Below are 279,457 nucleotides of genomic sequence, written 5' to 3'. Positions count from 1 at the left end.
TTTGGCCCTCTGGTGCTCTGGAGAATAGAGTGGCCCCCTCCTCTCTGTGGCAACCCCTCACATACCTGTATACAGCTATCATGTCCCCTCTGGCCCTCTTTTTCTCAAGGCTATCCATGCCCAGTTCCCGCAGTCTCTCTTCGTAAGTCTTGGTTTCAAGTCCCCTAATCATCTTGGTTGCTCTTTTCTGCACCTTCTCCAGAGTTTCAATGTCTCTTTTGAAGTGTGGTGACCAGAACTAGATGCAGTACTCCAGATGTGGTCTGACCAGGGTGTGGTAGAGTGGTATTAATACTTCCCTGAGCCATACTTTTTAGTGTGTGTTTTTTTAAGGAAGCCAATTATAGTTTAGTCAATAAATTATGGATTAGTACAGTAAGTGACTGAAGGAAATAAAGCTTACTCCCAAGTAAACATATATCAAGGTCTACAAAAGCAAAGTACTGTAACAGAAATGCTGATTTCTCTCAGGTTTTTCTGTACAAATCTGTCAAGTTCAATTTTTTGTGCTGTTCATTTTTGTCAATATTCGCCAAGGAAGCAAACTGTCCTGCTGCACCGATGGAGTTTTGTGCAAACACTGCAGCTAGAAGACTTGGCTTAATGATACACTTGACGTTTCAGTGTATTTACTGATTCAAAGCCGAGAAATTAGGTGCCCATTCCACCCTATTCCTACTATGTTAACAGCAGCACCAGTTTCATTCCAGAAACCATACCATGCAGGGATGGGTTCTAAATCCCATCGCTACCAATTCGCGCCCATGCTCATGTGTGTGATACTTCTGCACATGCTCAGAAGCGTCCGGGATGGGTGGGTGGAGCTTCTCGCCACTGTTGCTACAGGTTCGTAGAACCGGACTGGACCTGTAGCAACCTACTACTGATACCAAGGAATAATGTACATTACTGTTTTAACAACAGAGAAGAAAGCCCCTTTAGTTATCCCAATTAGGAATGCAGTTTTACAATACTGTATAGCAGTGTTTCCCAACCTTGGCAACTTGAAGATATTTGGACTTCAACTCCCAGAATTCCCCAGCCAGTGCTGGCTGGGGAATTCTGGAAGTTGAAGTCCAAATATCTCCAAGTTGCCAAGGTTGGGAAACACTGTTGTACAGTACAGTACTCTGCTTCTGAATTACTGTATTGCTTGTCTGCCTGCCTTTCTCTATTTTAAGTAACACTGCCATCTACTGGCAACATCATATAATTAATCTGTATTTTTCAGCAAAGGTTGAGCTAATCAAAGGAGCCATAAGGTAGCTTTGTTTTATTCTTTATACTGTATATTCCCATACCAAATACAGTGGAACCCCGACATAAGAGCTGCTCTACTTAAGAGCAACTCGAGATAAGAGCTGGGAGGGGAGAGATATTTTTGTTCTACTTACAAGCCCAAATTCGAGATACAAGTGCCAAGGAGCTGTCTCCTGAAGCCAAACGCTAACTTCCGCGTTCGGCTTCAGGAGACAGCTGCGAAGCGGCGCGCGTGTTTTAAAAGGTTGCAGCCGGCCTGGAGGGCTCGGGGGGGTGCTTGCAGCTTTCTTTCTTGCTCTTTTTCTTTCTCTCTTTTACCTTCCCTTCCTCTATTTCTTCTTTTCTTTCTCCTTCCCAGCTTCTTCCCTCCCTCCCTCCCTTCACTCATTCCTCTCTTACTCTCCCCTTTCATAAGTTTCCTTGCTTCCTTCCTCTGTTCCTGTCCCTTCCCTCTTTCCTTCCTTCCTTCCCACCCTCCGTCCATTCATTCACCCATTCCTCTCTTGATCGCTTAAAGCCGGTCCCTGGTGCAAAAAGGGTTGGGGACCTCTGTCCTACAGGATTGGGTGGCAGAGAAGTTGAACATATGTAAATTTAAAAGTTTAAGAAAGTTTACAAGTTAAGTGAAAGAAACTTCATTATTCATTTATATGTACATGTACATTTCTTCATTAAAAACATGTCTTTCTGCATAATTTAGACTAACTTTGTGAGTTTTTTGAGGGCTGGAACCAATTAAAATTATTTACATTAATTCCTATGGGGAAAAGTCGTTCGAGATAAGAGCTGCTCGACTTAAGAGCCCAGGTCCGGAACGAATTAAACTCGTATCTCGAGGTACCACTGTAATAGAAAAATATATCATTAATTAAATAAAATCAAGGAGTCTCTCCGATGATGGAAAAAAGTGATAGACTCAATGATGTATTGTTGCCCAAAATATAAGAATACCTTATTCCACCAGACTTGAAATTTTGGGCTTAGATAGCCTAGAACAGTGATGGCGAACCTTTTTTCCCTCGGGTGCCAAAAAAGCATGCATGCGTGCTATCATGCATGCACAAGTGCCCACACTCATAATGCAATGCCTGGGGAGGGCGAAAACAGTTTCCCTTGTTCTCTGGAGGCCGGAAACAGCCTGTTTCCCAACTTCTGGTGCGCCCAGTAGGCTCGTGTTTTGCTTTCGACAGGCTCCAAAGGCTTTCCTGGGGCTGGGGAAGGGTAAAAACACCCTCCTCCATCCCCTGGAGGTGCTTTGGAAGCCAAAAACACCCTCTCAGAGCCTCTGTGCGAGCCAAAAATCAGCTGATTGGCACACACATGCACATTAGAGCTGAGCTAGGGCAACAGCTCACGTGCCAGCAGATATGGCTCTGTGTGCCACCTATGGTACCCATGCCATAGGTTCAACATCACTGGCCTAGAATTTCATCACCTTCCATCTGACTATTGAGCCTATCATCCCTGTCCTACTGTCCTATTGCCTAATTTACCTGTACCTACTTTGCTAATGTTTATGTTTATACCAATAGCTACTATCTTGTACATACTCGATAAAATAGATAGATAGATAGATAGATAGATAGATAGATAGATAGATAGATAGATACATAGATACATAGATACATAGATACATAGATAGATAGGGAAGGAGGGATGGAGGTAGATAGATAGATAGGTAGGTAGGTAGGTAGGTAGGGAGATAGATAGATAGATAGATAGATAGATAGATAGATAGATAGATAGATAGATAGATAGATAGATAGATAACTGTAATCTGCAGTTAAATTAATGCTGCTAGACAGCTAGGACAAAATGTGGCGGTTCTGGCAGAACCTCCCATTTACAAGATGAAATTTGTTCTCTCTTGTTTTGCTGCTTAACTTTGTCTGATTTAAAACAGAATATTCTTATCCACACATGGGACAATGAGCTGCAAAGAATGACAGTGAAGGGCTGCTGCCCGGATGGTGGGGAGGAGACACCATTCAGGTAGTGGAAATGGAGCTGCACGCGCAGCTCCAGCTGATCGGCGGCCGGGTGCAGGCGGCCGGTGGGGGATTTGCTTCCTGTACATGAGCAGGAAGTGAACTCTCGCACGAGGATGTGCGCGTCCATGAGATTTTGCCAGTTTTTGCCAGAGTTTTGCTTTTGCCATGTGCAGAAACAAAAAAATGGCAAAAATAACAACAACAACAACAACAATACTAATACTAATAATACTAATAACAATTTATTAGACTTGTATGCCCACAACAAACAGAGCAGCCCACAACAAACGCCAAAATCTCACGATCGCAGGCATCTTTGAGATTTCGTTCTATCAATGGTTAACAAGCAGAAACAGAAGTTAGATTTCAAAAAAATACAAGAGAATGACTAATTTTGTAGAAATGGTTTATCAAATGGCTAAGTATTTTATTTATTTTATTTATTTTGTCAAACATGTACTAGATAACAGATATAAATATAAACATCATTATAAATAGATGAAATGGATACGAATAAAAGGGAACAGGGACGGTAGGCGCTTATGCACACTATTGTCATTATATGTTTATTATCAATGTTATGATTACTGTTACTATATGATTATTACTAGTGTTATGAATGCTATTGTTATTGTGATGATGATTATTGCTCAAACTAACTATATCCAGACAACACACTGTTTATATAGACATTAACATTTTTGCTCTTTCTATATTTAATACAACAAAAAATACCAAAAAAAAAGGAATTTCGTATCTGGGTTACAGGTACCCGATAGGTCTGTCAGAACTTCAAATGGTCACTAAGAGACCAGTTGTAAGTTGAGGACAACCTGTATTTGTTTTTAAGTGGCTTTAGCAATCTTCTGAAAGAGTGCTAGACCTGTCTGTACAAAAAGTATTAGGATTCTGGTTGATTTAAAATGGGAAAGAGAGCCAATTTTTGCCAGCTCAGTTACTGCATCTGCTGATAAAGGCCTTTTCTTTTTCCTTTCTTTTTTTATTACTTTGGGAATGTGCCATTGTTTCGTTCTCCAATGCCACTGTGAATATTCCATTGGCTACTTCAGATGCTGTCAGCCAAATGCGACACTGACAGCTCTGCCTCCCATGCAGTGCTTATCAATCTTCCTCCATGGAAGATTCCAGCGAATGACAAGTCCCTCAGCCACGGGGTGTTGGTACACCTAGGCCAGTGATGGAGAACCTTTTTTCCCTCCGGTGCCGAAAGCGCATATGTGCGTGCTATCGTACATGCGCGAGTGCCCACACCATAATTCAATGCCTGGAGACAGTGAAAATGGCCGCCCCTCCTACCCCGGAGGCCCTCTCATTTCCCAAACTCTGGTGGGCCTGGTAGGCCTGTTTTTCACCTTTCCCAGGCTCCAGAGGCAAAAATGCCCTCCTCCATTCCCCTAGAGACTCTCTGAAGCCGAAAATGCCCTCCCAGAGCCTCCAGGCAAGCCGAAAATCAGCTGGCCGGCACACACACTGGAGCTGAGCTAGGGTAACAGCTCACCTGCAAGCAGATATGGCTCCGCGTGGCACCTGTGGCACCCGTGCCGTAGGTTTGCCATCACTGACCTAGGCCCTCGGTGGTACCAACTGACTACCTGTCAGTTGTGTGGCAATCCTTGAGACAACAGGATTATGACCCGGACATCATATTCACTATCCAGGCATCTCACCAACCCTGTATGGAAAGAGTCCACGCCGCTACATGGAAGGCCTTCTGCTCGTGTTGTACTTTGGAGGGACTATCCCCTACTCATGTTCCCCTTCAGAAAGCACTGAAATTCCTGGATTCCTAGATTGGCCATGGGGCTTTCCCCCAGGAGTCTCCGCCGTCAGGTGGCAGCCCTATCCTCCGCCCTATCTTGCTATTCCCTTAGTCAAACTATTTTCTAGATCTGTACTACTGTTAGTCTTCTCATTGTTCCCATCACCCATATCCTCCCACAAATGACTGTATGACTGTAACTTTGTTGCTTGTATTCTTACAATTTATATTGACTGGTTCCTGTTCTGTCTGACTGGGCTCAGGCAATGCGTAACAGTCCAAGGAAAAGAAACACCCACATGCTCTTCTAATCAGCAAACTTGTATTAAACAAACAAAAAAGGGTTACTCAAAACAGTCCTTAGTGTTAGGAAACAATGATAGTGCAAGGCTTACTTCAGCCGCATACAAAACACAGGAAAAAGCAAACAAAGACAACCTGGAATGAGCAGAGACATTTCAGGAGTCCTTTGAATCTTGGAGCAAACAGCAAGTCCCAGAGGTTTCACCTCCCACATGCCTGAAAAGGCTGGGTTGAAATCCAAAGGCACGGAACAGAAACTTCAGAGCAGGAACCACCAAATAACACAGATAAACAGCTATAGTTTGCCTTGTGCCTCTGTTCCCTTTTATACCTTTAGCGCTCATTAAGGGAACCACACCCAGCCCTCAGTATAAGAACCACACCCAGCCCAGGTGCTACTCTGATGACCTGTAATAATCCCTCAATTGATCCCTCCTTTGCATAGCTCTTCGGCTATGCATGTCTATGAATTGGTCTGCAGAGGAATCCAAGGATGAAAGACTGTCTGAGTGACTGCATGCCAAATCCCCTGGGCTGTCTGCTGAGTCCTGCGAACCAGTGGCCTCATCCTCCTGGCTTTCTGCCACGTCTTCCTGGCTGTCAGCCAGGCTTTTGCACTCACTTTGTGCCGCATCTCTCCCATCTGTGGGAGCAACGGCTGGCCCAGGCCCAAACACAACAGTTCCTAATATGATTTGATTGCTTATATGGACCCGGACTATCATTAAGTGTTGTACCTTATGATTCTTGAGGAAAGTATCTTTTCTTTTATGTACACTGAGAACATATGCACCAAAGACAAATTCCTTGTGTGTCCAATCACACTTGGCCAATAAAATTCTATTCTATTCTATTCAGGATACAGGGAGCTGGGGTGAAATTGACAAGAATTCATTTACCATATAAATTATAAATCAATTTAAGTTATTATAATAATTTCTACCATCTAAAACTCATTTTTATATGCAGAGCTTTATTTATACTTTTTAGAAAGATAAAAACTAATACAAACTAGAATGGAATGGAACGGAATGGAAGGAATTTGTCTTGTGCATATGCTCTTGGTGTACATAAAGGAAAAGATACATTTATCAAGAATCATGAGGTAAAACACTTAATGATTGTTATAGGGTACAAATAAGCAATCAGGAAACAATCAATATTAATAAAAATCATAATGATACAAGCAACAAGTTCCAGTCATTCAGTCATAAGTGGGAGGAGATGGGTGATAGAAAAATGAGAAGACTGATAGTAATACAGGTAGTAATAGTAATAATGTAGTAATGCAGTAATTCAGCCTTAGTGAATAATTTGACAGTGGTGAGGGAATTATTTGTTTAACAGAGTGATGGCATTTGGGGGAAAATGTTCTCATGTCTAGTTGTCTTGGTGTGCAGTGCTCTATAGTGTTGAGAGAAGGAGTTAAAACAGTTTATGTCCAGGATGTAAGGGGTCAGTAAATATTTTCCCAGCCCTCTTTTTTGACTCATGCAGTATTCATGTCCTCAGTGGAAGGTAGGTTGGCAGTAATTGTTTTTTCTGCAGTTTGACTATCCTCTGAAGTCTGTGTCTGCTTGTTGGGTTCCAGATTGTTCCAGTCGCACCACGAGGCTAGTTGTTCAACCTCCGGTCTCTATGCGGTTTCATCATTGTCTTGAATGTGACCAATCACTATTGTATCATCTGCAAACTTCAGTAGTTTAACAGGTGGATCATTTGAAATGCAGTCATTGGTATATATAGAGAAGTGGTGAGAGTACACAGCCTTGGGGGGGTGGGGGCTGTGCTAATTGTACAACTAAGAAAAAGTGAAAACAAAGAAAAAGAAATCAAAGAGAAGGCTAAATGTGCAAGATACAGAAAAATAGCAAAAGAAAAATACATAAAGAAGTGAATTCCCATCTTGTTTATAGCAGTTATAAGTACAATCATAAATTAACCTCTTTCTCTAAGATTATAATATGTTCTTCTTTCTGTAATCTATCCTATCTAGTCATCAAAACCATAAATCATAAGTTCAATTTTTCCATTTCCCCCAAAAAGTCTAGTAGGGGTTTCCAGTCAGCAATAAATATAGTTATTGTTTTTTCCCTAATCAAAAAAATTAATTTGGTGATCTCAGCAAATTCTATCATCTTCACCAACCATTCCTCCGTTGAAGGTATTGCCAAGTTTTTTCTAGCTTAATGCAGACAATAATGTCCCTGCAGTTTTTATATGCAAAAACAAAGTTCCATAAATCTTTTTTCCCAAGGGTTTGTCCATCAGTCCCAAAAGGGGAACATCTGGCTTCAATTGTATATTAGTTATGTAATGAATCCATTCTATTTCTCTAGTGATCTAAGCCAACAATACGTCATTTCATAAAAATTATCTTCAAAATTATGACATAGCATAAATATTTACTCCTTCCAATGACATATTTTGCTATCTTCAGACTGTAGAATGAAGTATGTATGGCGGACGTATGGCACGTATACCACAGGTGGTATGCAGAGCCTTCTCTGTGGGAACACCAGCCATCGCCCTAGCCCAGCTTCACTGCTCAGCCCTATCACCTGGTGGTGGGAGTAAAGTAACTACCTTCAGCAACACATTCCAATTTTCATGAAAGTGCAGCAAGCTATTAATTATTAACCCCAGTATCATTGGGTTTTGACTGTCAGGAAAGAGGAGAGATACTCGCGCAAGTTTCTACCTCACCACTAACTTGACCAGGTTTTACTCTGATGAGCTTTTTCCTCAGCTGCAAATGCAATTGACTTCTCTGCCTTAAGAAGCAAACGATCTCAAGGTGGCCATGCTCTGCTGGTTTCTTGATGACATCACTTTGTTTCAAGAGGCTTTGAGAACCCGTGAACTTGGCGTGTTTTTTAATTCACCGTCTTTTTACTGCTGCAGCAATTCTCAGACAATTGATGGCAACAGCTTTATAGGGAAGCAGGGAGGAATCCGGTAGTTCATCTCAGTCTCTCAAACAGAAGCTACTGCCATAATAGAGAGGTTAGAATGAATTAGAATCCATGGTAAATTACTTCCGAGTAAATATATATGCACTGTATATATGATTACAGGGACACTGTCCAAAGGCTTGTCCTGACATCCCGCTACATCGCGATGTGAATTGGTGGTGAAGATAAATGGAACCCACCCCTAGCTTACTTCTTCACTATCGCTGGTAAAAGATCCACAAAGACAGAAGCTGTTTGTTAGGCTGAAGCAGGGATGGGCCATGCCCTGTCTACGGAAAGGGGCGGCATACAAATCTAATTAATAAATGAATGAATGAATGAATGCTGTGAACGCCGTTCCGGCAGTGGAAACTGAGTGCGTAGCCTTGTTCCATTGCCGCCAAGCATGCCTATGGCATGCATGTACAACCGGTGCAATTCCAATTAAAAATACTGTACTGGGGGTTTTGCGTGTGGCCTGCTTTCTGCTTTCCCACGCCGCAGGCATCTCTTGGTGTGGCGATGGCACCCGGAGAAACTCATGGCCTTTGGGAGCAACAGCGCTCTCCAAAGGTAAGGACTGGAAGAACCACCATGAGCAGCAAGGGGAGCGGGCAAGCGGACAAGAGCGTAGATGGGAGCAGGGGAGCGGACGGAGCTATCGTTCATGGTGGAGCCACCATGAGCGGTGAGACAAAGTGAGGGAGCGGGGGAGCAGATGAGCCACTTGCGGTAGAGCTGCTGTGAGTGGTGCAGCGGGGCAAGTGGCAGCTGTCATCTTAATTGCCAGTTTCCGGGCCTTTTTGCTGCTGTGCATGCGCATAAGCAAAAACCCCTAGAAATCTCTCACACGTGCGTCCTCGCATGAGATTTGCCTTCTGCACATGTGCAGAAGCTGAATCCTGGCCTGGGTGTGCGCACACTCCCGTGCTCCCAGCCCATTCTGTTAGCGCTGGGAATGGTGGCCCGCCACTGGGTTGAAGCCATTTTAGTTGGGGTCTTTGGCCAGCCACACTTTATGCTATTTTAAAATGTATTCTTAGCTGTGGGAATTTGGGAGGGGTGGTTGCATGAGGGATGTCTGCATGTAGTCATAACAAATTCCTTCTAGATGGTCAAGTTCATCCTTTACCTTCGCACTCCTGCACCTACACGGAAGGAGATGGGAGTTGTTACCAAGTTTGCAGAAGAAGATTGGTCAACATGATGGACTTGAAGGTGTGAGGACAAGGGCTTGAACTTTCAACTGGGTGGAGAAACCCCTGGGACTTCAGATTCGGGTTTCTCCCAGATGTGCCAACATGACTCTGCTAATAATTTGGAACTTTGAGAAATACTTTGCCTCGGATCCTAATTTGATTTTTTATGCTATTTGGAACATCGACACTATTTGCCAGCCAGTTTTAAGGCTGGTTATTCTATCTGTTGTTATTAGTTTGGCCTTCTTTATATTTAATTTTAGTCCCTTTTTTTTTTCACTGTGCTCTTTGACTTTTGTTACTAGAGATTTCAGATCATTTGCATTTCAGCTATCAGAGTAGCGTCTTCAATATAGTGCAGGTAATTGATGTTTCGTTCCTGTGCTTTAGAACCATGCTCATCTCTTCCAAGCTTTCCTTAATATATGCAGGAGATGACCAGTCTGAGCCCGAGGGAAGGATCAAATGCATCATTAGTCATAAGTCCCTTCATGCCCAAAAGAGAATTAAATCCAGCCCACCTTGAATTCCTTCTACTCTTATCTCCAGATAATTTCCCTCGACTGTTAGTAATTCAGATTGTTGTGGAGAGCTTAAGCTTGCAATAAATCTTTATGTCCATTTGAACTGCCTGGATCTCCTGATTTACCTGGCACTTGACAATATATTCTACATATAGGAGAGTACAAGTAAGAGTCTTTGGAGAGGGGCGGCATACAAATCTAATAAATTATTATTATTATTATTATTATTATTATTATTATTATTATTTGGTCGCGCTGATGGATCATCTCTGGCGGGCCCGGGACAGGGGTTTATCCTCTGTCCTGGTGCTTCTTGACCTCTCAGCGGCTTTCGATACCATCGACCATGGTATCCTTCTGCGCCAGCTGGAGGGGTTGGGAGTGGGAGGCACTATTCTTCAGTGGTTGTCCTCCTACCTCTCCGATCGGTCGCAGTCGGTGTTAGTGGGGGGTCAAAGGTCGACCTCTAGGTTACTCCCTTGTGGGGTGCCTCAGGGGTCGGTCCTCTCCCCCCCTACTATTTAATATCTACATGAAACCGCTGGGTGAGATTATCCAAGGGCATGGGGTGAGGTATCATCAATATGCAGATGATACCCAGCTCTACATCTCCACCCCTTGTTCAGTCAGCGAAGCAGTGGAAGTGATGTGCCGGTGCCTGGAGGCTGTTGGGGTCTGGATGGGTGTCAACAGACTCAAACTCAGCCCGGATAAGACGGAGTGGCTGTGGGTTTTGCCTCCCAAGGACAATTCCATCTGTCCATCCATTACCCTGGGGGGGGGAATCACTAACCCCCTCAGAGAGGGGCCGCAACTTGGGTGTCCTCCTCGATCCACAGCTCACATTAGAGAAACATCTTTCAGCTGTGGCGAGGGGGGCGTTTGCCCAGGTTCGCTTGGTGCACCAGTTGCGGCCCTATTTGGACTGGGAGTCACTGCTCACAGTCACTCATGCCCTCATCACCTCGAGGCTCGACTACTGTAATACTCTCTACATGGGTCTACCTTTGAAAAGTGTTCGGAAACTTCAGATCGTGCAGAATGCAGCTGCGAGAGCTATCATGGGCTTTCCTAAATATGCCCATGTCACACCAACACTCCGCAGTCTGCATTGGTTGCCGATCAGTTTCCGGTCACAATTCAAAGTGTTGGTTATGACCTATAAAGCCCTTCATGGCACCGGACCAGAATATCTCCGGGACCGCCTTCTGCAGCACAAATCCCAGCGACCAGTTAGGTCCCACAGAGTTGGCCTTCTCTGGGTCCCGTCAACTAAACAATGTCGTTTGGTGGGACCCAGGGGAAGAGCCTTCTCTGTGGTGGCCCCGACCCTTTGGAACCAACTCCCCCCAGATATCAGAGTTGCCCCCACCCTCCTAGCGTTTCGTAAGCTCCTTAAAACCCACCTCTGTTGTCAGGCATGGGGGAATTGACATTTTCCCTCCCCCTAGGCTTATAAAATTTATGCATGGTATGCTAGTATGTATGATTGGTTTCTAAATTGGGGTTTTTAAATTAACTTAAATATTAGATTTGTTTACATTGTGTTATTATTGCTGTGAGCCGCCCGAGTGTGTGGAGAGGGGCGGCATACAAATCTGATTAATAATAAATAAATAAATAAATAAATAAATAAATAATAATAATAATAATAATAATAATTATTATTATTATTATTATTATGTCAGTACAACACAGCAAATGAGATCACTATGCTGGATTTCGTATTTCATCACCAGTTGGCACCTAGGACTGCGTGATGTAGCGGCGAATTATGTTTGCCGATCCCAGTAAAGCGGCCTTTTGCAATTGACAGATGGAGATTTTGTCAATTCAGATGGTTTTCAAATGTCCGCTGAGATCCTTTGGTACTGGCCCAGCATGCCAAGTACCACTGGGACCACTTTCACTGGCTTATGCCAGAGTCGTTGCAGCTCTATTTTTAGATCTTCGTATTTCACTAATTTCTCTAGCTGCTTCTTCTCAATTCTGCTGTCTCCTGGGATTGCGATGTCGATGATCCATACTTTCTTTTTCTCCACAATAAGGATGTCTGGTGTGTTATGCTTCAGAATTCGGTCAGTCTGAAGTCTGAAGTCCCACAGTAGTTTTGCTTGCTCATTTTCGACCACTTTTTCGGGCTTATGATCCCACCAGTTCTTTGCCACTGGTAAATGGTAGTTCCGGCAGAAGTTCCAGTGGATCCTCTGTGCCACAGCATCATGTCTATGCTTGTAGTCAGTCTGTGCGATCTTTTTGCAGCAGCTGAGTATGTGATCGATTGTTTCATCTGTTTCTTTACAGTCTGCACTTTGGATCGTCTGTTGATTTTTCAATTCTGGCTTTGACAGCATTTGTTCTAATGGCCTGTTCTTGTGCCGCCAGTATTAGTCCTTCTCTCTCCTTTTTCAGTGTTCCACTTGTAAGCCATGACCAGGTCTTTTCTTTATCCACTTTGCCTTCAATCTTCTCCAAGAACTGTCCATGCAATGCTTTGTTCTGTCAACTGTCCATACGACATTGAGTTACAATTATTATTATTATTATTATTATTATTATTATTATTATTATTATTAATCCCAGCACCCCTACAAGTAATCCGAATAATGTCTAACTAAATAATAAGAAAGAATTCCAAGGTTCACACAATATTTTTTTTAAAAACTCACACTAAAAGCAGGAGTGTGCAATTGAACAGGCATGCATCTTATAAGAACCAAAAGATGTACAGAGTATCTCAAACTTTAGGTAACAATCCTAAGCACATTGAGAGTGAATCACAAAGGGGAGGAATTTACACATTCAAAACTGAATTACTGTCAAAGCTACTCTACCTGGAAAAGTCAGCTATCGAGTGTACAATATATGTGTACAAAAAAGTCAAGATAGTGACCACAATAGTGCACTCAAAGTTCCAACTGGTTTTATGTGCAATTGACCACATCCTGCAGATTGGGAAAGTGGCTTTCTGTTGACTGATTATTTTCGATTTTTCATCTTTACATCCATTATCCATTATTTTACATTTCCAACCTTTAAAAACAGAAGAGGGTTTTTTTTTTCAAAGGGTAAAAGAAAAATTACAGATGACCAATGTACTCATAATGCTGATAAAAGTAAGCCTCATCAGGAAAGTATGATGAAAGCTATATACTTATGGTTTCGTGAGTGTTTTTCTTACTGGGGAATAATTTTCTCAATGTCTTATTTGTCGAAGGAAAATTTCTGCTGGGAGTATGAAGCCAAGCAAATTAAAACTACATCTGGAAATCAATCGTGCAAAGTTTAGGTAAGAAACCTCAAGACTTTTTCTTTTAAAATGGAGATGAAATTAAAGAAAATGTAATTGTAATTAAATGTATGGACGAATCCTTAACTTTTTGCTTATAATATTGGACGTGGAACTGCCCGTTTACATAAAAATGGAGAAACATTCAATCTTCTAGCCTTTATTCATATGTTACAACTATATAGGGTGAGACTTGCTATGCCAAACAGCGTTTAAATTTCTTTTTGTCCTGCCAAGTAAAATATATAGCAGAAGATTGAAACAACCAACTCATTGGAAAGCTAAAAAAAAATCAATCATTTGCTTTTCAAACAGATAAAGGAACAAACAGTGCTCATTTAATAAGCTAAGGTTGATTAGTTGAGGTGGCCAAAATAAATGGCGGTTTGTGCTCTGTAAATACATTTCAATGGGTTATGAAGAAGAAGGATAGAAAGAAAGAGTACTTTGAACATTGGTGTTGGAGAAGATCCTGCGAAGAGAAGCTGTTCGTTGGACATAATTATCTAGGACTCTCCTCGCGTCTAATGTATGCCACAGCAATTCCTGACCACTAGAAGAGTTCTCGTAAAAGCTGGGCAAGACTGTTTCTTGTGTTTTATGGAAGTGGGAGTTCACTTCTGGGACAAACATGGAGTCTAGTCATAAAACTACCCTGTCAGGGTGAAAAATGCAGAGATCCTCCCTGATAGATAACGCTGCTAATTTAGAGATCCTGTGAGCCAAAGTGATAGCCATTAGTATTGTGTTTGGGCCTGGGCCAGCCGTTGCTCCCACAGATGGGAGAGATGCAGCACACACTGAATGCGAAAGTCTGGCTGACAGCCAGGAAGATGTGGCAGACAGCCAGGAAGATGTGGCTGACAGCCAGGAAGATGTGGCAGACAGCCAGGAGGACGAGGCCACTGGTACGCAGGAGTCAGCAGACAGCCCAGGGGATTTAACATACAGTCCCTCAGACAGTCTTTTGTCTCTGGATTCTTCTGCAGATCAATATATTGATCTGCGTAGCCGAAGAGCTATGCAAAGAAGGGATCGCTTTAAGGAGTATTACAAGTCATTATAGGAGCACCTGGGCACCTGGTTCTTATACTGAGGGCTGGGTGTGGTTCCCTTAATGAAGGCTAAAGATATAAAAGGGAACAATGGCCCAAGGCAAACTGTGGCTGTTTATCTGTGTTATTTTGTGGTTCCTGCTCTGAAGTTTCTGTTCCGTGCCGTTGGAGTTTTCAACCCAGCTTTTTCAGACAAGTGGGAGGTGAAAACTCTGGGACTTGCTGTTTGCTTCAAAGATTCAAAAGGACTCCTGAAACGTCCTTGCTCATTCCAAGTTGTCTTTGTTTGTTTTTTCCTGTGTTTTTGTATGCTGCTGAAGTAAGCCTTGCACTATCATTGTTTTTGGACACTAAGAACCGTTTTGAGTAACCCTTTTTTGTTTATTTAATAAAAGTTTGCTGATTAGCAGAGCACTTGTGTGTTTGATTTCTTTTCCTTGGACTATTACGCATTGCCTGAGCCAGTCAGGCAGAACAATTAGGAATGCTGTCTTAAGAGTCAGGTCTGTAAGAGAGGATGAATCTAATGGCTTGAACGGATCCCTCATGAGGGAGTCCAGAACTAAGATAGACCACAGGGGGACAAAGGTTGGGGACCCCTCTGAAGAACTTTCAGATCAAGTTGTGAGCTGCCAGGGAGTCTAGAGATCCACATGACAACACCGTGGAGAGGGCGGCCACCTAGCACTGAAGTGTTTTAGGCAACAAGCCCTTCGCCAGACTCTGACATAAAAACTGGAGAATATCTATGATGGATAAGTCAATGGGAGAGCACTCCACCTGTGAGCACCAGCAGCAGAAGGCCCTCCATGTGGATGAAGACATGTCTACAGCCAACCTCTCCCCATTTCTAAGAGGTCTGTAAGGGGCGTGCTTAAGTGCACCACTGTGCCTACCATTCCTGTCCTACTGTCCTATTGTCCTCTTTTAGTGTTACTTTTTACTTATGTTTATACAAACTACTACTATCCTATACATGTTTGACAAATAAATAAATAAATAAACACAACAAAACAAAACAATACACAACAAAACAAAACAATACACAACAAAACAAAACAAAACAAACAAAACACTGGGAATACCATGAGCCGCCAAGAAAACAAATTGATGGATCATCTAACATATCAATCCAGAGCTGTCACTAGAGACACAAATGATCAGGCTCAAATTATACTACACTGGACACTGTTATGATTGATCCCTGACTGAGTCAGCTAGTGACAGATTCTAAGGAGGATGAACCAGACCCATCTTAGTATCCTAGGCCAGCAGTCTTGCCAACTGAATCAGAGAGTGAGAGTGAAGGAGAGCTAAAACTTGAGGAGCTTCCAGAAATTGTAGAAACCCCAATGATGGTAATGTTTGACTCAGGGGAGGATGAGGATTTTGAGGATCAGGACCCCCTATTAGATGTCCATGTCAGAAGGTTTAGAAGTAGAAAGGAACAGCTTTATGGGGAAAAGTTCAGAAAGTGAGTCTATGAAAGTGAGTCTAGTCAGTTATAGTTCTCGGGAACAGTGACCATGTCCAGACAGTATAAAAGGAGGATTTCTGAGAAAAAGAAGCGTGGTTTGACAACGAGTCATAATTGTGGCAGTGAGAGATCCAGAGTTCCAGAAATGCTTCGCTGGCAAACTGTTGTTTTTCCTTTAACATCATGGCGCAGAGACTGTAGCTGTTTGAGAAGTTCCGAAGATTAATAGAGTATGTTTTGACAACACATGTTCTAATTAGATTGGGCTCCAGGCCCACAGCCAGCTCCATTAACTTTTGACTCTTGACTGTGAATGTTGCCAGCAGAAATTGAACTTTTTTGCAGTGGGTGATTCTTTGTTCCGATCCACTCAAAGCAGAACAGACACATTCTGAGAAGACTTAGCTCTCTGGAAAAGGCTCCATAGCTGGGGGGAAAAGAAGAAGATGGCTAGCAGAAAGATGAACGGATTCAGTTACAGTGGTGAGAAGTGCACTGTTGGAAGAACTGAGAGAAAAGATTAGGGATACGTCATCATGAAGAAGATTTATCTATGTGATTGTTGGGAGTCAAGAACAACTTGATAGCACATAATCAAACTAAGAAATGTCAGGGATGACTAAAATTTAGGGCCATTGCAGTACTGCTGATAGCTACATCAGGAGTGTCAAACTCAACTTCATTGAAGACCACATCAGGGTTGTATTTGACCTCAGGGGCCATAGGGTATGTGGTCAGGATGGGTGTGGCCTAGATGGGTATGGCCAAAGTGGGCATGGCCAGCTCAACGTCACGCTTTGACCAGTATCAGGTTGCTACTGGTACGCATAAGTATAGGGCACCTGTAGCGAAAATCGAGCTGCACACGCAACTTTGCTTCTGCTGTGGGTAGGTGTGTCCCAGTGAGATTTTGCTTCTGCACATGCACACCGGCAGTAGAAGTGAAGCTGTGCGCACAGCACACTGGCAGTAGCGGAATCAGGAATCTGCTCCTGGCTTCAATACTCCATTTTCAACTACAACAGAATCCTGTAGCCCGCTGCAGGCGAAAACAGAGCCGGATGGCCAGCGCATGTCGCCCAGGAGGCTGCAGAAGGCTGTCATGGCTGAAAAAGGAGCCTCAGTCTTTAATTTGCCAATATTTAATATTTTTAGGACTCTGTGGCTAGCTTTGCATACAAAGATTTGAGCCCAATGTTGGATAAGGTCAAACAGACAATAATGGGATGTTTGTATAGTATTGGAAACTGGAAAAACTAGGCCTGCAAAAACCGGAATACTTGCAAGGAATTGTGAAGCAATGGATAAACACATTTCTTTTTCTGCTTAACTGGGAGTTGACTGGCTGGCTTGGGGAAATGTTGCAACAATTTTTTTTTCCTAACTGAGGAATGAACTTTGATCAATATTTAACTAAGGAAAGGCACAGCAATGCACTCATATTTATTGACTGTAATTTGAATATGTAGCTAGCCTATTTATGTAACATTTTTATAAACTGTACTGCAGCTTATACTATATACAGTATATCTTACTGCAAGGTGGCAATAGCTCAATGATAAATTGGAGCTGTTTATTAAGAAAGTTACATTATAAAATAAAGTGGCAAATATAGATTTATATATGTTTCCTAATTTAAAACAGTTTATTGTGAGAGGTAATAAATGGATGAGTAAAAATGTCAAAGTGTTATTTTAAATCACTTTAATTTTAGACCTACAATACAATATGCAAGACAGATAACAGAGACATTTGATCTATTTGATATTACAAATGATAGCTGGCACCCTCAGTATCACTAAGGAGGAGTAATTCCTTAATGTCTCTTCTGACGCTTTAAAAAAACACTTTCTCTCTCTGGATTTTAAATCAGTATGCAAAACGAGTATAAAGAATTAAATGAGAAAGCTATAAGCCTTCTGATTCCATTTGCAGCATCCTAAGGGTCCATATTTTCTAGAGATGCTGCTTATTAAGAGCAAATATTGATCCAAACTAAATGTGGAACAATAAATGAGAGTGACTACCATTAAAAAGCATAGTTCTAAATTTGATTATTACTTATTCCAATAAAAATATTTCTTTTTATAAAGTTGCAAGGTGGTGTCCTTGTGTCATTTGACTTGATTTACAGATTTAAAAAATAAATGTTCAAAGTTGAATTTCATTCCTTGTCCAATCCTGACCCCAATGGAATTAGTATTTGCATTAATTAGAATGGGCTGTCATTCCTCTTAGAACAGGAGTTTCCAATCTTAAACACTCAAAGAGCCATTTGGACCTTTTTCCCATAGAAAAGAAAACACCGGGAGCCACAAAACCTGGATGGGCATGGCCAACTTGACATCACTCACTCCCACTCAGTCACATGACCCCTCTAATTACCTACCCAGCTGGTTATTAGGGCAGAAAACTAGTTGTTAGAAACACCTGGATCTCTCTCTTTCTCTCTTTCCCATCTCTCTCTCTCCCACTTTCTACGCCCCCCCCTGTATATCTGTCTCTCTCTCTCCACCTTTCTCCTCTCTCCTCTCTCTGTATCTCTGTGTCTCTCTCCCATTTCCCCCTCTCTCTGCCTCTCTCCCCCTCTCTCCCCTCCCTCTCCCCTGTCTCTGCCGGGGTGGTGCAGCAGGTAGAGTCCTGTACTGCAGGCCACTGAAGCTGACTGTAGATCTGAAGGTCAGCGGTTCAAATCTCATCACCAGCTCAATGTTGACTCAGCATTCCATCCTTCCGAGGTGGGTAAAATGAGGACACGGATTGTGGGGGCAATATGCTGGCTCTGTTAAAAAGTGCTATTGCTAACATGTTGTAAGCCACCCTGAGTCTAAGGAGAAGGGCGGCATAAAAATCAATCAATCAAACAAACAAACAAACAAACAAATAAATAAATCTCTCCCATTTCTCCTACCGCTCTCCCCTCTCTCTGTCTCTCTCTCTCTCTCTCTGTCTCCTTCTCTCCATCTCTTCCCACTTCTCTCTCATCTCTCTCTATGTCTCTCTTCCCACTGTCTCTCTCCTCCTCTCCCCCTCTCTCTGTATCTGTGTATGTGTGTGTGTGTCCTCCCTCCCCCTCTATCTTTCCCTCTTTCTGTCTCTCTCTCTTCTTCTGTATGTCTCTCTCCCCCTCTCTCCCTCCTCTGATTCTGATACAAGGCATTGAGCAGGCCATGAGACACACCGGCAGTGCCTTGCGAAGCACAGTGAACTTTAGCGTGCTTCACAGTGGGGGAGGTGGGGGTCACCTTCTCCTCCTAGAGGACGTTATGACATGGAGCCACAATGTGATCCTGTCCCACTTGCCCATAGCAACAGGATGTGGCTTACAGCTCTGAGCTCCAAGCGGCAGGAGGCGAGGGCTGCCTTGAACAAAATGTGGCCTGAAGGCAAATATAGGGCTGCTTTGCTCCTGCACTAAGGCTCCAGCCATCACCTTGGCATGTCCCCTTTCCCCCTCCCCAGTAGCTCTTTGACTGAGCACGGTGGGTGCAAACTCCAGCCCTAAGCAGCAGGAGACAAAGGTTGCACTGAGCACAAATGTTGCACGAAGGCAATTACAGGGCCATTTCGCTCCTGCACTAAGGTTCTGATGGCCCTCTTCCTTCTCCTCCTCCCATTCTTTCTCCTCTTGCTGGCTGTGGTGAGGCTAGGAAGGTGCCTCAAGTGAGTGACCAGGCTTGGCAAACATGCAGAAAAGGTGTACATGGGGTGGGTGGGCGCTCGCTTGAGGAGGGTCTCCCTGCTTGTGCGCATCCTCCCGGCCCTACCACAGTCAGCCAGGGGATTGCGAGAGGAGAAGAAAGGTCACCCGATGGAAAATCTCCACCATGGCTTGCGCTCATTCTTCAGCCAGGCCAGATTTCCAAAAAGTTGCCAAGAAGAAGGAAAAGGAGTAGCAAAGAGCCCCAAGGAGAGCTCACCAGGAGAGAGAAGAGACACCGAAACAGAGAGAGATACAGAGATATATACACATACACAGCTTTAATTGAAAAGCATCCTCTGGGGGCCAAAAATTCCCTGGGCACATTTTAAAACCACAGCTGGGCGTTGGGGACCCATCCCCCTTTCTGCTGTCCCCTCCTCACGGATCCCTTTCCCACCCCACCGTGACAGCGAGGCTGATGTCAGTCATGGCTGGGTCAGGCGATTCTCTCAGGGCAGAGAGCAGGTTGCCCATCTCCCCAAGTGACCGAGACACACCCAGCACCAACAAGAGCTAGAAGAAGTTCCAGTAAGAATGACACACTGGAGGATCAGCCCGTCACTTCTCCATCCCCCACCGTTGCTCTTACCTTCTCAGGCTAGGCAAGGAGTGACTGGGAAGGGAGGCAAAGGGTGGAGCGGGGACAGTCGGTGATGGGATCACCTGATAGGGAGCCACAACAGAGGGTTCAAAGAGCCACATGCAGCTCCAGAGCAGCAGGTTGAAGCAGACCCCTGTCCTAGAGGAATCACGGCACCAGAGAGCTTGTGTAGCCTGTCTTGCAATAAAGTCATGTCCCAATGGCAACTGGCATTCATTGTGGCATAGTCTAATACCATGGCTGCCAGCAATCTAGCCACATGTGTTCTAGGTTGAACTTCTAAAGAAGTTCTATTCTATTCTATTCTATTCTAACCTTTAATGAACTTTTGCTGACATCAGGACTAAATTAAGACATGGGATATGGAAAGTATATACTGTTTGTTTCATTTTAAGAAAAGATGATGTTACTAAAATTGTTTATACCTGTGATGGAGGGGGAAATAACTTCTTTATACATTTATTTTATTCTTTATTCTTTATTTTATCCTTTATTATTTGTTTTTTCTTTCTTTTCTGCGCCTCCTATTTTTTCTTCTTATTTTATACACTTTTTCATTAAGCGTTAAAATATATTACCGTAGTTTTCATTGTTGTAAATTGCAATATAGCCACATGTGTTCTAGGTTGAACTTCTAAAGAAGGGATGAACACCAAATTGTGTATGTTTGCCCAGGTTTCCTTGACATAGTTTCTCCTCTCCATCACTATATCATTTATTTATTTATTTATTTATTCATTCATTCATTCATTCATTCATTCATTCATTCATTCATTCATTTTGTCCAATACATAATACACATTGAAGAGAAAGATATGTAATAATATAAGTAAAGAAAAGAATAGAAGAAAAGATATAAAAGTATAGGTGAACATATTTGAAAGGAAGAAAAGATAAATGAGATAAGGAGAGACAATTGGACAGGGGACGGAAGGCACACTGGTGCACTTATGCACGCCCCTTACTGACCTCTAAGGAACCCGGAGAGGTCAATCGTGTATAGTCTAAGGGGGAAATGTTGGGGGTTAGGGGTTGACACTACTGAGTCAGGTAATGAGTTCCATGCTTCGACAACTCGGTTGCTGAAGTCATATTTTTTACAGTCAAGTTTGGAGCGGTTAATATTAAGTTTGAATCTGTTGCGTGCTCTTGTGTTGTTGCGATTGAAGCTGAAGTAGTCATTGACAGGTAGAACATTGCAGCATATGATATTGTGGGCAATACTTAGATGTTTTAGGCGACGTAGTTCTAAGCTTTCTAGACCTAGGATTGATAGTCTACTTTCGTAGGGTATTCTGTTTTGAGTGGAGGAGTGAAGGGCTCTTCTGGTGAAGTATCTTTGGACATTTTCAAGGTGTTGATGTCCGAGATGTGGTATGGGTTCCAGACAGATGAACTGTATTCAAGGATGGGTCTGGCAAAAGTCTGTTCTTCTAAGTTAGATCCTCTTCATCCTTACCATGCCCTCCTCTTTCAGCCTCAGGAAACTCAGTTCACAGAGTTCATACTCATCTGTACCACTCCTGCCATCCTTGGCTTTGGAATACTGTATTACAGCATACAAGATTTAGTAACAATACATTACAGAGCAGCAAGAATAACAAAAGTAATGAAATTCACAGAGCTTAACATCCTATATTCTGACAGCCCGGTGTAATGTGCTGTAATGGCAAGCGGTAGGGAGATGGTATTAATGAGGAACGTGACCTTCTCGGCCATATAATTCTCTGGATCTTCTAGCTTTCTGAAAATCAGGGAGTTGAATTCCTGACACATTAGCTGGAGGCTGGACTTTATTAAACAAATTAGACCTCTGAGAGCTTGCGATGACAGTAAGACGGTAATATAATTGGAGGGGATACCTTAAGATGATCCGTAATTGTCTTCTTTTCTGCAAACTTAAATTTTTGACTGAAAGGAGCGGAAATCCTGCTACAGATTTGCAGTACAAAGAATGCCATCACCCTCACTCTAAACCAGCGGTCCCCAAACTACGGCCCGCGGGCCACATGCGACCTGCTGAGGTCATTTATCCGGCCCGCGGGTGAGTGACAGGAGCACATCTAATTTTCCATGAATAAAATGTGGTATTTTGTTAGTAACTAATATCAATCATCAAAATTTGCAAAAGTTTTTTTTTTCTAATTTTGTCATTTAGTTACATTCATTTTCTTTTAATTAAATTCCCTCCTCAAAAAAGTACAACACCAATTATATTTCTAACTTATTAACCATTATGCCAAAGTGCTTCCTTCTTTCTTTATACATTTTTCTATAAACCAAGAAAACCTTGTATAGCCAATCAGATGTTAACAAAAGAAAATTAAAAACAAAACATAAACATATATGAATTTCAGACTTCTTCCCCCCCCCCTCTAATTAGTACATTCCAATTTTGTTTTTTACTTTAAATAAGATATGTGCAGTGTGCATAGGGATTTGTTCATAGGTTTTTTTTATAGTCCGGCCCTCCAACAGTCCGAGGGACAGTGAACTGGCCCCCTGTGTAAAAGGTTTGGGGACCCCTGCCCTAAACCAAAGAGAAAGTGAGACCATTGGCAGGCTGACTGGACTGATAACTGGCTGAGTGACCGAAAGGTCACTCTTTTTCTTTTCGTATGGCATTTGAGTGTAAAGGTTAAGATGTTCAGTCATTATTTTCATTGCAGGACTGAAACACAGGAATAAGACAGGAGGTTTCAGCAGCATTTCTCAGCCTTCACAACTTTCACATATGTGTACTTCAACTCTCAAAATTCCCCAGAATTTTTCTGGGGAAGGAATGGTCAATTGAAGACAGCTCTACAAAAAGCAGAGCAGATGATTTCAGCAGAATAAAGAGACGGCAGATAAACTGGCTCTTTAATAATTCCTTTCCAAACAAGGGTAGAATAGAATAGAATTCTTTATTGACCAAGTGTGATTGGACACACATGGAATTTGTCCTTGGTGCATGTTCTGTCGAGCTCTCTGGTAGAATCCTCCCAAAAATGCACAGATACAATTTCAGACACACACACGTTTGAAAATTCAAAACAATGTTCTTTATACCGAAAATGCAAATAAACAGAGCACTCTTTTTGTATAGCAAAGAGCACTTGTCTCCAAACAAACTGGTAATTTGTACAAGTCCCTTATCAGTTCTGTGATACTTAGCTTGCAGCTGTGAGGCAATTCACAGTCCTTCTTCTTTCACAAAGTGAAACACACTTTCTGGGTTAGTTTCAAAGTGGGGAAAAATCAGCACACAAAGATCAAAGTCAGCAAAGCAGTCATGAAACACAATGATCAGATAATCCTCCACAATGGCCAAACCCACAGGCTGCTATTTATAGCAGCCTTACTAATTACCACAGCCCCACCCAACCACAGGTGGTCTCATTTTCTTTGATAATAATCTCTCAGTTGTTGTTGCCTATGCATCCCTCTCCGCATGCGTGGCTGTATCATTAACTCTTGTTCTGAATCCAAGGAGGAGCTAGATAATTGATCTCCTTCTGAGCTGTCTGCCACACTCTCCTCCTCCCTGTCACTCATGTCTTCTTGGTCAGAGGAGCCTTCATCAGCAGATTCCACCGGGGGCAAAACAGGCTTGCAGCATGTGGATGTCTCCCCCACATCCACAGTCCTTGGGGCAAGAGCTGGGCCAGAGCTAACCACAACAGTGCATATGCTCTCAGTGTGCATAAAAGATACATTTGTCAAGAATCATGAGGTACAACACTTAATGAAGAAGCAATCAATATTAATAAGAATCTTAAGGATACAAGCAACAAGTTACAGTCATACAGTCATAAGTGGGAGGAAATGGGTGATAGGAATGATGAGAAAAAGCTAGTAGTAATAGTAGTGCAGACTTAGTAAATAGTTTGACAGTGTTGAGGGAATTATTTGTTTAGCAGAGTGATGGTGTTCGGGAAAAAACTATTCTTGTGTCTAGTTGTCTTGGTGTGCAGTGCTCTGTAGCAACGTTTTGAGGGTAGGGGTTGAAAGGAAAGGACTTGAGATCCCACAAGTGCTTCAGACGATTGGACCTTAAAGGAGACAGCAAAATTATGGTCTCCAGTGAGGTCAGAGTACTGGGACATGAGCAATAGACAACTTTTTTTGCTTAAAGCAGAGTTGGTCTCTGTAAAAGGATACCGGATTCACATACTTCCTTTCCATCCATTGCCAATCTGTACTCCAGCACAGTAAGCACCTCATAAGCAAGTGGTAAAATGCTGACTCTGCAAACAAGCCTAGTTTCTCCTTATGGGGAAAGCCTCAGCTGTGTAAGCAGAGAGAGGATTTAAACTGCACAGAATCTGCCTTTCAAAATGGGAAGCAACTTTGGCACCTGGCTTTGTGCTTCATAGGCTCCTGCTCTTGACTCATGTTTAATTTTGACAAGCATGTTCCTGACCAAATCTCTGACCCACCCCTTGAAACTTGGTACTTTTCAAGCTATTGTGTGCTATTTGATGATCAACCTTCTGACTCAAATTTATATCTTTTTTCCAAACTTATAGTATACTGTCATGTTCACACCCTCTCTTTCCCTTGCTCCTCCAATTCCTCCTTTGTTGCCTCCTTCTGGGTGTCCTCTGTGATCTTTCCAGGCAAGCCTTTCTGATGTTTTTACAAGCCTAGCTGAAAATATATTGCTCCCAAGTGCTTCACCCATTCCACAGTGTGTGGGCATTGCTACCTAGCACCTCTGCAAGTTGTCCCTCAAATACCAGTATATGCTTTACTTTGACTGCCATTTGTGTGAGTATTTTCTCCCTTCACTGAAGCCAGGACATGAAACAAGTTCTAGGATATTATCCAGAAGACACTAAAGATCAAGATTCAATGGCCTTTTAAGTCTTTTTCAGTTTTCTATGTTTCTATTAAGATTGTTAAAAGAAAAAGGAAAAGCTATAAAATTGGTTTATTTGATCAAAATCAAAATACATATAGAAACATAGAAACATAGAAGTCTGACGGCAGAAAAAGACCTCATGGTCCATCTAGTCTACCCTTATACTATTTTCTGTATTTTATCTTAGGATGGATATACAGTATGTTTATCCCAGGCATGTTTAAATTCAGTTACTGTGGATTTATCTACCACGTCTGCTGGAAGTTTGTTCCAAGGATCTACTACTCTTTCAGTAAAATAATATTTTCTCATATTGCTTTTGATCTTTCCCCCAACTAACTTCAGATTGTGTCCCCTTGTTCTTGTATAGTATTTACTTATGGTAACACAGATGGTTCACCTATGATTACCTTGTGCTACAACCGGAACAATCTGGAACTGAACACACCCAAAATCGTAGAAATGGTGATAGACTTTAGGAGAAACCCTCCCATTCTACCACCTCTTACAATACTAGACAACACAGGATCAACAGTAGAGACCTTCAAATTTCTATCATATCTCAAGACCTAAAATGAACACCTAACATCAAAAATGTCATTTAGAAAGCACAACAAAAATGTTTTTTCTGCACCAACTCAGGAAGGTCAAACTACCCAAGGAGCTGCTGATATAGTTCTACAGAGGAATCGTTGAGTCTGTCATCTGCATCTCTATAATATCTGGTTCAGTTCTACAACCCAACAAGACAGACACCGACTTCAGAGGATAATCAGAACTGCAGAAAAATCAGTTACTACCACATAGAAACATGGAAGATTGATGGCAGAAAAAGACCTCATGGTCCATCTAGTCTGCCCTTATACTATTTCCTGTATTTTATCTTAGGGTGGATATATGTTCATCCGAGGCATGTTTAAATTCAGTGGATTTAACTTGCTTTCCATTGAGGACCTGTATACTGCACGAGTCAAAAAGAGGGCCGTGAAAATATTTACTGTCCCTTTGCATCCTGGACATAAATTGTTTCAATTCCTACCCTCAAAACAACACTATAGAGCACTGCACACCAAGGCAGCTAGACACAAGAACAGTTTTCCCCCCCGAATGCCATCACTCTGCTAAACAAGTAATTCCCTCACAATTGTCAAACTATTCACCAAGACTGCATTACTAATACTATTATCACCCAGATAAGACGGAGTGGCTGTGGGTTTTGCCTCCCAAGGATAACTCCATCTGTCCGTCCATTACCCTGGGGGGGGAGTATTTACCCCCTCAGAGCGGGTCCGCAACTTGGGCGTCCTTCTCGATCCACAGCTCACATTAGAGAAACATCTTTCAGCTGTGGCGAGGGGGGCGTTTGCCCAGGTTCGCCTGGTGCGCCAGTTGCGGCCCTATTTGGATCGGGAGTCATTGCTCACAGTCACTCATGCCCTCATCACCTCGAGGATCGACTACTGTAATGCTCTCCACATAGGGCTACCTTTGAAGAATGTTCGGAAACTCCAGATCGTGCAGAATGCAGCTGTGAGAGCAATCACGGGCTTCTCGTATGCCCATGTTACTCCAACACTCCGCAGTCTGCATTGGTTGCCGATCAGTTTCCAGTCACAATTCAAAGTGTTGGTTATGACCTATAAAGCCCTTCAGGGCACCTGACCAGAATATCTCCGGGACCGCCTTCTGCCGCACGAATCCCAGTGACCGGTTAGGTCCCACAGAGATGGCCTTCTCCAGGTCCCGTCAACTAAACAATGTCGTCTGGCGGGACTCAGGGGAAGAGCCTTCTCTGTGGTGGCTCCGACCCTCTGGAACCATCTCCCCCCAGAGATTAGGATTGCCCCCACCCTCCTTGCCTTTTGTAAACTCCTTAAAACCCACCTCTGCCGTCAGGCATGGGGGAATTGAAACATCTCCCCCTTGCCCATGTAGTTTTGGTCTATGATTGATTGTGTGCTTGTTTTTTATATATATCGGGGTTGCTTTTATGGACTTTTTAACTTAAAACTGTAAATTAGATCAGTGACTTTCAACCTTTTTTGAGCCGCGGCACATTTTTTACATTTATGAAACCCTGGGGCACATTGAGCGGGGGGGGGGGGCTAAAAAAAGTTTGGACAAAAAAATTCTCTCTCTCTTCCTCCCTTTCACATTATTTCTCTCTCCCTCCCTCTCCATCCCTTTCTTTCTCTCTCCATCCCTTTCTTTCTCTTCCTTCCTTCCTCTCCTTTTTTCTCTCTCTCTCCCTCCCTACCTCCCTCTATGTCTTTCTCTCTCTCTCCTTCCCTCCCTCTGTTTCTCTCTCTCTCTTGCTTTCTTTCTCTCTCTTTCTCTCTCTCTTGCTTTCTTTTTCTTGTTCTCTTTCTCTCTCTCTTGCTTTCTTTCTCTCTCTTGTTCTCTTTCTCTCTTGCTTTCTTTCTCTCTCTCTCTCTTGCTTTCTTTCTCTCTCTCTTGTTCTCTTTCTCTCTTGCTTTCTTTCTCTCTCTCTCTCTCTTCCTTTCTTTCTCTCTCTGAGCTTCGCGGCACACCTGACCATGTCTCGCGGCACACTAGTGTGCCCCGGCACACTGGTTGAAAAACACTGAATTAGATTGCCAAATATTAGATTTGTTACTATGTACTGTTTTTGTCATTGTTGTGAGCTGCCCCGAGTCTGCGGAGAGGGGCGGCATATAAATCCAATAAATCTAATCTGATCTAATCACTCATTTCCTCCCATTTATAACTGTATGAGTGTAACTTGTTGCTTATATCTTTATGATTTTTATTAATATTGATCATTTCCTGATTGCTTATTTGTACCCTTTAACAATCATTAAGTGTTGTACCTCATGATTCTTGACAAATGTATCTTTTCATTTATTTATTTAATTTATTATTTAGATTTGTATGCCGCCCCTCTCCGCGGACTCATTTATGTACACTGTGAGCATATGCACCAAGACAAATTCCTTGTGTGTCCAATCACACTTAGCCAATAAAGAATTCTATTCTATTCTATCCTATTCTATTCTATTCTAACCTTTAATGAACTTTTGCTGACATCAGGACTGAATTAAGACATGGGATATGGGAAGTATATGTTTGTTTCATTTTAAGAAAAGATGATGTTACTAAAATTGTTTATACCTGTGATGAAGGGGGAAATAACTTCTTTATACATTTATTTTATTCTTTATTCTTTATTTTATTCTTTATTATTTGTTTTTTCTTTCTTTTCTGCGCCTCCTATTTTTTCTTCTTATTTTATACACTTTTTTATTAAGCGTTAAAATATATTACCATAGTTTTCATTGTTGTAAATTGTAATTTGTTTAAAAAAAAATTGCCATAAAAGGCAAATGTTACACTAGAAAAATAAAGAATAAATCTCTGAAAAAGATTTGTTTCCCAATGTTTTCAAGTCTACACCATAGATAAGTTCAAAATAAAACAAGTCAACTATCCAACATTAAGAACATAGGGGAACACAGAAGCCTGGCACAGAATCCTGGTCCAAAAGTGCCTTCAGAACAGGTAAGGATAGTCCAGTGGAAGACATGATGATACGCCTTTAGAAAAAAAAAGTGGCTCTGGACCAATTTTTTCAACCCTAAAGCTAACTCTGCTTCTTTGGAGAACAGTAACGTCTTTTGTGAGAAACCAGGAGGCACTACCCTTAATATAATGCCCTGATTCTATGCCAGGTTACAGATGTGGTTGATGTGGCATGATTTGTAAATACTACGAAACCAAATAATTTGTCTTTTTATACTGAAGAAGTGTATGGCTTTTTTCCACATCAAGCCCTTAAACAGCTGTAGCTGACTAAACGGTTTTTACAGAAGGCACACACCTACTAGGTTGTTTAGTTTAGCACTCCCTCTCCTGAAGCCTGGGAAGTTTTTGTTTTGAGTTTCCCACTCAGCTTAAAAGGAGAAACACAAGTGTTTCATAGTGTATATTCCTACTGTAAATGGCTAAGAATAGAGCTTTTCATTTTGCACGTTTGGTCATTCTAAGTTATTTCATTGGAACTGGGGAAAAAATAATTTCTGCTGAGAGGATGAGGTTTTTTATTTCTCCTGGGAAAATCCCTTTGGCTCTTGAGGTTGGATCTTGACTTCTTAGAATCCATAAGACTGAAGTGGTTTTGTCGCTTTAAATTTTGCTGCCATGTCCACTCATAGCCAATTTGTCCTTCCTTGCTCCCCTCCAATTGGCTACCTCTTAGGCAGAAAAGGAATGTCTGGCCTAGAACCATTCCAAAATTCCGGAGGAAACATCTCCCCTAAACTTCCCATCATTTTAATATACACAGAAGTCACTGCAGTAACACTCTGATGACCAAATTAAAACAAAACTTGGTTCTGCAAAAGTATGGAAGATGTTCTCCAAAACAGAGCAAGGTCTAGTCCAGTGATGGCGAACCTTTTTTTCCTCCGGTACCGAAAGAGCGGGGCGTGTGCTATCGTGCATGCGTGAGTGCCCACACCCATAATTCAATGCCTGGGGAGGGCAAAAACAGCTTCTCCCATCCCACCCCCAGAGGCCCTCTAGAGGCCAAAAATGGCCTGTTTCCCAACTTCTGATGGGCCCACTAGGCTCGTGTTTCACCTTCCCCAGGCTCCAAAGGCTTCCCTGGAGCCAGGGGAGAGTAAAAATGACCTTCCCCATCCCCTCTGGAGGCTCTCTGGAAGCCAAAAATGCCCTCCCAGAGCCTCTGTGCAAGCCAAAAATCAGCTGACCAGCATACACATGCAGGTTGTGGCTAAGCTAGGGCAATAGATTGTGTGCCAGCAGATATGGCTCCGCTTGCCACCTGTGGCACCCATGCCATAAGTTCACCATCACTAGTCTAGTCCTTTAAATCCACAAATTGAAATCAAAGATGGAGATTCCTCCCTCCATTATCCCCCCCCCCTGTGAATTCCTAATCTGTCCAATGAGAGCCAAGGCATCCCATAAACCAGTGATGGCGATCCTTTTTTTACACAAAATAGTATGTGTGTGCGCTGTTGCTCATGCGCAAATGCCCATGGCCATAATTCAATGCCTGGGGAGGGCAAAAACAGCTTCCCCTGCCCCATGGAGGCCCTCTGGAGGTCGGAAACGGCCTATTTCCCAACTTTTGGTGGGCCCAGTAGGCTCGTGTTTCACCCTCGATAGGCTCCAAAGGCTTCCCTGGGGCCAGGGGTAGGTAAAAGCATCCCCCCAGAGGCTCTCTGGAAGTCAAAAATGCCCTCTCAGAATCTCTTTGTGAGCCAAAAATCAGCTGGCTGGCACACACATGCACGCTGGAACTGAGCTGGGACAACAGCTTGCATGCCACCTGTGGCACCTTTGCCATAGGTTCGCCATTACTGCCATAGACCCTAGCTCTCTTTCTTCTGTTTTTCAGAAGCAGAATTGTAGCTCTTGCTCAGTGTTGTTGTCTCTCTCTCTCCCTCCCTCCCTCCCTCTCTCTCTCTCCCTCCCTCCCTCCATCTCTCTCTCTCTCTCTCCCTCCCTCCCTCTCTCTCTCTCTCTCTCTCCCTCCCTCCCTCCCACCATATATATATTCCCTCCCCTCCATCCCTTCATTTCTCTCAATCTCATACTGGGAAGGTTTTGCACCTGTATGCATAAAGCTGCCCAACCAGTTGTGGGTGTGGACAGGGACCCTTTTCAAGGTTGGACGGTAAAAGCTCTACACACACCCTCCATTTGCTTTTGACTATCAGCTCTAGCAAGCAGGAAATGAGTCTTTCAGCCATGCCAGCTGTGAAGAATTGGGGGGAGGAGAGAAAGGGAGAGGGGAGAGAAAGACTGAGAAGGACTACCATGGAATGTCTGTGCTGCAAATAACCCTGCAAAGGAACGAGATACCAGAAGTCCCTCCAGGCGGATGTTGGCTTTGGATCGGAAGCCGGCTCAAGCCACAGATGCTGAGCAAAGGCAACAAGAGAAGAGAGGCACACACATAGCTGTATGTCACCAGGCACATCTGGAACTAATTGGCAGCCCCACTTTCTGCCAAAGCTCCATTTGCTGTTTAGTTAAAACTCAGGCCTTTGCCCCAGACATGATGGCAATATAAGCAGTTTGGATTCCAGTTGGATTGCGAACAGAGCCCGGTTCCCAGTCCTCTATGTGCCAACCCAGACCTTCAAAGCTGGTCTGATCTAGGTATATCCCTCAAAGCCTTGCCAGATCTACATGGGGTGTACGAAAGCAAATGTCCTCTTTGTATAGAGTGTCAAAACCAGTTCAGCTCGGGTACCTTCAAGCCCAATCTATCTACCTTTTCCAGTAAGTTGTAATGTGTGTCCTTGTGAAGTAGCAGCTCCTCAGTATATAGGCAGGGGTGGGGCCCTCCCGGAACAGGGGAACGCCACTCTGGTAACAGAAATGGAGTTGCGTGCACAGCTTCATCACCGCCGGCTGTGCACGTGCATGTATGTGAGCAACCGGTGAGATTCTGGTGAAAATCACTGGTTTTTTGCTTCCACGCATGCGTAGAAGCAAAAAAATGGGCAATTTTTGCTGAAATCTCGCTGTATGAGGGACGTTCGTGCGAGATTTCAGTTGCTGCACATGGACAGCAGCCAAATCTCACCATGGCGCGGAAGAGCCCCAGCCATGCATGCAGCAGTAACAGCAGAAGTGCTGAGCTCCAGCTGCCCAGACTACTCCCCGCACATTTTCTCGATGTGGTGAAAGTAAAGCAGGAAGAAGGTGCTGCTGCTGCTGCTGCTGCTGCAGGAGGGCAAAGCCGCGAAGGTGCGAGAAAGCACACAGTCTCGGCTCTTCCCCCAAAAGTAAGGGCCAGGGCAGGGTGTGCTGTGAACGCCGGGGCTGGGTGGGCAGTGAGCACTGGGGCTGCAAACGCCAGGGCTGGACTTACCATCCATTTTTGGACTTTTTTGCTTCTGTGCATGTGTGGAAGCTAAAAAAAGCAAAAATCTTGTTCTCACGTGAGATTCGGCCTCTGTGCATGCGCAGAAGCCGAATCTCACGCTGGGAGTGCACATGCGCTCCCGGCCCGTTCCTATAGTGCCAGGAAGGGTGGCCCGTTGCTGGATATAGGCTCCAGTGATGGAGCTGTAGTTAAGATATTGGAGATAGCTCTCCAAGGATCACAGACACAGGAGGTCTTGATTGGCTTCCCCAGTCATCTACTTTTTGCTGTATGAGTTGAAAAAGCCCAGTCTGGTGCAGTAGTACAGTTCGGTGTAGACAGTCAAAGATGAATTTATGGGAAGTGTCCATGAACTTTTATAAACTAAGAGGGATGGAACATTCTTTCAGTTCTGGGAAATGAGATAGTATTCCAAAGAGACTCAGACAAGCTATAAGAGGGAAAGGAAATACTGTAAAGCACAACCAGGCTTGCAAAATTCTCTTACAGTCACCTGTAATCTACTCATCATTTTTATTTTTGCTGCTCAGACATAGTAACTGAAGCCTCAACTGGAGAAGGGAGGGAGGGAGGGAGGGAGGGAGGTGCTATTATCTTCTTCCTCCCCTCCTCCTCCTTCTCCACCTCTTTTTAGAAATATTTTCCTTTCTTTCATCTACTTTTTTTTATTAAATTTGCACATGGTTTAACTGCATATGTGCGTGAAGAAAAACCCTTGGTGTGCCTAGGATAGACAACCAGAATATTCATAAACAAATCCAAATATTATAAAATGATTTCAGTTTTTATTGAGCCACTTCAAAGTAAACCAAACATAAATTAGAACTATTCAGTTGAAAGTTCTCAACTATATGGAGAAATTGTGTATGAAAGAACATTATTAGGAATGGGAAATTAAGTTTTTTTTAAAAAACTTGAAAAAGTTTTTCTGAAGACATTACAGTGCCCTCTAGTGGGGATAATTAGAAAAGAACATAATTGGATTACGAGAAATTCAAAGCTTCAACCAAAACATAGCCAGCTAGCTAACAAGCCCTGGCAAACCTCTGCTGTCATTTTCATTTTATTGGATTTGTATGCCGCCCCTCTCCGTAGACTCATTTTACATTGAGATAGCAATTCTTGAGCTCCATTAATATAACAATGAGGTGCGTGATTAAAGAATCCTAAATTTTCTTATAAAATTATTCAAATTATCATCCCAACACTTCTGAAAGACACCTGTTTTGGGAAGGTGCCCATACTCTTAAAATAGCGTTGCCCAAAGGAACGAAGCCTCAACTGTGTAGCAATAGCCAAGGATGTACAACTGCAAAAGTGAAATGATCTAAGATGGGGATGAACATCTGTTGGTCCCACCACCAGCTAGTCATGCAATTGACAGATTAAATTTCTAGTATGATTGCCAATGCAATCCAGAAAATTAAAAAAAAGAAAGGAAATTTCCATCCTAACTGGGCATACTGTCAAGAGTGAAAGCCTAGATCAAAATACCACATTACAATTTAGGGGGATTTAGGAATCTAAGCAGGTGGCACGCGGAGCCATATCTGCGAGCCGTTGCCCTAGCTGAATGTGAAGCTCCAATGTGCATGTATGTGCCAACCTGCTGATTTCTGACTCGCACACAGAGCCTAAGGGGGATGGGAGAAGGTGTTTTTACCCTCTCCCGGCTCCAGAGAAGGCTTTGGAGCTTGGGGAGGGCGAAACATGAGCCTCCTGGGCCCACCAGAGGGCCTCCAGGGGGTGGAGAAAGCTGTTTTCACCCTCCCCAGGCATTGAATTATGGGTGTGGGCATTCACACATGCACGATAGCGAGTGTGCACGCTCTTTTGGCACCCAAGGAAAAAAACGTTCACCATCACTTGCCTAGACCTACTCATGAAAGTTCAATTAAGCTGATTTTTTGCTAAAAACCTATGCCACAAAATTTTCTCAACTCATGGTCCTCCCCTGGTAAGAGTTAGATAAGGGTCAACAGCACTCGAAGGGGGTTAGATCCTAGTTTGTTTGAGGCTAGGGAGGGATCTAGGCTGATCCATCTTTTCATTCTGTTCCCATGTTCTGCTATTCTTTCTCCTACCCATTCTTTTGTGATCACATATGTTGTCTTAGATTTATGATTGTAATTAGCCTGGGATTATGATTGTAGGTCAATGCAGTCATTAAGCAGGTCACCACCTGACTGGACCTGACTTTATGACATTTTATGAGGCAGTCATTAAGCAAATGCTGTGGTTATTAAGTGAACATGACAACTGTTAAGTAAAACCATTAATATACCCAATAAGCATTGTTGGGGGTCAAAAACTGGAAGTAAACACTGGAAACCTGGGGGGCGGATGGTAATCACATGACCATGGTGCACTGCAGTTGGCTGTAGCGGTAAACTGGTTGCTAAGGATCCACAATGCAATCACATGACTACATGTGTGAGTGGGTATATGTGTGGGCCATGTTTCCACTTACCTTCCGCTACTAGTGATTCGAGGAGTGGGTGGGGCCGGTCTATAGAAGGCCCTGACGAAGAAGTCGAGTGGGCGCTTTTCTGTGCAGAGATGGCCGAGGAGGTTTGCAAGGCTCAGGCGGCTCAGCCGGGCGGGGACACCATATTCGGGAAAATCATCCATAAAGAGATCCCCGCTAAGATCATCTTCAAGGACAAGAAGTGCCTTGCATTTCACGATATTTCTCCACAAGCTCCAACTCATTTCCTAGTGATCCCCAAGAAGCATATTGCTCAGATATCTCAAGTGGAAGATACCGATGCAAGTCTTCTTGGCCATTTAATCATTGTGGGGAAAAAATGTGCAGCTCAGTTGGGTCTGACTAGAGGATTCCGAATGGTTGTGAATGAAGGTCCAGATGGTGCTCAATCCGTCTATCATGTGCATCTCCATGTACTTGGGGGACGTCAGATGGGCTGGCCTCCAGGCTAAGACTTCAAATGAGAAGAAAAACTGTCCTCAGTCTATTGAATAGAGTCCACACTTGTTCTGTCTATAATACCAATTAATTAATGTTTCGTGTGGAAGACAATTATAATTTTTCCTCATAAATCAATAAAGTTTAAGCTTAAAAAAAATGCTAGTGTGTGTTGCAACTACATATGCACACACACATGCATCCTCTTGCATCCTCTCACGTGATTTTGGCTCTCTGCGCATAAGCAGAGGGACAATTTTACTTCTGCGCATGCGCAGAGAGCAAAACCCACCATTTTTTTAAAAAGATGGCGGCATTGTGTGTGGGATTACACAATCGGTGGGCTCCAACCGGAACGGAGCACCAGAGCACACCAGCAGGAACCCACCCCTGGTGTGGGCATTGAAACTTCGAAATCAGGTCGTAAGTACTTTTGGGGGGGCTCTATTGTAACTTCAAATGGTTGTTAAGCAGCTGATTGTACATTGAGAACTATTGCACTGAAATTTTAAGCACTGCAGTTGAGATTGCCCCCTTGAAGAAATAAAGACACAGAATCAAAAGCATGTGCAGATTTTGCTGGTTTGCTGCGAACTTGCCTTTTCTCCGGATCTAGAAGATTACACATGAACCCTAACAAACTCTGCTCTGGGAATCCCAAAATAAAAGGATAAGGAAGAGGATAAGACATTGAGTTTCCATCCAGATTGCTTTCATTTTATTGTTCCAGATCTTTTGGGCTCTGAAGATGGAGAATAACTACATCTAATATAGAGCATATTAATGAAAACCTGTTTTTAAGCAAAAGTTGGAAAGGGGAGAAGGACAGAAAAACAGAAGCTGGAAACATTTCAATCATGATTGTTTCTCTGTTATACATTTTGTTGTTTTAAAACATAATTTGTATTAGCATTATAGCAATAGCAATTAGCATTTAGACTTTTTATTCTTATAGTTGCTATGAACAACTTATTACCATGCATATAAATTATTGGCATGGTCAGTAAAATCATGCATTTTTATTAAGGCTAAGCAGTGTTAACAAATATAGTGCAAATATTTGTAAGTTATACATATCTTAAGAGCAATGGAAATGGAAACTCGTTTCCTAGCAAAAGTATAGGGTCAGGATTTGACTTATTGATGTTTATAGTCTTTTAGTCCTGAAACGAAGCAAATCTTTGGAAACTTTGGCTATTCTCCTATTATCTACTTAGCCATTGAAATCCAATAAAATTTTCCATGAATGGAGTTCCTGGTACCATAATGGACTCCCTGGTGGTTCATTATGGCCAAAGGGATTTGCTACATGATAGTCTTAGATTACTTAGAAGGATATTGAACCAAGTGATGGTGGTGGTGGAAATATAGAGATATCTACCAGGTATACTGGCCTCTCTCTCTCTAAGGACAAGGTTTCCATATCACACCAAGCAATATGTGGCTCCACCATACTTTACAACCCACAGTAGTGTGGTTCATCCAGTGTGCTAACTCAAACCCCAAATACCATATTACAATTTAGGGGGATTTAGGAATCTAAGCAGTTTAGCAGCAAGCTTATGTAAGGCAAAGACCTTATATTACTTTGAGCTTGATTTGAATCATGATTTATAAAATGATTGGAATTATCTAGTAATCCCACATTAAATCCCTCTCTCCATTATATTAGTGTTGTTTCCCTCCTAGATTCTAGAGGGAATTCTCATGTTAAGCCTTACTATAACAATTTACAGGTTTCTTGTATTTCCTGCTCAAAATTGCCTGGAACTATTTCCCTCATTTTGGGCAATTGTGGTCAGACTCCTTCTAGGAACGCAGACAAGCTTTGAGTCCAGACAGTCCTGGATCATTAATTGTCTATTTGCCCTAAGACTCAGCTTCTCAGCTTGCAATAAGAATGATTGCCTAAAAAAGTATGCAGAGATCCATTCTTCCACCAAATAATTATATGACTCCCTTATTTGAAAATATACCAGCAACCTGGCTATTGTTGGGGGGGGGGGGTTTATTTAAAAAAATTAAAGAATGAAGGGGAAGAGGTTAAAATTCCAAAAGAGAACATTAAAACATTATACAATAAACATTCACAGACCTTCATAGCTTAGATATTGGATAAATATTTATTAGAAATTTCACCTATCAAACCACATCAAAGAATATACACAGTAAAGAAAGTCAGCCTCTCTATCACTAAATCACAGATATTGGCAGTTCCAAAAAACTCAGGGGCAGTGGGTTGAGAAAAAAGAAAAATGCTTTTAGCCCACTAACCTTATTTCTTACATGTTGTTACAAAACCTTCTTAATATTGTTCTGTTGACTGAATGCCCTTTCCAAAACAGCCCTATTAACACTAATGTATTACAATCATATGTATTATATGTAGTTATACTGTATCATGTAAAATATCTTCCAACCTGAGGGTTTGAAAAACAATGTGGCCCAAATTTGTGTCTATTCTACATTGGCTATGTCTGCCATTTTGCTGAAATGGAAAAAGGAGTTATTTTGAGGTTATTGGCTGCTACAAGTTGTCAGAAAGCAAGAAATAAGTTAGACCAATCCAGCATGCTAAGTAGTTTGTATCTTAAAGAGTTGAGTGAGTTTTAAACTATTTGCCTGGGATTCTCAAACTGTAGGTATCAACTCCAAGAAGATAGCAAACAACTTGAAAGGAAGGTCACAATTGCCTCAAATAATTCAGCTATTCAGAATCATTGAGGGCTGGTCGACATACAAGGTGAATTCATGGTTGGTTATATAGTCAGTCTCACTAATGTATGCATAGTTTTTGGAGCAGAAATGGGTTGCTCCTGGTTCAGATCGGTTCTATAGAACCGGTAGCGGGTATTTCCCCCCTCTTGCTGAACTGGGAGCGATTGCTGGCCGGCCACGCCCCCAAACCGTCTCTCTCAGTGACATCATAGGTTCCGCCATCTTATTTTTTTCTTCTGCGCATGTACAGAAGCTGGGTTTTTTTATATTGTGCATGAGCGCAAAGTATGCATGCCCACATGGCACAGGAGGAAGCGAACCAGTGGCAAAGTAAGTTCGAACCCACTCCTGCTTTGGAGCATCTGTCAAAATTTATGTTTAGTGAAGATCTCCATGATTTACTTGGCAGCACCAAAGCAGCTTTGAGGAAACAGACATACAAATCTTAATTCAATGACGTTCTCTCATTTAGATGTGCCTGGTAAAAAACCAGAAAGGTCCAGTGTAGGTGGTGGCACAATAATAATAATAATAATAATAATAATAATAATAATAATAATAATAATTTATTGGATTTGTATGCCGCCCCTCTCCGCAGACTCGGGGCGGTTAACAACAATAATAAACACAACATGTACAATCCAATAATAAAAACAACTAAAAACCCCTATTATAAAACCAAACATATACACAAACATACCATGCATAACTTGTAATGGCCTAGGGGGAAGAGCTATCTCAACTCCCCCATGCCTGGCGGTATAAATGAGTCTTGAGTAGTTTACGAAAGACAGGGAGGATGGGGGCAGTTCTAATCTCTGGGGGGAGTTGGTTCCAGAGGGCCGGGGCCACCACAGAGAAGGCTCTACCCCTGGGGCCCGCCCAATGACATTGTTTAGTCGATGGGACCCGGAGAAGGCCAACTCTGTGGGACCTTATCGGTCGCTGGGATTCATGCGGTAGCAGGCGGTTCCGGAGGCTTGACTGCACTACAAATGTCACCTATTTGTAAGTTTTCATTTTGTGATATTTCTTGTAAGAGTCTGTACCAACAGGAATTGCTTACCCATTGCAGACTTAAATAACTGATTATTTCAAGAATGTCCTTTTAGCTCTCAGACCAGGTAACAAAGTCTGCTGATCTAATTGCGAGAGTTATTCCAATTTTGTGTAGTTGGGGCCATAATTGTAAGGGTTTGAAGGCAGCCACTTCAACTTCAGAACAAGATTGTAATATACACGGGCACAATGTAATGTACTGTAGTTGAAGAGGGTAATGTTAATTCAAGCTCCCAGGAAACATAGAATAGATCTGCTACACTTATCGTAAGGATGGGGGGGGGATCCTATATTATCTTAGAATGAGGTCAAGATGTTTTCTTGCTTTTATTAATCTATTCTTGGAGCAAAAGTAGATAAATTGACCTCATGCTTGGTGCCTAGTCTGCACTCAACAGGCTTAATTTTAAAAGTATAATTTACTTTTAAAAAAAAAGTGGAGTGGGAAATTTATAAAGCAAATCAATGAATTCTGGTCTTTTCCATTCAATGCCATTTGCAGCTTCTGGAACCCTTTAACATTCTTAAGGAATAATAACAGGAGGGGGGATAATTAATGGCTAGGTTGCAATCTTACATCCTTCTGCATTACCAAAGCAAAACTACAGTATACCAAAGTCCTCACTTTTCATTTCCTAGTAATTTCATCATACTAACTTTATTTTGACAAAAATGGCTCAGGGCGAAAATGACTTCCCCCCCACCCTCTGGAAGGCTGAAAATCAGATGGCCAGCGTGAACATATGTGCTGGAGCTGACATAGGGCAACACCTTGCGTGGCCTCAGATATGGCTCTGTGTGCCATCTGTGTAGGGGCGGGCCACCATTCCTGGTGCTACCAGAATGGGCTAGGAGCACGCATTTGTGCGAGAAATAGGCCAAAATAAGGTAGGTAACTGCTGCCGCTCATCCTGCTGTCCTTGCTGCTCGCCATTGCTCCCCTGCTTGCTGTCGGTCCCCCGCTTGCCACTGCTCCCCCTGCTGCTCTCCACCACTCCCCCCCACTCGTTGCTGCTCCTCCCACTTGCCACCGCTCTCCCCACCCACCACCTGCTCTGCCACCCTGCCCGGCCCTTACCTTGCTCCACCAAGGAGCAAGGAGAAGATGGGCCAGGGTGCGGGGTGCAGGCCGGGTGGCCCCACGCTCCGACTGCACCGCCTCTCTGTGCTATCCCGCATCATAGGCATTTCTCTCCAGCAGCGCGGGAGAGCAGAGAGCAGGCCATGCGGCCAGAGCTCTGGCAGGCTGTTTTTGCTGCTGGTCCCAGCTGCCGCTCTAGGCGCTGCAGCGAAATTCATTTGCTGCGCATGTGCAGCAACCGAAATCTCACGCTCGGGTGTCCTTCCGGCAGCAAAAATTGCAGGAAGGACGCATGCATGGGAGCAAAAAAAGCAGTAATTTTTACCAGAATTGCGCCAATTGGGCATGCATAGCGCGTGCACGCCTGGTGGCAATGGAGTGAACCTACAGCTAAATATAAATTCCCAGCCCCAACAAGGTCAACCAAGTGGTACTGCTGCTTAAACAGAAATCTGAAATGCAGTTGCTAACAGATAAGAAATATAAGAGGACTTGTACACAATTCTACATAATCATCATTTTCTGGCCTACCTTACCATCTCTTTCTGCTACATATCAAAACTTGTGTTTTCCAACTTGGGTGAGCACAAGCAACACAATGCTGTCTAATTCTCCTGCTCCACTTGATCCCATTGTAAACAAATGCACTCATGTTCACTGTAGCAGGAAGACCCCAGGCCCTGCTCATTGCCCTCTCCTGCTGTTCCTTCTGGTCTACTGCATTGCCTGACCCTTCTAAAGCAACTTCAGAGGGTAAATGTGGGCTTCTTCCTCCCTCATTTCACAGATGGGAAGATGAAAGGTTGAGTTTCTCTTTGTTTCTTTTTTACTGAAATGAAACTAGAATTGCTTTTTTTCCTTTAACCAGGAGAAATTGACATAAACTTTTACTTAATTATTATAGTTATTATCAGGGGTGAAATGCTCCTGGTTCACTCCTGCCTTTCAGTCTCCAGAGAGCCTGTCGCAAGGGGAGCATGAGTCTCCGCCCATCCACCCGGCCGCCGCCCTTTGGGTTTTTTTACCCTCTGTGCATGCGCAAAGCATTATGTGCATGAGCAGAGGTTAAAAGAACCCAAATGGCAGCTTGTGGGTGGGCAGAGCCTCGCACTCCCTTCACGACCAGCTTTCCGATGCAAACCAAGAGTATTGCACCCCTGGATATTATTGTACTAATTTTTTTTATTTGGGTCACCCATTTCATTGTAGTGACTCTAAGCACTTATTTTTTTCAAGCATCCCCTTCCAAATCAAGTACAGAGAGAGTGACAAAATGTGGTTTTCCTCCCCTCCCCTCCTTCCTTCCTTCCTTCCTTCCTTACTTACTTCTTTACTTCTTTACTCACTCACTCACTGGTTTATCACAGAAACTATATGTTTTCAAAGACTCATCCATGGAAAAAGAATGCATTCCCAGAGCAGATGAGAAGGGTAATCCTGGAAAATGCACTAATTATGAGATATAAATTCAAAAGAGAACAGCAGAATATCACTGTGGCCATGCCAAAAAAAGGGCTGAAATCTGAAAAGAGATTTCTCAAGCTGCTTCATTTCCATGAAAATCACCTTTAAGGTTTAAAGACATCACCTCATTATCCTTATTGGCTGCATATTTTCTAATCTGGATGCCTTCCTGATGTTCTATTCCAATTCCCATAATTCCACAGCCAGATGCTGCAGACATTGCTCAGAATCTCAGGGTTGAAGTTCAGTCGTCTTGGAGCTAGCAAGTTTAGGAAGCATCTTGTGCTCAGAACTTTGCTGGCTTGTATAAACTTAACTTCTAGACCTTACAACATGCAATTTGTAGTTTTGATTTCACATTAATCAATGAAATGTTGAAGTAGTTAATGAATAAGTATGGCAATTTATTTATTTCTCTATATACCACCTGATAAGCAAGCTACCCTGTATTTGTATAACAAACCAAATGTCTATCTAAATATCCAAAACCATTATCATTAATGAATATTTTAAAATACTAAAAATGTATAAAGCCAGCTAAGAACAACAGATTAACGTATGGTAATGGAGCCACCTTACTAGTTCAACTGGAACTGTTCAAAAACTAGTATTTGGATACTGAAATTCTGCTTTTTATAATTAACATTGAAGGGGCAGAGCAGTCTGAAAACATAGTACTAAAAAGAAGCAAAAATATCATTATAGAGTCTAGCAAACAATTTTATTCCTTAAGTTTGTCTTCATCAGTCAGTATATCGGGGTGGGTTTAGTATTGTGCAGGAGTAGGCAAAGTTGGCTCTTCTAGGATTTGTAGACTTCAACTCCCAGAATTCCTGAACCAATAATGCTAGCTCAGGAATTCTGGGAGTTGAAGTCCACATGTCATAGAAAGAGCCAACTTTGCCTACCCCTGGTATTGTGCATGCCCTTTGAACTCTTGCATCCAGAAGATGCTCCTCCTCTTCCCCTGAATTGGCCATGACAGGAAATGCAAAGTCATTCCTAACAGGAAGTGCTGACTCACTCATGCCAGGAAGTGCAGAAGGTCCTGGTTATTCTGACTGCATATGGAAGGCAACTGTTTATTGTAGTAATCAACACAGAACAAACTCAGCAACTTTTACCTCAGGTGACACCTATTTATATTGACAGCTTACTGATGGCTAGCCAATCACTTGCTGTTACTACAGCTCTCAACCAATCAGCGGCTCCTGATAGATTCCCATTATATCTGCTGCCACCTAGGGGCTAATTGGACATTGCACCGGCCTTGACCCCTCATCAGTTTCACTGTCACTCTCTGCCACTACATATTGGACTGGCTCTGAGGTTTCTCTGCACCGTCCACACCTTGGATCCAGAAGTGGTTTTTCAGGAGGTTCTGGAGAACCGGTAGCAGGAATTTTGAAAAGTTCAGAGTACCAGCAAATACCACCTCTGACTAGTCCCACCCCATCTATTCTCTGCCTCCCAAGTACCAGCTGATTGGGAGGAAATGGGTATTTTGCAGCAACCTTCCCCTGGAGTGGAGAGGGAATGGAGATTTTACAATATCCTTCCCCTGCCACACCCATCAAGCCATGCCCACAGAACTGGTAGTAAAAAAAATTGAATCCCACCACTGCTTATCTAAGGTGATAGACTCTTGCTTCTATAGATCTGGTGCCTAGCACTTCTTGTACTGCTATGATCAGTGCTGTCTTTTAGTTCAGCCAAATCCAAATTCAAATAACTTTCATCAAAAGCAAACCAACACTTGATGTGGGCAGTCCAGCACTAGATGGCAGAGGAAAGAAGCTAGAAGCAGACCATTTAAGACCTCTCTTTTTCCTAAATGTATTCACTGGCAGCTTTTGAAAGAAATTTTAACCCAAGGTCCTCAAGGAACATCTAGGTCCTGTGGATTTAAGAGCATTTCCTTTTCTCCAGCAACTCTTTTGATGGAATGTGCTAACCCCACAATGTTTTAGGCAGCGGCACCTAAGAAAGTCAAGAGAGTTAAAAGGGCGACAAAGCTTCCAACTGAATACCAATGGTCAAGGTTGAGAGAGAAACCCGCTTGTATAAATGTTTAGGTTCTGGCTCCACAGTGAAAAAGAGGATGGATCAAAAATGCAAAGTCTTCAGCAGAATATTAAACTTGGCTTGACGTGATGACAAGATTTGGCCATTTTCAAAATGCTTAAATTACTAAAGGAAGCCTAACTTCTTTTCGGTTTTTTTGCTGTGTAGATTCATGAAAGCAGTACTTGGATCTCAGAAAAAAGAATTAGGTATTTAATTCATCCATCTACTTTGCAAAAAGAAGAAGTTCCTCCCACTCCTTTGGGTCTAATTTAAATTATTCAAACATTAGGAAAGTGCTACTGGGGAAGAGTGATGGCAGTCACTAAACAGGGTACTACTCTAGATATCTGTCATTTGGAAAGCGTTGGTCTTTTGGTTAGCTTCATAGCCTAGTTTTTGGATGTGCAACAAATAGAAGGGGGTCAATCAAACACAAAGCCCTAAGCATTCATCCTTTGATCTTCTGCAGTAACACTATGGCAACTGACGGCCCAGACCTACAGCCTTTGGTTGTGTTTACAGAAAGAAGCATTGGTCTGTGGAACATGCCTGAAGTTTAGCACTATCAGATGTCTGAGGTTGAGCACTAACAATGGTCTGTGGAACATGTCTGAAGTTTAGCAGAATGGTAATAGATGTAAGAGGGATTGGGAAGTGAAAGTGGTCCTGTAACAATTTGCTGATCAAATGCTTTGATCATTCATGAGCCCTACATTGCTTAGGACCAGATTACCTACAGGACTGTCTCTTGCCTCATGTATCCCAGCGGCTGGTCAGGGCTCACAGAGTTGGCCTTCTCCCGGTCATAGTTCCCTCTAAGCTGAGCAGTGAGCAATCGCTCACTTAAAAATCATCATCAACTCAGAGTTTTCCAAACCTGCCCAGAAGCCGAGAGGGAAAGAGTGAGAGGGAAGGAGAGAGAGAGGAAGAGAGAGAAACAGATAGAAAAAAGAGAGGAAGGAAAAGAGAGAGAAAAAGAATGGGAGTAAGGAAGAGAGAAAGAAAATCAAAATCTAGTTTGAAACTAGCTCAACTATTTAAGTGGCATTTTGATATTGATAGAGTTGCCCTATTATGAGCTCACTGTTATAGACACACAGTACAGTATTTTATTTTGAAATTCTCTGAGGCAAAACAGGGTGGGTTTTTTATTTGTTTGTTTGTTTGTTCGTTTGTTTGTTTATTATTCCTGTGCCGCCCAGTCCCGAAGGGACTGCCGCTCAGACACTATAGTTTTCCGCCCACCCACCCCCCCCCCAAAATTAGAGGGAACACTGCTCCCGGTCCTGTCAGTCAAGCAATATTGGCTGGCGAGCTCTAGGGGAAGGCTCTGGCCCTTTGGAATTAACTGCACCTGGAAATTCGCCCTGACCCCACCCTCCTGGTTTTTCGGAAGTTGTTGAAGACACATCTTTGATGGCAGGCTTGGGGCTGTTGAACATTCTGCTCGAGCCCATGTTATGACTGTGATATGTATGAATGTGAGTGAATGGTTCTTAGAAATGGTTTTTTTTGTCTAGATTTTAGATTTTTAATTGGTCTGTTTTAACTGCAATTTTCTACCATGCTGTGTTTTTGCATTTATCCCTATGTTATAAGCTGCCCTGAGTCTTTGGAGAAGGACAGCCTAGAAATTGAAATAAATAAATAAATAAATATATAAAGCAGGGTAGCTTCAAGAGTTTCATTGGAATAATATGTGCTTTTTAAAAAAATATTCCCCTATCTTTTAAAGCAGAAAAAGGAGATTAGGAAAGAACATCTCCAAAATTTCCAGCAATGGTTTATCAATAGTTCAGAATCTATGCAAAAAAAAAAGTAAGCTTTTTAAAAGTTGAAAGGAGTCATACCTTCTGACCACTTGCTTTTCTGGGTAAGGGTCATAATTTACTGGCCAGCTCCAATGTGGACCAGATGACCTACAAGGTCCCTTCATACTCTAGTAATCTAATCTAATCTAATCAAATACAGTGATACCTTGTCTTACAACTTAATTGGTTCCGGGACGAGGTTCTTAAGGAGAAAGATAAAACAATGTTTCCCATAGGAATCAATGGAAAAGTGATTAATGCATGCAAGCCCAAAATTCCCCCCTTTTGCCAGCCGAAGCGCCCGTTTTTGTGCCTCTAGGATTCCCCTGAGGCTCCCCTCCATGGGAAACCCCACCTCCGGACTTCCTTTGCCAGCGAAGCGCCCATTTTTGCACTGCTGGGATTCCCCTGCAGCATCACAAAAACACGGAAGTCCGAAGGTGGGGTTTCCCATGGAGGGGAGCCTCAGGGGAATCCCAGCAGAGCAAAAATGGGTGCTTCGCTGGCAACGGAAGTCCAGAGACGGGGCATCCCAGCGGCGGCGGTGGGTTTGTAAGGTGAAAATAGTTTGTAAGAAGAGGCAAAAAAATCTTAAACCCCAGGTTTGTATCTCGAAAAGTTTGTATGACGAGGCGTTTGTAAGACGAGGTATCACTGTATTCTTAAAACAAGCCACTTCTTCAAATCTTTAGTTAGCCTTAATTTTCAATTTACATTCTTTAATCAGTTAGCATTCCATTGATTTCATTGGGTTGTTTTCATTGGGATTTCCCCATTTTTATTTTATAAATCAGCTAGTTCTTTTGTTTGATTGGTAGATTTTTTTTTTCAGTGTGGAAAATGCAGTCTTGGCACATGAATATTGACACATTTAACATTTGCTAGTAGTCAATAGGATGCTTTTTTAAAAAAAAAATATGTGAAAGCCATATGTGTCTGAAAATGTGAGGAAAAGATAAATCAATAAGGAGTTTAAATAGAGCAATTGGTTCGGCTCAGTAATGAATTAGCTTCAGATGTTCAGTATTGGTTATAATCCACAGGGACTGAAACTTTTTGAGAGATTCTTGGAAGACAGAAGGCAGGGCTGTTGCATCTACAAAGCCTTCTGCTTCCTGCCAAAGATGCGCCCTTTTCCTGTTAAATCCATCTATTATTTATATTTCCAAGACTGTTTCAGTACATTTTTTTAATCCCACGGACTGTCAAGGGCCCCTTAATTTCAGTGGCTAGTGGTTTTCATCTAGCATAAAGCCACACCATAGGTTATCCCTGTTTGAATCAACAGACTCTTCGAAATTTTAATTTCCATGTAACACTCAACTGTCATCCACTCTTTTTTTAATGTTCAGGGAAAAAGGGGGAGCTGTAGTTAGCCTCAAAGTCAAACTTTCAAAAGTCAAAGTTATTGGGGACAGAGTACTGCATGCACAAAGCATCTGGATGTTTTACTGGATGAAAGCTGAATACATTATGTGATGCACTTGGCAAAAAAAAATGCAATTCCTGGATATAACAACAGAAATATACAGTGGTACCTCTACTTACGAACTTAATTCGTTCCGTGACCAGGTTCTTAAGTAGAAAAGTTTGTAAGAAGAAGCAATTTTTCCCATAGGAATCAATGTAAAAGCAAATAATGTGTGCGATTGGGGAAAACACAGGGAGGGCGGAGACCCTATTTCCTCCCAGGAGATTCCTAGAGAGGCCCCACAGAGGCTTCTCCCCACCTTTTCTGGCCCTGTTTCCTCCTAGGAGATTCCTAGAGAGGCCCCACGGAGGCTTCTCCCCACCATTTCCAGCCCTGTTTCTTCCCAGGAGATTCCTAGAGAGGCCCCACAGAGGCTTCTCCCTGCCTTTTCCGGACCTGTTTCCTCCCAGGAGATTCCTAGAGAGGCACCATGGAGACTTCTCCCTGCCTTTTCCAGTTACAGTTTCGGAGGCTCGGGTTTGTAAGTGGAAAATGGTTCTTGAGAAGAGGCAAAAAAATCTTGAACACCCGGTTCTTATCTAGAAAATTTCATATGTAGAGGCGTTTGTAGGTAAAGGTACACTGTATAGTCAAGATTAAGAGATGTAATTGTTCCTCTCTATTCTGGCTGAATCAGATTGTACATAAAATATTTCATGCAGTGTTGGGTAGTTCCTGACCAAATATACTTAATGTTGCTCAGATGTCAGGGAATCAAAAACTAGCAATCAGAAAATACAGAAAGTTTGAAGTTGGTATGGATTGTCTTTCACTAAGAGCCATATTTGCCAATTACAAATGGCTCAGAAAGGAGGAGATTGTGCAGCATAGATTCAAAATTTTGTTATTAGTGCTAAACTTGGTTTTTAATCCATTCCGGGCAATTTTCCTGATTTTTAACAAGCTAATTGGGAAGTTAATGACAGACCACCATTGCCAAGAAAGCTACAAAGATATGGCCATGAAGTAGTCAAACTCCACTCAGAAGAAGGCAGCCATTTCAAAGTTGCTATGAAAATGGAGCAACCTAGAGTCAACTCAAAGGTATCTTTCGGTTTCCCCCTTCATTAAAACAAAAGGAGGAAATTAAAGTTACAGTGTGGCAGTAAAAATGTTGGCTGCCCATTACTGGAGTATTGTATTTTGTTTTAATGACCAAAAGCAACTCTGAAGGGACTGAATAGTAGAAGAAAATATGTGGATGCTTGAGGTTGCCTAATAATACTAAAACACATGACTGATCTTGGACATATCAGAAATGGACAAGGTAAGTGAAGTCTTTAGAATATTACCTACAGCTCTGAACCTTCTCTTTTTCTTTTGTAATGACAAAGCCTAACATTATTTGGCTTTCACCTGAAGAGTCAAGACAAATGTTCTCTAATTTAATTGTTAAATGCAAAGTCTGGCTATTAAACATTTTTAATAAATATTTTAATGAAGTGTTGCATGAAGAAGACATCTCATTTATATTAATATCACCGAATTATTTTCCTTGTCAATATGAATAGCTAAGTACATTTTACATAATAAAAGCGATCCGTATGCTTAATATTAGGCGAAGAAGGAGTTGTAATATTAGTCCAAAGAAAGGGGGAAATGGCTAGCTTGACAATTGTTTGCTATTCTAATCTAAACACGGAGCAATTATTACCCACAGCTATGTATTTTGTAAGCGAGTTATAACTCTTCATTAAATTTAGGAGTTTGATCCTTGTAAATCTATTTATCAATTTCAGATACCACTGTCATGGAAATTTTTGCCTTCAAATGTAGTGGTGCTTAGTTTTGTTCCAGCAGTCTCACCATACTGTCATTTTCCTGTATCTGTGTGCTTCGAAACAGTGTGTTAACCTTGGTCTGTTCATTATCAAGAATGAGAGTAATGAAAAGCAAGCTGGAATTAAGGAGAAACTTCCTAGCAGTGAGGACAATTAACGAGTGAGACAGCTTGCCTTCAGAAATCGTGGGCACTCCAGCATTGGATGTTTTTAGGAAGAGACTAGATCCGTGATGGCGAACCTATGGCATGCGTGCCACAGGTGGCATGCGGAGCCATATCGGAGGGCACGCGAAACGTTGCGCTATGCCAGCTGATTTTTAGCCTTGGGAAAGGCCATTTCACCCTCCGGATGCTTCAGGAAAACTTCCTTGAAGCCCTTGAGTGCAAAAAATCCACTGAACGGACAAACTGGAAGTTTGGAAAACACACTTCCGGTTTGCTGTTGTGCTGTTTTTTGCACTCGGAGGGCTCGGGGAAGCTTCCTGAAGACCTGGAATGCAAAAAGCAACACAACCGCAAAATGGAAGTGGTATTCCGAACTTCCGGTTTGTCCATTGGGTGGTTTTGGGCCACTACAGGGCTTCAGGGAAGGTTTCCTGAAGTGTCCAGAGAGTGAAATGGCCTCCCTGAATCCCACAGAGTGCAAAAAACAGCACAACGAGCAAAGTGGAAGTCTGTTTTTCTGAACTTCTGTTTTGCCTGTTTGGTTGTTTTTTCACACCCCAGGCTTCAGTGAGTCTGTGCGCATGCATGGGGATGGGGGGGGGATTGTGTGCATGCGTGGGGGCAGCGCACATGGGGATGCACATATATGGGGGGAGGGGTGTGGGCACGTGCATGCAGACTAGCACACACACACACACACACACCCTTTTGGCATGCGAACCAAAAAAGGTTTGCCATCACTGGACTAGACAGTCACTTAGCTGAAATGGTATAGATTCTCCTGCTTGAGCAGGGGGCTGGACTAGAAGACCTCCAAGGTCCCTCCCAGTTCATTCTATTCTATTCTATTCTATTCTTCTGTTCTGTTCTATCCTTCTGTTATTCTATTCTGTTCTATTCTTCTGTTCTGTTCTATCCTTCTGTTATTCTATTTGTTCTATTCTGTTCTATTCTATTCTGTTCTATTCTATTCTATTTTATGGTCAGATGTAATCCATAGGAGATGATGGTTATTCATGATACTGTATATTGGACTCATAAAAAGCCAGCCTGTTCCTGAAACTATAGTCATAGCACTGTTTCTATTTAGCAGCTATGATCCTCGATATTTGTCAGCAATGATCAAGCTATCAAGCTATTCTGGAGAACAAAAATGTCACCATCAGCACTTCGCACATATGGAAGAAATGTTGCTTCGAGCTTACAAATACTGGAATGAACTTCTGATTCCAAATTTAGAATAAGCTTGCTTTTTAACACACACGCAAATCATCCAACAATCATAAAACATGAAACAATCTTAAATCAAAAAGTTTGGATTAGAACAGTTGGAGACATACAGTAATAACCCTTTCTTAGTAACATAGCTGCATACACAATAATTCAATAATGCCCCGATAGTTTTTCTTTTAAAGTAAAATTGATTCCTTCAAAGTTCTTTTCAGAGCTTCTTAGTTGGAACTCAATATTATGGTTTGAATTCAGTACAGGTAGTTTTCAACTTACAATCACAGTTTGGAATCAGAATTTTCATTGCCGTTAAGAAAGCCACACTCTGACAACCTTTTTGCTTATGGTTGTTAGACAAATCATCTGTTGTTAAGAAAATCACACAGTCATTAAACCTTGCTTGTCAGAAGCTGGTTGGGAAGGTCACCAATGGTGATCATATGATCCCAGGATATTGCAACAGTAAATACATGGCAGTTGCCAAATGCTGGAGTTCTGATCACGTAACTCTGAGGATGCTGCAATGGTCTAGTCATAAGTAGCCCTTTTCAGTACTGTTGTAACCTCAAATGGTTGCTCAAACCAATTGAGCAGGGGTGGCACAGCGATTACAATGCAATATATTGCAAGTTAATTCTGCCAACTGTCAGCTGTTCAATCCTGATCAGCTCAAGGCTGACTCAGCCTCCCATCCTTCTGAGGTCAGTAAAACGAGGACTTAGATTGTTGGGGGCAATATGTTGATTCTCTAAGCAGCTTAGAGAGCGCTGTAAAAGCACTGTGAAGCAGTATACAAGTCTAAGTTATATTGCTATTGCTAAATGAATATTGTAAGCAGTGATGGGCTCCTATGGGAATGGTCAGGTACGCAGAACCGGTAGAAAAAGTTTGGTCAGGTACACAGTAATTTTGATTTTTTTTTCTTTTTTTCTTTTCTGGGCTCTGGGTATGTTTTTCCTATCGCAGTAAATGAGGTTGAATGTGTATAATTTTAGAAGAGTTTATACAGTTTATATAGTAGATAATTTATATTTTTTTGTGCCTGTGTGTAATATGTATGTACACACATGGCATATATACATAGAATTAAATAGTATATTTTGAATGTTCAGTAATAGTAAATAGATAGGAAAATTGTATCTCTTTGAGGTCAGGCGAGGCCAGGCACCCTAACCCTAACCCAAACCCTTGACGTGAGTGACATCAAGGTGGCCACCTTTAAGCCAGTCACATGATCTTTAAGCCACCCCCGGTCACATAATCATCAAGACACTCCCACCTGGTCACATGGCAGGCAAGCCACACCCACAAAATAAGCCACAGCCACAGTGTGGTAGTAAAAAAATTTGTAGCCCTTCACTGATTGTAAGTCAAGATCTACCTCTGTTCTACTGTCCAATTGCTGGCAAAAAAGAGACAACGTTCTCTGCATAGAACATGTTCCCATAATCTTGTGAATTCCCTACAGTAGATTTATGGGGTGCTAGTGGCACATTTGAAAAACAAATCTGTTTCGGTGTAACAAAAGCCAGAGAAGAATCATGAAGGCATCTATTAGCAGAACGGTGTGCATGCGTCTGTTCAAAAGGAAGTCCCAGGGATTTCAATAAACTTACTCTTGCGCAAATAGCAAAGTGCAATAAAACAATGTTTGGAACATCCCCTGCATTTTTCAAAGGAGCTGCCCAAGCCAACACTTTCTATGAACTGGGCTCTCCTGCTTTACTGTATAATAGATTTTCCTCGAAACCAACTAGGTTTTCGGCACCATAGAAATGCTGCCATGTGAAGTACTAAAAAGAAACCTCCCTGCTTAGACCAAAGGGCCATGGATCCAGAGCAGAGGTGGGTTCCTCCCGATTTGCACCGGTTCTATAGAACCCGTAGTAAACCAGTGGTGACATCACAGAGCCAGTGCTGTTGGTGCCATTCCACGGACGCAGTCAATTTTGGGAATTTTTTGCTGGTTTTTCAAGTCAAGAGTTTTCAGCACAGAGTTTTCAGCTCTGCACATGTGCCGCCATTTTTCAGCTCTTTTTTTTGCTATTTTTTGCTTGTGTTGCTTCTGTACCTGTGCAGAAGCCGAATTTTTGGCACTGCGCATGCGAGCATGGCCGTGCAGCATGGCTATGTAGTGTGCAATCTGTGCACAGCCATGCGGCTTGGGAGGAAGCAACCTAGCGGCAAGGTAAGTTAGAACCCACTTCTGATCCAGAGAGAACTTCCATGATTCCTGTATTTCAAAGGTTTCTGCCAGTCAGCTCTTTCTCAGTGGCCCTGTGTTGCCAAAAAACACACATATAACCACCCACCGTAGGGGGGGGGTGTTCCCCCCTCACTGTAACATTTGGCATGAATAAGTAGAGCAAATAGAAAGTGAAAGAAGTAAAGGAAGGGTGGACACTTTCTGTGGGATGTGGGGAAATTGGAGCTGCCCAATTCCTTGCCAAAACAGGCAGTACAGGGATGGGCTGGAAGTGCCAGGCATGTCAGCGAGTAGTCGTTTCCCTTCTTCTCTAACAGAAGCTGACTGAGAATTGAAAGTTGTCTTACGGGAGAGAGAAAAACTACATTGACCAATGATGTTCAACAAAAGGATAGGAGCTTTGAAAAGAGACAGGGCATCATATAATATTTCAAACAAGTTCCACATCTGGTCACTTTGTTTATCAGCTGATGCAGGGTCTGAGAAGACATTGAGAGAGAGGATCAACATTAGCCGAGGGCGCTTTTGTGATTTAAATGATACGTTTTGCAAGAGGAGAGTTATAACCAGGGGTGGGCTGCTGCCCAGACGGGGTGGAGGGGATGCAGTGGGGGTAGCAATAACGGAGCTCCACCCCAGAGCACCCAATTTGCACTGAAAGATGTTGAAAGAAAATGCAGGACATCCTGCATAAGACACGCCCACAGTGTGGTAGTAAAACTTTTGGTAGCCCTTCACTGGTTATAACTACTTGTGAGTGGTACATCCTATGTGTACTTTAGCCTTACAGTGTAGGTGAAGAAATTGGCTATGGCGCTACAGTTTATGTCTAGGGCAGTGATGGTGAACCTATGGCACAGGTGCCACAGATGGCACGTGGAACCATATAAGGAACCGTTGCCCTAGCTCAGCTCCAACGTGCATGTGTGTGCCGGCCAGCTCATTTTTGGCTAAGACAAAGGCTCTGGGAGGGTGTTTTTGGCTTCCAAAGAGCCTCCAAGGGGATGGGAGAGGGCGTTTTTACCCTCCCCCGGCTCCAGGGGAGCCTTTGAAGCCTGGGGAGGGCAAGACATGAATCTACTGGGCCCACCAGAAGTTCTGGCCTCCAGAGGGCCTCCGGGAGATGACAGAAGCTGTTTTCACCCTCCCCAGGCATTAAATTATGGGTGTGGGCACTTGTGCATGCACGATAATGCATGTACATGCTCTTTTAGCACTCAAGGAAAAAAAGGTTCGCCATCACTGGTCTAGGGTGTTAGGAGGCCTGTAGATATTTTCACCACCCTCTTTCTGCCTCATGCAGTATACAGGTCCTCAATGGAAGGCAGGTAGATAGCAATTTTTTTTCTGCAGTTCTAGCTATCCGTTGAAGCTTGTGTTTATCTTGTTTGGTTGCAGTGCCAAACCAGACAGTTATAGAACAACATGTAATGAGTTGGATACAGTCAATTGCGTTTTGCCCATATCCTCACACCTTCTGTCTGGGATTCAAAACTCATGGACACTCACCTCCTAAGCTATCACTTGGGACCCGTCCCTTAAGTTTCCCTTCATTCGATTTAGAAGGATCTTGGAATGATGTGAATGGCACCCCGCTGTTATCAAAAGGATAATAGAAAGGGGACCACAGCTGAGGACTCTGCCATCAGTCCTAATTACTCAACTGGTAATTATATGTCTTTTGTACCAGGTGCAGGGAGCTGCTGCTGTGGCATTCAGGGCCACTTCAAAAAACTCAGAGTGACAGAAATTTGAAGGGGTGCCCAAAATCTGCCAGAGGTAATCAGTTAAGTCCGCATCACACCAAACAGATGAAAAACAAATGCTTATGGCATGTTGTTGCCTCACTCTTGGACATTTGGTTATCGCTTGAAGGAACGCGAAAAGAAAATGCTATTCACATTCCAAAGAGGATGTGAATAAATGTAAAATAACTAAAGATCTGAATGGAAGACAGATTAGGGTTACCTGACATGCAGCAAAAGGAGGACGTGTCTCCTTTCGATCCTCATGTCCTCAATCTGGCAAGTAGCAGCTTCTAATCAAATGTTACCCAGTTTTTTTGAGTATCTTGTTTTTTGTTTTGTTTGTGGACTGTTTTCACAACAGAAGACGTTCAAGCTTTGGATATTGCAGCTTGGTAAATTGTCTGGTCCTTTCTTTCCTTCATCCATTGACAGCCATGACAACTGAGATCAGTAATGGTGAACATCTTTCCCTCCGGTGCCGAAAGCGCGTGACCACACCCATAATTCAATGCCTGGGAAAGGCAAAAACAGCTCTCTCCCCTGAGGCCCTCTGGAGGCTGGAAATGTCTGGTGGGCCCAATAGGCCTGTGTTTCGCCCTCCCCAGGCTCCAAAGGCTTCCCTGGAGCCAGGGGAGGATAAAAACACCCTCCCCATCCTCTCAGAGGCTCCCTGGAAGCCAAAAACACCTTCCCAGAGCCTCTGTGCAAGCCAGAAATCAGCTGGCTTGCACATACATGCATGTTGGAGCTGAGCTAGGACCACAGCTCACGTGCCAGCAGATATGGCTCCACGTGCCACCTGTGGCATCCGTGCTATAGGTTCACCATCCCTGACCTAGATTTACGATATATTGTTTCTTGATTCTAGCAATCAGCCTCAAGACATCCTCTTCAAATCTATGATCATTGTAGTCTATAGATCACGTTTCATCATATGTTTCTATGGTGAAATCTGAAAAGCACATTGTTGATTCTATCTTATCTCTTATGGGGTGTGATGGCTCAGTGGATGAAGATGTTGAGCTTGATAACCCAAGTTCAAGACCCAAGCATTAGAGCTTTTGGCTGTGGCAAGGGGGGCGTTTGCCCAGGTTCGCCTGGTGCACCAGTTGCGGCCCTATTTGGACCGGGACTCACTGCTCACAGTCACTCATGCCCTCATCACCTCGAGGCTCGACTACTGTAATGCTCTCTACATGGGGCTACCTTTGAAAAATGTTCGGAAACTTCAGATCGTGCAGAATGCAGCTGCGAGAGCAATCATGGGCTTTCCCAAATATGCCCATGTTACACCAACACTCCGCAGTCTGCATTGGTTGCCGATCAGTTTCCGATCACAATTCAAAGTGTTGGTTATGACCTATAAAGCCCTTCATGGCACCGGACCAGATTATCTCAGGGACTACCTTCTGCTGCACGAATCCCAGCAACCAGTTAGGTCCCACAGAGTGGATCTTCTCCAGGTCCCGTCAACTAAACAATGTCGCTTGGCGGGACCCAGGGGAAGCGCCTTCTCTGTGGCGGCCCCGGCCCTCTGGAACCAACTCCCCCCTGAGATTAGAATTGCCCCCACCCTCCTTGCCTTTCGTAAGCTACTTAAAACCCACCTCTGCCATCAGGCATGGGGGAATTGAGATCCTCTTTCCCCCTAGGCCTTTACAATTCTATGCATGGTATGTATGTATGTATGTCTGGTTTTTATATTAATGGGTTTTTAATCGTTTTTAGTATTAGATAACTATTGTACACTGTTTTATTATTGCTGTTAGCCGCTCCAAGTCTCCAGAGAGGGGCGGCATACAAATCCAATAAATAAATAAATGAATGAATGAATGAATGAATGAATGAATAATAAATAAATAAAAGGGTGAGCTCCCGTTAACTCTACTTCAGCTCCTGCTCCTACCAGTTCAAAAGCATGCAAACGCAAGTAGATAAATAGTACCACTTAAGTGAGAAGGTAACAATGTTTTGTGCATTTTGACGGATAATCATGCTGGCCCCATGGCCATGGATGTGTCTTCGTACAATGCCGGCTTCTTCAGCTAAGAACAGTGCCTCCTATAATTGGACATGACTGGATAGGGGAAACCTTTACCTTTGCCATGTTCTTGAAAATGAAGATTTGTAAAGAAAAAAACCCTTTTGACTGAAAAAACCAATCTTTTGGATACTTTATAAAATAATTTCATATGCCCAGGCGGGGCTTGCTACTTACCTCTGCTACTGGTGCCCTGCGTGCACAGCTTCAATTTGCTGTGTGCACCGCTTCAATTTACTTTATATATAATCTACTTTATTATTATAAAATATGATGTACTTTCTTATTGGAATAACTATTTTATTAGACATATAGAATTATGGTTTATTAGATCTTTTTGCTGCAATATGAAGAATTGTGTTATATATAACCTACTTGGCTTAAAAGATTATAAGAAAATTGCTTTTTGGAATAATGAGCTCAACAGATTTGTAATATTCAAATAAGAAGTGAATTTGATGACCAGCGATTAATGTAAAGGTTATCGTAATGTTTTAATATTAGAGAAAAGCTATACTTTAGGAGTTTTTTGAATATATAAGATATGATATGTTTTTACAGTTACTTTGTGAAAGAAAGAGAGATGAGAGCCTCCATTGAATGATTACAAAGTAAGAAGGAAAAAAATTGTATATGTTTGACAATAAGCTGGATCTTGTGTGGGAAACTATGTATATATTGTTTTTTAACTTTGTGTTGGAGGAAAAAAAAATGAGGCGGAAGTTGCTATTAGGAACGCTGACATATATGCAGTATCGTGATCCTACCCAGTATGGGCCACACTATCAACTGGTAGTAAAATGGGAGATGTGGGCACAGCTTCAGGTCACCGGTGCATGTGTGTACACGTCCCAGTGAGATTTTGCTTCTGTGCATGCACAGAAAGCAAAATCTCGCGAGGGGGAATGTGCGTGTGTGAGATTTCAGTGGTTTTTTGTTCCCACGCCTGCGCAGAAGCAAAAAATCACCAAAATCTTGCGCACGCACGCGTCCCCTCACAAGATTTTGCTTTCTGTGTATGCACAGGAGCAAAATCTCACTGGGATGTGTACACGCATGCGCCGGTGACCCAAAGCTGCGCCCTCATCTCCCATTTTAGTACCGGTGGGCAGTGTGGCCCGTACTGGATAGAATCCCGATACTGCATATATGTCAGCATTCCAAATAGCACCTGGGAAATAAATCAAGTCCCAGTCCAATTCTCTCAATCAGAGCTTGATTTATTAATAGAACCATGTTGACTACGCCATAGGCATTCCGATTCTGAATAGATCCCAAAATCCCACTTAGGTTAAGGTTCATCTTACATCCGCCACACCCACAAGTTCATCACGAGAACCAGTCCGTGTGCAGGGGCTTATCAACTTCCTCTTCTCTTCAGTTGAGGCAGAACAACTGGTGACCTTGGCTCGGAGAAAGGAATCTTTGGTTGTGTCTACCGTGTTTCCCCGATAGTAAGACACCCCCGATTGTAAGACGTATCGGGGGTTTCAGGGGGGTCGGCTAATATAAGCCGTACCCCGAAAGTAAGACATATGTCTTACTTTCGGGGAAACACGGGGGTATTGCCGCCTCCTGCCCACTTCCGTGCCGCCCCCCCTCCATACGTCACCGCCGCCTCCGTCTGATCCAAATGTTGCTGTTCCTGCTGCTCCCGCTGCTCCCGCCGGCGTCTCAAGCGGATGCCGTGTTGCCCGTCCCGGCTAAGCCGGCCGGACGTTGTCCGTTGTCGGGGAACAAGCAGTGAAGCAGCCCGGCGAAGGCTTCTCCTGCCGAAAGACGCCCGCCAGAGACCGGTAAGCTTCGGAGACGCCGGGTGGGCGGACACGTGTCAAGGCCGACGTGTGCACCGGACGCGGCTGCCACGTCATGGCGAGGCCTGGACGGGGCGGGCGTCGGCCTTGACATGTGTCCGCCCACCCGGCGTCTCCAAAGCTTACCGGTCTCTGGCGGGCGCCTTTCGGCAGGAGAAGCCTTCGCCGGGCTGCTTCGCTGCTTGTTCCCCGACGACGGACAACGTCCGGCCGGCTTAGCCGGGACGGGTAACATGGCATCCGCTTGAGATGCCAGCGGGAGCAGCGGGAGCAGCAGGAACAGCAACATTTGGATCAGACAGAGGCGGCGGTGACATATGGAGGGGGGGCAGCGGGGAACAAGCAGCGAAGCAGCCCGGCGAAGGCTTCTCCTGCCGAAAGGTGCCCGCCAGAGACCGGTAAGCTTCAGAGACGCCGGGTGGGCAGACACGTGTCAAGGCCGACGTGTGCACCGGACGCGGCTGCCACGTCATGGCGGGGCCCGGACGGGGCGGGCAGGCGGGGATGCGGATGTGTCTCCATGTGTTTGTGTGGGGGGGGGAGGGTGCTTCGGGCTCTTTGTCCCCCCCGGTGGGTAAAAATGAAGACCCAGATTTTTCAAGAAGATTTTTTTAAATACTCCTTTTTACTGGACACGGGTGTTGCGGGTTGGGGTAGGTGGGTTGGCCGGGTGGGTCTTATTTTTTCCAATATAAGACATACTCCGAAAGTAAGACATAGTGGGGCTTTTGGGGATAAAAAGAAAGTAAGACACTGTCTTACTTTCGGGGAAACACGGGTAGTAATTTCCCCCCCTGACTACTCACTTCTCCTGCCATCCCTCCCTTATGCTGTGACAGGCCGAACTCTCTAACTCCACATAAAGGCTTCGGCCTGACAATATTACCTGTAGGTTTTTGCTGTGATTTTTAATCACGGAAGCCAAGAAAATTAAACAGTTAATGTACCATACTTCTCCCCTCCCCATTTGTCCTCCTTTTCAATTGTCTGCATCCTCCTTGATCTTCTCAGATAACTGGCAACCCTATGCAAGATGTATGAGCTACTTCTTTGACAGGAAATAAGGAGGGAAGTGTGAGTTGTTTATTTGCTAAATCCAACATTTATTCCGCTTTGCAGAAATTCAGTTTCTAAGAAAGGAGTTGCTAAGCTTTGTTCACGCTTCTCTTTGGCCCAGAGATTCTTCTTCGCCTCCCTGAAGCATTTACATCTGTTGCTCTCTCCAATTAAGTATAGGTTGGATCCATCACTAAGAGACCCCAACCGTTCCTTTTTCCCCCCCTGCTGCTTGAAAAATTAATCACTTACAGGAGAAATAAATGAAAGTTATGAAAATAAGTTGCACCGAGGGATTTTGCCCCCTATGTGTTATCCATCTCATTATTAATCTGTGCCTAAAGGCAAAAATCTTTCATTTCACAATGCGAGGAACCAATATATGCATGATTCTTTAGAATACTTTGCCTGATACTTTTTTTTATTTATTTTTAAATGTTAGCAACTAAGGAAAAGAAAAACGAGGAGGTAGAACACTGCCTGACCCACTTGGGAATAAAAACTGGTTTTCTTTCAATCATTTGTTCTCAAAACCTGCTTCAACTAGTGGTTTGGAAGACTGGTGGGGGTGAATATTCATGTTAATTATTAATCTGATTGTATCTGTAATTGCTTTTGTAAACTTGTGGAAACCGAAGGCCCAGACACAACACAGCAACATCCCCAGCCATAACTTCCCCTACCGAAGGGTGAGACATTCTGCGTTGGGGTTGTGGCAGTCTTTTCCCCCTCAAGGTGCTTCAGCATGTCAGCACTCAAGAACCCTTCTTCTGGAGGAGAGCCAAAAGAATAGAAAGAGGACAGAGGTGTTGATGTCATAGTACAGTGATGGCGAACCTATGGCATATCTGCTGGCACGTGAGCCGTTGCACAGAGGCTCTGGGAGGGTGTTTTTGGCTTCCAGAGAGTCTCCGGGGGATGGGGGAGGGCATTTTTACCCTTCAGTGAAGCCATTGGAACCTGGGGAGGGCGAAACACTAATCTACTGGGCCCACCAGAAGTTGGGAAACAGGCTGTTTCCGGCCTCTAGAGGGCCTCCAGAGGGTGAGGAAACTGTTTTCATCCTCCCCAGGTATTGAATTATGGATGTGGACACTCACACATGTGCAATAGTGTATGCACATTCTCTTTTGGCACCCGAGGGGAAAAAGGTTCACCATCACTGTCATAGTAGATCCCAGGGCTTTGGCAATGTAACAGAACAAGGTTCTGTCTGCAGATTGCCAGGGAGCAGAAAAGAGGAACGAGAAAGGTCTCCTGATCCCAGTTGCTACATAGGATTTTTGTTATACAGTATTTTGTTTTGCGCTGGGGTGGCACAGTGGTTAGAGTGCAGCACTGCAGGCTACTTCAGCTAATTGCTAGCTGGAGTTCAGCAGTTCAAATCTCACCACCGGCTCAAGATTGATTCAGCCTTCCATTCTTCCGAGGTGGGTAAAATGAGGGACCCGATTGTTGGGGGAAATAGGCTGATTCTGTAAACCGCTTAGAGAGGGCTGTTAAAAGCACTATGAAGCAGTACATACCATATTTTTTCGGAGTATAAGACGCACCTTAGTTTTGGGGGAGGAAAATAGGGAAAAGAATCTGCTTACCAGATATTCATCTCGCTAGCATCCTTAGTCTGGTCAGCTTCAGCATATTATTTTATCCCCTGGTTAGGGCTTTTAAAAAAACCTTATTCAGAGAGAGAAACAATGAAAGAGCTTGCAAGCCATTAACAGCTGGGAACATTGTTAGCAGCTGGTTAGGGCTGGAAAGAAACTTATCCACAGCTATTTAGAGCAATGAAAAAAGCTACAAAGAGAGGGTTTGGACAATATTTTTTGCAGAGAGTAACAATGAAAGAGCTTGCAAGCTGGTAAGAGCTGGGAACATCGTTAGCACCTGGTTAGATCTTGGGGAGGGGGGGAAGCTTCAAAAAAAGCTACCAAGTATAAGATGCACCTGAATTTTCAGCCTTTTAGGGAGGAAAGGGGTGCGTCTTATACTCCGAAAATACGGTAAGTCTAAATGCTATGCTATTATCAGTTTTTTGCTACAGAGAAAAACTGGAGAAGAGTCATCATTCTTACACTATTAAGAACCACTTCAAACTCAGGTGGTTCAACCATGCTAACTTCAGCACTGCGGCAGGTAACCCCAGGGCAGTGATGGCGAACCTTTTTTCCTTCGGGTGCTGAAAGAGCATGCGTGCGTGCTATTGTGCATGTGTGAGTGCCCCACACACATAGTTCAATGCCTGGGGAGGGAGAAAACAGCTTCCCCCACCCACTGGAGGCCCCCTGGGGGAGAGGTTGGAAACCCTGCTACTTGATTCTTTGATTTCACCCAATGACAAAGTAGTAGTGAAAATGGCAGAGCTCAACATGACAAGGGTTAAAATCTTTCTTACATTTCCCCCCTTATTCTTTCTTTCTTTCTGAGATTCTGTGCCTCCTCAGCAAAAGGATAATACTTCCAAGAAGTCTTGGTTTTGCATGTGGCTACATGATTTAATAAATCATATACAAATTACTCTTTTTACTCTTGTATGTTCCAGGGTTTCCTGGATAGACTTCCAGTGTTTGCATCAGGTGGTTGAAAATCCAGAGGATGGAGGTGAAAGTAACTATTTTTATTTTTTTTAGGAGGACTGAATCAATGCATGGTTTTTGTTCCCAGGACAAACAAGTTATGCAAAACTCTTTAAGTTTGAACACTTTTTTCTGGCATTTTTGTTAGGTCTCATAAAAGAAATGCCCAGCTGGATTTTAAATCTTGTACTCTTATTTCCGTGAAACAATGCTGCCCTCTTCTGCAAGGATAGAGAATTGTTCCTTATATTACCATTAATAATTTGATTGCAGGTTAAGTTATTTTATTTTTTTCAATATTACAACCAGTGGTGGGTTGCTACCAGTACGGTACGGTTCCATGAAGTGGTAGTGGTGGCAGAAGGCTCTGCCCTCTATCTCGGTTGCTTCTGCGCATGGGCATGAGCATGAACTGGTAGCGATGGGATTTAGAACCCATCACTGATTACAATCATATATATGACACCTCACAAAGATGGCAGAGATCTTTTGTATTATTTCTGATGTCTGGAAAATGTCCACGCAAGGATCTATCCATTGAGGTTATTTTCAGGAACACTTTGTGCAACAAGATTCTTCTGTGAAAATCCAAACTGGATTGAAAATTAATTCTAACTTCAATTTAGCCATGAGGTTTAGGCACATGACCAGGGCATCCTTCGCAATGTATACATGTAATCTTTGACTTACCACAGCTGAGACTGTAACTTTCATCCTTAAGCAATGTGGTCACTAATTGAATCATATCTGATTTCAACTAGATAGGTAATTCAAAAGAGTATTATGATTATATTTATATAATTCATTAGTTTCTTCAAAAAGAAGTAAAGGATATTGTAGTACAAATCTAGTACTGTACTTGGAATTTGACAAAAGGGCAACATAAATTTTCTGTGCCCTTAGGATTGATATTGCCACATTGGAAAGATAAATGTATGGCCCCTTTAACTCAGTGGATTGAGGACCTGATTGTGCTTGTCAGTTGTGATGGATTACCTATAGATGCAGACTTTGTAGGGATAAAATAATGAATGATGGGACTTATTCAAAATAAAATATGTTAAAAGTGAATTACAAATGTACTAGAAAGTTAGGATAACACCTCTCTCTCTCTGTATGTATGTATATGTATGTATGTATGTTCACATATACACACACAAATACATACAGACATAAATACACACACACATATACACCTATATTGAATTTAGGATATACATTGGTATATCCATATATATACCCTAAATTCAAATACACCCCCCAATATGTGTGTGTGTGTATATAAAATGGTACCTTTTAAAAACTTCATTAAAAAAAAAAAGTTTTCTTTGATAATATATTTTTCTTTGTTTTTGCTTTTTTCATTTGTTTAGGTCACTATTTTAAAAACAAAAGAATAGATATATATAAAAGATGTCATGTCCCATTTTAGCACCTTTTTGTTGTGCTCATTAAACGAACTACCACAGTCATTAAGTGAATTGTATGGCCATTAAGCAAATCTGGCTCTCTCCATTGATTTATGTTTGTCAGAATCCCCCAAGGGTACAGTTAATCACCTGTGCAAAGTGCAAAGACCGATCACGTGTCACCATTTTTAGCAGTGTCTTAAGTTCAAATGATTGTTAAACAAATGGTAACGTTAGAATTGAGCATTTAATTGAACATTAAAACTGAGGACTACCTGCATTTGCCATCTGCATATCGTCTCCCAGATTGCAGTTTTTAGTATTACCCTGTTTCCCCGATAGTAAGACACCCCCGATTGTAAGACGTATCGGGGGTTTCAGGGGGGTCGGCTAATATAAGCCGTACCCCGAAAGTAAGACATATGTCTTACTTTCGGGGAAACACGGGGGTATTGCCGGGGGGGGAGCCCAATGACGTCGCTTCCAAGCTCCCCGCACGCCCCTCGCCCTCGCCTCGCCGCCACCGCCTCTTCCCCGGCTTGGCAAAGCGAAGGACGGCGCTGGTCCGAAGCGAGCCGAGCGGGCGGCGGCTTGCAGCGAAGGCGCTCGTCCCAGCAACCGAGTCCTGCCGAGGCTTGGCTGCAAGCGGCCAGCAAGGCCAACCAGCTCTGAGGCGAGCAGCCGGAGCTGCGCCCTCCTTCGCCCGCCTCCTTTCCGGCAGGCAGGTGGGGCTGCCCAACTGCGCAGAGCGGCTCCTCCCCTCCAGACACACGCTTCCCCGACACGCGTCTGTGGCTCCACGCGTGCACGCCGCTTGGAGCCCTGAGGTTGAACTTGGAAAAGGGCTCACGAGGCTCCTGTCCCACGGCTGCCCTTCTGGACTCTGGGGAGATGCCTTCGGGAACGCGACCCTTTCCATTTTTTTCCAATGTAAGACATACCCCGAAAGTAAGACGTAGTGGGGCTTTTGGGGGTAAAAAGAAAGTAAGACACTGTCTTACTTTCGGGGAAACACGGTATGTTTCAAAGGCTGCTCAAAAATACTATGGAAAATTTAAATGATCCTGCAGGCTTTTAAATCATTAATGTATTTGCAAAATGAATGTGGTTATACGTAGCACTTGGTGTAAGGGTATAAAGGTGCTCCTTGTAGTTACCAACTCCTGTAGTTGGTAACTACAAGACACTTTACCGCTGATTTTTAAAGAATTTAATCATAAAAATTAAATGGGAAGCTGGCCTACTGCATCTTGAAATATCAACATCTGTATATCCAGAATTAACATCTGAGCTATATTATGCAATTATTTAAGGTAGACAGAATAATTTTAAGAGATTATTGTGGTGCAGGTTTTGAAGATATCCAGCTAAAAATCTGACAGCAGAGATCCTCTAATGGTCAGCCTACCCTGGAATTTTCATCCTACTCAGCCAAAAAATGAATTAGTTGCAGCTGTTTAATGCTTTTTCAATCTTATGTTTTAGAAATTAAATCTTCAAAGTGCCTGTACAACTTAAGAACATAAACTCAAGTCTATTCATGCCCTTTCTAAGCCTTGAAGTATAATTTGGGTAAAAATGGGAGTGATTATATGAAATATAAAATACCTGACTATGAGATGTGTAGCATCAGGTTGCTTACTGCCAGTGAAGGGCTACCAAAATTTTTACTACCACACTGTGGGCGTGGCTTATGCAGGACGCCCTACATTTTCTTTCAACATCTTTCAGTGCAAATTGGGTGCTCTGGGGTGAAGCTCCATTTTTGCTACCCACTGCGTTCCCACCCCTTCCCCGGTCCGGGCAGCAGCCCACCCCTACTTACTGCTGTCTATAATCCATTTTACAGTCTTTCCCGGCCACACAATGCAAATATGAGTCAAAATCAGCCAGTTCCCAAATGTGAAAGTGGCAGATAAACAAACATAGCCAGTATTGTCTTCAAATCAGCCCACAGGTCTGGAAAAATACACAAAATAACCTCATTTCAATAAGAACACGTCTGTTACTTTGAAATTATCAAAGGCCTTCCTGTAAGTCTCTTTAAACCTGTGTTTTCCAACCTTGGCAACTTGAAGATATTTGGACTTCAACTCCCAGAATTCCCCAGCCAGCATTCGCTGGCTGGGGAATTCTGGGAGTTGAAGTCCAAATATCTTCAAGTTGCCAAGGTTGGGAAACACTGCTTTAGACAACCAATGATACTTGATTTTCAGGAGCAATAATAGCAGATTCATGTTGTTTTTCTTACTCGAATGTCTTAGGACATCTCCCTGTGCATTGTAATGTAGTTGCCATTGGTTCATTTGTTTAAAAGATCTGTATGGCCACTCATCTTAAAACACAATTTTCAGTAGTTCTCAACTTCAGGGGTGGGTTCCTCCTGGTTTGGACCAGATTGCTTAAACCGGTAGTGACTCACTGGAGATGTCACTTAACTGGATCATCCGGTGACAGTCAATGTGCATCGCTTTTTTTTTGTTAATCAGCTATTTGAAAATAGCTGCGCCTGGAATAATACTAACCTTTATTTCTTCATCTGAAGCATAGCTGATCAGCTCCTCAGTGGTGTTTTGGGCTGATTCCAACCACTGAGCATGTGCAGAAGGCAAATCGCACGAGGGGACGTGTGTGCAAAATTATTATTATTTATTATATTTGTATGCCATCTCTCTCCGGAGAGGCAACCGGAGAGGAAGGAAAATGGAACCCACCCTTGCTCAACTTCCACCACTGATCTTGCATTTGCTCTTGCAAATGTTGTCAGCTTGCTAATTGCTTTAATGCACACATTTTCATGAAATGTCACATTTAAAGTAGTAGATCCAAGTACATCCCCCCCCCCCATTTCAAACCATCTACCAGGGCTTGGATGGTTTAATTTAAGGATGGATTAATGGCATATTCCTCTGATTCATCAGATCTCTTAGTATGTAGTTTTGCATGTAGCTCTGCCTTCTGAAATCGCAAATTTTCACAACCGTTAGGTTTTCGATGGCATTACAAAAATAAAATAAGAACTGGGAATTCTTCCAACTCTCAGGTCAATATCCAAAAATGGGAGAGGGATGGAAAGTTTGAATAATCTTTGATGAAGAGGTTTAAAATTTATTGAAACACAAGAATTTTTTTTCGGGGGGGGGGGGAGACATATTTATAATAGTCATTTAAACATAAAAGAACCTGCAAGTCAGTATTGCTTGCAGGATTATTACCTATGGGACTGTCTTCTCCCTCATGTATCCCAGTGGCCGGTCAGGTCCCATAGACCCGGCCTTCTCCAGGTTCTCTCAGCTAAACAATGTCGCCTGTCAGGGCCTAGGGGAAGAGCCTTCTCTGTGGCGGCCCCAGCCTTATGGAATCAACTCCCTCCAGAGATTCGTACCGCCCCAATCCTCCCTGCCTTCTGCAAGGCTTTAAAGACCCATCTCTGCTGACAGGCTTGAGGCCACTAAGTTTAACAGCTAGCTCCGGGCGATGAATGAATTTATTTGTATGAATGTGAGCGACTGGTTTTAAGAAATTGGGGTTTTAGAATGTTTTTAGATTTAGATTTCTAGATGCTTTGTATTTATTCTTGTTGTGAGCCATCCTGAGTCTGAGGAGAAGGGTGGCATAGAAATCTAATTAATAAATAAATAATAATTACTATGAAAACCTGCAGCAGGGATTTTAACATTCATGATAATTCTGATACAACTGCCACAATGTGCTGCAAAATGTTGCTGGGACTTTTACAAGTAAGCAAGTAAACAAAACTCCTTATGGTACCTACTTTTATTTAGGATGAGTCAAATTCTTGATTTTTCTCTCATGACCTGTTTCCTCTATAGTCTATCCCAGGGGTAGGCAAAATTGGCTCTTTTATGACATGTGGACTTCAACTCCCAGAATTCCTCATCTCACATGATTGACCCAGGAATTCTGGGAGTTGAAGTCCACAAGTCATAGAAGAGCCAACTTTGCCTACCCCTGGACTTTATCCCATCCTCCAATGCTAGCAGAATGGAGATGACTTGTTTTCTTGACATCACCACCACCCTAATTGGGAGGGGAGAACCTATCAAGCTAAATGAATCAGGGGTCCAACTCTGTTTCTACAGAATGATTTCTGAAGAGGCAGTGATAAGTTTGTCTAAATTCTGGAGTACAGATAACATTAGACTTGATATGGACTCTGATTCTGCAAACAGACAATGAGAATATGTTTAAAATTAAAGGTACTATGAAGATGCTCCCTTTCCACAGCCAAGGGGGGAAAATTTGCTTCAGAGTTTCTGGTAAAAATTTAGCTGGTCAGAAAGCACAATGCTTTGGACATCACTGCATGCCAACATTACTCATTGTTAGTTTGGTTTGACCTTAATATGTAGCCATTTAGGCTATGGGGCACTCCTGAGAGACGGTGGCTGAGATCCCAGTCATCATAGCTGATAAGCAACTGATGTCAAAGAGAAAAATGGGTTGTACTTCTCCCATGTTCCTGCTGTTGCTGTTACTTCATCCTATCATTTGTACTCATTGCGCTTAGTGGGGCTTTTCAATGGTCAGATATTGTTTGAAATGCTGTAAGCTGATCCAAGCAGTATTAGTATCTCTATTTCCACAATTTCATGATTAGCAGCAAGCCCATTTCATGGATTAGCATCACTTTGGCATCAATAAACTAGAGATGTGACAAAATAGTTTAACATAAAGTTACCAGAGATGGGTGCAAGTCTGGACAACCACCAAATGACAGCATAGAATGAATGTACAGTAATTCTTTGCTATTTTAGCTGCCATCTAATGGTTGCCTTTCCTTTATGATCAACTGCTTTCTCTCATCTTGAGTTGTGCAGTTGGGAGAATGACATGTGCAAATCAGCAGCATGAAGAATACAGCCAAGAAAGGAATTAGAACTAAGATAAGAATATTTGAAGACTAAGGTATCTGCTTCATAATGTTGTGGGGAAAAGCAATTTTTTTTTGCATTTGGCAACTGTTGATAGAAGCAGTTGTTCTTAGAAATGTTATCGCTAAATCATAAATATTATTTAGCATGAATGGCTGCATATTAAGGCCAAACCAATCTGAGATACCTAAACACAACTTGTATACACATTGTGGTAACTTACCAAGATAAAATCTTAGCCTGTGAATATCAATTGTGTCAAAGTGGTCACAAGATAGTGATAGTTATGCTCTTGCAATATTTTACAGAAAAATACTCAAAGAAAGATAATTCAATCAAGAGATGGACACCAGTTTATGTAAAAAATGAAGTGTATTTCAGAATATTTGAACATCAACATGCAGGTACAACATGGATAAAAATTATTGCACCTATATTATGTGGTAATTATTCAAGTTTCTAAAACAGTTCTATTCCACATCACCCTCTGCTTGTCAGATTTCAAGCTTGAAAACACAACTCAGCATGGAACTGAGTTTACAACCTCCAAAACAACCAAAATCAACACACAGTGTAAACACACACAGAGCTGTAAAATCATCTACTAGAAGTACGGCATTATCCTTCATGTCCATAAGACAGAACTGGAGAAAAACTGTATCTTTCCCCCACAGGAAATAACAAACAAAAAATTCCAAATCACATCTTAATTCAGTGCTAATGAGGAAAGAAACTCACAAGTCATTCCTCGTACCCTGTTGCATGGCGAGCGTTTTGGAGTATAACCATTACCACAAAACCTTAGGCATCCTTCTCCAGAAGTGGTTTTTAGCAAGGCTAAACGTCTAATATTTACACTAAATATCAATCTAGTTATCTTGCATTCTGTGAAGTATTATCAAATACAACAGGTGCATATGACAACTTTTAAGGTTGGCTGAGAGAGAAAAAAAAGTTATATTTAGATAGCCAAACAAAGAGGAACCGGATAGTGTATAAGATGGTTATTTCATCTATCCTATGCCTAATTAGAATTATTATATTAATAAAACATGGAGATTTGGCCAATTAGGTCATCACCAAATGGTTTAACTGGATCCCAAATAGAATCTCTTTCCCTCAATAGTTTCTATTCATCCATTACATGCCACAGGCGCTGCAGGCTTGATTCTTCCAGGTGCTTTTAAAATGTTGAATTTTATCTCCTGTGGCATCATGATTGTCACAATTGCCCACCCTCTCCTTCTCTCTTTCTTTCTGCTATGGAGCCTAAATGGAACTTCCTTTCTTTTTATCTCTGCTATTGATATAGAGCCATAGCTGGAAAAGTAGTGGTGAAAGAAAAAGACTTCTGCAGCCTTTAAGAGGTTTCCTGGTTATACTAAAAAAAGGCATATCAAAAAGGTAATACAGTACCTAAGTGATAATACATACATGTGCTAGCCTACATAGGCTAAACAGAGATGCAAATCCTTTGGCTGTTTTTGTGTATACTAATACATGAACGTACCCAGGCCTCCAATTGATATAGTGTAAATTGTAATTTTGTTTACATTATTCAAGTTCTAAGTGGCTAAGTCATCAACTCATATTAGCAACAATCCCTTTTTCCTAAATATACTTGTCTATTGGAGAGCAGTGAAGCAAAGTGACAGGATGGTAAAACACAAAGGATTTTTAAAAAAAAAGATAGGCCTGGAGGACAGTGCATAAGGTTAGTTATATGTATAAGTGGCAGGATAGAGCAGACAATCATATCTCATGAGATTATTATGAGTAATATTATTGGAGAAATTCAGAAGCTTCAAGTTAATATATGAAAAAAAATCAATGGATTTTTATAGCACTGCTACACACAGAGGGCGCTTCTTCTTTTACACGCATTCAAGCACACATCATGCACTTAAGAGTGGTTAATGTTAAAAGAATACCAGCTCAAAAATAAGTTGGTCCAGAACTGAAATCAAAGGATTAAAAAATATTTAGTACTAAATATTGCGGGAAGGTGGGGGGAGAGGATACAAGATGTATCACAAGAAATGTGATGATGAAGTTAATAGAGTTTAAATAGTAAAATGTTCCCAGTTAAAAAATAAATACTGATTTGGAAAATAGAAATGGTGCAGGAAGAGAGCTGATTTCTGCAACATGGCAGAATGATGAAGCTACCTTATAATGAACTACAAGGTTTGCCCTTGAGAATTATTTCATATACCAGATGATCACTTCAGCATGTGTAGCTCTCAGACTATACAAGTAATAATTTTGTTTGTCCACACATACAGATATATACTGTTACAAGAGACTATGAGTTAAATTCATAGGTATTTTGCAGGGGGAGGATTGAAATACCTACTTTTGCCTTTAAATGATAATAAGTAATAATCTTGAAATGTTCTATTGCTTAACTGAGTATATAATATCAGTGCAGTGTTCTAGTTTTAGCTGTCTTTATTATTATTATTATTATTTTAAAAAAGCACCAAACAATGTTGCACTCTCAAAAAAGTATAAAAAGGATTCTAAGAAAACATAGGCATTTCTGAAATGTAGGTAAATGAAGCAACTAAAATATATTCATTTGCATGATACTGGAGATTTTTCCTGAAGCTGTAAATGCTACTTTGCTTTTAGTGGTTCGTCTCTGCCCTTCCCTGACCAACAAACACAGTACCTTCCTATCAGTTATTCCCATCCAATCAGAACTTTCCTGCTGGGTGTTAACTCCTTCTGCTACCAACTACCAACAGGTTAAGGTGGAATGGTCTCAAAGGTTCACTGTCTCCAGAATACAGTGTCTGTGCTAGGGCGCTGCTAATACACTTAGAGCTACAGTAACGGAAGTACCTTGTACCTCTTTTTAAATATTTGCTTGCTCTGAGCAAGGTAATATTGGTAAGGCAACTAGCATTAAAAATTCCCCAATGATGGAGTGTCATACTATTTTTAAGGCAACGAAAAAAACATAAGAACAAAACCCCAACATTTATTTTGTCAGATTGCTCAGACGAGCCCCGTTTAAAAAAGATACTAACCCACTGCATTAGCTAACAAAGCTCCCTCTACAGATAGTTGTGAAAGATAACAACTATGTAAGAATAAAGGCGTGCAGTGGCATTAAGAATTGTAAAAGAATCCATGCATTGTATTTATTCTTCCCTATCAATATAAGGAAATTAAAATCTGGAAATAAGGACAAACACTTGGAGCTAGTGTCAAAACGTATCCTTGTCGAGCAAGCAGCCTTATATGGTAAATAAAACAAACTGACATTTTGAGCGGGTATGGGAAGAAAAACACTCAAAAGATAATGCAGGGGATGCTCCAAATTAAAAGGAAAAGGAGGGGTGATTTTGCTTTAAAGATACCCTGTAAAAGAGGGATCGAATGGCAAACGCTGTATACAAAAATAGAACTGCAATGGAAAAAGGCGAGAATATGAAACACAAATCTACAAAAAATAGATGTATAGGCTTCTTGATTTATATTTGAGTTCAGCTAATGTTGTCTTTGTTTTTGAATGGAGATGCTGCTATATTCTTTTTCACAGCATCAGTTTTTGACCGCAAGAAGTCTTTTGTTTGGGACTGACCTCCAGCCTCACTGACTTTTCCTGGCACTAGAGCAGTCTCCTTCTTTGAACTCAAACCATCATCTGGCCCAGAAGAACTCCTCAGGTTCCAGTTTCCATCTGCTGGAACTTCAAGTAGAGGTAGTTGCAATTTCTCTTCCAAAATTTCAGAAGCATCAGACATACCAGGCTGTGACTTTTTTGGTATTATCCGACATTCCGACTCCCAAGAAAGTGGACTTTCTGATGTAACGTGGGAATCACAAATTTTAATGAGGCCGCCTATATTGAACGTTTTGGTTGATTCTGGATTCAGATCTTCAAGTAGCGTCTCCTTGGAGCCTTGTTTGAACAGGTTTTTATCTTTTCTATCTTTTTCTACTTTTCTTGAGCTGGAGATGTTCAATCCCACTGCACTCCTCGCACTTATCGAATGAGCGGGACAAGCTGCTTTTCCACTTTCAATTGAGGCATCAAGCATAAACGCACTTCCTGTAGGACAACTTACGTTTTTATCACTTGGGTGACCTCTGTGTTTTGAAATTCCCACTACAGAAGACAAAACTTGTTCTTCGACTTTAGGAGACATTTGTTCAAAAGCTTTGCCAAAGTTTGTTAGGTTCTCAATACTAGCATTCTCCTTCATAGGTTGATACTCCCAATTCTGAGATGCGTCTTTGCAGTCTATTTGGCTTACTAATGGAAGAGAGCTTGTGTTAGTTGTGCAAGAAGAAGAAGAAGAAAGTGCTAACAAAGGCATTTTATCATGAAACAACAGATAGGTGGCTTCTTCAGAAGCAGATTCCTTTGTATTATTTTTGCCACCTGCTATTTCTGAACAGTCACCTTGACCAAACTGTCGGAATCTTACTGGGAGGCACTTTGTCTGCTCTGGACCATCTGTAGTTTTTGGGATAATCTGTACTTCCTTAGGGTCTTCAGAATCTTTAAAACAGATGCCCTGTTGAACAACAACATTCTTACCTTGTATTGATTCTGTTGCTGTCTTGCATTTTGATATTAACTGTTCTGGTTCAAAGTACTCAGGTTTTCCTGTAGAGGAAGCTATTGCACAAATTTCAGACTGGGACTCATTTATGCCAGTCCCCAATGCCCTTTCCACCTCTTTTTGTTGTGGCTGGTTTACCTCTCTCTGCACATTGCCCATTTTTGGTTCCTCTGGAAGAAAAGCATCGTCTTCCATGCTATCTTTGCTTTCTAAACTGGAACAAGGCTTCATATCCCCAGTGAAAGGATTGCAACATGGGTGTTCTCTCATGAAGGATGGCCTGTCCAATCTTTTCCCATCTTGACTATCTTCCGACCCTTCATCAGTTTCATCTTCAGAAGAATCTACTTCTGTAATGGCCTCCTGCTTCTGTAGAGATTCTCTTCTTTCTACCCTATCCTGTCGAATGGCCCCAAGTTTTCGAGAAGAAGGCTTTTGAAGTGTCCCTTTTTCTGCTGGCCCAACTTTAGCACCAGATGTTTCATTTATTGATTCCTGCCAACTTTGGAGACCCGGATCTCTCTGAAGCATGTCCTTTTTGAATTCAGAATGGGAAATATCCAGGCTATGCTTACGTGAAGTGGGCAGCTTTTTTTCTGAGGAAGATAAGGAAGAGGTCAGCTTCTCAGCTGACTGGACTCTTTTCAACAGTGGTGATCTTGGTGGTTCAGCACTCTTTGGCCGTGAAATCTGCCGGGCCAAAGGAGGGGAGGAATGTAACTTTACGGGGAAAGACTGCATGATGCTTGAACTCCCAATTGAATGCCCTGGCAAAGGGGACGGGGAACGCTGAGGGGATGTAGATTGTGGAGTGGGTGAAGGTGTATGAGCTAGTGGTGAAAGAGGAATGTTTCCAGCTGATTTACGTCTTGGAGATCGATACTGTCGTTGAAGTTTTGGGGCTAGTCCATGTAATGAGCTGGGCCTGATATGCCCTGAACTAGCTGGAGAATTGGGAACACTGGAACCAGGTGAGCTGCTCTGAGAAGAGTTTCCACCAACTGTGAACATCAAAACAGGAGGATGGTAAATCACAAGCATTGTGAGGCTGAATTTAGAAAAAATGAAGACTAATGCAATCAAAGCAATAAAGTGCAATCAACCATACTTTATCAATGCACTGCACTTCAATATTATTTTATAGTATGTCTTGGTTGTCTTTTGGAGGCCTTTTTTCTCATACTAAATACAGTAATACCTCGTCTTACGAACCTAATTGGTTCCAGGGGAAGGTTCGTAAGACGAAATGTTGGTAAGACGAAACATTGTTTCCCATAGGAAACAATGTAAGATCAATTAATCCATGCAACGAAAAAAAAACCCTGCAAAAAAACGCCGCCGCCCGGCTGTCACCTTTAAAAACAGCCGGGGGGCTTCCCAGCGTCCTCCTGAACCTGAACGGGGGGTTTCTCGGAAGTTTGGGTTTGGCGTTCGGGTTCAGGAGGACGCTGGGAAGCCCCCCCGGCTGTTTTAAAAGGTGACAGCCGGGCGGCGGGGCTTCTCGGCGGCCTCCCGAACGCCAAACCCGGAAGTTCGGGTTTGACGTTCGGGTTCAGGAGGACGCTAAGAAGCCCCCCAGCTGTTTCAAAAAGTGACAGCCGGGCGGTGGGGCTTTGCGGCGGCAGCGGGTTCGTAAGAAGAGGCAAAAAATTTCTGAACCCCGGGTTCGTATCTCGGGTTGTTCATAAGATGAGGGGTTCGTATCATGAGGTACCACTGTATACTTTTTGAGAAATACACTTATTTGAAGCTGCATAGTTTAATTCTTCTGCTTATGTTGGTTATAAACTCTACACTGTATCCTAATCTTTGGCGTAAGCTGATTTGTAGAATTAGTTATTCATATACATATTGTAATTTTAACTGTTAATGCGTTCACTGACTTTCATACTGGGGAAGTTATATTGGTAGTGTCTATATTAAAAAGTGAATATGGTATTTTTAAAAGTAAAAGACAGCATAGCAATTAAAAGTACAAGCTGCAAAAATCACCCTAAAATAGTATTTCATGATATCTAACATTTTATGCTTCTTAAATATTAAGAGCTTAATATATTATTCTCACATTAATAAATTCCTTTGAGTATTCTTCCTGCACCTGGCAACCAGCTTCATTAGCTGCTTGGGCTATGTGATTCTGTGATTTTAAAGAGCCCATCACAAACTTTCAATTGGCTTGCAGCTGTCATTTCTTGTTTAGAAATGAGAATGTGGATGGTTTATTCCCCCTCTACCCTTCAGTTTTAGAAAACGCGTTCAGTTGAGAGTATTTGATTCAAGTCTTCTGCTTTCTATTCCTTTTTTACCTAAATGTGGAGGTTCAGGGGTAGACCGGTAACCCTGTGTTGGAGAACGAGGAGAGAGATTGTGTGTAGGCGAACCAGGAACGCTTTCCCCAGATGATAGAGAACGGTTGAGGGAAGATAAACTTCTACTTGTGTGAAGCAGGGAGGCCTGCTTGGTAATCTTCCTGAATAATGAGCTCTTCTTCTTACTGGAATAAATAAAAAATAAGGGTAATCAATAGCAAAGGAAGCAACCATGTGAGATCCCAAAGGTGCTTTTTCAAGTGTCAACTGGACTTTCTGGTTTCTTCTTTGAAGATGTTTCGCTTCTCATCCAAGAAGCTTCTTCAGCTGAAGAGAAAAAACCAGAAAGTGCAGTTACCTCTTTAAAAGGTACCTTTGGGACAACCATGACCAGAAAGACTGAGAATCTCCATAGAAACCAAATGTGATCCATAAGGGGTCACTGGCTCATTATTTATATCAAGCTATAAATAAGAGTTATTTTTAATAAAATATAAGAAATAATAAGAAACCGAGTAGAAAATTAAAGGACACTAACATACAACTACAGTTTGAGGAATTCTGGATATAATCTATTCTTGGTAGTATGTAACTTTTGTAACATAAAAATAACATTTATTTACCCATACTGACAATTATTGTTATAAAAGAGTTCAAATTTACAAACCTTTCCTGCCCATCTTTTGTTTTGCTTTTCTTGTTCCTTCTAGCCATTTTCGATTTATGACTGGCCTTCCGAGCTGGTCCCAATTTGATCGATGTGTTCTCCAAAGGTGTGGTGGATATGGACACTTTATTTCCACTCTGGTAGAAAGAAAACCACATATTCTGATTTTTAAAATGCATTTTTAATATGATTTGGTACAGTCAGACATGAAAGCAAGGGAATGTATCAGTTTGTAACTCAATGACTTAAATTCTTTTCACCTGGCCTCTTCCTGCCAAAATATAGTTTGCCTTTAGAAAGTACTACTAGAGGGATTTCTTGAATCAAACTTAGCTCATTGATTAGACAATGTTTTTTCTAGTTGAATGACAGAGCTGAAGAGATTGTGAATGTAAAATGCTATTAATCCAGTATAAACTTTGTAGAATACTCAGGAGATAGAAGACTATCACCAGAAGCATCATATTAGAAATTCTATCAAGCAGCATGCCTCCTATTTTCATCTTTGGATTTCTTTCTTCTTCTAAAGAACGGAAGAATCACAGATTCAAAATACCTATTTCAATTACTTCCAAAGCAAGTATCTAGGCAAGGCAACTGGCTAAAATGTACCTGCCCAAAGCAATTCCTTTGCAGGAATTATTTATGAAATGATTGGATTTAATGAATTAAATATTACAATACTGTATAACCCATGAAGAAATTGTGTGTTTACTTATCAATGGGCATTATTCAATAGGATATATTCCAGAAAGTATTCCAAACTGCTATTAATTGGCTACAATTATTTTCTATTACTGTATTTGTAAATGAATAACAATTTTCCGAATAATGGATATTATTTGAGGACTAGGATAACACAATAATTGTAATTTACAAATAAAGTAAACAATAACTGCACATAAATATACAATACGCAGTAATAACCAAAAATAATCAAAACATATTTAATATTGGATAATTTTTATTAAGACTAGAATCTGTGTGCTGAACACAGATTTCAGAATATATCTACTGCAAAGGATTTTATTGCAATAGAGAATAGGTAGAATCAGTGGGTTATGTTTTAATGGTTTGAAATTTTTATACAGGGGCTCAACAGAATCAAGTCCAGCTTATAATTAAAATGATACTAGGCAGATCTACTTATGAAAAATTATGCAAAAGCCAAATTTTGACAGTGATAAACAAAAGTTGTAATTATTCAATTCAGGGGATGGGAGGTACTTATGGTTTCATTTCCATTCCACCCCCAACCTGTTATATCATGTAGTAAAATCTTCAATATTTATATTGATTAGTTTTCTATGGGATATCTTGACTATAAATTAACATACTACTATTTGTATTAATACATTTTATACCACAGGCAGATATATAGGGATTGGATACTGTAGCCTAGAGGATAATTCTCTGCCTTACAAGGCAAAGGTTGCAGGTTCAAGTCCCAGTGAGGGTATGGCTAGCTGATGAGGCCAAAATAAGGCCGAAATAGATCTATCCTAGTCTCCCTTAATTTTCAAATTCAGCAAAAACATGTGACACATACAGATAGAATTGTCGGCTATCAATAAAATTAACTGCCTTGAAATGGCCCTGGGTTGGGCTGAGAGGCAAAAAAGGAGCTGTGATGTTCCTTCAATATACCAGGGTGATTCGACACAAAATGTAACCCTTCCCTGGTACAGAGCTGAAAGGATTGGATACTGTGGCCTAGAGCAGTGTTTCCCAACCTTTTTTGAGCCGCGGCACATTATTCATATTTTCAAAATCCTGGGGAACACTGAACGGGGGGACGGGAGGGGGGGCGCGGGGGGCTAAAGAAAAGTTTGGACAAAAAAAATATCTTTTTCTCCATTTCACTCTATTTCTCCCTCCCTCTTTCTCTCTCTTCCTTCCTTCCCTTCTTTCTCTCTCTCCATCCCTCTTTCTTTTTTCCTCTCTTTTTTGCTCTCTTTCTCTCTCCCTCCTTCCCTCCCTCTATGTCTTTCTCTCTCCCTTGCTCTCTCTCTGCCTCTTGCTATCTGTCTTTCATTCTCTCTCTTTCTCTCTCTTTCTCTGTCTCTCTTGCTATGTCTCTTTCTTTCTCTCTCTCTCTTTCTCTGTCTCTCTGTCTCTCTTGCTATCTCTTTCTCTCTCTCTCTTTCTCTGTCTCTCTTGCTATCTCTTTCTTTCTCTCTCTGTCTCTCTTTCTCTCTCTCTTTCTCTCTCTTTCTGTGTCTCTTGCTATCTCTCTTTCTCGCTCTCTATCTTTCTCTCTTTCTCTGTCTCTCTCTCTCTTGCTTTGTCTCTCTTTCTCTCTCTCTCGGGCGGGGGGGGCGCGGGGGGGCTAAAGAAAAGTTTGGACAAAAAAAATATCTCTTCCCCCATTTCACTCTATTTCTCCCTCCCTCTTTCCTCCCTCCCTCTTTCCATTATATCTCTCCCTCCCTCTTTCCTTTCTATCTCTCCCACCCTCCCTCCCTCTTTCCTTTCTATCTATTTTCTTTCTATCTCTCCCTTCCTCTTTCCATTGTATCTCTCCCTCCCTCTTTCCTCCCTCCCTCTTTCCTTTCTATCTCTCCCTCCCTCTTTCCTTTCTATCTATTTTCTTTCTATCTCTCCCTCCCTCTTTCCTCCCTCCCTCTTTCCTTTCTATCTCTCCCTCCCTCTTTCCTTTCTATCCTTCTCTCCGTCCCTCAGCGGCGGCAAAGAAGAAGGAAGGCAGGCTGCAGAGGGCACCGAGGACAAGAGCGCTCGCTCGCTCCCTCGCCCTCTGACTTCCCTCCCTCGCTGCTGAAGGGACGAGCACGGGGACGAGCGCACACGCGGGCCCGCTGCAAGAAGTTTTTGTTTGTTTGTTTTTTTTCCTTCCCCCGCCTCACGGGAGAGAGAGAGAGAGAAAGAAAGAGCGCAGCCAGGGAAAGCGGCAAAGGACTCCTTGCCAACCAAAAAGGGGGTGGGGGTGGTGAAGGCAAAGCCTGGGAGGCGGGGAAGGGAAAAGCGGGAGACCCCCAGACAGAACGGCTGAGGGGAAGGAAAGACGGAAGGAGGGAGGGATTGAGAAGCAAAGCCAGGGAGGATTGAGAGAAAAGGGGAGCAGCGCGCGAGAGAGAGGGGCAGGGCGGGCTTTCCCGAAACGGACGGAGAAAGCCCTCTCTCGCAGCAAAAGCGCTCCCAGCCAGGGGGCTGCGAGAGAGGGCATTCTCCGTCCGTTTCTGGAAAGCCCGCCCCAGCACCGGCAGCGCCCTGTCCAGCTGGAGCTTCCCTAGGAGCTCCGCGGCACGCCGGTTGGGAAACGCTGGCCTAGAGGTTAATTCTCTGCCTTACAAGGCAAAGGTTGCAGGTTCAAGTCCCATTGAGGGTATGGCTAGCTGATGAGGCCAAAATAAGGCCAAAATAGATCTATCCTAGTCTCTCTTAATTTTCAAATTCAGCAAAAACATGTGACACACACACACATATATATATACCGTGTATATATATATATATATATACGGTATATATATATGTGTGTGTGTGTCTATATATATATATTTGTATATTTGTTTTGTATATTTGTGTATATATATATATATATTTGTTTTCGTAAATTTTCACGGGTATATGTATGTAGAAACGTCGCATAAACATGCAAAATATTACACAGGGCAAAACCCGAACTCAGAACAATCTACATATATATATATATATATATATATATATATATATATATATGTGTGTGTGTGTGTGTGTGTGTGTGTGTGTGTGTGTGTGTGTGTCAAATGATTTTTTTATAAAATATATATAAAAATATATAAAATATATAAAAATATAAAAATATATAAATATATAAATATAGACAATTATATTATGATGAGGCATGATGAACTGTACTAGCTCCCAACACTTTTCAGGAAGAAAAAGATTTTCATGGCTTTGGATCATTAAATATGTAGAAATGATAAGAGATGATCCCCTCATCAAGCCTTGGATAATATATCATCAAATTTCAATTAGCAATCTAGCAGCTGGTTGTTTTTTTTATTGCAATTTCTAAATCTTCTTCAAAAAGCAAATATATACAATGCATTACACTAATCCCAAGGTTTCAAACTCAAGGCCCGTGGGCAAGATCCAATCCACGGGGTGCTTAGACCTAGCTCAAGGGGCTGCTCTGTAAATAGCAAAGGACCAGCCTGTGGTGCCTCTCCCAGCAAAAATGGAGTTCGATAGGGCTGCTCTCTCAAGCTCCGTTTTCACTGGCAGACGGTTGCGGGAGGCCATTGCAGCCGAAAACGGAGCTCTGGAGCCTGTTTTCGCTGGCAGAGTGCTCGGGCCACCACAGGACAAGCCTGTTGTGATGACCAAGTAATCTTGAGTTGGCCACGCCCACCTTGGCCATGTCCCTTCCAGATCAAACACAACTCCGATGCCAACCTCAATGAAATTGAGTTTGATACCCCTGCATTAATCTATTTGGAGGTCACAAAAACATCAGTAGTCTGCAACTGCCTTCTGCCGCACGAATCCCAGCGACCAGTTAGGTCCCACAGAGTTGGCCTTCTCGGGGTCCCGTCGACTAAACAATGTCATTTGGGGGGGACCCAGGAGAAGAGCATTCTCTGTGGCGGCCCCGACCCTCTGGAACCAGCTCCCCCAGATATCAGAGTTGCCTCCACCCTCCTTGCCTTTCGCAAGCTCCTTAAAACCCATCTCTGTCGTCAGGCATGGGGGAATTGAAATTTTTCCCTTCCCCCTAGGCTTATAGAATGTATACATGGTATGCTTGTTTGTATGATTGGTCTCTTAAATTGGGGTTTTTTAGATTATTTTTAATATTAGATTTGTTACATTGTCTTCTTTATTGTTGTTAGCCGCCCCGAGTCTTCGGAGAGGGGTGGCATACAAATCAAATCAAATCAAATCAAATCAAATCAAATCAAAAATAAATAAATAAATAAATAAATAAACAAACAAAAACAAACAAACTACAATATCAGATTTTTAAAAATGTATTCTGTATAATATGATCCTTATATGGAAAAATTCATTTTAAATAGTTCAAAGTTACTAGCAACATTTTTTATTAATATTTAAGCTCATGGATATCACTCCTGTTATACAGCAGGCCTCAATTTTCAATCTTTACCTTCAGGACCAACTCTACCACTTCTGTATGAACCAATCCATGTACAGGCTCTCCATTCACATGAGTTATCAAGTCTCCTGCTCTTAGACCAGCCTCACTTGCTGGGCCACCTTCTTCTACATGCTGTAATAATAGAGAATAAAGTGGAAATAATAATAGCAATACATTAATAATCTGTTCATATTAAAACATTCCAATTCCATGCATAAATAACTGTTTCTGATTGTACTTAGGGCATTTCACTTACAAATCATATGCTACTGTTAGCGAGGTCTATTCTATCAATGTTCAAGCATTCTCTAATGTTAGTAGTACAGAAATTTCAGAATCAAAATAGATAAACAATTAAATATAAGAATGACAAATAAGACATTTTTTGACGTCCAGGTATAATATGATGACTTAAAGACAGCTCTGCAAAAGTGGAGCTGACAACTGTGTCAAAGATCTGGATTGATTCTTTGAAACATTTCTGGATAAGAAGTAGGTAGCTACTCCTTGCAAGAAGACAACAGGGTAGCAAATTTTTTTGTAGGTTTGAGCACCAGAAGACAATGATATTAGCCATCTTGCTTGCAACCACAGCAGAGACTTTTAAAGGACATTCAATGAGCAAACCTCACTTTCTAATAATTTTCAGAAATTGCTCATTAATTACTTCTAAGCTACTAGAGATCTTCTCTAAGCTGCTTGAAAATGTCAAGTTTAAAAATGCCATGTGAGTCTACCTTCAATATTGAATGAAAGAAAATGTAAATCATAAGCTAAAGAATTGGAAAAATATGAAATAAGCAGCAAAAATCTAAATGTTTTGATCTCAGACATGGTAAAAATACTAAGTGGCCAGATAAAATTGGAATATTGATACATTTTACTATTATAATTAAAATTCTTAAGAAAATTATATATAAAAATGAGAAAAAAGATGGAGTTCTGGTTGTTACATGTGGCTTATGTTTACTGGCAGCTGTATGCATAATGCAGTTTTTGTAAAGTCATAACAAATAAGGATCAGAAATCAATTTATTGAACTATTCTATTTCCTATTATGATTATATTGATGCTTCAAAGATCAATTTCTACTTAAATAAACACTGAGTGAAGCCTAAGGGGAACTTGGAACAAAATTTTGCTTCCCTTCAATTGTGAACATGGCATAACAGACAATATTTATTGTGAAAAAATAATCCAGGCAAATAACAACATATCTGTAAAGAAAATATAATCAAAGCAAGACAAATTATGACACAGATGAACTAAACTCAAAATTCTTATCAATTAACTGAGAAGACAGTAATGCTTTAAGACATGTAGCTAAATGTAAGCCAATGTGTAAAAAAAATAACCACCTAAGACTAGAGAGATCTGAAACAGACAATCATTGTCAAAACAACTCAGAAGGAATTAAATGTAATTAACCTATAGCAGATTATAGGTTTCAACTTTGATATTTCCATGCATCAACTATACTTTTCCCCCAAAATAAGACATCTCCTGATAATAAGCCCAATCGAGCTTTTAAATGCATGTCATTAAGGCCAAGCACTTATTTCAGGGTTCAAAAATATATATAAGACAGGGTCTTATTTGGGGGAAAACATAGTACACATATTTTCTTTTACAAAGGAAGTCATCATTCCAGAGGTAAATCTGGGAAAAATTGCTTAGGTATAAGCAAGGGTTTTTAAAATTAAGCTAAAGGTACCGCACACTGCTCTAATGTTCAAAGCAGGCTCTTACTAAATTACTATATATCACGGCATAAAAATCCAATAAGTCCATTCATACCCAGACTATGTGATGCACTGAATAGATATCACTGTTCCCCATGTAGACTCTAATTGCACGAAGCGAAAAACCATAATTCTTCCCAGCTCGATGGATGATGATTGGTGGCTTGGGATTCGTAACAGCAGGAGAATAGTCTCGGCTTGGAGATGAGTCTCTTGAAGATGGGTTGGAGGAGAGAGAGTGAGGTGACATTGGACTCGCCAATGGCGAGCAGGTATGGTGTTCTACATGAACAAAGAAAATGCTTCCAAATTAGAAAACCTAGTTTTCCAAAGAAAATAAAACTTGCAATAATGTGTTCTGACTGCAGAACTCTCAAAGCTGCTTTTTATTTTTCTTCCCCATTGTGGAAAAAGATGCTATAATAATACCACCAGGAAAATGGCAAATTTGTATTTTATACCTGGTGCAATTCAAATATGTGCTCAAAAATAAAATATTTTAAACTATGAATTTCTTGTTCAATTTTTAAAGAAATTATACATTAAAATGCCCCAGATTTTACTCTGTTATGAACTACAAACACATATTCACGAAGAAGCTATAGGAAACAAAATTAAACCTAATTGCAAATTGGATAAAACATTTTCCTAACTCTTAAAAGCAAAGAATTAAGTAGTGTGGCATATATTTGGATTCTTGTTTTGGGAAGGGAATTTTGTTTTTTTTATTATTAAATAAAATTCAGGTTTTTGTAGTTCATAATAGGCCTTTTTTTATTGTATCATCTTTCCTTAGGGGTGCAGTAGAGCTGATAGTGGCAATTTTATTGGCACCAGCAAGTAGACATATCAATGTTTTTCCTGTTGACAATATCAACATAGTACAGTGATACCTCATCTTACGAATTTAATTGGTTCCGGGAGGATGTTCGTAAGGAGAAAAGTTCATAAGACGAAACTATGTTTCCCATACGAAACAATGTGAAACCAATTAATGCATGCAAGCAAAAAAAAATAGCGCAAAAATGGCGCTCTGCTGGATGCCGCCGCCTGGCTGTCACATTTTGAAACAGCCGGGCGCTTCTCGGCATTCTCCCGAATGCCGAACACGAAAAGTTCAGGAAAAGTTCGGGTTCGGGAGAACGCCAAGAAGCGTCGCCGCCCGGCTGTCACCTTCACAGAAGAGCCATGGAGCTGTCGGCTGGTCGGGAGGCTCAAATGGAGGTGGGGAATCCCAATAGGGAATTCCAGGGGTGGAGCTTTGACGTCACAAAGACGTCCTTCCTGGAGTCCACGTTTCGGCCGGCCAGGAAGGATGTCTCTGTGACGCCAAATCTCCGCCCCTGGAATTCCCTATTGGGATTCCCCACCTCCGTTTGAGCCTCCCGACCGGCCGACAGCTCCACAGCTCTTCTGCGAAGGTGACAGCCAGGCGGCGGCGCTTCTCGGCATTCTCCCGAACCTGAATGCCGAACCCGAACTTTTGCTGAACTTCCGGGTTCGGCATTCAGGAGAACGCCGAGAAGCCCCACGGCTGTTTCGGAAGGTGATAGCCGGGCGGCGGCGCTTCTCGGCGTTCTCCCGAACCCAAACTTTTGCCGAACTTTTCATGTTCGGTGTTCGTGGTGGCGGGTTCGTAAGGCGAAAAAAGTTCATAAGAAGAGGCAAAAAGATTCCGAACCCCGGGTTCGTATCTCGAAAAGTTCGTATGACGAGGGGTTCGTATCACGAGGTACTACTGTATTACATTAGTGGCTAATATGAACTTCACGATTCTTGGAAATGACTTATCAAATATGTTTGAAATGATTTATCATTTATGATTTCACTAATTTGTTGATAAATCATTTATGAAGTGATTTATCAAAACAAGTTAGATTTAAAATGACCAGTATACAAATCATAGCTAAATCATAGCTAAATCACAGTGAAATCTCCCTCGGTATTATAACACAAGCTTATCCATGGCAAAACTATTATATTAAAGGTAGAATACTGTGATTCCTGGCAAACCGAGAAAAAGATGTTAAGATGGTCTTTCTATCTTAAAAAGTGGTTATTGTCACATTTAGCTGTAGTCTATTTTGTTGATTTTTTTTTAAGTCATTGAAATAGATAGGTTACCTGAGGGGATCAAGAGGGAGAGGGCAGTAGCTGACGCCGACTTGATCACTTTATTGACAGGCCGCGGGGAGGTCCGCTTTTCCCCAGAATCACCTGAAAGTAGCCGGTGTCGAGCTCGCCGCACAGCCAGATCACTGGTAGCCTTGGGAGTCATAAAGTCTGGACTTTCACTGCTGTTGCTGCGAGTATAATGATCGGAGACATCTGTAGCGTTCCCACCTACAATTTTTTTTAAAAAAAGGTCAGAGCCATATGGAATTTCTACTTGCCTCTCCTCCACAGGTGAGTGTGTTGTATGGCCCACCAAATTGTTTTTAAAAAGTGATATATTTAGAGCCACTTTAGCATATCTTCGGGACCGCCTCCTGCCGCACGAATCCCAGCGACCGGTTAGGTCCCACAGAGTCGGCCTTCTTCGGGTCCCGTCGACTAAACAATGTCGTCTGGCGGGACCCAGGGGAAGAGCCTTCTCTGTGGGGGCCCGGACCCTCTGGAACCAGCTCCCCCCTGAGATTAGGATTGCCCCCACCCTCTCTGCCTTTCGTAAACTCCTTAAGACCCACCTCTGCCGTCAGGCATGGGGGAACTAAAACACCTCCCCCTTGCCCATGCTGTTTTGTTGATTGATTGACTGTGTACCTGTTTTTTATATATATTGGGATTGTTTTATGAAATTACTAATTTTAAATTGTAATTAGATTGGTGGGCATTGGATTTGTTATTGTGTACTGTTTTTTATTATTGTTGTGAGCCGCCCCGAGTTTTCGGAGAGGGGCGGCATATAAATCCAATAAATCTAATCTAATCTAATCTAATTTCTGCCACTCTACTAGCTGTGGAACAGCTGAACAGCACTTCTGGTATTTGCAGCCTACCAGGATTTCTAATTCATCAATTCATCCCCTCAACAAGCTGTGCAGGCCTGGTCTAACCTGACAGGCCAAATTACGATCACGGGGCAAGAATTGGAGAAAATGTTGCCAGTCCCATATACCTGTAAAGGTTGAGCTGCTCATACTACTGGCAGTTGAAGAAGGTGTTTTTAGTCCATCGTTATCACCCAGTTGGAGTTCTCTTTTTATAGACTGTTCTGGAATTAGATGAGGAAGACTTTCCCGAGGTTGTGTCAGAGGCAAAGATGTCCCATCCAACTGTTTCTTTTTTCCTTCTTCCTCAGCTGAAATGGCAAAACGAGGCATTTCGAGAAGTCCAGAACAATGCCGACGGACAGTTAAGGGTGGGCTGGAGTCACTCTCTGTATGAGAGGATTCAGACACTGAGATATGTTTACGCAGTCTGAAAGAAAACAATAAAACACATTGCAATCACTGAGTTTGCACACAACAGGGTTTTAACAGTACTATAAATCCATTAAGGGTGGTAAAAGACCATAGTAATACTAAAATCAGGTAAAGATAATTAATTTGAACTAATAAAAAAAAAAGTAAGGACAAAGAAAAAAATCAGCCTGAACTTTATTTTTATTTATCTATTTATTACATTTATATTGACTATTTTTTACAGCAGTGGTCCCCAATCTTTGTGGGTTGGCGGTCGGGGGGGGCAGGAAAGTGGGGGCGGCATGAGTGGTGGGATGGGACACGCAGACACAGCCCTTGTGTGAGCCAGTGCGCATTCATTCATTCATTCATTCATTCATTCATTCATTCATTCATTCATTGGATTTGTATGCCGCCCCTCTCCGCAGACTCAGGGCGGCTAACAACAGCAATAAAACAGCATATAATAATAATCCAATACTAAAACAGTTAAAAACCCTTATTATAAAACCAGACATGCGTACAGACATAGCATGCATAAAATTGTAAAGGCCTAGGGGGAAAGAGTATCTAAATTCCCCCATGCCTGGCGGCAGAGGTGGGTTTTAAGCAGCTTATGAAAGACAAGGAGGGTGGGGGCAATTCTAATCTCTGGGGGGAGTTGGTTTCAGAGGGCCGGGGCCGCCACAGAGAAGGCTCTTCCCCTGGGTCCCACCAAGCGACATTGTTTAGTTGACAGGACCCGGAGAAGACCCACTCTGTGGGACCTAACTGGTCGCTGGGATTCGTGCAGCAGAAGGCGGTCTCTGAGATAATCTGGTCCAGTGCCATGAAGGGCTTGTATGCAGATCAACTTGCTTGAGTGGCGAGCTGGTGTGCTAGTGTTCGCCAGACTGCACGCAAATGTACAAGTGTCCGCCGGTCCACCACACATGCACGAGTGACCACTGGCCCGCCACTTGCATAAGTTGAGATGCACATGCATGCTCCAGTCAGCCACTCACATGGCCCACTTCCGAATAGGTCACGGCCTGGTAGTAGGGCATGGCCCAACAGCTGTTTTACAGGAAAGCAGCTTATGAGTGGGAGTTTCCTTAAGGTTACTCCTTTATTAACAGCTCTGTAAAGTAGTCTGTACTGAGAGAGAGGTATGTGTCCAAAGTCACCCTGTGAGCTCTGGGCCTCAGGGGGTCTAGAATTTGGGCGCTCCTGGTTTGTAGGCTGTTGCAGATGCGCTAATGGATCTTGCTTAAGCAGGATATTGAACAAGATGTGATCTATTGGTCCATAACTTAGAACTTAGAAATTCTAATTCTATGAATTAATCTCATCCCACTCTCCCTTTCTTTCATAAAGTTAAATTAAACATTGTCCTAAATTTGCATATAGTTTTCTGATTTCATACATGTTTTTCTCTCTTTCTCTCCAAAAAGTATCCCTTTCCCAAAAGACAAGTAGAACAGTTAAAATATATTCACACAAACTCACATTTCAGGAGATCCAATCACCCAGCTGCGGTCTCGACTCTTCAAGCCCACGAGGCTGTCATGTCTGTCATCCTTTTCTTCACTGAAGCTCCGTTTGGTGGGTGGGGGCGTTTTTCTTTCTTCATGGATGGAAAGACGTTCCATGCTGCTATATACCTACAGGTACAATGTTAACTGTTCATCAGCAAACTAAATTATTCAGAACTTAAAATACTGATTTTGATTATATCTTTTGATTAGCTTCTGTTACTTATCTGAAAATTGTATTCTCCAAAATCCATGAATTCTGAGAATTTAGACACATAAAACTAAACCCGTGAAGAGTGCTATACAAACGATTCTAAAGCTTACAGAATTGTTTAAAGTACAGCAACCAATACCCTCCATATATAGTGAAATTAGGCACAGATGCCACCATATCTCTTCAATTCCAAAGACCAACAATTCTTTAAAAAGTGAGTTACTTGAAACCAAGCACAATGGGATAGTGGACAGTGTGGATTCACAGATGACCATTCAATGTAAACTACCATAACAAGTAAAACAACATCCTTTAAATGGACATTGGAAGACAAGGAATAAACATTGATCCTGGAGAAATGATGTTAAATAATACAAATAAAGAAAACACAACTGGCTTCAAAAGAATGAAGTGAAGATAGTTTAGAGATTATTGGGGGGGGAGGCAAAACAATGTCTTGATTTAAGATTGACTTCAGTCGGAAGGCAATATCTGGGCAAATGATTATCTTGTCCCTATGAAAAATAAGAAAAGCGGATTCTCATTGTAAGGAACTTCTAAAAGCCAACAAGACAGCTATTAGAAAAGTTACTTTCAATGGGAGAAGATGTATTCAAAATGGTATCTTCAGGCTCAAAAGATTTTGACAGTAATACAGAGAGAACTGTTACTGGACATGATAATCAAACGTTATACCCAGATAACTTTCAAACTATGTGTGCTCTCTTGTAGCAACAGCTACTCAGAAAAGGAAACCTGAATTTCATCTTATATCTTCACATCTTTCACTGATAATGGATGTTATATAAAATTGTTGAGAGTGAGGCAGTGTATAAGTTTAAAATCACCATCACCACCTGTATTCTTGTTCTTGCGTTAACAAGAGTCTATCAAGTTAGTCTGTACTATCCTAGCACTGTCCTGACATTCTCTGGCATGTGAATCAGAAATGGGGATATCTACTTTCACAAAAAATGATGGAATGCCACCATAGATGCTTAGTCATTGGCAAGATGGGGTGATACCCTTGATAAAGGTAAAAACCATAGGGTTCCCCCAAAGGCAATAGAAGATTCAAACAATGTAATATTTACAAATGTCTGGCGTGTGACCTTCACCAAGGCAAACAGGGCATAGTTTATACCCATCTAGGGGGAAACTGGCAAAATGTAGTCCTTCTGATGGACAATCTGACAGATGCCTACAGCAAGAGGACAGTGATGACCAGACAACTGTTGGGAATCTTGAAGAACAAGAAGAAGAAGAAATAAAATGAATTGAATTAGGAAGGGGGGGAAATCATTTATAATTAAGCAAAATCTCAGAGTTGAATGTGCTAACACTGTATATATTTTAAAAAGTAGGAATTTGATGGACCTTCCAGGAGCAGAACTCTTATTAACCATACTGTATGCTTTAAGAAATTCAGAATGGACCTCTATACAAACACCTAAGGTGTGATGAAGAATAAAAAGATAATGGAAGCCAAATCTTTATCTAAGTGGAAGAAATGAACCATAATAATACATTTTATTTATATTTATTTTTACATGTATACACACACACACACACACACACACACATAATTAAATATATAACAATTAATTGGATTAAAAACATTTTATTGTACTGGTGCTCCCTAGAATTATTTTTAAAATAGTTCAAACAACATTTGAAACAGACATTTTGGAAAGCAATACTTTATCTGTTTAAGGCTGAAAATGAGTCAGTTGGTAACATTTAAACACCCATAGTTAATCTACTTACCCCTCCCCCCAAACCCCACAGTAATAAGCCTAACCCAAAGAGGTATTTCAAAGAGAAACTATATCCCCAACTGACCCCAGTGTGTCTTCAATCATGCCTCAGTGTTTTTACACTGGCATTTTAAATCACCAAAGAGTTAATTGGAAGGAGAAAAGAAATTCATGTTTCTAGGACTGAACTCAACTGAGAATCTGATTTGCATATCAAACTGATGAAAATATCATTATAAAAAATTCACAACATCACAGGGTAGTTATTAATAAATTATCTGGCCCAATTGTCAGACAAGACTTTCAAATGAGCCTTCCATGCCACCCACTTTGAATACAGTATTATTCTTCAAAGTGTAAAATATAAGCATGCCAACATCTCATCCCCTAAAGATACTGGTTTAGTTTGCATTTTATTCTCTTTGCTCCCTCACAAAACTCCTTTCCAGTTTATATCAACCTTAATTTTGTTACAATATTCCTTAAGTTTGTAAAGTATCTGCCAGGGATGAAATGCTTCCAGTTAGCTCGTGCCTGTCAATCGCTGGAGAGCCAGTCTCAAAGGGAGTGCGAGGCGCCGTCCACCCGACCGGGGGCTGCCATTTGGGTTCTTTTACCCTTTGTGCATATGCAAAACATTATGTAAGTGCAGAGGGTAAAAGAACCCAAATGGCGGCATCCGGGCGGGTAGGCAGAACCTCGCACTCCCTTCGCAACCGGCTCTCCGACAACTGACAGGCACAAGCGAGCCAGGAGCATTTCCCAGGAGCATTAATATATGCATACATGCATACATATATATATATATTAACAAAAAAATAGTGTTTGTGTGCATGTGTAAATAAATAAGTAACTTCAGTTACATCTGCAGTTTCTAATTATGATCAAATTGTATACTGCTTAAATTGCTGAATGTAAGGAATACTTACTAAATAGAATTTCAAAATTTATGTTCCATGAACAAGTGACTCATGTGCCTTCTATGTCATCAAATACATGTTTAGAATCTTTTTTATGATAGCCTGACCTCAGTGTTCAATTTCTATTTTAAGACTGCTGAAAGCCCACCTTTGCAAAGATACAACATCACCAAGATTTAAAATATTCCATGGCACCCTTGTGAATTTGATGCAATGCTCCAACGCACAATCATGGACAGTTTGGGAACTGTCAATGGGGCATATAGCAAACTAACTTGTGACACCAGTCCTTTTTATAAAGAACCCTCTATTCAGTAGTGGGTTCTAAAACCCATAGCTACCAGTTTGCGTGCACACTTGCATGCAAGCGCAATGCTTCTGCGCATTCGCAAAGCATCCCAGGTGGCTGGGCGGAGCCTCCCCGGTGGCTGGGCAGAGCCTCCCACTGCTGCTGCTTCCAGTTCACAGAACTGGGCCAAGCAACCCATCACTGCCTCTATTGTACATATTGATGACCTATTTTTGCAAAGTTGAGCTTCCAGCATACTATAGAGAGTTTTTCAAATTGTTTTCATCAAAATTTTCAAAACCCATTTATTCAGCAACACCTCCTACCTTGCTAAATCTGGGTGAACATGAAGAAAACTGTCTAATTTTCATATGATCATCATCATTTGTGTCTTCCTCTTCCTCAGAATCTAAGTGTTGATATCGCTCAGTACGAGCTGCAAACAAGAAAACAGACTTGAGCTCGAGTATTTGCACAAGGAGAAAGCCTACCATATGAATATTTTTCTGCACTTAGAAGAAGCAAATGTAGAGCAGAAAGGCATAGGTGGCTGCTGTAGTATGTCATGAGCATGCCAGGGTGTGGCTGCTGTGGAGTGTGGGAGGATGCACAGACACGCAGGCATGTGCCATGGGTACAAGCTGGCACACACTACAGAGTATAAGATCTTGGGGAGAAGTACAAGATCCTCAGGAGAAAAATCAGCAGGGGTTGGGTAGGAGCCAATTACAGAAATTATTTGAAGCTTTCCCTGCCTGCTTTCCCCTTGACTTGCTTGTGGGAAGCTGGCAGGTAAGGTTCCAAATGGTGATCATGTGATCAAAAGGATTCTGGCAGGAGAGGTTCCAAATGGTGGTCATGTGACTACAGGATGCTGCAACCATTGTTAAGTGTAAGCCAATTGCCAAGCACCCGGATCATGATGTTGGGAAGGCCAGAACTTCAAGGACTAGTTGTAAATACCACTCATTTAGTGCTTTCTTATATTTATTATATTTATGAAAACATAAGCAAAATGCTAAAATAATTATAATCTCTGATCATTTTTCCTTACTGTCAAAATAACTAGTATCATCTTCTGACTCTAATTGTGGAATAAATTCTGCTTTTTGCCGTAGTAATCCATTCCAGTCTAAGTCTTTGAAGAACCTGTGTTGTTTCACTTCAAAAGCACTACCTGTAATGACAATTATGAATAGTTTTTCATATAGTAGCAAGTACAGTTCATCTAAAATCAGAACTCAGTAGACCTGTTACACTAACTTTCTTTTCCAAATAATGAGAGGAGATGAATTGGTGATGTTGTTTTAGCTCTTTGTGATGACAACCATAAATTCAAACACATCTGAATTACTTAACCATCATCAAGGAAGGAATAAGGGGATCATTGCATGCAAATATATGCATTTTTAAACTGTAAGTTAGTCATTTATACAGTTTTGGTTATTATGAGGAATGAGAATCCACGTTCAACCTCATAAACCTCTAACAAAGCAGAATGCAAAATGTTTTAATATTGTTCCTGATGGAAGTATATGGAACACTGAAAAGACATTCTGAGACCTATGTCAGCAGATACATTTTTAAAGAACTGTTTCTTTATTGGCCAATATTAGTCTCTACTAAAACAAAATAAACTTTGTTCCAATATCCACCAATGCAGTAATTGAACTAAGTTAGAAAGCGGTAAGCAACAAGCACTAAGGTTGCATATGCAATTATATTTTTGTACTGTGGAACTATTTATACTTTGGGGGCTATTTCAATTTAAATGGCATCTAAATGGCACCTAACCTAATATAAAAAAGTAGGAAAAAGTAAATAATTTACATGTCATTCTAAAATCATTTTGATAAATATGAAGCACCTGTTCCCAGTCTTTCCAAAGGGTTTTGCCGTAGGAGTTTACCAATTAAGTCCTGGGCATCTAGCGGTAAAGCTTCATCTCCTTCTGGCCAGACAATTTCATCTGCAGAAATCATATTGACAGGATTAGACTCTACACAGGAGTCTATGCATAGGATAGTGTGTTCATGTCTCCATGTCAGCCCCCCCCACCCCCCGGCTACCAATAGCATTCTTCAGTTAGACGTGTCTGAGGGATCAGACCATTGGGTCAAAATGATGAAAGCCAGATTGTGCTTTCATTCTTTTCATATGTTTATGAAACGTCATGACACACATAAAAGGGGAGCAGATTGGAACAGCACAACACTACTTTCATCTCCAGCCCTCCTGACAACTCTGCTTTCAATGTCAAGAGAATCTCTTAATGAGAGATGTACCAGACGATATGCACAAGCAAATTAGTGTGATATTATGAAAGGCATTCTCAGGTACACATGAAATAATTATGTATTCTTTCAACCACAGCTCGATTAAATGCATGTTTATAACGTTAAATATATTACATATAAGTCAGGGACAGATTGCCATTACCGCTGCTACCTGTGCGCTGTGCACGCAGCTTCAGTTGTCTTGCGTGCACGCACGTCCCCAGCATGGTTTTGCTCCTGCACATGCGCAGGAAACAAAAAACGCACTGAAATCTCTCTCACGTGCATTCCCTCGCAAGATTTTGCTTCTGCACATGTGCACAAAGTAAAAATATGAAAAATCGAAGAAAAGAGATGGCAGCGCCCATAGGACTGAGACCGGAGCAGTCGTGTGCAAATTGTGAGATCTGGCGGCCACTACCGATGTGCAGGCCGCTACCGCACCGATAGCAGCCCACTACTGATATAAATAGATAAAATAATTGGTTCAAGGACAATCAATAATCGGAAAAGGCATGCCTGAAAGGAACAGTTTAGATCCTCTCTCTGGGACAAAAAGGGCGGGGAATGCATTGCTGCTTTATTTTATTTTGTGCCTTCAAGCCAATGTTGAATCTTGGCAACTGCCTGGACATAAGGGAAACCTGGCAGGGAAGATTTCAGAAGTAGTTTGCTATTATTTCCTTCAGAGAGAGAGAGGGAGAGAAGGTGAGGTGGGGGTCTAACCCAAGGTCACTCAGCTGCCTTTGTGCCCAAAACTAAAACTCAAGGTCTCCAAGTTTCTAGACTAGTGATGTAATCCTATACCAAGCTGGCTTTCACTGCTGCTTTAAGAGTGATGTTAAGTCTAAATCTTAAATTCCATAAAGCAGCAGCATCATTTTTCAGACTCATGGAAATCTGAATGTACTGCAATGTTTTTGTTTTTGTTTTAGTGTATGGCATGTGTTAGCCTGGGATCACTGAGGTGGCTGGCTACCTCTGAGAAAGGAATTTTTTCAGGCAGTGTCATCTTACCTACGGCACACCTGAATGCCAGTAGGCAATCAAGGGTGGCTCCTTTCCTGTCCCTACGTGGTTTTCAGTTTTCGTGGCTGGGATACCTTTGTTGATAAGGACTAGTTTCCAGATGTCTGGTAGGTGGGAGATAGAAAAACACCCCCACAATATGAATAAACGTGATGATACCTTCCGCCTACCAGACATCTGGAAACTAGTCCTTATCAACAAACATATCCCAACCACAAAAACTGAAACCAGACCCAGAACAACACAGGACACCACCACCAATCACCCTCACCAGACCCAAACCCACATCCACCCTACAGACCAAATATAACCACCACCCAGAAGTCAAAGCAGTGCCTCCAACTGCCGCACCCCCCCACTGACACGCACACAAAGCAAACTGACATATAGCATAAACACATGACCAGACCACAAACTCGCAACCAAACCAAGACCCAGGATGTTACACCACATACATTACAAAACAGCTGACTAGTCTGCAGACTCCATCTACTCAGGATATCACCCCTAATCCACAAACGTCAACTAATCAGCACACATCAATTGCATCAATTACTCAAGGTATTACGCCACCAACTAATCAAGAAGTTTCAACACAGCTTGCAATAACTCAGCCAGCACTCCACCAGTATTTATAGAGGGAAGGCAGCTCAGACCACACTTTGCTCGCCCTAGCACAAAGCCAAAAGCACCAGCCTGAAGATGATGAGTGAGACCTCGTTGAAACATCACCAGGAATCTCTGAAATTTACACAGGAAGAAACTTGAATATGCCAAGACCTTCATATATAAATATATATATTAGATAACCACACACACGTTATTCTACAGTCTTCTTATAATATTTAGCATCTTGAATCCTACTCTCTATGAATGCAGTTCCACTCACAGTACAGGAATTTCTTGCCTCTCCCTTCCAAATGTTGCTAAACGTGGGAAGAATTCAAAAACCATAAAATATAATCCATAGGCCAACAGCAGAAACTAATAAAAAATTGGGAATACCCTTTTGGATCAGAGATAATAAAAACTGTATAACATTGCCCATTAAAATCACTATTTGTGCCATTTAAAAACATACAATACTTATATATATCAGTGAAGCAGGTCTTTGGTATGTTCTGTTTTACTATTGCTGACATGAGTGAATAGCCAAATTATATTGTAGGTGAAGTCTCGAGTGTAATTGGCTCATCTTCTGTGATTTCATGGATGACTTTGCAAATTTCAGGTTAGATAGTTGACAAATGAAGAACAGAAGCAAAACTTTTAGTTTCCAAATGAAATGTATTGCATCTCTTGCTTTGCTTGCACCAACTTAGTTGATGTATGACATTTGCTTTTTTTAATGTTGATTTTATTGTATTGCAGGGGGAGTTACCTTGAGGATTGAAGGAGACAGTATCCATTTTCCAAAATCAGGTAAGCTAACTAAATAATGATACTAAATTCAATTCACTTCAATTTATTAGATTTGTATGCCGCCCCTCTCCGAAGCCAATACTAATATTGCCTTGTTTAATTACATGATTTTAAGCAATTTATCAATTTCAAGACATTTAATACTTATAAAAGTTGGACACCTACCGCTGATAACTTGCCCAAATAACTCTTCTGTGGTGTCTCCAAAAAAAGGAACACAGCCAACTAGAAATTCATACAAGATTATTCCCATGGCCCACCAGTCCACAGGCTTTCCATAACCTTGTCGCAATATTACTTCAGGCGCAATGTATTCTGGAGTCCCACATACCTGAAAAGAAAATTGTTAAATGTTAAAATGTAGAAAATCTCTAGTGAAGAAAATCAAACAATAAAATTATAATGTAAATAGTGTTTAAACAATGTGGAACGGGTGCATTATTCATTACAAAAAAGTAAATATTTTAAATTAAATACTTGTCCAAAATCGTTTGAGATTTGATTAATTTAAATCTGTCCAAACTGAACAGAATTTTTCATTGCTATACTTAAAGGAGTTAAAACTTCAATTTTACTGCACTGTTTCTGGGTCAAGGTATAAAACCCATGTTGAAAATATTTGCTTTAGGCAGTTTTTAAAAATTAATATATGCAGATATGCATAGTAATTTCAAAACTGTAGTTTTGGCTTACTTGCTTATCCAAGAATTCTCTGGTATCTTTCTCAATATGACCTTCGTACAGATTAGTTGTCAAACTCATTAAGCCAATTTTGGAGAGGCCAAAATCAGTCAATTTGACGTGACCCATTGAGGTTATGAGCAGACTGAAAAAGGGGAATACAGATTAGTATTATAATGCCATTTATGAACATTTAATCATGCCACAATACCATGCTATTATTTGTCCACACCCTCTAACAAATATTACACAGGCTGTCCTCGACATATGACCACAACTGAGGCTAAAAATTCTGTTGCTAATCAAGGCATGTTGTTAAGTGAGATTTGCCCCATTTTACGAGCTTTTTGCTACATTTGTTAAGAGAATCACTCAAGTTCTTAAGTGATTTGTGTAGTTGTTAAGTGAATCTAGCTTCCCCCATTGACTTTGCTTGTTGGAAGCTGGCTGGAAAGTTACAAAGGTGATCACGTGACCCTGAGACTGTGTGGGACAGTGCAACTCTCATAAATATATGTCAGGTGCCCAAATTTGGATCACATGAGCATAGGGATATTGCAATGGTCCAAAGTGTGAAAATTGGTTATAAGTCTCCCCCCCCCAATACTATTGAAAACCACTAAATGAATGGTTATAAGTCGAGAACTACCTATAACTTTAAAATCTCATTACTCTAGAAAATATCTAACATAAAAAGATACTGAAAATCTTAAAGGATTATTTCAATGCAATAAACATTTAGTAACATTTGACATATGTATTTCTATGCGTTTTGCATACCAGTTATTATGAAACCATCTATGCTACTTGCCTTCCATGGCAATTAAGCTTAGAAAGCCCTCATTGGACTGTAGCAGCAATTTAGGTAGAAGTAACTACAAAAATTCCTATTCAACTGTGCCTCCAATCAGGAAGCTCCGCCCACGCCACTCTGCCTCCTTGTTGATGGCATATTTCAACAAGAAAGAAACAACACAGAAACTAGACAGAAACAAACAAAAATGAAAGAAAGCCAGAATTATCTCTGTCCTAGCCCAAGTTTGGTTTTGGCCCCGGTTACTGGCAATTCTATTGCCATTTACTATCAGCACATGGTCTATGAGGTTAATATTTTCACCAGAATATAAAAATCAGGGTCTAATTTGAGTCAGATTTGAATACTTTTATATACAGACACTGAATTGGATCCAAACCTAGTAATGCTTTTAAACAAATTAATTTAAATCAATGCTCTTGAATTGATTTCTGGTACTGCATCCATGTACATTTTTTGCCAGTATTACAGGACTGAATTTTCATTGCTTTCTTCCAGAAAGTTTAATTTCTTACTAGTTTAAATTCTTACTAATTTAAATTCTATCTTTGTTCTTTGTTTTACAGTTTCATACATTAAAGGTCTGAGGCAAGTACATGTGTATAAAATGATAAAATTATAGCCCTGTTCACCTTGCACTTTTTACTAGGTATTAAATGTAGTGTCCTTGTAGAAGGACAATCAAAGCTTTCCTATTGTTGAAATGCCTCACTTTAAATTTAGGACATAATTAATGAAATAATAGTTATTCAATAAATTTTATTGAAATAATCACAATCTGATATTTGTCAAGAAGCAACTGAAGAATAAATATTGTAATGAAAGGTTGCCCTTCCAGAGGAGAAAAATAGTACAAGTTGTTGCTACAGATATTTTTAGAATGAACAGCTGCAACTGCAAGTACCAACATGAGAATTCAAAAGCATACTTGTCAGGTTTTAGATCACGGTGGACAATTCCATAATTGTGGAGGTATTCTAACGCCAGTACAGTTTCTGCAAAATACATTCTTGCCATATCCACAGGCAATGCTCCAATGTTCTTCAAAAGAGTTGCACAATCCCCTCCTAGATCACAATAAAAATATAATTTCTGTGTTCACTATGGGACTATACAAGGCTGACAGTATATTATGTTATATACAGTATATTCCTATCTGTGTCTAATCAAAAGAAAAAGTAACTCTAGACTAGGAATTTTGAATCTTATTTTATTGGACTGAATGTTTGTCCAATATTTTCTCCAATACATTATCTTTAAAATAATAGATCAATTTCTAGATTCATTCTCAATAGGTGCACATAGTTTAATTAAATTAAATTAATTTGACTTCTATGCTGCCCAATCCCAATGGATTGGTAATATTACATTAATATATGAAAGGAGCAAAAATATAAGTTATTTCCACATACTCTGCCATACAATGCTAAAAGATAATGATAGAATGATAGGAGGAAGACCATGGAAATGTGAGGCAGATAGGAATATAATTTGGTGATGAATTAGGAAAAATCAATGGGAAATATTTGGTGCCTGTTTCCTCTTCTGGATCAATTAGCTCATTCCACATCCAGCTATATTGCTTTGGCTGCTGTTGATAAATACCAACTCCATTGTTAAGATCTCTTGCATTCAGAATAAAGTGATGGACAAATATGCAGACTTGGCATATATTACCGAAATATGTGGAACAGAGCAAGTTTTATAGCACAATATATTCATTCTATCTTGAAAGATATGAAACAAATCCTAGATTGAGAAAATAATGAAAGTACCCTAATTTCTAAGTGAACCATCATATTTAACCTCTCGCCTCCTAATGTAAACCATTGTGATTAATACATTTACTATAATGTCTAGGTAAATTCTAGATACCTTCCACATACTCCATGACCATGCAAAGATGCCGCTTGGTTTCAAAGGAACAAAACATGCTGACAACAAAAGGATTTTCTGCAAAAGTTAGGATATCCCTCTCCACAAAAGCTTGCTGAATCTGGTTCCTCAAAATAAGGTTCTGCTTATTAATCTTCTTCATTGCAAAACGTTGACGCGTACTCCGGTGGCGCACCAAGAACACTGCACTATAGTAAGACATGAACAATATGTTATATACAAAATGAGAAAGAATACATCTAAAGTTTCACCTGTTTCATCAGTTCATAAAGCTAGAGACAACTCACAAAATGGACAGAATTAAGTAGCACCAAGAAATTTGTCTTTGTTCTCCAGGCTCTCTACTTCAATTTTAAAGTTAATTCTTTATAGTAAAGGATAGAATTTTATATGGGATCATGAATGAAAGCAGAAACTAAGAAAGAACAAAAGACTCTTAGAAATAAATCTATTTACCAAATTAGCATTATGACATTTGAAGTACTGAATCTGTTTCGTTCATATGTAACTTTTGCTTCTATTATAACTTCTACAGTAGTACCTCTAGATACGAGCTGCTCCACATGCGAATATTCCAAGTTACGAGCCACGACAGGAGCGAAATTTCTGTTCGACACCCGAGCTCAAATTCGGGATACGAGCCGAGCTTCCACTAGGTGGCGCAAGAATCCTTGCTTCTGGTTATCTCCGCAGGGAAAAACAAAGGCTAATGGCATTCCTTCGAGATACGAGTTGATCAACATACAAGCTCGGTTCTGGAACAAATTAAACTCATATCTAGAGGTACTACTGTATAGTCAAATATTATTTTTATTTTTATCAACTCCCTGTGTATTAAGATTTTTTATGCCTTTTTGTTTGAATCAGTATCCCTCCGGGGAAAAAATGGCTACTTTTCTTTCTTTGAAAGAAACTTTCAGGTCGATATATGCAGCTATTTAATCCAAAAGAGAAAGGGTACTGCTGAAAGACCTATCAGTGCCTCTGTCAGCTGAGAGGTACACTCAGATCTTTCCAAAGCATCTTGTCTGCTTCATATCTGAATAAGCTGCACGTTCATATTTATTAGGGATTTGCAAAATATTCTGCATATAAATGATTCTCTACACAGAACAGTTATTTTGGGATGGTGTCAGCCTGAGTCAAAACATTTTCTAGATATGGTCCTGCTGCTATCAGTTTAGGCTCAACATGTGTTGGAACTTAGTGGGGAAATAGCAGGAACGGAAGAAGCAACTAGTATATCTAGAGAGCCACTCTGAAGCTAACTAATTATAGAGATTGACAAGTGAGTTACAAAGGAAAAATTTACAGCTTGACAATTGGACTCATTGATGGACTGGTGAATCTGCTTGATCAGGGGATAACTGGTGTGCAAGGATTTACTTGCCCTGTGCCTTAGAGGCAGTCTCCAGATCTTAATTCCATTTCTATTTTTTTCCACTTGTAGTTTTAATTTTGATCCAAGATACTGTATTGACAAGAGCTTTAATCAGATGTAAAAAAAAGAATGAATGAAAAAGAGATTCAGCCATCTTTTGAGTTTAAATATACCTTTCCCCCCAAATCAAGATAACTGGCTTATTGCGGGGTTTCCTTCAATGAGTTCTGTGACCACACACTGCTACTGAATGTATTGCAACTTGCAAGGAATGTGAGCCATATACATTCAAGAAGGTCCTTTCTTTTTATACTTTAACAAGAGATTTACTCATAGGGCTTCTCTTCCCTCCCATCTCCAGTTTAGGGTTCACTCATTACACTATCTAAACCATGTTGCTTCCTTATAAAAACTTCACTGAATAAACCAAGGCTTAAGAGCTAAGCTACTGGGGGGGGGGGGGGGGGGGTATGATCAATATTTAGTGATCAACGTAAGGCTTTAAGGAGGCTTAATTTTAGCACTATGCCTAGCCTTCTAGAGACAGCAATGGTGCAATGTAATGGCCTCATGGTGACTCAGGAGCATTTCCCCTTCATAGAATGAATGGGAGTTGGCATTTCAGGAAACCATCCAAGCCATTTCTCTTGTTAGGAACATAGGAATAGAAATAACAACCAGAGGAGGAGGAGCAACTGTTGCCTCCTAAATGTTAGCACAGTGCTTGGTGGTTCTGGTGACCTAGATGTAACAGCTGAACTCTGCCTATGACCAAAGAGGACATGCCACAGACATGATATGCAAGGCACTTGTCTGCAAAGGAAGTGGGCAGTTGCAGCAAGTTGATATTTTGCCATGACAGAACTACCCAAAGGAGTGAGATCTGCATGATAATTCTATGACATATTTAAATTCCTCTACTTCCTACAGCTCCCTTTGGGGAAAAGGAACAATAGCTGATTAGAATCAGCTTGCTACTAGTAAGATGTTGATTAGTGATGAGGACTACCCAGGCGGACAGAGTGGTCTAAAGGCATCAGGCACGACATATGCTGCCGTACAAAAAATGTCTCTGAGGGATCAGCAATTCAATCTGGTGCAGAATGCCAGTTTCTGACTGCTGTGATTACTAATATGAAACTTTCGGCAGGCAAATTATACCTTCCCTATAGTTGGGATTGTGAACAGCAGCACACCTCAGCATTTACTTCCACTTCATCTTGGATATTTGAGCCGCCTGACATGGACTAGGCACTTCTTACATTGCACTCACTGCCACACTGGTATGTGGGAAGGTCTTTGCTACTACACTTCTGTCAGTTCTCATGTTAATTGTGTACAATGTTTTCTGCCTGGAGGTGGCCAGCACCAGGTAGCCTCAGCTGTCAGTGAGAGGAATGTTGTTATATACGATTCCTTCCACTTGGGTGTAAAGGGTGTTTGTGAGTGATATAGGGGAAGGTTTGGTAGAGAAGGTTTGCCTATTTGCGGATGACTCTAAAGTGTGCAATAGAGTTGATATTCCTGGAGGGGTCTGCAATATGGTAAATGATTTAGCTTTACTAGATAATTGGTCAAAGCAATGGAAACTGCAGTTTAATGTTTCCAAATGTAAAATAATGCACTTGGGGAAAAGGAACCCTCAATCTGAGTATTACATTGGCAGTTCTGTGTTAGCAAAAACTTCAGAAGAGAAGGATTTAAGGGTAGTGATTTCTGACAGGCTCAAAATGGGTGAGCAGTGTGGTCGGGCAGTAGGAAAAGCAAGTAGGATGCTTGGCTGCATAGCTAGAGGTGTAACAAGCAGGAGGAGGGAGATTGTGATCCCCTTATATAGAGCGCTGGTGAGACCACATTTGGAATACTGTGTTCAGTTCTGGAGACCTCACCTACAAAAAGATATTGACAAAATTGAACGGGTCCAAAGATGGGCTACAAGAATGGTGGAAGGTCTTAAGCATAAAGCGTATCAGGAAAGACTTAATGAACTCAATCTGTATAGTCTGGAGGACAGAAGAAAAAGGGGGGACATGATCGAAACATTTAAATATGTTAAAGGGTTAAATAAGGTTCAGGAGGGAAGTGTTTTTAATAGGAAAGTGAACACAAGAACAAGGGGACACAATCTGAAGTTAGTTGGGGGAAAGATCAAAAGCAACGTGAGAAAATATTATTTCACTAAAAGAGTAGTAGATCCTTGGAACAAACTTCCAGCAGACGTGGTTGGTAAATGCAGAGTAACTGAATTTAAACATGCCTGGGATAAACATATATCCATTGTAAGATAAAATACAGGAAATAGTATAAGGGCAGACTAGATGGACCATGAGGTCTTTTTCTGCCATCAGTCTTCTATGTTTCTATGTTTCTACTCACATTGTGAAATAAGGGAGAAATCCATCCCTCTAGTGGAGGGATGAACTCTCCATCCTACATTAATTATATTTGTGTGGAAACTTGCATTGATGCATTATGGTTTTATTATTAAATGGATTGCTGCTGAACACATGAAATCCACACATGGAACTGTGACTCTAGAAGGATAGGGCTCATTTCCACCCCTTTTGTAATAATTGAGCAAGATTACTGTAGTACTTCCCAATAATGGTATGTTTCTCTCTAAAACAGCAGAGTGGGGGAGGCAGGGCACACTAATTTTCTCATCCTGTTATCCTCCTCCAAGGTTTTAGCAGAACCCTCACAGGAACCAGCCTTATCCTACTGCTGAGCTATCACAAATTTCAAGGGAGGGAAGCATTTTAAAGTTAGAAAAAAGCCTAGAGTTTTATTCCTATAATTTGTAAAAACAAATGGCATATACAATATCTTCTGCAGCAATTTTAAAATATTAATATACAAATCCTGGCATTCTCACATCATTAACCTATTTTTTTAAAATCTCATTTAAAAAAAAACAAATGCAAGCATAACTTATTAGACTTACCCATATGCCCCATTACTGATCAATTTAATAGTTTCAAACTCCTCTTCTGATGGTGTTTTCTTGGATTGAATAGTTACTCCCCGATTCTGAAAATAGCAAAAAAAATAGCTTTCATTCCACTTTTAATCTATAACAATAGATAACTGATATTAATCACCAACTCGATTCTTTTTTGGAAGTATAAATGAATAGAAATGTTATGATTTCATTGTGCTGCTAAAGCTACTTGTGAGTTTTCTACTACCCTGCTAATTTCCATAATAAAATTGGAAGGAGCTTGAACCGAACAACCTGAGTAAGTAAACAGAGTGCTTAGTGAAATAAGGACTGGCCTCCTTATTGGTACGAGCCCTCCTGGTTGGTACGAGCTGTGATGGAATAAACAAGGGACTGGATCTCAGTTCTCATGAATGCCTCTTTGCAAGAGGAGCTAATACAATCATTCTTCAAAAAGGCACAGATAACTCTATTCCTTAAAGAAATAGGCTGAGAGTCAATCTAAGCAAAATTAAATGACTGTTGATTCAGAAGTCAACAGAATCCAGAACAATAACAACTTTAGTGTTAAATGAGGTCACCCTACAAAAAAAGATATGGTGTGTGTGTGTGTATGTGTGTGTCAACCAGAGTAATTTCTCAAAATTCCAACCTAACATGGTTTTATTATCAGCCGTGGGGGCACAGTGGTTACAATGCAATATTGCAGGCCAATTCTGCTGGCTGACAGTAGTTTGATCTTCACCAGCTCAAGGTTGACTTAGTCTGCCATCCTTCTGAGGTCAGTTAAATGAGGACCCGGGTTGTGGGGAACAATATGCTGATTCTGTAAAGCACTTAGAGCAAGGTATCAAACTCGCAGTCTGCGGGCCAGATGCGTCATGTGCTGGCCCTGCCCCACCCAGTTTAACGATGGGAGAAAAGTTCTGATATGTCACGTGATACTAATGTGATGATGTGAGTTTGACACCGCTGCTGTAAATCACTATGAAGTGATACACAAGTCTAAGTGTGATTGCTATTTATCAAACAGAAATATGGCTGCTCTAACAAATTTAATTTTATAAATATTCCCAATTGTAATACTTAATTTTATTCAACAGAGAACTTATTGTGGATATAGAAAGTCTGCACACCCGTTAAAGTACCAGGTTTTTGAGATGCCCCCCCCAAAAGAAAATCAGACCAAGATAAATGACCAGAATTTTTCCATCTTTGTCCAATCTAATGAAAAAACAAATTGGAATCTTTAGGGAGAAAAAATAAAAATAAAAAACTAGAATAATGTGTCTGTATAAGTGTTCACACCCTCCTATAAGTAGGGATGTGGCTGTGTATGTTATACTAGCCTGCATTTTATAACAGTTTACATGTTATAGTAAAGGTGGAAAACATTCTGAAGTGCCTTATCTTGGTCTGATATTTTTACACTCACAAACCTGCCATTTTAACAGGGGTATGTAGAGAGTCTAGATCCACTGTAATTATCATTAGAAAAAAATGTACAATGTGGACAATTTATATTTTGCTAATGTCAGTGCAGAAACATTTTTGTATTATGGAACGGAGATGTTAAATCACTACCTTTCCTTCTGCAGAATCATCTGTCTCTGGAGTATCTGGGCTATCACAACTATTCAGCTGGGCCATTTCTGGGAAGGAAGGAAAAATGTGCTTTTTAGATGTAATAGTATACAATCATTGGTATTCAAAGAATAATACACCTACTCCCTTATCTCATTTGCAGTCCTTCCTGCACAGCCTTTTTTTTGCGAGGGGGGGGGCTTTGAGTCAGCCTCAACACCTGGCAATTGCTGAACAATTCCCTACTGTTTTCTTGACAGCATTTTCAAAAGTAGTTTGCCATTGCCTGCCTTCTTCCTTGGCCTGAGAAACACTATGCAAATACATCTCCTTAGTATTGGTAAAGTTATTCTGAATAGTAATATATAGGACAGATTCTATATTCTCTCATAAAACTTTTTTATTATTTAAAATTGTTTAAAAGCTGAGGTGGCGCAGTGGGAAGAGTGCAGCACTAAAGCTGACTGCTAGATCTGCAGGTCAGCAGTTCAAATCTCACCACCGGTTGACTCAACCTTCCATCCTTCCGAGGTGGGTAAAATGAGGACCTGGATTGTGGAGGGAATATGCGGACTCTGTTTTTTAAAAAGTGTGATTGCTAACATGTTGTAAGCCGCCCTGAGTCTAAGGAGGGCGGCATTAAAAAATTGAATGAATGAATGAATGAATGAATGAATGAATGAATGAATGAACGAACGAACGAATGAAAGAACAAACAAACAACAAACAAACAAATAAAATAAGTGAGATGGCTATAATGTTCATTTTGGAAAAATCAAGAGTCCTCTATAGCTTTTTGTATGTTACATGTTTTTCCCTTTCTGTTTTTTTTTTTTAATTTCAAATTTATTTCAGTCTATGAATCATATGAAGCCTCAGCAAAATTCCAAGACAAAAATGAAAAATACCAAATACTATCTGTCATCTTCAGTACAAATTATTGTACTCTGACGGTACATTTTGCAAAGCCCTTTCTCCTATAAAAAGCTAATCTATCCTTTCACTGTTGTGCAATATTTTTTTTAAAAAAGTCCGCAACATGTAAATTTCTATTTAATGCAGAAGATATATATCAATGAAAGATATGATATGCATGGCCACTTCACACCCAAAATTAAGTGGGCTAATTCTAGAATTGAGCAATCAGGAATATAATAGCACAGTGTTTCCCAACCTCGGTGGCTTTAAGGACGTCAACTTTCAGAATTCTGGGAGTTCAAAGCCGTTCGTCTTAAAGTGGTTGAGAATGAGAAAAGTTGGCATACAGTGTTCTTTTAGGAAAGGAACTTGAAGTCCAATGGAGCCATCCCCCATATGAAGACAATGATAGGGATGGTAATTTTTTTTCTTCCCATTTCACTTACTGTGTGGGAGGGATTCATTGCAAATGCAGGGGAAACAGAAGACCCATCCTTTCCAACCTATAGGACCACCTTTTTGTTGAGTTCTGCTTTGTGCAATTTGGAGTGTGCAATATGTATTATTATGTGCTATAATATATCATTAAAGCAGTGTTTCTCAAATAGTAGGGCGAATCTCCCTGTGGGGACACGGAGCAATGCCAGTGGGGGCACGTGACTCTGGGGAACGTGCATTTTTTGCCACAGAGTGCACGGATTTTTTTCACCGAACAATAGCACACAGCACAGAGTAGGAGATATGAATTGCATATAACAAGCCCTTAAGAGGCACCATGGAAAAATATTTAACAGGGATGGAAAAAAAGGAGGAGAGAGACGGAGATAATGAGACAAACGTAAGTCTCCCAAAAGCTAAGACGAGGAAATATGACAAAGGAAGCATATGTAGCGCTTGGCTTCACCGTGACTACTGTGGGAAACGAAGAAAGACTGGTATGTTTACTGTGTCTAAAAATGTTGGCAGTGGACAGCATGAAGCCAAATAAATTAAGACATCACTTAAACACATTACAGTAATACCTCGTCTTATGAACCTAATTGGTTCCCGGGGGAGGTTCGTAAGGCGAAAAGTTCGTAAGACGAAACATTGTTTCCCATAGGAAACAATGTAAAATGAATTAATGCGTGCAACAAACCCCCCCCCCCCCCCACAAAAAACCGCCGCCGCCCGGCTGTCATCTTTTGAAACAGCCGGGGGGCTTCTCGGCGGCCTCCCAAATGCCGAACCCAGAAGTTCAGGTTTGGCGTTCGGGTTCAGGAGGAGCGCTGATAAGCCGCTTGAGTTTTTTCAGCAAAAGCGTGCTGAATATTGCAAACAATTGTCCCAGCAGAGAGTTGGAGGGGGGTGCAAAATGTTTACTTCTTCTGGGGGGGGGGGCAGAAAATAATTGAGAAACACTGCATTAAAGTAATAATTAAAATGTATAAAATGCACTATATAAATGTAATAGGACACCGTAATACTTACAGACATTCTTAACAATTGATGTGTTCATTAGATTGTATGTGCTCGTTAATGTTTGTGAGAATGACTAAGATGCTTTGTGATAGCCTACTCTTTTCTGATTCATTATAGTTCTAAGAATACAATGCTCTCACCCTCCAGGGGATCCCTGATAAGGCCCAGCTGGCATATAATATAACGAGGGATGTCACATTTAATTCCTCCCCCTTCTTTGGCATGGCCTTCAGCAGCCTCTAGCAGATGGTAGAACTCTTCAGGATCAAACTCCTAAAGCAAAAAGAGGCAGAAAGAGAATATTTAATCCGATTTCAAAAAACAAATGCTTGTAACTCTAGGTATAATTTATTTTAAGAAAGATGAAAATAAAATGCATAGTTTAACTAAACATTTCTGTGAGTTTGTAAGTCCAAATTGAAACCTGAATTAAAGTTTTTGACACAACTCAGTATTGCTCTCAGGGCATAGCTGTGTTTTGGAAAAATATAAAACAGTAGATAAAAGATGATTCAGAATATTACTAAAACTTCTCATGAAGGCACCATAAGGGCAACGAAAGATTAGACAACATAATTATGGAAAACATTTTTCTTATTTCTTTAAAGAAAATTATTTTTCTTATTTTATTTAGTCTTACCACTCTGCAGAGAGATGATTTTGCACTGCATAAGTAATGGAACAGATATGCAAAATATCATACCCTGCCTACTAAAATAGCTGGTTCATCAGCCAGGTCAAGAAGAGTCATTTGGCTGAGCTAGAAAGGCACACAACTGAAACCAATCTCAATGATTAATCTAAAAGTATTATGGGAAGTGAAAAAAATAGCCATATATGGAGCAAGAGAGCACATTACATGCAGTGTAATACTCCAATTTGTTTTGTAAAGTACTTGTTCTATATAATTTACAGAAAGGAGAAGAAATACAAAGCTACAGAAAATCAGAAAAATCTCTGATCTAAATTGGACAACCATTCACTGTATTCTATGTAATAAGAGTATAAAAAAGATGGAGATGGCTGATAGATTAATTATAGATTCCACCTACCTTCCCTTGCTCAGCTTATTCCCCCCCCCATCCTTTAGATTTATAGTTGAAAATATATATTTTATAGTGTTTTGCTCTTACTATATTCATACTGTTAAAAATGCTTTATTCTTTTTAACACTGTAAGCTGCCCAGAGTCACCTTGTGGTTGAAATTCAACAAAGAAAATAAAAATGTATTGCTATTATTTAAAATAAAAATGTATTGTTATTATCGAATGCATCAAACAGTTTAAATATCACTAGAACTTGAACATTTCCTGAAGTCACATAAATAATCTTAATACTTACATAATAGTACTTAGATAATAATTTTTAGTACTTATGCTACAGTACTAAAAAAGCAGTGACTTGAAAATTACAATGTAACTGCATTAAGCTGCTCTGTTTGGAGGCATTCCAGGCTGCATTATATTATTATTTTGGCATTCAGCCACTTGGCAGATAACGCTTGATCAGAGGGAAAGGATAATCCTTTTTTATTTTTTTTAAAAGTCATATGTAATTGTAATTACATTTTGAATTTTTCATTCTACATTGTAAGAAGGATCTCTTTTATAAAACAATATTTTGAAATAATCAGGTAAGGGCATTAAAACGTTCGCCTCTCCGTCAGCAGTGCACAAAAACAAGAAAAATGAAACCATATGATCTTTATTATTATAGGAAATCAACAGTAATAACAGGAGCAAGCCAATGACTGGTTAAATGAATAAATTTGGCACATGATGCAATAAGCTGAATTACAAAAAACATTAAGTAAAATTCAAATAGTACTGACACAGCTAAATGTATATTTTGCAGTCCTGACACATCATTTGACAGACTGTCACAACCAACTTCATGTTATCACTGTTAAATTTCAGCCTGTATCTCCTTCCATTTTTCATTTTGAAACAATTTTCAGGCTAATTAACATCTTTCCACATCTCAGTTAGTGATATATGCATGTAACTAAAAATAGTCACTTCAGCACAGACTTGCAAAGAGAGTAATATAAGCAAGTAAGCATTCCTTTTAATAAGCATAATTATAAGCAGAGAATCATACTGACCTACTTTTAATTTAAATATGCTCTCAAATTTATACTTTCATATAAGAATTTTTGAAGGCGTCCATGTAATATGCATACACATTCAGTCACACTTTGTAGAATTCCTGAAGCTTTTATTGATATATAGTTTACCATGTATCTTTTTTAAAATGCTCCAGTAAAATCAAAACTCAGTTCATTATCAGATGAAACAGATTAATTATGATAAATTCTTAATTTATTTACCTACAGTAAAAAAAACCATACATATAATTTAAATAATTAGGCTTTTGGGTTTGTCTATTTTTTAAATCTTCCATATAGCTCAGCAATTGATTTTTCAAAAATGATTTGAAATATACATTAATGATCAAGTATTCAAAGAGGGGAAAAATCTACATCAGAAGAGTAATAACTCTGCCTGCAGTCCCATAAGTTTCAAATAGATAAAATAACTTTCAGTTCAAATATTACAAAGTTATCTAGGGAATTTAAGGCCTAAAGGTTTTTGTAGAAGTGGATATATAATGCTATAGCTCCCCTACGCATGGAATACTGCATAAATATATAAGATTGAAATCATTTATTAATTGGATATACAGGTACTAGACTAAGAATAATAAGATCCAAGTTCAAATTCTTATTTAGCTATTAAATTTAGAGGGTGACTTTGAGCTAGTCATGATTTCATAGCTGAACCTATTTTATGGAGTTACCAAGACAACAAAATACAAAATGTGAGAGAACTGTATGTGGCAATTTGAGCTTCCGGAGGAAGTCAGAGGTCGAGGATGATTTTGTGTTCAAAATCCAAGACCTATGATTCCCATGGAATTGAAATTTGGCTACGTTTCTAAAACATTAAATGACAAAAAGTTATAATTGAATTATAATTGAAGCATTCTATGAATACAAAATGTCATAATGCCTACAGTATATAAGTCACAATCAGAATAGATTGATCCTAATCCCAAAATTTACATGACACTATTTTTCAAACTGAACAATAGCTGCAATATCACAGTATAAACTCTGAGAATAGTGTACACATTTATTTATCAAGCAGTAAAACAACACAGAATTATGTTCCTTGATTTATAATCACTGCTATAATCTGTGTGAAATGACAATTAAGAAGTGGTAAGATCTATTTATTAGAAACCAAATGCAGCAGAAACAAGTCATTATTAATAAAACAACAGCTCTTTTAGTAGAACAGTCTTTAGCTGTCTGATTTATGTAATCTGTTTGGAAATCTTTTTGTTACACTCAATACTGGACTGCTGAGCGCAAATGTAGATTTTATTATCTTATAAAGCCCCTTAAAACTTTTGTGTGCTTACCAGACATTCAAGCAACCTCGCTGGCCGTGCAATGATGATCATCAACTTTTTTACCAGTTGGGTAACAAATGCCACCTCTGAACTTTCTGAACGTTCGTGAGCCTAAGGAAAAGAATGTCACATTACAATATGTACACAGAATGGATCCTACATACAGTATTTCCCCTCTGAAGTGAGCATTAGTGATTTACTGTAATTATAGCTAAAGCACAACACAACCACAATTAACATTATTCATGTTATGTATTAGGAGAATCTTAAAAATAACATCAACTCGCACGCAGTATTGTAGAATCATTTTTATAACATTCACTGGAAACCTAGATTTCTTTTCCCGCAATTCATTATATATGAAACTCTTTTCAGTGCTCTGTTATTACTTTTAAAAAGCTTCATGAAGAACATGAAAATGACTACAATTTTTTTTATAAAAAGCAGTTTGTCATGATAAATAATAATAAGAAATTGTATTCAAAGACCAACATTTTTGGTAAGGTGTTTACTTGCTCACCTGTTTTACTTTATCATTTCAAAGTAATGAAGAGCAGCAATAAAATTAATAGTACTAAGAAACATTGCAAAATAGTAAAGAACTATTTTAATAGAACATTAACCACATAATTTGGTTTATGGTTTTGTTAGGTTTAGGTTTTATATCTAAAGACAATTTCCTTAAAATGTACATTCAATAAATAGTTTTGAACATGTCACAGGAATGCTTTATAGAGTTCCTAGCTGGTGTAATATACAGGTTTTTTCAATGTAAGATAATAGATATATATAGATTTTGCAATTGCCTTCACACAGAAGAAAACTTAATATCCTACCTGAATTATCTTCATTTGGAACTTATAAAAAGTAAACTGACATTCAAATAACTTTAACTTTTCTTTCCATTTATCAAGCATATTAATATTTTGGAAGAAACATCGTTTTTGACATTGAAAAATATTACCACTGAGAAAAAGCTGTTCTCAGAAAGTTAGATTATGTGCCATCAAGTCATTTTCATTTCCTAGTAACCACATATTCTCCATAATGATGCATCCCTAATTGCTAATTTTAAATCTCTTAATGGTGTACTTGTTGCCGCTGTAACTGAGTCTATCCATTTTGGTGGTACTCATCCTTTTCTTTTTCCTTTCACCTTTCCCTACATTAGAAACTTTTTTGGTGTTCTGGTCCTGGCATAACGTGTCTGAAGAATGATAATTTGAGCTTGGTCAGGAGAGAACTATGGAATGATCTGATCAATAATCTTTTGGTTTGTTTTCTTGTTTGCTACTGCATTCTCAGGGATCATCGTTGGCATCAAAGTTTAGAGGCATCAATATCTTTCTTATCCTGCTCCTTTAAAATGCAACTTTCATTTCCATAGAGTATCACGGGAATACCTAGCAAAATTCTGATCTTTATAGGTATAGAGATACCGTGACATTTGAATATCTTATTCAAGGCCTTCTTAGCTTCTCTATCAAGTGCTACTCTGCAACATATTTGTTGACAGTTTATTTCCTTACTCTTGATGGCTGACCTTAGAAAGCAGAAGCTATCCATCATATTTTTTTCTACAAAATCTGGATATTAAACAAGGTAACTTTAAACATTACTATAAAACAGTACTATCAAAAGTTTTATTGCTTTTTTAAAGGGTTTTTAAATTATTATTCTATTTTATATTGAGGAAAAAATCAAGAAAACCCATGTTATATATTTAAAACATTAATATCTAGCTACATGAAAAATAATTGAATACTGCAGAAAAACAGTAATAAAGCACAACTTCTAGCTGCCATTCATCCAAAATAACTGAGCTATAGTTTCAGGACATTTAATAATATCGCTATGATTTGTTTTAATTCCTCACGAAATTGGTCTGGATTTCAAATATTTTACTAAAAATATATCCTACTTTTCCTGCATCTTGAAGGTATTGGTAATATGCCAAACAGGTGTCTGCCATTTGCTTCAACATAATGCATGCTACCCAATTAGTACTTCCCAAGACTATATATTTGCCTGAGGTTGTTAGTCACATTACAGATCCCACCCAACTTCACTTTGGAAAGAGTGGAGAAAAAGAATTATTCTAGCTGCTGCCAATTTCAATGATATTCTAGAGGCAGAAATAGGTAAATTATAAAATTATTCCCTTATGTAAAAGACTCATCTGTCGCTAATAGTACTCACTGGGGCATGAAATTACAATCGCTCTTCTCCCTAAAAACAGTGATATTCCAATCACAACTTTCTCACTGAGATAATACTCTGATGCTATCTAATGCACCTGAATTCTAGAAATAAGAATTGATATTTCCAGGTTAAAAACCTTTTAAGAATCAATAGTTATAATCAGGATTTCTAGTTAAGTAGAAACTAGTCATATGAAGGCTAAGAGGGGAAAAAGCCAAAGAAACTGAAGATATTTTTTCCTCCCCAAGTTCTCTTTTTTAAGCAAACATTTTGGAAAGTTGTTAAAGAAACTCTCCAGCCAAATAATTTCTTTAAAAATTAATGGAATAAGTCAAAGAGCTCAGACATGCTGTCTATCAAAATAATTTTTTAAAAAAATTATAGCATTATAGCGCTACATTTCCTGTATAGAGAATAAATAGTGCACTATAGCTCCCAGAGGTAATAATAAGATGCAGTTTTTCCCAAAGTCTTCTAATTTCATGAGACAAATAATAAAGGGCTTCATTTGCTACGTATAAAATGCTTACATCATCTCAAAAACTTTTTAAAAGTTTATTTTCTTGAGAAATATGTATCCAACATTATAACTGTGTGTAAACCAATGAGATAGTCACTTGCTGCAATGCATAACTTGCGTTGAAACAGCAAACTTAAATCAGTCAAAGATATAATAAAAATAAATACCAATCACAATTCAATGTTTCCAAAATGTTTGCTTTTTCTTGCCCAGACTCCAAAAGATTTGGAAATGTTGTACCTGTATTATAACAGGAATGGTGGCAATCTTTCACTTACAACCATTTGTTTACTGATCATTCAAAGATACAACAGTACTGGGGGGAAAATGACTTACAACTACTTTTCACACTTACAATTGTTGCAGCATCCCCTCTATCAAAAATCAGCCACTTGACAACTGGCATGCATTCATGATAACTGTATTGTCACAGGTTCATGTGATCGCCATTTATAACCTTCCCAAGCAAAGTCAATGGGGAAAGCCCACTAACAACACATCTCATGCCACTCTTACAGATCTTCTATCCTCAGGAGCAGATTCCAAAGCAGGCCAGTGTCATTTCAGCAGAGAAATCAGAATCAGAATGTACAGACCCTATATAGTTGTCTCTGCATGGTCTTGCCTGATTGTCTGGAAAAAGTTTGAAGCTGATGAAATGGAACCATTTCTTAGAGCTGAGTTCAGCCACTGGTGTTTTAGATCTCTCTTCCTTATGGTTAATTCAGTTGTCCCCTGACAGGTGACAGGTGATTGGGTCCATTTGATGGTGAATGCTTCTCTACAGTAGCTGCATCTGCCTCGATAGAGACAACTGTCTGCTCTTTCTTAAGAAGCCATCACCGGCCATCGCCAACAGATCTGAACAAGTTTCATCCAGTCTTCAATCTTCCTTTTTTAGAGCAAGTTATTAGTCTATATCTCCAGATAGTCCTAGGAGAACTAGATTCTCTGGACTCAAATAGGATTCAAGTCTGATTGAGATAGCACTGATCACAATAGTTAGTGACTTTTGGCAAGCTCAGCATACAGTGATATAGCCATCCTGGTCTACCTTGATCTCTCACCAGCTTTTGATACCATCAAACAGGATATCCTTTTGGACCAACTTAGGGGACTGACAGGCAGTGTTACGGTGATTCTCCTCCGTTCTCCGAGGAAGTTCCAAACAGTATTTGTAGGGAAAGAAGAGATGGAGCCTGAGATCCTTGCTTTGTGAGGTACTCTCTCACTACTCCTATTTAACATTGCATGAAGTCCTTGGGTGAGGTCATTCACAGAAATTATTGTTTTATTGTATGTTGTTGACATCCTATTGTGCAACTCAGCATTGGCCCAATGAGGTGAAGCTGCCAAGTTTTTTTCTCCTTTCCCCTCTCCTCAAGATCTGAAAGTTTAGTGCAGGAGAACAGACTTTCGCTCAACTTTGGCAAGAGTTTCCATCTTTAACTCTGCAATGACTTCCTCAGTCAGAGTTGGTGTGCAATTTCTAGATTCACAATTCCTGCTTAAAGAACAGGTAGCAGCCTTAGCCTTTTGCACAGGTTCCTCTTGTGCACCAACTGTACCCACTCCTGGACCAAGAAACCAATTAATGTGATATATTTATGCACAATTTAATCCATGAAATTTTATCTCTTGCCTTTCTGATCCAACAGATGCTTGGCTTGGCTTTTGACAGTATTCTGTAAGCTGGCAACTGTTGGTTCCAGCCTTATTAAATTTTAGCCCTTACATCAACAAACTGGATTTTGGAGGCTTTAGAAAATGCATGAAAGCCGGCCACAATTAAAGGTAATTGATTTGATATGGGATTAATTTCAGTGAAAGAATTCAGCTTCGAATCTTCCATTGAAATCTTAAGAACATTAATTATCCCAAAACCTTTATAGATGGTAGTCCATCAGACACACAGCCATGAAAGCACCATACAATAATAAACCTATGCATCTTTAAAACTGTTTTTTCTACAATGTCTATCTTCCCATAAACTATTAAATTTCAATTCTTATAGTTTAATTGTGCCCATTCTAGCCAATATTTCTGAAAGGGTTAAATCTTTTGTTGACATACTTACATCCTGAAGCAATTTTTCAAGATTTTCCTGCAGTTCATAAAAGTACCGAGAAGTAATAAGTCCTTCACGTGATTTATCCAGGCAGTCCCTGGCCAACTCAATAATTTGATGATGAATAAAACTTAGGACCCCATCTGCTAATTGTAACACATTTTCAGGTGCACTTGATGCAATCAATTCAGCCAGCCGCTCTTCCATCTGGGCTGTGGCCTAAAAATGGGTCAAATAATTAGTGACATTTTGTTATAAATGAATCAACACATAAGCTTAATTAAATATCTCACACCTAATTAATGGGCTTTATTAGACTATTTAAGGATTTTACTTATAGAAAATAAATGAATTTTATTCTCTATTATCACTGTAAACATTAATATTAAACGTATTGCTATTATATTCTATAATTATAACTTACAGATAAAAAACATTTCAGAAAAGTGTACATAATTTTATTTTTTACAGGCTGCATAGTGGATCTTTCATTTATTTTTTGCATCCTATCTTGCTAAAGACAGAAAAGTTTGATTTCAAATTTTAAGCTTAGAGTTTTTAAAAAAAACATGGGATCAAATGTTATGCACATATTTATTCTTTCAAATAGACTTCAGGGGAGAGTTCTAAACCACCTACTACAACTTATCTACCAGATAAAATCCAATTTATATTTTGGCATACATTGTGATTCATAACTGGCAACCTACTGCAAATACATTTTAAACAGGGGCCAGCTCTAGCCCATCTTTTTTTTTTGATGAAGATACTTCCTTAACTTAAATATTTGTAGCTATTTCTAAACCTTCTATTTGCTTAAATAATTCCAATGTGGATTTTCATTTTATTATTATCACATTAACTTTGTATAAACAATAGATTCTTTGTATCATATATATTTTTATCTGATATATTTTTATTATTCTGACTAAATGGATCTTTAAAAAACCCTTCAGTCTGTTCAGAGTACCTTCTTACCTTTGGAAATCTTTCTTTGTATACATGGTTCATCATCACTATTTCACTATCAAAGGACACTGGAGAACGACCAGGGCTATAAAGAAGTTGTGGAATAAAGCATTGTAAATAAGGCAGTATGAACATATCATCCACTTTACTGTGATATACTTCATAAATCAATTAACAGTATAAACTGTGTCTGCATAATTCTATGTAATATTTTGGTTTTAATTCACAATACATGTTTTGAAATATATAGGAGTCAAATTGCAGTATTCTTCTCAGATTCATGAAAACAGCCACATTTTTTCTTGGATCATACAGTTGTTGTGGTTGAAGTTACTTCACTGAAAGTTAAAGTGTACTAATTTGATTAGTCAATTATTTTTTTACTTCCCAGACAAGGGTTAGGGTAATCAAAGTCATCCAGCCGCCTTGCATGCCTAAAGGATGACCAGAATCTGAGTCTTTCTGCTCCTATGACATTAGCTCTCATAAATAGACAATAAGTTAATACAATTTTGATAAAAGCAGTTCATGTATAAAATCCATTGTTGCTGAATTTCATTCCTAGGCATTCAAGTCATTATGGACAAATCAGCAATAATTCAGCAATATTTAAACTTGTGCTTATTCTCCCTTAGAACAAAAAAAAAGTGATTTAGAATCTAATCTAAATATATTTCTGATAGACATCTTTTAATCTTTCCAAGACCCAGGGATAGTATGTTTGTACAGCCCCTACTGTATTTTTATTGCATTTTTACTGGCATGATTGTTTTCACTACAAGCTGCCATATTTTGTTTCATTTTTTAAACTTTATTTAATTGTTTATTTGGTTTTGTAAGCCACTCAACCTATTGAAGAGAATGGCCATAATAAATCTGGTAAAATAAATATTTCTAGTGTTTAACCTTTTCCTATCCAATGGTCAGGTCAGTTTAAAACAGTGTGGATATAAGGAGTTTTTTGGATTGATTTCAACTTTATCAAATATAAACTATTAAAAATAATGAATGTAATGAATAATGGCTTTCGGGACAGCCCAAGAGACTAAGATAGCTAGCTATACAGTAGACCTATATTGGTCCATCTAATTCCACGAATCTGGCAGCTGTTCTTCAAAATTTTAAGCAGGAGTTTTTTCAGTTCTAGTTGTGAATCTCAAAGATTGAATGTGAAATTATATGCAAACCATGCAGTCTATCATTTGAATTGTGGCACTGCAGCAATTCATGGGTGAACAGAAGTAATGAGGGTCTCTTGTGAGGGTATCACAGAAAGTTAAGCAAAAGGATGAAGGATTTAAGGATTACCTCAGGCTACGAGATCGAGGCCGCATTGCTGGAGAATGCCTTCCTTCCTCATCAGTGATACTCTCTGTGCTGAAGTGCTTTGTCAGAAAGTGAAGTTCATCAGCTGTTGGTTGATAGGGCAGCTGGTGTAGCTTCTCCTGAGATGAGCAAGATGACTAAGAACAAAATGTATGCAAAAGAATACTTAAAAGACAGGCAAATATTTTACAAAAATACATAATGATTCGTTTCAAGGAGAAAAAATATACAAATGTTCATGCTTATATTTCTTCTTTTTTATATTTGTCAAGTGTTTTTGTTAATTTATTTTAAATGAATAATATAATAGAATGAGTGAAATTTCATTATGAAGAAAATACAAAATATATTTTCATTTGGAATCTGAATCAGCTATCACATTCCCATCAGAAGTGTTCTTTCTAAGAATACTTTTCTGTCAGAATATGAAAAAAATAAATATTTATCAAAAACATCTCAAATTCCATTAGCTATCAGGAGGAAAAAAATCATTCACTAAACAACACAGGGAGCATGAACTTACTGAAACAGTTGAACTTGGAGTGTTGGTTCCATATCCAGAAGAAGGGAGGGAGGCCAAGGACCAACGGCGCCCATCTGTCCTAGAAAAAGATACCAACAGTACTATTTTAAAATGTTATTAGAAATGCATAATTTAAATAATACATTTTGCCTATTAAAATGATTCATATGCCATCAGAGTCTAGTTAAAAATCCAATCTGCCACTTGCAACCCAAAGAATAAGCATCACAGAACAATATGACAGATATCTACACAAAATATACCACATAGTTAACAACTATGTGTCTTCTAAACAAATATTTTCTAAGGTTTTTCCTGTGTTAATATTTTCTCTTTTAGGTATTTCAAAAGAAAATCGGGGGCAAACTTCCCAATCAATCTACTATATATAGAAACACAACTTACATTTCAAATCCATTTTTTCTTTTAATTTAGAAAAAAACACAAAATTTTTAATTTATGCCTTCATGCTTCATGCCCAAGATCACAAATATTTAAGATGTTACAGAATCCATGCTACAGTTAAAAATCCCAAATAGGCAATATTCTTCTTTAAAAATGCCACTGCTATTGTTGTGTCTTGTCATTCACTGAGTGTTACATTTTATATGCAAAAAATCCAGATTCCCGAATCAAGCATCTATAATCTGATCAAGCAAAAATCTTCTTCTGCTCTTATGGACTTCAAGCTGTTTTTTAAATTATAAGTATTATAAATATTTTTTAAAATATTAAAAAGAAGAAACCACAGGGAAATCAACACTATAAATAATAATATAACATAATTTCCCAGCTGTGAGAGTAGTAAAGAAGTTTAAATTATTTTCACTTTCACAATTTATTTAATTGTGGTGGGCTCTTTGTGAACAAGAAAAAACAAATTAAAAATAACAAGACCTCAACTAAAGTACAGGGCAGGTTTTGGGAATGGATGAAGGTTTTCTGAAGTTCACCTACTGTTCAGACCAGTGGTTCTCAACATATACTCTGCGGACCCCTGGGGGACTGTAATGTCATCACATGGGGTCTGCAAAGACTTAAAGAAATGTTATGATTTAAATCATGAGTTAAGTCTTGGTGATCCCGTGGACATGGTATTTAAGAGCTTCATTGGATATTGATATTGGCTGAAGAGAAGAACTAAGGAAGAATCAATTTTTAAAGCCAGAAAGTCAAATGTTGGTGGAGTTTTGGCCTGAATATTGATTTTTGTTGTCCCTTTTAAATCTTTTCCTCCTCCCCCCCCCCTTATTTCCTCTGTTAAAAGAATCCATCTCCAGGGGTTCCCCCACATGCAAATAGACTACTGGAAAAAAAATCTGTACCATGGAAACTTCTGAATATGTGCAGAAACCAAATTTCTGGAACTGCGCATTTGTCGCTATCTTGTTTTGGGCTTTTCTTTTGCAATTAAAAAAAAATTTGGCACTGTGCATGCGTGCACACATAAAGCGTACACATGCCCATTAAGCATGGCCACATAGTGCAGGAGGAAGCGAACCGGAAGCAAGGTAAGTTAGAACCCACTCCTATGTTTCCTAATAATTTTATTATTTTATGGTTGGGGGTCACCACCACATGAGGAACTATATTAAATGGTCGTGGCATATGGAAAGTTGAGAATCACAGCTCCAGATTCAGCAAAAGAACTTTGTTCTCCCTCTCCCCTATTCCCTACATATCTTGGGAAATATTTATTTAAAACAGGGTTTCCCAAACTTGGCAACTTTAAGACTTGTGGACTTTAACTCCAAGAATTCTGGAAGTTCAACTCCACAAGTCTTAAAGTTGCCAAGTTTGAAGACCTCTGATTTAAAAGATGAGATGGTACCCACAACTGAAAGAAAAATGAAATATCCTACACTATTACATCAAGTCACTAATGCTACTATCAACTCACTAATGCTACTATCCCATACAGACATTCCTAAATATTTTAATTTTTGGTTCACTTTGGAATTAAGTTTATTTCCCTTTTGAGTTGATATGCCTACAGATGCATAATAGAACATTTAGAGGAACAGCAATACTGTATTTTCTTTTCAACAGAAGTAATAAAACTTTTTTAAAAAGTCACTCATTTTAATTGGTCAAGAGAAGTGTTACCAACATGCCTAAATGGGTTATGAAAGCATGAATTCGCTGGGACTGCAACATGCAAAAGCTTTCCATTCATACTGCATACAACTTACATCTGCTGTACCATTTACCTGTCTGCCCTGTGTCCATGGCTATATAAAAACAAACAGTACCAGCAATAAAAATAGGAACAAAATACAGAGCATTTGCAAACATTTATCAAATAGTTATAGTTATCCCTTTAAATGTTCTAAACAATTTTATGGATGAACTTGCAATGTAAAAACAAAACAAAAAAGAAACACATTATTTAATGACAGATTTGTAGGTCAGCTTTGTATACCATCAAATTTATCCTGAAAGAATTTACAGAATATTTATAGAATAACAGAGTTGGAGACCTTGAAGGTCTTCTAGAACAACCCTCTGCTTAGGCAGCAAACCCTATACCACTTCAGACAAATGGTTATCCAATTATTCATCTATATCTTTATCTTATTCATCTTTACCTTCATCCAATTATTCATCTTTATCCAATTATTCACCTCTACCTTGTGTATATTAAGTAGAGCCCAGCTTTCACAGTATTACCAAATTCAGGACTGCTCACAAAATACTGAATTTGGGATTTATTGTTAAATAATATTTTCTTAGCAAAACAAATGGTAGTTGCCTGATATTCTAACAATATTGATGGAATTTTTAAAACTACTTATGGTATAACTTATAAACAACGGTCTAAAACGGCTATAACATCCTATCATAATTTAATAGTGGCAACTATGGAAAAAGCATTATATTTGAAGACCCCTATATTTCATCCCCAAAGCCTGTAAACCTGTCCATAGACACCACTCTTTGCATCTGGTTCCTGGCTTCGTCTGACTTTTTAAAATATTATTTTAATCAAAACAAAAATGGAAAGCTGGTTTGGGACAACTGAAAGTATTATTTCTACTTCCAAGGGTATATCTAGGCTGAAAATAGGCGTTGATTGCTTACCTGAACGCCTCTTCTCGTACGGTGAGCGGGTACAGCAGTCACATGGGTTGCTCATGTCCAATCCGGTGGAACTGAGCCTAGTATTAAAAAAGCTTGCCGGATCCGCCCCTTCCCCAGAATTCGCGAATCCATAGACTAGGCTCAGTTGTGAAGCTCTGTAGTGTTCAACTCTCATTGTTAGAGGAAGAAAGATATAGAAAGGTAAAGAAGACACATACAAGGGCGGGAAGTGACTGCTGTACCCGCTCACCGTACGAGAAGAGGCGTTCAGGTAAGCAATCAACGCCTATTCTCCGTACTGAAGGAGCGGGTCCAGCAGTCACATGGGACATACCCAATAGATGGTCCCTAGGGTGGGATTAGCTTGCTATCGTGTGAGATAACGGATTGGAGTACCCTTCTGCCGAAGGCAGCGTCCGCTGAAGCGTAAGAATCAATCTTGTAGTGCCTGATGAAGGAATTTGGCGAGGCCCAAGTGGCTGCTTTGCAGACCTCCTCCAACGGGGCTTGAGTCGCCCAAGCGGCCGAGGTGGCTGCGCTCCTGGTGGAATGCGCTGTGATGTTCCTTGGAACTGAGAGGGAGGCCGACTCATAGGCCTTAGATATAGTCCCTCTGATCCAACGGCCTATTACTGTTGAAGACACTTTGGCCCCCATGACTCTGGGATGATAGGCTACAAAAAGTGCTTCTGACCTCCGAAAGGGTCCTGTGCGTTGGATATAGATTCTCAGCGCTCTGGTGAGATCCAGGGTGTGCCATCTAATTGCCAAGGGATGGTCTCGTTGGAGGCAGAAGGAAGGTAGGACAATATCCTGAGATCTGTGGAACATGGAACTGACCTTGGGTAAGAAGGTGGGGTCCAGTCGCAAGACTACCTTGTCCTGATGGAATTGACAAAGGTCCTGCCTGATTGAGAGGGCAGCCAGCTCCGAAATGCGTCGGGCAGAGGTAATAGCCACCAGGAATGCTACCTTAAAGGATAGGTACCTGAGGGACGCCGATTTTAGGGGTTCGTATGGTGCCTGCGTGAGGGAATGGAGAACCCGTGGCAAATCCCAGGATGGGTACCTGTGGACCTTGGAAGGTCTGAGGTTGGCTATGCCCTTGAGGAATTCCTGAACTTCAGGGAAGGATCGGAGAGGCTGTCTGCGGGGACCCCCTAGGACAGATGAAATGGCTGCCAGATGACGCCGGAGGGTGCTGGTGGAAAGTCCTTTATGGAAGCCTTGCATAAGGAAGGAAATTATTCTGTGTATGGGGATGCACAGAGGGGAGAGACCTTCCTGTAGACACCACTGGTGAAACTTGGACCACGTGTGGTCGTAGATTCGATTGGTCGAACCCCTTCTGGCCTTTAAAATGACCTCCACTGAATCGGGGTCATGACCACGCAGTTCTAAATCTCTCCTGATAACAGCCAGGCGGTGAGGTGGAACCACTCCGGGTCTGGATGGAAAGAAGCCCCCTGCCGCAGCATATCCCCCGAAACGGGGAGTCGCCAAGGGTCCTGGACGGACAGCTGTTGGAGATCCGCGAACCAGGGCCGGCGGGGCCAGTGAGGGGCGATTAGGATTACTCGGGCCCTCTCGGTGAGGACCTTGTGAATCACGTCCGGGAGGATTGGAATTGGAGGAAATGCGTAGAGTAGGCCTGGAGGCCATGGACTCCGGAGGGCATTGATTGCTTCCGCTCCCGGGGATGGAAATCTGGAATAGAAGCGAGGGAGTTGGGCGTTCGCATTGGTCGCGAAGAGATCCAGGATTGGTAGGCCGAATCTGAGGGTGATTTGATGGAACAGGTCTTGATGGAGGTTCCACTCTCCTGGGTCTATCGTTGCCCGGGATAGCCAATCCGCCTGGACGTTGAGACTCCCCGAGATGTGATCGGCTAGGAGCGACTGGAGATGTTTTTCCGCCCAAAGGCCCAACTTGAGGGCCTCCCTCATGAGAGCCTTGGATCTCGTGCCCCCCTGTCTGCAAATATGGCTTTTCGTGGCAATGTTGTCGGTGAGAATGAGAACGTGCCGGTTGGGAATGCGAGGAGAGAAATGCTTCAGAGCCAGGGAAACGGCTCTTAACTCTAGCCAATTGATTGGCCTGGAAGCTTCCTCCGGGGACCACGTGCCCTGGGCTATCATCCCCTGGGCGTGGGCGCCCCATCCCGATAGACTGGCATCTGTGGTGATGACAAATTGATCCGGGCACCTGAACGGGGATCCTCTGTCCATGGCCGGAGACTTCCACCACTTGAAGGATCTGCGAACACTCAGTGGGATGACAATGCGTCGATTTGAGTTGCTGTGCCCTGATCTCTGAAAAGGTAACAGGAGCCACTGGAGTTCCCTAGCATGAAGGCGAGCCCAGGGAATGATGCCTATGCATGACACCATCTTCCCCAAAAGGGAAGATAGAGTGACTATGGAAACTGAAGAATTAGATAAAATGTTAGAAATTAACTCCACTATACTGAGTTTTCTCTCGGGAGAGAGAAAAACCTGGGAGGATTCTGAATCAATAATGGATCCCAGGTGAGAAATGGATGTGGAAGGTTGGAGGTGGCTTTTATCAAAGTTGATGGAAAATCCATGGTCCTGAAGGACTGACCTGGTGACAGAAAGGTCTGTTTTCACTTTCTCTAGGGAGTTCCCATGAATCAAAATATCATCAAGATAACATAAAATGTGGATGGGAAACGCCCGGATATAGGCCGCCAGGGACCCCAAGAGCTTTGTAAAGACCCGAGGGGCCGAGGAAAGGCCAAATGGCATCGCCCTATACTGGAAATGCCTGCCTTGAAAGGAAAAACGTAAAAATTTTCTGTGGCATTTGGCTATAGGAATGTGAAGGTAGGCCTCAGTGAGGTCTAAGGAGACCATGAAATCTCCCGAGTGAATGGCGGCCAAAATAGAAGACAAGGAGTGCATCTTAAACTTCCTATATTTGATGAATAGATTTAGTTTCTTTAAATCCAAAATAGCTCTCCAACCTCCGGAGGACTTTGGAACCATAAATAGGATGGAGTAAAAACCTAGGCCCTTCTGACCGGAAGGGACCGGTTGAATGGCTCTGATGGACAATAGATGAGAAATGGCCTCCTCCATACGGTTACAATCTGAGGATGACCTGGGAGAAGGGCAGGAAATAAAACGTTTAGGGGGAGGAGAAATAAATTCTAAAAGAAGGCCTGTTTGAACAGTGTCAATGACCCAAGGGTCCTTGGAGGTGAGACGCCAATTAGAGGCGAAATGAGCTAGGCGACCCCCTATGGGAATAGAGGTAAGATTACCATCTAGGTTTTTTTGAAGCCCTGTTAGAGGAAGCTCCCCTTTGGAAGCGAAACCCTCTACCCCTGGAGTTCCTACCTTGGGAACGAAAGCGGGGGGAATACTGACCTGGAGATCTCTGGTAGGAAGCCGCTTGATCTTGCTGGCGCCCTGGGCGACGAAAGGACTGCGTTTTGGTAGCCTTTTTTGTGGTTGGACCCAAAACTTTCTTCTTGTCCGTGGTTTCCGTGAGGAGTGGATCCAGAAGATCACCGAAGAGAAGGTCGCGCTTTAAGGGACCCTGGGATAACTGCCACTTTTGGCGAACTCCCGCTTGCCAAGGGCGAATCCATAGGAGTCTTCTTGCCGTAGTAGAAGCTGCAATAGACTTAGCAGAAAATCTAGTAGATTGCAAGGTGGCATCAGCCACGTACTGGGCAGCTGCAAAGACCTTGTTGAAGTCTTGTTGACCTCTCAAGTCATCGGGAGGAATATGCTGTTGAAGTTGGCGAAGCCACAGCAGCATGGCTCTGGAGAAAAAGGAAGCCGCTGCAGAGCTTTTAGTGGCCCAGGAATCAGCGGTGAATCCTCTTTTGAGCATTTGCTCAATGCGCTTGTCCTCTGGGCGGAGGACTTCCTCCGCCTCGCCTGGCACAGCCGCTGCCGAGTGAAGAATCTTGACAGGTTCATCCGGTTTGGGAAAGGATAGAAGCTCTTCATAGGAAGAGGAAAGTTTGTACAACTTTCTGTCCTTGGTGGAGGGATTAAGGCCAGAGGCTGGAAATTCCCACTGTTTGAGTAAAGCATCTTTAAACAACTTAGGCATAGGAATTACCTCGTTATCCTCCTGTTCCTCTGTGAAGTAAGGTAAATTCTCCTCCGGGGGATCAGTGGAAGTGGAGGCTTGTTTCTCCTGAGCCGCTAATCCCGTAGAAATTCTAGCTTTGAGGAGGAGAGATTTGAATAATTGAGAAGGAAAAATAGTAATTGGAGGAGGAACCTTTATTTGGGATTCCTCATCATCTGATAAGCCTTGAAAAGCATCCTCATCATCCTCTATATCCTCATATTCATCCTGGGAGGAATCTGAATCATCCTGCATAGGAGCTCTGACCGCTGGGGGAGAACCCAAGGGGCGGGAGGAGCGAGAAGGAGGAAGAGGTAAGGGAAGCTCATTGATGGTGGAGAGTTTGGCATCAATGGCTTTGGACAACACAGCAAAAATAGACTGGAACTCAGGAGGTAAGCTGGAAATATCAGCAGAAATGGCAGAAGAATCCCTAAAGGCCTGGGAGGATCCTGGCTGGGGGGAATCTTCAATAATATCTGGTTCCTCTGGACCTATGCCCCATAGGTTAGGTTGGGGTCTGTCTAGGTTTGGCTCATCCAGAGATAACACAGGGACCCCAGAAGGAGGAAGACTAGAAGCCTCTGGTGGGTCTTGACTACTGATTACTTGGGCCTGCACTTTCAAACGTTTTGCTGATTTGTCATGGATTTTTTGTAGGGCTAGGTCCCTTCTCTTCTCGGCCCTGGTGACCTTGGTCGAGGGGCGGGCCCCTGGAGAAGAGGAGGAAGAGGCCTGGGGGATACTAGTAATCTCATCGCCTGTAGGCCTGGCCTCTCTGGGACCTTTAGTTGTGCCTCTCTTGGGAAAAGTAGCCATAGTCTGACAATTAACAGAAGACAAGGCTGAGCCAATAACTGAATAATAAGGAGAAGAATTTCAAGGACTTCCCAAGAGGAATGGATCCTGCTTCGAGGCCTCGAAGCTGCTGAAACTTGAGGACAATCTGGGCAAACCCAGAGTTCGTGCCCCCAAATCCAGCGGGGCCAGCCTCCCTAAACTTTATAATTAAGTAAACCAAGGCACTCTGGTTGGAGGCTTAGCCGGTGGAGAATTTAGCCTGGGACCCCCAAGGCCCGCTCCGGGATCCACGCGGTGGACTGAGGCCTACGCGGCTGGCAGGAGGCCAACACGAGAGGCCTAGATTTAAAAAGGGCGCGAAGGCCTTCGCGCCGAAAAAATCGCCCCGTAAATTTCTTAAAGGGAAAGCGATCGACTAAGTCCAGGAGACTAGAAGGCGTCTCACTCCGCAGGAGGTATTTCTTAAGCCCTTAAATATATTGTATACAATAAATAATCAATAATTCAATAGATTAATACTTGCACCAGGACCTCCAGGCCAAAGGATTAGAAGAATCCACAAGCGGCCGCAGGAATCGTAACCGGCAAAACCGCCGGGGGGAAACGAAACCGCAACTTCTCCAAAGGAAAAAAGCCGAGCCGCAAACGGCTGGCGCTATTGGTGCAAGTAAATAATAATGATAAAACAAATCTTACTACTTTTGAAGAAAAGGATCGAAGGGAAGGTGTTAGAATGTTGAACGAGCTATCACAATACAACCGCAGGATATGCGAACTGAGCGAATTCTGGGGAAGGGGCGGATCCGGCAAGCTTTTTTAATACTAGGCTCAGTTCCACCGGATTGGACATGAGCAACCCATGTGACTGCTGGACCCGCTCCTTCAGTACGGAGAATGGTCCCCAAAAGGTCTGGGGGTAAGGATGGGGAGATGAGAAATAGCGCAGAATAGTGTTTTCACTGAAAGTACAGCCAAGGCCCGAAAAGGGTGCAAAAGAAGTGCAGCAAGGTTTGGAGAGTGTGCAAGGGAGGCGTGGTGAAGATCTGGGAGGGTGTAGAGTGGGTGTGCGAGTAGCTGACAAGGGAGAAGAGTGAGATTTATCTGAGTGACTTACAACTCAGTTAGACCTTGCCCCTCTGACCAATAAACTCAACTCAACTTAATTAGACCTTGCCCCTCTGACCAATAAATGTAATGTATGGTGTGATTGGACTGTATGATTGTGTATTACACCAGAGCTTTTAGTTGTATTTTAAATTATTAGATTTGTGCTACATGCTTATGTTTGTATCTATTCTGTGAGCCGCCCCAAGTCTTCGGAGAAGGGCAGCATACAAATCTAATAAATAAAAATAATAATAATAATAACTTGTGTCTTTCCCTCCTAGCTTCCAAGTGACATTCTGGGGATGGAGGCAGGGAAATTTGCAAATGGCAATCACATGATTGTGGGGCACTGCAATTGGTCATAAGTGCAAGCCAGTTGACTTGCACCCAGATTCCAAGGTCAAATCGTACCCGTCCACCGTTGAGTGCCATCATGACTGTATGCCGTCCAGAGTCCAGCTGGACTTAGGCGGCAGATAAATCCAAATAAGTAAGTGAGTAAGTGAGTGAGTGAGTGAGAGAGAGAGAGAGAGGGAAGGAAGGAAAGGAAGGAAGGAAGGAAGGAAGGAAGGAAGGAAGGAAGGAAGAAAGAAAGAAAGAAAGAAAGAAAGAAAGAAAGAAAGAAAGAAAGAAAGAAAGAAAGAAAGAAAGAAAGAAAGAAAGAAAGAAAGAAAGAAAGAAAGAAAGAAAGAAAGAAAGAAAGAAAGTCAAATGGCCCGTTGAACTGCTATGTGTTTTAACTTTGCATTTTTGACTGGATTTATTTTGAATTTATTTTAAGAATTAGAGTTGGGTAGCGTTAAAATTTGAATGAATAAATAAACATTGCAATGTATTTATTTCTGAATGTATTACAAAATAACAAAAGTCCTTTTGCCACTGCGTAGAAGCAGAATTGTTTCAGGCCGGGAGGGGGTGTGGTGTCATGCTGCCACATTTGACTTCCTTTTAAAAGAAAGCCATCATAGCCCAGGTTGTGAATAACTGATTAAAGACAAGCTGGGTTTTTTTTTTTAAGAAATCCTCAGTAAATTCGAGAATGAAACCTCGAGATTAGAAAACTGAGCCAACCGCAACCAACACAACAATCTTGAATAATATTTTTCAGATTTAATGGTAATTCAAATGGACTGAGACAAATACAGATAGTCCTCAACTTACAACAGTTCATTAGTGACCAGTCAAAGTTATAACAGCACTGAAAAAACTGGCATAGCCATTTTTCACAGTTACAACCTTCATAGTTTCCTCATGATCATGTGATCAAAATTCAGCTGCTTGGCAACTGGTTCATACTTATGACCGCTACTGTGTCCCAAGGTAATGTGATTCTCTTTTGGGACCTTCTGACAAGCAAAATTAATAGGAAAGCCAGGTTCACTTAACAACCAGGTTACTAACTTATCAAGTGCAGTGATATCACTTAACAAATGTCTCACTTAACAACAGAAATTCGGGGCTCAATTGTGGTCATAAGTTCAGGACTATCTGTCATTGTAAATCCTTAAAGTATGCAATATTCTAATTCTACCAAAATTCAGGTCAAATCTGAATTTTCTAAAATATTGTGATATCTGTACAAGCACTGGAATCCTATATCTAACAGACACATTAAAGGTGATATTTTTTTTAAAAAACTTTTTAATACAGTGGTACCTCATGATACGAACCCCTCGCCATACGAACAACCCGAGATACGAACCCGGGGTTTGGATATTTTTTGCCTCTTCTTACGAACGTTTTCCGTCTTACGAACCCGCCCCTGCCGCCCGGCTGTCGCTTTTTGAAACAGCCGGGGGGCTTCCCAGCGTCCTCCTGAACCCGAACGCCAAACCTGAACTTCTGGGTTCGGCATTCGGGAGGCCGCCGAGAAGCCCCCGGCTGTTTCAAAAGGTGACAGCCGGGCGGCGGGGCTTCTCGGCGGCCACCTGAACCCGAACTTTTGCCAAACTTCCAGGTTCGGCATTGGGAGAACGCTGAGAAGCGCCCGGCTGTTTCAATTGAAACAGCCAGGCGGCAGCATTTTTTTTTTTGCGTTGCACGCATTAATTCATTTTTCATTGTTTCCTATGGGAAACAATGTTTCGCCTTATGAACTTTTCGCCTTACGAACCTCCCCCGGGAACCAATTAGGTTCGTAAGACAAGGTATTACTGTACAATGGTACAAATATAATAAAACAGATCTCTCCAACCCCCCCCCCCTCTCTCTTTCTCTCTCTCTCTCTCGCTCTCTCTCTCTCACACACACACACCGAATAAAATCACTCCTACATACCTACGAGCAGGAACGAAGGAAAAGTGAGATGGTGCATTTGGAGAAAAATTTCGGGGGCTATCCAATGGACTTCCACCTGCTCAAAAACATACAAAATGGTATTTGAAACATGCTTAAAAACTATTTCTGTATTATAGCTAATGTGAATCTGATATATATAGTTTTTTAGACTTATGGTTTTTATTGTTATTAATCACAGTGTTCAATATTATTTTCTCTAACTTTTTCTGGTGAAAAATAAGCTAGAATGGTGAAAAAAAGAAAAAAATGAGAATCACAAATGGAAAATACTATGACTTAGAAGTCCTATGAATTATATGAATTAAACAGGATCTAATCGATGTGACCTATACTATGCCAATCTGGAAATGCTCTATTATATATCTTATTGCTTGTGAAGTTACAAATAATACCATTTCACATGCATTAATTTACATTTATCTAAAAGGAACAGACGTTAAGTCATCTTACATCTGCACTTATAAATATCACGTGAAATGTGAATATAATTGTACAGCTTTGCAATAAATCAACTTTAAATTAAACATCTGCATAATGTAAAAATGTAAACCACACTGGAGAAGAGCAAAAGTCTAATCAGCCTAATCTTCTGCTCCAATAGACACCCACAAAATATGTCTTCTAATTCTATGTATCTTTCCCTACTGAGATTTCTCTAGTAATCTAGTCCAGAAAAAAAATATTAAGAGTAAACAACAATGTCCCACATTTCTTTTCTGATTCTGTTTTTGTTTTTTGACAGAAACCCAGCAGACGATACTATACCTAGGATGGAATACATCTTCCTCATCAAAAAGCTTAAACAGGAAGCCAAGGAAGCAAAAGGCATTTTCAGAGAAATGATCAGTGTGCCTTATTTCCCTTCTCTGGGTTGTGCTTGTAGGTAAATCCTTGCCTCCTAACTACCATAAGAGATAACTAAGGAAAAGAGGTAAGTAAGGGAAAAAAGTTTTTGTCCTCCCTGGCCTCTAGGAGCACTCTGCAGGCCTCCCAAAGACTCTGTGCACCTTGTTTTTTGCAAAAACGGATCCATTTTTCACCTGTTTTTGCACAAAATGGAACATGTAGAGGGCTTGGGAAGCCTGCAGAATGCTCCTGGGGGCTGAGAGAAAGCAAAAACAACCCGATTTTGCAAAAACATGGGCGATTTTTCACACATTTTTGCAAAAAAAAAAAAGGGGGGTGCGCAGAGGGTTTGGCAGGCCTGCAGAATACTCCTGCAAAAGGCGAAAGTGCACGTTTTTGCAAAAAATGGCTCATTTTTTGCCTGTTTCTCTTCCCCCCCCCCCCAAAAAAATGGGGATGGTTTTCCTTTCTCCAGCCCCAAGGAGCAGTCTGCAAGCTTCCCAAACACTCTGTGCACCCCATTTTTGTGGGAAAAAAGGCACATTTTTCACAAAAATGGGACACGGAGACGGGGCTTTAGGAGGCCCAAAATGGCCGTATTCTGTATATAAGATATATATATATAATGGATTTGCAGCTGGCTGAAGCGTAGACATCAGAGAGTTGTTGTTAATGGCGAGTATTCTGAGCAGAGTCAGGTTACAAGCGGTGTGCCACAAGGGTCTGTTCTGGGTCCTATTCTTTTTAATATGTTTGTGAGTGACATAGGGGAAGGTTTGGTAGGGAAGGTTTGCCTATTTGCCGATGACTCTAAAGTGTGCAATAGGGTTGATATTCCTGGAGGCGTCTGTAATATGGTAAATGATTTAGCTTTACTAGATAAATGGTCAAAGCAATGGAAACTGCAGTTTAATGTTTCCAAATGTAAAATAATGCACTTGGGGAAAAGGAATCCTCAATCTGAGTATTGTATTGGCAGTTCTGTGTTAGCAAATACTTCAAAAGAAAAGGATTTAGGGGTAGTGATTTCTGACAGTCTCAAAATGGGTGAACAGTGCAGTCAGGCGGTAGGGAAAGCAAGTAGGATGCTTGGCTGCATAGCTAGAGGTATAACAAGCAGGAAGAAGGAGATTATGATCCCGCTATATAGAATGCTGGTGAGACCACATTTGGAATACTGTGTTCAGTTTTGGAGACCTCACCTACAAAAAGATATTGACAAAATTGAACGGGTCCAAAGACGGGCTACAAGAATGGTGGAAGGTCTTAAGCATAAAACGTATCAGGAAAGACTTAATGAACTCAATCTGTATAGTCTGGAGGACAGAAGGAAAAGTGGGGACATGATCGAAACATTTAAATATATTAAAGGGTTAAAAAAGGTCCAGGAGGGAAGTGTTTTTAATAGGAAAGTGAACACAAGAACAAGGGGACACAATCTGAAGTTAGTTGGGGGTAAGATCAAAAGCAACATGAGAAAATATTATTTTACTGAAAGAGTAGTAGATCCTTGGAACAAACTTCCAGCAGACGTGGTAGATAAATCCACAGTAACTGAATTTAAACATGCCTGGGATAAACATATATCCATCCTAAGATAAAATACAGAAAATAGTATAAGGGCAGACTAGATGGACCATAAGGTCTTTTTCTGCCGTCAGACTTCTATGTTTCTATAAGACGCACCGACATTTCCACCCTCTTTTGGGGGGGAGAGATGTGTCTTATACGCTGAAAAATATGGTATTTCTATATGTGTAGGCCTTTAATCCCCACTCCCTATCCTAGGGCCATCATATATGGCCAGCAAAAATCCAGATGGCAACTAAACGGCAAGAAAGAATTTTCTATATATTTCTGCCATCTTGTGACCATCCAGAATTTAGTGTTACCCTAATATCATAGCTTTATTATATTTCTTCTCTGGGGATCCATAGTTGAGTCTTCTATTCACAGAAACTAGATCCTATGAGCTTCAGTGAGGTTGCTCTCCTCTAAAAGCAGTCTAACATTTTCCCCATACCATTCTTACTCCAAATTACTTAGATACAATAAACAGTACATACAATATTTCTTTATGCAATAACTTGCAATAGAAGAATTGCATTTTAAGCAGTATTCATTTTCTAATAAATCTACCATAGTGATAACATATGTATTGCACAATTTGATAAACAGGTACTATGTTTTGACAGGTGAGAAATATTTTTAATAACTTCAACGTTTAATGGTATCCCACTAAAATAGTTCTCAGTATAAGATGAAAAGTCACGAACAGTCATAAGTTCAGCATTGGAACAGTCATAATTTCAAGAATGGGTTAAATTCCATTTTTTCAGTGCCATAAACACTTCCAATGGCTGTTGAACAAACATGCATTAGGAAAAAATGACCTGTATCGCAGATTCAAACAGACTTCTGGACTGTTTGTTAAGTCTCCTTTCTCATTTCTTCTTGGGTCTTTGACAAAGAACACTTTTTCTGTAGTCTCTTCTCCCCAAACCCATGTATGTTACATTATTTTTCCACCTTCATTCATAACATTGTACAATTTCCACATGCCAGACCAGCCATTAATTAATGGTTGTCAGAGCAGAAAGGAACTATTACATAAATATAGTTCAGCTGCCTCCAAACACCATTAAAATGCCACGTATTTGTTTATTCCCCAAAGTGGGAAGAAGAAGGCTAGATCTTGAATATTAAAGTGTGCAGGCTTATATAAAGGCTTTGGACTTGTTTTCTGGGACAATTCCAGTTTTTCAAATTCCAGCTTTTTCAGTCAATCACTGAATAAGTTTCCAGTATCTGGGCAATTGCGGGGAGCTGGGTTTCATGGCCTGATATATGAAGCCTGACTACATCTGGATTCTGACTTACATACTACCAATTAATACTTCCTGACATAAAATTTTAACTCTGCATTTTACTTCCCTGAATCTTAAACCCTGCTCTACCAAATTAGGTCACTTTCATCCAGATCTATTATATCCTTCTAGATTTATTTATTTATTTATTGGATTTATATGCCACCCTTCTCCAAGGACTTGGGGCGGCACACAACATATAGAAATACATAGTAATACATCTAATGCAATTAACATAATTAAAACCTTAAAAATCCTAAAACACTTTAAAACATTTGTTTGTTTGCTTGCTCTTTTTCTCATTGATTTATTCATGCTCCTTATCATTTGCTCTTTACATTCCAAGCTGCAATTCCCCCATAAACCACAGTTGTCAGAAATCTTGATCACTATCATTCATCCTAACTTTCCTCAACTGAGACTTTCACATAATATATTTTAGGAAGATAAAGTGTAGACTTGGTTAACAGTTTCAATCATATCCATGCTGCGTATGCAGCACATTTTGCCGATATGTCACGAGAGTAACTGGAAGCCAGTTTCATCTCAGTTTATTTTATGAAAAGTTTATTGACATACACTCAATATGTCAGTTTAAAATATTTAGCAGAAAGAGATTATGGTCTTCCTCTTTCCATCAGTGTTTTGCAACAAAGTATAGTTTTTCATTGCATACAAACATTGTAATTTCTGAATACTTTCTGAATATACAACTAAGATATTGCAATGGAATTTAGGCTGACCAAAAGTGCCCTACTATCGACAGGGGAAAAATAGTGGAAATTGAAGGAATCAAGTTACCCTATGAAAATAACATCAAGAGCCTAGATGAGTACAATAGTCAATCTGGATGCAATTCAAACACATCTGAAGGACACGTGAAGACTGTCAGCTTTGACAAAATCCCCATCGGTAAATTGCAAAAGAAGTTTTACTTGGAACAGCTTACACCCTGTGATGATTCCTTTAATATACAACAACATCTGCCTATCCTAGGCCCTTGCGAAGGACTCAAAGGTAAACAAAAATGTCAAATCTAGTCTAAACATCTGGCTGCAAGAACAACGACAACAACACAACAACAACAAAAACACATATTTTAGGTATACAGTAATATGTTTTATAGAAAATAGCGGTGAACGTAACACAGAATAGTGTGAATGTAACGCAGAAAACTGAAAATGACATGGAAATATTATCAGATAAATGTATGTAACCTTTACTTCATAATATTTTGCAAAATTAAAAAATCAGCCAATAAATTGGTACTTAATTGAATGATGCCCAGTCTATAGGCAATGAAGAAATCTTGCTCATCCATTTTTATTTAAATCAGTGGTTTTCAGCCTAGGGGTCGTGACCCGTTTGGGGGTCAAATGACCATTTCACAGGGGTCGCCTAAGACCCTGGGAAAAGAAAAAGGAAGTAAAGCTTCCATTCTGGCATGTTGGAACATATTTTTACAAACCGATCAATCGGGTTTTTACGTGCGGGGTGTCCCTCTGATCTTCCCACCAATCAGCTTCAAGCTCTTTTGGGAGAATTGGCACTGGACTTATGGTTGGGGGTCACCACAACAAGAGGAACTGTATTAAGGGGTTGCGGCATTAGAAAGGTTGAGAACCACTGATTTAAATGAATCCCTGGGAGTCAGGAACAATGTCTATTTATTATATTAAATTCCAATAGAAGAAATTAAATTAACATTTAATTATATTAAAGGTAAATAAATATATCATTCATATATCGGAGGGAGGGAGGGAGGGAGAAAGGGGGGCCGTAAATATAGATATACCTTATTTTTCAGAGTATAAGACACACCTTAGTTTTGGGGGAGGAAAATAGGGGGGGAAATCTACCTATCAGATATTCATCTGGCTAGCGTCTTTAGTCTGGTCAGCTTCAGCACATTATTTTATCTCCAGGTTAGGGCTGGAAAAACCTTTTTCAGAGGGAGTAGGAATGAAAGCAAGCCTGCAAAGACTTAAGGCAGGAAAAACTGTTTTGGAGGGAGTAGGAATTTTAAAAAATGCAGCAAGCCAGGATGATCGTTAGCACCACGTTAGGGCTAAAAAAAGTCTTTTTCAGAAGTAGTAGGAATGAAAGCAAGACTGCAAAGATTTAGGGCTGAAAAAAACTTATTCAGAGGGAATATTAAGCCATGAAGGTCATTAGTACCTAGTTAAGGCTGGTGGGAGGAGCTTTGAAAAAGCTACATACAAAGCATAAGACGCCCCCAAATTAAAGATGTGTCTTATATTCTGAAAAATACAGTAGATTGATATAAATACAGATAGAGAGATAGAGATATATATATATAGATATAGATATAGAGCTATACAGATATATATTTTCTATTACCTGCATGCCCATGAAGTGGAGAATGTGGCCGTGGAAGCGTTGGAGATGTGCTAGAGGTTACAATCAAGCTTTTTCGATTACTGGTTCGACAGCTGAAATAAAAACACACATCTTTAAGTAAAAGACAAGCATGGCTGTACTGACTCAGGATTCCTGTGACATCGATAACATGGTTGTACTGATTCAAGATTCCCAAAATCTATGTGCTAAATTGGATACAAAAGTTGAGTGAAACCGTGTTATACAGCTTTTAATAAGGTAAAATGGACATTAATGTGACTTTCAATATATGTTAATTGCTCTCTTTAATTACAGATTGTAGCAATACAGTGGTGGAATAGTTCTATAATATAATATGACCGTACAAGTTATACAAGAGAATTCTGTTATAAATAATCACCATTTCTAAATTGGAATAAGCAATTAAATTGTAACATTTGCAAAAAAAGACTGGATGCCTCTTTGCGTCAATACATCTTCAGTAAATTGAAAGAAAATTAGAAAAGCCTACAAAAGATATTGCTTATCATATACTTCATAATGTGATTAAGAAAAAAATATTCTCATGGAATGAAATAGACCAGGGGTAGGCAAAATTGGCTCTTCTATGGCATGTGGACTTCAACTCCCAGAATTCCTGAGCTAGCATGATTGGCTCAGGAATTCTGGGAGTTGAAGTCCACATGTCATAGAAGAGCCATCTTTGCCTTCTCCTGAAATAGACCACTGCAGACAAGAATATTTTTGTTAAAGTTCAAAGAGAATAGGGAAGCTCAACAACAGAACATTCCTTTGCATACATTTAACCTTCCCACCCCAAGTGTGTCTTAAGCCACCCCCCTTCCCCATTTAAACATTTTCAAAGAAACCTAGCTAGCAGCAGGATAGCTAGCAACTATAAAGAACAGTTAGTATAGACTTGGTAAAGATCTTTCACATAGCCATTAGATCAGGTATGATGCTAATTCAAGCATATGAAAATGAAAACAAGAATGCACTATTAATGTAAATATAGGAATCATGTCATAACCACACTATTTAATAAAATTAATCAACATGTTCATTAAAGTTCAGTCTTTCACCTAAATTACAATAATTTCTTCCAGATAGGACTACCCTTAAAGAAAATTCAGAAACTTTAGCTCATTCAAAATGAAGCAGCATGCAAGATTGCTGGGCAGTCTCAAGGTGTGCAACTAATTAGTCTTGTTAGATAGAGGCAAGAGTTTTGAGACTACTCGCTCATGCCAGGGTAAGCATTTGAAAGGGTAGGTGAGTAAAAGAAGAAAAACATAGTCACGCTCTACTTCACTTCACAGAGCAGTCCCAATTGCGGTCATCAAATGGGTATTACCTATATTTAGAATTTAATAACTTCACAGTTGACTGATTGTAACCTGATTACTAGACACTTTAAAAGGTTAGTCAAAACAAATTTTAACATGAGAAAATTATCTGTCTAAATCCTCAACAAACCTTTAATAAATCTGAGCCCACAGCTAATGCTAACTCAAAAAATACCTGATCAAGCAGTACCTGATTTATGACTAACTTTGAACTGGAAATTCAAGATATAAAATTTCACGTGTAAAATTCATTTTGAACAATACATATTAACTGGCTGCAAATGAACCAACTTCCTCCAAAAGAGAAAGAAGGGCTCCCAGTTTTCTTTCTATCTGTGGTAACCAATCCATATCAGACAATCCTGTTACTAAATCAGGAGGAAACCGAGCTACATCCAAGTCTAAACATAGACAGTCGGGTCACAGACAGTGAAGGGGATGCATTGTCCACACAACAAAGAAATGAATTCTTGTTCCTGCTTTTACAAGATGGTTGACATCAGAGGTGAACTTTGAAGCCTAGTTCGACAATCAGCTGTTTAGAATGGTGAGGGGCAGAGGCAATGAAGTTGGCAAAGCTGGCTCTTCAACATATAGCAGTACACTACTGGTTATAACTTTCCAGGTCCAATTTTCCTATTACTATAGAGAAAATAGAACATATTTTTTTAAAAACCAGAGGAATAAAGGATTATAAGTTATGTCTTTCTGTCCTTGTAAACAGGTGTGCCAGTGAGACTTGGACTGTATACAAGAGACATGCTATGCAATTGAACCACTTACACATGACCTGTCTCTATATAGTTCTGAGAATCCGGTGGCAGGATAAGATGCCAGACACTGAGGTCCTCTCCAGAGCAGACCTGCCATCAATTCCCATCCTGCTGAAAGCCCAGACACGCTGGGCAGGCCATGCCGTTAGGATGCCAGATCATTGCATCCCTAAATGCCTGGGGGACAAAGGAAGCGATACAAAGACACGTGAAAGCCTCCATCAAATCCCTTGATATCGACACCACATCCTGGAAAACCATGGGACAAGATCGACCAACATGGCACATGCTGATCCACCAAGGCTGCCATTGGAGGCCAGAAGAACATTCATAGCAGAAGAGAAGCAAGCATTCTGGAAAGCCAGAGCTAGAAATGCTGCGACAATGGTGCCCACACATGTCTGGCCAATATGTGGCCGAACATTTCATGCCTGTATAGGCCTTACCAGCCACTTACGGACACATCGCGTACAGCCCACAACCCATTAGATGATGGACGAACCCCAAACAAGTAATCAGTTATTCATCGTATTTATAATTGATATACTATTAGATATTAAAATTCAAAGTTCTATTGTCAACCATCTTGTAAATTTTAACTAAAATATACATAACAGCATATATTAAATATATATAACAGTATATATTAAACGTAAACTAAAATATACAGTCTATACATAACAGTCGCCCCTACTCCTTCTTCTCATTAATCTAGACATGTCCAATTCTTGCTACCGTTCTTAATATGTTTCAGCCTACAAGCCCTGTAGTCTTTAGAGCAATGTGCTTTGATATCAATTATGCAATTGATTAATTCTCTCATGTCCCCTTTGTAGCTTTGCTAAATATATTTAGCTCTTGAAAATAGAGTGCAGACTGATTAGCAGGGGTCAGTATTATTTTCTGTTTATTTACTGGAATTAACAAAGTAGAGAACACAAGTCAAAAATAATTGTACAATACATTAAATAAGTGGACTTGGATCAAATATAGCCCAAATTCAGCAGAACTTCAATTCTATGGTTATCATAGAATTAAGGTTTTTGTTATTTTCCTGGTAATCTTATAACTTAGCCAACAGTATAGAAAAATAGATTAATCAGGTGGGTCTGACACGATTTTATTTGAAATAATGCTACAGACAATAGCAGGGAACACTAACAAATTTCATCTGTTTCAAAACAAATAACATTTAAAACTGTTACTAAATATGGAAACAATTTACACCAAAGTCTTGCTTGTTCTTTATCTATTTTCAAGCACATAATTATTCGTGTTGTTAGTAGAACCACTGCTTACAAAAAATTGCTTCCATCGCAAAATTACTATAATTAAAGCTATAGCTTCCATATCTCTACTTAATATGGCTGTGCAGCTGTTGATTTTCAGCAATATGTCAATTTTAGACTTGTATCTTTTGTTGCATCATGAAGAGAAATAATTAAAATACTTGTTTTGATCTTTTAAATCTCCATTTTATAGAAGTTTTGTGTTGTTAATATTTCTAAGAATAATTTTGTCTAAGAGTAATTATGGTTTTAAGATTTCTAGTAAAGATGATCTTCCTCCTACAAGTTCCTGAAAAGAAAAAGGTAATTCAGGCTATTTATAACTAAAATTGATTTTTCTAATAATCACGCAGTAGATTTGAACAGTCTAGAGATACACAAGCAGGGAACAAGAAATTGATTTGATATTTCTAATCGCAAATATATTATGAGACAATGCCAACGTAAGATTTATTTGCCTATCCACTTTGACAACATTAAAAATTGAAGGGGAATGACTATAAATGGGGCATCTCAGAATGATCCTTTTGCTTAATTTTTTAAAAGTGTTGAAGTACTTGATAAAAGAACAGAAAACAGACCAATAAACTAACCAGTTTACACTGAGGCAAGTATTGTTAATGTAATTATTATCAAACATCAGGAGTGACTTATTTAAAGTAAGAGAAAAGAAACTAATTTGTAATGTTGGTAAACATCTTGAGAAATTATTACAGTTCCCACAGTAGTTTTAAATCAACATTATCCTTCACTGTCTATGCATTCTGACTTATTCATGAACTGTGAACAACCTAACTACATTTCTATACAACATAACTCTCATCTTTCTCTTTACCTTGCAGTTTTAAAGTTTTAAATGATGAGAACCTCCTGATTAGCAAGTCAACGCATTCCCTGAAATTATATATTTATTATTACAAAATGGCACTATGCGTTTTAGTAGCCTGAAGGGTATCATTCAAAATCCAATATGGCCTATTGTAAAAAACCATTTTCCCGCTTTTAAGAACTTCAATCTTGATTTTTTTTAAAAAAAAAAAATCTAAGTATTGATAATAAATTTACATCTTCACCATACTCTCTTATAGAAGAGAAGGTAGGAATCGATATTTTCAATCCTTTTCAGACAGACTTTTTAAACAGCTTTGGATAGTTTAAATATTAAAACCTAACTGCATTTAATTATACTTCTCATTCATCAGCTTTGATCCCCATAACATTCTCAATTATGTGAAAATAGTAGATCCATGATGGCAAACCTGTGGCATGCGTGTCACAAGTGGCACGCGGAACCTCCTCTGCAGGAGCCATTGACCACCTCAGCTCCACTGCGCTTGTGCAAATGCTTCCCACCAGACAGCTGATTTTGGGGTCAGATGAGCTCATGTTTTCTCCTCACTTTCTGCGGCCTGTGCTCTCCCAGATCTTTGGCAATTCTATGCCAGCGTTGTTTGGGCATACAAGACTCCCCCCACCCCAGATCCTTTCCCCCCCTTCTCAATTCCGTTTGGAAAAAGAGGCTCCCCTGCTCCCAGCTGTTTGTGGAAAGAGGCTTCCCCCCCTCTCACACTGCTGTTTTGGGATATGAGGCCAAAACAGGGAGGGTTGCATGCATGCACGATGGGTCGCATGCACGTGTGCAGGACGTGCGGGAGGCACGTTGCATTATGTGTATGGGCACTCACACAGGTCCCCAAGAGAAAAAAGGTTCACCATCACTGTAGTAAATCAAGAAAGCATTTTTCAATATATCTCATCATTACATTTGGATTACCTTAACATATTTTTTGTTTTTGATAATACGAATTGTATTGCCCAAAAGGAAACATACATGATGTTTGGAGGCTTGCAAACCAATAGAAACCCTGTACAATCAAATCACAAGCAGTAAATAAAGGGGGCTGAGTTCTAACAATACTCCTCCCACTCCCAAATTAAATGACAAAGCCAAAGCAAATCATCCTTATCAGCTGTTCCATTAATGTCAGTCAATCAAAAATGCAGGTAGAAAGGCTCTAAAGTTTAAGTAAGTTTACTTTATTGTTATTGCACTTTGTACAACGAAAATTAAGTAGATCAGTGTAGATCATACATAAGAAAACTATAAAAATAAAACAAAAACACATATCCTTCACATTCCATGCAATTGAATGGAAAAGCCCTGATACCACATTAATATTGCACTATTAAGCAGAATTCAACTATTGCACTATAAAGTAGAATTCAACATAGGAAGGAAGGAAAAGAGGGAGGGAGGGAGGGAGGGAGGGAGGGAGGGAGGGAGGGAGGGAGGGAGGAAGGAAGGAAGGAAGGAAGGAAGGAAGGAAGGAAGGAAGGAAGGAAGGAAGGAAGGAAGGAAGGAAGGAAGGAAGGAAGGAAGGAAGGAAGGAAGGAAGGAAGGAAGGAAGGAAGATTTTGCTTGTGCTGGTGAAGACAGCCAGAATGAACCCAGTATTTTGCCTGAGGTGTACAAGAGGAAATGGCAATGATTTGTTTTTTAAAATGCCATAGAAAGAAAAACAGAACTGTCATCCCCACACTGACACAGTGAGTACTTATGCTCCTGAAAGAAGCAAATCATTTTGCTATTGGCAAGAATTAATGTACCATGGATTTGAGAAGAATCATGATTCAAGTAACGGTCTGTTTCATATATAAACTTTCTTGTGAGAATTATAAATTATCCATCATATTTTTTTTCAAAATGATTCAATTTTTGAAAACCTTTTATGAATGGTCTTTGAAAAACATGTATTTCAGTATCCCTTTGGCAAGTATCCATAATTTGCCATCCCCCTAAATGTAGGTCACCATATAGTATGAGATTATTAATCAAAAGATGTTTGTCTCCACATTTGTTAAAACATTTATATTATACTTCTGGGTCAAATGGGACAATCATTATGCTCACGTTACATGTGCTTTGCCAATTGCACTGGCTCCTAGATTTCTTTCCAAGTTCAGTTAAATTTGATGCAGTGACCTTTAAAGTCATTCAGAGCTTGAAACAAGAATATACAAGGTTCACTTCACTTCAACCTGAAATCTCTAAGTGAGGCTCCTGAAGTGACAATTTAAGAAAGAATCTTTTTGAGTTTGGTAGTCTAACGATGGAAATGTTCTTTTCAAGGGTTCATCTGCCTAGTCTGGTAGTTCATTTATACGAAATAACATAATTTCTGCTGAAGACATCATGTCTTCAGTATTCGTTTTTGTGTTTGTTTGTGTCTGTGTATTTATGTGTATGAAGAAGCACATTCCCATTTATCATCCTCTAAAAGTGGAAATATTCCACCTTTCTTAAAATATCATTTTAAAGGGGCCAGTCCCACAGTCTATGACTTTTGGGATATAATTCAGAAGATTTAGAGGAAGGAGTATCGGTAAAGATTTCTGGTGAGGATATGGTAATCCACACCTGAAGGAGCCGATACAGCATTACAACAAAGATTGGTGGCCAAGGACGGATCCTAGTTGGCAAAATGTCTCCTGAGCAAGAAGAGAGCATGGGATTGTCCACATATACTCCAGACATCTGGTCCTTAAATGTAGATGGCAGACACTAAGGTTCTTGTGGTCAGCTGGTAAATGGAATGGCTGGCAGACAAGCAATTCTTCGGAGTTTTCAGAGAGGGGCGGCATATAAATCCAATAAATAAATAATAAATTCCTTCTATTATCACAAACATAACATAGTCAAAATGGATGCAAAGCTCAGCTGAACTTCATTTTTAATCAATTTTCGAATTTTGTTTTTTACTGCATTCAAATATTAAAGATCTTCAGAGTGGCAAGTTTGATGGCATTCACAGGGTGAGTTACTGTGCACTCTTTAATGAAAGAAACTGTAAGTGCAATGTTAAGAACGTTTGGGGAAATATTTGGGAATACAGTAAACAGCAAAAATGTGCTTAAGGTGTTGTTTCCTTTAAAGTTATAAATGATCTAAGGATCTGGATTAGGGTTTCATAAACAGGATTCTGTAGAAACCTAACAAATACATTTATATTTATAAACTGTTTACATATTCATTTTCAATTTTAATATACTAAAGAAAATCTTGTCATTTATATAAATATGAATTTAAATTGTATGTGTGTGTATATATGTACACACACACACACACAGAGACCACCAGAATTTATATAGTTTATATTTAAATAAGATATTTTATAGGCAAGTAGTAATTTCTTAAATGAAAAAATATACTTAATAAGACACAACAGATAATTTAAAATGTTTTAAAACAGGGAAATAATGTTTGATGCATTCTATCATTATACTCATTTCCCAAATTACAGTCTTACTTTAAATATAATCAGTTCCAGATCTAAAAACTGCTATTGAACTTATATCCTACATGAGACAGAAACAAACAGCCCTTCCAAGCAACCTATTATTCAAAAGAAAATAATTTCCTTTTTTTATCTCTATAGTAGAGCAAGAGAAATAAAAACAGGGCAGCGGGCTGTGCAAAGAAAATGGCTCAAGAAATAATCTGATAACAGATAAAATCATTTAATAAAACATATAATTTTAAAGTTACGTTCCATTTTATTAACCCTGCTGTTCTGTTCGAAAAAAGTTCCTAATGTTATGTTCCCGGGTCACCCTGACCCGGACCGAAAACTCTTCATTTGCAGTGCTTATGTTTGGTCTTTTTGAAAGCTTTTTTCACCTGGAAACATGTTTGAACATTTCTGCACACAATGGAATGAAAATTGAACTGAAAAAATTAATCCTTATTGGTTTATTTTGCACATAAATGTGCCTCCCCCCCCCCCGTTTTTGTGAAAGTTTTTTCAATTTATGGATAGTTTTGCTTGCAAAATCCATTCTATTTTACTAAAGTTGGTGTGGGATTGGTAGCTTGAACATTTCTGCACACAATGATATGAAAATTGAACTGAGAAAATTAATCCTTATTGGTTTATTTTGCTCATAAATGGGCCCCCATGCTTATACTCAAATAGGCTTATACTCGAGTAGGCTTATACTCGAGTATAAAATGATATGGTCTTATATTCAAAAATAAACCAATAAGAATCATTTTTTTCAGTTCATTTCTATTTTTCTTATGTTTAGGATTGTTCAATTTAGTATATCAAAACTTTTGAGTTTATTGATAATTTTGCCTGCAAAATGCATTCTATTTTACTATTCTATTTTGGTGTGGGATTGGTAGCTTGAACCTTTCTGAACATAATGATATGAAAATTAAACTGAAAAAATGATCCTTATTGGTTTATTTTGCTCATAAATGGGCCCCCATGCTTATACTCAAATAGGCTTATACTCGAGTAGGCTTATACTCGAGTATAAAACAATAAACCAATAAGAGTCATTTTTTTTCAGTTCATTTATATTTTTCTTATGTTCAGGATTGTTCAATTTAGTATATCAAACCTTTTGGGGGAAAATTCCTTAGGGATTTGTAGCCTTAAAAAATATAAATTGACACGAAATTCAAAAAGGATGGGGGGAGGGGCTTTTTGATCAAAATAAAAATATAAGTCTCAATTTTTCCAGTTCAATTTTCATATCATTATGTTCATAAATGTTCAAACTAGTTTTCCAGTGGAAAAAGTTTTCAAAAAGACCAAATTCAAGTACCTAAAAAAAATCATTTTGATCCGGGTCTATATGACCCGAACAGAGTAAATGTGACTTTTTTTTTGCCAAGAAAATTTTTTTTCCCCCACCCCCACAAATATTTTTTTGATGATCAGCATTGTTAAATTGAGTAAATGAATGCGTAAGATTTTAAAGAATATTTCGGATTTGGAGCATAAAAAAATAAAAAGTGAAAATTGTTGCAAGCAGCCAGGGGGGGGGAGGCCTTATTTCTGATGTTAAAAAAACAGTAAGAATCATTTTTTTAAGTTCCTTTATATTTTTCTTATATTCAGAAATGTTCAAGGTACCATTCCCACACCAACTCCAGTAAAATAGACTGCATTTTGCAAGCAAAACTATCCATAAATTGAAAAAACTTTCACAAAAACGGGGGGGGAGGCACATTTATGGGCAAAATAAACCAATAAGGATTAATTTTTTCAGTTCAATTTTCATTCCATTGTGTGAAGAAATGTTCAGACTACTTTCCAAGTGAAAAAAGCTTTCAAAAAGACCAAACATAAGCACTGCAAATGAAGAGTTTTCGGTCCGGGTCAGGGTGACCCGGGAACATAACATTAGGGAGGTTTTTTTTTTCAGCAAGAAAGAAACCTCCCACCCCCCAAAAAAAATTCTCATAGAGAGAACCCCTGAAATGATGAAAAGTCATGAAATTTCAAGTTTCAGATATGCAGGAAAAAAATTTTACAGGGTCTCAAACCTTGATTTCGGGTCTCACAGACCCGAACAGAACAGCAGGGTTAAATAAGATCATGTGTGAACATTGCTAGAATGGTTGGCATATTTGAAGTGATTTCTCCAAGCTGCTTTATCGCAATTTATAATACCAATATATATTCATGCTCTTCTGAAATACAAGATTAGAACATAAAATTACTTGGATATAATCCTAAATTCCAATATAGCAATAGGAGATACACTATCATATGCATCATTCTTCTAACCAAGCTAAGAAAGGCAAAGCATCTTATAGTTAGGGGTTTCCAGTATTCCTCCACTTTTTTAGAATCAATTGATATAGATGGCAAGATTTCAGCTATCCCTGCTATATTTAAGAAATCTCTCTTAGCACAGCTCAGTTTGACCTAGATCTTACACATAAATTGAACACTCTGTAATGAAATCTCATATTACTACTATTTTAAAATTCAAAGAAGACAGTCAGAGGAAATCTTAATGAGGAAATCTTATCAAAGGTCCCTGTGTCATTTTCTTTATATAATATCATTTTATTGGATTGTTGTTCAGCCACCCAGAGTCACTTTTTGCAAGATGAGCAGCTATATGCTCATCACCAACCATATTATGAAGTATGTGGATGTTACAATAGTGGTAGACCTTATTCAGGATGATAATAAGGGTGATTGTCAGGAGGGGGTAGAGCAGGGGTGTCAAACTAGTGCCCCACAGGCCACATGTGTCACGCACAGGCCATACCCGCCCAGCTGTATGAATGGAGACAGCAACATGACACTGCGAGTTTGACACCTGTGAGGCAGAGGATTTGATGTATAATAAAAACAGCCTGGTTTTAAATGGAGGTAAAACAAAATAGATCATTATCAATTTCAGAAAAGGCTGGTACAACCATTCACCTCTCTATATTAATGATTTAACCATGGAGGTGGTTAGTAATATTAAGTTTCTGTGTGTGCAGCTGACAAGCAGGTTAGCTTGATCACTCAAAGTGAGACACTGGTGAAACAGGCACAGCAATGTCTGCATTTTCTGTGTTGTATAAGAAGAGCACATCTTCCTTCTCCCGTCCTTACCACTTTCTATAGAACAATGTTGACAAACCTATGGCACGGGTACCACAGGTGGCAAACGGAGCCATATTTGAGGGCACACAAGGCATTGCTCTATATCAGCTCCAGCATGCATGTGCATCCTGGTCAGCTGATTTTCGGCCTTTTTTCCGGCCATTTTTGCTCTCCCCAGGCTTCAGGAAAGCCTCCTGAACTCTGGAGATGGTGGAAAATGGCCAAATGGGCCTACCGGAGGTCCAGGGGCTTCAGTGAGTCCTGTGTGCATGCGCAGGAGGAGAGTGTGTGTGTTGTGCACATGTGCGGGGGGGTATTGCATTATGGGTGTGGACACATATCTCGCGCATGCACACCTTTTTGGTACCCATCACTGCTATAGAGAGATAACTGAAAGCATCCTGTCGTATTGCATTGCTGTTTGGTTTGGACCTACTACTGTTTCAGACAGGAAGGCTATGCAGAGGGTGGTGAGTATGGCAGAAAAGATTATTGGAAGTTCATGTCCTTCTGTCCATGACACAGCATATAACCAGTGCTTGATTAGGGTCTGTGGTGATGTCTGGGATGCTACAGATCCTCTCCATGACTGCTTTTCTTTGTTACCTTCTGAGAGGAAATTTTGTGCCTCCTCCCAGAAGCAGAACAACTAGATTCTGTAATAGCTTTGTACCATATAGTATCAACCTTGTTAAGTCTCAATACTTTTTTCCCTGCTATGTATTCAATATGGGGTGTGGGGGGTGTGCGCGCGCAAGACGTTCAGTAGATCCAGCGGTGGGCTACGAGCCGAAACGCTAAATTGCGCTCGCCACCACAGCTTGTAGGCTCTTGCGGGTCCAGCGTGATTTTGCTGCTGCACCTGTGGAGGTAGCAAAATCACGCTCAGAGCCATAGGTAAAACCTCACCAAAACACAGGTGCAATTCTGCTACCTCCACAGGTGCAGCAGCAAAATCGCGCTGGCCCCACAAGAACTTACGAGCCACGGCGGCGAACACAATTTAGCGTTCCGGCTTGTAGCCCATCACTGAGTAGATCCCAGATTGTATATCAGTGGATGACCGGTATGGAGAGCGGGGTTGCAGCCCGCAGGAATCTCTTGATTTGAGGGTGCTGTGACAAGGAACCATGTTGCCCCCCTTGAAAGGATGGTCGTCAAGGCCACTACATGCCAACGTAGCGTATTCAAACTGAGTTCCTTGTCCAGGTCATTCTGAAGAAAGATCAGTACCTCAATTTCCATTACCTCAGATGCTACCAATTCCAAGTTGTTATAGCACCTTCAAAACGCAATCCAGATAGCAGTATAGATCCTTATTACAAGATGGTCGATGGGAAGATTGCATGGTCGTGATGATTTTTTCTGGGATTCTATCCCACCTCAGCCTGACCCACTCAAGTGTCAGGCAGTCAGTTTGAGCCACTGGAGGTTCGGATGAAAGAGTGATTCCTGGTTGAGCATGTCCAGCCTCTGGGGCAGTCTCAATGGAGTTAACACTGACAGAGACTGAAGATCTGCGAACCATGGTCTGCGTGGCCAGAATAGAACAATGAGGATTACCTCCGCCTCTTCCTTCAAGACTTTTTGGATGACTCGTTGAATGAGCACAAGTAGGGAGAAAGCATTGAATAATCCCCTGGGCCATGATGAGAGAAGAGTGTACTGTACATGCCTGATGCCCCCAGGGAGGCAAACCTTGTTGTTTGAGCATTGGGGCACTGGCAAAGAGGTCCACTGTCAGTCTGCCGACTGAGCTATTTTGTCAAACATCTCCAGATGAAGTCTTCATTCCGCCTGATTGAGATGTGAGCAACTGAACCAATCAGCCTAGACATTGTCTGTGCTCGGAGTGAGAGGAAAAAACATTCTCCCCATGAATTGATTTCCTGTGCCATTGACATCAATACCTGTTGTGAGTGCTCCTTATCCACCTCTGGTAATGTCAGATTCTGAGAAGGATGAGCCAGACCCCTCCGGATACCCTGGGCCATTGGCATTGCCAGCTGATGCAGAGAGTGAGTGTGATGGAGAAAAGACCTGGATGAACCCAAGGAACCACCAGAGGGGGCAGATATGTCAATGTCTCGGTCTAAATAAGTAAATGTCTCAGACTAAAAAGATACTTGTTGACACTATTTTTCTCTTCCTCTTTTTTCACATCATGTCATATGCGTTCAGTTTATTCATATTATCCAAGTCTCAACAATTCTTCTGGGTTGCACCTAATGTATTCTCCAGACTGCATTCCTCAGTACTAATGGCTTTTTCCACATTTTAATAGCAGTCTTTCTTCGACAATGTGAATCATCTTAAGAACATTTGAAGGGTTCAGCAGCCTCTTCTTTTTAGGGTGAATTATGGGTTTGTATAGAGAAAATTAAGACAATCAGTTTAAAAAACTCCTGTGTTCTCCTTTTCCCCCTTTCTCTCTCTCTCTGTGCCTCACACACACACAGGGATGGGGGGGGGGGGGTTTGGATATAGAGATAGATATTTTTTCTTACACAGCTTTAAGGGAGCAGATGCAAAAATCATCCAATTAGATGCAGCAGACGATGTGGGCTCATATCTAAAACTGTTTAATGAAGCATGAACACACACACACACAAAATCTATTTTATCACAAAGTATTAAAACCTTTAAAATGCCACAGGCAAACCTGAATGGATAAAGTATGGATTGAAATTCACCTAAGCAGCTTTTGTTAATATGTAAAAAGGAAAAATATTAAGAAATGTTAATTCATTTTAGAGTAAGAAGCAAGTTAAATATGTAGCCAAATATGCCTTTATTATTTGGTATAATAAGAGGGACAACTGGATAGATGAATTGGACATTACCTTGAATGTTAAAAAGTGCCCTATAATATTTAAGTTTTAAATATTCCACATAAAATGTTGCCCAGACCACAAATGCTCCCAGTGTAAGTTCCTCCTTACCTCCACTGAAGTGGACTGCTGTGGCAGGGACTACCAGGGTTGCTTTGAGGTTGTGGGTTGAGGTAAAATACTAGAGGAGAGGTTGCAAGGGCACAATCAGCACTAAGTGGAATTTTAAGATGTTGCAGACCTGGAGCAGATGTAGGGGAGAACATATGCTGATGGACATCGCTTCCTCGGCAGTGGGAGAGGAAAGGAGAAGAGATTCTGACAACAGAAAGAGTCAATTTCTAAATCATCTCACATCTGTAGTCTTTTCAAAAAAACAATATCATGTTCCTGACAATAATATATCCACTCCTATCCAGATATATCTCCATCTTCAAAATTCCTTAGTGTATGAGGTCTTATTAGACACTGTACACAAGAAGTACTGAAGCTATACATAAAGACCATGGCTCGTCAGTTAGACCGTATGCATCTTAAAGCTTGCTCACATGGAAGCATGAGCAGTTAAAATTGGTTTCAATACGCAATTGGAATTTATAGACTGTGAAAGAGTGCTCTATATTGTCCTCACATTTAATGATAAATCTACTTGCATTCAGTCACATTATAAGTGGCTGCCTACATAGAATCTATTCTCTATATTTAAGTCTTCAGTGGCATGCCTTTTGTTGCTCACGTGGCCAATTCCCTTTTCTCCATAACTTGGCCCATAGTATGCAACAAATTGCCAATAGAAATGAACCAAATCTCATTTTTACTGTAACTAGTTGTGAAGATTTTTTTATTAAATGTTGCTGATTGTGAAGATAGAATTTGAATTTCACTTTTATTGTAACATGTAAATTGCCTAGAACTGTCAAAGGAATGGGTGCCATTTCCTTTTTTCTAAGCAAATAAATCATTACTAAACCACAAGCAATTTTTTTTGCAGATGGTAAAAACAACGTTGCAACTGGACCTTTCTTAATGTTTGGCCAATTGTAGAAAAATTGATGATTTTCATTTATTTCTAAAAGATGATGTATATAGAGAGAGACAAACAAACTTTATCTGAAAAATCTGAATAGGGGAAAATGCAGATAAAGTTTATTTAGTCTTGATACTGCTGTATCAATTTCTTTTACTATACTAAATACTTTATGAATCATTAGTCACACGATTGATTGTAAGAGTTAAAACTTAAGAGTCAATATTTATTCAGTTTATGCAAATGAATACAAAAAGCCAAACACACTGTCTCATTTTATAATATATTAGGTTAAGGACTGGTTATTTTTTTATTACTTCTACATTATTCCTCTATTAATTATAAAAATTAACAAAAATTATGAATATTTATTTGAAGAGGTGAAAATATTCTTTTAGGGAAAATATCTTGTACTACTAATAGCATATAAACTGTACTTTTTTTCTACTTAAAACATGAGGACATGCTTTAAACACTAATTTAGGAACAAATATTACAATAAGATTAGTTAAGACGTGGAAAACTATTTTCCAAAATTCCTTACTGAATGCGTAGAGATGGAGCTCCAAATCGCTCTCTTCTTCGTTTCATCATTTCACTGTGCGACACACACTAAATTTTTTTCAACAACCAGAGATCTTAGAGTCAGTTAAATCCAATACTTAGCTTGCAGCAAAGGCCAAATATCAGTCAAATATTATGTGCAGTAAACTTCTGTTCATAACTATCAGATGCTGTCCAAAAGCTTTCAAATAAATTTTCTGAAACGTATTTATAACTTCCCGAAACAGCTAAATCATAGACAACCAGTATGAAGTATTAGGACCATGAAGCCTTAAATAAGGACTGGACTTTTTTTTATCACACAGCAATGCTACAGCGTACTTCCTCCACCAATCACACTGCAGCTCAACAAATCACTGACAAATGTTCACTTCAGCAAGCCGCAAGGAAAACAGAAACCAACAGGGAGAAATGGCACATGAGCAAAAACATTTGGCAGTAGTCTTGCATACCAACATGAAAACTCACACTGTAAAAGTAGTACTCGGGCACTGCTCTGAGCCAGATTACCAACAAAGCTATGAGCAGCTGCTCTTTGTGTTTGGAGATAATTTTTGATATCTCTTTTTGAATGTTAATCATGAACAATGTCATGCCTTCTTCCTTATTCTGGATTTCTACCTTAATATTATTCTGCCGGGCTCTATGGTATGAGTTTCCCGAAAATTCAAGGGTACAAATTTCAGACACAAACACACTTGAAAGTTCAAAAACAATGTTTTTATCACAAAAATTCAAAAGAAACAAGCACCCTTTTTGTATTGCAAAGAGCACTCGTCCCAAAACAATCTGGTAGTCTGTACAATCCCCTTAATCAGTCCTTAAGTACTTAGCTAGCAGCTGTGAAGGAGCGTCACAGCCTTCCTTCTTCCATGAAGTGAAACACACACACTTTGCTCTGCTTTGGTTTCAAAGTTGTGAAAAATCAACAAAGTCCAGAAACAGCAAGGCGCGGTCCTGAAGAACAACAATCAGATAATCTTCCACAACGGCCAAGCCAGCACGCTGCTATTTATATCAGCAGCTCTAATTACTGGAGCCCCACCCAAACACAGGTGGCCTCTCTTATCTCCTGTTAATATTTCTTCAATTCGTCTCTTCTATGCATAATTCTGCACATGCGTGGGTCTAACACTTCCTCATCCAAATCGACTGAAGATAATGGAGATTGGCTTCCTGGGCTGTGTGCCAAGCCCCCCTCTTCCAAGTCATCCCCACCTTCTTCTTCGTCCGAGGAAACTGCACTACCTGACTCTGTCGGCAATAAAACAGGCCTATGACATGTTGATGTTTCCCCTGCATCCACCTCCACATTCCTTGGAGCAGGAGCTGGGCCAGAGCCAACCACAACAAATATACAATTCAAACCTAAATTATTATTTTATTAGACTTCCAAGAGATGGAAAAAGTGTTCTGACAGTTATGATTCCTAAAACAAATCTAGGAATGAACTGGTAAAAACAGGACTTCAAATTCAATAACATGTTATGGATTATTTTATTCTTTTTAGATTATAGAATCCTTTCGAAGAATCTATTTCCTCCTTTATCAGTCTTTCTTTCTGACTATCAAGTAACAGTCTCAGCTGCTTGTTAAGGAGTGTGCAGAAGAACCCTTGAGGTATCAAGGACATGCACGAAAACATGGTATTGCAGCAGATATCCAGGAAATATCAGTAACTATTCAGTCGTGCAAAACAGATCTATTCAATCAGTGTTTCTTTTTAGAAACAGCATAGGGAGCGCTCCATTTATTTAGTTGTTTATTTGTTTGCTTTGTCAAGTATGCATTGGTGGTAAACAAAGATATAATATTCATATAGATTATATTAGTAAAAAAAGAAACATTAGAACAGGGGATGGAAGGCATGCTGGTGCACTTATGCATGACCCTTATTGACCTCTTAGGAATCGGGAGTGGTCAACAGTGGATAGTCTAAGGGTAAAGTTTTGGGGGCTAGGTGATGATACTACAGAGTCTGGTAGTGAGTTCCATGCATCAACTACTCAGTTACCAAGGTCGTATTTCCTGCAGTTGAGTTTAGAACGGTTTGCTTTAAGTTTGTATCTGTTGTGTGTTCGTGTGTTGTTGTGATTGAAGCTGAAGTAGTCGTTGACAGGAAGGACACTGTAGCAGATGATTTTATGGGCTATGCTTAGATTGTGTTTAAGGCAGCGTAGTTCTAAGCTTTCCAAACCTAGGATTGTATTTGGTATTCTGATTCTTTTTGCCAATGTGTAGGACAGAACATTTTTTGGTTGAGATTTGGAGTTGACAGATGTTTGACCATTCAGACACAAAGTCAAGGTCTTTCTGGAGAGTAGCTGTTTTATCAGTGGTGTTGAAGAGTTTTACATCATCGGCGAAGAGAACGCAGTTGCTTGTAATGTGATCGCAAAGATCATTTATATAGAGTATGAAGAGTTTTGGTCCAAGTATGCTGCCTTGAGTCATATGTCATACGTCCTCGGAGATTGGCGGCATATAAATCCAATGAATAAATAAATAAACAAACAAATAAACAGTCAAGTTAAACAGTCTGGTCCTACATATTCAAACAGTCAATATCTCTCAATACAATAATATTACAAGCCTGTCTTTGTCTTACATATCAGACATACATTACAGCTTACAAATACATCAAACTAACACAGAACATACTATATCAGTCACAGTGAATCAGCAGAAAGAATAGAGAGAGCAGAGAGATAGACTGTCATGTGACTGTGGGATACTGCAATTAATTGTAAATGTAAGATGGTTGCCAAGCATATGAAAACGTGATCATGGGACCATGGAAGGAGGAGTTGTGGCATTTTACATCAGCTGAAAGTGTTTTACAGTTTTCAAGACTGTTGAAATGCCAAACTCTTGTTAAATAACTGGTCATAAGTATTGGTAATTATATACATGCTATTATTAATCAGTGTCCTCAAATCCACCATCTGAAGAAATGTATATAAATCTATCAGTCATTATAGCAGATATTTATATGCCTCTGATAAATTAGAATATCTTGAGTGTGTAGTACATTTTTATTGTTTTATTATATCCCATTTTTTATTTTTATAACTAACTCAAGGAGATCAACTCCTTCCTAGCTAAATCCTTCAATTATTCATTGATATGTGTCTATTATCATAACAAAGAGTTGCTCAATTGTAAGTGTTCTAAAATGCATTGTACACTTAATTTTTTCTGCATTAATTTTTTCTGTATTAATTCTATTAATTTTTTTTAAGGATAACTGCTTGTTCGTTAATATTATTTTTCATATATTTAAACAGTTTTGTATCCCATGGACTTAGTCTTTCTCATGGTTCAATTTTTTCTAGGTCAACAGAATCACGACCATTGTCCCAATGAAACAAAATCATATACAATTATGGCATGTAGATATCAAAAGGATCTACATATGTGTTTTATGAATTACAGAAAAGCTTTCGACTATGTAGAACACAGTAAGGTATGGGCGTCTTTGGGTGATCTTGTATCTCAACTCACTTGATCAGACTTATCAGATCACTGTACACTGATCAAGATGCAACAGCGAGAATACTTTATGGCAACACAGAATCAGTAAGGCAGTTAGACAGGGATATATATTGGCATGGTTTCTGTTCAATGAATAGGCTAACGTGATTGTGTGGAAATTAGATTTGGAATTGCCTGATGTTGGAGTGAAGATTGGGGGGGGGGGAACCATAAATTAATTGATGTACACAGATGATATTGACAATAAGGAATAGCTGAAAAATTATCTGGAAAATCAAGAACGAAAGTGAAAAGGCAGGATTGTGTCTTAGCATCAGGAAAGCAAACATAATGACAACAGCTGAAATAGATATGAGATGTTTAAAATCTACAAAGAAGAAGTTGAATTAGTTTGAGAATTTATCTTCCTGGGATCAAAAATTGTTCATTATGGCACTTCTACTCCTGAAATCAAATGCAGGATAACCGCAGGCCACACTGCAATGATTACAATGGGTAAGATATGAAAAAACAGAGCTATTGATATTATTGTTGTTTTTGTTGTTATTAATTAGACTTGTATGCCGCCCTTCTCCGAAAAAAGCAGATGCTAGATAGAGCAAGTCTTTCCTATAATTATTATGGGTGTGGACACTAAGAATGACTGATCAAAAAGTGACCCTGTGGTGCTAATAGGGTGTAAATTCCTGGGCAATCAAAAGAGAGGAGCTGATTTGTATAAAACCAGAAACATCCTTAGAAGCCAATTATCACAAAACTATGTCTGATTTACTTTGATCATATCATGAGTGCAAATTCTCTGCAGAAATCAGTGATGATAGGAATGGTTGCTGGAACAAGAACAAGGGGCAAGCAAGGAGCTGGTCTGATAACAATCAAAACTGATACAAAAATGAACATCCAACAACTGAATGAATTTGTGCTTGACAGGGTAGCTTGGATAGCACTTGCCCATAAAGTTGCCAAAAATTGGAGATGTTTGAACTGTTGAAACAACAAATTCAGAAAGGTTGAAAGAGAAAGAATAGTAGCTTAAATTTTCAAAAATAACTAGTATAAAAATGTGTGTGTGTGTGTGTGTGTGTGTTATACGTGGTACCCCCAATCTAAGATAATCAGTGAAGAGCTGCAAAAAATTTTACTACCACATTGTGAATGTGGCTTATTTTGTGAGTGTGGCTTGCCGGCCATGTGACCTGGTGGGAGTGGCTTGACTATCATGTGGCTTAAAGGTCATGTGACTGGCTTAAAGGTGGCCAATTTGATGTCATTCACGTAAAGAGTTAGGGTTAGGGTGCCTGGCCTCTCCTTGCCTCAAAGAGATACAATTTCCCTATTTACTATTACTGAACATCCAAAATATACTATTTAATTTTATGTGTATATGCCACATATATACATGCATATTACACACAGGCATATAAGAATATACATTATGTACTATATAAACTGTATGTGTATGTACACATACACACATGCACAGCTCTTCTAAAATTATACACATTCAACCTCATTTTACTGTGATAGGAAAAACATGCCCAAAAGGGGGAAAAATAAAAAAAATAAAAAATTTCTACCAGTTCTGCGTACTTGACCATACCCACAAGAGCCCATCACTGAACATGGGTGATTTTCAGCATAAAGCAATAAAAGCCCCAAAGTAGAAAACAAAGTTGAAAGAAATAAAGCCAATATAATCAAAACACCATACAGGAAGTCCATCATCCATTCTATTCAAAGGGTCATAGAACAACCTCAGGGTTTATTTAAATACAAATATCAAGAAGAAGGTGACTCAGAGGCCAATGCACCCATAAATAATGCACCCATTTCTCAATATGTAAAACCAAGGCTTCGTATCAAGGAAACAATCTGTCACAGAGAAAATAAAACAGGCAAAGTGGTTAATCCGAAAGTTATTAGCTCAACTAAATTTGAAAATCATCGCTTTTGCTAAGGGAAAAAGACAGAATTGAAGACAAGGAATAAAACAGAAGGTATAAACACTACATAACAACAACACAAATAAACAAAAAATCTTATGCAGAAAGATATATTAGCAGCAAACTGTATCCAAATGATTTCTAGGCTGTGCAATTTAGGAAGAGTCACGTGACATGCAGAAAACATGGTTTCTTATTTTTCTTTCATTTGTTCACCTACAAAGCTATTTTTCCATTTACAATCCACTTACCATTTTACAAGCATTAATTTTATTTTATTTATTTTATTTATTAGATTTGTATGCCGCCCCTTTCCGCAGACTCGGGGCGGCTCACAGCAGTGATAAAACAGTATACAATGACAAATCTAATATTAAGTCTAAAATAACAATTTTACATTAAAAACCTTAAAAAACCCTTATATAAAACCATACACAGAAACATTCCATACGTAAAACTACATAGGCAAGGGGAGATGTCTCAGTTCCTCCATGCCTGACGGTAGAGGTGGGTTTTAAGAAGTTTATGAAAGGCAAGGAGGGTGGGGGCAGTCCTGATCTCTGGGGGGAGCTGGTTCCAGAGGGTTGGGGCCGCCACAGAGAAGGCTCTTCCCCTGGGTCCCGCCAGCCGACATTGTTTAGTCGACGGGACCCGGAAAAGGCCAACTCTGTGGGACCTAACCGGCCGCTGGGATTCATGCAGCAGAAGGGGGTCTCACAGATATTCTGGTCCAGTGCCATGAAGGGCTTTATAGGTCATAATATTTAATATTTAATAATATTTAAAAGGAACCGGTTAAGTAACCATAATTAATATGCAGCATGAACTAAGAATAGTTTCTGAATGGTGCTTTTTCTGTTAAGTATATACATATATTTATCACAATTCCAGTGGGACTTTGAGGAGGGGGGGGGGGCAAAGTGATGAAGCACTTTCACATTTGAACAGAAATGAGTATTTAAAAATATATCCCTGAGCATGATGATGTCTCATGAGTTTAAACTTCAATTACTGAAACGTTTAGGCAAAACTTCCAGATAAAAAAACAGATTAATTATGAGCTTCTATGCCTATTTCTTTCTCCTGTGAGTTGCAACTGTTTGTTTTTTACTAGCACAATGAATACTTCTGCCATTTTGCTCTATATGAATTTGATGTCTTTTCTCTTGTCAGTTTGGAATTTTCAGATTAAACTAGTATCCATCAGGGAAAAACTGACAGTCACTACAATCACCCATGTACACTCACTTCTAAACCACTTTCTGTTTACTTAAAATACCCCGAACAACCAGTTTGCATTATGTATTTTTTTTTGGGGGGGGGGGGGGGGGATAGTACATATCAATTCAAGATAGTAACTTGATATGCGCTATGCAGTACAGTGATACCTTGTCTTACAAACTTAATTGGTTCCGGGACGAGGTTCTTAAGGTGAAAAGTTTGTAAGACGAAACAATGTTTCCCATAGGAATCAGTGGAAAAGCAATTAATGCGTGCAAGCCCAAAATTCACCCCTTTCGCTGGCAACGGAAGTCCGGAGGTGAGGTTTTCCAGCAAGGGGAGCATCAGTGAAATTGCAGCATCGCAAAAACACCGAAGTCCTTGAAACCCCACCTCCGGACCTCTGTGTTTTGTGATGCTGCAATTTCACTGAGGCTCCCCTCACTGGGAAACCCCACCTCCGGACTTCCGTTGCCAGTGAAGCACCCGTTTTTGCGCTGCTGGGATTCCCCTGCAGCATCACAAAAACACGGAAGTCCGGAGGTGGGGTTTCCCATGGAGGGGAGCCTCAGGGGAATCCCAGCAGTGCTAAAACGGGTGCTTCGCTGGCAACGGAAATCCGGAGGCGGGACATCCCAGCGACGGCGGTGGGTTTGTAAAGTGAAAATAGTTGGTAAGAAGAGGCAAAAAAAATTTAAACCCCGGGTTTGTATCTCGAAAAGTTTGTATGTTGAGGCGTTTGTAAGACGAGGTATCACTGTATTTGTCTAACTTTTCAGCTAGCAAAATTTCTTACCAGAATTTACAGTATCTCAGATCTCTAGTTTTATATCATGTTCCAATTTTTGTACTCAAATCATATAATATATCCATAATATTACTATCCCAGCCTACATTTCTAAGCATACTAAATTGTCCTAAAAAAAAGAAAGAAAACAAGCTAATTAATACTATTAAAATTGTTAAAGGTGATGTTATTAAAATTGCTAATAAAATACAGAATGGTTAGGAAAGACTGGGTATATAAGGATATGGATGAGTTAAGACGAAATAGTACCATGTGGATAAAATGGCGCATAAAGCCATATTAGGGTTTTATATAATTGTACAAGAATAAAGAGATTGCAATCAAAGCCTCAGTTCCTCAACTCTATGGCTCAACTGCCTTAACCAATATCCTTTTCTCTTAGAAATCCATTAAATTCCAATACAAAAGATAAAATCAGTATTCAGATCATGATTCTCAATTGCCAGTCTTATTCCAGGATTAAGGTTTAACTCTAGGACTTTCGTATAACCCAATTAGGAACAGAATTTTATTTCATTGCTAAGCAACCACAATGACAGATAATCCTTAAATCATGAATCTGCATGAATTTTTTGTACATTTTATATTCTTTAGTGCATTAAAAAAGTGAAATATTTTAATTGAGAATCATGTAATTTTTAGAAGTCTGTATTGTTTCCTTTTTCAATTTATTCATATTCAATTCCACAACATCATAAATAATGGTGGAGAATGATAAATGGTAACATGCAGCAATATTAATTGTACAAAAAACTTGGTTAATCTTGAAAAATAACACAAATTAAACATTTTGAAAAAATGCCTTAAATCAATAATTTTAAGAAGTTATACATGTACTTACAAGCTTCCTCTTCTAGGGAGACTAAGCTCTTTCTGTGGGAGAGAGAGAAAAATCAATGATGATTTAGAGAAGATTATTAGAGTTGCTTGATGAGTCACTAGCTTATTATTTACAGAATGAAATAATAAAGATAACTATGTCTAAATACAACATTGTAAAAATGTTAGATTTTTTTCAAAGCATATACAGTATATGACTTCATTACTCTAAATGTAACTCTTGTAAATATTCATTATAAATATTTATTATAAGGTGGTAATATTCTTTTTCAACTGTATAATTTTTGAACTAATTTACAACTTAAAACTGTACAGCACAGAATAAACAAATCATAATGAATCTTAGAGCTTTCAGTGGCACTAATTTTAATGAGTGTATTTCTCAAAGCAACTGAATCGTTTTTCAGATTTTTTGCTTGCTTTAGTAAGTAGAGGTATTTAATTTTGCATAAAGTCTGACTCAGTTTTTACAAGTTATTTTCATAGCAAGTACAGCTCTAATACGAAATATGGAATTTAGTTTAGGAATTTTTTTGTTACGTTTACATGTAAATATAACACTTCACCACTAGATGGTACAATTATTCTTTTTAGCAGCTGTATAAAAAAGTGAAAAGCTTAACTGTTCAAAAATTGTTTTTATTTGTTGCAAGCCGCCCAGAGTCCCATATAAATTAGATTAAGAAGAAAGAAAGAACGAACGAACGAACGAACGAAAGAAAGAAAGAAAGAAAGAAAGAACGGAGGGAGGGAGGGGCAGAGAGAGAGAGAGAGAAAGAAAGAAAGAAAGAAAGAAAGAAAGAAAGAAAGAAAGAAAGAAAGAAAGAAAGAAGAAAGAAAGAAATCTATTCAAATTTTAAAAATTTTATTATGGAAGGAAGGATGGAAGGCTGAGTCAACCTTGAACTGATGAGAATTGAACTGTCAAACTGCTGGAACAACTCACTGTATATCTTTGCATACAAATCATTTGATATGTATATTTATATTAATTTACTTTTTAGGTTTTATATTTTGGTTTCTTTGCCATTTGGCTATAATAAAGTACTGCTTACAGCAATGTTTCTCAACCTCAGAAACATTAACATATATAGATGTCAATTTCCCCATTATGGCTTAGGAATTTGGGGATTTGAAGTCCCAAAATTTGAGGAACACTGCTCTATAATTTAATTCCTATGCTTACTGGCAGTGGTTTTCAGCTATTTTCAATTATTTCAAATAATCTCAACCTAATCAAAAGAACAGAAACTGAATACCCTGTTTCCCCGATAGTAAGACACCCCCGATTGTAAGACGTATCGGGGGTTTCAGGGGGGTCGGCTAATATAAGCCGTACCCCGAAAGTAAGACATATGTCTTACTTTCGGGGAAACACGGGGGTATTGCCGCCTCCCTCTCATCTAGCTGCGCGCCGCCTCCTGCCCACGTCCGCACCGTCCCCCTCTCCATACGTCGCCGCGTCTGCCACCTCCCTCTGATCTTAATGAGCGCCGCCTCCTGCCCACGCCATACTGTTCAGGTTGTTAATAAATGTTAATTTTATGGTTAAAACAAAAAATTCGACAATTTTTTTCCAATATAAGACATACCCCGAAAGTAAGACATAGTGGGGCTTTTGGGGATAAAAAGAAAGTAAGACACTGTCTTACTTTCGGGGAAACACGGTAGGAACCTTTGAATGCAATGTAATAATAACTGAATAAAGGCCTTTAAAAACCATATTCCACTGAATATTTTGATAATATCCTGTAATAATATGGTAAAAACATTCAGTTTGAGAACCAAATCAAAATGTATTTATTTCTTATTCATAATCTGGAAGGATATTTTAAGTTTATCTGTAGAAACTGCAATTGCTCAGAGGTTTTCAGATTTTGCAGGTGAGAGTTTTTATCTTGAAATTTTTGCTGATATTGGCTACTAAGTCTCTACAGATGATTCGCCTTTAAATAGCAGCAACAGCAAAATAAAAATGCTGAAAAGATCTTATATCTCCAATAATTTTTTTCTATAGCACAATAATATTCAGAAGTCTCCGCATATTTAGAAAAGGAAAGGCAAAGCTCCAGAAACTATTATTTATGCTACTGCAGCATGTGGAAATTAATTTATTTCTTACATTTCTAAAATATACTGTATGTATGAATAGGAATCAACAGTAAAATTAGCATGTCAGGCAGGCTAATGAAGCATGCTATAAGAAGTGTGAAAGCCATATATTAATGCTATCTAAGTTTATTCATAACTTTACCCTTGTCTATTACAATAGTATACATGAAACAAAAAGAAAAATTTTGCAAGTTAATAAAATACACTGACAAATTGTGGCTACTATATTTAACCTAGAATTCACTGGTGCAGTAATTTTATTTAATAGGGAAAAAACGTTGATTAAATATATTAATTATGCTTAATAAGTACCCTCTCCCAAATATGGCACACAAATTAAGAGTAAATATGAAGGCACACGATAGATTGTATAAGATAAGTGTACAATCTATATTTTAGCATTTTAGTTGTGAACAGAAAGAATATTACCTTCATTATTTAAGTCTATACTGTATGTCTGCAAGTATAACTATGTTATGGTCTAATTTGCACTTATTCTAAGAAACTTCTTCCTTCCAATGAACATACAAAATTATTTTCCTCCCTATTACATGTCAGTCATATTCCTTGTCAATACAGCCTAAATAATCTGCTCAGATCAATTGCCCAGTTTGCCATACATTCCAGTCAGTCCTTCAAAATCATTCAATGCTTCAACTTTGCAATTGCCCCAGCATTTTTAAGATGGATATATGGCATTCTATGGAGGAGTGGCAAGGGGCCTAATGATGCTGATACTCGCCTCCCACTTAGAAAGTTGAGAGTTCAATCCTAGGTAACAGCAGATATTTCTCTCCCAGGGTGCCAAGAAAAAAATATCTGCTAAGAACTCCACATGGCATCAAGAAGGGCACCCGGTCAGTAATGCTCAGCTCCATCCAGTCACCCAACTCTACCTCGAATTAAAGAATTACAGGGTCATAGAAAGGGAGTTTAATATGGTATTCTATGCAGATCAACAAGTGAGATGGAAACAATTTTTATTCTCCGTACTGAAGGAGCGGGTCCAGCAGTCACATGGGTTGCTCATGTCCAATCCGGTGGAACTGAGCCTAGTATTAAAAAAGCTTGCCGGATCCGCCCCTTCCCTGAATTCGCTCAGTTCGCATATCCTGCGGTTGTATTGTGATAGCTCGTTCAACATTCGTTCAACATTCTAACACCTTCCCTTCGATCTTTTCCTTCAAAAGTAGTAAGACTGTTTATCCTTATTTGTTTTACTTGCACTATTAGCGCCAGCCGTTTGAGGCTCGGCTTTTTTCTTTGGGAGAAGTTGCGGTTTCGTTTTCCCCCGGCTGTTTTTGCCGTTTACGATCCCCGCTGCCGCTTGTGGATTCCTTTAATCCCTTGGCCTGGAGGTCTTGGTGCAAGTATTGACTCATTGATATAAAATAAAATCATTATTGTATTATTGTTAAAGGGCTTAAGAAATACCTCCTGCGGAGTGAGACGCTTGTTCTAGTCTCCTGGACTTAGTCGATCGCTTCCCCTTTAAGAATTCTATTCGGAGCGATTTTTCGGCGCGAAGGCCTTCGCGCCCTTTTTAAAATTTAGGCCTCTCGAGTTGGCCCCCTGCCAGCCGCGTAGGCCTCAGTCCACCGCGTGGATCCCGGAGTGGGCTTTGGGACGCTCAGGCTTAATTCTCCACCGGCTAAGCCTCCAACCAGAGTGCCTTGGTTTACTTTAAATTAAGTTTAGGGAGGCTGGCCACGCTGGATTTGGGGACACGAACTCTGGGTTTGCCCAGATTGCCCTCAAGTCTCAGCAGCTCCGAGGCCTCGGAGCAGGATCCATTCCTCTTGGGAAGGCTTTGAAATCTTCTCCCTAATTATTCAGTTTTTTGGCTCAGCCTGGTCTTCTGTTAATTATCAGACTATGGCTACTTTTCCCAAGAGAGGCACAACTAAAGGTCCCAGAGAGGCCAGGCCTACAGGCGATGAGATTACTAGTATCCCCCAGGCCTCGACCTCCTCTTCTTCTGGGGCCCGCCCCTCGACCAAGGTCACCAGGGCTGAGAAGAGAAGGGACCTAGCCCTACAAAGAATCCATGACAAATCAGCAAAGCGTTTGAAAGTACAGGCCCAAGTACTCAGTAGTCAAGACCCCCCAGAGGCTTCTAGTCTGCCTCCTTCTGGGGTCCCTGTGTTATCTCTGGATGAGCCAAACCTAGACAGACCCCAGCCTAACCTATGGGGAATAGGTCCAGAGGAACCAGATATTATCGAAGATTCCCCCCAGCCAGGATCCTCCCAGGCCTTCAGGGATTCTTCTGCCATTCCTGCTGATATTTCTAATTTACCTCCTGAATTCCAATCTATTTTTTCTGTGTTGTCCAAGGCCATTGATGCTAAACTCTCCACCATCAATGAGCTTCCCGTACCTCCTCCTCCTCCTCGTCCCTCCCGCCCCTTGGGTTCTTCCCCAGCGGTTAGAGCTCCTATTCAGGATGATTCAGATTCCTCTCAGGACGAATATGAGGATATGGAGGAGGATGAGGATCCCTTTCAAGGCCTCTCAGATGATGAGGAATCCCAAATAAAGGTTCCTTCTCCAATTACTATTTTTCCTTCTCAATTGTTCAAATCTCTCCTTCTCAAAGCTAGAATTTCTTCGGGATTGGCGGCCCAGGAGAAACAGGCCTCCACATCCACTGATCCCCCAGAGGAGAATTTACCTTACTTCACAGAGGAACAGGAGGATAACGAGGTAATTCCTATGCCTAAATTGTTTAAAGATGCCTTGCTTAAGCAGTGGGATTTCCCAGCCTCTGGGCTTAATCCCTCAACCAAGGACAGAAAATTGTACAAGCTTTCCTCTTCCTATGAAGAGCTTCTATCCTTTCCTAAACCGGATGAACCTGTCAAGATCCTTCACTCGGCGGCTGCTGTGCCAGGCGAAGCAGAGGAAGTCCTTCGCCCAGAGGACAAGCGGATTGAACAAATGCTCAAAAGAGGATTCACCGCAGATTCCTGGGCCATTAAAAGCTCGGCAGCAGCTTCCTTCTTCTCCAGAGCCATGCTTCTGTGGCTTCGCCAACTGCAACAGCATATTCCTCCCGATGACTTGAGAGGTCAACAAGACTTCAACAAGGTCTTTGCAGCTGCCCAGTACGTGGCTGATGCCACTTTACAATCTACTAGATTTTCTGCTAAGTCTATTGCAGCCTCTACAACGGCAAGAAGACTCCTATGGATTCGTCCTTGGCAAGCGGGAGTACGCCAGAAGTGGCAGTTATCCCTGGGACCCTTAAAACGCGACCTTCTTTTCGGTGATCTTCTGGATCCACTCCTCACGGAAACCACGGACAAGAAGAAAGTTTTGGGTCCAACCACCAAAAAGGCTGCCAAAACGCAGTCCTTTCGTCGCCCAGGGCGTCAGCAAGACCAAGCGGCGTCCTATCAGAGATCTCCAGGTCAGTATTCCCCCCGCTTTCGTTCCCAAGGTAGGAACTCCAGGGGCAGAGGTTTTCGCTTCCAAAGGGGAGCGTCCTCTAACAGGGCTTCAAAGAAACCTAGATGGTAATTTTTCCTCAATTCCCATAGGTGGCCGTCTAGCCCATTTCGCCTCAAATTGGCGTCTCACCTCCAAGGACCCCTGGGTCATTGACACTGTTCAAACAGGTCTTCTTTTAGAATTTATTTCTCCCCCCCCGAAACGTTTTATTTCCTGCCCTTCTCCCAGGTCCTCCTCAGATTGTAACCGTATGGAGGAGGCCATTTCTCACTTATTGTCCATCAGAGCCATTCAACCGGTTCCCTCCGGTCAGAAGGGCCTAGGGTTTTATTCCATCCTATTTATGGTTCCTAAATCCTCCGGAGGCTGGAGAGCTATTTTGGATTTAAAGAAGCTGAACCTATTCATCAAATATAGGAAGTTTAAGATGCACTCCTTATCCTCTATTTTGGCCGCCATTCACTCAGGAGATTTCATGGTCTCTTTAGACCTCACTGAAGCCTACCTCCACATTCCTATAGCCAAATGCCACAGAAAATTTTTACGTTTCTCCTTTCAAGGCAGGCATTTCCAGTATAGGGCGATGCCATTTGGCCTTTCCTCGGCCCCTCGGGTCTTTACAAAGCTCTTGGGGTCTCTGGCGGCCTATATCCGGGCGTCCCCAATCCACATTTTATGTTATCTTGATGATATTTTGATTCATGGGAACTCCCTAGAGAAAGTGAATTCAGACCTTTCTATCACCATGTCAGTCCTTCAGGACCATGGATTTTCCATCAACTTTGATAAAAGTCATCTCCAACCTTCCACATCCATCTTACACCTGGGTTCCATTATTAATTCAGAATCCTCTCAGGTTTTTCTCTCTCCTGAGAGAAAATTCAGTATAGGGGAGTTAATTTCTTGCATTTTATCTAAGCCTTCAGTATCCATAGTATCCCTGTCTTCCCTCTTGGGGAAGATGGTGTCATGCATAGGCATCATTCCCTGGGCTCGCCTTCATGCTAGGGAACTTCAGTGGCTCCTATTACCCTTTCAGAGATCGGGGCACAGCAACTCAAATCGTCGCATTGTCATCCCACCAAGTGTTCGCAGATCCTTCAAGTGGTGGAAGTCTCCGGCCATGGACAAAGGATCCCCATTCAGGTGTCCGGATCAATTTGTCATCACCACAGATGCCAGTCTATCGGGATGGGGCGCCCACGCCCAGGGGATGATAGCCCAGGGCACGTGGTCCCCGGAGGAAGCTTCCAAGCCTATCAATTGGCTAGAGCTAAGAGCCGTATCCCTGGCTCTGAAGCATTTCTCTCCTCGCATTCCCAACCGGCACGTTCTCATTCTCACCGACAACATTGCCACAAAAAGCCATATCTGCAGACAAGGGGGCACGAGATCCAGGGCCCTCATGAGGGAGGCCCTCAAGTTAGGCCTTTGGGCGGAAAAACATCTTCGGTCGCTCCTAGCCGACCACATCTCGGGGAGCCTCAACGTCCAGGCGCATTGGCTATCTTGAGAAACGATAGACCCAGGAGAGTGGAATCTCCATCAAGATCTGTTCCATCAAATCAGCCTCAGATTCGGCCTACCAATTCTGGATCTCTTCGCGACCAATGCGAACGCCCAGCTCCCTCGCTTCTTTTCCAGATTTCCATCCCCGGGAGCGGAAGCAATCAATGCCCTCCGGAGCCCATGGCCTCCAGGCCTACTTTACGCATTCCCTCCAATTCCAATTCTCCCGGACGTGATTCACAAGGTCCTCACCGAGAGGGCCCGGGTAATCTTAATCGCCCCTCATTGGCCCTGCCGGCCCTGGTTCGCGGATCTCCAACAGTTGTCCGTCCAGGACCCCTGGCGACTCCCCGTTTCGGGGGATATGCTGCGACAGGGGGCCTCATTCCATCCAGACCCGGAGTGGTTCCACCTCACCGCCTGGCTGTTATCAGGAGAGACTTAGAACTGCGTGGTCACGACTCCGATACAGTGGAGGTCATTTTAAAGGCCAGAAGGGGTTCGACCAATCGAATCTACGACCACACGTGGTCCAAGTTTCACCAGTGGTGCCTACAGGAAGGCCTATCTCCCCTGTGCATTCCCATACACAGAATTATTTCCTTCCTTATGCAAGGTTTCCACAAAGGTCTTTCCACCAGCACCCTCCGACGTCATCTGGCTGCCATTTCATCTGTCCTAGGGGGCCCCCGCAGACAGCCTCTCCGATCCTTCCCAGAAGTTCAGGAATTCCTCAAGGGCATAGCCAACCTCAGACCTTCTAAGGTCCACAGGTATCCATCCTGGGATTTGCCACGGGTTCTCCATTCCCTCACGCAGGCACCATACGAACCCCTAAAATCGGCATCCCTCAGGTACCTATCCTTTAAGGTAGCATTCCTGGTGGCTATTACCTCTGCCCGACGCATTTCGGAGCTGGCTGCCCTCTCAATCAGGCAGGACCTTTGTCAATTTCATCAGGACAAGGTAGTCTTGCGACTGGACCCCACCTTCTTACCCAAGGTCAGTTCCATGTTCCACAGAACTCAGGATATTGTTCTACCTTCCTTCTGCCTCCAACGAGACCATCCCTTGGCAATTAGATGGCACACCCTGGATCTCATTAGAGCGCTGAGAATCTATATCCAACGCACAGGACCCTTTCGGAGGTCAGAAGCACTTTTTATAGCCTATCACCCCAGAGTCATGGGTGCCAAAGTGTCTTCTACAGTAATAGGCCGTTGGATCAGAGGGACTATATCTAAAGCCTATGAGTCGGCCTCCCTCTCAGTTCCAAGGAACATCACAGCGCATTCCACCAGGAGCGCAGCCACCTCGGCCGCTTGGGCGACTCAAGCCCCGTTGGAGGAGGTCTGCAAAGCAGCCACTTGGGCCTCGCCAAATTCTTTCATCAGGCACTACAAGATTGATTCTTATGCTTCAGCGGACGCTGCCTTCGGCAGAAGGGTACTCCAATCCGTTATCTCTCACGATAGCAATTTAACCCCGCCCTAGGGACCATCTATTGGGTATGTCCCATGTGACTGCTGGACCCGCTCCTTCAGTACGGAGAATAGGCGTTGATTGCTTACCTGAACGCCTCTTCTCGTACGGTGAGCGGGTACAGCAGTCACTTCCCGCCCTTGTATGTGTCTTCTTTATCTTCCTATAACCTTTCTTTCTCTAACAATAAGAGTTGAACACTACAGAGCTTCACAGCTGAGCCTAGTCTATGGATTCGCGAATTCTGGGGAAGGGGCGGATCCGGCAAGCTTTTTTAACACTAGGCTCAGTTCCACCGGATTGGACATGAGCAACCCATGTGACTGCTGTACCCGCTCACCGTACGAGAAGAGGCGTTCAGGTAAGCAATCAACGCCTATTTAATCTAAAAATGGAATCACTATCGATTTCTGCATTCTATGACTGATTTGCCCTTGAGGTGCATATTTGATAAAGCTACCAGTACAAAAGATTATTCCCCCGAACTCTATTGTAATTAAAAATATAAAACTATATTTCATGTCATTTGATATTCTGTAAGCTGCCTTGAGTCGCTGTGGGCGAATAGGCACCAATATAATTTCAATAAATAAATAATGAAACATGTCAGACATAGTAAATTGAAGATAATTTCTTTGAAAATATACACAACAGAGGAACCCAGGTAGACTAAAGTCACATACATTTTCATTCTTCTCTGTGTTTTAGAATTCCTAGAAATCATTAGTGAAACCAGTATTAATATTTTTCAGAAACTTTTAAACAAACATGTACAGTGGTACCTCAAGATACGAACCTAATTGGTTCCAGGGGGAGGTTCGTAACACGAAAGGTTCGTAAGACGAAACATTGTTTCCCATAGGAAACAATGTAAAGTCAATTAATCCGTGCAACAACAACAACAAAACCCGCAAAAAACCGCTGCCGCCTGGGGGCTGTTTTAAAAGGTGACAGCCGGGCGGGGGGGCTTCCCAGCAGCCTCCCGAACCCCGAACCCGGAAGTTCAGCAAAAGTTCGGGGTTCGGGAGGCTCCGGGCCGCATTCGCCTTCCTCCGCCACCACCAGCATCCAGCTCTTCCTCCGCTTCTCCCTTCTCTACAAAATGACAGCCTGGCGGCGGCCTGGAGGCTAGGAGGGGGACGAAATACGGGAGAAGGAGGGAGGCAGCGTCCACGCTTTTCTTTCTTTAGCTAATTGCCCAAAGACGTTCCCAGCCCAGCGGCGCTTTTAGATTGATCCCTTTCTCTGGCCACTTAGCTCTTTCTCCGAAAGGAAAGCGTTGAGGCTGCCTCTCTCCTCCCGTATTCCGCCCCCCTCCAAGCCGCATTCGCCTTCTTCCGCCACCACCAGCATCCAGCTCTTCCTCCGCTTCTCGCTTCTCTACAAAATGACAGCAGGGCGGCGGCGCGGAGGCTGGCGGCGGCGGGGGTGCGTGGAAGAGGTCCTCCCATATTCCGCCCCCCTCCAAGCCGCATTCGCCTTCCTCCGCCACCACCAGCATCCAGCTCTTCCTCTGCTTCTTGCTCCGCCAAAAGAAAAGCATGGAGGCTGCCTCTCTCCTCCCATATTCCGCCCCCCTCCCAGCCTCCAAGCCGCATTCGCCTTCCTCCGCCACCACCAGCATCCAGCTCCTCCTCCTCTTCTCGCTTCTCTACAAAATGACAGCCGGGTGGCGGCGCGGAGGCTGGCGGCGGCGGGGGTGCGTGGAAGAGGTCCGTGGGAGAACTGGGGGGAGCCACAGCCACCGCCCCGTGGAAGAGACCTGGCTGGGAAGCTCCCGAAGGTGATCTTTACGGGGGCCCCCAGGAGAGCAAGCAGCAGGCGCCGCCTCCAGCCTCCGTGCCGCCGCCCAGCTGTCATCTTGTAAAGAAGCGAGAAGAGGAGGAGCTGGATGCCGCTGGTGGTGGAGGAAGGCAAATGTGGCTGGGGGAAAGGCAGGTGGTCCAGCGCTTCACCTGCCTCCCAGCCAAAAGGCAAAGCCGCGCAGCTCCACAGCCGCCGAAGAACTGCCTCCTGCCTGCCCCCGCTCTTCTGCCGACCACAGGCGATAGGTGGGACACAGGGGTGGGGTTAAGCCTCCTTCGGCGGCTGTGGAGCTGCACGGCTTTGCCTTTTGGCTGGGAGGGCAGGCGAAGCGCCGGAACTCCTGCCTTTCCCCCAGCCAAAACCCCAAATGTCTCCGCCGCAGGAGGCACCCTCGCCCCTCGCCCGTGGCCGGCAGAAGGCTGTTTTAAAAGGTGACCGCCGGGCTGGGGGGGCTTCCCAGCACCCCCCCGAACCCCGAACCCGGAAGTTCGGCAAAAGTTCGGGGTTCGGGAGGTTGCTTGGAAGCCCCCCAGCCCGGCTGTCACCTTTTAAAATAGCCGCGCGGCTTCCCAGGAGCCTCCGAACGCCGAACGCAGAAGTTCGGGTTTGGCGTTCGGCTTCGGGAGGCTCCTAGAAAGCCACGCGGCTATTTTAAAAGGTGACAGCCGGGCTGGGGGGCTTCCCCGCAACCTCCCGAACCCCGAACTTTTGCCGAACTTCCGGGTTCGGGGTTCGGGGGGTGCTGGGAAGCCCCCCAGCCCAGCGGTCACCTTTTAAAACAGCCGGGCGGCTTCCCAGGAGCCTCCGAACGCCGAACCCGGACGTTCGGGTTTGGCGTTCGTAACTCGAAAAATGTTCGTAAGAAGAGGCAAATTTTTTCTGAACCCCGGGTTCGTATCACGAGTTGTTCGTAAGATGAGGGGTTCGTATCTTGAGGTACCACTGTATTTGCCTTGAAAAAAGGATGATTTCCAAGATTGGCCACACATTATGAGTATAAGAATTCTCAGTGCTGCTACATATATAACTAAATTCATAAAGAAACGTTGTCTGCGGATATAGAATTTATCTGCACCAAAGACAAATTCCTTGAGTGTCTAATCACACTTGGCCAATAAAGAATTCTATTCTATTCATTTAGTGTCTGTTTCAAGTTACAATGGATCTATCCGGGAGCCATTTACAATCTGTATTCAAAATTCCAATGCCTGTGGTCACATGACCAAATTTCGAGAGTTTGCAACCAGGCCGCATTTACAACTGTTGGGAGCATCCTGTATTCACAGTACCATGTTTTATGACAGTTTTGCCAAATGCCAGCATTTATTTCCTCTTTTTTAGCAAAACCACAACTATTGTGAGTCATTGGTTCCTTTAACGACCACCACAGTAACATTCACCTCCCCAAAAGGTTGTAATGTCCGTTCGGTCGTGTGATTGATCCATTTTACACTTGTCGCAATGTATGACTGTAACAGGTAGGTTCCATTATGGTCATAAGTCAAGGACTAGCTATAATTTAATCTCTCATTGCCATATGACTGAAATGATGAACTTATCAAATATGTGCCCAAAATGACATGCAAAGCCATGTCGCCCGACACTGACAGTCTTGTCTATTTGTCTTCCAGGTTTCTGATGCGTGTGTGTACACAACGATCAGCTGTCCTTCGCCTCCACAGCAGTGCTGAAAACCAATGTGAGCTGATAGTTGTGCCACATGCATGCTACAACTCGGAAGTTTGGTTTTTCCAGAGCACAATCCCTTAGCACATGTGGCACTGCTGAAAACCAGCCTGCACATGCACATTGGTCAGCAGATAGTTGGGCACGCATGCATGATAGAACTTAGAAGTTCGGCTTTTCCAGAGTGCGGCCCCAACAAGTATGCACACGTCCACGTGTGATGTTTCTGCACAACCATCACTGCCATATGATATAGCTAACAACACTGGTTCTTCATTTTAAAAATGTTACAATGCAGTATTCTTCTAAACACAGTTTAATGACAGATAAGGTTAAAATTACAATAGCCCATATGAAATTTTGAGAAGTTCTGCATATCTCAATTATGACAAATATCTATAGCCTTTTACAACTTAATTAAAAATATATCATTTAATATCTAAGGACATTTCCGCTCCAAATTTAGTGGGGATTACAATCTCATAATAACATTATTCTGCTTTATTCCTGGCTTTAATATGCACATAAAGCCAGTGGAGTACAATGGATTAAAGATATATCAGTAGATATCTTTTTCAGATCTACCATGTTTTCCCAAAAATAAGACCCTGTTTTATATTTTTTGAACTCTGAAATAAGCGGTTGGCCTTACTGCCATGCATTCAAAAGTCTGATTGGGCTTATTATCAAGGGATGTCTTATTTTGAGGAAAACAGGGTAACTTTGTAGCAGTTGAATGACAACTGTCAAATATGAATTCTTCAACTTTGTTTTTCTTAGGAAAATTAAATGTCCTGTCCTCATCATTCACGTCTCTTTTGTTCACTAATTTTTTCAACTAACTAAAGGAAAAGGCTGAATTTGGTTAGGGAACAGAGATGAGAAGAGATAATGCCTCTTTTGTCAATATTCTCTGTGGTATCAATATTATTGTATTGTGTTCTCCGGATCCCGGAGTCCCATGTTCTCCAGGTCCCATCAGCCAAATAATGTTGACTGGCAGGCCTGTGAGGAAGGACCTTCTCTAGGGGGATTCTGACCCTTTGGAACCAACTGCCTCAAGAGATTGTACCTTTACCATCTTTCCGTAAAGCCGTGAAGACCTAGCTCTTCCAGCAGGCCTGGGACCGCTGAGTGAATGGAATCCTAGTTTTGGCTAGGAATGTTAGTATGCGCATGTACGTTTGGCTGGGTTTTTAGTAATGGTTTTTATGCTGTTTTTATGTATTGTTCTCATTCATTAGAAGAGTCCTTCGGGAATTGGGTGGCATACAAGAACGACAGACAGACAGACAGACAGACAGACAGACAGACAGACATTGCTTCATACTTTTTATTTTATCTGTGCAGCAGACATGTGAAAAAATATCTTTATTAATTCTGGATTTGATTTAGATACATAATGCCTTCTATTCTTCCTCAACACTATTCATAATTCTTACTATGTTTGTTTAGTTTCCAGTATTTTTAAATATGTTTTCTATGCATTGATGAATATCTGCATACTCAGTTCAACATAATTCAACCTGCTCACATTTTATTAATCACTGAAATATCTTGATTAGATTTTGATCTATTTTAATGTAACCAATTTGAATTCTAGAGTCAATTAATATGCACTTTCTCCTCCATTCCCCCACTCTGTTGCTCCAGAGAGATAAATTTTTGATTTAGGATAAGTGGGTAAACAATCAGAAGAAGCCAGGAAAAGTAGCTGCAGCTGGAAATTATAGCATTTGTATTCAGGTCCTACACAGTATGTGCGTAATCTTTCCCAGACTATGAAGAGCTTTCATTTTTACTAGAAAGCTGAAAGCATCTGCAGCTGACTCCATCTGCAAAATCTGAAGTCAAGTATATAATCCAATTCAAATTAATTGCTAATCTGGGCCAAATGGTTCTTTGAATAGTAGTTGAACAATAGTTATTCCTCTCCCTCCTCTGTTCAATAACAATATCAAAGCTTGGTGTGATCGTCCAGATATTTGACAGATCTCAACTGTTCTTTCATCTCCATTTTATATCATTTAATATGTTGTACTGCATTTTAGAGTTATTTTTTTCCCTTTACAAAGAAAATGAAGCTATTAAATGATCTTCAAACAAAGCCAGGTAATACATTAATGAGCAGATTTATTTAGCAAATCTCATGCACACAATCAGTCAAGAACATAAGGCAGACCTAGAAGATGGACAGACAACATCAAAGACACAAAAAAATCAATTAACAATGGTTGAAACTGCCAGAAGAGCAAAAGCCAGAACTCTGTATCTCCCATGATACCCAAAGGTGGTGGGGGTGGTAGAGGAGAAGGAGGAGGATAATGCATACAAGTTGTTAACAAAAGAACCAAAGAAACAAATTGTTTGTTGCTATCTAGTGGTCATACAGATATTTGCAGCTCAGATCTATTATATTTATGGGAACATTACTCTTCCTTTTGTTTCTTACTGATGTCATTTTTTTTGAAGAACAGAACAGTATGAGAAATTGAAAAAAGAGATGTGACTAGTAAGAGCAGCTCAATGAAAATCAGTATCCCTATCCCGTGGAAGGTTTTCATTAAACTAAACCCTTCCGTTAACATAATCTCATTATCAGGCAGCAATATAGTCTAGCTTTATGCAGGTTTCTTTAAAACCCTTCTAGCCACAAAACAGTAATACCTGCCATTTAGATGACAGTTTAGTTTAGTTTAGTTTAATCAGATTTGTATGCCGCCCCTCTCCGCAGACTCGGGGCGGCTCACAGCAACAGCAATACAAGACAAATCCAATATTAAATTAATTTTAAGAACACCACAAGTTAAAAACCAGTCATACACACTAGCATACCATACATAAATTTTATAAGCCTAGGGGGAAGGAACATGTCAATTCCCCCATGCCTGACGACAGAGGTGGGTTTTAAGGAGCTTACGAAAGGCTAGGAGGGTGGGGGCAACTCTGATATCTGGGGGGAGTTGATTCCAAAGGGTCGGGGCCGCCACAGAGAAGGCTCTTCCCCTGGGTCCCGCCAAACGACATTGTTTAGTTGACAGGACCCGGAGAAGGCCAACTCTGTGGGACCTAACTGGTCGCTGGGATTCGTGCGGCAGAAGGCGGTCCCGGAGATATTCTGGGACAGAACCCTAGGAAGAAAATATTTTAAAAACCAAAATACTATTCCTAAATTGAAGGAGTATTCCTAAATTGTCATAAATAATTCACTTCAAAAAATAATGTTCTGCAATAAGACACAATTTAATTTGAAATTAGAGACTGCTATATTGATATTTTCAGGAGACAGATGACACATGGTATAAATAGCTCTGAAAGCGTCGTTTGAGAAGTGCTTCTTAATCAGCTGAAACATATGGATATTTATGAGGGCAAGATTGCAATGGTTGCTGCTACAGCACTTCCCTCCTGAGCTTATTTTGTTTTCACTTTATTTATATATTCAGTTAGATTCAGTGGGAAGAATTAATTCTTTTTTATTTTAGCACCATCGTCTTTGGCTTTATTATCTAGTTCTGTAGTAACCTTTTGTCTGTTCTTTAGCACAATAAAGCTATCAATCCAGAACAGCTTTTCTAATACAATATCAAGACTACTATGCAATTTAAATGTTTGTAAAACTCCATAAAGCACTACTGTGAGGTGATTTTGAGGCATATATCAAATAAAGTCCTGTAGGCACAAGGCCAGATTACTTGTAGGGTCATCTATCTTTGACTAGGTCTATCTTTCTCACATGTTCCAACAGAGTGGACATGTTGCGGGTTCCTTCTCTGAAAGAATGCCATCTAATAGGATTCAGGAAGCAGGAAAAATTCGATCATGGTGCCTCTCCTACAAAATAGCTTCCATTTAAATCAGACAGCCTTGACTCTATTAATCTTCCAGAAAGCCTTGAAATTCTGATTTTACCTCCGGGCACTGAAGCAAGTAGAGCTCAATATGTGTTATTTGACTTTATTACAATTTTTAAGGACCTCAACTTTGTTATAAAGCATATTACTTTTATATTTATATGGTATTTGGTATTTGTAAATCATCCAGAGTCACAAGACCGAGACAAGCAGCAATATAAATTCTCTAAATAGACAAATATATTATCAATTTATCTTGCAAATTTAGATCATCCCATAAATACCAATTATATCTTAATACAATTAATTTAACAAGAGTCATCAATGCAAGGGTCAGTTAAGAAAATATATTAAAATGTACTTAAAATATTCTCTAAAGCAGGCATGTCAAACTCGATTTCATTGAGAGCCACATCAGGGCTGTTCCTGACCTTGGGGTGCTGGGTTGGGGCTGGCCAGGGTGTGTGACCAGCTCAACATCATGTTAGGGGAGCCTGTTGAATCCCAAGCACTCTTCTGGTGAAAATGGGCTCCCAAACCTCCCTTTTGGATGTGATGGCCTCCTGTAATTCTCTGCCAGCAAAAAGGGAGCTTGGGAGTGCTGCCCGTGGTCCTCACCAGCTCTGTTTTGGCTGTGATGGCCTCCTGAACCCCTCTGCCAGTGAAAACAAAGTTCAGGAGGGCCGCACATAGCCCTCCTAAGCTCTGTTTCAGCTGGCAGAGGATTGCAGGCCGCCCTTCGCTGTTTCTAGGGCAGCCTGGTAGGCCAGGTCTAAGCACCCCACAGGCTGATCTGGTCCCCCAAGCTTTGAGTTTGACACCCATCTGCTCTAAAGTCTCCTATACTAAAACAATTACTTAGGAATGCAAAGGACTCAAAAAATACAAAAAATACCTAATTTTATTCACACTATCTTCAGGTGTTGTATTTATATCAAATAATTCAAAGCAACAAAAATATATTTGATGACAACTCTTCTTTATATTTCACTATACAGGTAGTCCCCGGGTTACACCCTCCCTGACTTACAGTGTTTCGTGGTTACGACACGAAACTGCCCCCCTCCTCTTGCCACACTGCACTCGCTTGGTTTGCTCTCACCGTCCCAAATTTTGGCAGCGGGCTCCAGAATTGCTGGCATTCGCCGGCTCCGGTGCTTTCTGAACCGCAGGGATTGGAAGAAGGCATGAATGAAGCACTTTAGCAAGCAGGCAATTTTTTTAGTCGTCGCGGTGACGTCATGATGTGACGACCCGGGGGCAGCAAGGCCCTTCAAATTTGCGTATTCAAAGTTCAAATCGAGCTTTAGAGTAGCTGGCCATGCTACAGGCTTGGGGGGAATCAGGCAAGACAGCATTAGAGCGAAATGGAGGAAGATTCCGATTTACACCAAAATTTGGCTTACTATCCACCATAGGAATGGATCGATGTCGTTAGTCGGGGACTACCTGTGATGTATATCTGAATGCAAAGTTATGTTATATAATATAATAAACACTGTAATAAAGAAATGGACCTTGTAAAACCTATGTACACTGCATGCTTAAATATCATTGACATCACTGCATAGATAGCAACAGTAAAAGTAGAAAAAATACTTATTTTACATATTATAAAAATTATATACAAACTTTATGCTGAAGCTTGTACAGCATCTAAGGAATGACCAATTTTACAAAGTGCATAATAATTAAGACATTAGCTACCAGAATGCAGCTTTAATTACCAAGTTAACCCTTAAATTCATCCTATCGGTTCTCACACATAAATCAATAGTAAGTTTAATTCATCAGCTGATAGAATTTCCACAGTGTTAGCTATTCTGTAGGATGGTTCATATCAAGCAACTGAGATATATATGGAAAAGACATTAGATAGCACAATTCAATTATGTAGTTTTAAAATTTCCATTTCTAATGTTATTAAATATTTAAAATAAAGCAAGGAAAATGTTGTATTAAGAATAAAGTACAACTTGCTACAACATTACAAAAATAAAAGTCAGCATTTGTAAGAATCATACATTATGATTCATTACAAATGAAAGGGGAAAATGCAAGATATTCAATTTGGATAAAGCTTGGTTCAAAGCATTAAAAAGTTCAGTAAATATTGTAAATCTAATATCCAATTACTGGAGAATTCTTATCGATCATCTGTCACAATGCTCTTTACTTATGACTTGAGAATCAATTCAGCAAAGTTGGCAACTACTCTTTGTACCGTTTTTTATATCTAGAAGATGGGAATAAAGTTTTCTCTTTTTTAAAAATATATATTTAAAAAAATCAATATAATACATTCACTAAAAGCAATGTTTACAATTGATTATATTCTTTTTGTATTAAGAAATTACTTAAAGCTTTAAAGTACTGTACAAACACAAATAGAATGTTTTAAATGGCAACTCAGACCCAGTTTAGCAATGCTGAAAAACATTTGGAGGATTGTATCTTATTACAGGAAAGAGTATGACCAAAATTTTGGTCCTTTTAACAGGATGGTTGCAACCATAGAAGGGGGGACAAGAAATCTTCCTAAAATTCCCATTCTCACGACCAAGAAACTGAATATGGGCAAGGATACACTATTCAAATCTTGCCATTTTGTCAAATTTCTACATTTGATTTCACAGTGCTAGAAAACCAAATGCAGCTCATAAATTCTTTATCTTTACTTTAGCATTAGACCATTATTATACATCAAATAGCCAGGTGCAGCTTTAATACTAGCAATGTTTTAATCAAAAAATCAGAAACCTGTTATAAATGCACTTCCTCCTGTTTTTCAAGTACCGTTAATCCTAGTCATTATTGGCTTTTAAGTAGAGTCAAAGTAAATCCAAGAATGCTCTTGTACGCACATAATTAGCAGTACATAATTTTTTTTTGGTACAACAATTACTATCAGCAGCTTATTTTCAGAAGCAGAACATAACAAAAAATGTTACTTTAACAGAAATTGGAATTATCAATGATTAAGCCCAGCATATTATGAATCATAAAAATTTTCAAGACTGGCAAAAAATACCCCCCAAAGATAGATTAACCACTGAACAATAAGTTATAAAGATGTTTCTTTTAAAAATATTGTTTTTCAAAGAATTTTCTTTGTATTTGTAAGTGTTCCTATGTTATACATCCATTACCCCCCCAGCTCCAACTGACTTTTACCATCTTCTTCCCTTTGCCGAGTGCTTACCCACTTTGTGAGTCGGGATAGCCTTTAGTGTTAGATCACTAAAATTAGCACTTTTAATCTGCATAATGGTATTCAATGGATACCATTGAATACCATTATGGTATTCAGGACTCAGGGGTTTTGGAAACACATAAAGTTAGTATTTGCTTACAGATCACTCACATAGTTACTGTTTGAAATTCCGAGACCACTGAACAAATGGTATTTATGCCTGGTTCTTAAAGATACAGTCACTGGAGCGCCTTTGTGATCAAAATTCAGGCATTTTGCAACCCACCTGCATTTATGACCACAAGGTACAGTTTATTAACAGGCCATGCTTGTTTCAGCAGCAGCAAAAAGAGGGTGAAGGGCAGATGAAGACAGTGGAGTGCAGGGTGCCAGGGCAGCTGTAGCTGGATCAGCCATGGCTTTGTGTTGCTGGGCCAACTGGGGCCTAGGTGCTAGACTGGGGTACCTGCAGTTTCACAATGGGCCAAGCTGAGCGTGTTTCATCGGCAAAGGGAAGAAGAAGATGGTAAAAGTCAGTTGGAGCTGGGGGGGGTAATGGATGTATAACATAAGAACAGTTATATATCCTTCCACCCTTACTGCCAGTCTGCCTTTCACTGAGGACCTGTATACTGCATGAGTCAAAAAGAAAGCCGTGAAAACATTTACAGACCTCTCGCATCCTGGACACAAATTAGGATTCTTTATTGACCAAGTGCGGTTGAACACACAAGTCTTTGGTGCATATTTTCTCAGTGTATATAAAAGAAAATATGCCTTTGTCAAGAATCATGAGGTACAACCCTGTCATAGGATTCAAATAAGCAATCAGGAAACAATATTACTATAAATCATAAGAATACAAGCAACAAGTAAAACTTAATATTAACCGCTCCAAACTTGACTGTAAAAAATATGACTTTAACAATCGAGTTGTCGAAGCGTGGAACTCATTACCGGACTCAATAGTGTCAACTCCCAACCCCCAGCTCTTCTCCCTTAGACTCTCCACGATTGACCTCTCCAGGTTCCTAAGAGGCCAGTAAGGGGTGTATATAAGTGCACTGATGTGCCCTGTGTAATATTTTGCAATCTACATACATATACCCGTGAAAATTTACGAATATATATATGTGTGTGTGTATATATATATATATATATATATATATATATATATATATATGTATGTATATACAGTGATCCCCCATTTATTGCGTCCCCAACCATTGCGAACAGGGTACTTCGCGATTTTTCAACCCGGAAGTCAAAATACCATCTACGCATGCGTGCGTTTTTTCTATGGGCACGCATGCGTAGGTGGCAACCGGGAGATCAGCTGCTGGGTGGCTTTCCTGGGTCTTCCCCCTCTTGCTGGCGTCAGCGAGGAGTTTCCCCACCGCCCACGCAAACTCCTCGCTGCCGCCCGCCCTTCGCCCGCCCACGCCGTTCATTCTCGGCGCTTTCGAGCCGAGTCCGTGAGCGAGTTCGCTCCCGGACTCGGCTCGAAGGCGGCGAGAGACAGCGCCAAGGAACGGGCCTGTCCACGCTCTCTCTCGGCGCTTTCGAGCCGAGTCCGTGAGCGAGTTCGCTCCCGGACTCGGCTCGAAGGCGGCGAGAGACAGCGCCAAGGAACGGGCCTGTCCACGCTCTCTCTCGGCGCTTTCGAGCCGAGTCCGTGAGCGAGTTCGCTCCCGGACTCGGCTCGAAGGCGGCGAGAGACAGCGCCAAGGAACGGGCCTGTCCACGCTCTCTCTCGGCGCTTTCGAGCCGAGTCCGTGAGCGAGTTCGCTCCCGGACTCGGCTCGAAGGCGGCGAGAGACAGCGCCAAGGAACGGGCCTGTCCACGCTCTCTCTCGGCGCTTTCGAGCCGAGTCCGTGAGCGAGTTCGCTCCCGGACTCGGCTCGAAGGCGGCGAGAGACAGCGCCAAGGAACGGGCCTGTCCACGCTCTCTCTCGGCGCTTTCGAGCCGAGTCCGTGAGCGAGTTCGCTCCCGGACTCGGCTCGAAGGCGCCGAGAGACAGCGCCAAGGAACGGGCCTGTCCACGCTCTCTCTCGGCGCTTTCGAGCCGAGTCCGTGAGCGAGTTCGCTCCCGGACTCGGCTCGAAGGCGCCGAGAGACAGCGCCAAGGAACGGGCCTGTCCACGCTCTCTCTCGGCGCTTTCGAGCCGAGTCCGTGAGCGAGTTCGCTCCCGGACTCGGCTCGAAGGCGCCGAGAGACAGCGCCAAGGAACGGGCCTGTCCACGCTCTCTCTCGGCGCTTTCGAGCCGAGTCCGTGAGCGAGTTCGCTCCCGGACTCGGCTCGAAGGCGCCGAGAGACAGCGCCAAGGAACGGGCCTGTCCACGCTCTCTCTCGGCGCTTTCGAGCCGAGTCCGTGAGCGAGTTCGCTCCCGGACTCGGCTCGAAGGCGCCGAGAGACAGCGCCAAGGAACGGGCCTGTCCACGCTCTCTCTCGGCGCTTTCGAGCCGAGTCCGTGAGCGAGTTCGCTCCCGGACTCGGCTCGAAGGCGCCGAGAGACAGCGCCAAGGAACGGGCCTGTCCACGCTCTCTCTCGGCGCTTTCGAGCCGAGTCCGTGAGCGAGTTCGCTCCCGGACTCGGCTCGAAGGCGCCGAGAGACAGCGCCAAGGAACGGGCCTGTCCACGCTCTCTCTCGGCGCTTTCGAGCCGAGTCCGTGAGCGAGTTCGCTCCCGGACTCGGCTCGAAGGCGCCGAGAGACAGCGCCAAGGAACGGGCCTGTCCACGCTCTCTCTCGGCGCTTTCGAGCCGAGTCCGTGAGCGAGTTCGCTCCCGGACTCAGCTCGAAAGCGCCGAGAGACAGCGCCCCCCGGACCCCCAACCCGGGTTTGGGGGGCTGCTAGGAAGCCCTCCATGCCGGCGGCAAACAGCCGCGCCGCCCCCAATCTTCGGCTCCTCGCTAGCGCTGTGGGAGTAAAAACACCATCTGCACATGCGCAGATGGTGTTTTTACTTCCGCATCGCTACTTCGCGAAAACCCGCTCGTTGCGGGGGGTTGCGCGGCACGCGCGGCTGCCCGTCGGGCCGCTCACCCGGAGGAGAAGAGGCCTCGCCCGGGCCGAAGCCCGAAGACGATCCGGCCCCGGTGCCCGGGACAATATAACACATACCCCCAAAGTAAGACACAGTGGGGCTTTTGGGGGTAAAAAGATAGTAAGACACTGCCTTACTAACGGGGAAACACGGTATTGTATATTGGACAAAGAATAAATAAATAAAAAATAAAAGTTAGTCATACAGTCATAAGTGGGGAGAGATGGGTGATAGGAACGAAGGGAATAGTAATAGTAATGCAGCCTTAGTGAATAGTTTGAAAGTGGTGAAGGAATTCTTTGTTTAGCAGAGTGGTGGCGTTTGGGAGAAAACTGTTCTTGTGCTTAGTTGTCTTGGTGAGTGGTGATGTTTTGAGGGTAGGAATTGAAACATTCTATTCTACTCTACTCTATTCTTATTTTATCCCTAAGTGTTGTATCTCATGATTCTTGACAAATTTATCTTTTCTTTTATGTACACTGAGACATATGCACCAGACAAATTCCTTGTGTGTCCAATCACACTTGGCTAATAAAGAATTCTAATTCTAATTCTATTCTATTCTAGCAGCCACTTAACTTCCTGCCAACCACCTGCCAACCAGGACTTGCAACTTCCTGCCAGATTCTACTGACTTTCTTGTTGGAAATTGACAAATCACAAGAAAGAGATTGCTTAAACAACCTGTAATTGTTGCTTAATGATGGGAATTGGGACTGCCAGGATTGTCACTGCTAAGTGATGTGGTCATGTGACATTATGCTTATGACTGCATTGCTTAGCAACAACCTCCTTGTCCCAATTACTGTCATTAATCAAAGATTAGCTACAGCAATAGTCCATGAATTTTGGCCTTGAACAATTTCACCTGTTTGATGAATCTGGCATTAATTTGATGACTTAACCAAGCTCTTTTGGAAAACATTTGTTGTTTTGATAGTTTATTTTGAGGCATACTCTATCATAGTATATTAAACGTTTATTGAGACCTCTCCATAGCTCAGTTCTGAAATGGAAGCAGCAGAATTGGAACTGTCCATAGGTGAAGGATAGAGGGTGGAAGCATGGATTGGCAAAAGCTACAACAATGTAATGTAAAGGTTAAAAAACTGAGGGGGGGGAAGCTGCTTACCCACTTTGTGAGTCGGGATAGCCTTTAGTGTTAGATCACTAAAATTAGCACTTTTAATCTGCATAATGGTATTCAGTGCATCTGAATAGTCAAATTAAGAATATGATAATGAATTAGCATAACTACAAATGAAGGTGGTGCATCACATCCAGTCTTGAATGCAAAAATGAATAATTCCTTCTGTAGAAATGCTATAAAGCTGTTGAAATAGTTGAATCTTTTTCCCATGTGTAATAGCCATGCTATAAAGCCAAATAGTATTGGACAATTATTCATAGTAGAGTAGAATAGAATAGAGTTGGAAGGTTGCATTTCTATTATAAACTGACATAACCTCACTAAAACATACACCCCTACCATATATACTGTTTACATGTGGATTTATGCCATATCTGAAATTTAAGTTAGTTGCTCAAAAAACTATCTACAAATCTAATCTTTGGTTTAATGGTTAACGTTTTGTTATCATTTTCACAACATTAACCAAGTACCCTGTTTCCCCGAAAATAAGATAGCATCTTATATTAATTTTTGCTCCCAAAGATGTGCTACGTCTTATTTTCAGGGGATGTCTTATTTTTTTTTCCATGAAGAATTCACATTTATTGCTGAACAAAAAAATTAACAATTATATATTGTACAGCAGTTGCCATCACAAACCAGCATAACCAGACAAACTGTGAATCCTATCAAGAATTTCTTACTATTACCGTACCATTCTTTTCATGTACAACAATTATACTTTCTTCAAATATATGTTATATACTATATGTTCTGTTCAGGAATGTTGCAAAACAAAACATCTCCTATGTCTTACTTTCGGGGGTGACTTATTTTTGGGGAAACAGGGTATGTTCAATTTAAGACCAACAATATATTTGCTTTTCTTATCTATTCTATATCTTCTTACTGATATTTTTCATTCACACTGTTTAAAATGTTAAACTTTTAAAAAAATGGCTGGATCCATATTGCCCTCCAATAAAGCTGCATTTAATCTGAAGCAAAGAAAATGGGATGGTGGCTTTACATATTCCTTCTTCCACAGCACCTTTATTGTCTAAAAAGTTGACTTGGAAGGTTGAAGGACTTCAATAATAATGTTGGATGTACCAAAAGGGAGAGGACGAGGAAACCTTTTTTTAATTTACTTTATTTCCACAGAAGGAAAATTATGCCTCTCAGCTGTAGCTATAAATAGAAACCACTCAAGAGGTGCTAATATGAGTGCAATTCAAATTATCTGTATTGCTTTTACTTTATTGTTTTTCTTCCTTGAATCTCACATCTAGCCAGTTTCTTGTTTACTTTCTCAGGTCCGAGCTAAAACTGGCTGCACATATTACAAAGTGATATACAGTGGTACCTCTACCTAAGAACGCCTCTACTTAAGAACTTTTCCAGATAAGAACCGGGTGTTCAAGATTTTTTTGCCTCTTCTTAAAAACCATTTTCCTCTACTTAAGAACCCGAGCCCAGAAAAATTTCCCAGGAAATTTGAGAGCGGCATAAAGGCCCGGCCAGTTTCCTAAAATTCCCCTTTTAATCCCAGCCATTTTAGGCTTTTCTGGGCTTCCAGAGAAGCATTTTGGTGGCGCTTAAGGAGGTTTTGGCAGCCCAGAGCGAATGGAGGGAAGCACCTGCTCCCCCTCGCCACCTCAGAGTCTCTCTTATTTTTAAAAAACCCCTTAAAGTTTTGGATTTTTTTGATTCCCCTCACCTCACCTTCTTCCTTCAGCAGTGACTGTCCTCCTCCTCTTCTTCCTCCTCTTCCTCCCACCCAAATTCCTTTTTATTTCTTTCCTAATGGGTTTGCACGCATTATTTGCTTTTACATTGATTCCTATGGGAAAAATTGCTTCTACTTACAAACTTTTCTACTTAAGAACCTGGTCATGGAATGAATTAAGTTCTTAAGTAGAGGTACCACTGTACATGAAATACTGAACATACAAGAGAGTTTCTCAGCCCATCCCAATATGTAAGAAATTAATATGATTTTTACAGTACTGCATTTATTGTATTCCTTCCTAAATACAATATGCTATACATTTTTTTCTTTAAATATCCGAGATGTAACAACGTTGTATTCCACTGATGGCTAACCTTTTTCTCACAGCGTGCTGAAAGCAATATGTGTGCACCCCCCCGTGTTTCCCCCGCATGCACATGTGACCCCCACTCTCCCAAGCGCATGTGTGTGACCTCTCTGTGCTCCCCATCCTTCATACATGCACACATGACCTCCGTGCTTCCTCGCCTCCTACATATGCATGCTCACACCTCAAGTGCACATGCATACATGACGCCTGTGCATGCATGTGTGATCCCCCATACCCTCACATGCATGTGGTGTCTGCGTGTGCCCCCCACATGTACAGCAGAGACCAAAAATCAGCTGGTCGGTGGGAGACATGCGTGCATGCGCAGTGGAGCTGATCTGGGAGGATGGCTCAGGTGCCCAAAGAGAGACCTCTGCGTGCCACCTGTGGATTCGCAATCACAGTTCTCTTCCATGTTACAGCAGGAAACCACAGATAATATTTTATTTATTATGCCTCTCCATCATCTTATGAACTTAATCAAGCACAACACTGTTTTTTGAAACTTTAGCATATTCTCACTTCCACTAGAAAAATGATTCATACTACAGTGTACTCATTTTCAAAGAAATATAGCAAATTAGCGTGCCTAACTTATTAAAATCTACATCTTGTAATGGCTGGTATCAGATCACAGTACAAGTAATCCTTAATTTACAAGAGTTCCTTTAGTGACTGTTCAAATTTACAACAGTATTGAAAAAAGTGACATGACAATTTTTCAGAATTATGACCATTGCAGCATCCCCATGGTCATGCGATCAAAATTCAGATGCTTGGAAAGAATAAGAAAAGAAAAAGCACTATTCATATCGTATCTTAATCTATACATAGGAGGAAGGGTTATTATTAGAAATTGTAAAATACATTTCCTACTCAATTCATTTATTTCACTTCTTTCATTAGATCAGTATGTCATTTCTCCTTTAACACATCAAAATCAATATAAAACATTATTACTCCATTATTTTATGCAAAAAGTATCCTCCATTAAAAAAAGAAAAAAACCAAAATATTAATATTCTTCCCTAATCTAGATATTTTCCATTGCTGTTCTTAGTGTGATAATCTACCCTAATCTATAAACCCCGTTGCCAATCCCAGGGTAATAATCTTCCGTAATCTATGTGTCACCGTCATGTCAGTGCAATAATCTTCCCTATTCTAATTGTTTTCTTATTCTTTTCTGCTCTTCCTTTTCCTTCCCTTTTTCCTTTTATTCTTTCTTTCTTTCTTTTTTCTTTCCTTCCTGGGCTTTTAAAGAGAAGTAAATTTGGATATTTTCTATTGTTAAGGGCAGTTATGATAAAATGAGGGTTTCTTTTTTAATGAAAGTAGGAATGTGTTTTCTAAGAACGCTAGAAAGGGACTGAAGCGCGATGGCATAGTTAGGAGAAATAGCAAATAGCCAAGAGAAATTTAGATAGCTATAGCACTTTAAATATAAATAAAAGCAAAGAACATTATCTAAAATCCGGATGATTACATTTGGAAAGTAGGTAGCACAGGATGAATGATATATACCAGAAATAATTGTATAAATAATTAGAAAAAATTGATTAATTTGACTAAGAAATTGGCATTTGATATTGTATTGTATTATATTTTAATTTGAGGTATGTAAATTGGAATCTCTGTAAGGTGTGAAAAACAATAAAAAATTTATACCCAGGGGAAAAAATTCAGATGCTGGGCAACTTACTCATACTTTTATAGTTGCAATGTCCTGGGGTCATGTGATCCCCTTTTGCGACCTGACCGGCAAAATCTATCGGGAAGACAGAATCACTTAACAACCATGTTCCTAACTTAGCAACTACAGCAATTCACTTAAGAACTGTGGCAGGAAAGGCCATAAAATGGGGCAAAACTCACCTCACTGTCTCACTTAGCAACAAAAAATTTGGGCTCAACTGTGGTTGTAAGCCGAGGATTACCTTTATGTGACTGCTGTACTACTGATTAAAAAAAACATAAAATGAATTTGCTATATTCAAAACTTGGATCTACACACCAATTTGATAAATTAATATTTATGTCTCTTGGAAAATGATGGTATACTGTGTCTGTGCCAAATTACATATTAGGTAAAATATAAGCATTATTTATTTAATAATATGCAAGTCTCATTATATTCTAAAAGATCAGGGAGATAACCAAGGTGATTTTTTTTTTTAAAAAAGGAACTATACTTAACTTGGAAGTTGCTCCTAATCGTGCAGAAAAAAGTCACAATCTTTTTGGAATAGTTGGATTATGTTTAACAAACATATAAAGCAGAGGAGTTTCAAAAATGTAACTAAACTACCAAGAATGTCTATCCGTGTCCATAAAATTACAGCTATGTATATGTGGGTGTGTTTTTTTCCAAGAGGCTTTTTAGAAAATCTTAGGGGTTATGGAAGGACATTGGCAGTATGTTTGGGTGTATGTGTATAATGAACCCCTCACTGTTTTTTATCACTAGCACTTCAATATCAAACAAGTAACTCCTTCCTCTTTTAAGTGTATTCATTTTAGTCAGTGCTAGTTTTTCTTTGATCCATACTATTGGCAGCAAAAGAAGAGAAAGATATCCAGATATACAAATCTCAACTTTTAACAATTACTTATGCCTGTTCTACTCAAATAATCAGCTCTGAGCCTTTGATATCATAAATACAACACAATTATGACACGTTTTTGATTAAATTCACAGCATTTTTATACCAGGACACGAACTCATTTGTATGGAAGTTTTCATAATCAGTACCTGAGTTAACCACCAAGTAAGCAGAAAGGTAAGATTGCAAGATTTACTTTTAAGACTTTTTACTTTTAAGTGCAAGACTGTAGATACAAAAAATGACAACACTGCCTTATTTAAACAGCACTCTGTTTGTTATCTTTAAATCAGAATAACACTATACAAAAAAAGCTCAAGAACATTAGAAGAATGGAACGGAACAGAACAGAATAGAACAGGAGTTGGAAGGGACTTTGGAGGTATTCTAGTCCAACCCCCTGCTCAGGCAGGAAACCCTATACCAGTGATGGCAAACCCTTTTTGGTTTGCGTGCCAAAAGAATGTGTGTGGCTGTGCTACACACATGCCCACACACCTTCTCTCTCCCCATGCACACGCAAACACTCCCATGCTGCCCCCCGTACATGTGCACAGGCCTTACTGAAGCCTGGTACATGAAAAAAAATGCCCAAATGGACAAAGTGGAAGTTCGGGAAAACACACTTTCAGTTTGCCGTTCTACTATTTTTTGCACTCCGGAGGGTTCAGGGAAGCTTCCTGAAGCTCTGGAATGCAAAAAAAACAGTACAACAGGCAAACCAGAAGTTCAGAAAACATACTTCCAGTTTGCCCATTGTGCTGTTTTTTTGCACTCTGAGGCTTCGGAAAGCTTCGCTGAAACCCTTGGAGTGCAAAAAACAACACAAAGACAAACCAGAAGTGTGCTTTTCCGAACTTCCAGTTTGTCCTTTGGGTTATTTTTTTGCCTCCAGGGCTTCAGGGAAGCTTCCCTGAAGCATCCAGAGGGCGAAACAGCCTTTCCCAAGGCCAAAAATCGCTGGGCGCAGTGCCAAAGGATCTCAGCGGACATTTGAAAACCATTGGAATTAACAAAATCTCCATCTGTCAATTGCAAAAAGCCGCTTTACTGGGATCGGCAAACATAATTCGCCGCTACATCATGCAGTCCTAGGTGCTTGGGAAGCTCCTGACTGGTGATTAAATACGAAATCCAGCATAGTGATCTCGTTTGCTGTGTTGTACTGACATAATAATAATAATTTATTAGATTTGTATGCCACCCCTCTCCGAAGACTCAGGGCGGCTCACAACAATAATAAAAAACAATATTATAGCGAAACAAATCTAATATTAAAAAAGCATATAAAACCCTATCATATTTAAAAACCAAACAACACATACATACCAAACATAAAATATAAAGAGCCTGGGGGAAAGGTGTCTCAACTCCCCCATGCCTGGCGGTATAGGTGGGTCTTGAGTAGTTTATGAAAGACAAGGAGGGTGGGGGCAATTCTAATCTCCAGGGGGAGTTGATTCCAGAGGGCTGGGGCCGCCACAGAGAAGGCTCTTCCCCTGGGGCCTGCCAAACAACATTGTTTAGTAGACGGGACCCAGAGAAGGCCAACTCTGTGGGACATTATCGGTCGCTGGGATTCGTGTGGTAACATATTTATATACTGTGCAAAAGAAACAATCAATAAGCCAAAAAAAATGAACAAAGAGACTCAAACACCTGCCCACCAGCAATCAACATCCATCAAGATTAATATCAGACAAGAACAAGAAGTTCCCATCAAGGAACTGCCAAACAAGCCAACGGTAAATAGCCCAACTTCCAAGACCACCCCCAACAACACTGACTAGGCAAGCGCTAGAATATAAACTGAAAGCAAACCCCACTCCCTACTAGCACTGATGATGTTACCTACTTCAGATAATAAAATATCTGCAAGAAAACAACCAAGCTCAGATAGCACCAAAGATAGCTCCCCCGCCCCCCATAATAATCTTACTGGTATTATGTCCAGTTTTATCAGAAAAAGCAATCTTAAAACAAGGCTATTTATTTCCTTATCATATTGATACTACCCAAGAAGTCTGATTTTATATAAATAGTCTAAAATGTTTAAATACTTGCTTTCATGGGATTTCTTACTATGCATTTTCTTTTCCAAGAAAAAAACTGTAGCGAAATTGCAAGTTCTCTTACATCACCTCCATTTTGCTGAAATAATATGCCAGACAGTCTTTATCTTACTGAAAAACCAAATAATGTTAGAAGACTATCTGCAAAGGCATCATCTGGTGTACTGCAATAATCTGATTGCAAAAAAAAAAAATCAGTAAAATAAGTCACTGAGCCGCCTGATGAAAATTAGATAAAATAAATTAAGCACTGTTACATCTAACCTCCCTCCCTTCCTCCCCCTCCATCTCTCTCTCTCACACACACACACACACACACACAAACACACACATTCTCTAAACTATTCAAAATAAATTTACTGACTAAAAAAATAAAAAAATGCAGCTCAGGTAGCAGAAAATTAATTTGTATCAAAGGTGTGTTTTTTTTTCAAAATATTAGATCTGGATTTAGTTAATTATACTTCAATTATTTGAAAATTAATGAAGTTACAGGAATAAATATAGCTTTACAAGTTCTTAGGTATGATTATTTTAATTTAGCAAATTTAGAATATTTAACACCACAAATTCTGTTACAAGCATTTGCAGAATGCTTTTAAATTTTAATATTCAATCAGCTACAAGGAAAAGACACAGCTTTTTTTCTAGGCTAAACCACAAACTATGAGTCAGCAATGTAATGCTACTAAGAAGGTAAGTACAAATGACCCTTGCTTAACAACAACCACTCATTCAGCAACTGTTGAAACTTATGATAACACTGAACCAATAGTACTTACAACCAATCCTACTTCCTGTGATCACCTAATTGTGATCTGCACACTCAGCACCCAGCTCACAATTATAAAGTTGAAACATCCTGCGGCCAATTTGCAACCTTCTTTGCTTGTTTACTACAAGGAAATTGAATAAGGAATCTGGCAGAAGGCCACAAATGGCAACCAGGTGATGCTGCATTTAACAACACTGCAGAATTTACTTAGCAACAGCAAACATAAGTGCCAGAATTTCCGGCACTAAGCAGGGCAGTCATCATGATTTCTAACTATGATGTTTAGGAACCGAAATTCTGGTCCCTGTTATCAGAGTTAAGTAGGGACTATCTATTCAATAAATTAGCTTTTAGGTAAAATAAAAGAGCTTATAACAGTAGATCCCAATTAGGACAGCAATATCCTAATCCTAATCTAATCTCATTTAGAAATCCATTCAGACAAAATGAAATAGTTTAAACAATGCTACACTTGCATCAGAATAAATGACATATTGCTGACTTGTGAGAAACTATATAACATTTATGTGCATATTTGTCCCTGAGCTGGCAAAATAATAATAATCCTCATCATCATCATCATCATCTGGCATAAGTCTGTGAAAGTGGTCCCAGTGGTACTTGGCACGCTGGGCGCAGTACCAAAGGATCTCAGCGGACATTTGAAAACCATTGGAATTGACAAAATCTCCATCTGTCAATTGCAAAAGGCCGCTTTACTGGGATTGGCAAACATAATTCGCCGCTACATCACGCAGTCCTAGGTGCTTGGGAAGCGCCCGACTGGTGATGAAATACGAAATCCAGCATAGTGATCTCGTTTGCTGTGTTGTACTGACATAATAATAATAATAATAATAATAATAATAATAATAATAATAATAATAATAATGCTGAATTGTGAATTGTGCTGCCTACCTAAACAAGCCACAGTACATCAAACAACAGTCAAGTGCTCTTCTCACCACAAGATGTAATATTGGAAAATGCAGCAATGGTGTGGATCCTTTATCTTCCCTTTTTTTCCCTACCCAGTGCTGCCTTATGTCAAGTAAAACAACTACCAATCTTTCTCCACTGATGTTACAGAAAGGGACTAGGAAATTTTAACACTCAATTTCACCCTGCATCCTTCAATATTTCCATCTTCAGCCCTATCTCCTCAGGGATTACTTTCATTTTTTATTTCAGCTTTTCATAGGAATATTAAACTTGTAATCAGAAGATAACGTCAGGCCTAACCTATCCAGCCAAAATTCATTTCTTTATTTGCTTATTCCATATAGACAGAATCTTGCCAGACTAAACTTCTACTATCTTAACCCAAAGGATATACCCTTGGAGATTCTAAGGCTGTGATGGCGAACAAGGCATTACCCTATGTCAGCTCCAGCGCGCATGCATGCACTAGCCAGCTGATTTTTAGTCTTGGGGGAGACAGTTTCACCCTCCGCAGGCTTCAGGGAAGCTTCCTGAAGCCCCAGAGTGCGAAAAACAGCTCAATGGGCAAACCAGAAGTCCAAGCTTCAGTGAGGCCTGTATGCACGGACGGGGAGGATTGTGTGCATGTACAGGGGCAGCAGGGGGGCTATGCATGTGGGGGGGGCAGAGGGAATGGGTATAGGCACGTGCACATGTGCTCACACACACACACACACCCTTTTGGCACATGGACCAAAAAAAGCTTAGCCATCACTGTTCTAGACTAGTTTAAATCTTTTCTGCTTCCCATGATCTAAGTCCAAACTGGGCTGTATTTGTCTTGCCCCCTCTTTGGAATGTGCTCTCTCCTTCCTGCTATGTATGTGGTCCATCACATCATCTCCCCCTTCATAGACACTTTTCATCACAGGTAAGTAGGGCAATATTAAGATTTAAATTAAAACTAAACAATTAAATTTGGCACCAAAAAAAAGATTAATTTTATGACCAATAGGACCAGTAAGTTTCCCAGGGAATACATGAAATACCATATCACTCTATCCCCCTCAAAAATGGTATAAATAGAAGCACTATTCTGCAGTCACTCTACCTCATTTATTTATTTATTTTATTAGATTTGTATGCTGCTCCTCTCCACAGACTCGGGTGGCTCATGCTCTCTTTGCTAAAAATGTCAATCTCATGGAAGAGTAATATACTTGGTCAAATAATCTCAGAAAAAAACACAAAGTTGTTAGAACTAATGAGAGTGTGAAATATATTTTGTTGATCTCTAATAACTTGGGTGTTCAAATTGTTGTATGGGAGTTACCTTTCTCAAGAACAATAGAAATGTGCTTGCTGTTTTCAGGTTGCACACACTTTTGAGCAGGATGAACTTTATGCTGTATAAGGTTGTCAAGACATGGTTTTCACTGGTATATCAATTATTGATTCAAGGCATCAACCCCTTGTATGTTAAATAAAAAAAGAAAACCTGCTACAGAAGCCAAAGTTACAAACTTCCCATAGTCAAAACAATTGGGAGAAAGAGTTCCTGGGGTGGTTGCCAAATGTGAGATGGTATGTGAAAGTGTATGATGGTGGGGAGGTGTCGCCTGTGTGTAGCAAGGCTCAGGGAGGACACATGGAAAGGTGAGAATTACCTGACCAATTTGCAACTCTCCCTGCCAGCTTTCCTATTGAAGTTGGCAGGGAAGCTCACAAATCACAATCGTATGACCATGGGATCCTGCAACAGTCATTAAGTGTGGGCAAGCTACCATGTGCCCAGATTGCAATTGTGTGACTTTGGAAGTGCTGGGATGGCCCAAAACTTAAGGACCAATCATAAGTACTAGTTACTCAGCACTGTTGTAGTTTCGAAAGTCGCTGAACAAGCAGTTGTTACCCGAGGAAAATGTGAATTGATTTGCCACACTGATCCAGTTATGCTTGTCCGACTCAATTTACAAACTACACTTTCTGATTATTAAAACAACAGGAATTAGCAATTCTGAAAATAGAAACATAGAAACATAGAAACATAGAAGACTGACGACAGAAAAAGACCTCATGGTCCATCTAGTCTGCCCTTATACTATTTTCTGTATTTTATCTTAGGATGGATATATGTTTATCCCAGGCATGTTTAAATTCAGTTACTGTGGATTTATCTACCACGTCTGCTGGAAGTTTGTTCCAAGGATCTACTGCTCTTTCAGTAAAATAATATTTTCTCATGTTGCTTTTGATCTTTCCCCCAACTAACTTCAGATTCCCCTTGTTCTTGTGTTCACTTTCCTATTAAAAACACTTCCCTCCTGGACCTTATTTAACCCTTTAATATATTTAAATGTTTCGATTATGTCCCCCCTTTTCCGTCTGTCCTCCAGACTATACAGATTGAGTTCATTAAGTCTTTCCTGATACGTTTTATGCTTAAGACCTTCCACCATTCTTGTAGCCCGTCTTTGGACCCGTTCAATTTTGTCAATATCTTAAATAATATAGGAAGATATTCATATGCAACAAAAAAAACTTAAATGTAAATTATGCCTTAATGTAGAAGTTCTGAATAGTGTCTATCAAACTCAAAGTCATTTTTAAAGCAAATATAAGGCAGCCCTCATCCCTTCAGACCTTTTAAAATAAAAAAAGCAAGAATGACATCAAATTCGATAACCAATTCCTGCCTCTGAACATTAGATTTAGTAAGCAAAGTACATGTTGCCTTGCTGTGAGATGTTCCTTCTCATTAAAGTGACAAGTGAGATTTCTCATCTACTGGAGATGGATACCAGAGCAAATTAGAAAAAGTCTGCTCTGCAATATGCTGGCATTATATTATGTTGCCATGAGGGAAAATTGATTTCTACTATAAACTCAGGATTTCTGGAACAGACACAGTTGCATCTGGGGGTGATACTAACAGAAGTTATATATCCTGTGTCTTGAATGATTATATAAAGAATACAAGTCATTATTGTCAGACTGAAAGAACGAATTCTACAGAAGGCACTGTTGACTATTTAGCCTCATCGCACTGGGAATAAAATTACTAAAGCTCACCTTATCAACACAATATGGTACAAATTTAATAATGGCAGAAGAGTAAGAGAGAACACTATTTAATCAGTTCTTCATAATCAGAAAATACTTACATCTTTTGTTTTTTAAAAAAACATTACATACAAATCAACATCAAAGAGAATACTTCATCCCATTTAAAATATAAACTCTCAACACAAATGTTCTCTACTCAAATTAATCTTGTACTAATTTGCTAATAGAAAATTACTAAATTATTATTAGATATAGACAAATAAATTAATGCAGGAAGCCTGAATCATATACTACTTAAAACTACTTAAAAATAAATGGAAGACACATGTTCTTATTCATTTGGACCATCATACACATGCATATACTAACAAATAAAGGAAGAATTGCAATTGTAAATGTGCCATCACTATTTCTGATACTACAAACATTACCAGTACCCACTACATCTATGTGAGATTTGCATAGGAAATCCTAAGTATGTACAATTGTTTAGATGTAATTTTCCATGTACCTGGGACTCCTAATGCAGGAATATCAATCACATGAAACTTGCTTATCTTTCCAAGTGTTGCACTGACACATGAATACAAGACATAGGACCCGCAATACCAAGATTAGCAAGGCCTGGATGGTCTGTTTTCTTCTTCGTGTATAAATACAGTGGTACCTCATGATACGAACCCCTTGTGATACGAACACTTCGAGATACAAACCCGGGGTTCAAAAAATTTTTTGCCTCTTCTTATGAACTTTTTTCGCCTTATGAACCCACCGCAGATCGCAAAATGGCGCTCTGCTGGGCGCTGCCGCCCGGCTGTCACCTTTTAAAACAGCCGGGGGGCTTCTCGACATTCTCCCGAACCCGAACTTTTCGGGTTTGGGTTCGGGAGGCCGCCGAGAAACGGCGGCGCCCGCCTGTCACCTTCTTAAACAGCAGGTGGGCTTCTCAGCGTTCTCCCGAACCTGAACCTGGAGGTTCGGGTTCGGGTTCCAGAGGCCGCCGAGAAGCGCCCGGCTGTTTCAGAAGGTTACAGCCGGGTGACAGCCGGGTGCTTCTCGGCGGCCTCCGGAACCCAAACTTCCGGGTTCAGGTTTGGGAGAACACCGAGAAGCCCCCTGCTGTTTAAGAAGGTGACAGGCGGGCGGCGGCGCTTCTCAGCGGCCTCCCGAACCCGAAAAGTTCAGGTTCGGGTTTGGGACAACGCCGAGAAACCCCCCGGCTGTTTTAAAAGGTGACAGCTGGGCGGCGGCCAGCAGAGCGCCATTTTGGGATTTCCCCCCCCCCCTTGCACGCATTAATCGCTTTTACATTGTTTCCAATGGGAAACATTGTTTCATGTTACGAGCTTTTCACCTTATGAACCTCTTTCCGGAACCAATTAGGTTCGTAAGATGAGGTATTGCTGTATATAGACTGAAACTATAATCTGGTGAAGTTTACAACTTATGGTTTTAATAAGAATGTTTGTATTACACAATTTAATAGATTCCAAAAATCCATTAATTAAAATGAATGTTTCAGATTCATAGAACTCAGCCTTGTATATAATTGTAAAAAATATTTAATTTAACAGGTATTATATTGATATTGAAATCTGGCTTTTGGAATGGTCCCACTTTATTTTTTTAAAAAGCAATCCAAAGCAAACCAGTAACTTTTTACATTTTATTTTCACCTCAAAAATAATTTTCAACCTTTGATTTCTCATTCAAAGAACATGACCTATATTAATGCCTACACACACTCTCTCTCTCTCTCTCTCTCTCTCTCTCTCTCTCTCTCACACACACACACACACACAAACATACATACATGCTAAACGGGCAACTGAAAAACTGTAAGAAAAGAAAATACACAACCTCTTGTTTCCTACATGCTTTTCCAAATCCAGATGTGGAAAAGCTTCTGAGTTGAACTTTAATAACAGGCACACTAAGTGTCTGAACAACATAGGCAGAATTATAAGCATATGCAACTGCGTATTTAAAACTAGGAAGAGATAAGCCCTAATTTGATGAATTGCTTGGGCAATGAGTAAAAGAATTCATAGATGTATAATTTGAATATTTAATTATGTTTAGTTAATTACATTTATATGCCACCTATCTCCTTGCGGATTCAGGATGGCGAACAACAATAAAAAATACAATGCACTACAATAAAAATAAAAAAGTTAAAACCCCATGATAAAAAACATTCATCCATCAATCATTCAACAATTAGGCTGGAGCAAGGGGTTGGTGCTCAATGGCTTTCCCAGGCTTGCTGGCAACCTGAGTTTTTAGCGCCTTTCGAAAGGCCAGGAGAGTGGGGGCGGTGCGAATCTCCAGGGGAAGCTGGTTCCAGAGTGCTGGAGCCACCACAGAGAAGGCTCTCCCTCGTGGCCCTGCCAGCCAACATTGTTTGGCTGACAGGACCCGGAGGAGGCCGACTCTGTGGGATCTCATCGGTCATTGGGATGTGTGAGGCAGAAGACTGGTCCTAAGCGATCATGAATAAATGAACTGACTAAAACTTTATGATAACCAAACCATAATAAATTAAGAAATCAAGAACTGTTTGACCTAGTGGAACACTTGGGATCCAAACAAGTAAAATTTAATGATCAGTTTCAACACATAATATAGAGGGCATAGGGAATGGGCTTTTGAAGGACAGGATGAAGAGTTGCTATCAATGCAATAACTCTCAGAGAAATAGGAGTTGAGTTCATTGCAGGTCTCTCTCTAGTTTACTCAATGTTGGGAGGAGGGACAGGAGAGAAAGGGAAGGAAGAAGGGAGGGAGGGAGGGGGAGAAAGAGGGAGAGGGAGAGAGAGAATATTCCAACTCATTTTATTAAAAAAATTAAAACAACACTTTTTGGTCTAACTTCAACTTCATGGCAAATCTCTGCTATAACTGCAAAAAAATTGTTTGATAGTTCTTTCCTGGCCTCTTCAGTTAAATTTGAATTCAATACTATGTCAATACAGTATATCTCAAATTATGTTAAAATTAATCAGAATTCTACAAAGATAATGATTCTAATAAAGGAGGGAATATTCAACATTAGTTTCTCATCACTGAGTTTTTCTGTACAACAATCACAAACATGTATTGCATTAAAAGAAACAAATAATATCCAGGATAACTTTAAATAACCTGAATATATTTGTTCCAAAGTCTGAGATTAGAATAATTCACACCAAGTAATATTCCAATAAACTTGGCCCTATTATAAAAAGTTTTACATTAAAAATACATATACTGTACTTTATAGATGCTTCCAGAAAATTTAGTTAGTCTACATTGCCATTTACTAAAATTTCCCCTACATGTATTTATTTCTAGGAACCTCTCTAGAATTTTTAATTGGAAATACATCAATTCATATTATTAAAATAATACTTTTCCCCCAAATATGCCCCAATTCATATTATTAAAATAATACTTTCCCCCCAAATATGCACCAAGAAATCAAAGCATATTTTTATACCACATGATGGGCCAAATTTTAATTGGAAATTGCCAATTTGACGGACATTAAGTCAGCCATCTCTCTCATAAAGATTTTTTAAAACTCTGCTTCTATAAATTTCAAACCAACATGAAGAACTTCTGTCCATTATATCTTTAGAGAACTAAAAAAGTCATTTAATCAAAAAAAATGTAGGGCATACTACCCACATACTTGTTAACAATATTGATATAATCCTCAATACAAATGTTTTTGCAACTTAATTCCCTTTTGATTTGACCCAACTGAGTTGACTAAAAAACCCTCCAGAGCCCCTTTTCAAATCCTGTAACAAAATTTATTGAATATTTTACTAGTAGTTTCAATTCCTCCCATTTAGAATATCCACAGTATTAAAACAGATAAGCTCAAAATCTATACATAAAACCACTATGGTTTTCTTGTTAAAACAAAGAAAACATTTTCACAATAATCTAAACAAGCCAGTCAAAGATTACCAATCAGAATTGTTTCTTACCTGTAACCCTCTCCTTCGAAGAATGCTTGAATCATCCATATTTTCAACTCTTTCCTACTCCAGTTTGTCAAAATGTCCCAATACTCTCCTGTTTACTATTTGTACTGTTTATTTTCAGTGTTTTCTTCTTTTCAACAAAAAACAAAAAATAGCTTCTTGCATGAAAATCAAAGTTGATATCTCTCAACATTTATATGTAATTTGCTTCTTTACTGTCACTGTCACACTGCATGTAAATAATCGTGATAACTAGAATGTAGATTTCAGCACGGATATGTTTTTGTCCATACACATATTTGAGTGCAGCTTACACACCTTGGAATTCAAGAATGAAAAGCTGCCAAAAGCAATCAGTTCATATTTCTCCTTACTTCAGTCAAACAGCTCTCCCACATAAGCTCAGTAAACTACAACAGCTTCATTTATCTTCCATGTACAACATCCAAAACATATTTCACTGAAAAAGAACAATTCACATTAAAAAGCCACCCTTTAATTAATCAAACAAATGTAAAAGCCCAACACTGATGAAGGGATTTTATTAGCTCAGCATGCAAAATTCCTTTATCCTCTGTACAGACAAAGCAGATGTCGGAGTCTTCAGATACAGTAGCATTCTTTTGTTTCTCTTTTCTGAAATATGCAGGGCATCTTCTCTTTCCCCGATGGTAATAACCATGATTATTTTTGTCTTAGCTCTATATAGAGAGCTAAATATTCCTTTTATGTTCTAAATTACTTGCAACACGTGTTGTGCTTCTGAATACGTAAGAATTCATTCATTGGCAGAGCTGGTTATCGCCGAGAGAGCTACTTTAAAGAAGCCCATCCCAGTGCTGAGTGGTATTCATAGTTCAATAGATGTTTTTTCAACCTTCCTTCCTTACATCCATTATTTCATCAGTGCATAGTCCAAATATTTCTTCTCATTTTCAAACCCACAAAAATTATATTGGTGGTATAAAGCAATTGTAAGAGAGAAGTTTTTTTTAAAAAATAAAATAAAACTTAATATCCAAAATAGAAACCAATACAGCTTTCAACTCATGTTATGTTCTATAGAATAGCCTTAAATAGCAAACATGCACATACAGGATACATTATGAAATAGCCTATTAAAAACAGCAGAATAATTTTAGATAAGACCACCAGAAAACAAAAACCTATTTTCTGATTTAATCATGCAACACCCAAAAACCCCAAATACTTATTTCTGATGGATTCAAGAAGATATCTAACCCCTTCAATTGTTAAAAAAAAATATGACTTTGATTAGATGATTTCACCTCTTAAAGGTATAATGGCAACAAGATCTCAGGCTTCTGTCTATTGCTAGCATATCTGCAAAAAGCCCTTTCCTTTAAGGACAGCTGCCATCAGAGTGTCTCAATCAGATACAGTTTGCTGCTGCTTAAAAAGAATAGATATTTACATATTTACATATTTAAGCCAGTGTCACTGCTAAGCGTCTTAAGAGCTGCCTCAGCTAGCGATGCCATTATATATTGACCCAAAAGCAAATAAAGCTTAGCTCCATTCACTACCGGTATTCTGATCCTCCACAGAAACACTCTATTCTTTTTTGTAAAGAACTAATGAACACATAGCTCACCAGCATAGCCTTCCATCTGCCGCTTTAAACAACTGAACGCTGAATTAGCTCTACTGATTCTTTGTGAGCCACTCAACAGAGCATCTAAGCTGAAACATCTTATTTGCATACTGCACTATACAATGATAAACTAGTGCACTCTCTGCAAAAACAACCGTCAGATGGATTTCAAAAGAGCAGCAGCATTTTTATTTCCCAAAGAAAGCAACAATAATGTGAAGTTACGTTTTGTCATATATATATATATTACTCTTTATTTAGTGCATAAGAATATTAGAAATGTGTGAGACACAGAACCCAATGCTATTTTAAATCTTTGCTTTCTCCTAATATGATTGCTTTTACAAAGTATAGCATAAGATCCAGATTCTCCCTTAGAAAAATATTTCAATTGCTTAACATTAATCTTTTTTTCTTGCAATAAAATGTACATTTTTCTTGAACATTTTCAACTATAAAATAAAGCATAAAATACCATAAATACTTTTAAAAGAATGTCATGTATTAATTGTAGCATTCCGATATAGTATTTTTTTCACTCCAAAATGGCACATTCACATTTTCTAAAATTGTTTTTGTTTAAAACATAAAAGTCCATTTTTAATATTTTCTACTGGTCTATAAATTTTTGTATCCTATGAAATCTGCAAAAATCAGAAACTGTGCACAGATACTAGACATAAAAATAAGCACACTGTTAAGGATTCTTTTATGTACTGTAGTTAAAATAACTTCTTTATAAGTGGCTTCCAAGCATCTTGTACATTAAATCTCAAAAAGAAAACTGAACTTTCAGTAATAAGAACCTAAACATAAAACAGGTAATCATTGTAACTTGAACCTACTGAACAATAGTTTATATGGATGTATATTGTGACTACTGGGTATCCACCTGCACACACACATAGTGTGTTTAAGTGTTTGTAAATCTGCGTGTAAATCAATCAATCAATGCAAAGAGTGAATTTTTTTTAAAAAACCTAAGCAAACATAAGGAATGTTTATTTGTTTAAGAAGTCCCACTCAATTTCCATCCAATTATAGCTCCCAGGGAAATCTCTTGCCCCTTTTACTCCAACCCAAAGGTTTGCCAGCTAAGGTCTATTTTGGAGGAAGGTAAAACAATGCAGCACAAAAAAGAATAAAGAAATAATCTATTATCCGTTTTACATAAATAATGATGCATCCTTTTTAAACAAACAATATTTTGCCCTTCATGTATTTAAATAAAAATTAAAAGATATAGATGAATCTGGTCACACTACAATATTTCCCATGATTTCTACAGATTAATGTCAAATATGAAGACATTCACTATAAATTTAGGATTCTTACTAATCATAATTTAATAACTCAATAGAAAATATGTAACCTTAAATACTCTACCCTACCCAATAAGAATACTTATCTTATTGTGCCAAATAAAATTAATTAAAAAAATTCACATCAAAGACAAACAATAAAAAAGTTCTGAAGAGACCTGATATATAAATTAGATTCAAAGTTCTGCAATTGCTGAATGCTGCCTAAGTGGTACAGACGTTTTTTTTAGAATATGGAAAAAGTATTGCTGAAACCATATTTCTATTCCAATGCTATCTCACAAAATTATTTATGTGACATAATGTCCTGCCAAACGTCTGGCTGGCGCATACTGTTGCTAAGCTATTATCCAAGCTAGGCCATTTTCAATTTTAAACAGATCCACAACATAGAACTTTTAAAAATTGTATAGAGAATACAGTGCTTTTATTGGGCAACATAGAAATATAATATAATAAAATAAATAAATTCAGCTCTTTTTGATGAAATCATAGAAGCAAATATGTTAACAGCAACTTTCAAGCTGAAAAGCCAAAATTTCTTCAGTTACCCCCTTTTTTTTCTTTATGCATTTTATAATGGATAATATAGTAGAAGTAAGTAAAGTAAGTAAGTAAAGACTTCCTTGAGTCAACTCAACCCATACATTATTGGCATACAAATCCAATAAATAAACGAATAAATACAGTGGAACCTCAATTAGAGAACATCTTGGATAGTGAACATTTCGGATAGCAACCAAAAAATTCGTTAAAAATTTGCACCGGATACTGAACAAAAATTTGGATACCGAACAGCCACAGAAATTTTTGGTTATTATCCGAAATGCTACACCCAACAGCAAAGCATCATTTTGGCTATGACGAGACAGGCACGCCGCTGTCTATGCTGCCTTAGAGCAGTGGGTTGAGCTGTAGCTTGGATGACCTGAGGAACTGCGGGGAGTCTACTGAGTGTTACACCCCCTCTCAGCAACATGGGGGGGCTGAGTCCACTGCTCGGAGCCACAATAGCAGAGGGTGAAGGCATTTCCATTGGCAACAGGATTTTTCTTCAGGGTGATCCCAGGGCGATTTGGCAAAGCAGCTGCCACAAAATCTGAGGGGACAGGATGAGATGGGATGGGAGTCGGGATCTGACATGCCCCTCCTGGCCGCACGTTTAACAGCCTCCCAGTCTCTACCGTCTAACCGCTCCAAGCTGCGGGAGGGGTGGGGAGGGCTGCAATACCGGCAGCTTCAGGGGGCTCCTTTCCTCAGTGGTTCGTTTTCTTACCTCTAGGCAGCTACACCAAATTTTTCCTTCCCGCCATCATCATCGTCACATGACGTTCCCGGCACTGCTGCTCTTCAAAGGGAAGCCGCCAGAGCCGCCTCAGCAGTTGCCGCAATATGCTGGCTGTGTTAAAAAGTGCTAATGCTAAAATGTTGTAAGCCGCCCTGAGTCTAAGGAAAAGGACGGCATTAAAAAAAAAAAAATCGAATAAATAAATAAATAAATAAATAAATAGGTTCCCAGCACGTCTACAGGGGCTGGGAACCAATTAACTCTATTTCCATTATTTCTTATGGGGAAAATTGTTTCGGATACCGAACATTTCGGGTAACAACCAACTTTCCAGAAAGGATTATGGTCGTTAGCCGAGGTTCCACTGTACATGGATATGCCTGTTCAGTTTTCTTGGCAATAATAGGAAAATGGTTTCTGTATTTTCCCATTTTTAAAAAACTTCTACTGTATTATTCAGATGTATGATTCCCTGGTAGTGTCCTATTTAAATCCAACTCTTCTTTTCTGTATGATCATGAGCAATCCTATAATGCAACCAAAGTATTGGATTTCAGAAAAACAAATTTTAATGCAATGGGGGAATATTTAGATAATGAATTAAAGGGGAGGGATAAAATGGCAGGAGCGAGCACCCAGTGGACTGTATTTAAAAAGGCCATCTTAAAAGCCACTGGACTGTATGTAAGACAAATAACTAAAGGTAAAAGGAAGAAGAAACCGCTATGGTTTAGCAATGATGTAAGGACTATAGTCAATGAAAAAAAGGCTGCCTATAGGAGGTATAAAGAGTCTGGAAGTATAGCTGATAGGGAGGTGTATAAAATGAGACAGAAGGAGGCGAAACAGATAATATATGCTGCTAAAGCCTCAAAAGAGGAAGAAATTGCCAAATCTCTAAAGAAGGGGGATAAAACCTTCTTCAGATATATTAGTGATAAGAAGAAGAAAAACTGCGGCATCACGAAGCTTAGTACCGGGAAAAATACATGCATTAATGGGAATAAGGAGATCGCTGACCATTTCAATAGCTACTTCTGTTCAGTTTTCTCAAAAGACACCTTACAAAATAATACTATAGAGGGATATAGCATTGCCTCCAACTGTACGGATTCAGCTCCAGTGATCTTAGAAGCCGATGTCTTAGAAGAACTTGAACGATTAAAGATAAATAAGGCAATGGGTCCAGATGGCATCCACCCCAGAGTTCTTAAAGAACTCAGATCTGTCATTGCTACCCCCCTGACTGATTTGTTTAACCAATCCTTGTTAACAGGAGATGTTCCTGAGGATTGGAGAATGGCAAGTGTTGTGCCTATCCACAAGAAGGGCAGTAGAGAAGAAGCTGGTAACTACAGGCCAGTTAGCTTGACATCAGTTGTCGTTAAAATGATGGAGACTCTACTGAAAAAGAGGATAAATCAGCACCTAAAAAACAATAAATTATTGGACCCAAATCAGCATGGCTTTACTGAAGGCAAATCATGTCAGACTAATCTCATTGATTTCTTTGACTATGTCACAAAGGTGTTGGATGAAGGTGGTGCCGTGGATATTGCCTACCTGGACTTCAGCAAAGCCTTTGATACGGTTCCACATAAAGAGCTGATAGATAAATTAGTGAAGATTGGACTTAATCCCTGGATAGTTCAATGGATTTGCAGCTGGCTGAAGCATAGACACCAGAGGGTTGTTGTGAATGGCGAGTATTCTGAGCAGAGTCAGGTTACAAGCGGTGTGCCACAAGGGTCTGTTCTGGGTCCTATTCTTTTTAATATGTTTGTGAGTGACATAGGGGAAGGTCTGGTAGGGAAGGTTTGCCTATTTGCCGATGACTCTAAAGTGTGCAATAGGGTTGATATTCCTGGAGGCGTCGGCAATATGGTAAATGATTTAGCTTTACTAGATAAATGGTCAAAGCAATGGAAACTGCAGTTTAATGTTTCCAAATGTAAAATAATGCACTTGGGGAAAAGGAATCCTCAATCTGACTATTGTATTGGCAGTTCTGTGTTAGCAAATACTTCAAAAGAAAAGGATTTAGGCGTAGTGATTTCTGACAGTCTCAAAATGGGTGAACAGTGCAGTCAGGCAGTAGGGAAAGCAAGTAGGATGCTTGGCTGCATAGCTAGAGGTATAACAAGCAGGAAGAGGGAGATTATGATCCCGCTATATAGAATGCTGGTGAGACCACATTTGGAATACTGTGTTCAGTTCTGGAGACCTCACCTACAAAAAGATATTGACAAAATTGAACGGGTCCAAAGACGGGCTACAAGAATGGTGGAAGGTCTTAAGCATAAAACGTATCAGGAAAGACTTAATGAACTCAATCTGTATAGTCTGGAGGACAGAAGGAAAAGGGGGGACATGATCGAAACATTTAAATATATTAAAGGGTTAAATAAGGTCCAGGAGGGAAGTGTTTTTAATAGGAAAGTGAACACAAGAACAAGGGGACACAATCTGAGGTTAGTTGGGGGAAAGATCAAAAGCAACATGAGAAAATATTATTTTACTGAAAGAGTAGTAGATCCTTGGAACAAACTTCCAGCAGACGTGGTAGATAAATCCACAGTAACTGAATTTAAACATGCCTGGGATAAACATATATCCATCCTAAGATAAAATACAGAAAATAGTATAAGGGCAGACTAGATGGACCATGGGGTCTTTTTCTGCCGTCAGACTTCTATGTTTCTATGTTTCTATCAGATAAGATGCTATGGTTTGTTCAAGATATAGAGATAATTAGTCTAAATAGCCTAGCTACCTAAACCAACATAATCCAATAAGGCCTTACAAATAAGCCAAGAGTCTAATCTATCTTCCTCAAAAGTGACAAGTTTTCTTACCCATGTTTTGAAATTCTCAGAAAATTATATATTTATAATTAAATTAAAATTAAATATTTAGCAAGAAGATGATATTTATGTTTAATCAGGGCAAGTTGAATAAATTCCAAATTTCTGCATTTCCATAAATATAACCAATACAATTGTTTTGTTATCCAATAGTTCTTAATACATAAGACCTCAGGTATTATGAGAAAATTACATATTATTGTTCAATTTTTAAATTATCTCCATTTTGCTAATTTATCTTTATTGCAAAAGAAGGAAATTACTAGAGGAATACTATCCTATCCGAAACTAGATAAGATATTTGCAGTAAAGGAAATAATGAAAAGCAATAATAAAACAATTAAAAAACAAATGAGACCCAAGATTTTTCAAAAAAGGCTGCCCAAAATAAATTGTTTTTAAAAAAATCCTGCCTCAATAGCTGAACTCAATGAAGTCAAATAGGTGAATAAAATGAAAGGTTCAATTTTATACTCCAGGAGTATGCCCTTTTTTGGCAGCATATCCAGGAATGCATATTTGTAAGGATATAATCAAGGCTTTATAATAGTGTCTTATACAGTGATCCCCCGCTCGTTGCGAGGGTTCCGTTCCAGGAGCCCCCGCAACGAGCGGGTTTTCGCGAAGTAGCGATGCGGAAGTAAAAACACCATCTGCGCATGTGCAGATGGTGTTTTTACTCCCACAGCGCTAGCGAGGAGCCGAAGATTGGGGGCGGCGCGGCTGTTTGCCGCCGGCATGGGGGGCTTCCTAGCAGCCCCCCAAACCCGGGTTGGGGGTCCGGGGGGCGCTGTCTCTCGGCGCTTTCGAGCTGAGTCCGGGAGCGAACTCGCTCCCGGACTCGGCTCGAAAGCGCCGAGAGACAGCGTGGACAGGCCGGTTCCTTGACGCTGTCTCTCGGCGCTTTCGCTCCTCGAAAGAGCCGAGAGACAGCGTGGACAGGCCGGTTCCTTGGCGCTGTCTCTCGGCGCTTTCGCTCCTCGAAAGAGCCGAGAGACAGCGTGGACAGGCCGGTTCCTTGGCGCTGTCTCTCGGCGCTTTCGCTCCTCGAAAGAGCCGAGAGACAGCGTGGACAGGCCGGTTCCTTGGCGCTGTCTCTCGGCGCTTTCGCTCCTCGAAAGAGCCGAGAGACAGCGTGGACAGGCCGGTTCCTTGGCGCTGTCTCTCGGCGCTTTCGCTCCTCGAAAGAGCCGAGAGACAGCGTGGACAGGCCCGTTCCTTGGCGCTGTCTCTCGGCGCTTTCGCTCCTCGAAAGAGCCGAGAGACAGCGTGGACAGGCCCGTTCCTTGGCGCTGTCTCTCGGCGCTTTCGAGCTGAGTCCGGGAGCGAATTCGCTTCAGGACTCAGCTCGAAAGCGGCGAGAATGAACGGCGTGGGCGGGCGAAGGGCGGGCGGCAGCGAGGAGTTTGCGTGGGCGGTGGGGAAACTCCTCGCTGACGCCAGCAAGAGGGGGAAGACCCAGGAAAGCCACCCAGCAGCTGATCTCCCGGTTGCCATCTACGCATGCGTGCCCATAGAAAAAAACGCACGCATGCGTAGATGGTATTTTGACTTCCGGGTTGAAAAATCGCGAAGTACCCTGTTCGCAATGGTTGGGGACGCAATAAACGGGGGATCACTGTACTGCCAGCAGCCCGAACAGAAGACAATAGCTGTCGCGTTGATGGATGATCTCTGGCGGGCCCGGGACAGGGGTTTATCCTCTGTCCTGGTGCTCCTTGACCTCTCAGCGGCTTTCGATACCATCGACCATGGTATCCTTCTGCACCGGCTGGAGGGGCTGGGGGTGGGAGGCACTGTTCTTCAGTGGTTCTCCTCCTACCTCTCTGGCCGGTCGCAGTCGGTGTTAGTGGGGGGCCAGAGGTCGACTCCTAGGTTTCTCCCTTGTGGGGTGCCTCAGGGGTCGGTCCTCTCCCCCCTGCTATTCAACATCTACATGAAACCGCTGGGCGAGATCATCCAAGGACATGGGGTGAGGTATCATCAATATGCGGATGATACCCAGCTTTACATCTCCACCCCATGCCCAGTCAACGAAGCGGTGGAAGTGATGTGCCGGTGCCTGGAGGCTGTTGGGGCCTGGATGGGTGTCAACAGACTCAAGCTCAACCCGGATAAGACGGAGTGGCTGTGGGTTCTGCCTCCCAAAGACAATCCCATCTGTCCGTCCATCACCCTGGGGGGGGAATTGTTGACCCCCTCAGAGAGGGTCCGCAACTTGGGCGTCCTCCTCGATCCACAGCTCACATTAGAACAACATCTTTCAGCTGTGGCGAGGGGGGCGTTTGCCCAGGTTCGCCTGGTGCACCAGTTGCGGCCCTATCTGGACCGGGACTCATTGCTCACAGTCACTCATGCCCTCATCACCTCGAGGTTCGACTACTGTAATGCTCTCTACATGGGGCTACCTTTGAAAAGTGTTCGGAAACTTCAGATCGTGCAAAATGCAGCTGCGAGAGCAGTCATGGGCCTACCTAGGTATGCCCATGTTTCACCATCACTCCGCAGTCTGCATTGGCTGCCGATCAATTTCCGGTCACAATTCAAAGTGTTGGTTATGACCTTTAAAGCCCTTCATGGCATCGGACCAGAATATCTCCGAGACCGCCTCCTGCCGCACGAATCCCAGCGACCGATTAGGTCCCACAGAGTGGGCCTTCTCCGGGTCCCGTCAACTAAACAATGTCGGTTGGCGGGCCCCAGGGGAAGAGCCTTCTCTGTGGCGGCCCCGGCCCTCTGGAACCAACTCCCCCCGGAGATTAGAACTGCCCCTACTCTTCCTGCCTTCCGTAAACTCCTTAAAACCCACCTTTGCCGTCAGGCATGGGGGAACTGAAACATCTCCCCCTGGGCACGTTTAATTTATGCATGGTATGTCTGTGTGTATGACTGTTAGTATATGGGGTTTTTAAATATTTAAATATTTTAAATTTGCCTGATTGCTTATGATTTGTTTCTACATGTTGTGAGCCGCCCCGAGTCTTCGGAGAGGGGCGGCATACAAATCTAAGTAATAAATAAAATAAATAAATAAATAAATAAAGGTTTTGGGCAGCTCTAATTGTATCATGACTGGGTTCACAATTCGTACAATGGAAAAAGGACCCACATACTTAGGCCTTAGTTGTTTCGACTTCTGAGTAGTCTGTAGGTACAGTGGTACCTCATGATACGAACTTAATTGGTTCCAGGAGGAGGTTCGTAAGGTGAAAAGTTCGTAAGATGAAACAATGTTTCCCATAGGAATCAATGTAAAAGCCAATAATGCGTGCAAATCCTTCAGGAAAATCCCAAACTTTAGAAGGGAGGCGAACAGAGGGCAGGGAGGAGCAGCTAAAGGGGGTGGGTGGAAGAAGCAAAGCTAGGCTAAAGGGTGAGTGGGAAGGAAGAAAGGCAAAGGGGGCACCCCTCCCTTTTCTTTCTTAAAAAGACACCCCCCTCAGTGCTTGGAAAAACGCCGTCCTCCTAGTTAACTCAGTGGAGTCTTTTCCCCCCTCCAAGCCACCCCTCCCTTTTCTTTCTTAAAAAGATACTCCCCTCAGTGCTTGCAAAAACGCCGTCCTCCTAGTTAACTCAGTGGAGTCTTTTCCCCCCTCCAAGCCACCCCTCCCTTTTCTTTCTTAAAAAGATACTCCCCTCAGTGCTTGCAAAAACGCCGTCCTCCAAGTTAATTCAGTGGAGTCTTTTCCCCCCTCCAAGCCACCCCTCCCTTTTCTTTCTTAAAAAAAGGGGGGAAAGAAACCCCTTCATCTTAGCAGCAGCGGCTTGGGTTCGTAAGGTGAAAATAGTTCGGAAGAAGAGGCAAAAAAATCTTAAACACCGGGTTCGTATCTTGAAAAGTTCGTTAGAAGAGGCGTTCGTAAGATGAGGTACCACTGTATTTAGTTGAGAAGAAAACCCTATCTCCTACTTGGTATTCCTTCGATCTAAGTCTTTTCTTGTCAGCTTCTCTTTTATGTGCTCAGTGAGCTTCATCTAGCGCCTTACGAGTAATGGGACAGGTAAATTGAAGTTGCTCAATCCACTCCACTAAAGAAGGGATTTGAGGCTTCTCTTGAGGCACTTTAGGAATGTGTAAAAAGTCTTGACCAGAGACCGTCCTGAATGGGATAAAACCCATACTACTATGCATGGAGTTATTATAAGTAACCTCTGCAAATGACAGTAAGTCTACCCAGTTATATTGCTGATAATTTACGTAACTCCTGAGGTATTGTTCTAGAACCGAGTTAGTCTGTTCACAAGTCCCATTAATCTGCAGATGATGGGTGGAGCTTAAGCCTTGGGCAGAACCTAACAACTTTAGGTACTCCCTGCAGAAGTAGGTGGTATTAGTTAGAAATTATTAGTTCAGGGACAAAGTGTAGCCTATACACATGTTGAATAAACAGTTTAGCCAACATTTTCTCTGATGGAATCTTGGAGCACGGCATAAAATGGACTTGCTTGGAGAACAAATCCATGATCATCCAAATAACTGTATTACCCCCACTCTCAGGTAGTTCAACGATGAAGCCCATGGATATTTCTTTCCAAGGAGCACCAGGTCTAGCAATGTTCTGAAGTAATCCCTGCAGCTTTCTAATTGGCCTCTTTGCAGAAACTCACACAGGACAGCTAACAACATAAGCCTCTATGTCCTTTTTCAAAGAGAGCCACCAGAACTGCCATTTAGCTATTCTGTTTCCCTCAAAGTAAGTCATGCCTTGATAATAAGTCTAATCAGGCTTTTGAGTGCATGGCAATAAGGCCAAACACTTATCCGGGGTTCAAAAAAATATAAGACAAGGTCTTATTTTCAGGGAAACATGGTAAGTGTGATGTTTTTACGAACCCAAAGTGTCCAGCAGCTTTCAAATCATGGGCCTGTTGTAACAGAATTTCCCTAAGACTAGAAGGGACGTACAACTTAGCCCCCACCAGGTGAGGCCTTCACAAACAGCACACTCATTTCAGTGGGACATCAACCAGTTTTTAGCGCTTCTCTTAGTCTTCGGAGAGGGGCGGCATACAAATCCAAATAATAAATAAATAAATAAATAAATAAATACATTTAAACCAGTGGACAAATCCAGATCCACCTCCTCTTGGGTTCTGGTGACCATGGGAGCAGCCAATTGCTTGGAGGGGATTACCAGGCGGATTACTTCTGGCCATGTGCGATTATATTGGGGCAATCTGGATAGGCATCTGCCATAAAGTTCTTTCCCCCAGGAAGGTAGTGCAGAGAAAAATTAAGCCAATTAAAGTGTTGTGCCCAACAGATTTGCTTGGTTAACAACTTCCTTGGGGTTTTTAGAGCCTCTAAGTTCTTATGATTTGTCCACACTTCAAAAGGATATTTTGCCCTTCAAGTCTCCTCTTCCCATATTGCCTCCTTTGGGTTTGAGTCAATTTATTGGAGGAGGAGTAGGCACAGAGTTTTAGAATTCCATCAGCTTTTGCTTGAAGTAACATCATCCTCACAGCCACATCACTGGTGTCAGCCTGGACTTTGAAAGGGGTATCCATTTCACGATGCTTAAGTACAGGTTCAGCCGCAAAGAATAGTTTCAGTTTCTCAAAAGCTGCTGGCATTCCACAGTCCACTCAAGGGAGCAACTAGGCTTTAGCTTTGCTTCTCCTTTTGTCTTTGAGATTGGTAATAGGCAATGCAATTTTAACAAAAGAGGGAATGAATTGTCAATAGAAGTTAGCAAAACCTAGGAAACTTTGCAGCTGCTTGTGGGTGTGTTAGGTTATCCATGACTGTCCAGACTTTCTCCAGATCCATTTCCATGCCCTTATGCAATATGCGGTAACCCAAATAATCAATTTTACTTTGATGAAACTCACATTTTGATAATTTAGCATAGAGTTCAGCAGTCCTGAGTTTTTTCAGGACTAATTGCACTATTTTCATGTATCTCCATGTAAATAAGAATGCCATCCAGGTAGATAAGAATGTCATCCAGGTAGACCTAGACACCATTGTAAAGATGTTCATGTAGCACCTCATTAATCAATTGCAAGATCACCGCAGATGCCCCCTGTAATCTGAAGAGGACCAGCTTAAACTGAAAACAACCAAAATGGCAATTGAAGGCAGTCTTCCATTCGCCCCCTTCCTTAATTCAAACTCTGTAGTCCAACTTAATGAAAATCTACTATGCTGTTGATTACGGCCAGGTGGTTGCCATTTTCTGGGGCAGCTTCAGCTTCATGCCACACTATCAGGCTGGGGCAGCTGCCAATTCTTGGAGTAGCTGCAGCTTTGCACTATGGCTTCTTACAACCTCAAAGCTGCAACATGCCATGAAGACCCTGAGCTGCAGGGCAAGAGCTCCAGAGTTACTCATAAGACAAGATGCAGAGCAGCCAAAAGGGAAGAGATGGGTGGAATAGAGAAGATGAAGTGGAAGAAGTCCCTTATTTTGGAAAAACAGGATTGGAACTAGGACAGATCAAACTAGGAATGGCTAGGATGAAGATAGATCCTCAGCTAATGATTGGTAGAATTTGGTTAGCAACAGGGAGTGCCAAAATTGCTATCATTGTGACCACATGACATCAAGCTTTACAACTATATTACTTAGCGACAGAAACTCCCGTTCCAATTGCCATCATAACTCAAGAACTTCCTATATACCCAAATTAAACCTTAATTTTCAAATGAATAAATTTGCAGAGCATTTCAGGTTGTATCAGCAATTGATTTGTAAGATAGATATGCACAAATTTATTGAAAGGCATACAGACATACAGATGCCTTTTCAGATTATTATAGATTACCCAAAGGATTTATTAAATTGCAAATTAAGTATACTTTATTGAAACAGCAACCTTCCATACATGTTTGCTGGTTAAATAAATGGATTTTAAAATGTCAAACTTGTCAGGGAGATACTTTACAATTAGTTTGCTTCTGAAACTTTCCTGATAGATTTTTTTAATCATTATTATCTTATTCCTGAAATTATACAACTTGAATAATCAATTAGCTATCTTTTTGTAATCAAAATCTAAAATCTCAATATAAGCTTTCCAATGTATAAGTCTAAAATTAAAAGAAGCTAACTCATATCAGTTTTATCATTACTACAATGTCACTCTGCCTTGTTATTTAGCCCAAAGGTATCTCAAAAAGAAGAGATTATTGCTTTCAAATATCTTGCTTCATAACATTCTGATCAACGTCTTTCTCAACCAAATGTATGGAAAAATCAAATGTATTTCTGAATAGGTATTCTGGTCTCCCAATTGAACACTTTCTCCTTAACATGCATTTGTATGTATATGCATACATATGAGTTTGTGTGTGTGCGTGTGTTTGCGCGCACACATGCGTATACATGTATTTTCCCCTGTGTTATGCTCACTCATCAAAGTTATTATTAATTTAAGACATGACATATTATTTATCCTTAAAACAAAGCACTGCAGAAAGATTCTGCAGAACATCTGTTCCTCTCTCATTTAAATACTCTTTTTTCTTCTTGACCTAGAAATCAGAATCTCTCTAACAAAAAATACATATAGTGTTTCTTTTCAACATGTAGAATAATAATCTAATTATTACTGAAAAACAAGCACTAAACCATCAGTGCATATGCTATTTGGGTGTTGCATCCAAATCTTCTGAATTCTAAATACCGATCAAAGCTCAACTGCTTCTGCTTATGTTGAAGTAAAGGGTAGGTGACAATTTTTCCTTTTTGCCTTGTATCCGCCAGTAACCCCCAAAGGCTGCTTTGGAGGTTGAGGGTTTTTCAGACATAGCAGGGAGATGTAAAGGATTATTAGCAAAAATGAAACACCGCTTTAAAATCCGCTTTAAAATACTTACAGTATTTTAAAAATTTAACTATGTAAGTTTGTATTTTAATTTATAAATACTGAGTTGGCAAACTATTGTACATGCAATCAGTAGTCTTAAGTATTTCACTAGCAAGAGAAAATTTGTGACAAATCCCAGCATGGTCTACTGTTCCAAATTATGTTAATAATTTTATGCAAATGAAATATGGCCTCCAGCTCATTACAAGATATCAAGATGTCTTCCACATAGCAAATAACATGTTGTATCCACTGGTCAAATTCAGAATTCTGCAAGTATTACAAGAATATTGTTTTTAAATCAAATGTAAACATCTCCTAAATATTGACATATTTTATCATTTTCATTTTTATAATTATCACTAATATTGAAACATAAACAACACATTTCATTCTATTGGATTAGAAACACTAATTATATGGCAGCTTCCCATGGAATGGATTCCAACAATCAGATTGTGATCACAAGTCCTCAAATGTATCAAATATCCATTTTAAAAAAATCATATCTATTTTAACACAAATGTAGCTATCTTTTCTTCTTTACTCCAAAGTATCCAATGTCCCTCAGAGTTTCATTCCTGCCTACCCTATCTATTTGTGTGGTAAAATAATTTAGGTAGATTATTCCCTGTTAGAGGCAATAATCACATAAATTATTTCTCCTATATTATATTTAATATGAATATCACTTATTTGCCACCAAATTACTGTCATTGTTTTTATTTTCAGAATAATTCATTATCCTTACTGAGTATGAAAAGGATAAAATGGAGGACATCCTTCAGTGACCTATGAACTTCAAACCAACTTTCTAAACCCTAAGAATTATGCTAATTAGGCCTATCTGAGAATATTTCTATTCATACTGACTTAACTGTAAATAGAATCTTCCATTCAACTACTGCATACAATAATATGGTGCCAAATAGTTTAGTCTTGGATCGAGAATTCTTGAACATCATACATGGCTGGTTCTCTACCAAGCCTAAGCACAGAACATAAAATAATGATATTAACTTATAAGAATAAAAAATTACTTGAATGCTGTGGGACAGGGGTGGGTTCTACTTACCCTCCCCATTGGTTCATATCACAATGGAAGTGCATGTTTTTCACACAATCACTATGCTCGCACCCACACATCCAGTCATGCAAATTAGATGCAGCACTTGCTCAGTAGTTGAATTTAAGCTCTTCCACATTTCTAACAAGGAAATTAGCATGAAAAACAGCTGTGGAGCTAATAAGCTGTGCTTCGGAAGAAGCAATAAAACCTGGGGGCCGGAGGGCAGGCTGGGGGCAGGAGGGCGGGCATATGAACCCCGGGGCAGGAGGGTGGGCCCACTTCCAAACACACAGAGAACCAGATCTGCATGAGCAGGAGAAAATAACACAGGAAAAAATTCCTCCCCCACCAAAAAAATCATGAAAAAATTCTCCAAAATCGGCAGTACCCACGGACCAGTACCAAACAAACTGGATCAGTGATGTCACCATTTGGGCGAACAGGTCCAAACCAGGAGGAACCCACCTCTGCTTTGGAGATGCAGGAATCCTAACTGTAAGAGCAATTTACCAGTGGAAAACTTACCACAGGAAACGATGAGCTTTGCTTTACTTTGCTCAAAAAAGCTAGTCAACCATTTTGTGTGGTTTGTTTGTTTGTTTGTTTATTTATTTGATTTCTATGCCACCCTTCTCGAGGAGACTCAGGGCGGCGTACAACATTATAAATGTAACAATATGTAAGAAATCTAAGTTACTATAAAAGGATTATACAAATTACTAAAAGAAATATTAAAAACCCCATATACAGTCATGCACTTTCATCCAAATCAATCACACATAGTATCAGCAGGAGACAATCTCATCACTCATGGCCCCCATGCCCAGCAGCAGAGGTAGGTCTCCAGGGCTTTACGAAAGACCAGGAGGGAGGTGGCGGTACGTATCTCTAGAGGGAGTTCATTCCAGAGGGCCGGGGATGCCACAGAAAAGGATCTTCCCCTAGGCCCTGCCAGCCGACATTATCTGGCCGACGGGACCTGGAGATGGCCTACTCTGTGGGACCTAACTGGCCTCTGGGATACATGAGGCAGAAGATGGTCCTAAAGATAATCTGGTCCTAAGCCATGTAGAGCTTTATAGGTCATAACCAGCACTTTAACAAGGATTCCTGCACTGAGAACTGGATAGTCATTCAATCTCTATAACTCTGTGATTCTATAGCTCCATGTTCAAAATTGTATTTGATAAAGCTCTTGGGACTCTTAAAGGCTTAGTGGGAACTTGTATTATATTTTGTTTGTTTGATAATTTATATACTCATTTATGTCACCAACAAGCGACTCTAAGCAGCATAAAAACAAAGCTAAACAGTCAGTAAATACGTCAAGAGACATTAATAATAACAAAGGTACCTCACTGTTCGCCTGTCCCGTATGCGCCCAGACCTGCTGGCTTAATCAGGTCTTAAGAGACTTTCAGAACCTCAGAAGAGAGAAAGCCAATCTCACCTCAGGGAGAAGATTATTCCACAGTGTAGCACCCATAGAAAAGGCCTGCCACCCGGAGCCTGCCAAAAGGGACTCTATAGCCAAAGGAATCCATAACATCCATGCCTTCTCTGTTAGCACTGGTGGGGCAGGCAAATTAAATTAGGGTGAGGCAGTTCCTCGGGTAACCCAGTGTTATGCCCATTTATTTGGCAAATAAAACTGCTTGAATCTCCGTGTACTACAATTTTTGACAGAATAAAGGCAACACATCATTTGATTCTATGGCTATGATGGATGTTTTTAGTTTAGCAATCCAAAACTGAGAAATGTGCTCAAAGATCGAAGTTCTATTACAATCTTTATCCTTTGAGATTTTCAGTGTCTGCATGCTAAATTATACAATTTGGATTTTAGAAATAGTGAAAACTTAAGTGAGAGAAATAATAGTACAGTAGTCCCTCGCTATACCGCGCTTCACCTACTGCGGCTTCACTTCATCGCGGGTTTCTGAGGAAGTCGATCGGCAGATTTAAACAGCCCGCCGAACTCGATCGGCAGGTTTTTCAAAAATATATATATATCTAAAATTGTAAATACTGTATTTAAATACTGTATCTAAAATAAATACTGTGTGGGAAGGGTTTATAAACACTTAAAACAATGAAAACTTACCAAACAATTTCAATATAAATACTTAAATAAGTACTATCAGTCGATAAATTCCCCATCGCGGATTTCACCTATCGCGGCCGGGTCTGGAACGTAACACCAGCGATAGGTGAGGGACTACTGTAGTTATATATGTTAATGAAGAGACAAGCTTTAAAAAAAGACAAACTTTGGTTCAACAAATCTGTGAAAACTAACGCGCTGTACCCTAAGCCAAATGATGGAAGCTTTTAAGCAGCTTACCTTAAAAGCCTCTAAGTCAAGCATTTTCAGTTCTTATGGCAGGTTCCAAAGTAAACGGAATCCATTAATTTAGGAAAAGGAAAATATTCAACTTTTTAACTGCAAGTCATGTTAATTTTGTTCATCCTTACATCAATGCAATCCTAGACGGCACTAGAAGGTCAAAGAAAAGCAATTCTTGGCAGAACATGAAAGGGAGCATGATTAACAAAATTACTTATATCTCAATGCACAATATAATAGTGACATTCTCATCAGTGAATATAAGTAATCTGATCTAGCGGTTTTCTGTCTGATTCTCTGAAAACCTATCTCCATTCGAAACTGTCAAATGGAATTCTTTGTTGAGGTCATAAAGCTGTTCTTATGGAAATGATGATGAAATTTCTTATTACTACTATGCAACACTATTTCAAGAGAAACTGCAATGTGGAAGAAGACAACAAAGGGATTCAATAGTCAACAGCTAAAAGGGCAGCAGTTCCTTTAATTCTTACCAATATCAGTAATACTTATTTAATCAAACAACAGAAAATGCTTGGTGTAGTGGTGAAGGCATCAGGAAAGAAACTGGGAGACTGAGTTCTAGTGCTGTCTTAGGCACAAAGCCAACTGGATAATCTTGGGCCAGTCACTTTGTCTCAGACCTAGGAAAAAGGCAATGGCACCCTAATTCTGCAAAACTTTGCACGAATACCTAGGAACTAGTCCAGGCAGTTACCAAGGGTCAGTAATAATTCAAACACACACACACACATATATACACTAAAGTGGGGGGGGGGGGGAGGATGTTGCCTAGTAGGGGAAGGATGAGTGAGTGGGTGGATTTGTTTTGGTAAGAAAATACATTTCTTTCATTTCAAGGAAAGATTAAAGACAAAATTTACCTTGCCACTGAAATAACTTAAAACAAGAACATTGTTCACTGGTCACAGAAAATTATTTAATAGTATGATTCTTTTGATCCATAATATATGATTTCTTTATTAATAAGTTTCTCTTAAAACTGTAGGTTTAATTATTTTTTCTTTTGTAATAATAAATAAATAACAAAACCATACAACAAAAATCAGAATTATGCAAGACTAGAATATGCAGAAAAATTATGAATGGATGGCAATGAAAGAAAGTTCAAAAAAAAAAGAGTGGGCCATTGACTTATTCCAGAATAAAGGAGTATGGAGACTGGCTTTTTAAATTATGATTTTATTAAATTTTACAAATACAACAATAAAGTCTAATACAAACTTACAAAAATATAAAAAGTAAAAAGTGCAGAGAAAAAAGAAAATAAAAAATGAAGGATATATAAAAAATAACTCTCATTTTCCATCAATCAAATATAATTTTAATAACATATACAGTGATACCTCATCTTACAAACGCTTCATCATACAAACTTTTCAAGATACAAACCCGGGTTTTAAGATTTTTTTGCCTCATCTTACAAACTATTTTCACCTTACAAACCCACCGCTGCCGTTGGGATGCCCCGCCTCCAAACTTCTGTTGCCAGCGAGGCACCCGTTTTTGCACTGCTGGGATTCCCCTGAGGCTCCCCTCCATGGGAAACCCCACCTCCAGACTTCCGTGTTTTTGTGATGCTGCAGGGGAATCCCAGCAGCGCAAAAATGGGTGTTTTGCTGGCAACGGATGTCCGGAGGTGGGGTTTCCCAGCGAGGGGAGCCTCAGTGAAATCACAGCATCACAAAAACACAGAAGTCCGGAGGTAGGGTTTCCCATGGAGGGGAGCCTCAGGGGAATTCCAGCAGCGCAAAAACGGGCACTTTGGTTGGCAAAAGGGGTGAATTTTGGGCTTGCACACATTAATCGCTTTTCCATTGATTCCTATGGGAATCATTGTTTCGTCTTACAAACTTTTCACCTTAAGAACCTCGTCTCAGAACCAATTAAGTTTGTAAGACAAGGTATCACTGTACTTCTCTTAGTAGTTCAATTTTTAAAATTTCTCTTCTTCCTATATCACGTCCCTTATCAATAAGCAAATTATAAAGCCTTGTCATTCAGTCCTAATCAGCAAAAGTCTCTTAAAAGCTACCAGAAATAGTTATATATATATGATTTGACACAAAAATATGTAACCCTTCCCTGGTGCAGAGCTGAAGGGATTGGATACTGTAGCCTAGAGGATAATTCTCTGCCTTACAAGGCAAAGGTTGCAGGTTCAAGTCCCAGTGGGTATGGCTAGCTGATGAGGCCAAAATAAGGCCGAAATAGATCTATCCTAGCCTCCCTTAATTTTCAAATTCAGCAAAAAAACATATATATCCTAATCTTAGCCAAACAAATCTATTTTGTATTCCAACATATTTTCTAAGAAATAAAGCAGAAGCCTTATCATTCAATCCTGGTTTTAAAAAATCATTAATGGCAACTAAAAACCATAACATACATATTTTAACCATAGTCAAATAAGTTTATTTTATATTCCTTCCATTTACTTTTAAAAAGCTTGATCTTTAATCCTGCTGAAAAATGTTCCATAAGTTGATTTCTTATCATTTTCTCTTTACTCTGCCTCCTTTCAGAAATAGCTTCAGTAGTTTAATGTATACCTTCTGTAAATCCAAGATAAGAAGGCTTTCCAAGTCTTGCGATTATTTGTATATCCCCTTTAGTTATTAAGACATCAACTGGTTTCATATGTAAATCTATTGTGGCATCTTTTTCTACATCATTCTTGCAGCTTGGCAATTTTAAATCCATTTTCAGATCCACAGCATCTTTTTCCATTATCATTGTTGTAGTCTGGGTTTTTTAGAAAAAATCCATTATCAAAACCACATTCAAATCTATTTCAAGCTATATTTCATCCAGTAAAATTTGTTCTTCTTCTGTATCTTCTGTTAAATGCTTTTTTGTAGTGTCAGACAAGTTTGAAAGTCATTTCTAAGTACACTGTTCTCAAACAGCTTTAATTTATTTTATGGCCAAATAATATTGCTTCATTGTATTAATGGGTCTCTTCTCTTTCAAATGTAATCTCTTTGGTCCCTAATAATCAACCTTCAAAGACCCCTCTCATCATGTTTATTTTCCAATCAACAAAACTGGGAGAATTTCTTACAGTAAGTTTCACAATCTTCACATATTTTTTATAAAATTTTAAACAACCCACAAGAAGTACTCTTTCAAGTTCACCCTTAACTTTCCAAAATAAACAATCTTATTCCCCTTACATCTTTTCCTAAAAATTAAAGTTTTTCTTTTTAATCCTTAATCATACATGAAGCTTCTTCCTTCCAAGGCAGAAGGAAACGTTCCCGGTATGATGGCATTTGTCCTTCAGAAGGTTCTTAACATCTAGAAAATTAATAACAAGCAATTTCCTAAAATAGATTAAAAGAAAGTTGGCAAATGCAGAATTCAAAGGAAGGCATCAAACCCTGGCTTAGGCAGAATGGTTTTCCCCTGGCTCACAGAGCGCTCAACTCTTGCTGGAGATCATTATTTCTTTCTCTCTTCTCTGTGGAGCAAACCTATTAGTCCGTAATGGCAAACCTATGACATGCATGCTGGGAATGGCACACAGAGCCATCTCTGCGGGCATGGCAGCTGTTGACCATTGCTCTTCAGAGTCCTGGCACACTGATCTTCACAGGTGCAGGAGTGCCAGAAACCAGAAGAGCAGCTCCGTAGCGCACATGCACACACTGGCCAATGGAGCTTTCTGTTTCCATCGCGCCAGCTGCCATTTGCACATGCATGTGCACCAGAAACCGGAAAACCAAGGAACTGCGTATGAACCAGGGAGCTGCTCTTCCAGTTTCTGGTGCTCCCCCACATGCCTCCACACGTTCCCATTTCGACACTTGGTACCAAAAAGATTAACCAATGCTGCTACAGGTGATTCTAGTGATTACCGAGTCTTCTCCTTGAACCAGAGAGAAGTTCCATATATACATATAGAGAGAATAAAATATTTGCAAAATATAATAAAAAAAAGAAATTAAACATTAAGCTTAAAATGAGGGAAAATGCAGAGTAAAATCAATGTAATTTAGTGATACATCAAAGAGTGAATTAGAAATAATACCATCAATATCAATTTCCAAGAAAAATATTGATGAGAAATTAGTCATAAAGGAGGATGCTGACATTTTCAGTACAGTTTTCTCTTTTGTAGTTCCTTGATTAGAATATTGATCTCTGCTTGGTTGTCTGGTATCAATCCCAACGAATCTGGATCTTGGCTGCTGGAGGCGATGCGTTATGATTTTTTTTTGTTTCAAAACAAATGATATCACCACCAACAGTGGCAATGCAAGCTATTGTATGTAAACAGGAAGAAAATTCCACATTCCCCCAAATATAATGTCTCCAGTGAACAACCAAACATAGACAGCACCAAGGAATCCACATTTCAACCCTGAGCCAGTGAAGGGTTACCAAAATTTTTACTACCACAATGTGGGCATGGCTTATGCAGGACACCCTGTATTTTCTTTCAATATCGTTCGGTGCAAATTTCAATATCTTTCAGTGCTCTGGGATGGAGCTCCATTTTTGCTACCCCATTGCATTCCCCCCCGTCTGGGCAGTAGTCCACCCCTGCCCTGAACTACATATATTTTCTTCTACTGAAGTAGGAAGAATGTCGTTTATGTTCTATTAAGACAAATGGAAAGAAAACAAGAGTGAAGATAGAAACTACAGGGGAATGGGTTTACTCACCATGGGGAAGTATGTATTTAACTGCAGTCTGAGTGAGACCAGGCATACTTATAAGAAGATGTTTACCTCATCATGTTAAGCAGAAAGTCTGCAGAACAGATTTTTGATCTTTACCAACTCATATAGAAATTTATGAACGTAACAAAGTAATTTTACTGTATGTTAGTTAATTAAAAGTAATAAAATAAATGGCCCTGATTTATACTTTTTGTATGAATGTAGTTTTAAAGGTTAGTTGCTGAATGCAATGATGATAGTATAAAATATAAAGTAAAGCATACGTGAAAAATAGAATGCTTAGCAAACAGGTCAGTACTGAGCAAGAAATTATTTTGTGCAATGTTTAGTTAATTAATGCACATAGATAAATTTATAGGGAATGCTTGTGAAGAAATTAGGTAAAGAATATTAATTCATGTATACATAAGCAAAGAGATGGGAATTGGAATATTTGATAGCAAATGTTAGCTAGCTGATATAGCACAATAAAACAGGATGGAAACAAATATATTGAAGACCAATATACCTCTGTCTAATAAGGAAATCAGATTTAATTAATCATTGCTAGGTTATATATAAATGAAAAGTTGTTACGAATGACAAACATCTTTAATAATAGGAAAATGTTAAAATGTACAAATCCAAGTAGGAAGATAGAGGAAAATGTGTAATCCTATAAGAAACGTTTGTTAAAAGAATAAAAATCACTAATTACAAAACATGTTTCTGCCCATTGTGGTCCAAGAAAGAGAGAGTTAGGCATGTTAAGAAAATTATTTCTAGCAAAACCATTGCTAATCATGGTCACATAATTGTAGGGCACTGCAACCAACCATAAATGCAGGAGATACCAGGCGACATGTAGGGGGCTGATTTAATAATAAATAATAATAATTTATTAGATTTGTATGCCGCCCCTCCCCCAAAATATAGGAACTTCAAATTGGGTCACAACTAGTTTTGGAGGGGATGATCTATCATAATGGCAAATATCCACTAAACAAGAGACATTAATTTGACAAATGCCTTTATCTTAATATTCTGGCATATTATGAAGGCACAATACAGTGCTGCAACTCATAATACACAATAAACACTGAACTTGGTCAACTGTCATGAGTATGAACACCATCCAGCTGCCTAAAACAGCTGGCATAATTTCCTAAATATGTAACAATTAAACCCCTAAATCAACATATGCCTAACTCTGCAAACTGCAAAGCAGAATTCTGCCACTGACAGTAATTGATGGCTTCAAATTGGCCAGATCTGCAGAGGTAAGTAAATATAGCAATTATCAGACTTACTTGGCCCATTCAATAAGAGACAAATGGCAGCAGTGTGGCCAGTTATTTACAGTAAAATGAACAATACAAGAGACCACAACACATGGTTCAAATTCTCCCTTTCACATGGGAAAAGTCCCTCACCAAGGAGAAGAATGGAGAGAAATATATTCCACTGAACACTGAAATAGACCAACATGAATACCGTTCTCGACAATATTTCAAAATCACAAGGTTATTCAGGTAACTGGAGCTTGAAAAGATTACAAAAAACCACCTATATAGTTTATATGCGACATTTTGTACATACTATCTAATACATAATTTTCATTTATGAGTACTCATTTGAAAATACAGATTATATCAATAATTAAACAAAGCATGCCTCTTATTGTTTTTGTTATTTTTAACGATGATTCCTAGCCAGGAGGCCTTTTTCCGCCATGGCAGCTACTCCCTGGAACATCCTACCCATTAGGATCTGTCTCAATTTCTTGGCCTTCCATAAAGGTCTTAAAACCTGGTTCTGCCAGTTGGCCTGGGGCGGCTGCTTGATTAAATCGATGTTCCCACCTCCACTCTATTCTATGTCCCTCACTACCCTACCTATTTCTTAAATTTAATGTATTTATTGTTACTGGTTTAATCTTTTATAATACAGTTTTATGGGATTCCAAGCTATTCAAAATCATGTGACAATGAAATGGGTGGCTAATAATTTTAATAAATAAATTAATTACTATCTTTAAAAAAACCAGAATGATCCTTTAAGTCCAGCTAGAGTGTGACAGCCCCTTTTCTACCTAATGAATTAAATTTAAACACATAAACTTTCATGAACTGCAACATCTTATAAAGTGTACAACCAGATTCCTAAATTTTTTTTGGCTACTAAAGGTTGACCTCTACTTACAATTCATTTAGTGACCATTCAAAGTCATAACAGCGCTGAAAAAACTGACTTATGACCCTTTTTCACACTTATATCCATTGCACGGTCATATGATTCATGGCCATATGATTAAAATTCAAATGCTTCACAACTAGCTCATATTTATGATGTTTACAGTGCTTGGGGTCATGTAATCCCTTTTGCAAATTTCTGACAAGCAAAGACAATGGGGAATCCAGATTCACTTAACAACCATGTGTCTAACAACTGCAGTGATTCACTTAACTGTGGCAAGAAGGGGGCAAAACTGACTTAACAAATGTCTCACTTAGCAACAGAAATGTTGGGATCAATTGTGGTCATAAATCAAGGATTGCCGGTATTGGTTAATGTGGTTTTCCTCTAGCATCAGCTATAACAAGAAGCCCTTACTTAAGATCACCCTATTTTTAAAATTCTGTTTAAGTATTCTTCTGGTTTTTTGAAAGGTATATGTTGTCCAGTAGATGGCACTACTGGCATTAAGTTCATCTGATGTGTAAAAAAAATTGCAGTCTTAAGATGTACCTTAAAACATTTTGCAATGCATACATGAACAAAATTAATAGATATGCATCACATTTGCCATGAACAGATAAAGATTTTGACAGATTGATTTGATAATTTAAGCTAGTTACTCTCTTAACTTAACCTACCTACCACAATGAAACTCCCATGTAAGTCCCAGGGGAAAAAATGAGTTATGCTCTTTATATAGCCACAATTATTCATAAGCATTTAAATATGATTTTGGAATTTTAAGATCAATCAATTTCTACAATTAACAGAACAAACAAAAGAAAATTCATGTTCTATTTTCAATTTTACAATTCAATATCTTGTTTTAGTCAAATTAATTGCATTATCTTAAAACAATTCAACTAAAAATCATGAAAAACTTCAGCCTTCACTGAGATGTGCATTATTAAATTAGATGGACACATTCAGTATATTAATAAGGAAATTCTTCAATAAACTGAACAAGTAAGCAGAAGAATTTATATTTTTCTGAGCCAGCAAGAATACATTAAACAACCCCAAAAAATTAAAATTGGGACAATCTCACAATAATTTTAATATCTTTAGCAGTTCATAGGGGCCACAATGACATTAGGTATCCCAAGCTGAAGGATGCATTAAGACTATATGCCAAATATTTTTATTTTCCTATAATAATAGCTTGGAAATCAGAAGACCTTCATTACAGGTAGTTTTCAACTACCACTATGACCAGAATCTCAGTTTTTTAGTGAATCAAGTTTTAAATGAAATGCCCATGTGACTACATCACACAGTAATCACAATCCAAACTCTCCCAATTGTGGTCACTAAGACTGTGAGAGTTATTAAGTTGATGAAAAGAAAGACCTGTCTTTACTCCTTTGGCAACCAGTTCTTTCACTCTGTCCATTGAGTAACAATCTGCGTAGTTACTAATACCTTGGAGGACATTTAATAACCTGCAGGGCACTTGACAATATGCAGGAAACAGCTTTCCTTGCATGGGAGGGAACTCCTGCATTGAGCTGGGGAAACCAAGCTCAGTTCTGAAGATCCCAGCTTTGTTTCTGCAGCCCGTTGAAGATTCCACCATCACAAGAAGGTGGAAGGGAGAGAAATCCTTTGTCAGGTGACAATACTTTGAAATCTTCCCTGCTCACCAGGGAGCAGAGAAAATTGCAAATGGCGATCAATGAGCATGGGATGCTGGCGAACAGGTTGCCAAACCCTCCCAGAGGCAGTGCATCCAGAAGAGCTTTACTGATCATAAAGCACGCTTTCTAAGCTTTCATAATTTCAAATGATTAAACAGCCACTCATATGAATGACAAACAAGCTCAGTTCTCCAAAGCCTTAGATAAATAAGCATAAGTATGCACATATCAGGAAGGGGACTAATTCACATATAAAGGCCAAAATACAGACATTGTTCTTTTTATCTCATAAAATCAACGACTAAAACTCTCAGTTGCCAAACAGTTTAACCCAAGGTAATCCAATTTTTTTTACTAATAAAACAAAATTATCCTCCCTTTGTCCTATATTTTTATAAATATACACTAAAATATGAAGAATAACTTCAAAATTAAAGTATTAGAAGACATTAGAATAATTAGAAAAATCTATAGCAAAGCTATGACCTTTTTTCTCCATAACCTACTTGAATAAAATTGTAAAAAATATATAGACACATACCAAACCAGCTGTAAGTGATGGAGCAGATTGTCCTAATGATTGATTTCTCATACGGACCAGATTTGATGATTCTCCAGGTGGCTGTCCTAATGTGTGTGTTACTCCACTGTGCATACTTGTGGATAATGGAAGCAACTGCTTTCCTTTAAGGAAAAAAGTCCATTTTAGTTGTTTATTCATAAATTTACAACACAGTTCAATTACAGAATGAATGAGCTAAAAGGAACAAGTTTTAACAAAAATGTCTTAAATCACATTGGCCCCATAAGAATTTTTACAAAAAGAGCTCTTGATCACATATATTTAAAAACATTCAGCCAAGGTATCAACAAACCTTATTCATGATAGGAAACTAGATAGTGTATATCTGCAAATGATTTAATCATGCAATATTATACGGCTACTATATTTGTAATTTGATATAAGATGAATAAAACAATTTTAATTCTTAGGTACTATATGTTATGTTATAGATTTTAAGCACATAATTTTTAAGTTATAGTTCTTAATTTCATAGTCTCTACATCTTTACTTTACACAGGTCAAGCTATTATATAATTGCACTAAATTACCTGATAAAGAACTGGCTAAACTACCTCTTCGTAGCTTGCAGTCATCCTGGCTCAACTGTCGCTGGAGTTTACTTTTTCCAGTAGATGAAAAGATGTCAGGATTGCTGAATTTTCGGGAGCGCAAAGAAATGGATTCTGTTACAACATCCTAGGAAAAAAGGAAAAAACATAAACAGAGTAAGTTTTCTCTGCAAAAGTTCATGAGGACTTGGAACTGTTTGGATTCCTTCGTAGAAACACATAAGAAACACACTGTTTTAGTAATTTTAAGTGTAGCTATTGTATGTACTAATGAAAACTATTGTCATTCTTAAGTTCTGTTTTACTGTCATGCAAAAGAGAATTATACAATTATACAAAGTATTGGAAATTTCAAATGGTGTGAAATATACCAATTAGCCTATTAACTAGTGCGTAATATTGGGACCTCATTACATTCAAATTTAATTATTTTACACTGGTTCTCAATATTTTTCTAGGAACTTCAAATGTGTTGCTTTTGACCCTAAAATCGCTTGGCATTTTAATTGTTTTATTAGATTTTTAGCTGATTATAAGTAAGACTTGTTTTATTCCAAACTCAAGGTCCAGATGAATATCATGGTATCATATACCTATCAAAATCCACTGAAAAGTCTCAAAACATTAAGAATAATGTGTTTCATCCCAGGTTCCTATGTAGGTATTATAACAGCACAGTTTCTATGCTTTCTTATTTGATTCCTGAGTGTTTCAGTGGGTCAGGAAAATCCCTTTTCTGGAATCGGTTCTGGTGAGAAATGGCAAGGTGATGTTCCATGGACCATGGAAGACAGTACAGTTGAAAGACAGTTGGATAAAGGATTCAGACTGCTGAAAATTCTCTCCAGTTGAAAATGCGATTTTGAAATTGCTTAGGTACTCCAAACATGTTTCTGCTGAGTTAATGGCAGAAACATATAGTTGTTTACAATCAATTGAGTCTCACAGAATTCCATCATGCCCTGAACCATTAATGTAGCCTTTTTTGGGGACTCAAATTTCAGTCAAATCTCATCTATTTCTCACTTTGGAGCTTACTTTTTTCCTTGCTATTTATTAAGATTGAAAGATCTGCAAAACTGCAAATTTGACTTTCATTGGATGAGGCCCCTTCAATCCATTTAAAAAGAAACTTATATGACTATAGTTTTTGTAAGTGTTTTATTTTAAGGGGCGTGCATAAGTGCACCAGTGTGCCTTCCGTCCCCTGTCCAATTGTCTCTCCTTATCTCATTTATCTTTTCTTCCTTTCAAATATGTTCACCTATACTTTTATATCTTTTCTTCTATTCTTTTCTTTACTTATATTATTACATATCTTTCTCTTCAATGTGTATTATGTATTGGACTAACTAACTAACTAAATAAATAAATAAATAAATAAATGTAATATATAGCATACGGGTAATTATTCAAAGTCAATGAGGAAGCCACCACAAGGTTGCAAATGGTGATCACAACCGTGGGACGCTATGATTGCCCAGTGGGACTCACCCAATGATGGCGACTGGGACTGCTGCAACTTCCATCATAAATTGGCATGGTCATGTGATGTTGCACTTTACAACTATGTTGCTTAGTGACAGATTTACACCATCTTTAAGCAAGTACCATCTTCAAAATCAGGCCTAGGAACAATCTCTTCCACTAAAGATATAGCACTCTCTCTTTCAGGTGGCTGGCATCACCTCCCTCTCCCAATCTTATGTTGATTATCTAGCATGTTATGCAATTCTTCAGAACTCACAAGATTATAAGAATTCCAGATAATACTGCAAAATTTTATTTCTGATCACTGTTCAGATTCCACTTATGTGGAGTCCTGATTGCAACAAACCTGAGCAGTTTTATAAACAAAATATTGCCAAGACCAAGGAGAAAGCATTTTGAAATTCCCTGATATTTCCCTGACATTTCCATGTAACTTGCGATCTAGTTAAGGTGCGGTTGTAGTTGACGTCATACCAAATGGCTAAGTAGTGGAGAAATATCAATAGCTGAGGAAATAAGTTGTTGCCACAGTTATGCTCATTTTTGCTTTACTCTGCCAGGCAACGCAATCCATTTTTGTTTTGTTTTTTACATGATTTTCCCCTGATTTTTACACATTTTAATTCAGATTGATTTGTTTACATGATTTGTTCCATTTTTTTCACAAATCCCCTGATAATTCCCTGATAACTGCTGGACACCCTGCAAGATAACTCACGTGGACAGCTTTCTCCCTAATGGAGGGAATTTCATCCTAAACAGAACCACTAAGGCACTGATACAGTAAGGGTGGAGGAGTATGAATAATTTGCTCTCTGAACACTACTGAACATGAACTGATTCTTATTCAGTCTTCCATCATCTATGCTCTAAGTGCCTTGTCTACTGCTTTATCTCCTACAGACCTTCACTAACCAATGAAACTCAAGAAGCTGAAGAAAAGGATAGCTGGGAATGATTTTCTCACCCCTTTGGCAACCTGTAAATTAACTCACCAGCCATTCAATACATTGAGGATATTCTCAAGTGTTGGGATTCATAAAATGAGGCAGAGTTTCTAACAATACTCAGTGATTTGAAACAATAAATAAAGTCAAGCAAATCAGGAAGTAATTCAACCATATCCAAAGACCTCATACAACACAGTCCTTCAGATCATGTACCAGATGTTCTGGAACAAAGACCAGCTGAATGTGTAAATCACCTGCATGAGTCAGAGCTGAAACGCCCTCAGAAAACCCACAGCTGAAGGGAGGCCATGAACTCTCAGATTTTCTCAGAGATACTGCCCCCTCATAAACTAAAAATAAAAGTTCTCCAGCATAAAAGCAAGGGACATCAGATTTTTTTTCCAATTCAGATCTGCAATAAAATCCAGGAACCTATGAAGAGAATCTGTCATGCAGCAAGGCAGAAAAACACGAGGAAAATCCTTAATTTGTCCTTGCAACCATCACATATGCACACTCAAAGTCTATTGCTGTACCTTCAAGTTATCACTAAGAATTATCCCCATTGCTTCCCTACCTAGGAATAATAATAATAACACACCAGACATCCTGATTGTGGAGCTAGAGAAATTAGTGAAATACAAAGATCTAAAAATCGAGCTGCAACGACTCTGGCATAAGCCAGTGAAAGTGGTCCCAGTGGTACTTGGCACGCTGGGCGCAGTGCCAAAGGATCTCAGCGGACATTTGAAAACCATCGGAATTGACAAAATCTCCATCTGTCAATTGCAAAAGGCCGCTTTACTGGGATCGGCAAACATAATTCACCGCTACATCACTCAGTCTTAGGTGCTTGGGAAGAGCCCGATTGGTGATGAAATACGAAATCCAGCATAGTTATCTTGTTTGCTGTGTTGTATTGAAATAATAATAATAATAATAATAATAATAATAATAATAATAATAATAATAAATAAAATAAAGTTTAAAAAATTATTATTATTATTTAGATTTGTATGCCACCCCTCTCCGTAAACCAGCACTAATTACACCAGCATAGGACCCAGAAGGGTAAATTCTTATAGGATCTCCTAATCTGATTTTGGTAAAATAATTCAGATCCAAGTATTTTCCTAAAATCTCCTAATCTGATTTTGGTAAAATAATTCAGATCCAAGTATTTTCCTGACCAAAGCTGTGTGTATTTTATTATGAAAAGGACAAGCACTTTTCATCAGAAACCTGAGACTGAAACCTCAATCAAATCAGTCATCAAGATCTAGATTGAGGTGACTGGGAGTCAAATGGTAACTAATATCAAATTACTAACTATCCCATCCCTGGAATGGTTTTGTTTGCTGACTTTGTTATCATCATCCAAGTTCACAATTCCTAAGGACTCTTGGTCCTTGATACACAAGAAGCAATATATCATAAAAGCTACATGAATAAAAACTCTACACACTAATAAAAAGACAGAACAATCTAATAAAACTAAGATGGACTCTAAGCCAAATTGCCCTCTGGAAAAGTTACGTTTTAAGCAGTTTCTGGAAGGAAATCAGCTGGGATCCAATGAGATATCCACCAGAAAGACATTGTAGAGAATTGGCACTGTGATTAAAAATCGGCACTACTGAACCTCCCTCCTCTCCCCAATCTCCCTAAAGTTGGACACCATTGATAGTTTCTCCTAGGAAGCCTAAATGGCCAACAATTCTGATGAGAGAATGAGACCCTGCAGATACATAGGTTCAAGCCATATTAGGATTTTAAAGGTTACTATATAAGCATTTTGCAAAGGAATGGTCATCAGGCAGATCTCCCCTGCCCTCCCTCTACTAACTAGAACTAGCCACCAAGGAAGGAGCAGAACCACTGGAACTCAGTGTCCCCAACTCTCTTGGGAAGTCCAGAAAGATACCATGGTCAATAATATGAAGGCCAGTGAGCAGTCTAAAAGAATCAGAATAGATGCACATTTCCCTCCAAGTCCCAACAAAATAGTCTACTAATACACCTAATGGCATCTCTTGTGTTTGCCAGAACCCTGGTTGTAGAAAGTCCACTTTTAATCTTCTGCAGAGTGAGAATGTTGGAAATTGAACAATACAGTACTGTACTTCTAAAACTCTGGATCCAAAGTGGGATTCTTCAGGTGAAGTGGCTCTAAAGACTTGAATTTATTTAACTTTAGTAAATGTTCCTATCCCCTCTCTTTGCTGGCTGGGGAATTCTGGGAGTTGAAGTCCATAAGTCTTAAAGTGGCCTGGTTTGGAGAGCCCTGGTCTATATAGTACTGAAATAAGTGTAACACTGGCCAGTTGAGGCTTTGTTTTCCTTCTGAAAAGAAAAAATGAAAACACAAAATGTACTGCCTTCTTGCCATCAACTTTACCAATTCACTTCAATAGAACTGGAATCTTTGCGTTTCCTTTTGCTTCTGATGTACCTAAACAAAACTTCCTCGGAAATGGCCAGCATACAAATCCAATAAATAAATAAATGTATTTCAGCATTTCTTATAAACCTTAGCTCATGTGTTTCCTGACATGGTACCATTCAAAGAATATAGCTGTTGTTGTTGTTGTTATTGTTATTATTATTATTATTATTATTATATTATTTATTCGATTTGTATGCTGCCCCTCTCCGTAGACTCTTGTGAGTCGCCACGAGTCCTCGGAGAGGGGCGGCATTCAAATCTAATAAACAATAATTATTATTATTATTATTATTATTATTGCATATATTAATTCAAATTAATGGTAAACAAATTAAAGGAGGTTTAAAACAATGTACTGTATTCAGAAGGAAAAAACAGCCAAAAGGATGACAATATAGACAACCATTGCCATTGTATAATATAAAAAACTATTCTGGTTTTAGGAAAAATTAAGAAGTCAATACACAGATAGTGTACTATACAATATAACATAGCCTTTATGATAACAGATATCACTGTTTGGAGATATCTACAAACATCGATAAGTGCTGTGGAATTGTTTAAATCTACTCTATTCAGACAAGCTATCTGAAACTACCTGCTGTTTGCCTCTGTCATTTTCTATGGAAATCAATTTTACACATCAGGTTTAGCTTTCACTTCAAATGTAATACACACAGTTGGCAAATCATACCTAACACTGAATTCTTTATAACTCCTACAATTTAACAATCAATTTACAAGGTGAACTCACCTTGTCATGTGTATTTCAAATATTATCTCTAATGAAAAAGTAAAAATACCTAACAGTATATTCTTTCAAATAATAATAAATTAACTTAAAATATATATTTTTTAATTTACTTCATAGGAAGTAAAACTGAATGACAAAAGTGTGGAAAAACCATTTCCTTATTTGAAATATCTTTTGTTTCCATTTGCCACACAGCTTTTATTTCCTGTGCCAATGCATTAATCTTTTTACATGTTATTACTGCCTCCTACATACCAGAAAAGAACAAACTACCGTAAATCCTTATATACATTCCCTAAAAATCTTTTTTATAGTTTTTTTTATTTTTTCACTAAACTTACACAAACATCCATACATATACCATATTATCAAAATATCCATAGTTATAAATTTATATCCAAATATCATAAACATATTTCCTTAATTTTCTCCTTTTATACTTTTATCTCCCATCCTGCCTTCCTTCTATATTTCATATTACTCCCCTTCCTCTATCTCCCTCTCTTCCATCTACCTTCTTTCTCCCTCTCTAACTCTTTCCTTATTCCCTTCTCTCTCTCTCCCTGTCTACTTCTTCCTCCCTCTTATCCTTCCCTGAGTACATCTAATTTTAATCCAATTTATGGTTAGCAGAAAAGCAGTTCAGAAACCCAAGTATATCTACTATTATTTTAAAGCTGCCTTCTTCCTTCTATTTTTGTCGCCTGGGTCTACCACCTTTAGTTTTCAGTTTTCTTCCAAATTAATTGCTATAGCTTATCTTCCAAACATGTATCCTAAGAATTTTATTAATATTGATTGTTTCTTCATTGCTTATTTGACCACTATGACAATCATTAAGTGTTGTACCACATGATTCTTGACAAATGTATCTTTTTTCTTTTATGTACACTGAGAGCATATGCACCAAGACAAATTCCTTGTGTGTCCAATCACACTTGGCCAATAAAATTCTATTCTATTCTATATTCATTATCTCTTATACTTCTTAATTTTAGACCTATTCCTCCCTCTCCGCATGAACCCTGCTTCTTGAAGTTCACCATACCCCTAGATACAGTACCTCTTCCGATATAAATTTTTATGCATCATAGTTGTGAAACTTCTAGACAATGGGGTCTGAGGGGCATGCATATTTTTAATTAGTATACGAATGACCCATTATCAAAATAAGTGAAGCCATGTATTATGTATGGGATAGAAACTGGTGAGGCTTTTCAAATGAAACAAATCATAAATGCAGAATATTAAATATAATCATAGATCCACACATGGACTCTGATATATACAGACAGACACATTTACATCAATATATATATGCCGCAAAGCACAAGAAGAGACACAAGTATGTAGCAAAGTCTACGGAGAGGGGTGGCATACAAATCTAATAAATAATAATAATAATAATAATGATAATAATAATAATAATAATAATAATAATAATAATACAAACTGAGTTACACAAGGATAGGGCAACAATGTCAGGTAAAAAGCTTTTTTGCCCACATCACCAAGACACTCTTTACATTCTTGGTATAGGTAGTCCTTGACTTATGCCCATTCATGTATTTGAAGTCACAATGATGTTGCCAATCTAGCTGACCTTTTTCCTGCTCTTGATGAGACTTGCCTGCATGGGCATTTCTAAGACAGCTATGGCTGCACAAGACTTTCTATCCTGTGCAGAGCAATTTCCTCACAAAACCTGGGGAAGATGGCCTCATCATCAAGGACCACACTGGACACACCTTGTCAACAAGGGGAATAAGGAGATGGCAAAAAATCAGCTGGGGAGGGGTGGATGCAGGATGGCAGGGGCCAGAGTGCAGGGTGGTGAAAGCGATTGTGGCTAGAACAGTCCTATTCTAATCCACAGAAATCACAAACACACAGGCAAATATTTTATCCTTTACTACATCTTATAGCAGCGATGGAGAACTTGTGGCACCTGTGGCACGCAAAGCCATATCGGAGGGCATGCGAGGTGTTGCCCCATTACAGCTACAGCATGCATGCGCATTCTGGCCAGCTGATTTTTGGCCTTTGGGGCCATTTTCGCCCTTCCCAGGGTTTAGGAAAGCCTCCTGAATTCCAGGGAGAGGACAAAACAGTCCAATGGGCCTACTATAAGTCCGGAGGCTTCAGTGAGACCTGTGCACATACACTGGGGAGGGGGCAGTACAGGGGGATTGTGCGCATGCATGGGTGAAGTGCATTGCATTATGGATGTGGGTACTTGGGTGCACGCTATTGCGCATGCACACACCCAAGCTGAAAAAGGTTCACCATCACTGACTTATAGGCATGACTTTTATCTTTACAGTGGAACCCCGACATAAGAGCGTGGAACCCCGACATAAGAGCTGCTCTACTTAAGAGCAACTCGAGATAAGAGCTGGGAGGGGAGAGATATTTTTGTTCTACTTACAAGCCCAAATTCGAGATACAAGCGCCAAGGAGCTGTCTCCTGAAGCCAAACGCTAACTTCCGCGTTCGGCTTCAGGAGACAGCTGCGAAGCGGCGCGCGTGTTTTAAAAGGTTGCAGCCGGCCTGGGGGGCTCGGGGGGGGTGCTTGCAGCTTTCTTTCTTGCTCTTTTTCTTTCTCTCTTTTACCTTCCCTTCCTCTATTTCTTCTTTTCTTTCTCCTTCCCACCTTCTTCCCTCCCTCCCTCCCTCCCTTCACTCATTCCTCTCTTACTCTCCCCTTTCATAAGTTTCCTTGCTTCCTTCCTCTGTTCCTGTCCCTTCCCCCTTTCTTTCTTTCTTTCTTTCTTGCTTGCTTTCTTGCTCTTTTTCTTTCTCTTTTTTACCTTCCCTTCCTCTATTTCTTCTTTTCTTTCTCCTTCCCACCTTCTTCCCTCCCTCCCTCCCTTCACTCATTCCTCTCTTACTCTCCCCTTTCATAAGTTTCCTTGCTTCCTTCCTCTGTTCCTGTCCCTTCCCTCTTTCCTTCCTTCCTTCCCACCCTCCGTCCATTCATTCACCCATTCCTCTCTTGATCGCTTAAAGCCGGTCCCTGGTGCAAAAAGGGTTGGGGACCTCTATCCTACAGGATTGGGTGGCAGAGAAGTTGAACATATGTAATTTTAAAAGTTTAAGAAAGTTTACAAGTTAAGTGAAAGAAACTTCATTATTCATTTATATGTACATGTACATTTCTTCATTAAAAACATGTCTTTCTGCATAATTTAGACTAACTTTGTGAGTTTTTTGAGGGCTGGAACCAATTAAAATTATTTACATTAATTCCTCTGGGGAAAAGTCGTTCGAGATAAGAGCTGCTCGACTTAAGAGCCCAGGTCCGGAACGAATTAAACTCGTATCTCGAACCAGAATTGCAAAAAGTTTGAACAAATGGGAAGAGAGCTAAGGAGTTGAGGAACCTGAAAGTGAGGTAAATGGAGAGTCATCAACAGATTTGTGAGGCACATGGCTCCCCTTATATAGGTGGCCTGACCTCTGATTTATTATTTTGATGGGGCAATTCCTTTCTGCCCAATACTCTTGCTTTTGTTTAGATCTCCTCTCCTCACTGTGAATCCTTGCATTGGAAGAAAGTGTTGGCTCTGTCTCTTTTGGTAGTGAGGCAACTCTTTCAGCTGAATCCTCTCAAGCTGATGATACTTTTCATTCTCCAAGTCTGCGCTGACCATGACACCAGTGCCCTCCTTAGGGCCCTCCTCTTCTGTAGACTGAGGCCATAGCTTCTCTGGGTAGCATCAATGAAACAGGTATGTGAGACAGGGAACATAAACATCATTGTCATCTTCCAAAGAATGGTTCTCTTCTCCATAAAACTTCCAGTCCATCAGATACCAGAATCCCCAATGGAGCCCCAAATGTAGTCTACTTCATATTCAGGTTCCCTTCAACCACAATTGTTGGTGGCAAGTGTGAGGGAGCAAGGAGAGTTGGAAAGTACAGAAGGAACAAGAAATTATAAAATACAGAATGAATACAGAAATTAGAAGGTAACTTTAGTTACAAAGGAACTGTGTTGATGACAGCTTCCACTGATCCTATTTCTTTGATGTTCTAAGTTCCCCCCAGGGCTATCAGTGGATCTGCCTGGCAATGACAATCAGCAGAGTGGTTATAATCATCCTTGGCCTTCTGTAAATGAGCTTGGAGAACTCAACAAATTGCTTGTAATTCCTACAAGAGCTGATCTAAGGCTGGAACAGAAGAAGCTGGTGAGGTCAGTGGAAAAATTGGGGGTGGGAGTCATAGTTAGCCATGAATGGCGTCATTTGGCTGGAGGTATGTTGTGATTATAAGCAAACTCAGCTTGTGCTAGGAGGTCCACCCAGTTGCCTTGCTTGTAGTTAATAAAACATTTTGAGATATTGTTCCAGAATTCCATTTTCTAGTTCCATCTACTTTCTAGCTCCAGGTGATGAATGGAGGATAAGTGAATCTGGATCCTAGACTTTGAAAAAATTCTTGTTAAAACCTAGCAGTGAATTGTGGCCCACAATCTGAAGCCAAGCCAAGCTAAACCATGTAAATGATAGATTTAAAACTAGCTGAGCGGTTTTTGGTTGTGGGCAGAACCAGGAGGCTATGAAGTGAGCTGTCTTAGTTAAAGCTTCCACCACTATCAAGATCATATTCCACTTTTTACTTTGGTATATCTGTTATAAAATCCAACAATACAGTGGCCCATGGACATGTTGAAGCACTCTCACACCCCCTGGGACTATATGTCCCTATATGTTAGACTATGCCAGAAAAAACATAGGCCCGCAATAATGCTTATGTCTAAAATACTTTAATCTACCCAACAATTAGATTTCTCTAGATTTCCTCTACCTAACAATTAGCTTTCTTTAGATTTCCCAAGAACTCGAGAAAAATGTATGTTTTTCTGAACTTTTAAAATAGAATTCCTACTCATTGCTTCCTAGATATGATCTTAAGGTTGCATTTGAACATTTAAATAAAGCATTAAATATATAATCAGCATAATTGTACACACAATGGGTAGGTATGATGTATTCTCTATAGTCAGCCCTTCAAAGAGATTCCAGGAATGTTCTTTATTGTTACAGGGCAGAATAATACAAAATTCTCTCAGAACCTCTCTCGATTTCAGCTTACTGTATACCAAACCAATACCGGAGGGAGGGAGGGAAGGAGGGAGAAAGGAAGCATACACTCCAAACTTCATGGAAATCAGCAATGGGGTGCCCAAATAAAGCAGTATTGATGTATTCCATTTTAAAACAAGTGAAAGAAATGTTCTTACCATCTGAAATACAGTGAAATCTCATTTTAATGGACTGAATGCGGAGAAAGGTTATCTGTTACTCCCAAAATCTGTTTAATATGAAAATAAGTCATTGCAGTGATTTATGTCTATTGTGAAATGACATTATTATATAGGGAATAGTGGATACAGATGCTGTGGAAAACAAGCAATGGGATGGGAAACAAGCTGCACTAAGAAATGCAAAATTGTAACAATTTCTGCAAGAAGCAATAAATCAGTCTAAGTGTCCTGTTGATACTGTTCAAATAATGTGTTAATCTTTTTCAACTATCTATTCAATTGCTGATAATGGAAACATGCCAAATGAAAATGAATATCCAGGAAATTTTTTAAAAAGGACTTTCCAAAATTTGAGATTAAAAAAATATGAATGATTAATCTCTTATGTCAAAAAGGCAATCTAGAAAAAGTTGTCTCCTGAGCAGGTCGTAATATTTCAAATTCCTTCCATCCTTCCAAAGCCAGATCTACAATATTTCTCAAATGGTTGCATAAAATATTCATAAAAATGCAAGCAATATGAATTTGTGATACAAACACAGGGATACGTACATATGTTTGAAGAATATGTCACTACTAGCACTATATACTAAAATATTCGTTAAAAATCCCTGACATTTAAGATTTGGTGTATTAAACTCATACTATCAAACTCAGTTGATAAAAATATTACTTGATTACAATGTTTATTTTCTGAATTACTGCTGAATTGTATCCAATTGTTTAAAATACAGTCTACAGACTTATTTAGGAAAGTCATCAAAATTGGGAAATTTTCCTGAGCTGTTTTCGTCAGAGACTTCATAAATACAACATACCTGTAGGTGATCTGGACTATAAGGCGCACATTAGCTTTAGAGAAAGAAAAGAAGAAGAAAAAAATCTGCCTATGCCTCCCACTACCGGTCAACTGAGCTTCCCCTAGGGAACACTGGAGCCTTTGCTGCCGAGTGGCGGTTGGATCAGCCTCCCAGAATACTGCCGATCAGCTGTTCTAGGTGGCAGGGATTGCTGCTTCTTCTGCCTATCACACCATTTACTGCCAATGATCGCCCGATCCCTAATACGGTATGGGGTGTTACAAGAATATAGCTCCAAGTGGTCATCCTTTGTATTTGAAACACAAACACACACACACTTGCAACAACATACACACATTTTTTTATTTGATTCATCTCTTCAAACCTTGCAGATCTGCCTAAGCATTATGGCATTAAAATCTTCTTCTGTAATACAGGTAGTTCTAACTTATTACCACAATTAAGTCCAACGTTTCTCTCACTAAGCAAGACAGTTAAGTGAGTTTTGCTCTGTTTTACTACTTTTCTTGCCAGAGTTGTTAAGAAATCACTGTAGTTACTGTATGTTAGTAACATGGTTGTTAAATGAATTGGGTTTCCCCATTAACTCTGCTTGTCAAAAGATCGCAAAAGGTGATCACATAATTTCTAGATGTTGTATTTTTCTTGTTGTGAGCCACCCTGAGTCTGAAGAGAAGGGCAGCATAGAAGTGTAATAATTTATTTATTTATTTTATATATTTATTCAACTTCTATGCCGCCCAATCCCAAAGGACTCAGGGCAGCTTACAAAACAGTAATACAAATACAAAAAGATACAAAGACATAAGAGAAGTCTAATATAATATCTAAAACTAGACCCCATGATAAAACCCATTTCTTATAAAACAAACATAATCACATGCATACCACGCAGTTCATACAGTTTGGCCATGAAAGATGTACAATTCATGGCCCTCAGACCTGCTTGTCTTCATGGCCTTACCAAAGGCCAGTAGGGTGGGAATAGTACGGATATCGGGGGGCGGGGAGCCAGGGCAGCCACACAGAATGAATGAATGAATAAATAAATAAATAAAATTTTAAAAATAAAATAAAAAATAATATGTTATAATATAATAAAGAAAAGAAAGGAAATAAATATAATATAAAAATAAATAAATAATTAAATAATTAAAAAAGGAAAGGAAAAAAAGAAAAATAAATAATACAAATAAATAAATAAATAAAATTTTAAAAAAATTAAAAAATAAAATAGAACAAAACAGGAGTACAGTGATCCCTCGAGTTTCGCGAGGGTTCCGTTCCAAGACCCCTCGCGAAACTCGATTTTTCGCGATATAGCGGTGCGGAAGTAAAAACACCATCTGCGCATGTGCGGCCATTTTTTCATGGCCGCACATGCGCAGATGGTGAAGTTTGCGTGTGGGCGGTGGGGAAGACCAAGGGAAGGTTACTTCAGCCGCCCAACAGCTGATCTGCTCGGTAGCGCGGCAGCAGCGAGGAGCCGAAGATGGGGTTTCCCCTTTGCCTGGGCAACGGGGAAACCTCATCTTCGGCTCCTCGCTGCTGCCGCGCTACCGAGCAGATCAGCTGTTGGGCGGCCGAAGGAACGTTCCCTGGGTCTTCCCCGCCGCCTCGGATCCTCGCTGATGCCCGCCCGCCGTTTGCCGCTCGCCCCGTTCGGCGGCCGCACATCCCGTTCGCCCGCCGCTCGCCCCGTTCGCCCGCCGCTCGCCCCGTTCGCCCGCCGCTCCCCTCGTTCTCCCCCCATTCCCCTCGTTCGCCCGCCGCTCCCCTCGTTCGCCCCCCACTCCCCTCGTTCGCCCGCCGCTCGCCTCGTTCGCCCCGCCGCTATCGAACTTGCTATCGAGCCTGCTAATGAAATCCAACCCGCAGCGGCCCTTTCCCTCTCCAGGCTGCGGGAGGGGTCCGGAGAACAATGCCTGGCGCCGCGCTCCCGGCTGGGCTTTTTTCCCCCATTTCCCCTCGGGTGGAATTTCAGACCCTCCGCCGGTTGGATTTCATTAGCAGGCTCGATAGCAAGTTCTTCCTCCCTTTAGAAAGCCCCGCAGCCTCCTCCGCCCGGCGAGGCCGCCAGCGAGGACCCGCAAAGCCGCCGCCGCCGCAGCGAGGCCAAGCCGCCCGCTCCCACGGCACGGGCTCCCAACACAGCGCCGCTCAGCCCGCCCTCGGCGATGCCTCCGCGGATCTGCAAACCCAGCCGAGCGATGCCTCTGGTCTGGGCGAAGGCAGTGGGCAGTCCCCGCCGCAGCAGTCCCCGCGGGCACCGCGCGCCAAGGGCCGGCCAGGCCGCCGGCCAACAAAGGGGCTCCCTCGCCTCCCTCGGGCAGGTTTACAAAGGCAGCGCGGCAACTTGGAGCCCGGCACGCCCCGCAGCCCTCGCCTCGCCCGCCCCCCGCCTGGCCGGCGCTCCGGCTACCCCCGGCTGAGGAAGAACCGAGTAGCCCCCGCCCTCCCCCGCCTGGCTCCCTTCAGCCCCCCGGGGCCAAGCGGGCGGGGGGCGGGCGGGACTTCGCCTGTCTCCGCCGCCAGCATCGCCCCTCCGGCGGGCCGGCCTCCCCCGCCCGCCTCTGCTGCAGCCGCCGCCGCCTCCCCGACTGGCACAAAAGGGCCCCGCCCGCCCCGCCCCGAACCTTACCTTGCGAGTTTTTGGCTGCGGGGGGAGAAGTAGGATTTTCCTAACTCCCTCCCCCTGCAGCCAAAAACTCAAAGCCTGTATCCTGCCGCCCGGTTTACCCAGGACACGAGCGGCGAAGTGACTTGGAGGAATGGAAAGTCCAAACCGCCCGGTTTCAGTGGGGTTTCCCCGTTGCCCAGGGATTCCTTCGCCCGAACGGAGGTGGCTGTGGTGTGTTCAGGAATCCCTGGGCAACGGGGAAACCCCACTGAAACCGGGCGGGTTAAGCCTCCTTCGGCGACTGCGGAACTGCTTGCTGTCAACTTTGCACTGGGCAAAGAACTCTTCACCTCCCGCCAGGCACGGACGAAAGGCGTGGAAGTCTATTGTAGCAGCTGCTACAGCGGAGACATTTGGGGGGGGGGGGGGAGGCAGGAGGCAGGAGATCCGGCCCTTCACTTGCCCTCCCAGCAAAAGGCAAAGCCGCGCAGCTCCCCAGCCGCCAAAGGAGGCTTAACCCCACCCCTCTGTCCCACTCATCGCCCGTGGTCGGCATAACCTCCTCCTGCCTATCCCCGCTTTTCTGCCGGCCACGGGCGATGGGTGGGACAGAGGGGTGGGGTTAAGCCTCCTTTGGCGGCTGGGGAGCTGCGCGGCTTTGCCTTTTGCTGGGAGGGCAAGTGAAGGGCCAGATCTCCTGCCTCCTGCCTCCCCCCCAAAATGTCTCCGCTGTAGCAGCTGCTACAATAGACTTCCACGCCTTTCGTCCGTGCCTGGCGGGAGGTGAAGAGTTCTTTGCCCAGTGCAAAGTTGACAGCAAGCAGTTCCGCAGTCGCCGAAGGAGGCTTAACCCGCCCGGTTTCAGTGGGGTTTCCCCGTTGCCCAGGGATTCTTTCGCCCGAACGGAGGTGGCTGTGGTGTGTTCAGGAATCCCTGGGCAACGGGGAAACCCCACTGAAACCGGGCGGGTTAAGCCTCCTTCGGCGACTGCGGAACTGCTTGCTGTCAACTTTGCACTGGGCAAAGAACTCTTCACCTCCCGCCAGGCACGGACGAAAGGCGTGGAAGTCTATTGTAGCAGCTGCTACAGCGGAGACATTGGGGGGGGGAGGCAGGAGGCAGGAGATCTGGCCCTTCACTTGCCCTCCCAGCAAAAGGCAAAGCCGCGCAGCTCCCCAGCCGCCAAAGGAGGCTTTACCCCACCCCTCTGTCCCACTCATCGCCCGTGGTCGGCATAACCTCCTCCTGCCTATCCCCGCTTTTCTGCCGGCCACGGGCGATGGGTGGGACAGAGGGGTGGGGTTAAGCCTCCTTTGGCGGCTGGGGAGCTGCGCGGCTTTGCCTTTTGCTGGGAGGGCAAGTGAAGGGCCAGATCTCCTGCCTCCTGCCTCCCCCCCAAAATGTCTCCGCTGTAGCAGCTGCTACAATAGACTTCCACGCCTTTCGTCCGTGCCTGGCGGGAGGTGAAGAGTTCTTTGCCCAGTGCAAAGTTGACAGCAAGCAGTTCCGCAGTCGCCGAAGGAGGCTTAACCCGCCCGGTTTCAGTGGGGTTTCCCCGTTGCCCAGGGATTCCTTCGCCCGAACGGAGGTGGCTGTGGTGTGTTCAGGAATCCCTGGGCAACGGGGAAACCCCACTGAAACTGCAGAGCCGAAGGGTGGCCTTTTTGTCTGGGAGGGAAGATGACGCGCGGGCGGCACAGGGGGGGGGGAGGCAAAGCTCTGCGGCTCCAGCCACTTTCAGCCAAGCCTCCCCGGCCACGCAGCCAGGGAAGCCGAGCCGGGCGTGGCGGCGGCGGCGCTGCTGCTCCGGTCGCCCGATCGTCTCCTGCCTCCCGCGCCGATGTTCCACGCCCGGCTCGGCTTCCCTGGCTGCTTGGCGGGGGGGGGGAGGCTTGGCCGAAAGGGGCTGTACCCGCAGAGCTTTGCCTCCCACCCCTCGCCCCTGTGCTGCCGGCGCGTCATCTTCCCTCCCAGATTCCCCCGGCAAAGTGACGTGGAGGAATGGAAAGCTGAAACCGGGCGGTTTGAGTTTCCCATTCCTTCAAGTCACTTCGCCGCTGCTCTCCTGGCTAAACTGTGTGGCAGGAGACAGGCTTTGAGTTTTTGGCTGGGGGGGAGAAGTAGAACCTTCCTAACTCCCCCCCCCCACCAGCCAGAAGGAGCGGCGAAGTGACGTGGAGGAATGGAAAGCTGAAACTGGGCGGTTTGAGTTTCCCATTCCTCCAAGTCACTTTGCCGCTCCTCTCCTGGCTAAACCGGCGGCAGGAGACAGGGTTGGGGGGGGGTACTGGGAAGCCCCCCAGGCCGACTGCCACCTTTTCAAACAGCCGCGCCCTTCCCAGCTGAGTCCTGAAGCCAAGCGCCAAAGGCGAACTTCTGCGCTTGGCTTCAGGACTCAGCTGGGAAGCGGCACGGGTGTTTTAAAAGGTCTCCCCCGGCATGGGGGGCTTCCTAGCACCCCCCCAAACCCGGGTTGGGGGTTCGGGGGGTGCTAGGAAGCCCCCCATGCCGGCGGGAAGACCCAGGGAAGGTTCCTTTGGCCGCCTAGCAGCTGATCTGCCCGGCGGTAATGCAAACTCCACCATCTACGCATGCGTGCAGATGGTGGTGTTACTTCCGGGTAGAAAACTCGCGATATAGCGTTTCGCGAAACTCGAGATCGCGAAACTCGAGGGATCACTGTATCCCCACCCTAAGGGATCCAAGGTGAACATCCTTTATTTATTTATTTATTTTGTCCCAATGCAAATTGAAAGTTAAAGAGAATAAAAACCTTTAGTAGTACATGTTTTTATTTTATTTACAGCCATTACCGTAGCCTCAAAGGGCTCGGGGCTGGTTATTCTGGGGCTTCGTTAAAGAGGCGAGCAGAAGTTTCCACGGAGTTCATCTGACAGCAGAGGGAGAAGCCTCTCTCGGCATCCCTGGAAAGAGCATCTCCACTACAAGGGGCCCCTGCCACCCACCCACCCACCGTCTCCCCTGCCAAGTGACGGAGGAGGAGCATCTGGCTGCCCACATTGGATGGACCCCCACCAGCCATAGCAGAAACCCTAGAAATCTCCCCCCCCCCCCCACGGTCGAATGTAAAGCTTCCAGAACGTAAAGCTTCCACCGTCAACCCCCCACCATCTTGTGTTCCCTGGCAGCTGTACTGACGTCCCCCGACAAGGCAGACAGACCCAAAAGACCCTCCAGCCGCCGCAGTTACCTTTTCTGGCGGCTCCCTACAGGCGGCGCTGCCTGGACCCGCTTCTTCCGCTTCTCTCACGCCGCCCGCCGTCGCCGCATAGGCTCTTCTCTTCGAAGCATCTAAGGAGACCCGGGCGGGCTGCTCCAGGTTCCGGGGAACCGAGAGCCCCGAGGGTCCCGCTTTCTCTCCCCGTGGGCGACCTTTCCTCATGACGGCGAGGGGCGGGGCGAGAGGCAGCGGCAACTTTTTTCAGCGCGGGGGCTCGCGCGCTAAACAGCCCGCCATGGCCGCGGAGGGAGTGGGGAGACGAGCTCGGGAAGCGCCTCTCGCCCCGCTGAGCTGCCAGGCGGGCATTGAGCTCCACTCTCAGGTGTCAGCGGCGAGCACGCCGGACGCTGCGACGAGACCACCCCGCCAACCCCCCACCCTCCCCTCGGCCACGTATCGCGAGAGGAGGGGCTGCCGACGCCGCGAGGAAACTCGAGGGGAGGGGCCAGGCCCAACTCCGGGAAGGCGGGGCTTACGGAACGAAGAGAAGAAGAGGGGAGATTGAGTTGGGGGCACGGGCGGGCGCGCAAAAATAATTGTACACTCTTTTTCAGTGTGTCCGCAACTGAATTGGCTCGCAAAGTATGACGGGACGGTGGATCTGTATAAACACAAAGTTGGATCGCGTAATGCAGTGTTTCCCAACCTTGGCAGGTTGAAGATATCTGGACTTCAACTCCCAGAATTCCCCAGCCAGCATTCGGCGGCTGAGGAATTCTGGGAATTGAAGTCCAAATATCTTCAAGTTGCCAAGGTTGGGAAACACTAGCGTAATGGAACAGAGATCCACTAAAGATACGTAAAGGACTAAGTCTGAATGGTGGAGCTCTCCTGTCAACTATACTGTATCTCATATATCGTCTCTACTACTATTCTTCTATTCTATTCTTATACTACTCTCATAATATCCTTCTATTCTCTAATTCAGTGTTTCCCAACCTTGGCAACTTGAAGATATCTGGACTTCAACTCCCAGAATTCCCCAGCCAGCATTTGCTGGCTGGGGAATTCTGGGACTTGAAGTCCAGATATCTTCAAGATGCCAAGGTTGGGAAACACTGCTCTAATTGATATAGTCTATTCCTAAATTTTCACTTCTATTCTTTCTGTAACATACTTTACTCGAGTGTAACCTCTATAATCTTCATTGTGTATTGTTGAGCATTGGACAAAATAAATAAATTAAATAAAAAATAAACTAACCTTAACCCATTTCTTATTTAGGGCTTGAATAGCCGTTCAGCAGCAGCGGCACCGAAGGATGCTGCCAGTGCAATTCTCCAGTTCTGTCAAAGCTGGAAATAAAGGTTTTTTGCTGCAACTTGTTGTGCTGCCCCACTGCTGATCCTTATGCAGCTGGCCAGTGCTGCTGTCTTTACTGTCTAAATGCAAGACTAGCTTAGGACAATGATGGTGGGTTAACGAGCTCCAGTTTTGTTTTGTATTTTTGTTTCAGATTGTCTTTACCGCCGCTACCAGTGCGCTGCATGTGTGCAGCTTCAATTCTCTTGCATGCACATGTGTCCTGTGCATGAACATCCCAGTGTATTTTATTTATTTATTTAATTCGACTTCTGTGCCGCCCAATCCCGAAAGAGTCGGGGCAGCTTACAATGACGTAACTTGTATCCTAAGATTTTTATTAATATTGATTGTTTCCCCATTGCTTATTTGACCCCTATGACAATCATCAAGTGTTGTACCACATGATTCTGGACAAATGTCTCTTTTTCTTTTATGTACACTGAGAGCATCTGCACCAAGACAAATTCCTTGTGTGTCCAATCACACTTCGCCAATAAAGAATTCTATTCTATTCTATTCTATTCTATTCTATAAAAAGACAAATACTGTACAACAATACAATGAAAGAAGTCAGGTATGAAAATCTAAAACTATAACTATAAAGCTATTAAAAACTATAAAACCCCAATTAAAAACCCACAGTTCAACTATCCAATCAACATACAAGCATACCACTCACACAATTTGGCCATGATAGATGTCAATTCAGGGCCCCTGGGCCTGCCGGCAAAGCCAGGTCTTCACAGCCTTGCGGAAGACCAGTAGGGTGGGAGAAGTACGGACATCAAGGATTCCATAGAGCCGGGGCGGCAACAGAGAAGGCTCTCCCCCATGGCCCCGCCAACCTGCATTGCTTAATTTTTGGTTCTGCATATGCGCAGGAAGTAAAATCTTGTGAGGGAACAGACACGCATGAGATTTTGGTGGCTTTTTATGCTTCCGTGCATGCGCAGAGGCAAAAAATCGCCAAAATCTCACACATGTCCCCTCATGAAATTTTGCGGAAAAAAGATGGTGTCCATAGGACTAGCACCCTAGCAGCCATGTGCAAATTGCGCAATCTGGCAGCCGCTACTGATGCACCGTCCCCTACTGTACCGGTAGCAACCCACTACTGATTACCATTGTCCTTAATGTGTGGTAAAGAAAGGTTTTGGGAGTGGGTGCCAGTGTTTGGGAGGCCTAATTGAGTTGCTTAATGGGTTGCAAGTGTGAAATGTTCCGTGTCTGTGACCTGTTGAGCTATTTCTGAGCCCATGGCTGGAGTTGGTCTGAAAGTGGAGTTCCAGCTGCAAGGCAGGCAACAATATTGGATAACAGACATACCCTGTCAAATATTAACAGCTTGACCTGTTTTTGATGTCAGAGTAACTTCTTGGGAAGGAGACTGGAGAAATTAGACTCAGACACAAACAACCGGATCCATACATAAGAGTTCAATTAGCTGAGGCGGGTGTTCAACTCTGTCTCAAGTGGAGTGACAGTTTGTAGCTGTGTAAAACTAGATAAGATTTAATGGCATTGAAAGGGAGTCAGACTTTGCTGTCTTATGCTCACGTAGGGATTCCAGACTAATTCCCCGTTTGACTCCTCCCCTTGGCTAAGCCAGTGTCTCACAACAGCTTCTAAATCCTATGAATACAATCTTGGCCAATCTGTTTTTGAAGGACTAACAACTACTGTAATCTCAGGAAGTCTGTTTTAAAAATGCTAGCAGCATGATCAGTTGTTTGAAATAATAATAATTATTATTATTATTAATAATTATTATTATTATTATTATCTGTTTGAAATAATTATCATTACTGAAGAAAATAATGATTTCTGTGAGTTTTGAGGATACAAGTAGTCCTCAACTTACAACACCATTGGATCAGAATTTCAGTCATAATATTTTGCAGTTCTAAATCAAGGACCACATGACCAGACTCAATCCAAAACAGTTCTTATGGCATTGAGTCACTCCAGCTGAGAACTACCTGCTCATAAGGGTGAATTTGCTTTGTCAAATGGGCAGGGTTTTGTTTTGTTTTTTGCTGGAATATGGCGAAAAAAATCATAGCAAGAAATCACCATGGCTGCAGTATGCTGCAACCAATTGTAAATGCAAGCTGGTTGCCAAGCAACCAAAATGCAATCACATGACTACAAGGTGCTACAGGAGTCATAACTTCATGGACAGATTGTATTTTTTTCCCAAGCTCATTGTAACTGAACACTTGTTAAGCACCTGGTCAAAGATCAAAGACTACCTGTAATTCTTTTACACAGGGGTGTTTATATAATAGCCCATTATAACCAAAACTATAAACAGCATCCATGGCAGAGATACACATCATCAGTGTTATAACTGAAGGGAATGTAATAGTAAATGAAGTACTTTGCCTTTATTGTTGAATGTTGAATCAAAATGGAGAGCTTTCACAACTAAACTAACCATCAGCATTTTTGAATTGTTCTTTCTTAAATAGTTTTCTGCTAGTCCCATAAAAGGTTATTTTTTTCTTCTGAGTTTTAAGCAGTTAAGTCTTTACAACAAATGAAGTCATTGATATCATAAGATTTCTTTGTATAGCAAAACAATTATTAAAATTTGTGAACAGACAGACAGAGCTTCTGTTTAATTTTAGCAGTCCAAGAATGGGATCATATTCCAAAATGTGTCCAGATTTTGGGATAAAAAGTAAATATGATTTAAATTCAATTTTAGTTTAATACATATAATGTTATTTCCTCCCCACAATTATTTCATGACTTCAAAAATTAAGTATCAACATTGAGCAGCAAATTGTGGAACAGCTATAAACTAAAAAAAACAATTTTAAGCTGTTGCAAGTGTCTTTGGGCAGGGGTGAAATCCAGCAGGTTCTATCAGGTTCTGAAGAACCGGTAACTGAAATTTTGAGAACTAGTTCTAGCAGATCTTTTCAGAAAGAACAAAGCATGACAATCTTTATACTGTATAGGTAGTCCTCAACTTACAACTATAATTGAGCACATTTCCATTGTGTTAAAATATTCATGACGTGGAAGAGACATGTTAACAAGATCAGCCAATGAACAAGCATAGCAACTAAGTCAGCCAATGGGAGCTAACCACGTCTGAGCCTGTGCAGAGATTCGAAACTAAAACTTAAGTTTAAGGCTGAGCATGGCTCCGGGTCTCCACTCTGTATTCCTCCACTCTGAACTCTGCTGAAATGAAACTAACTGTTCTCTGCTGCTTGTAACTGACTGAAGAAGAATACTACTTGTGGTATTGTAAATATATACAAATCCAATAAATAGATAGATAGATAGATAGATAGATAGATAGATAGATAGATAGATAGATAGATAGATAGATAGATATTTATATATATATATATATATATTTTCGTAGATTTTCACGGGTATATGTATGTAGATTGTTCTGAGTTTGGGTTTTGCCCCGTGTAATATTTTGACTGTCCATGCGACGTTTCGGTGAAATCACATTCACCATCATCAGGCTGAAGTTATAAGCTTCGTGCTGCTGTAAATATGGAATGTTTGCAACTGCCATTTGCTTTTTTCAGAAAACAGTTCGAAACTTTATATTGAAATGCATAATAAATACTACATATTAGAAAAAAATCACAATCCTTGAAATCAAAACTTCACACAAACAAAGATCATTTAAAAATGTTCTATACATTTTATGATGAATTATTAATGATCAGATGAAGTTGTAAAACAGGTAAAAATTACGAATATCTTAGCTGTTATCAGTCTGTATTTGCTATCTATAAATAATAGAATCACCTCTTTTTGAAGAAGCAGCAATTCCATAGGGAAAGAGAAGGAAAGTACTGTACTAAATTTGCAATTTAATGTGAATCTGGACACCAAATTTTTGATGGCTGATAGTGATGCAGAAAACACTGTTTCCAGGACAGAATAATACAGTAAATGAATATTTATTTAAAAGGGTGGTCGTGTCTAAGCTCAAAGGTTCTAGATTGTGAGTAAAAAAACAACTACAAAAGTTTGTATGATGGAATATATTTACCTAACAATATATGTTTTATGGCGTAACGCATTGTATAAATTAGCCTGTTTCCAATCTTTTCCTATGATTCTAATATTTTTTCATATATTTTGACACAACTAATTAATCTTTTATGGATGTATGTGAGATATTCCAAAATATCTTTTACCAGTAAATGTTCCACCTCATTCATGGAAAATCTTTTTAGAGAAGATATTAGCAAATATATTTGAAAATTGATCAGGTCAAACTGACCAGGACTATGTCACCCAGATGATAACGTAAGTACTGATTATTACCAAAGCTCTGCAAATCTAGTCAACCTTTAACAATTTATTGATTTCTTTCCAGGTTGAAAATTTTGTCATCTAATATGGAGCAAGACTGACAACTGAGAATAATGCTAAAATCAAGACCAGTCACTTAATTCTTGTTCAGAGAAGATGCTATAACAAGAAATAGCAATAACACTTAGACCTATATTCTGCTTTACAGCCCTTTCTAAGCAGTTTACAGTGTCAGTATATTGCCCCCAACAATCTGGGTTCTCATTTTATTGATCACGGAAGAATGGGAGGCTTGAGTCTGGTGAGATTTGAGCTGCCAAATGTAGATTGAGAGCATATGCACCAAACAAAATTCCTTGTATGTACAATCACACTTGGCCAATAAAGAATTCTATTCCATTCTTAAAAATTGCAGGCAGACGGCAGTCAGCAAAAGTAGCCTGCAGTACTGCACTCTAATCACTGTGCCACCGTGGCTCATAACTAATACTTTAATAGCATAAAATAATACAGCTATAATATAGTGGAAATTGGTTACTGAATAATATTTTTCCATATGTGGGCAAACTTTGGGGGTTATAAATGTAAAAATTAAATTAAATTAAATTAAATTAAATTAAATTAAATTAAATTAAATAATTAAATTAAATTAAATTAAATTAAATTAAATTAAATTAAATTAAATTAAATTAAATTAAATTAAATTAAATTAAATTAAATTAAATTAAATTAAATTAAATTAAATTAAATTAAATTAAATTAAATTAAATTAAATTAAATTAAATTAAATTAAATTAAATTAAATTAAATTAAATTAAATTAAATTAAATTAAATTAAATTAAATTAAATTAAATTAAATTAAATTAAATTAAATTAAATTAAATTAAATTAAATTAAATTAAATTAAATTAAATTAAATTAAATTAAATTAAATTAAATTAAATTAAATTAAATTAATTGCCCCATTTTACAACCTTTTTGCCACTGTTGTTAACTGAATCATGGGGTGTTAAGAGAACCTGGCTTCTCCCATTGACTTTGTCAAAAACCAGCTGGGAAGGTTATAAATTGTGATCACAGGGGTCCAGGATAGTGTAACTGTCATAAATACATGCCAGTACCAAGCACCCGAATGTTGATCATTTGTCCAGGAAGATGCAGCAAATGTTAAAAAACTGTCATAAGTCACTTTTTTCAGTGCCATTGTAATTTTGAATTGTCACTAAATAAATGGTTGTAAACCGAGGAGTACCTGTGTACAGTATCTTAATTTAATTTAATTTAATTTAATTTAATTTAATTTAATTTAATTTAATTTAATTTAATTTAATTTAATTTAATTTAATTTAATTTAATTTAATTTAATTTAATTTAATTTAATTTAATTTAATTTAATTTAATTTAATTTAATTTAATTTAATTTAATTTAATTTAATTTAATTTAATTTAATTTAATTTAATTTAATTTAATTTAATTTAATTTAATTTAATTTAATTTAATTTAATTTAATTTAATTTAATTTAATTTAATTTAATTTAATTTAATTTAATTTAATTTAATTTAATTTAATTTAATTTAATTTAATTTAATTTAATTTAATTTAATTTAATTTAATTTAATTTAATTTAATTTAATTTAATTTAATTTAATTTAATTTAATTTAATTTAATTTAATTTAATTTAATTTAATTTAATTTAATTTAATTTAATTTAATTTAATTTAATTTAATTTAATTTAATTTAATTTAATTTAATTTAATTTAATTTAATTTAATTTAATTTAATTTAATTTAATTTAATTTAATTTAATTTAATTTAATTTAATTTAATTTAATTTAATTTAATTTAATTTAATTTAATTTAATTTAATTTAATTTAATTTAATTTAATTTAATTTAATTTAATTTTTACATTTATAACCCCCAAAGTTTGCCCACATATGGAAAAATATTATTCAGTAACCAATTTCCACTATATTATAGCTGTATTATTTTATGCTATTAAAGTATTAGTTATGAGCCACGGTGGCACAGTGATTAGAGTGCAGTACTGCAGGCTACTTTTGCTGACTGCCGTCTGCCTGCAATTTTTAAGAATGGAATAGAATTCTTTATTGGCCAAGTGTGATTGTACATACAAGGAATTTTGTTTGGTGCATATGCTCTCAATCTACATTTGGCAGCTCAAATCTCACCAGACTCAAGCCTCCCATTCTTCCGTGATCAATAAAATGAGAACCCAGATTGTTGGGGGCAATATACTGACACTGTAAACTGCTTAGAAAGGGCTGTAAAGCAGAATATAGGTCTAAGTGTTATTGCTATTTCTTGTTATAGCATCTTCTCTGAACAAGAATTAAGTGACTGGTCTTGATTTTACTTATTCTCAGTTGTCAGTCTTGCTCCATATTAGATGACAAAATTTTCAACCTGGAAAGAAATCAATAAATTGTTAAAGGTTGACTAGATTTGCAGAGCTTTGGTAATAATCAGTACTTACGTTATCATCTGGGTGACATAGTCCTGGTCAGTTTGACCTGATCAATTTTCAAATATATTTGCTAATATCTTCTCTAAAAAGATTTTCCATGAATGAGGTGGAACATTTACTGGTAAAAGATATTTTGGAATATCTCACATACATCCATAAAAGATTAATTAGTTGTGTCAAAATATATGAAAAAATATTAGAATCATAGGAAAAGATTGGAAACAGGCTAATTTATACAATGCGTTACGCCATAAAACATATATTGTTAGGTAAATATATTCCATCATACAAACTTTTGTAGTTGTTTTTTTACTCACAATCTAGAACCTTTGAGCTTAGACACGACCACCCTTTTAAATAAATATTCATTTACTGTATTATTCTGTCCTGGAAACAGTGTTTTCTGCATCACTATCAGCCATCAAAAACTTGGTGTCCAGATTCACATTAAATTGCAAATTTAGTACAGTACTTTCCTTCTCTTTCCCTATGGAATTGCTGCTTCTTCAAAAAGAGGTGATTCTATTATTTATAGATAGCAAATACAGACTGATAACAGCTAAGATATTCGTAATTTTTACCTGTTTTACAACTTCATCTGATCATTAATAATTCATCATAAAATGTATAGAACATTTTTAAATGATCTTTGTGTGAAGTTTTGATTTCAAGGATTGTGATTTTTTTTTAATATGTAGTATTTATTATGCATTTCAATATAAAGTTTCGAACTGTTTTCTGAAAAAAGCAAAAAGAGGGCAAGTAATTATATTTTGCTCCATATTCAAAGAAACTAGAATATTGTTTAAATAACTAAATAAAATAAATGATAGGCTTCTTTTGTAACTAAATTTTTCCAATCCAGTATCTTCCAAATGTATTACAATGACACTCTCCAATCTTTGCAATCTTATTGCTAGAGTATCAAAAATTTAATTATGTAACTGACATTTTATTAACTACAAATATCTGCATAACTAGCAGAGTTACATCAAACATAGCAGCCTACCAGAAGTTGAGTAATTATGGTTTTATTAATAGGAAACCTGATTCCCCAGCTGCGTTGTCTGTTTATATCTTAACTAAAAGGAGGTTTTAAAATGTGAAGAAGAGGTACCTGTTGCAGCTTTACACTTCAAAGGCAATTCTGAAGCCTCAAGATCAATATTGTACACCTACTTGTTGAAATCAGTAAGTGGACAATGTGATCCGGCTCTAACTGATTATGAGCATATCTTCCAATGTCTATCTGTAGCATTTTATTAGATGAATTGCAAGTTTTCAGGTCTTCTGTAGAGGTTTCTGATTGGCTGTTTCTAGAGTTAAAATGTTTTCTCTAATTCAACAAAGCAAGTAAGTCAACATCCCAGCTATAAATGACCTAGAGATAAGTCTGTTAGCTGTTGCATAAGTCTAGGAATCTTTACTTTGCAAACTATGTTTTTTTGCTGACAATCAATATATGCAGAGGATATAAATCTGGAAAAGACCAGAAACTTTTTTTCTCTCAGTCTCAGCAAGGAACAGAAGACCAACCAAAGAGGTAAGCAATCAATGGTTGCATTTGGCTAAATTTGCCTTAGTACTTAATAATAATAATAATAATAATAATAATAATAATAATAATAATAATAATAATAATTAGATTTGTATGCCGCCCCTCTCCGAAGACTTGGGGTGGCTCACAGATTAATTAGAACACTTACCAGTACTAATTATGTAATCCTTGCTTTGGCAAATCTTTACCTAAAAGGATGTTCAGCATTTTATGATGAAAACTTCCCTTTTGGAAAGAAAAATGAGTGGGTATCATAATGGCTTTTTAAGTTAGACCTTTACATGCTGTGAACAGCTAGTCTCCTTTCTTGGAGGTGTTGTTCCTTTATTCTTTGTCTTCATTCCACTCCAGTTATTACTGTTCAAAGAGAAGCAACATATTAAATGCGTTTGTTTTTACTTTTAATTCATCTTCACATCAGATATGAAGCTCTGCTCTTAATGATCTTCTTTATGTAATAGCTCAACTTGTACAACGCATTGCACCGTAGGTATAGTTAATAAATGACAGGTGTATTCATACAAATTGCTAAATAAAAATAAGTACATTATTGTTCAATGTAAATCACATTATCATTACATTACATAGCTTATTATACAATCTACTGTAACTCCTGCTGGAAATAAGCTATCAAAACTTCAAGATTTATTTTTTCTGCTGTTTTAATACATATAAAACCATCCTCTCTCTCCCAGTGCATTACAAATATTTTAATCAGAGAACAAAATAGACTGTGAGGTCCCCAATTAGATACAATTTTTATGGTTTTCTATCAATTCGTTATCTTTTTATTTGTCACATTTTTAAAAATGGTTAGTTGGGGAGTACTATTTCTCGTATGGTTTCATTGCATTTCAAGATGATGGATGTGAGAATATTCACAAATTGGCCTCAAACTGTTTTCTAGGAATTTGAGAAGTGAAAACAGTTAACTATGCGGAAGGGAGCTAAACTGATAATGGATGTTTAAATACCAGTTCCTCAAAACAAAAGGAATATAAAATCCAGAGAATCCATAAAACGACAGTGTATTATTTTTAATTTTGGAATAAGTGAATGGAAATAAATGTTCATGTTTGCAAAGCAGTATACACAAGCAGCAATGATGTTGTATAATCAATATAAGTCAGGGTCACAAGAAGAACCAGTTTGTTATGGTAATTAAGGCACCAGGCCAAGGATTGGGAGACTGAATTCTAGTCCTAACCTTAAGGTAAGGGTCTCCAACCTTGACAACTTTAAGACTTGTGGACTTCAATTTCCAGAACTCCTCAGTCAGCAAAGCTGAGAAATTCTGAGCAAAGCTGGCTGAGGAATTCGGGGAGTTGAAGTCCACAAGTCTTAAAGTTGCCAAGGTTGGAGACCCCTGCTTTAAGGCACAAAACCAGCTGGGTGACTTTGGGACACTGACACACTCTCTCAGCCCTAGGAAGAGGAAGCAATGGCAAATCCCTTCTGAAATCTTGCCAAGCAAACTACAAGGGATTTGTCTAGACAGGCACCAGGATTTCTCTTTATTTTTATTGCAACAATAAAACATTGAAAACTTATCTTTTTATTTGAGAAACTTTGACCTGGAGTAATAAACAATGTTGCATAATGTAAAAACAGCTACACAACACATACACACAAAGTTACTGTACATGCTGAAGATTATGAGACCATCAATAAACAAATGTTGTAATACAATACTCAAGTAACCACCATCCATATTATGCCAAAACTACTACAGTTAATAATCACACCAGGGAAAAAAACATTTTATTGTCAATTATTTGTCAATAATTTGGGATTCTAGTTTAAGTGCCCTGGCAAGGGAAATGCTCAAGTAGGGGGTTGGACTAGAAGACCTCCAAGGTCCCTTCTAACTCTAATGTTCTATGTTCTATATTGTGAAACAACATTAACTTCTTGATATTCTGCAATGGCAAGGAAATTTGGAACCCAAAAAACATCTCAATTTCTCAAGAGATATTAAGAAGTCAAGTATCTGTGTCTTTTCAATACCATTTGGTGGGATTCATAATAGAAAGCAACATATCTATTCTGTTAATGAAAAGATAAATATAGGGTAAAGAAGCCATTGATTATTAATACACTCCAAAGATTACATGGTACACAGAGTAGTGAACACAAAACTTTTTCAAATTGGAGATTTTGTGCTGGACCACATCTTGCTACTTTACAATACTAATGTAGTGCAGTACATAGTTAGCTCTCATTAATTACTTGGTTGTTCTGTCCTATTTATAGAAAGATGAGATATGGAAACCACAAAGTTCTTGATTTGAAATAGTTGCACAAAGTATGCTGATATTCTAAGTTCAAAAGCAACAATAATTCTATAGTATTCACCATGAGGAAGAAAGTCCAAATGTAAAGGGATCGTTTTTATCATATCGCATTGTATAAACTTATTAGAAGCTTTCTAATTTCTAAAACTCTTCTTCAGACAAGAGATTCAGAGGAAGAAAAGGGTGAGACAGGAAAATGACCAGTCACGCTTTGAGACATATTTGCTTTAAAGCAAACTTTTCTACACATTTATTTGAACAGAAAATTTAAACTGAAAAAATAATTATATTTTCAGTTCAATTGTTTAAGGAGGATACGAAGGAAAACCCATGTTCCACTTACTAGATTTAGGTTGCAATATTTTCAGACATTTCACATTAAGGTTGCCCCTACATTTCATAAACCACGATTATGACTAAAATGTCATCTTCCATACAGGATCCCTGACAAGAATAGCAATAACAAGAAGATGTTGCGATTTTCAGTGCTCCTGTTCCTTGCTGTCTTAATGCCTAGCATTGGAAAGAGACAGACATGTCTGAGAGGGGCTGGTCACAAGCGAAGACCTACCCAAGAGAAATACTTGCAGGAATGTACCCTATACGCCAAATGTAAGTGTTGCAAAACTGTGTCACAATTAGATTGTATATGACCAACAGGCTGTGTGTGGCTGCCTTTGTTAACAGGGGGTCTTGAAGGATTACTTTGTACTTTTATCATTTGTTCATGCCACTAAGGTGAACTAAATGTCATGATACAGTTGCATGTGTGTGTGTGTGTTGTATACCTACGTGCATGCACACAAGGGCTTAACTGATTACTTCTGTGAAGAAATAACAACAAAGTACGGGGCTGTCAAGATTAAAATAAGAAAGCACAGAAAAGAATAAAAATGAATAAGCCAAGAAATTCAAGCCAAAGTAGAAGTAGAAAAAGAAAAAAATGATATTTACACCAAAATCATTTGCGATGTCTCTTCATACTTTGTATCCTTATGAATCATTGTTCTTCCATACATATCCATACATCCCTTCACACATTTATTTATTTATTTATTTATTGATTGATTGATTGATTGATTGATTGATTGATTGATTGGATTTGTATGCCGCCCCTCTCTGTGGACTCGGGGCAGCTAACAACAGTGATAAAAACAGCATGTAACAATCCAATACTAAAACAACTAACAAACCCTTATTATAAAACCAAACATACATACCAACATACCATGCATAAATTGTAGAGGCCTAGGGGGGAAAGAATATCTCAGTTCCCCAATGCCTGATGGCAGAGGTGGGTTTTAAGGAGCTTACGAAAGTCAAGGAGGGTGGGAGCAATTCTAATCTCTGGAGGGAGTTGGTTCCAGAGGGCTGGGGCCGCCACAGAGAAGGCTCTTCCCCTGGGTCCCGCCAAACAACATTGTTTAGTTGACGGGATTCGGAGAACTAGTCGCTGGGATTCATGCATTTTGCATTTTGCTCTTTAAATTTCTCAATTCACTTTTGTTAGAACCCCATGGACTCCCTCCAACCATGACTGATGGCCTTCATAACCCCATCGACACCTCCTTCATATACTAGTTTTGCAGTTAGCCTTTCATTCATCCACTCTATTGACCAAATCAGCTCAACATACTTCTTCTATATAAATAATTCAATGAGTAAAAGTGAGTGAGGTAGGAGCCAATGCTGCTCAGGTCAGGTATATTATTGTGTAAACATGGAGCTGGTATATTCCAGTGTCAACTGGAGAAAAAAGGCCAAATATCCATTGGCCCAAACAGATACAGGTAGGATGAAACAGATGAAATGTATTCATCTTTTCCCACCCATCCACTTATAGTTGCTAATAGAATAAAGAATGAGCCACAGGTTTTTTCAAACTCATCCTTAGCTCCTTTATTACAGTGGTTCTCAACTTAGGGGTCAGGACCCCTTTAGGGGTTGAACTAATATTTCACAGGGGTCACCTAAGACCATGGGAAAAGACAAATTTTCCATGGTGTTAGGAACTAAAGCTTTTATTCTGGTGACTCAGAATATATTTTTACAATCCAATTAATCAGGTGTTTACAGTGGGGGTGTCCCTCTGACCTTCCTGCCAATCAGCTTAAAGCTCTGTTGGGAGAATTGGTGCTAGACTTATGGTTGGGGGTCACCATAACATGAGGAACTGTATTAAGGGGTCACAGCATTAGAAAGGTTGAGAACAGGGATGGGCTACTGCCCGGACCGGGGGGGACGCAGTGGGGTATCGAAAATGGAGCTCCACCCCAGAACACCCAATTTGCACTGAAAGATGTTGAAAGAAAATCCAGGGCATCCTGTATAAGCCATGCCCAGAGTATGGTAGTAACCCTTCACTGGTTCAGAACCATTGTCTTATTATCATGGCTCACTAGAGCTTAATATGTAACTATCACCACCATAGGAATTTCCACTTTCCAACAGTTGCACAATAGCATAGATGCTATCAAGTCATAATTTCTGACCCAAGTGCAATATTTGCTTTCAAGCTACTACCAGTATGTTGTCACTTCCCCATAGGTTACAAAATCACACTCCCTTCTTTCAGTTCTGTTAAATTCTTTCTTTTCTTTGTTTTGCAGATTCCCCATATGTCTATTTTATTTTCTTTCAATTCGTACTTCCTCCTACATTCCAAATGTAAAAAATTTGCTGCACACACAAAGACACACAAACACATAGCCACTACAGATGAGCCCATAGGCATCCACCTGTGCCAAGCAGCTGAGGTTGTCATGTAACACTTTTTAGTAAAATAAAGAAAGGTGAAGATAGATTAGATAGATAGATAGATAGATAGATAGATAGATAGATAGATAGATAGATAGATAGATAGATAGATAGATAGATGGGGGAGAGAGAGGGAGAGAGATTTTTAAGACAGGAGCGACATTTAGGTATAAAATCAACAGGCTAGGTAAGTCGCGTAATCAATTACACAGTAGCAAAAGCTATCCTTGTTCAGATGTTGTTCATGAAAAAGCAACAACTGTATTAATTAGCTGTCAATTCTCTGACAGTTTCCTAAATATAGGAGCCAGTTAAGCTGAATTTTCAACAGGACTTGCAAGAAGGAGAAACAAAACAATTCATCTAAAAGTGCCCCACAATTTAATTGTAACAACCTTGGCTTCTGTGGGTATTTAACTAAGTCAGACGCCTCTCTGTTATAATTGTGTTAGAAAGTAAACCTTAATTAACAATTTTTTGGATTTTAATTTCCGACAGCTGCCTGTTGCTATCCAGACATTACAGAAGAACTGGCTCATTCACCAGTCACTAAAGTACAAACTACTTTCTGGAACAGATGTGGAAATCTAAGCCCAGCGTAGGTTTTATTTTGTTTTTATTTTCCCCATGTTTCCAGGAATATGTTATTTGGCATAATTCTGCCATAATTGCTGTTTGGGGCGACATAGGCATAAATGTAATACATTATTATGATTTGTTGTGCAATCAGCCTGAGGTTTAGACTAGATTTGATATTTTTATCCAACGATTGAGTGTTTACCAAGGACCTAGGATAGGCAGATGTCATTTGATGGCTTTAAAGGTATCATCGCAGGATGCCTGCTGTTCCAAGATAAGTTGCCTTTTCCAATTGACAGATGGTGATTTTGTTAACGTTGATGAAATTCAAATGGCACTCCAGATGTTGCTGTTCTTCTTCTTCTTCTTCTAAAAGTAGAATTATATTAATATTTTTATTGTTCAAAATACAAATGTTCCCATATTAACATTGCCACTGATATATTTATAATATATTAATTCAGTGCAAAGCAATTGAATTAAGGCAAATGCAGGTAGCCGTCAACTTACAACAGCTCATCTTGCAACCATTCAAAGTTACAATGGCACTGAAAAAGTGACTTACAACCATTTTTCACATTTACGACCATTGCAGCATATCCATGGTCACATGATCAAAATTCAGACACTTGGCAACTGGTCCTTCTTTATGATGGTTGCAGTGTCCCAGGGTCATGTGATCACCTTTTGTCTCCTTCTGATAAGCAAAGCCAATGAGGAAGCCAGCAGGGGTAAAATATTCCCAGTTCGCTCATGCCTATTGGTGGTTGGAGAGCCATCGCGAAGGGAGTTTGAGGCCCTGCCCACTCACCGGGACGCACAAAATGTTTTCTGTCTGGTGGAGCCCGGGTGGATGGGCGGAGCCTCCTGCTCCCTTTGCAACCGGCTCTCCAACGACCAATAGGCATGAGCGAACCAGGAGCATTTCACCCCTGGAAGCCAGATTTACCTAACAATTAGTAACTAATTAAGTGATCCACTTAACACTTTGGAAAGCAAGGTTGTAAAATAAGGCAAAATTCACTTAGCTACAGAATGTTTAGGCTCAGTTGTGGTTGTTGATCAAGAATGTAGCAAAAGGGATAAGATGGGTGACCTACCCATTTTATAAACAAATAAATAAATTATTTGACTCTTTGGAGTTGCTACCCAGAATTATCAATGAGATTAATAAAGTATTAATAAAGATTAATAATGTATTAATCTGGTACTGACTTAAATAAAATTGCACTATAATTTTAGAATTACAAGTCTAAGGAACAACTGAATTAAACTGCCCAACCAATATTCCATTTGGTTTGTTGAAGATTTTTCATATATTAACAGTGAATATTTTTTCCATAAAAACAGGTGTGAAACTTACATGAAGAAAATAGAGTGCTTTTATAGGTGCTCACCACATGTTGCTTACTGGGCTCGTCCCAAACAAGGAGGTGCTATTTCTTCTGTTCCCATATGCCAAAGATTCTGTGATAATTGGTAGGTGGACCTTCTTGCTATTTTCAAAAATAAATAAATAAAAATATTCTGTTTGCAGTTAAATTCTAATTTTTCATTCCTTGGGGTGAAATCAAAAATTTCCAAGCAATTTCATTGTTTTTAAAATCTTATTAACCTACCAGTAACTTTGTCTTAGCATTTAAAAAATGTTGAGAAGTAACCCACATGCATTTTTCCAGGGCAGAACAGAGTATTATTTACAATTCTTGTGATACTGTGCATCATTCATTTTAAGATGATATTTCTTAGAGGGGGGGGATTTGAAATAGCTTTTTGTCATTATTATTGTTTTATGATAGTTTTGTTCCATAGATCAAGCTACCAATTTTTGTTTGGGCGGGTGGGCGGAGCATCTTGGGTGGATGTGCGGAGCCTCCCACTGCTGGCGCTACCAGTTTGCAGAACTGGGCCAAACTGGGAGCAACCCACCACTGGTGCTGCCTCTCCAGGCTAGAATATTTTCATCCCTAGGTTGACTTTGCAATGATGAAGAGAAAATATCACTCTTTGGAAGCTTGGATTTGACCACAACTATAGTCATTTAGTATTCTTCCCTACTTTTTAGTATTAATAGCTGTCACCTAGGAAAGTTACAGGTCGTTTTTAACATACATTCTGTCATTGTAACATGCCACATCGTTTAGGTATATTATTTTTTCTTCCCTTCCTTGTCCTGAAAATATCCTTGTTTTAATTGCCTTCAATTGTACATTTGTAAAGAATAATTTCTAATCATATCCTGAAGGAGCGTTGACTTGATTTTTTTAAAAAATAAAACACATTATTTTATGTTCTGCAGGTGTGTTTCAACCACCCGTAATTACAGGGTAATTAGTCCAGGAAGACACACACCACACGATAAAAGGAAAATCCAAAAGGTTTTATAAACAGAAAAACAGAAATAGTTCCCTTTTTAAATGTCAAAGGAATTTTCTGGTACACACAAGGCACAGGTTAAATGAAATCCAATTGCTCACCCAATAACTGGGAAATTGAGTCCAATTCTAAAGTCCAGAGAGTCCACACACAATCTTGAACAGCACAAAAACCACGATCTTGACAAAACAATGAATCAGATAAACTGCCATGAGGTTAAAACACCAGGTTGCACTTTTATCTGTAGCTCTAATTACAGCAGCCCCACCCAACCACAGGTGGCCTCATTTTCTCTTGTAATAATCCTTCAATTGTTGTCTCCCATGCATCACTCTACGCATGCGTGGATGTGTCATTAATTCTTGTTCAGAATCCAGGGATGATACAAATGATTGATCTCCTCCTGGGCTGTCTGCCAAACTCCCCTCTTCCCTGACACTCACGCTTCCTTGGTCAGAGAAGGCTTCGTCGGCAGATTCCTTCGGGAGCAAAACAGGCCTATGGCATGTGGATGTTTCCCCCACATCCACCTGCACATTCCTTGGGGCAGGAGCTGGGCCAGAGCTAACCACAACAATTCTATGTTGCATTTGATGGAATGGTAAAAACACAGATAAGGCCTCTACTTTTGTTTTTTTTTCTTATAGGTATGAAGCTTGTAAAAATGATCGCACTTGTGTCAGCAATTGGTTGATTGATTGGGAAATTGATAATAAAGGAGAGAATCACTGTCAGAGAGACTGCATCCCAATCAGTGAGGTAATGTATTGTACAATAAGCTACTTCTGAGGCATGCATAGTACCCTAATGTTAAAGTGTCACATGGCTTTCTACACAAGTAGTCCTTGACTTAAAACCATTCATTTAGTTACTGTTTGAATTTAACTCCAGTGAAAAAAAAGTGACTTATGACTGGCCCTCACAGGTATGGCCACTGCAGCATCCCCATGTCACATATTCACTTGGACAATTGGCAAATGACATGTTTTTATGACAGTGGCAGCATTTAGGAGTTATGTGATCACCATTTGCAACCTTCCCAGGCAGTTTCCAACAAGCAAAGTCAATGGGCAAAGCTGGATTTGCTTAATGAACACTCCAGTGATTTGTTTAACAGCCATGGCAAGAGAAGTCCATAAAAATCAGGCATGACTTTAGCATTACAACTGCCTTGTTTAGAATAGAGTAGGGTAGGGTAGGGTAAAGTAGGGTGGGATGGGATAGGATAGGATAGAATTCTTTATTGGCCAAGTGTGATTGGACACACAATGAATTTGTCTTTGGTGAATATGCTGTCAGTGTACATTAAAAGACAAGATACGTTCATCAAGAATCATAAGATACTGTATAACACTTAATGATAGTCATAGGGTACAAATAAGCAATCAAATAATACTAGGAAACAATCAATATAAATCACAAGGTTACAAGCAACAAAGTTAAGGGACATACATAAGTGCACTGGTGTGCCTTTCGTCCCCTGTCCAATTGTCTTTCCTTTCTCTCACTTATCATATATATTTTCTTTCTTTCATATATCCTCTCCTCTAAGTTCACTTTACCCTTATATATATTACTACATGTCTATTTTTCTTCCTATGTATTTGTGTATTGGACAAATGAATAAATAAATAAATAAAGTTACAGTCATACAGTCATAAGTGGAAGGAGATGGGTGATAGGAACGCTGAGAAGATTAATGGTAATAATAATGCATGCTTAGTGAATAGTTTGACAGTGTTAAGGGAAATTATTTGTTTAGCAGAGTGATGGCTTTGGGGGAAAATTGTTCTTGTGTCTAGTTGTTTTGGTGTGCAGTATCATTTTGAGGATAGTAGTTGAAACAATTTAGGGGGTCTGTAAATACTTTCACAGCCTTCTTTTTGACTGATGCAGTATACAGGTCCTCAGTGGAAGGCAGGTTAGTAGTTCTGTAATTGTTTTTTCTGCAGACCTTAGCAATAGAAATTATCATTCCAATTGTATTTAGTGCTAGCTCTCTAACAAATTGACCTAATTGAACAAGAGGAAACTCATATATTCACCCTCTCTTAAATTCTAACATATTTTAGTATTGCTAATGCATGGCACCAATAATTCTTTTAAATAATCCACCAATAATGCTGTATAAATTAAAATGCAGATTAAGTACACAATTTTGAAGTCTGGCTTCCAAAATTTAAATTCAGTAAGAGAAGGTTAAGGTAAGATGATGGACCAATGTTTATTTTAAAATAGGTTAATCTAAAATGAGTGTTTTCCAAACAAAAGATATATTGATATTATACAAAGGGAAAATTTTTGCATATACAGCATTGCAATTACAGTGGTACCTTGGTACTCAGTTGCTTGGAAACTCATCAAATTTGGTACTTAACTTATTTTGACATGAAAATGTTGTCCTGTCACTCATCCTTTATTTCGTACTCAATGCACAAACTAGAACTCATTGGTAACTAATTAATGATGAATACCAAGATATCGCTGCATCACACTAGTTTAAAAGAGCAATGCATTACTATATTTTGGGATCTCAACACACTAGCTAGAAATCTGGAAGACATCTGTTATGGGAAGGCTTATCTAGAAATGCATGTGCTAGTCAATTCAATGATAGATCATGCATCTCTAGATATTTGCCAGAGATTCTAGAGCAAATGAAAACAAACTGAAACTCCAGGGTGGCACATGGCTCCGGAGTCACCTTTGGAGATGTGGAGTGATTCATTGAAGATACGTTACTCCTTCTATTTCTGCTTGGAGAAGGATGAAGTGGATCCCAATGCAATCAAGCTCACTCGGGATAGATCCTCCAACACAGTGGTGAAATCCAATTTTTTTTGCTACAGCTTATGTGACCATGGCTTGGTGGGTGTGGCTTGGTGGGCATGGCAGGAGAAGGATATTGCAAAATCCCCATCCTCACCCCACTCTGGAGCCAGCCAGAGGTGGCATTTGCCAGTTCTCCGAACTACTCGAAATTTCTGCTACTGGTTCTCCAGAACCTGTCAGAACCTGCTGAATTTCACCCCTGATCAGGTGGAAGAAGCAGCAGCAACGACTGATCACAATGACCTAATATAAGCCCCATTGTTTCCCAATTTGAAGCGTGGAACTCATTACCAGACTCCGTGGTGTCAACCCCCAACCCCCAACATTTTTCCCTTAGGCTTTCCATGGTTGACCTCTCCAGATTCCTTAGAGGTCAGTAAGGGGCGAGCATAAGTGCACTAGTGTGCCTTCCGTCCCCTGTCCAATTGTCTCTCCTATATTTTATATATATGTTTTCTCCCATTCATATATCCTTTCCTCTACTCTTCATTGATGTATTCTATTCTCATATCTCTTCTTCTATCCCTTCCCTGATATTTACTACTACACGTTCTTATTCTCCTTAACTTTCAATTTGTATTGGACAAAATGAATAAATAAATAAACAAACAAACAAACAAACAAATAAATAAATAAAATTTGAAACTAGAAATGCATATTTCTAGTTTTTATATGTTGTAAAATGGCCTGAGTCTTCGGAGAGGGGCGTATCTAAATCTAAATCTATTAATCAATCAATAAATGTCATCTGGCGGGACCCAGGGGAAGAGCCTTCTCTGTGGCGGCTCCGACCCTCTGGAACCAGCTCCCCCCTGAGATTAGGATTGCCCCCACCCTCCTTGCCTTTCGCAAACTCCTTAAAACCCACCTCTGCCGTCAGGCATGGGGGAACTGAAACATCTCCCCCTTGCCCATGTTGTTTTGGTGTTAGATTGATTGTGTGCTTGTTTTTTTAATATTCTGGGGTTGTTTTTTATGAATTTTTTAGCTTAACATTGTAATTGGATTGGTGGGTATTGTATTTGTTATTATTTATTGTTTTTACTTTGTTGTGAGCCGCCCCGAGTTTGCGGAGAGGGGCGGCATATAAATCCAATAAATCTAATCTAATCTAAATACTTAAACTGTGCAGGTCCAGGCTATCAAAAATTGCCCATCCCCTATTTCAGAAATAATTACTAATTAAAATGAAACAAAATGAAAACATTGCTTTAAATGGTTCAAAAACCTTGGTATGGTATAAGGTACAACTCTGTTGATAAAGGTAAAAAGAAGGGAGGTTAAAATTCTACACAAAGGGTTGGATAATATTCGTTTCTTTTAAACTCAAGTTTTTTAAAAACCTCACAATAAAGCAATTAGGTGTTTTCTGATATGGTGTATTCTCTGGCTCCTGAACGAGCTGAACGAACTAATTCCTCAATCCGCCCTCCTAACTGAATCAAACCACATCCTGCCTCAGTTTTTCATAATAGCTTAGATGTAAAGAAATCTATAAAGAAGAGGTTCTGATGGTAAATGATACTATATAAACCATACCGTTTATGTCTCTCTGAATTCTAGATGTATACCAGTGGAACTGACATGTGTGAGAAAATGTGGGGTGGTTCACTGAAGGTGAATCGCCGCTCCCCCTGCCTCTGCCTCGAGATGGATGAAGTGGATCCCAAGGTAATCAAGTTCATTCAGGATAGAGACTCCAGCAGCAGCAGCAGCAGCAGCAGCAGCAACAACGATGATGGTGATGAAAAATTCTGCCGTCTCAGGATGCAGTCAATAAGAGAGGTGGAGGAATAGGACAAAAGCCTGGAAACTAGTGAGCGTTTTGAGTTGGGTAAGTAATGTTAAATTGTTATTATTTTTTATCATTGCCATGATTGGCCTTCAAATGTTCTATGCCAGTGTTTCCCAACCTTGGTAACTTGAAGATATCTGGACTTCAACTCCCAGAATTCCCCAGCCAGCAAATGCTGGCTGGGGAATTCTGGGAGTTGAAGTCCAGATATCTTCAAGTTGCCAAGGTTGGGAAACACTGCTTTAGGCATCTATTTCTAACAACAATGATGCCTAATGATAGAACATGTGTTGCAGTGGAAGCTCTGTTCCTTCATATTCAGAGGTTCATAAGGGGCAGAGTTTGTATTACAATGATGCATTCTTCTTCACTTCAGTCCCTGCAAAGACAGAGTTTGGAATTTTGGCAGAGAATCTACTGAGAAAAATCTACATTCAGAGTATAAGACGCACACAAATTATCAGCCTCTTTTAGGGAGGAAAAAGGTGTGTCTTATACTCTGAAAGATACAGTCCTTCCTTCCTTCCTTCCTTCCTTCCTACCTTCCTTCCTTCCTTCCTTCCTTCCTTCCTTCCTTACTTACTTACTTACTTACTTACTTATTAGATTTCTGTGCCCTCCTTCTCCGCAGACTCAGGGCAGCTCACAACAAAAATAAATATAAAAATAGAGCATATAAAAACTCTAAACTTAAAAATGTGACCTAAAACCCCAGTTCTTAAAAAACAATCATCCACATTCATCCCATCGTAAGTTATACATTCCTATAGTCGGCCCGAGCTGACGATCCATCCTGCAGGCACCTGTGTGTCAGCAGCAAAAGCATACAAGTAAATAATAAACAAAAAATGATAACATTTAAGACTCAGATGCAACCCACATGGCAAACGTTTAAACATCAAAATCAACATTGAATGTCCCAAAAGTAAACAGAAATTTGATAAAAGGAAATTGTCCTTATCTAGCAGCAAGAGTTAAATAACTAGAGAGCTAAACAGATTTCTGCATGAGTTTCTATATTGTTCTCAAGACCAACTGCTCTCATGATTGGAAAGTAGAACTGTGGAAATGAGACTCTAGCAATGGCAAATCAGTGCACACCAGAATATACCAAAGGGTTTGGCCATCAGAACCAAGAGTACAGCTGGGATCAAAGGTGTCTATGGAAAGACATCAACAATGTCCAAATCAGCAGTCGGTTGCTTGCGATTCGGCCCGGTTCTACGAATCGGTAGTGCCGGCAGCAGGAGGCTCCGCCCACCCACCCGGGACGCTTCTGCATATGCACAGAAGCATCACATGCATACGCAAGTGCACATGCGAACCCATAGTAATGGGTTTTAGAACCCACTGCTGGTCCAAATGGCAAACATGTCTAAATGATCACAGCCTAAAAGGGCAAGGTTTAGTTGCCTAATGTAGCTACCATTTTGACACTATTGACATCCATCCCTGGACCCCACTACTGGGATCCAAGCAGTATATCTTATGATCATCTCCAATTCTTTGTCTTCTATTCCAGTGTTTCCCAACCTTGGCAACTTGAAGGTATTTGGACTTCAACTCCCAGAATTCCCCAGCCAGCGAATGCTGGCTTGGGAATTCTGGGAGTTGAAGTCCAGATATCTTCAAGTTGCCAAGGTTGGGAAACATTGTTCTATTCTACTATCCTCAGTATTGCCACGTTAATTATTCACACTTTTCTTTTTGAGCAGTTATTTCTGGTGTCCTCTAGGCCAAACTCCATTGCTATATCAGTAGTGAAATTCTTAGTGTTTTTCAATTCCTGGAATTCAATTTCTAAGTTCTTATAAACCTTGTATAAAGCAAATGTGAGATTTTATTAGTGTGGTTATTGTTTGACAACCAATATTTGTTTTATTCAAAATAACTGAAAACACTATCACGACAATGACGGCTACTAAGATGATAATGAGTCACATTGGAAGATTATTAATTATAATTATTGAAACTTGGGTGCCACTTAAATCTCATGACTTTGGGTAGTTCTTAACCGTCGAACAAAGAAATAACCAAAGTATAAAAAATAAAGAGAAAAAATGGTTAACAGGATGAAATGAGGGGTCTCATTATTTTCTTGTCGGAGGCCTGGGTAAAGGGCCAGAATCTTTGGTCTTCCAGATGTTGTTGTTCATCAGCTGTAGCTCCTAGTATTTCTCACATGGGCTATGGCACTATTTAGGCCTCCTAAGTGTAGTGTTTCAATAATTCTTGAAGGTGACATATTTTCCGGTTCCAGAATAGTCTAATCAAGACAGATAACCAAGTTACTCATACTGATGATAGCTTCTTGAGTGAGAATACTGATCAAAAAGCACAATAAAATCAGCTGACAGTTCAATTTATTCTAATTTATTTTACCTACCCAAACATTACAGAGACAATTAATAGCCTATTAAGAAAACCCCAACACATCGCTGAATTATACACAGGTTCTTTTACATATTACTTCCAACCCTGTTGAATTATAATTGAGCTGAATGGGTTGCCATGGCAATCAGATCTAAGTACATTTTTATTATTCTGGTATTAATCGCTGTATATCAAGAAGAAAGGTGCTATGGTTTTGTTTATGGATTTGCTGTATTATTTTGCTGAGCTTATATGGCACTCCAGTTATAATTGTCTCTACACGACTATTTTTTTAACAACTTTAAGCAGTTTGGAAGTGCGCCTAATAAATAATAAATACAGAGATGCCATCTTGAGAAAATATGTTTATACTAGATGTTTTTCAAAACTTATTAATCCTTCCTTTTTCAACAAGGCATCTTGCAGATGTGTTTTATTTGACACTCATCACCTACGGCTAACATGATAAATGATAGAATTTGTTGTAAAACACATCTAGAGTATGTAGAAAAATGCACTAGATAACGTTTACAAAAAAGCATTCGGTGGGTTGAGATTTGGATTTAGAATGATGTAAGCTTCTGTTGAGTCTCGGTCTGCAAAACCATTATCTTGTCTCAACTGGCTCACACAAAGACATTTCTGTTCATAATATTTTGCCTGTTCATCAAAGAAGTCATATTTACTAGTTCAAACTTGCTAGAAGGATAAGGTGATGACAGATGCTGAAAACAAGGACCCATACATATGTTGCCAAGACACTGCAGTCGTAATTAGAGCTGTACTTCCAGATGGACAATACCATGACCTCTGTACTAAATCAAAGTAATATACAGTATTAGGATTTACTTGTGCCAAGTAAAATCTTAGTGAAGGAATATTTTGGAGATTAAGTCCGCTTCCTGAATTTCAGTTTGAATGAAAGAGAAGTGTTATATGCAGATAGCTGTTTATTTGTAACGAATTTGCAAAATGTGTTTCTTATAAATGTAGGTATCTTCTAAACATGACCAAAAACAGATTTTGTGAATTCTCCCATAAAACAACGCTAGCATGAAACAGTTGTTGTAGATGAAATGTAAATGTTTTGACTATTTTCATCCCCCACAGTGACATATGAATTGTATGAATCTTCATCTGACAAATATCCTATCTGAAGACCACCAAGAATGCCTCCAGCACCAAAGTAAAACAAGAAGCTACACAAATTGCTGATTTCCAATGTTCTACTAATGATCAACAAATAAATAAATAAATAAATAAATAATGACTAAACGTCTAATAATTCATCACTGGTCACTTTTATGCTGTCCATCAAGTTTCTGGATGGGTCTTCCTCATCTAGTGAACTCCAGGCAGTCAGCCTGCAATTTTCGGAATTCTTAGCCAGTGTTTTCATGTGGTGCTGCCTGTGGAAAGTCTATTCCGTAGTCAACTTTTTTCTGCATACACTCATGGGAATTATTAATCAGCAATACATTCAATCAGGCTTTGAGGCAGTGAAGAGCTGCATAAATTTTTACTACCATACTATTGGCATGGTTTATTTTGTGGGTATGACTTGCCGGCCATGTGACCAGGTGGGAGTGGCTTGATGGTCATATGACTGGGGGTGGCTTAAAGTTCATGTGACTGGCTTAAAGGTGGCCAACTTGACTCACTCACATCAAGGGTTAGGGTTAGGGTGCCTGGCCTCTCCTCGCTTCAAAGAGATACAATTTCTCTATCTATTTATTATTATTGAACTTCCAAAAAATAATAATAATTCTATGTATATATGCCTTATGTGTACATACATATTATACACAGGCACACAAAAATATACATTATCTACTGTATGTGTATGTACACACACGCCCGCACGCACAGCTCTTCTAAAATTATACACATTCAACCTCATTTACTGCAATAGGAAGAACATACCCAGAGCCCAGAAGGGGAAAAAAAAATTCTACCAATTCTGCATACCTGACCGTACCCACGGGAGCCCATTACTGCTTTGGGGAGGCAATGGTACCAGAAGATTAACATGGTCAATAAAATTCTAGATTAAAAATCTATAGGGATTAGGTCCTATTCAAGGACCTAATTGCTTCTGGACAAGTGCTTTACCAGCAAGGAGGAGGGTCCACAATGAAAACTAGGAGAAATGCACAGACACACACCAATGTGCCTCTATGCAGTTAAACTTAAAAACAATTGTTAATAGCATTAAGGCATTGGGGCAACAGTAGAGGCTATTTTTAAACTTACCGTAAGTGCTACCCCAGGAGCACTTAAAGGAATGGGCTGTAGCTGAGTTGAAGAGTGCTGGTTTTTGATCTCCCCATTAGTTTCTGCTGCAAGGGTCCCATTCATTTTGCCCAGAGTGGAACTAAGCATTGTCCACTCAACTAGATACTGTATTGTATCCGTTTGTTACACTGTCAGGGTTTCTTAAACATTCCAATTCCTTGATTCCTAAAATAATAGAGTGGTATACAGTGTATATATATATATATTTATCTTGAAAATTACATTTCAATCTTTATATCAAAGAAAACAGAAATGGAACCATATAATTTTATCAAATAAAGATAAAAGTTGACCTTCTACAGATAGACCAAAGAACAATGCTAGTGGTGCATTAGAGATATTAGTGGTACATAATTAATTCTGAGGAAAGCCACATCCCACTAGCTTTAATCAGTGACAATAGATTGTCAGTATCAATAACTGTTTGACATAGTAACAGTAAGTATGAGCCAATGAGGTGTACAGTAGTAGTGAAGGTGCTGGACTAGGAGTGGGAAAATCCAAGGTCTAGTCCTCTATGAAGCATGGAAGCCAGCCGATTCAACCTGGACAAGTCATTAACTCTCAGCCCAAAGCAACATTGGTTTCTGTGACAAGCTGGATGAAAAATGATACTTCTCAATGCATCAAGCATGGACAACATCATTAGATATATATAAGACGAGTGAATATGTTGCAAAGGCAGTGGACTCTAAAATCAAATGGCAATAGCACTTAGATTCATATACTGCTTCATGGTGCTTTACAGCCCTCACTAAATAGTTTACAAAATTAGCATATTGCCCTCAACAATCTGGGTCCTCATTTTACCTCCCTCGGAAGAAGGCTGAATCAACCTTGAGCCAGTCAGGATCAAACTAAAATGTGGTGAAACTCAATGCTCTTGCTTGGCAACTAAAAATTTGGTCTCTATTGTGGTCATAAGTTTTCTTTCTTTCTTTCTTTCTTTCTTTCTTTCTTTCTTTCTTTCTTTCTTTCTTTCTTCCTCCCTCTTTCTTTCTCTCTTTTTCTTTCTTTCTTATCTCTCTCTCCCCCTCCTTTCTTTCTCTTTCTCTTTCTTTGTTCTTTTTTTCTTTCTTTTCTTTCTTTTCTGTCTCCTTTCCTATTTCTTCCTTCATTTCTCTCCCTCCTTCTCTCTCTCTCTCTTTCTCTCTCCCCCTCCCACATACACACATATATCTGCTTTTAGCACGTAGACAATGCCCTTCCCAGGGAGTTTTCTTGCGCGGATGTGCTCGGAATCAACAGTGGCGGTGGAAGTGAGAGCAGATTAAGTGGCGCCACTCGTATTGCTAGACAGGAAGAGGTGCTTTTGGGAGGGTGTCCAAAGGCCAAAGCTGCTGCCCCCACCCCACCCTTCTCCAGCCCCTTGGTTGGAAGGACCCTGGTCTCTCTGAAAGGAAGCCCACTGGCTCTCACTGAAACCAGTGTCCATCTGAAGCGGCAGCACGTCCTTTTAAAGGAGTCTCAGGGTAGACAGATTAGTGTTCAGCTTCTCTCCTCCCAGAGGCCCATGTACCTTCTAGGGGGAATCCGGCCAGTCATTGATACAGGTTCAGTGAACCATTGGTGGCAACCAGTACTAGTATGCCCGGTAGCATTTCACACCTGAAGCACAGCATTATGTTAAATCATAGTTGAAATGTGAATTCAAAAGTACCTTTCAAAGAATATTACACAATCAAGTTTAATCTCAGACAAGCAACAATCATGCTCTCAAGCAAATAAAATCAGTAGAAGGGTTTGAAAGAGTAGAATTGCTAGGAAGCCAAGCAATAAAATTTGTTAATCATCATATATAGGAAAGCAAGAAACAAGGAGCTAAATAATTTATCCACCAGTGCTAATTGTCCATTAATGTGCAACTACCTTCAACATCACATTAAACCATTTGCTTAATTAAAGTTTATTTAATAAACCATATGGTGGGTTCTGCTACCTAGACAATAAGCTGTTATTTATAAGCTGCAATGGTTGATTTTACACATTGCATTAAGAAATTATGTGATTTGATTTTGATTCAATATGTTGTGTAAATTCAGCTGCCATTACTTAAGTAAGGTAAGGTTTATGATTTTGTATGATGCATGAGCTTAGCCAGATTGTTCAATAAAACATGGTTAACTAAACAATATATCAGCAGGATATAGTAGCTGTCTAACTTCAGGCTTTGAAGTTAAACAAGGTTGACTCTGGTTAGTGCTTGGATGGGATATGTTTGTATGTTTGGTTGATTGGATTGTTGTGAGTTTATAATAGGATTTTATTGTTTTTATTATTTTAATGTGTTTAGTATTAATATTGACTTCTATTATTGTATTATATTGTGTTTTTATATTTATTTATTTTATTTATTTATTTATTAGATTTGTATCTCGCCCCTCTCCGTAGACTTGGGGCGGCTCACAACAGCAATAAAACAATATACAACAAATCTAATAATTTAAAAGTCACTAAAAAAACCCTTATTAAAAAGCAAAAACATACACACAAACATAACCATGCATAAACTGTATAGGCCCGGGGGAGATGTCTCAATTCCCCCATCCCTGACGGCAGAGGTGGGTTTTAAGGAGTTTACGAAAGGCAAGGAGGGGGGGGGCAATTCTGATCTCCGGGGGGAGCTGGTTCCAGAGGGTCAGGGCCGCCACAGAGAAGGCTCTTCCCCTGGGTTCCGCCAAACGACATTGTTTAGTCGACGGGAGAAGGCCAACTCTGTGGGACCTAACCGGTCTCTGGGATTCGTGTGGCAGAAGGCAGTCCCAGAGATATTCTGGTTCGATATATTGTTGTAAGCTGCCCTGAGTCCAATGGGATTGGGTGGCATAGAATAAATAAATGGATGGATGGATGGATGGATGGATGGATGGATGGATGGACGGACGAACAAACAAAGAAACAAACATGAACTGAAAATATCAGGATTGAAGACTAGTTTGGGAAGTAAAAAAAAGTATTCTGAAAGAAGGAAAGCAATGTTAAATCACTTCATAATTTTGCCAATACCCACACTCACTTGTCTTCTGTATATGGAAAAAAATATCCTACTTTTAAGGTCAAGATGTTGCAACCTCTTTCATCTATTTACATGTTGAATTTCTTCTTTACTTTCCTGCTCCAGAGTTGGGTTGCTACTGGTGCGGTAGGCGACTGTGCACCGGTTGTGGCCACCAGATTGCACAATCTGAGCCGCCCAGAGTTCTTAGAGAGTTGGGCGGCATAAAAATCAAATCCGTGCATGTGCAGAAGCAAAATCATGCTGGGAATATGTGTGTGTGCACATAGCGCACACATGCATGCAAAACTCCCCATGCTGCACATGCAGCACACTAATAGCAGCAAGTAAAAGTAATCCACCCTCTCTACTACCTAAATTTGCTCAATGGTTCCCACAACTGCTTTACCTTCTTGCTATCACAGTTAATCCCAGGAATTAAAGAGCTGTGGTTAGAAAGATTAAAAGAATTCCATCAAGTACTATATTCTGCTTCCAGATCAGAATATTTGTATTGGCAAACTAAGGCAACAAAACTTTGAGAACATTCATGTCCTCTTGCAATGCAAAACAGAAGAGGTTTGTCTGCTTTATAAAGGTGCACTGATTTATAATAGTCACTACTATCTTTATCAGTATGAGAACTGTCACACAATGTTTATCCATCACACTCTTAAAGCCATCATCATATACATAGGTGGGTTACTCTTGGTTTGGATCAGTTTGCCCAAACTGGTAGCGACCCACTGGTGATGTCACAATGATGTCACAGAACTGGTTCAGTCGATGCCAGGCCATGGACGTCACTATGTATTTCTTTTTTTATTTTTTCCCCTTCTGAGCATGTGCAGAAGCGAGTTTTTGGCATTGCACATGCACATACGAGAGAAGCGTGCCCACACGGCATGGGGGGAAGTGAACCAGCAGTTAGGTAAGTTAGAACCCACCCCTGATTATATACAAACATTGTCATATAAGGGAGAGGGGGGAAATATTATAAAGCAGTGTTTCCCAACCTTGGCAACTTGAAGATATTTGGACTTCAATTCCCAGAATTCCCCAGCCAGCATCCGCTGGCTGGGGAATTCTGGGAGTTGAAGTCCAAATATCTTCAAGTTGCCAAGGTTGGGAAACACTGCTATAAGGAAAAAGATACACTGGAGAATTCATCATATGATTCTATATAAATGTTATAGGACAAAACACTCTTTCAAATGTGTAGCTACAACATTCTATCAAATTTGGCTAATAATATTGTAGAGGGTTTAGCCTTCTTGAGTGTGAATGGCTGCTAGGGGCTTGACAAAGGTTTTCTTGAACTGCTTTACCCAAATGATGGCTTGGAGGAACATTTAATAAAATTATACAGTATAATATGAATCCTGAAAAGGAGAAGGGGTTATGTCCATTTCCTCTTTCTCTCATAGCATACTATTTTTATTATTATTTATGCAGCTGTAACTCTATTGGACTACACCCCTTTGTAACTCTTGAGCTCTTTTTGTGCTCCTGGATTACCTCCAATTCTGCCTTTGGAATGAAAATGCATTGAACTCTTGGCAAATGAAGCATTTGATCCTCCTATTGGTAACATAGCTGTGTAAGCTGTTCCTTACACAGACTTTGGAGTTAATTTCCTGTTATAACCATTTTCTTTGATAATACAGTCATTGTTCTTAAGGGAGAACTGAGATGTATTAATATACTGTATAATACATAACTTTGACATGCATTGTTCAGAAACTTTGCTCTTAAAAAGCAAAATGCCTTATGTATTTTATCTAGATGTAGTATTTAAGAATTGCCTTTGTCTAAATGTGTCATTATCTGAAACATTACAAGGATTTCATATATACCAATAAATATTAGAGGTTGCTTATGGTTGGTTCAGTACTAATGGACAAATGTCCAAATATATCAGAAGAGAATGCTTTATGCATAATTTGGTAATTTTCATAAAAGAACGTGTACCAGCTGCAGAGAACTAAATTTAAAACCATAGTAAAATTAATCATTTGTTCTGTGAAGTTATTTTCAATGGTCCATTTCCCCATTTGTAGGATCTCTTCTCTCACGATGTGAAATGCTCTCAAATGGTTTCTTTATTTTCGATTATTCTCTGTGATTCTCTACGGATTTCACACTCACAAGACCATCTGCTTCGAATTAAGGAACATTTATTTAAGGAGCAGCTATCTGTAACCTCACCCCCACCTGTCTTTACAAATGGGAAGACATTCTAACACAGGAGGAAGCTAATTTGTGGGAACTATGGATCACCAAAAGCAAACACGGATGGCAGAGAGGAAGAGGTAAAAGGGCGGGAATTTTAAATAGACTCCCTTCAATCTTTCTGACCAATTTAGGTTCACTTACTAACAAGATGGATGAAATTCTGCTTTTAAACAGCAATTCTGATTTTCACAACGCATCTATCACATGATTTATTGAATCCTGGCTAAACGAGGAAATTGATGACAATAGCATATAACAGAGCTTCAGATACATAGACCAGACAGGATTATAGAATAAGGGAGGAGGCTTATGTACAGTATATATATCAAAAACAGCAGGTCTTAGCATATAACTATAATGCAAACATTTTGTGATGAAAACTTGGAGTCCTTACTTATCAACTGCAAACCCTTTTATTCTCAAGAGTTTACTTCATTTCTACTAATAGTGGTGTATATTCCTCCACAAACTCTAACTGATCAGATTACGGAGGCAATGTAGAGCCTTTTCTCCAAAGTAAAAAACAATGGATGAAAACTAATCAAGGAGAGCAGCAACCTAGAACTAAGGAGAAAATTTCTGACAATGAGAAGAATAAACCAGTGGAATGGCTTGCCTTCAGAAGTTGTGGGTACTCCATCAGTAGAGGTTTTCAAGAAGAAATTGCACAGGCATTTGTTCAGAATGGTATAGGGCAGTGATGGGGAACCTTTTATTCCTCGGGTGCCGAAATAGTGTGTGCATGCGCTAATGCACAAGTGCGAGTGTCCACATTCATAATTCAATGCCTGGGGAGGGCAAAAACAGAGGCCCCCCCAGAGGCCCTCTGGAGGCTGGAAACAGCCTGTTTTCCAACTCCTGGTGGGCCCAGTAGGCTCATGTTTCACCTTTGCAAGGTTCCAAAGGCTTCCCTGGAGCCGGGAGAGGGTAAAAACGCCCTCCCCATCCCCCTGGAGGTTCTCTGGAAGCCAAAAATGCCCTTCCAGAGCTTCTATGTGAGCCAAATTCAGCTGGCTAGCACACACATGCATGTTGGAGCTGAGCCAGGGCAACTGCTCGCGTGCCAGCAGATATGGCTCTGCGTGCCACCTGTGGCACCCGTGCCATAGGTTTGCCATCACTGGTATAGGGTTTTTTGTCTGAGTAAGGAGTTGAACTAGAGTTGGTCCCTTACAACTCTGATATTCTGTTACTCTAGTTTGTTTCCAAGAAGACTAGTTTGTTTCCAAGAAGAGGCACAATCATCCCAAAGACTCAACTGTACGTTTGCTGCAGATGGCCTTCCATCAGTGGCAGAACCCACTACAAACCATCTCTCTCCCTAGTCTCATTAGGCATATTCCAATTGTTATATTCCAATTAAAAACTGAACTATATTTTACTGTATAATTCTCTATTTGTGAATAAACCACATTGAGATGAGAGTTATTAACTGGACACATCTGTATAAGATTGTACTGATAAATCAGTGATAAAACTTGTATTTATAGAATAGAATAGAATAGAATAGAATTTTATTGGCCAAGTGTGATTGGACACACAAGGAATTTGTCTTGGTGCATATGCTCTCAACGTACATAAAATAAAATATACATTTGTCAAGAATATCTTTATAATAAAATTGTTGTGCAAACCACTTCCACAATTAATTAAACCAGTTGTTTATATTAATCTCCGTTTAAAGCATGCAGCAATTGTGCCACCTGTGGGAATATACATTTATTGATTTCCTCCTGATAGACTTTGCAGCCTCAATTACAAAATCCACTTAACACTTTCAAATCCTCCAAGAGACATCTGAAATAGATAGCTGATTATAAGCCCATGGCGAACCCATGGCATGTGTGCCGCAGGTGGCAAGCGAAGCTATATCGGAGAGCATGCGAGATGTTGCCCTATGTCAACTCCAGCACACATGTGTGCACTGGACAATTGAGTTTTGGCCTTGGGGAAGGCTGTTTCGCCTTATTATAAATATGAATCAGTTGCCAAGCAGCTGAATATTGATCATGTGACCATGGGGATGTTACAAGGTTATGTGGGGGGGAAAAACCGGTCAAAAATCCCTTTTTCTGTGCCATTGTAACTTTGAAAAGCTATTATCAGAACTACCCTATTAGGTTAGAATGGTTAGTTAGCTCAGTATTGGTGAGTCACAGTACATTAAAATGTGTAGACTTCAACTCCCATAATTCCCCAGCCAGCCTAACTGAGGAACTTTATATAGGCTGGCTAGAGATTTCTGGGAGTTAAAGTCCACGCTTCTTAAAGTAGTTGACAAACACCGACTACCTAGCTTATTCAACGAATCTTCCAAACCAGGGATCTGCAGCCTTGTCAACTTTAAATCTGTCGGACTTCAACTCCCAGAATTCCCTAGCCAGCAAAGCTATCAGAGATGGTGGACCTTTGCAGAGGTGAATTCTGGGAGATGAAGTCAGTTAGTCTTCAGGTTGCCAAGATTGGAGACCCCTGCTCCAAAGGAACAAATAAATCAACAGGGGTCGTAAAAAAAAACAATAAAAAGCTTCGCTTTAACTTCTTCGCACCGCGCTACTAAGTCAGCGGCCTCTTCTACACACGCTGCCGGCGGCTCCCTTCCCTTGCAACCGTCCCTCGCGCGGCTTCTAACCCTCTCGCGGGGGAAAGCGGCCTTCCAGCTAGCTGCGCCGCTGTACGCCGCAACAGCAGCGCCTCCACCGCCTGCCACAGGACGGCGGGCGACGATGAAAAAGAGCCCTCTCGGCTGCCGTGTGGCGTCACGCGCGCTCCCTGCGCTCCACAACTCGGCCGCCCGGCTCCTCTCCTCCGGTCGGCCTTTTCCGCCTCCCCCCCCCCCCCTCTCTGCAGCCGCGCTTTGGGCGCCAGGTGCGGGGTTTTGGCGGCCGACGCTTTGCATCTTTGCAGCTGAGGGGCTCCCGTTGATCTTCGTTGCCGCTGCTGCGAAAGGACGGAGGCTTCCCGCTGTAGAGTCTCTCCGGATTCCTTTTGAAAGACGGGAAAATAAAATGAAGCGTAAACTGCTCTGTTCCCCCCTCAGAAGTGAGTACCGGAACACCAACAACCTTGTGTGCAGGCACTCAAAGGTCGGGCGAGGCTGTAAGCGTTCCCCTGGACCTCCGGAGGCCTTGCCTGGGGGCATTGGGGGGAGAGCTGAACCCCAGCTGTAGTTTAAAAAGAATTGACTGAAGGGGGAACAAAGGGAGGGAACTTGGAAATGATGTCTAATGCAAAATGTAATGTGAAACAATAATAATAATGATAGTAATGATAATAATGATGATGATGATGATGATAATAATATAATAATAATAACAACAAAACAACAACAATAATAATAACAAAACAACAACAACAACAACAACAATAACAATAATAATAATAATAATAATAATAATAATATTTGCGCACATCATACAAAAAGACACCACACAGTCCTAGATACTTGGGAAGTGTTCGACTTGTGATATTGTGATATGAAATCCGACATATAAATCTTGTTTGCTGTTTATTACTGTTTTTTGTTAATATAATAATAATAGTTGGCATGGATTTGGAGGTCTTCTAGTCCAACCCCTTGCTTAGGCAGGAAAACCTACACCGCTTCAGACAAATGGTCATCCAACATCATCTTAAAAACTTCTAGTGTTGTTGGAGGATTCACAACTTCTGGAGGCAAGCTCTTCCACTGATTAATAGTTCTAACCTTCAAAGATGCTAGGTAGCATTTCTGAAGAAAAAAAAAGTCAAACTAGATGTTTTGTTTATTTGTGCACAGGACTTGCGTAGTGTACTTTTTATCTGCGGTACTATTGATTTCTTCAAAAAAAAATAATGCCACACAGTTGGGTTAAAAAAACAGAGCCAAAATGTATTGGTAATAGATTTATTTATTTATTTAATTTGACTAATATGCCGCCCAATCCCGAAGGACTCAGGGCGGCTGACAATAACAATATATACAAAACAATAAAAAGTCAAATTTAAAATAAAAAAATTATAAAACCCTAATTTAAAAAACCATAAATTAACCAATTACAACAATTTGCATACAAAACATTCATACAATTTGGCCATGAAAGTTGTTAATTCATGGCACCATTCCCAGGCCTGCCGTGATCATTTATTTATTTATTTATTGGACTCATATGCTGCCCCTCTCCGTGGACTCAGGGCGGCTCATAGCATTTCGATAAAAAGGTACAATATAAAACATTTCTAATCCAATTAATAGAATAATTCCTTTAAAAAATATCTTAAAACTAGTCATCATGATGTGATGGAGTAACTAAGGAATGATTTATTTTATTTTATTTATTTTATTTTATTTTGTTTTATTTTGAATGTCAAACAAGTATAAACATGGACATGACCACATGAAATGAATACAAATAAATGGAGCAATAGGACAGGGACGGTAGATATGCTGATGGGATTACCCACACCCCCTTATAGACCTTAGGAATGGTGTGAGGTCCAAGGTTTAAGATTAAGCTATGGGGGATTGAGGAAGTAACAACGGATCAATACGTTCAGGTTGTGCATTCCAGA

General features: G+C 40.1%; 3 protein-coding genes and 1 pseudogene across 7 annotated transcripts in view; 3 read left to right on the top strand and 1 right to left on the bottom strand.

Moving 5' to 3' along the window:
* Positions 1-34,399: 34,399 nt before the first annotated feature.
* On the top strand, positions 34,400-34,935 carry LOC139165716 (adenosine 5'-monophosphoramidase HINT1 pseudogene; annotated as a pseudogene).
* Positions 34,936-67,738: 32,803 nt separating this feature from the next.
* On the bottom strand, positions 67,739-243,075 carry MAST2 (microtubule associated serine/threonine kinase 2). Of its 5 annotated transcripts, none has more exons than XM_070745794.1 (30): positions 242,695-243,075; positions 225,109-225,256; positions 224,537-224,679; positions 158,321-158,352; positions 134,783-134,874; positions 128,688-128,763; positions 119,522-119,542; positions 117,312-117,390; positions 116,771-116,925; positions 115,472-115,547; positions 114,503-114,712; positions 109,713-109,814; positions 106,426-106,558; positions 103,907-103,974; positions 102,326-102,411; positions 97,980-98,188; positions 97,033-97,171; positions 95,303-95,435; positions 94,775-94,940; positions 91,750-91,851; positions 90,937-91,059; positions 90,209-90,318; positions 86,677-86,831; positions 84,903-85,204; positions 83,909-84,127; positions 81,840-82,066; positions 80,052-80,174; positions 74,942-75,078; positions 74,272-74,459; positions 67,739-72,966 (listed from the first exon to the last, which is right to left on the bottom strand). In XM_070745794.1, exons 1-30 carry the CDS (start codon positions 242,884-242,886, stop codon positions 70,880-70,882), a joined length of 6,033 nt encoding a protein of 2,010 aa, XP_070601895.1. In that variant the 5' UTR covers positions 242,887-243,075; the 3' UTR covers positions 67,739-70,879. The 5 variants fall into 5 exon arrangements, with proteins under 5 accessions (XP_070601895.1, XP_070601894.1, XP_070601899.1 ...); XM_070745793.1 differs by having other exon boundaries at positions 128,688-128,766; positions 242,695-242,975; XM_070745798.1 differs by having other exon boundaries at positions 84,002-84,127; positions 128,688-128,766; positions 242,695-242,975.
* Positions 243,076-252,320: 9,245 nt separating this feature from the next.
* Positions 252,321-268,648, top strand: LOC139165715 (riboflavin-binding protein-like). Its single transcript, XM_070748947.1, has 7 exons — positions 252,321-252,360; positions 255,109-255,281; positions 257,925-258,024; positions 259,356-259,484; positions 261,029-261,140; positions 264,777-265,047; positions 268,492-268,648. Exons 2-6 carry the CDS (start codon positions 255,140-255,142, stop codon positions 265,008-265,010), a joined length of 717 nt encoding a protein of 238 aa, XP_070605048.1. The 5' UTR covers positions 252,321-252,360; positions 255,109-255,139; the 3' UTR covers positions 265,011-265,047; positions 268,492-268,648.
* Positions 268,649-277,317: 8,669 nt separating this feature from the next.
* Positions 277,318-279,457, top strand: part of IPP (intracisternal A particle-promoted polypeptide) — a 15,388-nt gene continuing 13,248 nt past the window's right edge. The window contains exon 1 of the mRNA XM_070745792.1: positions 277,318-277,948. The gene's annotated coding sequence lies outside the window, so the exon portion shown is untranslated. The remainder of the gene's footprint in view (positions 277,949-279,457) is intronic.

The sequence above is a fragment of the Erythrolamprus reginae genome, chromosome 3, assembly GCF_031021105.1.
Source record: "Erythrolamprus reginae isolate rEryReg1 chromosome 3, rEryReg1.hap1, whole genome shotgun sequence".
NCBI classification, from domain to species: Eukaryota; Metazoa; Chordata; class Lepidosauria; order Squamata; family Dipsadidae; genus Erythrolamprus; species Erythrolamprus reginae.
The sequence above is the reverse complement of the archived record's forward strand: the minus strand, read 5'-3'. Positions and strand labels throughout refer to the sequence as shown.

What these genes read in the sequence shown, in the direction of transcription:
- LOC139165715 (XM_070748947.1), top strand. Translation starts at nt 255,140, where the DNA reads ATGTTGCGATTTTCAGTGCTCCTGTTCCTTGCTGTCTTAATGCCTAGC. An exon ending in TGTGGAAATCTAAGCCCAGC is followed by an intron (nt 258,025 to 259,355) that starts GTAGGTTTTATT and finishes CCATAAAAACAG; the next exon opens with GTGTGAAACTTACATGAAGA. An exon ending in CAAAGATTCTGTGATAATTG is followed by an intron (nt 259,485 to 261,028) that starts GTAGGTGGACCT and finishes TTTTTCTTATAG; the next exon opens with GTATGAAGCTTGTAAAAATG.
- MAST2 (XM_070745793.1), bottom strand. Translation starts at nt 242,886, where the DNA reads ATGAGGAAAGGTCGCCCACGGGGAGAGAAAGCGGGACCCTCGGGGCTC. An exon ending in TCCACTTCATGGGCATGCAG is followed by an intron (nt 128,767 to 134,782) that starts GTAATAGAAAAT and finishes TATGTTTTTGAG; the next exon opens with CAGGTGGAAGTCCATTGGAT. An exon ending in GTTCACCCAGATTTAGCAAG is followed by an intron (nt 86,832 to 90,208) that starts GTAGGAGGTGTT and finishes TTGTACCTGTAG; the next exon opens with GTATATAGCAGCATGGAACG.